The 266,995-nt window shown below is 40.8% G+C and overlaps 1 protein-coding gene across 4 annotated transcripts; it reads left to right on the plus strand.

The window, feature by feature from the left end:
- The first annotated feature begins 36,374 nt into the window (after nt 1-36,374).
- DOCK11 (dedicator of cytokinesis 11) lies at nt 36,375-226,454 on the plus strand. 4 transcript variants are annotated; one of them, XM_055376223.2, is made up of 55 exons: nt 36,385-36,677; nt 83,337-83,453; nt 83,538-83,627; nt 84,123-84,205; nt 85,899-85,968; nt 86,597-86,692; nt 101,999-102,133; nt 106,651-106,828; nt 107,220-107,299; nt 108,731-108,814; nt 112,937-113,077; nt 114,420-114,632; nt 119,201-119,323; nt 120,775-120,857; nt 125,409-125,531; nt 125,715-125,791; nt 128,812-128,996; nt 129,088-129,153; nt 130,884-130,976; nt 133,885-134,008; nt 138,095-138,216; nt 138,694-138,780; nt 139,802-139,891; nt 145,884-146,002; nt 148,706-148,775; nt 148,864-148,989; nt 149,911-149,982; nt 150,902-151,048; nt 155,311-155,394; nt 156,220-156,331; nt 156,822-156,860; nt 159,175-159,353; nt 165,150-165,266; nt 168,112-168,187; nt 168,772-168,881; nt 170,997-171,108; nt 176,960-177,026; nt 178,687-178,734; nt 180,042-180,184; nt 181,801-181,916; nt 184,066-184,203; nt 189,244-189,426; nt 192,256-192,369; nt 194,896-195,111; nt 195,198-195,255; nt 202,998-203,104; nt 211,318-211,440; nt 216,233-216,346; nt 216,888-217,034; nt 220,776-220,986; nt 221,352-221,542; nt 221,988-222,088; nt 223,373-223,511; nt 225,824-225,841; nt 225,992-226,081. In XM_055376223.2, exons 1-54 carry the CDS (start codon nt 36,576-36,578, stop codon nt 225,827-225,829), a joined length of 6,147 nt encoding a protein of 2,048 aa, XP_055232198.1. In that variant the 5' UTR covers nt 36,385-36,575; the 3' UTR covers nt 225,830-225,841; nt 225,992-226,081. The 4 variants fall into 4 exon arrangements, with proteins under 4 accessions (XP_030861967.2, XP_063559243.1, XP_055232198.1 ...); XM_055376222.2 differs by lacking the exon at nt 225,824-225,841 and having other exon boundaries at nt 36,386-36,677; nt 225,992-226,454; XM_031006107.3 differs by lacking the exons at nt 156,822-156,860; nt 225,824-225,841 and having other exon boundaries at nt 36,375-36,677; nt 225,992-226,454.
- Nucleotides 226,455-266,995: the final 40,541 nt, after the last annotated feature.

The raw sequence follows: 266,995 nt of genomic DNA on the forward strand, positions 1-266,995 counted from the left end.
TTTATGACTTTGGGCAAATAGCTTCCCTCTCCCTGGGCCTCAGTTTCCCCATCTGCAAAATAAGGGATTGGACACAAAGATATTTCAATCCCTCCAGCTCTAACTGTGGTGATTTCACCACCTAATTTACCTATAGCTGTTTCTTTTTCCCTCTAGGCTTGCCGTTTGTAGGCCATTGTATAATTTCATTTCACCTCCACTAGAGGGTGGTCAGGGAAAGGAGATGAGGCTCAAACCAGCTATTTGTATTCTTTGCCGGCAAAAAAACAAAAAATAATGTTGGCAGAAGAAATCAATATTACATGGACAAGAATGAAACTGGGATTTCAGTTGGTTTCGTTTGTCTTAGCTGTTATGCTCCTATGTTATACAAAGGAATTATGAGAGAGGTGTTTTACATAATTTTCTTTTAACTTAATATAAGGAAATCAAGCACAGTTGACCATCTGTATCCTTGGGTTCTGCATCCATGGATTAAACCAACCTCAGATCAAAAATATTCTAAAATAAAATGAAATAAAAAATGACAATACAACAATAAAAAGTAATACAAATGTTTAACAATAGAGTATATCTACATAGCATTTACATTGTATTAGGTATTATAAGTAATCTAGTGATGATTTAAAGTATACGGGAAGGCTGGAAACGGTGGCTCATGCCTGTAATCCCAGCACTTTGGGAGGCCGAGGTGGGCAGATCACTTGAAGCCAGGACTTCGAGACCAGCCTGGCCAACTTGTTGAAACCCTGTCTCTACTAAAAATACAAAAATTAGTCGGGCTTGGTGGTACGCGCCTGTGATCCCAGCTACTCAGAAGGCTGAGGGAGGAGAATCACTTGAACCCGGAAGGTGGAGGTTGCAGTGAGCTGAGATCATTCCACTGCACTCCAGCTTGGGTGATAGAATGAGACTGTGTCTCGGAAAATATATATCTATATTATATATATATAATATATATTATATATATACACACATATATACAGGAAGATGTACGTAGGTTATACAAATACTACACCATTTTATATACGAGACATGAGCATCCATGAATTTTGGTGCCCATGAGGGCCCTGGAAACAATCCCCTTTGGATACCGAGGGACAACTGTATATACTTGCCTCCTCCAGACTGTATGTCCCCAGCTAATAAATACAATCTCTACTAAATCAATCTTCAAGCACACCCCTTTCCCATTCTTTGTACTGGAATTTCCAGTCAAGAATTCTGATCAGGAACCTTCACTGATTCCGATTTGCTTGCCACAGAAAATTCTAGCTCTCTGGCCAACTTTCTGACCAATTTTGTTTCCCATTACTTCCCAGAAAATATCCTGTACTGGAAAGACACAGCTTTTCATTAAGATCCCACAAACGTAGCCTTGGTGTTTTCAGGGCTGACCTACTGTGTTGCGATAAAGCTGCAAGCTGGAGTCAAAAGATTTTAGCGTACCAGAGCTTGTTAGAGAATGGCTGATTCCAGGGCTGGGCAAGGTAAGCACAAGGTGAGCCTGGAGCATATTTTTATGCCAGAAATTAAGGAAGTGCTCAACATAAATGATGGTGGTATGTCACAAGGACAGGTACCACCTTGAAGGGACCATGGGCCAAATCTGGGAAAATTGAGATTCAAAATAATTAAATACAGTAATGAATTAGGACATGTTAAAAAATTAGTAAAGATATAAGTTCATATCAATAATAGATAAATAAATCACTAAATAAGATGAAGAAGGGAGAGAACTTTACAGTAGAATTCAATTGTGAATGTGGAAGAAGTACTAGAGGTGGAAAATCAGTATTTTGCAACCATCATAGTAAATATTGGTTCAGACAAGAGTCATCAATGGATTTAGATGAGGAGTAGGCTATTTGCATGGTCTTAAAGTATTACCCCACTGGCCAGGCGTAGTGTCTCACGCCTGTAATCCCAGCACTTTGGGAGGCCGAGGCGGGTGGATCAACTGAGGTCAGGAGTTCAAGACCAGCCTGGTCAACATGGCGAAACCCCATCTCTACTAAAAAATACAAAAATTAGCCACGCGTGGTGGTGGGCGCCTGTAGTCCCAGCTACTCAGGAGGCTGAGGCAGGAGAATCACTTGAACCGGGTGGGCGGGGATTGCAGTGAGCCGAGATCACGCCATTGCACTCCAGCCTGGGCAACAAGAGCGAAACTCTGTCTCAAAAAAAAAAAAAAAAGTATTACCTCACTGACTGCTTGTTAATTACATAGCAAAAAGAATAACTATACAGTAAAGAAATTGGACATCACCTTGACCAAGTGATCAAAACTAATATCACCAGTGGGACAGATGGATAACGTGTGCCTCTGGTTTGACACCCTGAGAAAGACCCAGCAACACTTGTGTAGTATTCCAGCTGAGAATGCATCACCTGAATCTAATCATGAGGAAACACCAAAGAAACTCCAAATAAGAAATACAATTTTTAAAAAAAGGACTATATTCTCTCTTTTTTTTTTTTTTCGAGATGGAGTCTCACTCTGTCACCTAGGCTGAAGTGCAATGGTGCCATCTTGCAACCTGTGCCTCCTGGGTTCAAGTGATTCTCCTGCCTCAGCCTCCTGAGTAGCTGGGATTACAGGCGCCCGCCACCACGCCCAGCTAATTTTTGTATTTTTGGTAGAGATGGGGCTTTGTCATGTTGACCAGGCTGATCTCGAACTCCTGACCTCAGGTGATCTGCCCACCTCGGCCTCCCAAAGTGCTGGGATTACAGGCGTGAGCCACTGTGCCTGGCCTACATTCTTAAAAAACAGTGATGTTATAAAAGACAAAACTGTCCTGGTGGAGTGCCTTATGCCTGTAATTCTAGCACTTTGGGAGGCTGAAGCGAGAGGATCACTTGAGGCCAGGAGTTCAGGAGCAGGCTGGACAACATGGCGGGGTCCCTACTCTACAAAAATAATAATAACAAAAATAAGAATAAGTTTTTAAAAAGACAAAGTCCGGGCATGATGGCTCATAGCTGTACTCCCAGCACTTTGGAAGGCCAAGGTGGGAGAATTACTTGAGCCCATGAGTTTGAGACCACCCTGGGCAACACAGCGAGACTTCTACAAATAACATAAAAATTAGCCAGGCATGATGGTGCAAACCTGTGTTCCCAGCTACTCACAATGTTGAGGCAGGAGGATCAGTTGAGCCTGGGAGGTCGAAGCTGCAGTGAGCCATGATTGCACCGCTGCACTCCAGCCTGGGCAACAGAGCAAGACCCCATTTCAAAAAAAAAAAAAAGACAAAGACTGTAGAAATGTGTCCAGATTAAAGGAGATTAAAGCAACATGACAAATAATGCATACCAGATCCTAGATTGAATCTTGGAGGGGGGAGATGATGCTATAAAGGACATTATTGGATCAATTGACAAAATGGAAATATGGACAGTAGATAAGAAAAAATTATATCCATATTAAATTGAAGTTAACTGTACTGTGATTATGTAAAAATAATATTCCTAGTCTTCAAAATATACCGGCAGGAGGATCGTCTGAGTTCAGGAGGTCGAAGCTGCAGTGAGCCATGTTCGCACCACTGCACGCCAGCCTGGACGACTGAAGTCTTTAGGGGTCATAAATCATGAAACTTTCTCTCAAATAGATGGATACACAGAGAGAGAGCATGCTCAAATGAGCCATAATGGTAATAATAGCCGAATCTGAGCAAAGAGAGTTTATGGGGTTCTTCATACTGTTGTTTGTTTGTTTGTTTTGTTTGTTTGTTTTTTGAGACGGAGTCTCCCTCTGTTGCCCAGGCTGGAGTGCAGTGGTGCGAACTTGCCTTACTGCAACCTCCGCCTCCCGGGTTCAAGCGATTCTCCTGCCTCAGCCTCCCGAGTAGCTGGGATTACAGGCGCCCTCCACCACGCCCAGCTAATCTTGTGTATTTTTACTAGAGAAGGGGTTTCGTCATGTTGGGCAGGCTGGTCTTGGACTCCTGCCCTCAGGTGATCCACCCGCCTCGGCCTCCCAAAGTGCTGGGATTACAGAGGTGAGCCACCGCATCCGGCCCTCTTCTTTTCTTTTCTTCAATTTTATTTTTTGAGACAGGATCTCACTCTGTGGCCCAGGCTGAAGTGCAGTGGTGCCATCTCAGCTCACTGCAGCCTCGGCCTCCCAAGTGATGCTCCCACCTCAGCTTCCTGAGTAGCTGGAACTAAAGGTGCACACCACCACACCTGGCTAATTTTTTGTATTTTTGTAGAGACAAGATTTCACCATGTTGCCCAGGCTGATCTCAAACTTCTGGGCTCAAGCAATCCACCTGCCTTGGCCTCCCAAAGTGCTGGGATTACAGGCATGAGACACTGTGCCTGGCCAGGCTGGCTTCTTAGGCTCAGGTTCAGGTCCGCTCCATGTATCTCTCATTTCAGGACCCATGCCAAAAAGGAAGTAGTTACCTGTGGCATGCTTGTCTTTTAGCGGATAGCAGAAATACAAGACGCCTCTTAAAGCCTCTGCTCAGAACTGATACACTATCACTTTGGCCCATTGGTCAAAATAGGACACCTGGCCAAGCCCCAAATTCCCGGAATGGGGAAATATACTCCACCAACTCTACTGGGTGAGATGTACTACAAAGTTGCATAACAGAGGGTGCAGATGGATAATTCTCTAGGGAGAAGGAAGAAATGAGAATAATAATCCAATATTCTAGACACTCTTGTCCATACACCAGAGTAGAGTTGAGGTGGCTGTGAAGTCCTGTTTATGTTATTCTGATTATAATTATTCGTGCATTTGTGACTAACTTATTTAAGACCTATCTCTTGTACTGGATATGAGCTCCTTGAGGGCTGGGATAGTGTCAGGTTTGGCTCATCATTGAATCCCCCACATCTAGGACAGTGCCTAGTATGTAGTAGGCACTCAATAAATGTTGTTGAAATCATGGATGAATAAATGGATCCCTGTTTCTGTTAGAGTATTACCTGACTCATCTCTCTTTCGAGAATCTCAGAGCATTTCACAGTTTTGTCAAAAATGTCCTGCAGTCAGGAGAATCGTTTGAACCTGGGAGGCAGAGGTTGTAGTGAACTGAGATCGTGCCACTGCACTCCAGCCTAAAAAAAAAAAAACAAGGAAAAGGAAATGTCCTGCAATCACCTTGGAGAACAGAGGTCACGCTAGAGTTTGGAACAAAATATTACAAAACGACAAAAGCTTGTTTAAGAGATTCGGGAAGAGGAACCTACACGTGTGACTCTAAAATCGTAGACTGTATCTGGAAAGCCTTGATAAGAAAGATCTCCCTGATGACACTTGATTTTTGGCATCATCAAATAAAGTTGAATAGAAATACATCATCCAGTCTTGCACAAAAACTCCAGGACACAAACCAAGTAGGCAAAGGAGAAAAACAGATTACATGAGCTTTGAGAGGAAAAAAGAAATTATTACTGCCCATTTACTTAGTCATGTTGAATAAATCTTGAGTTGTTAAATAAAACGGATCTTATTCTCAGTTAACCCTCCTGGGGCTCCCTGAGCAGTTGGAAAGAGATATTCTATGAAGAACCCAATCGTTCAGATACTGGGAGGAATCAAACACCTACCTAACAAAGAAGCAAAGGGATGCCTTTCTGCACTTCCCACATCTTTCCACTGAAGTATCCCAAAGTACAAATGTATGAATGTGGTAAGCACACAATTTTGTTGAACTCACAGGTAATATTCCAAAAATCCATGCAAAGTTTGCTTCCTGCTCCATAACATATCCAAATGCATTTTAATATAAAAATACCATTTAAAATTGCTCATTGTCGTCCGGGCAAGGTGGCTCATGCCTATAACCCTAGCACTTTGGAAGGCCAAGATGGGTGTATCACTTAAGGTCATGAGTTTGAGACCAGCCTGGCCAGCATAGTGAAACCCCATCTCTACTAAAAATACAAAAATTAGCTGGGTGTGGTGGCACGCGCCTGTAATCCCAGCTACTCGTGAGGCTGAGGTGGGAGAATCACTTAAACCCAGGAGGTGAAGTTTGCAGTGAGCCGAGATCACACCACTGCACTCCAGCCTGGGGAACAGAGCGAGACTCTGTCTCAAAAAAAAATAATAATAATAATAATAACAAAATTACTCATTGTCTAGTAAAATGGAAACTCCCGGAAGATGCACCTTGTTGCTTTACATACGACCCCCTTTCCCAGCCTGTTCTCTTCCCCAGGCTTACATATCTCTGTTTGAGAAACAGACCTTTTTATCATTGCGCTGAAGGTGTTAACCGTATTATAATATTTAAATTAGCCTGGCTAGATGTTGCCACCTTATACGGGAAAGATTTCCAAAGGTGATGTCAGAAGGGAATCGAGGGGCTCTTTTGCAAGTGAAAACCAAAATGGAATCAATGAGAATGAGATTGCCCCAAGGGGATTTCAGTATTTCTCTAAAAACCCTTTTGCTATTCTGCCCCTGTGGCCTAACTTGGGTGATCACTCTAAAACCTTATGCTTCTGGAATCCCCACCCCTACAGAAATCACCCGGCCTGTTTGCACAATAGAAACATTGGCCAGTGGAGTATAGGTCATCCAATAGGATTAGAGAAGAGGCTTCTTTTTCTAACTACAAGAGTAATTTTTATTCATTGTATAACAAATTGAAAAGTATAAAAAGGCAGGAAAAAAAATAAGCTGATGCCCCAAATCGACTTTTGGCATATTTTCTTCCAGCTTTTTTTTCTGCTCTTTTTTTTTTTTTTTTTTTTAGCATAATAGCGATTGTACCACATATATAATTTTTTTTTTTTGGTGGGGACAAGTTCTCACTCTGTCACCCAGGTTGGAGGGCAGTGGCATCATCAGGGCTCACTGCAGCCTCGACCTCCTGGGCTCAAGCAATCCTCTTACCTCAGTCTCCTGAGTAGCTGGGACCACAGGCACTTGTCACCACACCCAGCTTATTTTTGTATTTTTAGTGGAGACTGGGTTTCGCCACGTTGCCCAGGCTGGTCTCAAACTCTTGGCCTCAAGCAATCCTCCCACCTCGGCCTCTGAAAGTGCTGGGGTTACAGGTGTAAGCCACGGTGCCTGGCTGACACAAATAAATTTTTATCTCGGTATTGCCACTTTTAATATTATAGCATTTCCCATATCCTTAAATACTTCTCTAATGATTCTGTTTAAAGACTATTCAGTGTCCTGATATCTAGCTGTACCATAATTTACTCAGCCATTCTCTTAATGTTACAGGTTTAAGTTGTTTCCAGTTTTTCAGTTTTCTATTAAATCAATAACACCGGCCAGGTGAGGTGGCTCATGCCTGTAATCCCAGCACTTTGGGAGGCCAAGGTGGGCGGATCACCTGAGGTCAGCGGTTCAAAACCAGCCTGGCCAACATGACGAAACCCCATCTCTACTAAAAACACAAAAAATAGCTGGGCATGGTGACATACGACTATAATCCCAGCTACTCAGGAGGCTGAGGCAGGAGACTTGCTTGAACCCGGGAGGCGGAGGTTGCAGTGAGCCGAGATTGTGCAACTGCACTCCAGCCTGGGTGACAGGGTGAGACTCCGTCTCAAAAATAAATAAATAAATAAATAACACTTGGGCCGGGTGCAGTGGCTCACACCTATAATCCTATTACTTTGGGAGGCCGAGGTGGGTGAATCACTTGAGGTCAGGAGTTCAAGACCAGCCTGGCCAACATGGTGAAATCCTGTCTCTACTAAAAATACAAAAATTAGCTGGGTGTGGTGGCGTGTGCCTGTAATCTCAGCTACTTGGGAGGCTGGAGCAGGAGAATCATTTGAACCCGGGAGGCGGAGGCTGCACTGAGCCGAGATTGTGCCACTGCACTCCAGCCTGGGTGACAGAGCAAGACTCCATCTCAGAAAATAAATAACACCTGGATGAACATCTTTGTGTACAAAATTTTGCCTGCACTATAGAGTGCACACTTAGGTAAATGTCTAAGAATGAGGATTCAAAGGATTTGCACTTTTTTTTAGAGACAGGGTCTTGCTCTGTCACCCAGACTGGAATGCAGTAGTATGATCTCTGCCCATTACAACCTCTGCCTCCCAGGCTCAAGTGATCCTCCTGCCTCAGCCTCCAGAGTAGCTGGGACTATAGACTCGCACCACCACACCTAGCTAATTGTCTTTTTAAAAAATTTTTTGTAGAGACAGGGTCTCGCTATGTTGCCCAGGCCAATTTCAAACTCCTGGGCTCAAGCAATCCACCAGCCTTGGCCTCCTAAAGTGGGAGCCACCACGACCAGCCGATTTGCACATTTTTAAGAATCTTGATACAACTGTCTATTAGGGTTTTTAGTCACAAGTAACAGAAGCTGACTCTGGGAAATTGAGCAGAGAAGTTGTTTACTAAAGGATATTGAGTCTTTCACAGAGTTGTTGGAGGGACTGGATAATCAAGGCTAAGCTGCCAGAAATGCCCCAAATCAGGCCACAGAATAAGCTGATGGAAAAGATACTATAGCCTGTAATCCCAGCACTTTGTGAGGCTGAAGCTGGCAGATCACCTGAGGTCAAGAGTTCGAGACCAGCCTGGCGAACGTGGTGAAATCCCATCTCTATTAAAAATACAAAAAATTAGCTGGGCATGGTGCCAGGCACCTGTAATCCCAGCTACTCGGGAGACTGAGGCAGGAGAATTGCTTGACCTGGGAGGTGGAGGTTGCAGTGAGCCAAGATCGCGCCACTGCACTCTGGCCTGGGCGACAGATACCATAGTCCATGCAAATGGCACTCCCTAGATTTATACATATGTGGTAGCCCTGAACCCCACTATAAAAAAATCCACTGGCACTGACGCCAGCACCCAAAATAGATGGCTCCCTCCTTTCATCACCTCTGTCAGCACAAAAGGAAGCTCTATGCAGAGCCTGGTTTAATCATCATCCTCACTGCCTAATATAAGTTTCCTGAAAGCAAAGCCGAGACCACATGCTTGCAGGCTAGCTGAAAAGGACACTAAGAATTCGATGCGAGCATTATAAACTTGGAATTTTCACAAATATAGGAAGTAAGTTTGCCAGATAAAATACAGGATGTCTGGTTAAATCTGAATTTCAGATAAACAAATAATAATTTTTAATATAAGTGTATCCCAAACATTTATGGGACGTATAGTAAAATATTATTTCTTGTTTATCTGAAATTCAGACTTAAACAAGCATCCATGTTCTTATTTGCTAAATCTGGCAACCCTAATTGAAATGCTATTCAAAAGATTATGGTCAGCTGTGCGGGAATATTTCAAACATCCACTACGCTATCATATTGCTTTAGTTAAACGAAGCACCAAAAATGAACAGAAGTTTCTAATTCACTAATAGTCTTTAAAAAAATGTTTGCTGCCCGGGTGTGGTGGCTCACGCATGTAATCCCAGCATTTTGGGAGGCTGAGACAGGCAGATCCCTTGAGGCCAGGAGTTTGAGACCAGCCTGGGCAACATGGTGAAACCCCAATACAAAAATTAGCTGGGTGTGGTGGCAGGCACGTATAGTCTTAGCTACTCGGGAGGCTGAGCCAGGAGAATCACTTGAACCTCGGAGGCAAAGGCTGCAGTGAGTTGAGACTGTGCCATTGCACTCAAGCCTGGGTGACAGAGAGAGACTGTCTCAAAAAGAAAAAATATTTGCTAATTTGATAGGCAAAAACTGATATGTAATTTTTGTTTTCATTTACTTTTCTTTGATTTTTAGTGAGGCTGAACAGTTTTTCCAATCCTCATTATTTTTATCTCCCTCTTGGTGAAGAGATGTTTCATGTGATATATATTGGTCTATTGGAGTCTTTCTGTTTTAATTATCAAAGACAGCATTAGCCCCCTTACAATAAATATACTATCCCTTTACCTAGTTTATTGTCTATCTTTTAATTCATGATCCTTTTTTTACAGAAGTTTTATTTTACTTTTAAATATACATATTTATATTGTATATATATATGTGCGTGTGTGTGTGTATGACCTCCTGGCCAGGCTGCTCTTGAACTCCTGAGCTCAGGTGATCCGTTTCCCTCAGCCTCCCAAAGTGTGGGATTACAGACATGAACCACCATGCCCTGCCTATTTTTTAAAAATATTTTGAATAGAGATGGAGCATCTCACTATGTTGCCCAGGCTGGTCTCAAACTCCTGGCCTCAATCAGCCCTCCTGCTTCAGCCTCCCAAAGTGTTGAAATTACAGGCGTGAGCCACCATGCCCAGCCACACAAAGGTTTTCTATGGTCAAGTTTCTTGCTTCCCCCCCATGTTTAGAACAATTTTACCTAGAGATCAGATAAATGTTTATTTATTTCAGTTTTCTACGTATGATTTGATATTTTTATTTTACTTTTTTTTTTTTGAGACGAAGTCTCACTCTGTTGCCCAAGCTGGAGTGCAGTGGAGTGATCTTGGCTCACTGCAACCTCCACCTACTGGGTTCAAGCAATTCTCCTGCCTCAGCCTCCCAAGTTGCTGGGATTACAGCCATGCGCCACCATGCCCGGCTAATTTTTTGTATTTTTAGTAGAGACGGGGTTTCATTATGTTTGCCAGGCTGGTCTTGAACTCCTGGCCTCATGATCCACCCACCTCGGCCTGCTAAAGTGCTGGGATTACAGGAAAGAGCCACTACGCCCAGCCTTTATTTTACTTTTTAATGTGCATGGAGGTTGAGTAATGATTAAATAGGCCTTATCCTAATAGTTAGCTAACAAATTATCCTAGTAGGGTTTGTTGAACAAACCAAGAGATATCTTTTTCAAAACACTTGTCAATGTAGTTTCTCTCTTTCATTACCTAATAGCACTGAGCCCTTACAATTTAGCATATTCCTGTGACCCTACCAATAGTGACAGAAATTTCATTTGAACTCCATGCTATTTACTCACTTTATACATTTAGATTCATAAGCAAAGACATTCAGAAGCTCTCTCTTAGCCAGGCACAGTGGCACATGCCTGTATTCCCAGCTTCTTGAGAGGCTGAGGTGGGAGGGTAGCTTGATCCCAGGAGTTTGAGGCTGTAATAAGGTATGAGCTATTGAGAAGTGAAGCCAGCTGGACTTCCTAGGTCGAGTGGGGACTTGGAGAAATTTTCTGTCTAGTTAGAGGATTGTAAACACACCAACCAGCGCTCTGTAAATATGCACCAATAAGTGCTCTGTGTCTAGCTAAAAGATTGTAAATGCACCAGTCAGCACCCTTTGAAAACACACCAATCAGCACTCTGTGTCTAGCTAGAGGATTGTAAATGCACCAGTCAGCACTCTGTAAAAACACACCAATCAGCACTCTGTGTCTAGCTAAAGGATTGTAAATGCACCAATCAGCACTCTGTAAAAATGCACCAATCAGCACTCTGTGTCTACCTAGAGGACTGTAAATGCACCAATCAGCACTCTGTAAAAACACACCAATCAGCACTCTGTGTCTAGCTAAAGGATTGTAAGTGCACCAATCAGAACTCTGTGTCTAGCTAAAGGATTGTAAATGCACCAGTCAGCACTCTGTAAAAACGCACCAATCAGCACTCTGTGTCTAGCTAAAGGATTGTAAGTGCACCAATCAGAACTCTGTGTCTAGCTAGAGGATTGTAAATGCACCAATCAGCACTCTGTAAAACACACCAATCAGCCCTCTGTGTCTAGCTAAAGGATTGTAAATGCACCAATCAGCACTATGTAAAAATGCATCAATCAGCACTCTGTAAAAACGCACCAATCAGCCCTCTGTGTCTAGCTAAAGGATTGTAAATGCACCAATCAGCACTATGTAAAAATGCATCAATCAGCACTCTGTAAAAACGCACCAATCAGCCCTCTGTGTCTAGCTAAAGGATTGTAAATGCACCAATCAGCACTATGTAAAAACACACCAATCAGCGCTCTGTGTCTAGCTAAAGGATTGTAAATGCACCAATCAGCACTATGTAAAAATGCATCAATCAGCACTCTGTAAAAACGCACCAATCAGCCCTCTGTGTCTAGCTAAAGGATTGTAAATGCACCAATCAGCACTATGTAAAAACACACCAATCAGCGCTCTGTGTCTAGCTAAAGGATTGTAAATGCACCAATCAGCACTCTGTAAAAATACATCAATCAGCACTCTGTGTCTAGCTAGAGGATTGTAAATGCATCAATCAGCACTCTGTGTCTAGCTAGAGGATTGTAAATGCATCAATCAGCACTCTGTGTCTAGCTAAAGGATTGTAAATGCACCAATCAGCACTCTGTAAAAATGCACCAATCAGCGCTCTGTGTCTAGCTAAAGGATTGTAAATGCACCAATCAGCGCTCTGGATCTAGCTAAACGGTTGTAAACGCACCAATCAGCACTCTGTAAAATGGGCCAATCAGCGCTCTGTAAAATGGACCAATCAGCAGGATATGAGTGAGGACAAATAAGGGAATAAAAGCTGGCCACCCGAGCCAGCAGAAGCAACCCGCTCAGGTCCACTTCCATGCTGTGGAACCTTTGTTCTTTCACTCTAAATCTTGCTGCTGCTCACTCTTTGGGTCCATGCCACCTTTAAAAGCTATAACACTCACCGTGAAGGTCCGCAACTTCATTCTTGAAGTCAGCAAGACCAAGATCCCACCAGAAGGAACCAACTCCAGACACACTATGATCCTGTCACTGCACTCCCACCTGGGAAACAGAGTGAGACCCCATCTCTTAAACACACACACACACACACACACACACACACACAGAAATCTCTGTTTACTCCTGAGAACTATACCTAACATTCACGTGACTCGATGATGGGGTTACATTTTTGGGAGCAAGATGACCTACATCTACATAGATGTAGACAACTAGATGAAAAAAAAAGAATAATTTCTCCCATAATTTTGATTTTCTCTAAAATAAACCCTTTATTATAATAAAATATTGTTGTTTTTGTTGATGATTCTTGTTTTTGAGACAGGGTCTCACTCTGCCACCCAGGCTGGAGTGCAGTGGCATGATCATAGCTCACAGCAGCCTTGAATTCCTGGGCTCAAGTAATCTTGCCACCTCAGCCTCCCAAGTAGCTGGGACTACAGGTGTACGCCACCATGCCTTGCTAATTTTTTAATGTTTTATAGAGATGGGGCCTCACCATGTTGCCTAGGCTGGTCTCAAACTCCTGGTCTCAAGTGAACCTCCCACCTTGGCCTCCCAAAGTGCTGGGATTACAGGCATAAGCCACTGTGCCTGGCCTATATATTATTTATGGATAAATGCATATGTAGGAAAAGTATACAACATTGCTTTTGGGGTACACAGACTTTAGGTAGTGATAACTTCTAAGGGAATAGAGGACAGGATTGAGGAAAGGTGCAGAGGGTCTTCAAATGTATTATGTTTTATTTCTTGAAAAACTCTGAAGTCCATATGACAAAATACAAAGATTTGTCAAATCTAAGCAGTGATGAAATCGTTTATTCTCTGTAGTTTTCTGTGTTTTTGAAATATTTCAAAAGTTCAAAACATTAAAAAAAATCAACACAACTAGGTGATGGATAGAACGTGGGTGTGAAGTCAAGAAAGGAGTCAAAGATGACTAAGGTTTTATGTCTGGTGCTGACGTTAGTGACAGAAAAAGAGAAGCTACGGAAACTGGCTTTGTGGAAGATGATGAGTTATATTTCAGACAAGTGAAGCTGAAGGAAACAGCAGAACATCCCTCTGGAAATGTACATGAGGCTGTGTGAAGCTGGTAGTCAGGAGAGAAAACAGGCCTGCCGAGAGAGTGGCAAAGCAGGATATTAGCCCTGAGCCCCACCCTTTCACCTCTTCACAGGGGCCAGCCCTTTCAACATTAGAGTATTTCATTAAGAGATCCAAGAAGGGCTGGGCACAGTGGCTCATGCCTGTAATCCCAGCAATTTGGGAGGCTGAGGTGGGCAGATCACTTGAGGTCAGGAGTTCAAGACCAGCTTGGCCAACATGGGGAACCTCCATACAAAAAAAACAAATTAGCTGGGGATGATGGTGCACACCTGTAATTGGAAGGCTGAGGCAGGAGAATCCCTTGAACCAGGGAGGCCAGGTGAGACTCCATCTCAAAAGAGATCCAAGAAGGAGGGGAGGAGGAACAATGAAGAAGTCAGGTAATGAGGACCAAGGAAAGGTTACTGAGTATGGTGATGACTTTCAGATGAGAAGATTTTTTGTTGTTGTTTAGAGACAGGGTCTCACTCTGTCACCGAGGCTGGAGTGCAGTGCCTCCATTATAGCTCACTGCAGCCTCAATGTCTTGGGCTCAAAGGATCCTTCCACCTCAGCCTCCTGAATAGCTGGGACTACAGGTGCACACTGCCATGCCCAGCTAATTTTTTTTCAATTTTTATAATTTTCTTAAAATTATGTTTTGTAGGCACATGATCTTGCTATGTAGCCAGGGCTGGTCTGTAATTCCTGGGCTCAAGCAATCCTCCAACCTCAGCCTTCCAAAGTGCTAGGATTACAGGCATGACCCAACGCATCTGACTTCAGATGAGAAGATTTTTGTCAAGCAGTTATGAGAGGCCAAGTGGCAGGCAGCGAAGGATCAAGTGAGTAGCAAAAGGAGGGGAAGCAGTGGTAGAATATTCATTTTACAAGACAAATAATGAAAGGGAAGGGAGCTACTATACAGTATTTATTAATAAATATACAGATAGTAAGAGTATAAAAACTAGCAATGGGAAGTACAGACACTGACTTCATATGTGAATGTACATGCATGTATGTGTATACACATACATGCACATTTGCACACATGCATGTATGTATGAAATGTATATTTAGGCTGAGTGCTGTGGTTCACACCTGTAATCCCAACACCTTAGGAGGTTGAGGCAGGCAGATCACTTCAGTCCAGAAGTTCGAGACCAGCCTGCACAACATGTTGAAACCCCATCACTACAAAATTAAGAAAAAAAAATAGCTGGGCATGGTGGCATGCAGCTGTAGTCCCAGCTACTCAGGAGGCTATGGGAGGTTGGCTTGAGCTTGGGAGGTTGAGGTTGCAGTGGGCTGAGATCACCCCACTGCACTCCAGCTTGGGCAACAGAGTGAGACCCTGTCTCAAAAAAAAAATGTATAATGGAACATATTTTATTCATTCACAAACACTAATTAATAAACTTCAAAATCTGTCACAGTGAGCAAATATATATATATATGCACAAATATGATGTATACTTAATGATAGATATGTATATTATGTCTGTGTACACTTTTACCTTGTGTGAAGAGGGTACCAGGAAAGAACTAAGCATTTAGGATGATCTCCACCTCAGAGTTTTTAAATGGACTCCCATTCATGAGTGCGGAAAATGAAAATCTCAGAAAGCTTCTCGCCTGGAGTACTGTGAGGGGGAAAGAAGTCAAAAATATACCCACTCTGGAGACATTTTCAGCCATTTCAAGAGAAAGATGAAACCAAAGTCAATAGCTCTTAAGGATAAGATGCAAAAAAATAAATCCTTTAAGAGGGAAACATTAAAAATTGCTCCCTAACTACTAGCGTAAAAGCAATGCAATGGCAAAGTCCTTGAGGTGGAGATCTTTTTTTTTGCATGCACAAGTCAAGGAAAGAGCAAACGATGGCGTGAAGTCACTAGCTGGAGGAAGTCCAGAAAATGAAGTAAAGAACTGAGAAGATGAAATAGTTTCCACAGAATAATACACTAAGGAGCATTTCCCACATGTATTTGACCGAGGAACACTCTTAAAATTATCGTATGTGACTGGAATTCCACCAGGAACTCAAGATATAATGCTCATTTGAATGAAAGTAGACAACCAGGGCTGGGCGCAGTGGCTCATGCCTGTATCCCCACCACTTTGGGAGGCCAAGGTGGGTGGATTGCTTGAGCCTAGGAGTTCAAGACCAGCCTGGGCAACATAGGGAGGCCCCCCCGCCCCCACCACCACCACCACCACCATAGCTGGGCTTGGTGACTCATACCTATAATCCCAGCACTTTGGGATGCTGAAGCGGGTGAATCACCTGAGGTCAGGAGTTCGAGACCAGCCTGGCCAACATGGTGAAACCCCGTCTCTACTGAAAATACAAAATGTAGATGGGCGTGGTGGCAGGCATCTGTAGTCCCAGCTACTCGGGAGGCTGAGGCAGGAGAATCACTTGAACCCAGGAGGCGGATCTTTTTATGTTTTGTTATAAAATGTGGCATATATGAAGCAATGTTGAAAAATCATTTGTCTTTTCTTTACATACTTTCTTAATATTATGAACAATCGTCCTGAATGAAAATGTTATATAATGTAGCCATTCAACAAATATTTACTGAGTGCCTACTATATGCCAAACACTGTTCTAGGTGCTGTGGATATATAGTGATGAACAAAATACACAAAAAGCTTTGCTCATACAGAGCTTATAATTTATGGGGAGAGACAAATACTAAATATATATAGGTTGGCTGGGCGCAGTGGCTCACACCTGTAATCCCAGCAATTTGGGAGGTCAAGACGGGTGGATCACCTGAGGTCAGGAGTTCAAGACCAGCCTGACCAACATGGAGAAACCCCGTCTCTACTAAAAATACAAAATTAGCGGGGCATGGTGGTGCATGCCTATAATCCCAGCTACTCGGGAGGCTGAGGCAGGAGAATCGCTTGAACCTGGGAGGCGGAGTTTGCGGTGAGCTGAGACGACACCATTGCACTCCAGCCTGGGCAGCAAGAGAGGAACACCATCTCAAAAAAAAAAAAAAAAAAAAAAAGATGTGTGTGTAGTAAATGCTACGGAGAGAAAACAAAACAGGGAAGAGAAAAAAATAGGTAGTCTGGGGAGTGGGTTGCAATGTTAAATAAGGTGTAAAGGGAAGGCCTCACTGAGAAGGTGGCATTTGAGCAAAGGCTGGAAGGAGGGAAGAAAGAGAACCACTCTTCTGTCTGGGGTAACAGCATTCCAGACAGAGGGGACAGCAAGTGCAAATGCCTTGGGGCTGAAGCATGCCTGGCGTGTTTGAGAACGAGCAAGGAAGCTGGTAAGCCTGATGTGAGTGAGCAAGGGGAGAATGGAGAGGAGAGTGGAGAGGTCACCGAAAGTGAGGGCGTGGAACCATTGTAAGGACTTCAGCTTTTGCGAAGTGAAATGATGAGCCAGAGGAAAGTTCAGAGCAGACTGCTGTGATCTGACTTCCATTTTAACAGGATCACTCTGGCTGCTGTGTTTTAAACACTGAAGGGGCCAAGGCTGTAAGCAAGGAGACCATTTAGGAGGCTAGTACATTCTTAGTAAGAGACGATCCATCATCTTAGTAAGAGATGATAGTGCTTTGGACCAGGGTATTAATGGAAGTGGTGAGAAGTGGTCTTATATTTTGAAGGTAGGGACACCAGGATGTGTTGAAGGATTGGATGCAGGGTGTGAGAGAAAGAGGAGTCTGGGATGGCTCCAAGGTTTTGGGCCTGAGCAACCTGAAAAATGGAGTTGTCATTAATTGAGATGTGTAAGCCTCTGAAAGGTTTCTTGGGGGAAGATGAGTAGCTGCGTTTGGGACATACTATATATATATATATCTGTGTGTGTGTGTGTGTGTGTATAAAAATATATATTATATCACACACACACACATATATATAATATATATATAATATATATATTATATATATTTTTTATATATATATATTTGAGACAGTCTCACTTCGTCACCCAGGCTGGAGTGCAGTGGAGTGATCTTAGCTCACTGCAACCTCCGCCTCCCCAGTTCAAGCTATTCTCGTGCCTCAGCCTCTGGAATAGCTGGGATTAGAAGCACGGGCCACCATGCCCGGCTAATTGTTTTTGTATTTTTAGTAGAGACGTGGTTTTGCCATGTTGCCCAGGCTGTTCTCAAACTCCTGCCCTCAAGTGATCTGGCCACCTCAGCCTCCCAAAGTGCTGGGATTACAGGTGTGAGCCACCACGCCTGGCCCTGGACATAAATTTTAGATGCCTATAATAAATGCAGGTGGGGATGTTGAGTAGACAGTTGGATGAATGTCTCCCCTGCAGTTCAGGGGAGAGATCTAGGTTGGAAAAGTAAATCTGGACCTTGTCAGCGTATAGATATCTACTATCTGATACGGTAGCCACCAGCCACATGTGACTATTGATCACCTGAAATGTGGCTAGTCCGAAATGAGATATGCTATGAGTGTAAAATACTCACTGGATGTCAAAGACAATACAGAAAAAAGAAAGTGAAATATTTTATTAATAATTTTAAAATATTGATCACATGTTGAAATGATATTTTTGGCTATATTGGATTAAATAAAATACATTATTAAAATTGATTTCATGTGTTCCTTTTTACATGTTGAACGTGGCTAGTAAAGTATTTAAAGTTATATATGTGGCTCACATTATATTTCCATTGGACCATGCTGGTACAGATGTTATATAAAGCCATAAACACTGGATGAGATCATCAAGGGAGTGAGAAGAGTGGCTAGAGAAGAAGTCCAAAAATTGAGGCCTCATTGACAAGAAATATATTATATATATATAAATATATATACACACCACATACACATATATAAACACATATATACACACATACATATTCAACTTTATTGAGTTTTAATTGTAAAAAATAACGCACCTTCATTTTATATATGTATATATGTGTGTATATATATTCACATGTATATATATGTATATATTCATGTTACCACCCCCCCACCATATTTTGTTTTAATCGCAGCTTAAAATGATTAAACCATTTTGAATAGATTCGTTGGAGCAAAAAGAGGAACACAAATCCCGTTTTACAATATTTAGGCACTCTTTAATTCATCTGTTTCAGAAATCATTATTATTTCATTCTAGACAGCTCACCTCCTGAGTTTTTAGAAATCAAAGGCTCTCATTGTTTACATTTTCTTTAAATTATTCTAACTCTGTCTTTGTTAGATTCAGACACAGTTTGAGCCCCATAATAGTGGTTTTTGTTTATAACTTTTCTTTAAAAATTTTTTTTGGCTGGGCGCGGTGGCTCACGCCTATAATCCCAGCACTTTGGGAGGCCGAGGCGGGTGGATCACGAGGTCAGGAGATCGAGACCATCCTGGCTAACACGGTGAAACCCCGTCTCTACTAAAAATACAAAAATTAGCCGGGCTTGGTGGCGGGCGCCTGTAGTCCTAGCTTCTCGGGAGGCTGAGGCAGGAGAATGGGGTGAACCCGGGAGGTGGAGCTTGCAGTGAGCCGAGATTGTGCCACTGCACTCCAGCCTGGGAGACAGAGTGAGACACTATCTCCAAAAAAATAAATAAATTTATTTATTGGTGCAATATATATGGTGCAATCATAGCTCACTGCAGCCTCCAACTCCTGTGCTCAAGCGTTCCTCCCACCTCAGCCTCACAAGTAACTGGGGCTACAGGTGCACACCACCACTCCTGACTTATAACTATTCTTTCAACCAGACATCTCTGGGGAATGAAAAGAATGAGTTTATATAGCACAGGGCCACTTGTATAGGGTTCAACAGACTGTCTCTACACAATTTTTTTTTTTTTGAGATAGAGTTTCACTCTTGTTGCCCAGGCTGAAGTGCAATGGCATTATCTCAGCTCACCGCAACCTCCGCCTCCTGGGTTCAAGTGATTCTCCTGCCTCAGCCTCTGGAGTAGCTGGGATTACAGGTGCCCGCCACTACACCTGACTAATTTTTGGTATTTTTAATAGAGATGGGTTTTCACCATGTTGGCCAGGCTTGTCTCAAACTCCTGACCTCAGGTGATCCACCCACCTCGGCCTCCCAAAGCGCTGGGATTACAGGCATGAGCCACTGCTCCCGGCCTCTATACATCTTTATACATCTCCAGGGGAGGGCCATTCACATAGTCTATGATGTGATTGGGATCTCCAGAATTGTTCAATGTGGCAACACTTACCAACACAACATCATACTGAGATATATTGTCCTCCCCAGTGATAGCAGTTTCCATGACATTATTCAGAATTATGTACTAAACACATGTACCACCAGGGCTGCATTGATATTCTATTATGTTTTCATTCTCCTGGTGATCTTTTATAGACTTTCAGTAGCCTTTGGCCGTGGTACACCCATGGTACACCATTTTAAAAGGCAGATAATCACATAATAACTATAGGAATATATTCTCAAACTCCTGACCTCAGGTGATCCACCTGCCTCAGCCTCCCAAAGTGCTGGGATTATAGGAGTGAGCCACCGCACCTGGCCTACACCCATCTAATTTTTTTTTTTTTTTTTTTTTTGTAGAGACAGGGGTCTCCCTATGTTGCCCAGGCTGGTCTCGAACTCCTGGGCTCAAGCGATCTTCCCACCTTGGTCACCCAAAGTGCCAGGATTACAGGCTTCAGCCACACCCTGCACAGTCTTTTTTTTTCTTTCTTTCTTTGAGACAGGATCTCACTCTGTCACCCAGGCTGAAGTACAGTGATGCGATCATAGCTCACTGCAGCCTCTACCTCCTGGGCTCAAGTGATCCTCCCACCTCAGCTTCCCAAGTAGCTGGGACTACAGGCACTCACCCCCTTACCTATCTAATTTTTTTTATTTTGATTTTTTGTGCAGAAGGGGGTCTCTGTATGTTGTCCAGGCTGGTATTGTATTTTTTAAATTGAGCTGGAATTTGCACAGCATACAGTTCACCATTTAAAAGTGCACAATTCAATGGCATTTCGTGTATTAAAAATGCAGTGCAACCACTACCTCTCTCTAGTTTCAAATGTTTTCATCACCCCAGAAGAATACCTTGTACCTATTAAGTAATTACTCTTTATTTCCCCGTCTCCCTGACCCCTGGCAACCACTAATATGCTTTCTGTCTCTATAAATTTGCCTATTCTGGGCATTTTACAAGAAAGGAATCATACAATATGTGACTTTTTGTCTCTGGCTCTTTTCATTTAGCATTTTTTAGAGGTTCATTCAAGTTGTAGCATGTATCAGTCATGCATTCCAATTTATGGCTGAATAATATTTCAAAATATAGATGTACCACAATTTATTTATCCACTCATCCATTGGTGAACATTTGGGCTGTTTCCATCTTTTGGCTATTATGAATAATCCTGCTGTAAATATTTACATACAAGTTTCTGTGCAGACATATGTTTTCATTTCTCTTGGAAATATACCTAGGAGTGAAGTTGCTAAATCATATGGTAATTCTATACTTAACTTTCTGAGGAACTGCCAAACTGTATTCCACAGCAGCTGCACCATTTCACATTCCCACCAGCAATATACAAGGGTTCCCATTTCTGTGCATCTGACCAACACTTGTTATTTTCTCTCTGTGTCTGTGTGTGTGTGTATTATAGCCATCCTAGTGGATGTGAAGTGGTATCTCATGGTTTTGATTTCTGTTTACCTAATTACTAATGATACTGTGCATTTTTTCTTTTTTCTTTTTTTTTTTTTTTTTGAGACAGAGTGAAGCTGCCACCCAGGTTGGAGTGCAGTGGCCCCATCTCAGCTCACTGCAACCTCCACCTCCCAGGTTCAAGTGATTCTCCTTCCTCAGGCTCCCAAGTAGCTGGGACTACAGGCGCTCGCCACCACGCCTGGCTAATTTTTGTATTTTTAGTACAGACGGGATTTCGCCATGTTGGTCAGGCTGGTCTCGAGCTCCTGGCCTCAAGTGATCTGTCCGCCTCGACCTCCCAAAGGGCTGGGATTACAGACGTGAGCCACTGCACCCGGCCTAGCATTTTTTCATGTGCCTATTGGTCATTTGTATATCTCCTCTGGAGAAATGCCTGTTCAAGTCCTCTACCCATGTTTTTGTTTTGTTTTGTTTTCTTTGAGATGGAGTCCCGCTCTGTCACCAGGCTGGAGTGCAGTGGCACGATCTCAGCTCACTGCAGTCTCTGCCTCCCAGGTTCAAGCGATTCTTCTGCCTCAGCCTACTGAGTAGCTGGGACTACAGGTGCGCACCACCACGCCCAGCTAAGTTTTGTATTTTTAGTAGAGACAGGGTTTCACCATGTTGGCCAGGATGGTCTCGATCTCTTGACCTCGTGATCTACCTGCCTCGGCCTCCTAAAGTGCTGGGATTACAGGCATGAGTCACCATACCCGGCCTTTCTTTTCTTTTCTTTTTTTGAGAGAGGGTCTCACTCTGTCACCCAGGCTGGAGTACAATGGCGTAATCATAGTTTACTGCAGCCTCGACCTACCAGACTCAAACGATTCTTCCACCTTAGCCTCCTGAATAGCTGCTCTACCCATTTTTAAATTGGATTGTATTGTTGGCCCTTTTCGTATTGAATTGTAAGAGTTCTTTACATATTCTGAATACTAGACCCTTAACAGAATTATGTTTCCCATTCTGCAGGTTGACTTCTCACTTTCTTTATAATGTCCTTTGATGTACAAAAGTTTTAAATTTTGATGAAGTCCAGTTTACCTATTTTTTTTTCTTTTGGTGCTTGTGCTTTTGGTATCAAATTTAATAATTCATTGCCAAATCCGAGGTCATAAAGATATATCTCTATGTTTTCCTCTAAGAGTTTTATCATTTCAAATGATACATTTATTTATTTATTTATTTTTATTTAATTAATTTATTTTTTTTGAGACAGAGTCTTGCTCTGTCACCCAGGCTGGAGTGCAGTGGCGTAATCTCGGCCCACTGAAACCTCTGCCTCCTGGGTTCAATTGATTCTCCTGCCTCAGCATCCTGAGTAGCTGGAAACACAGGCGCCCACCACCACACCTGGATAATTTTTTGTATTTTTGGTAGAGATGGGGTTTCACCTTGTTGGACAGGCTAGTCTCAAACTCCTGACCTCAACCGATCCACCTGCCTTGGCCTCCCAAAGTGCTGGGATTACAGGCATGAGCCACCACACCCAGCCTCAGCTATTATATTTAGATCATTGATCCATTTTCATTTAGTTTTTGTATATGGAGTGAAATAGGGATCCAACTTTATTATTTTGCAGGTGATTTTCCAGTTGTCCCAGCACCATTTGGTGGGGAAGAGATGCTTCTTTCCCCCATTGTATGGTCTTGACACTTTCTGTAGTATTTTAAAGCAAATCCTAGACATCATGTTGTTTCATCTGTAAATACTTCAGTGTTGATCTCAAATCGATAAAGACTTCATTTATTTATTTTGAGACAGGGTCTCACTCTGTCACCCAGGCTGGAGTGCAGTAGCACAATCATGGCTCACTGCAGCCTCAACCTCCCAGGCACAAGCGATCCTCTCACCTCAGCCTCCTGAGTAGCTGAGACCACAGGCATGCACCATCATGCCCGGCTAATTTTTGTATTTTTTGTAGAGACAGAGTCTTGCTATGTTGCCAAGCTGGTCCTGAACTCTTGTCCTCAAGGGATCCTCCTGCTTTGGCCTCTCAGAGTGCTGGGATTACAGGTGTGAGCCACCACACCTGGTCAGTTCCATTTCTTTTTTCTTTTTTTTTTTTTTTTTTTTTTGAGACAGAATCTAGCTCTGACGCCCAGACTGGAGTGCAGTGGCATGACCTCAGCTCACTGTAACCTCCACCTTGCTGGTTCAAGCCATTCTTGTGCCTCAGCCTCCCAAGTAACTGGGATTACAGGCATGTGCCAACAGGCCTGGCTAATTTTTGTATTTTTAGTAGGGATGGGGTTTTGCCATATTGGCCTGTCTGGTCTCGAACTCCTGACCTCAAGTGATCCACCCACCTTGGCCTCCCAAAATAATGGGATTACAGGCGTGAGCCACCGCACACGGGAAGCTCCATCTCTTAAGTGGTTTGCTTTCCTTTGTCTGAATTAATCCTGGTCTTGCCTTCTGTACAAAGAAGCAGTTTGAACTAAAATTTAGTCACTAGGCAATTTCTTTTCTTTTTTCTTTTTCTTTTTTGTTTTTTTTTTTTGAGACAGAGTCTGGCTCTGTCACCCAGGCTGGAGTGCAATGGCATGATCTCGGCTCACTGCAACCTCCGCTTCCTGGGTTCAAGTGATTCTCCTGCCTCAGCCTCCTGAGTAGCTGGGACTACAAGCACGTGCCACCACGCCCAGCTAATTTTTGTATTTTTAGTAGAGACAGGGTTTCACCATTTTGGCCAGGATGGTTTCGATCTCTTGACCTCGTGATCCGCCCGCCTCGACCTCCCAAAGTGCTGGGACTACAGGCGTGAACCACAGCACCCGATCTCACTAGGCAATTTCTAAGGTCTGATCCAACTCCACGTACCTGCCCTCCCTGTCCTTGCTCCTGTTCTGATCCTAGTCCCTGTAATTTTCTGGATACAACTTATCTGTCCCTAAAGGCTCCTGAAAGTCCTTCTTTGCTCTTTTCAATTGTGCCCAGGAATAATTTCCACTAGACTTGTCCAGCACCAAGTCCTCATATCCTTTCCCCAGCCTGGACCATTTGGTGTCTCTCTTTTTTTTTTTTTCATATGAAGGCGACACTAAACCATTTGGTCTCTTTATAAGTAAGTTTCCCAGTCAGCAGTCTGGGCAACAGTGTGAGATCTCATCTCTAAAAAAAACCTTGAAAATTAGCCAGGCATGGCATGTACCTGTAGTCCAAGCTACTCAGGAGGCTGAAGAGGAGGAATTGCTTCAGCCCAGGAGTTCAAGGCAAAAAAAAAGTTTCATATTCAGGAATATACATGTACATAATAGAAAGCAATACCTAATGCTTTCTACAACATTTGAAATACTTAAGAAGCTTACACTGGCATTTTCACAGACATATCATTAGCTTCCTGCAAGGGAAAGGGTCATTTTGAAAACCACAACATTTTATGGATGGAGAGGTTTTCTCTTTTTTTTTTTTTTTTTTTTTTTGAGAGGCAGTCTCCCTCTGTAGCCCAGGCTGGAGTGCAGTGGTGTGATCTCGGCTCACTGCAACCTCCGCCTCCCAGTTCAAGCAATCCTCCTGCCTCAGCCTCCCTAGTAGCTGCGACTACAGGCACCCACCACCACACCCAACTAATTTTTGTATTTTTAGTAGAGACGAGATTTTGCCATGTTGGCCAGGCTTGTCTTGAACTCCTGACCTCAGGTGATCTGCACGCCTCGGCCTGCCAAAGTGCTGGGATTACAGGCGTGAGCCACTGCGCCCAGCTGAGTATTTTTCAATATTTGTTGGTGATTACGTATATTAGGACAACACGCTAAATTTGGACTTATCCCAAACTCCCACTTTCCCAGTCTGACAAGTTTGGGGACTGCCCTCTCCAACCCTTCTGACTTAGTCTCCCAGGCATGCTGGCTATCTGGCTATAGCCTAGAATTGACTCAGCAAACAAGCAAATGTAAATACTCACTGAATCTTTCTGGGGCCATTCCGTGGAAACAGAAATATATTTAAGTTTTTCTGCCTTTGAGAAAACACTGTAGGGCACATCCCTGGGCAGATATATTTGGTGGCTCTTAGACCCCCTGACATACACCCCCAGGCCATCCTCATCTATTTGCTTTCTGGCTTCTGATCTGGGCCCTTCCTGGGAATAGTTTTTCTCTGACCCTAGAGTCTAGACCAAAGCCAATTGGACATTCACTTCCTGGTGTTTTTTCCCATTTGTCTGGCAGTTTCTGTCCTGGCCTTCCCATACTTGGGCTCTCCTATCTTGGATTCATAATTATATTTCTAGCCACTTTTTCTTTCTTACTCCTTTAGCTCTTATTTTCTTTTTTTTTTTTTTACAATTATATTTGTATAATTTTGAGGAGGACAAATGCAGTTTTGTTACGTGGCTACATTGCATAGTGGTGATGTTTAGGCTTTCAGTGTATCCATCACCCAAATAGTGTACATTTTACCCATTAATTTCTTATCCCTCACCCCTCTTCCACCCTTCCACCCTTCTGTGTCTCCAGTGATTATTCCACATTCTATGTCCATGTGAATGCATTATTTAGCTCCCACTTATAAGTGAGAACATGCAGTATTTGACTTTTTGTTTCTGAGTTGTTTCACTTAATGGCCTCCAGGTCCATTCATTTTGCTGCAAAATTTATAATTCCATTCTTTTTATGGCTGAATAATATTCCATTGTGTATATATATCACATTTCCTTTATCCAATCATTCATTGATGGACACTTAGTTTGATTCCGTAACTTTACTATTATGAATAGTGCTGTGATAAACGTGAGTATAGGTGTCTTTTGGCTATAATTATTTCTTTTCCTTTGGGTAGTTTCCCAGTGGGATTGCTGGATCAAATATAGTTTTATTGTTAATTCTTTGAGGCCTTTCATTACGCTGGTTTTTTTGTTCTCCCTTTCCCCTCAAGTAGCCTCTCAACATTACATGCCTAATCATCCTCTCCCTGGCTCAGCTGATGGTCCTAGCATCTCCCACTGATGGGCTTTTTCTTATTCTCCTGAAGAGTTTCATATGGCTTCACAAGATACAACTGCATTTTGATTATGGTTCTCATAGATTTCTGCTTTGCAAAAAAACAAACAGACAAAAACCCCACAACTCAGGAAACCGTGTTGATATATTTTTTAAAAGTCTGGTTCTGACTATTTTTCTATTCTCCATTGGCTTTTACTATTCAAAACCCCTCGCTTGCCAGCAGTAGCATTACACCTATCCCCACCTCTCTTAGCTGTGGGGCTAAAGGATAGAACATTCTATTTGGCTAAAGAGAAAAGGTAATCAGACTGAGCCCAGAGATGTACACATAGGGGCTCATAAACAAAACAACCTCGTTTCACTCTTTTACAGCAGAATTTTAGCTAGGTCACTTCTACTAACAGCCATCTATAGGGGGAAAATTAATGACTATCAATTTACAAAACAGGATTATGGAAAACTTTTAAATGAGAGCTAGATAGAGAAACTCTTGGGTTAACACTCCTCAGTGACCTAGAAGTATATTGAAAAAACAAAATAGTGCATTTCTGATAATGAAACATGACAACCGTACCTAACCTTTTTAAATTAACAGTGGTGCATATATACTGTGATCTTTTCAAGGGCAGCAGGACCACATTTGAATCATTTTCTCCATAGGTTATCTTGAGGAACATGATAGTCAAATGTCCCTAGGCATCTCCACCCATCTGGGCTTTGGGTCATGAATTGATACTTATACAGGAACTGCCATTAGGTGGAGCAATTTGAAGTCTAATAGGCCATCTAGAAGGATATCAGATCAGGAGGTTTAAGAACTCCAGATGTTTTAATTTAGGTGAGTGCAGCCACAAGGCTGCTAGGACATTAACAAAGAACTGATTGATAGAGAAGAAAAAGTAGCTGGTATTAGATAAGATGATGGGAGGGGCCTGACGTCTGGTTGCCAAGGCACCTAACTCTTCACTCAATAGTCCCCCAAGCACAGGATTCATGGCTTCTGTGGCCCCATCCCTTGGGCGTAGAGCATAATCCTTAGCTGACCTTTGAAAAATGCAACCTCAGGCTTGCCCGGCTTCTGGTACTTCCAACTCTTCTTTGCCATTATTATAAACACAATGATCAGTCTTTGAGGGGAGGCTGATCTTTTAGTTCAGATTTCCAGAGTTCAGATTGGCAGGTGTCCTTTGTCATCTCATAAAGGAATTAAAGTGACCTGAGAAAATGTCCTCTGGGTAAGATCAATGCCACCTGTACTCTGTCCTTGCCTGAACTCTCTCATCAGAGCTCTCATGTGCATCAGCCCTTCCCCACTCCCTTCAAGCCTGTACAGCCTGGGCATGACAACAAATTTGGTCCTTTAGGAATAGCATGTACAACTAATGGACAACTCCCAGGTTATCATCTATCCCTTTTGAGAACTCAATAGGATTATTATTATTATTATTATTTTGAGACGGAGTTTCACTCTTGTCACCCAGCTGGAGTGCAATGGCACGACCTCGGCTCACTGAAACCTCTGCCTCCAGGTTCAAGTGATTCTCCTGCCCAGCCTCCCAAGTAGCTGGGATTACAGGCTTCTGCCACCACGCCTGGCTAATTTTTGTATTTTTAGTAAAGAAGGGGTTTCACCATGTTAGCCAGGCTGGTCTTCAACTCCTGACCTCAGGTGATCCACCTGCCTTGGCCTCTCAAAGTGCTGGGAGTATAGGTGTGAGCCACTGTGCCCAGCTGAGTATTACATATATATATATATTTTACTTCTTTTTATTTTTTATTATTATTATTTTTTAGAGGTGGAGTCTCACCCTGTCGCCCAGGCTGGAGTGCAGTGGCGCGATCTCGGCTCACTGCAAGCTCTGCCTCCCAGGTTCACGCCATTCTCCTGCCTCAGCCTCCCGAGTAACTGGGACTACAAGCGCCCGCCACCGCGCCCAGCTAATTTTTTTTTTTTTTTTGTATTTTTAGTAGAGACAGGGTTTCAACGTGTTAGCCAGGATGGTCTCGATCTCCTGACCTCGTGATCCGCCCTCCTCAGCCTCCCAAAGTACTGATATTGCAGGCGTGAGCCACCGCACCCGGCCTAAAAAATATTTTTAAGAAAATTTAAAAATATTTTTAAAATATGTTTTTAATATTATTTTTAAAATATTCCTTTGAAGGATAAAAAAGTGAAAAAGAAGGTGTTAACTTTGGGAAATAAGGAACCTCTCATTATTCCAAGTGGTACCATAGGCGATTAATATATATTCAATAAGTTTTATATTATTTAAAATATCTTATAATTGCGATAGGGCTTTTAACTTTTTCAAATACTCATATATTGCCTATATTATTGTATCCAACAATATACAGTTGTTTGACAGATAAAATATATATGACAATCTCACTATAAATTCATGACTAATGGATCTGCATAGAATTAGAGTAAGACGGAGAGTCTCCCAAGGCCCTTAAGGTTAGTCAGTGCCATGTGGTGTACCTGAAAGAGACCTAAAAGACCTGGCTTCTATTTCTGGCCCTACCAACTACTGTGTGACTTATCTGTAAAATGGGGAAAAATAATCTTGGCTCTGTCTACCTCTCCAGATTGTTCTGAAGATTGAATGAGATAATGGATATAAATATGCTTTGGAGACCATACAGCTCTCCACAATTACAGTTTGGTTGTAATAAATGCCTCAACGACACACAGAAGTGAACATGGTATCATGGTTTCTTTTGTTTTGCTTTATTTATCTCATTGAAGTCATCATGAATATATTCTGATTGGAAAAGCTGCACACAGTTTGTATATAATAATTAATTATTGAGTGACCTTTAAGTGCTGGGCACTGTTCTAGGCCTGCCTTGTGCAACGTTGTGGCCACTAGCCACATAGAGCTATTGAGCACATGAATGTAGTTCATGCGACTGGGGAAATGAATTTGTAATTTTATTTAATTTTAGTTAATTTATACTTAAATACAAAAACTGATATGAAATAATTATTAGAATTGTTTTTCTGACAGGGTCTTGCTCTGTCACCCATACTGGAGTGCAGTGGCACAATCACGGCTCACTGAAGCCTCAAACTCCTGGGCTCATGTAATCCACCTGTCTCAACCTCCTGAGTAGCTGGGACTACAGACGTGTACCACAATGCCCAGCTAATTTTTTAATTTTTAATTTTTTTGTACAGATGGGATCTTCTTATGTTGACCAGGCTGGTTTTATTTATTTATTTATTTATTTAGAGATGGCGTCTCACTCTGTTGCCCAGGTTGGACTGCAGTGGCATGATCATGGCTCACTGCAACCTCTGCCTCCCGGTTTCAAGTGATTCTTCTGCCTCAGCCTCCTGAATAGCTGGGACTACAGGTGCGTGCCACCACGCCCGACTAATTTTTGTATTTTTAGTAGAGATGGGGTTTCACCATATTGGCCAGGCTACTCTCGAACTCCTGACCTCGTGATCCACCCACCTCAGCCTCCCAAAGTGCTGGGATTAGACGCTTGAGCCACCACATCTGGCCATTTTTTTTGTAATTTTGGTGGAGACAAGGTTTCACCATGTTGGTCAGGCTGGTCTCAAACTCCTGACCTCAAATGATCCTCCTGCCTCAGCCTCCCAAAGTGCTGGGATTATAGTCATGAGCCACTGCACCCGGCCATTAGAAAACTTTTTTTTTTTTTTTTTTTTTTGAGATGGAGTTTCGCTCTTGTTGCTCAGGCTGGTGTGCAATGGCGTGATCTCGGCTCACTGTAACCTCCCCCTCCTGGGTTCAAGCAGTTCTCCTGTCTCAGCCTCCTGAGTAGCTGGGATTACAGGCGCCCGCCACTACACCTGGCTAAGTTTTGGCATTTTTAGTAGGGATAGGGTTTCACCATGTTGGCCAGGCTTGTCTCGAACTCCTGACCTAAGGTGATCCGCCCACCTCGGCCTCCCAAAGTGCTGGGATTACAGGTGTGAGCCACCATGCCCAACAAAAATATACTTTTAAAATTAATTTCACCTGCTTCTTTTTACTAATTTTTTAATGTGGCTACAAGTGAATTTATAATTACATATGTACTCATATTTCTGTTGGGCAGTGCTGCTTTAGGCACTGATGATAAAGCAGTGAACAAAGGAGACAAAATATCCTGCTTTCACGGAACGTGCATTTTAGTGCGGAAGACAGATGATAAAATAAATATATAAACATATATAGTATATCAAATGGTGACAAGTGCTTTGGAGAGAAACAAAGGAAGCAAGTTAGATAGGAGATGGTAGGAGGGTTGAACTTTTAAATACGAAGGTCAAGGAACGCCCAAAACCTAGATGTTGAGAGAGTAAGTAATGAAGCTTCTTCCGCTGGGTAGAAGCAACAGTAAGTGAGGAGGCCTTGATGATGGACAAAGCCTTCGCAATTCAGGGACCCTCAAGGAGGCCTGTGTGGTAGATCATGGAGTGCAAAGGAGAGGATCAATAGGAGATGAGATCAGACAGGTATGGGAAAAAAGCTGTAATGCTATAGTGAGACAAGTCAGGTAGATTGTGATGGGCAGCTTCTGACATGGCTCCAGATGATTCTTGCCTCCTAGTATTAATGCCCTGTGTTAATATCTTCCCCTTCAATGTGAGCTGGACCTAGTGAATAAAATACAGTAAAATTGATGGGATGCCACTTCCAAGTTTAGGTTATAAAAGACTGTGGATTCCAATTGCAGGTAGTCTTTCACTCTTTCAACTCTTTCTTGTTTGCTCACTTTTTTTCTTTTTCTTTTCTTTTCTTTCTTTCTTTTTCTTTTTTTTTTTTGACAGAATCTCACTCTGTTGCCCAGGCTGGAATGCAGTGGTGGGATCTTGGCTCACTGCAACCTCCACCTCCTGGGTTCAAGTGATCCTCTCACCTCAGCCTCCTGAGTAGCTGGGATTACAGGTATGTACCACCACACCCTGCCAACTTTAGTATTCTTAGTAGAGACAGGGTTTCACCATGTTGGCCAGGCTGGTCTTGAACTCCTGACGTCAAGTGATCCACCCACATTGGCCTCCCAAAATGCTGGAACTACAGGCGTGAGCCACCGCGCCTGGCCCTGTTTGCTCACTTTGGTAAACTGCCATGTTATTAACTGCCTTATGGAGAAGCTCATGAGGCAAGGAACTGAGGCCAGCCTCTGGCTGACAGCCAGCAAGGAACTAAGGCCCTTACTGCAACAACCTGTGAGGATCTGGATGCTGCCACAACCAGTGAATGGGCTTAAAAAACAAATTCTGCCCCAGTTAAACCTTGAGATGGGTGAGGCCCCTGCTCTGACACCTTGATCATAGCCTATGAGAGATCCTGAACTCATACCTTGATGGCAGCCTAGCGAGAGACTCTGGTCTGGACAACCCAACTAAGCCATGCTTAGATTCCTGAACAACAGAAACTGTGAGATAATACATGTGTATTGTTTTAAGCTGCTAAACTTGGTGGTAATTTGTTACACAGCAAGAGATAACACTAGATACCGTAGGTCACTGTAAGTAGAAACTGAATAGGGGGTTGGTGGGACTCACTGGCTATGTTGCAAATAGACTACAGGAGGGTAAGGGTGAAAGCAGGGAGGTCAGTTGAGAGGCTATTGACATAAGCTTGGTAAGGGTTGCTGGTGGTATTGGTAGAGATATTAAGAAGTGGTTGGATTTCAGACGTATTTTGAAGGCAGAGCCAACAGGCTTTGCTGTTGGTTGGATAAAGGGTGTGTAGGTAATAAGATGACTCTAAGGCTTTTGTTCTGAGGAACTAGAAAGAATGATCATATACTGAGATGGAGAAAACTACAGAAAAACTAGATTCGTGGAGAAAGAATAAGAGTTCGATTTTAGGCATGCTTAATTAGAGATACTTACTAGACATCCCAGTGGGGATGCTGAGTTCGATATACAAGTTTGATGTTTGAGGCTGGAAATAAAAATTTGAGAGTCTTTAGCATTTAGGTGATAAAATGTTAAAGTCTCCTTGCTCCCCACCCATGAGGCCCCCGCTATTAGCTCATGTATAGGGACATACATATACACACACACCACACACACACTTTTTTTTTTTTTTTTTTTGGAGACAGAATCCCGCTGTATCCTCCAGGCTGGAGTGCAGTGGAGCGATCTTTGCTCACTGCAATCTCCACCTCTCGGGTTCAAGCCATTCTCATGCCTCAGCCTCCCAAGTAGCTGAGATTACAGGGTGCACACCATCACGCCTGGGTAATTTTTGTATTTTTAGTAGAGACGGAGTTTCACCATGCCATGTTGGTCAGGTTGGTCTCAAACTCCTGGCCTCAGGTGATCCGCCTGCCTCAGCCTCCCAAAATGTTGGGATTACAGGCGTGAGCCACCACGCCTGGCCCACACATACACATTTTTATAAATAGAGTTGTTCTGCAACTTGCTTTTATCAGTGAATATCCTTTGGAGCTTTTTCAATGTAAGTACATACATATTTACCTCATTCTTTTTTTAATAGCTGAAGAGAGTCCCTTCGTTTGAATAAATCATGTGTATTCATTCATTCGCTGAACAACTATTTTTTGAGCACTCACAATGTGCCAGGCAGTGGTCTAGGGACTGATCATAAAGAAGTCCCTTTTAGATGGACATTCAGGTTCTTTCTAATATTTTGCTATTACAAACATTTGATATAATGACCATCCTTATACAGGCATCTGAGCTCACATATGCGAGTTTTTATTTGGCATTGATTTATACAAGTGGAATTTCTCAGTCAAAGGGCTCAATGGCATTTCTAATACTTGTATCTCTCAATGGCATTTCTAATACTTGCATCTCAGGTTCAATTAGGATAGTGTTAATGCAGCAGCTAAATTTGTGATAAAAACTGAATATATTTAACGAATGTGGAAGAGAAATCACCCAATAAAATGCCCTATTGGAAGTTGTAAGATGGCAACTACGATTTCCCTTTACTATGTGAGTGTAGTTATATCCAAATCCTACCCATTCCGCAAAGTCCAGCTCAAATGCTCAAACACCCCGTTCCAGAAAACCTTTCATAGACCTAAGCAGATATGATCTCTCCTGCCTTTTTTTTTTTCTTTTTTCTTTTTTGAGACGGAGTCTCACTCTTCTTGCCCAGGCTGGAGGGCAATGGTGCAATCTTGGCTCAGTGAAATCTCTGCCTCCCGGGTTCAAGCGATTCTCCTGCCTCAGCCTCCCAAGTAGTTGGGATTGCAGGTGCCTGCCACCATACCCGGCTAATTTTTGTATTTTTAGTAGAGACGGATTTCGTCATGTTGGTTAGGCTGGTCTTGAACTCCTGACCTCAGGTGATCCACCCACCTCGGCCTCCCAAAGTGCTGGGATTACAGGCATGAGCCACCGTGCTCAGCCTCTCCTGCCTCTTTACCTTGAGTATGGGCTGTATCACATACTACTTTGTGCCATAAATACATTCTCTACTAGACTTTCTTTTTTTTTTCCAGAAGGAAATAGTGTCTTTAATTCATACTGCATTCTCCCTCAGTGCGTAGCACCATGCTCAATGTTTATGTATTTAAATAGAAGTCTTAAACCAGAAGAAGTGAAATCTACAATCTCAAGAATGAGCATAAAGCCTGCACAATGGCCAGATGGTGTTTGTGCACCATCAGTGTGACATATGCTTCCCATGGCTCACAATACTCTGCAGAAATTGCTTACTTCTCCTACTCTATCTTGTACCACTCCTCTTCCTTCTACGCTCCAGCCACACTGGCCTTTTTTTGGTCTTTGAACACACTAAGTCTGCCCCCATCTCTAGGCCTTCGTTCCTGGCATTTCTGTCGCCTGGAATGGTCTACCTGCTGATCTCTGCTGACTGCTTCTTTAAGACTCAGCTCAGTGTTTACCTCCTCAAAGAAGCTTTTCTTGATCATCTATGTTAAACTAGGTCCCCAACTCCAGTTACTCTCTATCAACTCACCTTAATTCTCTACATAGCATTTATGTTTCTGAAATTAACATGTTCATTTCTTTGCACTCACATGTGAGCTCCAGGAGAGGAGGGACCTTGCCTGTCTTGTTCAATGCTGTGCACCTTCAGTGGCTACCATAGAGCCTGTGGTACTAAGAATGCTTTTGGCTGAAAGTAACAGAATATTCATCTAAACGTGGCATAAACTGCAGGGGTTTATTTTTCTTACATAAAAAGGAACTAGAGGCAGGCAGTATCAGGCCTGGTTCAACAGTTCAATGCTGTCTGGATTCTGCATTGGCTTCTCTGAGATTGCCTTGGCCTTGCCTCATGGTTGCAATATGGCTGCCAAGGGCCAAAGCATTGCAAGAAAACATCCCTCTCAGGAAGAAAGTGGGGCCTGGGCCTCTCTCCTTTTTTTTTTTTTTTTTTTTTCATCAAGGTAGAAAAACTTTCCCAGGAACCCTCCTCTCACACTTCCCTCTTATATCTTATTGGCCCAAACCGATTGGGAGTCTAGACCATCCCACTAGTCAATAAGAGGGAGCTTATCATGGTTTTTTCATCAGTCATGATTCATCACCTGTAGTTGGGCCTGCCTTCCTTAAACCCTGTGGCTCTGCCCTATATCTGAAGTAAATCTGGGCTCTCTTTGCAAGCAAAAAGTGTTATAGCTATTGTGGCGGTAACCAACAGCATGAGCCACACAGGCATTTATGGAACAGAGGGTATGAATTCTTGGAGATCAGCCTACACGCAACAATTAACAAATTTTACACGTACTGTGCAAAACTAAGATTTGTGACAGAATGTCTTTAGAGGACTTCCAGGTCCCAGGCCCTCTAGGAGCCTCCATATATGCTTTATTGAGACTGATGTGATGGCTGAAATAGGCTTACTGCGAAGAGACTTGGCCTTTTCTGGGTTCAAAGAAACCATCACCACGCATGCCCTTGTTTCCATAATAAAGTCCCCTAAAAGACTGTTTGGTCTTTGAGGGTGGGGAAAGTGCCCGATGGGTGGTGGTAGGACTGCTTTCAGAAGGGCTGCTCGGTCCCCCAGACTGAGGGCCATTTTCAAACTCTCAACAAATGAAATAACCAGATAGAAAACTGCCACCATCAGTGGAGCCTTTCACTCTGCACTTCAGGAGGTCTGACAGGGTCACTAGTACTTCAAGATTCCCGTCCCTATTTCTGTCTTAAGCATGTTCGTTTTATACCCTGTTATGAGATGTTCTTTGATTCTTGGAAAAACAATTTCTTGGAAGCTGAAAAGGGTAAGGAGATGAATAGGAAATGGAGAGGTGAGTGCAGGGCACTTGTAAAAGCTACTATAAGATTGGTAAGTCCACCAAACCCAGGGAGATGGCCTTCCTAATGCCCACCCCCACCCCACTCCTGGTGCAGTCAGTGCTGACCTAGGGATCACCTGCCACAGGCTCAGGCTCCACCACCCAGCTCTCCCCCGTGGGGGACGGAGCGAGGGGTGCCGCCACAATAAGTTCCCACTTCCAGAAGCATGCTCTCTCCCCAGTGTTGCCCCCTGTTAGGTGAGCCAACTGAGTAGGAAAACGGTGTGGGCGAGGAGGGGGACCCAGTCGAGCCGCTCACGCTGGAAAGCAGCTCTCTGTCCTTCGACATTGGTGCGACCCTTCCCCAAGGAGCACACAAAAGGCGGCTGCTTCACGTTGTTTTCCAGCCCCTAGCCGCCTGGGCCCTGGGGGCTTGCGGGGTGGAGGGACGTGAGAGTTCTCCAGCCCTCCTGCGGGCACTGCAGCTCGGAGGCGGGAGAGGAGCACTAGGGCGGGAGAGGAGCACGCCCCACTCTTGGAGACATTTCATCACCCCTCTCTGTTCCCCCACCCCACCCCGCCCTCCCCACTCAAGCGGAAAAAAAGAAGCAGCCCAGATCTCCCCTCCCGGATGCGGCTGCACCAGCAACATCAGCTGCGGGCGGAGCCCGAGCGGTAGCCACTTCCCCCCTCTTCCCTCGTGACCCTCGCCCCCACCTCCAGTTCTCCCTCCCCCTCTACACACCCTTCCCCATCAGACACACCCTCTTGCTTCGGCTGGTGGCGATCGGAGCTCGGGCCCTCTAGGGGAGGGAGCTGCCGCCGCCGACGCCGTGGGGCAGGACAGTGCGAGCGAGAAAAGGAGGGAAGGAGGGAAGGAGGGAGGAGCAGCGGGTGGGAGGTGGGAGGGAGGAGCAGCGTGAGCCGCGCCGCCGCCGAGCTGCGATGTGGCCGGCCGGCCGGCGAGTAAACAGAGGGAGCAGCAGCGGCCGCGGCCGCCGCGGGCCGGGGCAGTGAGTCCACCCGCCCGCCGAGGTCCGCCCGCCCGCCCGCCGAGACCCGCCCGCCGCGACCCGCCCGCCGCCGCTGCCATGGCCGAAGTGCGCAAATTCACCAAACGGCTCAGCAAGCCTGGCACGGCGGCTGAGCTCCGGCAGAGCGTGTCTGAGGCCGTGCGGGGCTCCGTGGTGCTGGTGAGTGGCCGGGGGACGGGGCATCCCGGGAGACGCGCTCCAGGCGGGAGCGACGCGGGAAGGGGCAGGAACGGCGCGGCGCTAGTGCGGCCGCTTGGTGCGCCGCGCGCTGTCTTTCTCCGCTCCAGTAAGTTTTCGCACCGGCAGCCGCCGGCCGGGGTCCGAGTCCCAGGTGCCGGCTGACAGCTCTCCGGCCGCCCGGCACGGCGGAGGCGTGCGCCGGGATGGAAGCAGACGGGCAAAGCCGGGCTCGGACGGCTGCGGAGGAGGAGGAGGCGGAGGCGGAGGCGGAGGCTCCCACCCAGGGTCGGGGCCGGGGGTGTGAGCTAAAGAGCTGACCTCGCGCTGCTCTGGACTCGGCACAAAGAGCCGGGGACAAGGGCACGACGAGATCCTGATCCCCTCCCGCGAGCACCTGAGGCCGCCTAGGCGGAAGGATGCGATGAGCGTTTGGCACACACACTCTCGCGCGCACACATACACACACTGTGTACACAAAAAAGAACCCCACCCAGAAAGCCCCGGGCGCCCAAGCTCGGGCTGGCGGTGAGAACAGAGGAAGCAGAGCGACTTCCTCCTGCAACTGGGGAGAGAGAGGGTGGTGATGGGTGTTGAAGGGGTGCTGCTGCGGAGGAAGGGCATTAGAAACAACGGGGTTCTGCGACATAGTGGGCGCAGGGTCATCCACCGCAGGGAGAGTGTGTCCCTCGGGGACACGCGAGCGCTCCAGAGGCAAGGGGACCAAGGGGACGGTGCCGTGGGGATTTGGGGGAAGACTGGGTGTGTCAGTCCAGGGATGGAGGACCTGGGGTCAGAGCCCCACAGCTCAGGACTGGGGGATGGGGATTCGAAAGCGCGCTGACTCCCTGGGAACCCTCCCAGAGCACCCTCAGCCTTATCCAGATTGTCTGACTCTGGAGAAAGGCTAAAGGGTGCTAACGGGCACTTGCCCCTTCTCTTGTTTTCAAGACACTCGTTGCCAGTTTCCTGGACAAGCGAACAAACCCTGAATAAGCAATCGGACTGATTAATTAGTGTTTGTTTTGTTACTTTGTTTTTTGGTTGTTGTTTTTGTTTTTGTTTTTGTCTCCCTCAGCTCCATTTTACAGCGAGTCGTTTGCTGTGTTTAAATTTCACCGTTTAAGAGAGGGCTCTTTTTGTTAAAACAACTTGTCGTCGGAAGGGAACTTCACAGCTTTTCCTTGTAATTTTTCTGTTGATCTTGTAGAATCAGCAATAAAACCCAGCATTAAAGGGAGGCCAGGGGCTTGATCCCAACAGTGGAGAAAGTTGACATTAGTGGGAGTTCTGGAGGAGGATCAAAGGTAAACTATGTACCTTTGAGATAAAGATCTGATCCCTAATAGCTACAACTGTGCAAACCTAAGTGACTTTAAAGAAATCTCTTTATTGTGGCTAGACCCTTGAAAGTTTAATTCTGCTGTTTAGTGGAGCTAAATCCAGACCTTTAATGTTACTTTAATGGACTTGGCTTGTTGTGTATTTCAGTCTGACTTTGGAGTGAGGACCTGTTGAGGTCAGATTGGAGCCTTGCCTGTCATCACAGCCAGTTAAGAGAGGAAGGCAAGCTGTGTGCAGAGCATTTACACCAGGGCTCTCATCTTGGGTGATTGTTAACAAGTGATTCAATCTACCTAGCAGAGAACGCTTTCCTAAATTCAGAGAAAACAAAAAACCTTCCTTGAGCGGGGTTGGCTGGCCTTCTACCACAACACGTGAAGAAAGCTGTAGGTGGACAGATTTCTCGAGAATAAATGGGACTGAGAAAAGTTCCACTGGGATTTGATCAGCACTTGACCTGCCACCCTAGCAGCAAAAAGTTAACATTAGCATTCTTTCCCCAGTTTTTAGGTTTTCAAAAGAATTTTGTGCATTGCAGGTTCAGCGGCTCCTTCCTGACCATTGATTCTATGGCAAAGGAGGAAAAACTGTTACTGGCAGGAGTCTTTTCTAGGAGATGCTGGCAGTGGCCATGGTTCCCTTGTCAGCCCAGCTTACTTGGGACCAAGGTCATTGATTTTTACCGTTTACACCAGGCAATGCAGAGGAATATTTACTCATTACTCTAGTATGTGAACCACATTGAGATTTTGGGAGTGAGGGAGAACAGATTCTAGTAATCCAAATCAATGAATATCTATTGAGCCCTTACAATGTGCCAGACACAATGCTAGATGCTCTATAATTATGAGAATGCAAATGATCTTTTTCTTCATTTGTTTTCATTATTTACAATCTGGGTTGGTTGTGTGTATGGGAATGTCTTTGTCAATAGGACACCCAGATTATGCACACAAATCAAGTTTAGATTCTTCATAGAGCCTTAGCAAATGCTATTTGTAAGCAGTTTAGTCAACGAAAAAATAAGGAAATACTTCTTACATGGAATGTATGCTCCTAAATGACTCTCTCACAAAGAGCTGTTAACCAAAGTTAGTAAAACCACGAGTGGCTGGAGAGTGAGGGGACCATGTTGCAGCTGCTGCCATAACTTCTGATTCTTTTAAGGGACAGCTGAGGTAGGATTTACACTTGTGCTATAAACCCAAGATACTCACATTGGGGCTTCAATAAGAGTTAGAGCCATTACCGCAGCAAGTCAAGCTTTCCTCTGGTGTATCTCTTGTTAGAACATGGAAAACCCACCAAGCTGTACAAATATACAGTATTTCCTGTTTAGGTTTTTTTTTTATTTTATTTTTTAAGGATTTTGGAATTACACCCTTGTTGGCCTGTTGCTAACATCATTCAGTTTTCCTCACTGTTTGAAAAATTCAGATGGCTGGGCCTGGGCTATATATAGCATGTTGTTGCGTATTCAAACTGTTATTCAGTTAGTAGTACTTCCACGAATCTATTAACTAACTACATAATAAAGCAGACAGAGAGACTGTTCCACTGTTACTGCATTTTCCTATAAGTTCAGCATTTTTATGAAGGTCAGTTTTAACCCAGGGAAAGGGATAATTACAGAATCATCATTGACAGATTTCTCAAGAGGGGATTGGGGAGAAACATTATAACCTGAGAGTGTATGTGATTAAGAGAGAAGTGTTTACATATATACTTGTTTAAAATGCAGTTTTAAATTTTTAAATTGATTTTGTTGTAATTCAGGATGTAGCTACTGGTGCCGCAGGGGAACAAAGGCATTTTGCTAAACCTGTTGTATTATGGCCGCCCTTTAGAGAAGCCACTTTATCAGCCTGGAAGAGTCGCCTAGTAGCTGTTTAAATACTGTTTACTGCGGAGCTTACCCTCAATTCCTTGTGCGCCAAAAGATCGGGAAAGAGTTGCTAGATATTAGGGGTTGTAGCCCCTGGACGCGCCGTAATGCACGCAGCGTCCCCTGGCTGGCATCAGCCAGATTTCGTTTAATAGCTCCAGTAGAGAAAAGCTCTCCAGAAGCTGAGAATGGCTGAAAAGCGTCTGCAGCTGTTGACTCCCCCAACCCGCCGCTCACAACTACCTTTGCATGGAATGTTTGTTATGTTTGCATTTAGGGAAGCGCTGAAACAGAACCACTCCTCTGCTCCCTCTTCCCAAGGGAATTTGTGGAAAGTAGGGAATATAGGACAAAACCCACAGCCTCATCTGTAAGGAGGTGAGAACAATACGGAATAAAAGCCAGTTTCAACTTGGGCTTCTTGACCAAGCATTTCCAGTTCAGAGGCTCTCAATGAACTGAGCTGTCAATGAACTGAGGGTCAGGAAAGTTAACCAGAGTGTTAGCACCTAAACATAAAATAGTCTCGCTACTGGAGGTTAGCAGGGCCCAGAGCAAGCCACTCCACCAGGATCTGTACAAAAGACCGGTGCAGGTTGCTGTGAAGCCAGAGAGGCCTCCTTGCTGAACCCTTGTTTAAGCACCAAATAGGAAAATTTGTTTTCTAAGACTAACATGTTAAAAAATTCTCTGGATTGAGTCTTTTTCTATTCTGATCACCAGTGAACCTTTGTTTTTTAAGCTTTCATTGCTTTTTTTTTTTTTTAGACGGAGTCTCCCTCTGTCGCCCAGACTGGAGTGCGGTGGCGGGATCTCGGCTCACTGCAAGCTCCGCCTCCCGGGTTCACGCCATTCTCCCGCCTCAGCCTCCCGAGTAGCTGGGACTACAGGCGCCCGCCACCACGCCCGGCTAATTTTTTGTATTTTTAGTAGAGACGGGGTTTCACCGTGTTAGCCAGGATGGTCTCGATCTCCTGACCTCGTGATCCGCCCGCCTCGGTCTCTCAAAGTGCTGGGATTACAGGCGTGAGCCACCGCGCCCGGCCTTCATTGCTTTATTACATGCCAAATGCTTGTTTATTGTACAACAGCTAGAAAAACAGAAAAGTAAGAATAATTATCACCATCTCATTACCCAGAGGAAGCTCCGTAAATATTTACCTTTCTCTCTTTCTATGTGTATATATACACATCTATAAATACACATATATACTGTATATATAGATGTATACATATCTATACATACATATACATACACACACACATATACGGATGGAAAGAAATATACACAAACTTTTTATTTTTGTTTATGTATTTTTTTTTTTGAGACAAAGTCTTGCTCTTTACCCAGGTTGGAGTGCAGTGGTGTAATCATGGCTCACTGCAGCTTTGACCTTTGGGGCTCAAGGGATCCTCCCACCTCAGCCTCCCAAGTAGCTGGGACTGCAGGCAAACGCCACCATGCCCAGCTAAAGTTTTTTTTGTTTTTGTTTTGTTTTGTTTTTTTAGTAGAGACAGGGTTTCACAGTGTTTCCCCAGGCTGGTCTCAAACTCCTGAGCTCAAGCAGTCCTCCCACCTTGGCCTCTCAAAGTGCTGGGATTACAGGCATGAGCCACTTCGCCTGGCCACACAAACTTTTAAATAATTTTTTTCATTTATCAGTATCTTATGAATATTTTTTGATGTCAATAAATACAAATCTATATAATCATATTTAATGACTGCCTAAATTTTCATTATGGGTGTACCAGAGGTAATTATCATTTATTGTTTGATATTTTGATAGTTTTTCTAATTTTGTGCTGTTATAAACATGAACTATAAAGGTAAATAGCTATATATCTTTCTTTACTTTTAAATTTAAATTAATTAAAAATAATTATATCCAGGCATGGTGGCTCACACCTGTAATCCCAGCACTTTGGGAGGCTGAGGCAGGCATATCACCTGAGGACAGGAGTTTGAGACCAGCCTGGCCAACATGGCAAAACCCCGTCTCTACTTAAAAAAAATACAAAAATTAGCTGAGTGTCATGGCGCATGCCTGTAGTCCCAGGTACTCGGGAGGCTGAGGCAGGAGAATCGCTTGAACCCAGGAGGTGGAGGTTGCAGTGATCTGAGATCCCACCACTGCACTCCAGCCTAGAGCAATACTCCGACTCAAAAAAAGTAATAATAATAATCAGTTTCTAAATTTCACTTGCCACAGTTCAAGTGCTCAATAGCCACATGTGGCTAGTGGCTACTATATTGGACTGCATATACTATATATGCAGATAAAGAGCATTACCATCAGTAACTGAGTGAATGTCTTTGAGAAGGCATCTTCAAAATTGCCAAATCGTCCCCTTAGAATAAATTTCTAGCAGTGAACTTGCTTGCTCAAAGATTACACTGTATGCATTTTTAGTATTAAAAATTCCTCTTAAACATACTGTTAAATTGCTCTACAGAAAGTGGCTTCAGTTTACTCTTTCACCAGGAGAGTGTGAGGGTGTTCATTTCCCCTCTCCCATGCCAACACTTGTTAGTAATATTTTAAAAATTTTTTGCAGTTTGATAGGAAATAAATGGTACATCACCGTTCTAATTTGCATTTCTTTGATTACTCTTAAAGTTGAACAGTTTTTCATGTTGATTGGCCTTTCATAGTTCTTCTGTTGAGGCTTGAATGAATCTGCTTACAGACTTATTTCCTCGTTTGTGATTCTTGCAATACAGTCTCCATCCCCCAAGATTCTGTTTTGCTAAGTCTGGGGTGGGGCCTGCATCTGTATTCTTTAAAAGGACCCCAGATGATTCTCATGTGCACAGAAACACTCATCTAGACCGCTTGTCCACTCAAGGCAGGAATGTCCTTTCCACCCAGCCCTGACAAATGATTATTTAGCTTCTCCTTAAACACCCCTGCCTGTTAGAGGGCTATGTTAGAAAAGGTTCTTGAGCCGAAATTTACTGTGTAAATTTCACCGTGGGCTAGACCTAGCTCTGCTGTTGGAGCCACACGTTTGCTTCCTTCCTCTTTTGCATAACAACCTCTCAAATATTTAGAGACAGCCACCATGTCATTTTAAAATTCACTCTTCACAAAGCCAAAGAGGCTACATTTCTTTCCTTCGTTCCCCACATGACTTGGTTTCAAGATTCTTCATATCATTATCATCCTGTTTGGGCTCTTTTCCAAGTTTTCTATGTCCTACTTAAGATGTGAGAGACAGAGCATAAGCTAGAGGATCAGATCTGGTCTTGAACCCAACGTCTGTCACTTGCCTGAATTGTGAACAGAGGCAAGTAACCTGGTCTCATTTTCCTTATCTGTGAAATGGGGATAAATAGTAGTACCTCCCTTGTGGAGTTCTTGGGAATAACGAAGGTAACATATGGAAAGTTTCTAATGTATAAGTGATTCATAAAGGTTAAAAAAAGAGATCTGGCCAAAACAAAACAAACAAAAACCCAGTATTCCAGAAGGATCTGCCACTGAATACAGTCAGGGAGGGGGCAATGTTTTGTATCATTTCTGGGTGTGAGCCGAGAAGCCCGGGGCTGTGTATTCATTTTTATTCCCAGCCCAGCCCCTCACACAGTGTCTGGAGTGCAGTAGATTCTTAGGTGTTTTGTGAAAATACACTGCCAACCTTGGGTAGGATGGACTCATTGTTGGGAGAAGAGCCTGGAGGCCAGGAAATGACTTAAAATACAGTTAATATAGTTCTGGAGAGAGATAACAAAGGCTTTTTTTTTTTTTTTGAAATGGAGTTTCACTCTTGTCGCCCAGGCTGGTGTGCAATGGCAGGATCTTGGCTCACTGCAACCTCTGCCTCCCGGGTTCAAGCGATTCTCCTGCCTCAGGCTCCTGAGTAGCTGGGATTACAGATGCGTGCCACCACGCCCCATATAATTTTATTATTTTTAGTAGAGATGGGGTTTCACCACGTTGGCCAGGCTGATCTCGAACTCCTGACCTCAGGTGATCCAGCCACCTCTGCCTCCCAAAGTGCTGGGATTACAGGCCTGAGCCACTGCACCAGGCGAACAAAGGCTTTTAACTGAGGCAATGAGAATGGAGATAAGGGAGAAGACATAAGAAACATTGTGCTGAGAAAATCAACAGGATTTGGTGATTCTTAAAAGGGAAGGAGAAGGGGGAGGAAGAAAGAGAGGAAGAGCGGAGGTGGAGTCAAGATAATTTTGAGGTTTCTCAGCTTGTGTGAACTGAAGGAAAAGCAAGTTTGTTGATAGGGGAAGGGAAAAGAAAATGAGCAACTTCTGTTTGAGAGAGTTGTCAGGGCAAAGCCAGGTTTCAGTTAAGCAAGACGGTGGCTGAGCATATAAGGTTGTCTTTTGGCAAAGGACTAGGGTTCTCGAGGGCAGAGGTGGAAAGTGTTCCAAGTGGGTTCAGGAAGGAGAGGAAGAGCCAGGAAAAGGCCAGGGCTGAGTGGACAGAGATGAAATTGTAGGCGAGATTAGCTGATTGAAGAGGTTTGCACCTTTGGGGGTGATTAGGGAAGCGGGAGGCAGGGTGTGGAGAAACGATCTGGAGGCCAGCCCCAGACTTCCAGTTAGAATGGGGTGGGGATGGGAAGTGAGTTCACCCCTTGGGCAGATCCCACTCTGGGGTGGGTCTGAGCAGCAGTTGCCCTGAGGAGCAGGGGGTCAGTGAGGGGTTGACTTCCTGCTCAGGTGCTCAGGAAGAGGCTAATAGGATAGTTCCTGCTTTTAAGGGAGACTAGAGGTACACAAATAACCTAGAGAAGATAGAAGCCAGATAGGAGGCCAGTGGTCATTGGTTTCCCAGTCTTCACCCCATCTCCGACCCCCACCCCAGCCCCCAGTGCTCTCTCTTAAGATCCTTAACGTTTTTCAAGACTTTCGTCCTTTCTGGGTTCGACAAGGTTAAATAGGCCTTTACTAATGAACATTGTTCTGTTTATGGCATTTCCCACATTTATTTGACCACAGACCCTGCCCCACCCCCAACTGGCTTTTTATGGAAAGTGGAGAGTAAATGGTAACATCTAACAGGCTGAGAAATTCCTATATAGTGTGCGTGTGTAACTAACTCATCTTGGCGTTCTCTTACTTGACCTCTGTGGATTGCAAGCAGTGGTTGCTACTTTCCCATGCTCCATGTCAAGAACCACCCTTGCTGTTCAGTTCAGAAGAGTAATTCACCTGTCTGATTGTGCTTTCTCCTGAGCTATAGAATTGTCAGCAAGTCATGTTGAAAGATGATTAGTTTTTAAAAATAATTCGTTTATCATGGAAGGGGAGGCCAAAACTACATGAGGGTACAGCTGGAGCCATTTCTTCTCTTCTGTAAATCCTAAGGGTACTTAGAATACGTTTCTCTTTGAGATTTACACCTCTTGGTTTAATTTTTATCAGGCATGCAGAGGAGTTGGTGGGTAACATTGGCCTGCCGTTTATATCAGCCTACAGCCAGATGCCTTTTTGATTCCTTGCAGGACCCCACCCTGGATGCTTCCAGAGCAGTAGCTTGAATGGAGCAAAGAGACAGCCTCAGTTAGCTGCCATTGCCTTTGTAAGCTTGTGCTTCAGAGCAAAGTGGTTAAGAGCTTGGGCTCTGGAAGCATGCTGCCCAGGTTCAGAGTTCAGCCCTAGATGACCTTGGGCCAATTATTTAACTTTCCTGGGCATTGGTAACCCCCTGAGGGGCTTGTTGAAAGGCTTAAATGAGTTATTTGTTTTGTTTTGTTTTGTTTTGTTTTGTTTTGTTTTTGAGACGGGGTCTCGCTCTGTCACCCAGGCTGGAGTGCAGTGACACGAACTTGGTTCACTGTAACCTCCGCCTCCTGGGTTCAAGTGATCCTTCCATCTCAGCCTCCCTAGTAGCTGGGACTACAGGTGTGCACCACCATTGCCCAGCTAATTTTTGTGTTTTTATTATAGAGACAGGGTTTTGCCATGTTGGCCAGGCTGGTCTCGAACTCCTGACCTCAAATGATCCTCCTGCCTTGGCCTCCCAAAGTACTGGGATTACAGGCGTGAGACACCATGCCCAGCCTTGAGTGAGTTATTATATTCTTAATGTATAATATTGAAAGCACTTCAAGCGGGGTTTGCCAATTGTTAAGTACTGATGACTGTTGGCTCGCATTATCATCCCCAGGCTTTATGGTGGGCAAGAGACGTCTTTTGTATATGTGTTACAAGTCAGCAGACAGAAAAGTTAACTGGAAGAGGGGAAGCAGGTACCCTTGCTTTAATTCCTTGCTCCAGATGATGCCCCAAAGGGGTGAGCCACATGGCTGAGCCAAGAATCTTACCCTTCCTGGAAGAACAAGCTGGCAGACCCCTCTGCATGAGGTTCTTGCCAATACCCGTTCCCAGTCTGACTTAGTCATACTGAAAAGCCTAGTGGATGGTAGCAAGGGTTCTGGGTTTTTGGCATTTTCCACCTTCACACGAGTTTAATGAGTGAGTGGGAAGGCTGGTCCTCAAGTGGGGAGAAGCACTCTGTCCTGTGCCTTGGGCCAGAAGGCTCTCCAGACTGGGGAAACTGTACCTGTGGCCTTTGGCAGAAGCACTTACCTTTATGCCAGCCTGTTCAGTGTGATTTATGCAAAGGGGTGAATAGAAGAGAATTGGGATCTGTGTGGAAAAACAGAGCTTGGACATGCCTACCTTTCCCTTTCAAACCTTCACTGATGCCAGGCACGTTAGCCTATGCCTGTAATCCCAGCCCTTTGGGAGGCTGAGCTGGGAGGATTGCTTGAGCCTGGGAGTTCCAGGACAGCCTGGGAGATACAGGGAGACCCCCATCTTTACAAAATTAAAACAAAAATGAGCCAGGCGTGGTGGCACATGCATGTAGTCCAGCTACTTGAGAGACTGAAGTGGGAGGATTCCTTGAGCCCAGGAGTTCGAGGCTGCAGTGAGCCTTGATTGTGCCACTGCACTCCAGCTTGGGTGACAGACTGAGACCCTGTCTCAAAAAAAAAAAAAAAAAACCAAAACCAAAAAACCTTTATTGATATCCCTTTCACTCTTAATCCTCACATTTAATAGTCAAATAAATATTGAAATGCAAATGCTTTTTTAAAGTTCTATTTTGGGGCTGAGCGGGTGGCTCACACCTATATTCCCAGCACTTTGGGAGGCCGAGGTGGGTGGATCACTTGAGGTCAGGAGTTTGAGATCAGCCTGGCCAACATGGTAAAACCCTGTCTCTACCAAAAATACAAAAATTAGCTGGGCATGGTGGTGCACGCCTGTAATCCCAGCTACTTGGGAGGCTGAGGCATGAGAATCGCTTGAAACCGGGAGGCAGAGGTTGCAGTGAGCTGAGATCACGCCACTGCACCCCAGCCTGGTTGACAAAGTGAGACTGTCTCAAAAAAAAAATTATATTTCGGAAACATACGTTTTAATAGGAAATTTTAAAACTTAAAGCTGTCTCGAGAAATTATTCTTTTATATTTGGCTATTCTGGTTTTGTGGTAGCAGGATAAGTTCTGTTAAGGATAGTGTGTGGCTGGGCATGATGGCTAGTGCCTAAAATGCCAGCACTTTGGCAGGCTGAGGCAGGAGGATTGTTTGAGGCCAGGAGTTCAAGACCAGCCTGGGCAACATAGCGAGACCCCCGTCTTTCCAAAAAAATAAAAAGAATAGTGCACACAGGTTCCTAGCAGAGTCAGTACAGTGGAAAACATGCCGAGTGTTCCAGCTCTACGTGGTTCATCTTTTGTCTGTGTACAGCCTTGCACAATCATGCCTAAATTTGCTATTAATGATTTCCTGCGATTCTTCTCCACTTTTATTGCCTATTGAGTTTATTGTTCATGGGAAGTTATGTGCTTTTGCCTTTTTTGACTTCTGTTGGATTGTGTATATGTTTCAAGCTGCTAAGAAATGTTAGAAGATATTCTGATACTTCAGCTTTCCCATCGCATTGCTTTCCCTAATGACTGGAAATATTTTACTGGGTAAGATTTAACTGAGAAGTCAAGTGTTGCTTCCAAGTCTCTGAGACAGAACATCTTTATTTGAAGTGTTTCAGTGAAGTGTGTCAGAAGGCTGGGGAATTCATTTGTATAAGATTTTTTTTTTTTTCCGGAGACAGAGTCTTGCTCTGTCACCCAGGCTGGAGTGCAGTGGCAACCTCCGCCTCCTGTGTTCAAGCGATTCTCCTGCCTCAGCCGCCCAAGCAGCTGGGATTACAGGCATCTGCCACCACGCCCGGCTAATTTTTGTATTTTTGGTGGAGACGGGGTTTCACCATGTTGGCCATGCTGGTTTTGAACTCCTGACCTCAGGTGATCCATCCACCTGGGCCTCCCAAGGTGCTGGAATTACAGGCATGAGCCACCGTGCCCGGCCCGTTTTTTAAATGGTGACAAGACCTTGAGTTTTTATAGCCAAAATCTTAAGAAGAGTTAAAAATGCTGTTATATCTATCTGTGGCCTCATATGTCTACAGGTCACTACTGAACACATATCACATAGTCATCACCCCTCTTCTGTAAGTGGGGAAACAGAGGCATGGTTTTCAGTGAGGGAGGCCATAGGTTATTTATCTTAATGAAATGACAGAGCAGGTAATGAACTCCAGGTGTCCTGATTCCTTTGGAGTAACCATGTGAAGAAATACTAGAGGGATGCCAGATTCCACAGTCAATCAGGTGGAGAAAGCTCTTTCTGTGTGGTTTTGGTGATGATCTCGCTCTATTGGGAAACAGTGTTTATTTCTAAACAAACTTAGGTCTCTTTAGTGGGAAAGTAGGAGGTGAGGACAAAAAAAAAAAAAAAAGAGCGATGGGGTTGTTATTGAGAAATGTGGGCAAGATCAGTATAGATTTTTCCTTGCCAAAGTAAGCCTAAGGATATTGAGAACTGTTTGCAATTGGCCATTCCTCCTTACTTTGCTATTTGAATAACTATATGGAAAAAAATATCCAGAACACTGGCTCTGCAGAGGTACCTGGGATCATTTTCATGGAACTGTTTTCATGATTTTTTTCAAGTGGGTTAGTGCTGTCCAAAAATAACAACATATATATTTCTTTCCATGCCTTTTATATTAGTAGTTTAGTTTTCCCACTTGAGAAACTGCCAGCTTTATGCCTTGCAGGGCCTGTTGTCACAGTGTTCACGGTGTGAATGGAAGAGTGCTGTTGGCATGGCCAGTTTACTTTCATAGGTGAACACGTTCCTAATGCTTCAGTACATTAAATCGTTTCCTAGAGATCTGAAGGAGGGAATGCTACCTTCCAAGGTACCTACCTTCCCACCAAGAAATAACTTAAGTTCAAGAAGGTTCTAAATCAACTGGTACATACATGGAACTGAATCGTTATTTCAAAGCTCACAGGGGCCAATAGCTCTCGTTGTGTCCAGCCGAGTGTTTACGACATGCTCTATAGTTTGTGGAGCAAAGAAAGCCCTCCCTTGCTAACTTGACCCTGGGGAGACTTGCTCCTCTACTCCTAGTGACCGACATGACCACTTGGAAGGGAACTTGGCCTCCGTCTGTCCCTTCTAAATGGTCTGGCAGAATTCTCCTCAGCAGAGCCAGAAGAAAATTCCATAAGGCTTCTCGCTTCAGTTCTGTAATAACAAACCCAGCTCCCTCTCCCTGCCTGCCCTGCTTCCTTTGCTCAGTACTGCCCCCAGGCTCAGAGACATCTGAGAGTCTCATATTCAGAGCCCAGGTTCTTCAAGTCCATAGGCTGCTGGTTCTGCCCTGCCTTTAAAATCCATTTCCAGTCAACTGGATTTGGATCTTCTTGTCCCCTTGTGTCTTTGTCTCACTCACTGTATGTCTGTCTGGCCCCCTAGCCTGTCCATAGCTAACCCTCTGCCTCAGTTTTCTGGCTAATCGCCCAGTTCCTCTAGGAGTAAGTTCTTGCCTTGTTGCTGGCCTTCCCGAGGAGGGATGCCTTACCCTCACCAGGACCATATGACTGAGCCCAGCACAGTGGAACTGTGGATTGAAGGGGTGAGTTTCTCTCTTTCTTTTTTTTTTTCTGGAAACAGAGTCTTCCCAGGCTGGGGTGCAGTGGTGCAATCTCGGCTCACTGAAACCTCTGCTTCCCGTGTTCAAGTGATTCTCCTGCCTCAGCCTCCTGAGTAGCTGGGACTACAGGTGTACACCACCACTCCTGGCTAATTTTTTGTATGTTTAGTAGAGACGGGGTTTTACCATGTTGGTCAGGCTGGTCTCGAACTCCTGACCTCAAGTGTTCCAACTGCCTCGGCCTCCCAAAGTGCTGGGATTATAGGCGTGAGCCACTGCACCTGGCCTGGAGGGGTGAGTTTCTGCTTAGAGAACTCAGAGGAGGCAAAGTGCCTGGGATAACGCAGTCCAGCAAGTGGCCCTGTTGAGGACTGGACTAGCTTTATGGTCTATTAGTTTCCTATTGCCACTGTAACGAATTGCCACAAACTTAGTGTCTTAACACAGATGTGTTCCAGTTCTAGAGATCAGAAGGCCAAAATTGGTTTCACTGAGATAAAGCCAAGGTGTCCAAAAAGCCTCACTTCCTCCAGAAGCTGTAGGGGAGGATCCATTGCCTGGTCTCTTCCAGCTTCTAGAGGATGCCCACATTCCTTGGCTCATGGCCCCTTCCTCCATCCTCAAACCAGCAATGACTGGTCGAGTCTTTCTCACATCCTATCAGTCTCACACTGCTTCTGTCATTATATCTCCTTCTCTGACACCGGCTCTCTTGCCTCACTCTTTCACTTATAAGGACCTTGGTTCCACCTTGGTAATCTAGGATAATTGCCCCATCTCCAAATCCTTAATTTAATCATGCCTGCAAAGTCTTCTTTGCCATGTAAAGTAACATATTCACAGGTTCCACGGATTAAGATGTGGCCATCATTGAGGAACCATTATTCTGCCTATCACGCAAGATGTCACCCAAGTTTGAGGACTGATGGAATCCTGGGGTCAGTTGGGTTCCCAGCACAGGTCCTGACATTACAGTGGAGGAGGAACAGGGATCTGGCAAACAGCCAGGCACAGAAGTCTTCATAGAATTCAAATGAGGAAGCACAATCCCTTTTGCAAATTTTGGCTGAAAGAAAGCAATACAGGTCTGCAGTCTGCAATTTCAATTCACATGTTTTCTTAAATTCTTCATAACTAAATGTCTTTCCCCACACAGGACTCCCTGAGCCTGGAGTTCTTATAGTGGGCACTGCTTTCAGACTTGAGGTGTTTTAGGATACAAGCTGGGCAGACACTTTGCGGGCATTTAGCCAGCTCAGGCCTATAGAATTTTCCACCTTCAGTTAAAGAAAAGAGCAAAGAGGTAGGGGTGTGTGTGGGTGTGTGGATGTATGTGTGTGGCGGGTGGTCAGCGGGGAGGTGTTTAAAAGAGAAAGTGATGGTTGCACATCACATGAAATAACTATTTGGCGACAAGTTCCAAGATACCTCTCATATGTCCTGTGTAAGAGATGCTTTGCCCAGCCTGAAGGTCAAGTTAGACTGGGCATGGTCCTTCTGCATTTTCAAGGTAATCACAGAATCCCTTCCCAGAAATGGCTTTCTAAAACACATGATTGGAGAAGCAGAAGGAAGGACTGGAAAATCTATCTGAGTTCTTTCTGGCTTCATGATGATTTCAATTAAAAGATAAATGGAAACTTCCCCTCTCTACCACATCTAGTCACTGCCATCTTAGAGACACATAGAACAAAAGTTTCCTGGCTGATAACATTTGCATCAGCCCTCCTCACACTGACGAGTACAATGTCCATGATGTGTCTGATGGCACAGAGCTTTGCTGTCCTGAGGAAGCACTCTATCGTAGATGTGGATTGCATTTCCTATTTTTACCTTGGTTCTAATTGGCCACGGCAATATTTCTCCCAGGCCCAGCCTATCTTTTTTCAAGCCTCTGGCTAGTTGACCTGGCTGTAATGCACTGAAAATCATTATAGAAAAGGTTGGGGATACTCCCAGATTGTGTTTGAAAATCTGTAGAGACAAAATACACATTCACCATCTTCACTTTTCTCCTGTTCTATTTTTTCTTTTTTTCCTCCTCAATAGGAAAACAGTTTCAATTCTCCTTATAAACCATCTCAGGGTAAATATTCAGATGTTTTCAGTGGAATTATGTTAAACCATTTTTTGAAAATGCTTATCTACGATGAATATCTACTAATTATTAAATGTGAAAGGGTATTAACTGTAGTCCTATTTAAGTCTTTTTTAGAAAATGGTGTTCATTTTCTGTAAATTGTGGGTTTATTCTCTTCAACCTGGCTTATTTTATTTCATTTTGCTGATTTACTACTTTCTGCTTTGGAGTTTGTCCTTTTCTCTATTGGCTGTCAGCTGAACTTCACCGAGGCTTCTGGGTACTGTGCATTAGGTCAATGAGCTTCATGACAGAGTTGACGCCTGGGAACCCTGGAACCTCTGGGGCTGTGTTATGCAGCAGAAGGAACTAGAAAGGAGGGCGTTGCTGGAGAGTGAGCTAGAGAGAGAGAAAGTTGTGCTGAGCTGTGGAAGATGGCTCCCCTGGCTGAGGGAGAAGACAGATACCGTCGTTCAGGTCATGCTCAAATCCCAAGGGAAATGCTTGTGAACTGTTGCTTGAATTGAAGAGAAGCAGAGAATCTATTTCCGCTTATTTATTTATTTATTTATTTATTTATTTATTTATTGAGAAGGAGTCTCACTCTGTCGCCCAGGCTGGAGTGCAGTGTCACGATCTTGGCTCACTGCAACCACCGACTCCGGGGTTCAAGCAATTCTCCTGCCTCAGCCTCCCGAGTAGCTGGGACTACAGGCGCACGCCGCCATGCGTGTATTTTAGTAAAGACAGGGTTTCACCGTGTTGCCCAGGCTGGTCGTGAACTCCTGAGCTCAGACAATCTGCCTGCCTTGGCCTCCCAAAATGCTGGGATTACAGCGTGAGCCACCATGCCCTGCTTCGCTGATTTCTTTTTAACAGATCAAACCTACTTATGACAAGGAGGTAGGAGGAATGATGGAAGGCAAGACCAGGGCTTAATCTCTAGAAACTGAGGGATTAAAAAGGGGCAAAAGGAAGGTATTTTTTTTCCATTACAAAGACCAAGAGACCAGAGATTAAAATATTAACAATATTTAATGAGTGCAGCCGTATATTTTTAGATTCAGACAGGAAGAGATCAAGTCCTTTAGAAATTGTGCTTGATAAATGAAACAGTTTTGTCTGGCACCAAAGGGGTGAGTAGATACTTATTCAGGGGCTGGAGACAGTGCATATACTGTCAACTTGCATGATGCAGGACCTCAAATCAGTTAGTTAAGGAATTGAGAAAATACTTGTATGCCATTCAGCATATAGGATAGTTGGAACATAGGGAAACTCATTCTCCAACTTCAATGGAGGTCAGAGACACATGACCATCAGACACCCATAGGGGTAGATTTCTGTTGGGAGCCCAGGGTAGAGGGACTCAGGTGCTAGATCTGCCTGCCCTCCTTTTTTCCATCCTATCCTCTACCAGGGTAGAAGGGGAGCCAACAGCTCATGCCTCTGCCAGACCCGTGTTTCTCAAGGCAGAAAACGCTGCTTGACAGGAATGGTGGCCATAGAGGCTGCCACTCTGAGCCCTTGTGACTTTCTCTGAGAGCGGCCCCCACTGGGACTGGCTTCCTCTTACTGACTACATTCTTTTTCTTGCAAGCTACTATCTTCCCCTTTCCACCTTCTACTATTCCCTAACTGCTTTCCCCTCATTCTGATTTTCCTCAACTGCTGCTCCTGGTGTTTGCCTCTGCACTGCCACCTTCCAGGACTCTTCTGTGGATCTGGCTGCCTGATCCAGCCCCTTGACTTCTCCCTTCTACCATGCCCTGGGAACCATTATTTGACTGTGGGCACACTCCTTCTCTCCCCTTCTCATCTTTTTCTCACCTCTTCTTTCTCTCTCCTCTGTTTGGCTAAAAAGTGTGCTTTGTGGCACAGAGCCATCACTGTGTTTATTTTTTTTAAACCTTTTCTTTAGCCAAGGATGGAAAATTCCAAAGGCCTGAGCTAGTGATGGCTGGATGCCTTTTCTGGAAATCCAGTGGCCTGGGTGCCAAGGGAATGTTGTGGAGCTACACATCTGGCAAGGTTGTCCCCTAAAATGTCCTGGCTTTGGATTTAGTTCCAACTGAAAGAAGGGGAGGTTCTATCTGGAATTATGGAATCAGAATGAAGAGTTAGCTAGGTGTGGTGGCACACGCCTGTGGTTCCAGCTGCTTGGGAGGCTGAAGCAGGAGGATCACTTGAACCCACTTCAAGGCCATGGTGAACTATGATTACACCATTGTACTCCAGCCTGGGTGACAGAGCGAGACCTTGTCTCAAATTTAAAAAAAAAATGAAGAGTTTACGAAATTATGTAATTATAACCCCAGAGCCCAGTTTATGTCACTGTTTTTTTCTGCTGGGTTTAATTGGGAAAGAGTGGCCTTTGACTTAGTAGATCTTTCAAAAGTGAAACCTTTTGCATGAGAGTCAAATAAAGTTCTTGCAGCTCAGTTTAATCGATGATTTTGCTTCGTTGGGGTTACTTGGCAGAGGCCAGGCACACTTCAGAGCACCTGGAGTGGGCCTCATGGGGGAGCAGCAGCATCATTCCAGTTGTTACCAGGTGCAGTTGAGTAGGCCTACTCCACCTTCATGTTTCTTGCCCCCTCTTGGAGAAATAATGATATGGTTTGGCTGTGTACCCACCCAAAAATCTCATCTTGAATTGTAATCCCCATAATCCCCACGTCAAGGGTGTGAACAAGTAGAGGTAATTGGATCATGGGGGCAGTTTCCTGCATGCTGTTCTGGTGATAGTGAATGAGTCTCACGCATATCTGATGGTTTTTTAAACGTCTGACCTTTCCCCTGCCTGCACTCACTCCATCCTGCCACCCTGTGAAGAGGGTGCCTGCTTCTCAACTTTGCCTTCTGCCTTGACTGTAAGTTTCCTGAGGGTCCCCCATCAATGCTGAACTGTGAGTCAATTAAACCTCTTTCCTTTATAAATTACCCACTCTCAGGCAGTTCTTTATTAGGAGCATGAAAATGGACTAATACGAATAATTTGGCCAGAGTTTTGTGCACACGTTCCTGCGGGGTGAAACAAGTCAGAGTTGACCACCTTGATGGTAAGAAAAAAGTTATTGTCTTGAAATATCTAGAAACTGTACCATTCTCCTACCTCTTGAGAGGGTGGGGGAGATTAACAATACCCAAACCCATAAAAATGCCAACTCTGTCTGCACTGGCTTCACATTGCCATAAACACCCAGATTTCCTAGAGGGGACTTCATGGCCCTTCATGTCCACCAGTAAGGCCCATCCCACCTTTGAAGTTTCTTCTCCCACCACACCCTTCCTTTGCCCTGTAGTCTAGCCACACTTTTTCAAACACATTCTATAGTTTCTCACCTACATACCTTTGTGCATGCTGACTTCTCATCCGGGGATGCCCTTACAAGCCCTTCCCTGCTAAAGGGAATCCTATCTGTCCTTCAGGGCTTAGGTCAAATGGCCATCTTCTCCATGGCCACCATATTTGGAGCTAATTGCTCCTTCTGCAGCCTTACAGCCTCTTACTAGTTGCATTGGCTTCCTGTGGCTGCTGTAACAAATTACCACAAATTGGGTGGCCTAAAACAAGTTTGTTCTCTAACAGATCTAGAGGCCAGACGTCTGAAATAAGTATCACTAGGCCTCACTCCTTCAGGAGATTTTAGGAAAGGATCATTTATTGCCTCTTCCAGCTCTGGTAGCTACCAGCATTCCTTGGCTTGTGGTTGCATCACTCCAATCTCTGCCTCTGTGGTCACATTGCCACCTCTTTGGTCTGTTTCAGGTCTCCCGCTGCCTCTTTCTTATCAAAATACTTGTGATGGCATTTAGAGTCCACCCCAATAATCCGGATGCGCTCTTCATCTCAAGATCCTTAATTTATTTCATTTTGTTTTGTTTTTTGAGATGGAGTTTCGCTCTTGTTGCCCAGGCTGGGGTGCAATGGTGCAATCTCGGCTTACCGCAACCTCCGCCTCTCGAGTTCAAGCGATTCTTCTGCCTCAGCCTCCCGAGTAGCTGGGATTACAGGCATGCACCACCATGCCTGGCTAATTTTGTATTTTTAGTAGAGACGGGGTTTCTTCATGTTGGTCAGGTTGGTCTCGAACTCCTGACCTCAGGTGATCCACCCGCCTTGGCCTCCCAAAGTGCTGGGATTATAGACGTGAGCCACTGCGCCCAGCCAATTTATTTCACGTCTGTAAAGACCCTTTGGCCATATATCATTTGCAGGTTCCAGGGATGAGGATGGGGGCATATCTTTTTGTGGGGGAGGCATTTTTTCAGTCTGTGTGTTCTTAGGTTTTAGAGAGGATTGATATCAGTACTTTCATTTTAGAGAGGATTGATTTCATTAGGCCTCCTAAGATAGTTGTTGATAACTTCTCTATTGTATTAGAATGTAAATACCTTAAGGGGCTGGTAGGAGACTAGAAAGCTATTGCTTAGTAGTCAGTGCCAGAGGGCCCAGCAATTCTACTGACAATCTGTGTTACCTTGGGCAGACAGTTTGACTTTTGGGGGATCTCCTTTTGCTTATTTGTAAACATTGGAAGAATAACATGAATATCAATTGGCCTTGCAAATATGTTTATAATAGCAAAAACAAAAACTCAAAAAAGTTCACCTAAATGTTCAAAAGTAAGGATTTGGGCAACTATATATATATATATACATTCTTACACCAGAAAACTGTGCAGTCCTTAAAATGACATTCTTTCTTTCTTTTTTCTTTTCTTTTCTTTTTTTTTTTTTTGTGATGGAGTCTGCGTCTGTTATCCAGGCTGGAGTGCAGTGGCATGATCTCGACTCACTGCAAGCTCCGCCTCCCGGGTTCACGCCATTCTCCTGCCTCAGCCTCCTGAGTAGCTGGGACTACAGGCGCCCACCACCATGCCCGGCTAATTTTGTTTTGTATTTTTAGTAGAGATGGGGTTTCACCATGTTAGCCAGGATGGTTTCAATCTCCTGACCTCGTAATCCGCCCGCCTCGGCCTCCCAAAGTGTTGGGATTACAGGCGTGAGCCACTGCGCCCGGCCTCCTCCTCTCCTCTCTTCCCCTCCCCTCCCCTCCTTTTTCTTCTTTCTTTCTCTCTCCGCCTCTCTCACACTCGCTCTGTTGCCCAGGCTGGAGTGCAGCTGTGTGATCTTGGCTCACTGCACCCTTCTCTCCCTGAGTTCAAGCAATTCTCCTACCTCAGCCTCCCTAGTAGCTGGGAGTGCACTACCATGCCCAAGCTAATTTTTGTATTTTTAGTAGAGATGGGGTTTCGCCACGTTGGCCAGGCTGGTCTCGAACTCCTGACCTCAAATGATCTGCGCACCTCAGCCTCCCAAAGTGCTGGGATTACAGACGTGAGCCACCGCACCCGGCTGACATCTATATTTATTGACAGTGGTAAAAAATTTACATTATGAAATGGCATGCAAAGTATGATCCTATTTTTATAAAATAATGCATATACGATATATGTGAATATACTTACCTAATCACTCTGTGCCTCGTTTTCTTCATCTGTAAAATGTAGATAATGATAGTACTGACCTCAGAGGGTTGTTGCAAGGTTTGAGTAAAATTAGACATTGAAGCACGAGGAACAATGCCTAGCACATAGAGAAGCACTGAATAAACGTAGCTATTAGTAGTATTGTTATATTCAAAACAACATTCCCAAAGGATGTTGTATGTTGATAACATGTGTATATATAATGTGTATATGTGTGTGTAATATTAAGAGTGCTAGATGGGCACACTGGCTCACACCTGTAATCCTACTGACTCAGGAGGCTGAGGTGGGAGGATCATTTGAGCCCAGGAGTTCGAGGCTGGGCAACATAGCCAGACCCCTGTCTCTTAAAAAATAATAATAAAATTAGCTGGGCATGGTGGTGTGTGCCTGTAGTCCTAGCTACTTGTGAGTCTGAGGCAAGAGGATTGCTTAAACCCAGGAGTTTGGGGTTACAGTGAGCTATGATCGCGCCACTGCACTCCAGCGTGGGTGACAGAGTGAGACCCTGTTTTAAAAAAAAGAAAAATAAAATAAATAAAAGAGTGCCTATCTCGGATGGTGGGATTATGTTATGAGGAAATTTTATTTTTGCTTTAAAAACATTAATTCATTTATTTTACTCTGAGCATTATTATTTTTATAAACAGAAAATGTAGAGTTCAAGATAAGAACCATACTTTCAGGATTTCTAGATTTATGTGACACGCATGTGTGTGCACACACAACATATGGTATCTCTGTAATTAGCTATTATTATTATTAAGATAATTTTTCCTATAATCCTGCAGCTCCTTGCCTAGTGCTTTGCGTATCTCAGATTCTCTGTCTGCTAGATCATTAAAATTAGGATGGGCTAGAGATTAGACTTTAATTCCCACTTGCTTTTAATTCCTGTCTTCTTAAGTATTATTCCCTGAACTTTGATTATAATGTGTTTTCTTTAAAGTGAAATTTTGAAGAATATATGTATACATATTGTCTTACACTAGATATTTGCCTGTACATCCACATATATCTATATATTTCATATTATCTTTATAATTTTGGGGAGGCCTAAGTGCCTACTCTGAATTTTCTGAACTGTAAATTAAAATAGCTGCTATGTTGCACGTGAAATGTATCTCAGGTTGTTGATACTGGAGTTCTCTTTTGCTGCCATTAAGAAGATGAATCACTAGAGGGACTTAAATTTCAAGTAAAGCTAATTAATTTGCATTGAAATTGCAAGGATTTGTGGTCATGATTTTTCTGATTTTGAACATGCTGAATCTTTGTTCTTTTATTTAAAATAATCTTTATACTTCTCATGGATTTAAAAACAAATGGATGGGAGAATTACTTATGAATTATGAGCTTTGAAATGGAAGGTCTTCCCTCTGACATTTAAAACAATTAGATTATGATGTGCGTCTTGGTAGGCGGGGGTTCTTTCCCTCTGTACTGTGTGCCTCTTTTTTCTGTCAGCATGCCTGTCCTTGAGTTCATTTCTTTCTTCCTTCTGTTCTTCTGTCTTCTCTCCACTATATGTCTCTTTTTCTTACAAGATATATAAAAATGGTTTGTTAACGTTTGGTGGTCTCTGCCTGTAGTCTCAGCTACTCTAGGGAGACCAAGGCGAGAGGATTCCTTGAGCCCAGGAGTTCAAGTCCAGCCTGGGCAACATAGTGAGACCCCATCTCTTAAAGAAATGGTTTGTTGTATTTAAACTCGCATTTGGATATTTCCTCTTTGTAACTGAAAAAGCAGGGCGAATGAAGGGATGAATAAGTGAAGCAGAGAGGATTTTTAAGGCAGTGAAACTACTCCATATACTACTGCAGTGGTGGATACATGCCATTATATATTTGTCAAACAAAACCCATAGAATGTACAGCACCTAGAGTGAACCCTAATGTATCCTATGGACTTTGGGTGTTATGATGTGTCATTGTAGGGTCATCAGTTGTAACAAATGTACCACTCTGGTGCCTGATGTTGATAGTAGGGGAGGCTGAGCCTGTGTTGGGGCAGGGAGCACATGGGAACTGAACTCTATAATTTCTGCTTAATTTTGCTGGGAACCTAAAACTGCTCTGAAAAATAGTTTATTTAAAAAAGTAAGATCTATGAAATTTTTTTTTGTCAAAAAATATCCTAAGTGTAGTTCTTTTGCATTTCCGTGGACCTTTAATTTTTCTGCCTGTCAGTAGTCCTAATATTTTTTTAAAAAAACTTTTTGTCCCATCTCTGATAATTTGGAAGCTTGCATTCCCAGCTCTCTTGCTGACTTGTTCGGCATAATTATGAAGACTTATAGCAAATGAGAATTGAATACTTCGAAGGCTTTGAATGAAAGGTGCCAGGTAAAAGCAAAGCAATTTTATTGTTAGAGTGGGGGATTATGAGTCAGAAATTTTAAGGTCAGCTGGGCACGGTGGCTCACGCCTGTAATCCCAGCACTTTTGGAGGCCAAGATGGGCAGATCACTTGAGGTCAGGAGTTTGAGACCAGCCTGGCCAACATGGCGAAACCCCATCTCTACTAAAAATACAAAAAAATTAGCCAGGCGTGGTGGCACACACCTGTAATCCCAGCTACTCGGGTGGCGGAGGCAGGAGAAATGCTTGAACCTGGGAGGTGGAGGTTCCAGTGAACCACTGCACTCCAGCCTGTGCAACAGAGCTTGACTCTGTCTCAAAACGGAAAAGAAATTTTAAGGTCTGCTCTTCACTGTGTGACCCTGGAGGCAAGGTGCTGATGAAATGAGTATGTGAACCACCAAAATCATGGTGAAGAGGTACCTGCTAACCAAATTCAGACTTTGGAGCAGCTGTGTTTCCTCAATGTGGCCCATATGTAAATCAAATTTGGGCAAATCACGTCATTTCACATACACTTGGGGAATCTGATTTTTGAATGAACTTTATTGGAATCCTTTGGAAAAGCAAAGCATAATTTTGTAATGCAAGTAACCACCCACTAATTTATATTTTTTTAAGGCAGGGTTTTGTGAGGTGGGATTTCAGTTTTTGTAACACACTGTCACTCCTCTGCCATTTAAAATCAGATTATACCTGGGAGAGAAGGATAAGTCTGGGAAGTTGCATTAACTCCTTCAGACCTGAAGAAGGCATTTAGTCAATTATTGTTTATGGGAACTAAATAATACCCTTGTCACTCAAAAAATTTAAAATAGCCTTTGTAAGTGGCTCCTCAGTCTCTAAGAGAACATGACTCATTCTTTCTTTGTAACTTGAAAGAAATCCAAGTGTCAGAAGACACTGGGAAATGGACTTAAGTTACACTTCTAAACATCAGTACTAGAGGTCTTAAATATTAGGAAACCAATATGATATTGGTTTAAAGTTGATGGTTGGAGCCACTGTATTAGGATGAAAGGGCAAGGGATTGACTGGCAGTGCTTTCTAGAATATTCCTTGGGGAAATTCTTGCTGGCAGCATTAAGGCTCCTGAGCTCTGGCTGTACTCTGTGTACCATAGGCTGTCCTGTTCTTTTGTCCAGAAAGCCCACTCCCTGCTTTTCTAACTGCCTCATGGTTACATATGGCCTCATAATGTTTCTTCTGCCAGCTTAATTTATGGTTGCTTTCCCCTCAAGCAGCCTTTGGATCCATCTTCTGCATATAACCAGTGAAAAGAAACGGAGTGTATTAGAAGATGCCTTGCATTAGTGCTGGGAGATGGATTGCATTCCTGTACTTCTTAAAACCCATGTCCTTGATAATACAAGATGGAGCTGTGGAGGGTGAGGTTCTCCATGTCTGGGTTCGCGTTTGCCTTTCATTGACCTCGGTGGCTGCCAGTCAATGGAAAAATATGATCAGGGTTCACCCTATGGAATCATTGCTTAATATCATAGATGACTCATTGGAATTAGTGTTGTTAGAAAATCACTTCCAGATGTGGAGCAGAAACTTTTCCAAAAGAGAGAAATACACTCTGGAAAACTGGGTTTTATTATTTTTTTAAATGATCTTAGGGCCAGAATTAAATCTGCTTGTGCGTGGTTAGTCAACATATATTTGGAGTTCTAAGTAGTACAATCCTGTTCACTTCCTTTAGACTGACATCCACATAAGTGGGGGCTGCCTTTAGCCTGCTTCCTTATCCTCTGTCAACTTCTGCCCTCTCCACATCTCCCATCTTCTCACAATGATGAATGGCTTGGAAGCCTTATCTACTCCCTCAGGTTCCGGTCTCATTCCTTATCATTACCAGCAAAATTTATTGAGCATTCCTAGATACTGTGAAGGATGGAAGAAACATCTAGTTGGAAAGCAACAGAAGTTTTGGTCATATAGCTAAGTGACTGAGAATGAGCTCTGGTGTCCACTTCTGAGTTGAAATGCCACTTTCTGGCTGTGGAATATTGGGAAACTTACTCAACCTTTTTAAGTCCCAGTTTCTTTGTTTATAAAATAGGAGTGATGGTGATAATCATACCTACCGCATAAGGTAAGCATGAGGCCTAAAGGGATAATCCATGGTCAACCCTTTGCATAGGCTAAGTGTTAGCTATTATTATTCATCAATTCACCTCCGTGTGTAGTTTTTGTATGAAGGGGGAACATGAACCATTAGTTCTAGACTGACACTCTCCAAAAAGCAACCACAGTGTTTGAATTTTGGAATTCTCTTTAGGTTTATTTCACTGCAGTAGAGAATTCACTGGCTTCTCATATTCACTACATTTTTAGTTGAGCCCTGTTAAAAGAGGGAATGTGTTGTCATCTCCTTGGAAGCACCACATGACAGACTTTGTAGTTCACGCAATAGTCAGAAGGAAAGTATTTGTAAGTAGCATACCCTGGAGCTCTTGCAAAAGCCACGTCTATTCTAATAAGGTGTTTTTGGTAAATGAAATCTTATGTTTTCCATCCTACTTATTTTTCACAACGTAACCTATTATCACATTGTATTTGAGCAGTTTTCTATTGAATATGTATTCTCCCCTCCCTCCATCTCAAATGTAACATATCAATAAGTGTGTTTCTATACTAGAATGTGGTAAAAAAAAATTTCTAAAACTTGAAAACTGCACTAGAAGAAAATATCATAACCATTCCTATTACATAGAGATTTACATTAATATCTATACTCTTTAAAGCATTGAAAATGTTTGGGAATTCACGAAACTGCTGGAGAATCTGCTGTAGTGGTTAAGAGCATGCACTTGGCCATGCTCATTCCTGTAATCCCAGCACTTGGGGAGGCTGAGGCAGGCAGATCACTTGAGGCCAGGAGTTTGAGAACAGCCCTGCCAACAAAGCAAAACCCCGTCTCTACTAAAAATACAAAAATTTAGCTGGGTGTGGTGGCGGGCACCTGTAGTCCCAGCTACTCAGGAAGCTGAGGCAGGAGAATTGCTTGAACCCAGGGGGCGGAGGTTGCAATGAGTGATATTGCACCACTGCACTCCAGCCTGGGGTCAGAGTGAGACTTTGTCTAAAAAAAAAAAAAGCATGCACTCCAGAGTTAAATAGAGCCTGGCTTTGAATCCTCACTATACTGGTTTTCTGTTGCTGCATAGCAAATTACCACATACTTAGCAGCTTAAAATAACACACTTATTATTTCACAGTCAGAAGTGTGGGCATGGCTCAGCTGGATTCTCTGCTTAGGGTTTTACAGGTGTTGGCAGGACTGCATTCTTATCCAGAAGCTCAGAGCTTTTCCAAGCTCATTCAAGATAGCACAATTTGGTTCCTTGAAGTAGTTGAAATGGTCCCATTCAGCTGGGGGTTGCTGTCCAGGGCCTAGAGCACATCCTTAGGCCCTGGACAGATAGGCCTCTCATCACATGGCAGTTTACTTCTTTAAATCCAGCAGGTGTATCTCTCTCTTCAGGATGGGCCCAGTTCCTCTTCTAGAGATCACTTGATTAGGTCGGGCCCACCTGGAATCCTCTCTGTTTTGATTAACTCACAGTCAGTTGATTCCTGACCTAATCAGGGTAGGGATATCTCTCAATATTCACAGGTCCCGCTTACATTCAAGAGGAGAATTAAACAGGGTGAGTAGACCAGGAGGCAAGAATTCTAGGGGCATCTTAGAATTTGGCATACTACGCTGACTCTATTTGCTCACTTGGGCAAGTTTCTGACCTCTCTTAATCTGTTTTCCCATTGACAAAATGTGAGTAGTGATAGTATTCTCTACCTCATAGAGTCATTGCTAAAATTAAATGAGGTAATGCATGTAATGCATTTCGCATAGTACCTGGTGCTTAGCAAGCTTTCAATAAATGTTAGAAGCATAATAGAGAAGAGTTACATTTCTTCCTCCTGTCCTACATTTTCTTTCATTTCCCCACCCTCATAATGAAATGGCTTTGAGGGTAGGACATATGGTCACATGCTAAAGAAGTTGAGTTTTTGCCCTTAGGATTTGAATTAAATACAAAAAAGAACTTCCTGAGCATAAAGGTTGTTTAACATTGAAATTTCTAAGCCATTTGTATGTCTAGGTGGAGACCTTTCTAGAAATATCCTTCTCATTGGATTCTTGGTTAAATGAATGCATGTGCAGCAGGCAGTTCATGGGGTTTTAGGTGTGCTTCCTAGGTAAGAAGATTTTAGGTTATTTACTCTGCTTATGAAAAGACAGTTTGGTAGGTTGGTGATCTGTAATTGACAATACCTTTCAATAACAAATCAGTACTTTGTAGAGCGAGAAATTTCAGTTTACAGGACCTGCACTGTGCACTGTGTTTCTCATGTTTAGTAAGGATATTCAACAGTTCAGCCTCACGATAGTCCTGAAATTTGGACTGAGTTTATTCACATAAGCTACTGAGACACAGCCATTTCTAGAGGATTTGAGTATAGTTCTGGGGCTATTCCTAGAAGAAAATGAATATGTATTGCTTTTTCTCATTGCCTGTGTAAATTGATCATACTCAATAATACTTAGAAAACAAACTCCCATGTGACAAATAGTTGGTTCAAAGGCCCATTTTGCAGGTGGGACTGAAGAGAAAGGAAACAAGGGGCAGAGAGACAAGAAGGGGAGTTTGATCCTCCGAGATGGAACTGAACTTGGGTGTCACTTTTCACAATAATTACTCAAGCATTCCTCTCCATTCAGTAGTGACAAATCTGCATGTTTGTCTTCTATGTGAGAAGTTTGGAAGTTTGAGTGTGTAGTTAAGAACCAGCCAGAAACAGAGAGCTGGTAGGGCTGAGGAATCGTATAAGCCTGTAAGATCTATGTCCTCCCCACCCTGCCTGTTTGCCCTTGCTGGGCTCACTACCACACCCAGATGAGTTTCCTTTCTGTGACTGTCATTAGTACACAAGTGCCCCACCGCATTAGCTGCCTAAAAAGGAGCCAAGTTAGGGGATGAGTGATGAGTTTGTGACCTCACTGAGAATACCTCAGTTCTTGTTCCTTCACCCACAGAAGGGTAAAAAGGAGGTATTAGGCGTACCTTCTCCATCCATATTTCAGGCTGTCTGTTTGCTCCCTAAAAATTCAACCCATACCTTCTTTAAAAAATAAAGTTGATTACATTAACTTTATTTGTCGGTGTCCTCTGATTTTTTTCTCAAATCAGAGGACACTAACAGGAGAGTAAAAAGGCAACCCACAGAATGGGCAAAAGTATTTGTAAAGCATATATCTGATAAGAGATTAATGTCCAGAATAGATAAAGAACTCCTATAATGCAACAACAACAACAAACTTGATTTAAGTCAGGCAAAGGACTTAAATAGACATTTCTTTGAAGATGATAAACAAATGGCCAATAAGCATGGGAAAAGATACTCAAAACCATTAGTCATCAGGGAAATACAAATGAAAACCACAACGAGATACCACCTCACACCTGTTCTGATGGTTGTTATTCAAAAAACTGGAAAATAAGTGTTGAGGAACATGGGCGGGGCGGACCTGGAACCCTTGTGCATTGCTGGTGGGGAATGTAAAATGGTACAACCACTATGGAAAACAGTTAAGTGGTTCCTCAGAAAGTTAAATATAGAATTACCATATAATAGACTGGGAGAGGTGGCTCACACCTGTAATGCCAGCATTTTGGGAGAGGCAGGCAGATCACATGAGGTCAGGAGTTTGAGACAAGCCTGGCCAACATGGTAAAACCCCATCTCTACTAAAAAATACGAATATTAGCTGGGCGTGGTGGCGTGTGCCTGTAATCTCAGCTACTCAGGAGGCTGAGGCAGGAGAATCGCTTGAACCCAGGAGGCGGAGGTTGCAGTGAGCCAAAATAGCGCCACTGCACTCCAGTCTGGGTGACAGAGCGAGACTCTGTCTCAAAAAAAAAAAAAAAAAGTATTACCATATAACCCAGCAATTCTACTTTTAGGTGGAATTGGGAAATTCTCCCCAAAAGAATTGAAGGAAGGGACTCAGATACTTGTTGCACACCACTGTTCATAGCAGCATTGTTCACAATTGTCAAAAGGTGGAAACAGCCCAGTGTCCCTCAGCAGATGACCAATGGAATATTATTCAGCCTTAAAAAGGAAGGAAATTATGACACATGCTACAATATGCATGAAGCTTGAGGACATTATACTAAGTGAAAGAAGCCAGTCACAGAAAGACAAATTTTATATGATTCCACATATATGAGGTACCTAGAATAGGCAAGTACATAGAGACAGAAAATAGAATAAAGGTTACCAGGGATGGGCGGGGGCAGTGTGGAGGAAGTGCAGAGTTGAATGCGTACAGAGTTTCTCTTTGGGATGATGAGGAAGTTTGGAAATGGGTAATGATGATGATTTCAGAGTAATGTGAATATAGTTAATGCCAAATGCAGACACTTACATAGTATATACTTAACGAAGTATATACTTTAAAATAGTTAAAATGGTAAATTTTATGTATATTTTTACCACAATAACTAAAAAAACCAAATTAAGTTGATTGTATGTTTTGGATTATACCAGCGGTACTTGTTTGTGCTAGAAAACTCTGGGGGAAAACAGAAAAGGGAAAAAAAAGAAAAAGAACGTAACGCCTCCATTTGGAATACATAAACCTTTAATGTTTTGATTTGACCATGTTTCTTTTTAACTACCCTCCCCTTGTCAGCAAAAATGACAATCACTTTCTACCACTTCCCGTATAGGTGGCAAAATAGTGCCTACTTATTCCCTGTGAAATTTCCGTGTCTTAATTCACAAACAGAAAAGAAAGAAGAAAGACCTGAGCAGTGAAAAACATTGCTTCCCTGCTGGGCATTCTGTTGTAAACCTATCCTTAGCAAGGCGGTAGTTCCCAGGCCATTACATCTTGGGAGCAGCTGCCGAGACAAGCACAAGGACCTGGGGTCAGCAGGTCTGGCTTCCAGCTCCAGTCGTATCAAAGATATGAGCCAGGGCTTTCAAGTAGTCAGTCATTCTCACGTCCCTTACTAAGCCGCAGAGCAGCATCACATTTAGCCATATTGAATCAAGTCCTCCTCATACCGAGCATGGCTCTTGCCTCAGAGATGTGAAGGCTGTTATCTCTTGTTTCCTCTCTCAGCTAGCTGTTCTGTCAACGGACTGTCCCCAGGGCCCTTCAAAAGGAACTCTGGCCAAGGGTCCCTGAGGGAGAGAAAGATGCCGGAGTTTTACAAGGGCTGCCTTTGCCTGTTTGTCCGATGACTACTTGCTTACAGTCTGAAAGTGAGTGCTCTCAGGTTGTGGTGTTTATGAGAAAGCAGGGGCCAGCCCCTGACCTGGCCAGAGACTGTAGTTTCTACAGTAGTGCCAGTACATTCCTGGGTTCTGGGAAACTTTACTGAGCTAGGCCCAGATTGCTCCCTAAGAGAAACCTCCCAAGGGTCAGAGGAAAGAGGAAAAGGCTCATTGATTTAACAGAGGACAGAGTGACTGATAGAGAAAACCATTAAACATTTCAATTGGCTTTTCCTTGAATTTTAGAAAGGGACTTATTTGTTTTCCCACTGGAAAATGGGATATTATTTAAATATGGGATGAAAATTACATTGGAAAGACTGGACTTAAATGGCCAGAAGTCCTTCAGTTGATCCAAGCCAATAATCCTGTTTTGCCAGAATTCTCTCAATAGTGAAATATGTAAGCAGCAGTGAAGTAATTACACCAATCTTCCTCCTTAAACACGATGGGACTCCAAAAACATATAAGTGATGTCCTTTGAATTGTCACCCACCACAGGAGGCCACATAATCACTCCCTAATGTTTTCATTGCTCTAAAACCCAGGAATTTCCATCTGTAAGTTTATGAGTCGTGTGAGATACCCAGGGCCTTTACTATATAGTTGTATTTCATGTACTGTATATACTTTTATCATTAGATGAGTGTCTGCATTTTGGTAGTAAAGGAAAACTACCATTTAAACAAAACAACTTCTACTGGTTTTATTGTGTCTCTCCAAGACTATAATTACATCTGCTTTTTTTTCCAATTGATATAGATCCAGTCATTTTACGTGAAAAGATACTTTCTTAGGCTGGGGCTTCACATAGCCTGTTGAAATCCTTAGAATTTTTAAACACCTTGTGTGAAAACTTAGTTAAGAATTTCCCTCTCTTACTTTTGGAGCAACAAATATTTGTTGGTGGATACATCTTGGAAATCAAAGAGGTTTTTGAACTCTGGTCCGAGGTTCCTTGTAGTCAGAAATTTCTCTTATATTACTGGGAACACCGTAACTGCTAGAAATCAACTTAGTCAGCAGTATGAATCCATTTTGGAAGAAGAAAAAAATGAAAAGAGATGGAGAACATCAAAATGTTAACAGTGGTCATTTATGGATGGTGGTTTTCCAAGTGACTTATATTTTCCTCATTATATTTTTGGATTAAAAATTCTTCAACAAACATGTATTATTTTTATAATTATACAAAACCAATACATCTTATATGATGACAAGGCAACCTGTTTATATGAAGCTAGTAAGGCAGTAGATTGTAACCTTTCTTGGGCCACACACTCCTTTGAGATTCTGGGAAGCTGTGAACCCTCTCCCCAAAAAGATGTACATATAGCACCTTCCATATAATTTTAGTAGTTTCACAGATTCTGTGTAGCCCATCCAAGAATTGACTAAACCCCCAGATTAGGAACTACTTTAGGAAGTGGATAGAGTGGTACCCCAAAAGGTATTGGCTGCCAAATAAATGTAGCAGGATACAGAGTTATACACATGTTGTTGGCATCATTGTGGAGGCATCTGATTCAGGGCACAGCCCTGACATCGGACTATGCAAATTGATTGGGACACCATTGCTATCGTAAGAGAGAGGAATTTTTCCATTCACGAAGCCTCAAGTGTACTGTTCTTCTATAGGCTGAGGCATAGGGAGCTGCCAAGGAGGAAGTCAAAACCTTGAGGGGCAGGCCTGAGAGCCCAGTTGATCCCAGGGCTTGTATCTATGTGAATGAAGCTGCCCCACCCCTGGCACCCAGTTGGGATTGTCTCCAGCAGCTGCAAAGGCTGGAAGCCCCTTGGAGAAGCAGCAGAGAAATAAATCAGAAGGGGATTTGATCCAGGGCTGGGGAGTGGCGGCAGATGTGGTTCAAAATGACAAGGGGTGGTGGGGGAAGAGGTCCCAGTTGAACTGAAAATGAAAGCAAGACAGGAACGCACTGTCACATTGAGAGGATAGCATTTTAGTTGGAGAATGTACAGGAGAAGGTGTAGACATAGTTTTGTCTGTGTCAGACACCTTGATAGCAAACACTATAGGTAGAGGCTTCTGGAGGCAGGATTGCTCTTAGTCTAAGGTCTTATGGTAACATTTGCAGGGGATACGGGTTAGCATTACAAAATGGGGGTGCTTAAGGAAGGGCGTGGGCGAGTGCTTCTTGCTATTACTTCTTGTAACCAAAGCTAGTCTAGGCTTTTGGGTATGTTCAACACTGCATGGCCTTTGGAGCACTTTTATGGGAAGAGGTAAGAAAATGTTCCTGTGGGCACATTTAGCACACAGACTAAATGTGAGCTTCAAGGAAGGGAGGGTGGGTGGGATAGACAGAGAGAGAGAAGTTGTTTAGGAGGAAGTTTGACAAGGGGAAAGCTATTACCAGCGCAAATGGAGTTTTGCTTGAGTCATCGACTTCTTCTCAGGTTTAATTCAAGTGCGCAACCAATACTGTTTACTTTTTCTTTTTTTTTTGAGATGGAGTCTCGCTCTGTCACCCAGACTGGAGTATAGTGGCGCGATCTCGGCTCACTGCAACCTCCGCCTCCTGGGTTCAGGCAATTCCGTCTCAGCCTCCCAAGTAGCTGGGATTACAGGCGCGTGCCACCATGCCTGGCTGATTTTTTTGGTATTTTTAGTAGAGATGGGGTTTCACCATGCTCACCAGGCAGGTCTCAAACTCCTGACCTTGTGATCCGCCTGCCTTGGCCTCCCAAAGTGCTGGGATTACAGGCGTGAGCCACCACGCCCGGCTACCCATACTATTTTCTACCTCCCAGCATTTCTTCGTGGGGTGCCTTGTTCTATGAAAACTTCATATATGGCAGTGTGAATTTACGAAAAGATAAATTAGTGAGTGATGATTCATACTATTAAAAGTGTTCAGTAGCAGAGCTCCTTTGGACAGCTACCCTAATGTTTGCATTTCAGTGTTTTAGAGATTGTGGTCATATAGGAAAGATTGTAAGAGGCAGAAAATCTTAATTCTGAAGGTTAGGAAAATATTGACCATGGATTTGTACTTTGCTCATTTGAAGAGCTAGGGACAGAGCAGTGAGTAAGACAACAACACTACAATCACAGAACTTTCATTCAAGGGGGTAGAGAGACAGAAAAGGAAACATCAGGCACTGCACCTTGGCACCTCTGAAATGGGCTGGGATGGCAAAGGAAGCGTAGGAAATAGAATAGCTCTGGGTTTCAGAAGGTCCCCTGAATAGGAAGGAGTGGTCACCTGTACTTGGGTAGATAAGGCAGCCTCTTAGGGTCTTGAGGTGGGGGGAGTAGACATAACCAGGCAGAGAGGTCAGGATCATCAAATATGAGATAACATGACCCATTAGGAGGTCTACCCACCCTGATTGGAGGACATGGGGCTGGAGGCTGAAGATGGAGACCAGATCACAAGGGATCTAATAAGCCTTGCTGAACAGTTTGAGCTTTATTCTACAGACTCTGGTGAGCCACTGAAGGGATTGAAACAAAGAAATACTGTGATCCAACATATTTCTCATCAAAAGTTGGACCATTTTGGATCAAATTAGCCATAGGAAAGGTGTTGGGAACAAATTAAGTACAGATTGGCAGCTGATCTTTTCCAAATGAAATATTCTGGTTAATCTCTGTCACACAAGGACAATGCAAACATTTTCTCTCTCTTAAAGAAAGTCTTTTCACATAAGCAGAGTCCTCACTTTATTTTCCTCAATAGGTTTGTATGCAACTCTAATGAGTAGTTTTCCATAGTTCAGTGTATTACTCCTGGAAAACATAGACAATAGGACAAATTTTTAGCCTATGCTGTCATTTTATGGATTAATTTCCATTAACGTTGACCTTCTGGCTTTCAGTGGATAAATGTGAGTAAAACATCTGTTCATGTCATTCCCTTGCTTAAAAACCACTTCTGGCTCCCCATCACCTACACTAGGAAACAGTCTAAACTCATTGACTTGGCATATGTGGTCCTCCATAAACGTTCCTTCCCAGCTCATCTTGGCCATTCCTCCCTGTTCTGTACACCCCAGAATCAATGAACACATGGCTTTCTTCTTTTTTGCTAAGACTTATGCTCTCTACCTTGCCTGCCATGGGGATTTTTATTTCATCCTTCGAGTCTCAGCTCAAAAGCTATTTCCTCTCTGAACTGCCTTCACCAGTGATATGAATCACTCCCTTCCCTGTGTCTGCATGGCACTCTCTGTATCCCCTACCCTAGCCCTTACTCCATTGCATCGTAGCTCTTGATTTAGGGATCTCTCTCTCCCTCTAGCCCATGAGTTTGTTAAGGGCAGGGCCCACATCTTGCCTGCTTTTGCCTTCCCAGCTTTGTAGCTCCACTGCCTGACACATGATTAATGCTCAGTGAATCTATAGAACTAAGTTCTATGTTTTCTATTTCTGTTTATAAGCATTCCAGAAGAGCCCTCGGGGAATGACAGAGCAGCAAGCCTCACTTTTGTAGCAGGCTGGTCTGTGAAATATATGGCTATGGTGTAGGAACCTCAAACATTGAAAACTAACCATTGGAATGAAGAGCAACATGATTTCTGTACTGAGAACTCATCTCTTACTAAATATTGGAGATTTTGTTGTTGTTGTTGTTGTTGTTTTGTTTCATTTTATTTTTGGATGTATAAGGAAGTGAGGTTGGGTGAAGTGGCTCATGCTGGTAATCCCAGCACTTTGGGAGTCAGGCAGGAGGGTTGCTTGAGGCCAGGAGTTTGAGACCAGTCTGGGCAACATAGGGAGACCTCGTCTCTACAAAAATAAAAAAGAAATAGCCAGGTATGGTGGTGGATGACTGTGGTCCCAGCTACTCTGGAGACTGAGGTGGGAGGATCCCTTAAGCCCAGGAGGTTCGAGGCTGCAGTGAGCCATACACTCAAACAAAACAAAACAAAACAAAAACAAAAAAACAAAAAAACAGGAAGTGAAGCTGAGTAATTTTATGTTTTACTTTTCTTGACAGCCTTTGAGATATAATCCTCATTCTATACAGCTTAACCATTTGAAGTGTGTATATGTATATATTGTTTTTTTGAAACAAAGTCTTGCTTTGTTGCCCAGGCTGGAGTGCAATGGTGCCATCTTGGCTCACTGCAACCTCCGCCTCCCAGGTTCAAGTGATTCTCCTGCCTCAGCCTCCCGAGTAGCTGGGATTACAGGCGCCCACCACCACATCTGGCTAACTTTTTGTATTTTTAGTAGAGGTGGGGTTTCACCATGATGGCCAGGCAGATCTCGAACTCCTGACCTCAGGTGATCCGCCCGCATCAGCCTCCCAAAGTGCTGTGATTAGAGGTGTTAGCCACCACACCCAGCTGAAGTGTATATTTTCATTTTTAGTATATTCAAAGATATGTGAAGTCATCACCACAATTTTAGAACATTTTCATCACTTCAAGGTTATTTGTTTAAGACAGTCAAAAAACCTTTCATAGAGGACAACTCCTAAGACTTCTTTTAAATGGTATCTCTGGTGATGGGGGTTTGTCATAGGGAAGGGAATTGGCTTAAAGAAGAATATAAAGATTATAGATAGGGGCAGGCTTTTTTGTTTCAGAGGAGGATGTGTAAAAAAAAATAAGCTGAACACCCAAGGGATGGTTTAACGGATGCTGGTCTGACTTAACACCCTTTCTAAGGATAGAGAGAGGCTAAAGCTATAGGAGCTTTCATACAGTGAGACCCTATAAAGTTATAGAACATGGACAGGAAAGTGAGACATGGGTTTCTAGAGAGACAAGAATTGGAAAAATAATTACAACTTATTAATAGGAGAGTATGCTGTAAGCTTAATTGAACTTGACTGAAGCTACATGAGAGCAACTGAGGACCAGGATGTGTTAGGGCCAATAGAACTGTAAAATTCAGGGCATGATCAGGAAGGGCTTTTTGGCAGGCATCTGTAGACACCTGCCTCACCTCACCAAGAAAACCCAGTTGAAGAAGGTGTGCCGGCCGGGCGGGGTGGCTCACACCTGTAATCCCAGCACTTTGGGAGGCCGAGGCGGGTGGATCACGAGGTCAGGAGATCCGGACCATCCTGGCTAACACGGTGAAACCCCGTCTTTACTAAAAAATACAAAAAATTAGCCGGGCGTGGTGGCGGGCGCCTGTAGTCCCAGCTACTCAGGAGGCTGAGGCAGAAGAATGGCGTGAACCCGGGAGGCGGAGCTTGCAGTGAGCCGAGATCGCGCCACTGCACCCCAGCCTGGGCAACAGAGCGAGACTCTGTCTCAAAAAAAAAAAAAAAAGGTGTGCCTGTTTAGTCACGAGTGGGATACAGGATAAACGTAAATCACCTCACCATATCCTGAAATGTTATACCACAAGGTGGAGCATCTCCTGACATTTTAAAGATAAAGAGGTAAACTTAAGTCAAAGGAGCTATCACTTTATTTACTTTACATAGCTTTTATTTATTTATTTATTTGTTTGTTTGTTTGTTGTTATTAATTTTTGAGATGGAGATTCGCTCTTGTTGCCCTGGCTGGAGTGCAATGTCATGGTCTCTGCTCACTGCAACCTCCGCCTCCCGGGTTTAAGCGATTCTCCCGCTTCAGCCTTCTGAGTAGCTGGGATTACAGGCGCCCATCACCACATCTGGCTAATTTTTATATTTTTGGTAGAGACAGGGTTTCACCATGTTGGCCGGGCTGGTCTCTAACTCCTGATCTCAGGTGATCTGCCCACCACGGCCTCCCAAAGTGCTGGGATTACAGGCGTGAGACACCACGCCTGGCCTTACATAGCTTTTAGAATATATTATCTCATGCAGTTGTATAAACTTAAAATATTGATGGGCTCAAAAAAGGTAGAGATAATTTCAATTAATGGATAGATTCAATATGATGGATGGTGGAAAACTAAAATATTTGTAGAAAGGTGTATTTTTGCCCCTATCAAGGTTGATTTTCAAACTAGAGTCTGTCAGTTTTCTTTACTCCATTATCAAGAGCAAGTTAATGAGATGGGTAGACCGATTGCCAGATCCAGTGTGGAAAATGATGTGTGGCTGCTTTATAGATTACTGAGCTTCTCTAATGGAGTAAGTTTATGCTACTGTGTTCAAATGATACAAACAGGACCTCTAGGAGGTTATGTTTTATTGAATGTAAGTGATTTAGATGGCTAAATCTACATACTTATAGAATGCCTGTGCACTTTACAGTTTTTTCTGCTTAAGAATGCAAGTTATGTTAGAGTTTTGTTTATAAAACTCAGGAAAAAGTCAGAGATGTCTTTTTGTTGTTGTTGTTACAAGTTTAAGGTGAGCACTAAGATCTGAGGCAGGTTATAAAATAGTTGATAGGCATAGAATGAGCACAGTCTAATTTCTCCTTGCAGGAATGAATTATTTGCAATAATTTGTGTATGTCTTTGTGAACTCGTTAAATTCTTTGATTTGTTAGAAAGTTATTATGTATCTCCAAGGCACATTTCTTTTTCTTTCTGTCAATAATGGTGTACTAAAGAATAGAAAAAAAATTCTAATTTTAAAAAGGCTCTTTGCCATTCTAGTCTCTCAATTATTCAAGCCCTTCTTTTCATTTCTTAAACCTCTTTTTGTTTTACTTTTGAGTCATTTAAATGCTTATTAGCACAGAGTGAGCACAAAAAGCCAGGAGGAATTGAATTCAAATCAGTTTTCCTACCTGTCAACCAGTTTGTCGAGTAAAGTTTTGGCTAAATTGAGTTTTGGGGTAGAAAGTTCATGAAAATTCTATTTATCCATTTGTAGATAATCAAGGTTATTTGCATAATATTTGAACTGGCTGTAATGAAAAATGTTTGTTAATAGAGTGTGCACTAATCATATAGTGCATAGTCTTGTTTGTTTCTTATTGTTTTTAAAGTAAATTCTTTGTAAGTTTTTAAATGTAGCTCTTGAGTTTTTGTAAATAGTTAAATAGACTTGGAAAGGGGAAATAATTTGGCAGTTAAAACAATTTCTTCCCTATGCTAAAACTCTAAGGGAAAAAATGGGTTTTATTTTTCCTTAATGTTTCTATGTTAGATTTAAAGGCCTTTGAAATCATATTTTGCTGATTCTTAGAACATTAAGTTGTTGTTCCTAAATTAAAGCTGGGAAGTGAAAATTTAATTCTGAAAGCATCAGCAACAACTTGTCCTTCTCTCCTTGTGTGCTGCCATTTTAGCTTGGAAGGCATATGTGTAAGATCAGTCTCTTTGTACTATTTAGCTGGTTATCCCTACACAAAAACTTCTGGCTTTGTAGTTCTCAGGGCTCTCTGCTAGGTTGTGTGGAGGATATTGAGGTGAATTAGACATGGTCCCTTGACAATAGCGTACTGTTGTGTTTTTTTTTGTAATTTGATTCTTAACCACTTGAAATTGAATCTGCCAACTCCTTTCCCCCAAGTAAAAGACCTAAGGTGCTAATCCCTACTCACTGATGACAAATGCTAAATTGGAAGCAACAGCTTAGAAATGCAAAGATCCTTATCCAATTACATTACAAGCTCTCTAAGCCAGTCATGTTCAGCATCATCAGGGCAATAGGAAGGCAAGATCTCACTTTGGTAAGAATGATAGCGTAGTTTGAGTAAGTTTTAGAAAATTCTAAAATGCAAAGTTCGTTCAAGGAAATAAAATGTGGTAGGAGCTGAGAAAATGATTTGCTTTTGTTAAGTTCAACGCATAAAGGTTTATGTGGATCATGGTTAAGAGCACTGGCTCAGGAGTCCATCAGATAAAGATTTGAATCCCAGCTCCACAAATATGTGACACTGGACCCGCCTAAGCCTCAGTTTCCTCATCTGTAAAATGGGCATAATAAAATAACCTCTCACAGGATTTTGGGGAGAATTAGATGAGATCATAGGTATAAAACGCTTAACCAGGTATACAGCAATGCTTAATATAAGTGGTAAGAGAAAGTACAAGGCACTGTTTCCTGACCAAACCGGTGTTTTTGATCCTGCCTAGGAGACTAAGTAAACCACCCAAAAAGCAGTTAAGTATCCAGGGAATGTTATATATGAGTAAATGCCACAATAGATGGGAAAGACAATAAGGGCTGTTGGGGAGCGAGGAGGGCTATGCTATCATAAGAATCAGGTGAGCTAGTGTGGGTTGGTAATAAATATGACCCACTGGTCTCATGGAAAGTATGACTTTTCCCTTAGCTGTTTACTTTAAGAAAGGTCAGTGTCCTGAATGCAGTTTGTATTTAGATTCTTATGCCAAGATTTTCCCCAGAAAATAATCTTTATGAAAAGATGTTCATGTCTATTTTGGCAAGTTGGGTTCCGCTAGTTAAAAAGATGCCCCCCCCCGCACCCCACCCCCACCCCCCCTCCACATCATCATTAGATTGTAGTTATGCAAAGCTCCTTCAGTAATTGGAGTTCCTATTGGGGAAGAGACAAAGAGATGAGCTGCTGAAAGATGGTCACATTTGGAACAAACAGGCCATGGTCATAACAAAGTCAAATACTCTTTATTTGAACCTTATGAAGAAATTTCTTACAGGCTGGACACAGTGGCTCATGCCAGCACTTTGGGAGGCTTGATGGTTGGATCACTTGACCTCAGAAGTTTGAGACCAGCCGGGGCAACACGGCAAAACCCCGTCTCTATAAAAAATACAAAAATTAGCCTGATGTGGTGGCACACACGTGTAGTCCCAGCTACTTGGGAGGCTGAGGTGGGAGGATTGCCTGAGCCCAGGGAGGTTGAGGCTGCAGTGAGCTGTGATCAAACTACTACACTCCATCCTGGGCGACAGAGTAAGACCCTGTCTCAAAAAAAAAAAAAAAAATCCTTACAGTTATGGTTCCATTATTGACATGCTGTATACGGTTCCTCTCTAGAAGTCTCTAATCTACAGTGGTGGCATCTCTCACTTCTGTGAATCATAACACAACTTTTGCTTCTCCTCATATTCACACACCACTCTTGACAGTTACCTAGTCTCTGATCTTACAGGGTTTATGAATAAAACTAGAAGGCAAGATGAAATGATCTGAGACCACATAAATCGATATGGTGAAATTCTTCTGATTGATCTAATGGGAAATAGAGGGACTCACACATTTTAGTGTGCAAACACACTTGTACAGTTCCTTTTTTGGAAGAAGATATGGCTATCAAAGGGCATGATAGATGCACAGAAATTACAACAGTCTGGGATCAGCTCTCACATCTTGGGTTTATCTACCTTCCCCACGAGACTGTGAACTTCTCAAGGGCAAGGTCTGTTTTTTTATTCACCTCTGCATTACCAGGGGCTAGCACAGGGCCAGAACCTCAGTAGGAACTCAATAAATGCATCTTTATGTTGAACTCACTTTGTTTTCTGTGCTGCCGGAAATTGCATGCCCCCAGTGGCCATTTTGAGTGCAAAGTGTTATTTTAAGATGCTCTCTAGAGAAAGCACTCTAGGCTCTGCTTACAAATGTCTGAGAGGAAAGGAGAGCCGAATGACTAGGGGATCTGGAGAAATTCCTAAGTGAAGGTCGTGGAGAAATGATGGGAAGGAGAGACTCACCTCTTTTTGAGTGTGCTACTTCTATCCCAAGACTGTTGTTATTTTTCGTAAGAAAATGCTCAGATGTCATTGAAGCTGTAGTCTGACTGCAATACTGCAAAAAAGCACTTTTGGGCTAATCATTCTCTTTCTGAAACCAGTAGTTGCCATGTTCCTCCTTGTGCTGAAACTCAATTTGGAGGATGGGGTGGTGGTAGTGGTGGTGTGGTGGTGCAGGGATGTTTTTGAATTGGCCCTGTGCCCTACTGCTCAGCTTTCTGCCTGCTTTCTGGTATCCCTCCCAGTGTGATAAAGGAGAGGTTCTATGATGCCAGTGTTCACTTCAGACTTGCAGAAGAGACATTCTTAGAATTCTTAAGGAGAACTAGTTTCTAAAGTAAAAGATTTACCGGTAAACTAATGACCTTTGGTATGATATTTAAGCAGAAGTAACCCAGGCTCATTTTGCATTGCTTACAGATAAATATTATGTGATTATTCTTGTGTCTTACACATTTCTAATGATAACATAAATATGCCTGCTAGTCAAATGTGCTTTTGGATACATGAGTGGTTGGATGGTTGCATATATACATTCATGTACATTTTTATGTATTTTAGTATTACAAGCATGGTTTTATATTTATACACATACAGTTAACGATGATAAAAGATCAGTCATCCTGTACTGTGAATGTACAGGAACCACCACAAAATTGTACAGTCTAAGTGGTGATGCTATTAGTGACCCTCAGTGAGGATCCATTGTTTCCTCTCTTTGGACCAGGAAGTGGACTGCAACTGAATCTATTCTGATGAGTTTCCTTTTTTGCTATCTGTCCTTTCCACTTACATTAGAAATAAAATTATCTCAATTTATGGAGCTGTGCATTTCTTCCCATTTGTAGAATTTGCACATAGAAAGCTCATTGAGATTTGGTCCTTAGTGGCCTGAGTAAGCAATGGAAAAGTGTACTGCATCCCACACCATGGTACCAAAATTGGCATTTTTATTTTACTAGAGATAGAAAAATGCAATTTATTCTCCTTTATGGGATGATATGAAGCTTTCTTTTTCAATAAATGTTTTCAATGAAGAAGATATTTGATTTGAAGAAAAATATGAAGTAAATGATAATACAGATGGTGTGGCAAATATGAGGATTATATGTGAATAAGTTCGGGAAACTAATAGAAACAAGGATTAGGAGTTGGGAGACCTGGGTTTGAATCCTGGTTCAGCTCCTAATGTAGACAGATGAACTTAGGCCTCTGAGCCAGTTTCCTGATGGATAAAGTTGAAATGATGGTATTTTCCTTGTCTACTTGACAAAGCGTTTGGTAGCAAACAGAATGCATATGAAAGTGTTTTCTTAAGACTGCAAAGTGACCTTGAAATGAATTAACAAAAAATACTAATATTATTAGCAAGTTATTCAAGAAAACTTAGGAGTCAGTGAATGAAAACTTTTAAGAACAAATCGTTTTGTTTTGTTTTGTTTTCCCCATGGTGAAAACTGAGTTGGTTCCAAATTTAGGTTGACGGTTTTCCTGTCACTACTTACGGGAAGAAGACTGAAACATATGCTCACTTCTCTCCCGATTGCATAAATGCCTTCGCCTTTTACTTAGCACTGCTCCGGAACTGTATGGAAGTTGCTATTATTTGAATGTTTAAGGTACCATTTATTGTAACGGGTTTTTGGAGTTATGAAAAAGCGCCTTTGCAGGCCAATCAGTGTGCACACTGGCAGAAAGGATAAATTACAAACCTGAAAGAAAGACCCTCTTTGAGTGTATTGGAAGCTTTTATGTATAAGTCTAATAATAGAATGAGAAAGCTGAATGAGAAAGTTAGATAAGGGATATGATGGAGACTGCAGGGCAGAACCACCATTAAATCATGATAATTCTGTAGGTCAAAGGTTTTCTTTGTCTCTGTTGCCTGCAGAGTTATAACTGAATCCTACTGGAAGGGAAATGTAGGGTTCAGTCCCTTCTCATCTTTCTTCTTGGAGAGATGAATCCTGATTCACAGGCCTAAATCTTCTATTAGGGGAAGCTCTGTGGGACCCAGAGTAGCCACCCTAACTTTTCTGCAATTGAGCTACCCCTGACAAAAAAAGTAGGCGTGAAGACCCAGAATGCTTAGTTTAATCAGTTTTAAATGAAAAGTGAAACTTTGTGTTCTATAACATAAATATATGTCCTTCAAAACATGTGGTGAGCTGTGTTTCATTTTTAGAAGGTATATACATTTAAATAAATGAGTAATTCAGGAATTGGAGAACATTACGCTAAGTGAAATATGTCAGGCAAAGAAAGACAAATACTGCATGATCTCGCTTACATGTGAAATCTAAAACAATCAAACTCATACAAGCAGGGTAGAATGGTGGTTACCAGGGGCTGGGGGCAAAGTGGGGGAGATGGTAGTCAATGGTGGGTTACAAAGTCTCAGTTAAACAGGAAGAATAAGTTTGGTTTTTTTGAGATCAATAGTATAGCATGCTGAATATGCCTAATAATTGAGTACTGTACATCTTATCACTAAGAATAAATTTCTCATGTTCTCATCACAAGAAATGTTAAATATTTGAGGTGATAGATATAACTAGCTTAATTTCATCATTCTACATTGTATTAAAAATCATAACACCACTTTGTACCCCATAAGTTAAAAAAATAAGTGATTCATTTTGACATATTCTTTCCATATTAATTTGGAGCTACATTAGAAAGCTGAAGGAGGGCCAGGCATGGTGGCTCATGCCTGTAATTCCAGTACTTTGGGAGGTCAAGGCGGGTGGATCACCTGAGCTCAGGAGTTCGAGACCAGCCTGGCCAACATGGTGAAACCCTGTCTCTACTAAAAATACAAAGATCAGCTGGGTGTGGTGGCAGGCGCCTGTAATCCCACCTACTCGGGAGGCTGAGGCAGGAGAATCGCTTGAACCCAGGAGGTGGAGGTTGCAGTGAGCTGAGATCACACCATTGCACTCCAGCCTGGGCAACAAGAGCAAAACTCCATCTCAAAAAAAAAAAAAAAGAAAAGAAAAGAAAAGAAAAAAGAAAGCTGAAGGAGGATTTTCTTTTTTTTCTTTTTCAAATATACTTGAAGTAGGTACTTGTGAAATTATTGTACAGAGAAGTTGACAGATTCATCAGGTTAAAACATTGAAATTTGAGGACTGTTTTTGCAATCTGTACTAGGAAAATGGTTGGCACCAAAAGCAAGACTTAGATTATTTTTAGTGCCTCAAGCTTGCTTTCTTAGATAGGACTTATTCATTCAACTTCTCTGAGAAATTGATCTCAGACTGTGAGCGTTAGAGCTGGAAGATGCAGTCAGTTTCCTTTTGAGTCCATGGAAACACGGTAGATATGGCCGAAAGGGGTCAGATTTTTCTGTCAGAAAATCTGAATTTCTCAGATAGGATTTTTTCCTTTTATTTCAACTCATTTTGCAGTAGTATTTGCAGACATGAGAGGGATGATCAACTTGCTTTGATCTTTGTAGACATGGGTCTACAAATCCAAATTTAAGACTTGAAATAAAGCATAAAGGTTAGGATCTTTTAGATTTGTTGAACACTGAGCTCATTGGTCAGAGTAGTTTACTTTAATCTTTCTAAATAATCTTCTACAGGAAACTCTGAGATGCCCTTCAGATATGGAAATTGGGTATAGCTGTGACCTGTTGTGAACCATGTATAAAAACTATTCTCAACTTTTCTATGGATGTAGTGATACTAGAGACTACCTCAAATACTATGTACAAAAATACAAGTATAATCCCGATGCTATTATAATATTAAGTCTTAATATAAATTATATTTGGGGTTTTTATACAGTTTTTATTATAAAATTTTAAGGAAATAATTTCATATGAAACATCATCATTAAAAATTACTACTGTCTGCCCAGCTTGATTTAGAATAGAGTGTTGAGATATGGCTCTGGTTGAATCTGAATATCTCAAAGTTCATCAGCAATTAATGACTGGATGTCTACCGTGTGCCAGGTATTCTAAGTGCTGGGATTAAAGAAGTAAACAAATAAAAGAAAATCCCTACCCTCAAATAGTCAGAGAGGTGAAATAGATGGTATATCAGATTGTGGTAAGTTCAATGAAGGAAAAAAAATGATAGGAAGGTAAATAGTGGGATCCCATTCCCAGTTCAGTACCATGCACATGAGAATCTTGGTATATTTCTTTCTTCTTTTTTCCGCCCCCCGCTCCCCCACAGTTGCAGGGGTCAAGGGCTGGTGATGTGCACGCATGACAGCTGTGGGTGCATGTACAGTAGTGATGGCCAGTGGTGGAAGTCAGGGTCACCTCATATGGCTGTGGAGGTTGAGGCTTATGGCATGCACACCTGTGACAATCAAAACTAGTGATGATAGACATTGAAGTCAGTTGCATGTGTACACACAGCTGCAGGGTCAGCCATGGGTGTGCAGAAGTGGGTGCCGTCTTTGTGTATTTCTGAGGGGAAAAAGAAAAGCAGAGCCTTTGCAGTCACAGACCTGGGTTTGAATTCCAGTTCTGAAGGCAGGCAAGTTACTTAACCTCAGTTAGGTCCAGAGTCTCTGCATCTGTAAAATGGGGATAATGATTCAATCTGTTTCATATTGCTATGAGTGTTACATGAAAAAATGTACAGAAAGCGCTTAGCACAGTGCCTGGCATATAGAAAGGGCTCAGTAAATGTGAACTGTTACCACTACTCTTATTATGTTACATCCTGGCTTTCTTAGCATCACTGACCCTGCCTCTTGTTACTTTAGCTTCAGTCTGGGTCCTACTGTCAATGGCCAGCTCGCCTAGAAGTCCAGCAGGGACCCACTGACTTTGTCACCTTGAACCTAACCCTTTCATAACCTGCCCATGGGATCAAGCATCTCTAGTATCTATGCCTGCCCCAGCTATGCTGGAACTTAGTATGCCCATGGGACAGTGTCCCTGGTACAGAGTAGGAACATGAATGTTGATACTTTCTCCTCCAACGTTGCCCAGAGAGTAGTACAGATGCAGTAAATACCAACAGGCACACTTCCAAGTATGCCACTTTTTGTTTTACTTAAAATTCAATAATTTTTAGAAGGCACACAGATTAAGTAGAATAACACAGTTCTATTTCTCCAGAACTTTTTTTTTTTTTTTTTTTTGGAGAGACAGGATCTTGCTCTGTTGCCCAGATATAAAGTGGCACAATCACGGATCACTACAACCTCAACCTCCCAGGCTCAAGTGATCCTCCTGCCTCAGCCTCCCGAGTGGCTGGGACTACAGGCATGGGCTATCACACCCAGCTAATTTTTGTACTTTTTGTTGAGATGGGGTTTTCTCATGTTGCCCAGGCTGATCTCTAATTCCTGGGCTCAAGTCATCCACCTTCCTCAGCCTCCCAAAGTACTGGGATTACAGGCATGAGCCACCATGCCCAGCCAGAACTCTTTATCTTTAGCAAGAGAATGTCTGTGTGTGTGTGTGTGTGTTTATGTGTGTGTGTGTGTGTGTGTGTGTGTATGTGTTTGTGGTATGTGTCTAGCTATGAAGAATATTTCTCTTGTGAAACTGTCTCAATTAAGTACTTAAAAGTATCAGTAATCCCTTCCTTTGAGAAGTAATGTATCTTTAGTACAAAGAAAGTTATTTAACTCTTGTGAGTTTGATCATAATAACTTTACTTTTGTCTCTTATAAAGGAAAAGGCCAAAGTTGTTGAGCCCCTGGACTATGAGAATGTTATTGCCCAAAGAAAAACCCAGATTTACAGCGACCCCCTCCGAGATCTGCTTATGTTCCCAATGGAAGATATATCTGTGAGTTCACAAACACTTCTTTAAAGAAAAAAAACCCTATTTTTCAAGCCAGTTCTTACAGCAAAAATGTTCTTTGTGTTCCAGATCTCGGTGATAGGTCGTCAACGCAGAACGGTGCAGTCTACTGTACCAGAAGATGCTGAAAAGAGGGCCCAGAGTTTATTTGTTAAAGAGGTAAGAGGCTCAAAGGCCACAGAAGAATATTCTTCATATATTTAAAATATATACAGTATTTATATGTCTTTATGTATTTGTAACCTGTTTATAAATAAATAAATGTAAAATATTTAAAGTAGTCTTCCTTTAATGTAAAGGTAAAATAAAATTACTAACATTAACTGTCCTAAATAACAAGTCTATATGATGTTAACAAGTCTATATGATGATAAAGCTTAAACATTTCCACAAGGTGCATATGACCTTAGTGTTTTCCTTTTGGATTTGAATACTCTTTGCACTGAGAGTCAGAGTATTCCAAAGGCATATGAATTGGGATTTATTGCCACCAACTGGGTAAGAGAGACACAGTTAATCCATAAAGGAAGATCCCAGTACCAGTAATTGCCAAATGGTTTTAGAAAGCCTGTCGGCATAGTACCAGAGTTTTAAAAAGTGGATATATATGTACTTTTCCTATATTTCAAATTCAAGATTCCTGTTTTCTTTCAGTGTATTAAAACCTATAGCACAGATTGGCACGTGGTAAACTACAAGTATGAGGACTTCTCTGGGGACTTTCGAATGTTGCCATGGTAAGTTTAGCATTCCAGGGAAACATGCAACAGGAGAATTATTAAGCTTTTTTACCTTGTTAAAACCACTTGTGAGGCCGGGTGCGGTGGCTCACGCCTGTAATCCCAGCACTTTGGGAGGCCGAGGAGGGCAGATCATGAGGTCAGGAGATCGAGACCATCCTGGCTAACACGGTGAAACCCTGTCTCTACTAAAAATACAAAAAATTAGCCGGGCGTGGTGGCAGGCGCCTGTAGTCTCAGCTACTTGGGAGGGTGAGGCAGGACAATGTTGTAAACCCGGGAGGCAGAGGTTGCAGTGAGCGGAGATCATGCCATCGCACTCCAGCCTGGGCGACAGATGGAGACTCCGTCTCAAAACAAACACCACTTGTGAAACCTTTCAGTTATAATTTGTAATAAAGCAAATCTTCAAGTAACCTGCATGTTTGGTTAAGTGCAGTGTTTTGGTTAATTGAATAGGTTTTAACTTTCCTCTTTGAAATTCCAAAATGTATGAGAGCTCACTTTTTGGCTTTAGTGAACCTGTATTGATCATAAACTAAAATATAGCTGATGGTGGATAATGTAGTGAGCATTTTCCAGTAGTGTCAGTGAAAAAGCTTGATGATAATTAGTTCAGTTTGATGAACCTAGCCATCCCTTGGAAAAAGTGCATCTCTTTCAGTTGAATTGAAGGAATGGCATGAGCACACTGGCCCAGGAGCCAGACTGTTGGGGCTCAAATCTTATTTCTACCACTTACTAGCTGGATGACCATGGCTCAGTCACTTAACCTGTTTGAGCTCTCCATTTTCTCATCTCTGCACTAATTCCTCACAGGATGTCATATGGGAAATGTTTTTGGAACAAATAGCAGAGGAATAAGACATTTGTTTAGCCTTTTGTAGTTTTCAGAGCACTTTCCAAAAGAGGAGAAAACTGAGTCCTATATGACAGCCTGGTCCTTGGGGAAAAAAAAAAGAAAAAGAAAAAGAAAACAGAGTCCTAAAATGACCAGTCCAAGGTCATACAACAAACAAATGCAAGAGCCAGAATTACACTGTTGCTTTTTTTTTTTTTTTTTGTCACCCAGGCTGGAGTGCAGTGGCGCGATCTCGGCTCACTGCAACCTCTGCCTCCCGGGTTCAGGCGATTCTTCTGCCTCAGCCTCCTGAGTAGCTGGGCTTACAGGCACCCGCCATCACCCCCAGCTAATTTTTTTTTTTTTTTTAATTTTTGGTGGAGACGGGGTTTCACCCTGTTGGCCAGGCTGGTCTTGAACTCCTGACCTCAGGTGATCCACCCGCCTCTGCCTCCCAAAGTGTTGGGATTACAGGTTTGAGCCACCACGCCTGGCCTGTGTTGTTTTTTGACCCAGGGAAGGAGAAGTTCTGCCACCACTAACAGCTCTGGCACAGGTTCCTTAGCAACTTCTGCCCTCCCTAAGTTTCTGGGCTTAGTTATGTCTTTGCTGCTGGCCACATATGTGGAAGTCCTTACAGAAACAGAAACTTACAGTAAGTTTACTCAAAGGGGATAATCTGAATTTGGAAAGGAGAATAGGATGTCTTGGCATTTTCTCGTTTGTGAAAGAAAGAAATCTGCTCATCTTGCTTTTACTGTTGTTGTCATTATTGTTGTGTTTTTGTGTTGTTTTTCTTTTTTTTTTTTGGTCTGTTTAGTGTCTAAGACAGTTCTCTTATATTTGCAGTAAATCTTTGAGACCAGAAAAGATTCCTAATCATGTATTTGAGATAGATGAAGACTGTGAGAAAGATGAGGTAAGAATGGGGGCAACAGTGGGGGTAACTGTGCTAGTTTCCTCACGGTCACTTTGCTGAAAAAGATTTCAAAGGGAATTTCTTGAGAAAATATGAAGGAAATAATTATTTTGGAATGATCTGTGGCCAGCTTTCAAACCGGGTGCTTTTCAATTTTTTTTTTAATTACTGTATTTCCAAGTAGGGTTTAGGAAAAAAAATCAAGTGAGAGGGGCTATGATTTGTACATAAACATGTTCCACCACCTGTGGGACATGCTTGTGGAGTTGCTTTTCTTGAGTTGGGCATGTGGTGTGGTGATTCATCTGGACTCTCCTGCCTGATAGATTCCTCTTGGGACAGATGGCCCGGATGTCTGTGACATTTCGAGGTGCAGTTCGACTGTTTACATAATGCAGAAGATTTCCCAGAAGAGAGCCCATACCATTCAGTAAATACTGAGTGCCTACTGTGTGCATAGCACAGAGCCTTTCATTCTACAGTCAACTATTTTAAATCCTCACGGGGAAGAGGGGACTTTATGTTTTAATTAGGAAATGGGCAGGGCCTCATTCTGTGCCCCTAAATGTTTCGCTAATTAGATGGCAGGCTGGCTGTTGTTTTACTGATAATTTTTATTCTATTTCAGGACTCATCTTCTTTATGTTCTCAGAAGGGTGGTGTGATAAAACAAGGCTGGTTGCATAAAGCAAATGTAAATAGTACCATCACAGTAACCATGAAGGTAGGAAGTAGTTATTATATTATTCCATCATTTTAACGATATTGGCATAAGTAGCCTATCTGGAAACAATATTTATTTTACAAAGAGCCCTAGCAAAAAAAAAAAAAAAAAAAAAAAAGGAGAGGATTCTCACAGACATATGGAATTTAAAAAATCTAAAACATCAGGATAAATTTAGAAGTGCAACTTTTTAAAGACATATAATGTAATGATTATCTGGTGAATCAGGATGTTTAAAAAGGAGGCTGTCAGTTGAAGGAGGAAAATAGCTTTGAAAAATGGGCATCAAAGTTTCATATGTAGAAATGACCTTAATGAGTGGAAGGACAAGTAATCCATTTCTTTAGCAAATATTAATTAGGTACTTATTACATATTAGTCACTATGGGGAAATATGTAGATATCTAAGATGTGGTCCCTGGTCTCAGCCTCCAGACTAGACAAGAAATATACTATTTTAACTAGTACACAAAGCAGTCCTTTAGTGCAGTCGGAACAGTCTAACTAGAAAGTTTTGTAGTTTGACAGGATAGTGAGTTTGCATAAGGGGTTTAAGTGAGATAAAAGTTGAAACGTTGAAAAGGATAAAATTGGGCTGGGTGCAGTAGCTCACACCTGTAGTCCCTCCTTCTTTGGGAGGCCGAGGTGGGTGGATTGCTTGAGGGCAGGAGTTCGAGACCAGCCTGTGCAACATGATGAAACCCCATCTCTACAAAAACTACAAAAATTAGCCTGGCGTGATAGCACACACCTGTAGTCCCAGCTACTCAGGAGACTGAGGTGGGAGAATCCCTTGAGCCTGGGAGAAGCCCTTGATCCCAGGAGACGGAGGTTGCAGTGAGCCAAGATGGCACCACTGCACTCCAGCCTGGGCAACAGAGGGAGAGTGTATCTCAAAAATAAATAGATAATTTTTTTTTTTTTTTTACAAAAAAGGATAAAATTGTGCAGAGCCTTGAACACCTTGGACATGAGGTTCACTTATTTGGGAGGCTGTAAAGAGCCATTAAAATCCAAAGGGAAAATAAGCTACATGAGGATTCTGAGCAGAAAAACAAATTATGCTCTGATACCAAATATAACTGTTCTTTCAGATATTCAATATAAAATCATGTGGTTTTCTGAGGATGATTCACACTTGCATTAAGTATTGAAGGTCATTCTATCTTTCACACAGGCTGCAAGTAGAAACCATGGGTATCTACCAAGGGAAGACTCAAATTTTATCTTAATTTAATATTTTGCCTGCTGCCTTCCTTTTGGTGATCATGTCCTGTTCTCACTTTCATTTTCAAGCCCTGAAAATAATGAATCCAAGTTGTAGGATACTTCCTGTATATCGCTTGCACCTAAGCATGGGCATCAGCAAGTGGTGATAATAAGAGAAACCATTTATTAAGGACTTAATACGTACCAGGCACCATACTGGGTGTTTTATATTCTGTATCTTGTTTAATTCTCATGGCTGCCCTATGCAATAGGTACTGCTAACTATTCTTAGTTTATAGATTTGGAAAGTGAAGCTCAGAGAAATTCAATAATTAACCCAAGGTCCCACAGCTCCAAGTTTTCAGAGGTAGGATTTGAACCTAGGTAGGCTGATGTCAGAGCCTATGCTCTTAATCAGTATACTATCAGTGCTCACCAGCTGAATGAGACTCAAGGGTTTATTAACAATATTTTTCCTGCCAGAGTTATCAGGTTCAGAAATGTACGTGTGAAGGTTACATTTCTGTGTGGATTATCAGAAAATGGTTGTATCGTTTTTGACTGCAGTCCCTTTCCCACAGATTCTCAAAATATTCAAATAGGGCCAGGCAGGAGGCTCATACCTGTAATCCCAGCACTTTGGGAGGCCAAGGCAGGAGGATCGCTTGAGCCCAGGAGTTCGAGGCTGCAGTGAGCTATGATCACACCACTGCACTCCAGCCTGGGCAACAGAATTAGATGCTGTCTCTAAATTAAATAAATAAATGCATGAAGGAATGGATGGTTTTACCCACATTTAAGCCTTAGCCTCACATAAAGTAAATGTGCAAAAATCTGGATTCATAAAATAAGATGTTAGGAAATTAATATCTTTACAGAATAATTCACCACAGATTCCTTTAGTTTAATACCTTTCAACTTTAATTTGCCTTACAAACAACTTCTAATTTTGTAGGAGTCCATATATTATAAGCCAAAAAGCACATGCTTTACATTTTCTCTCATAATTTGTGAAATACACATTGATTGATTGATGTGATAGGAGGAATTGATGGCCTCTCAAAGATGTCCATGTCTTAATCCCTGGAACCAGTCAATGGTCCCCTACATGGCAAAGAGGAATTAAAATTACTAATCGGCAGGAGGGACGGTATCCACAATTATGCAGGTGGGCCCAGTGCAATTTCAAGAACCCCATAAGTGGAAGAGGGAGGCAGAAAAGGACAGTCAGGGAAAGAGATGTGAGAACAGAAGGAGGGCCAGAGAGAGATGCTGTCTTGCTGGCTTTGAGGGTACAGAAAGGAGTCACAGGCCGAGAAATGCAGGCAGCTTCTAGAAGCCGGAAAAGGTAAGAAAATGGATTCTCCCATGCAGCATCCAGAAAGGAACATAGCTCTGCTGACACCTTGATTTTAGCCCAGTGAGACCCATGTCAGACTTCTAACCTGCGAAACTATAAGATAATAAATTTGTGCTATTTTAAGCCATCAAATTTGTGGTAATTTATTACAACAGCAATAGGAAACTAATACAATTAGTTAGGCAGAGGTTGATTGTTCAGCTTGTGTGTTTCTTATCCTTGAGCTTGGAAACTCTAGCACTAACAGTGACCAGGCAGGAGCCATAAATTCATAGAGTGTGTGGTGGGTCCGAGGCAACCTGGTGACCACATAGCCCACAGCTGAAGGGGACAGCTGCCACTTGTCTCCAGCTAATTGTTGTTTTGCTGCAGCTGAGCTAGGCTCTTTGCTTTGCCTCTTTTTATCCTCAGCTGCTCATATTCTGTGTGTGTGTGTGTATGTGTGTGTGTGTGATCATTAACATATAAAAACTTTTTTTTTTTTTTGAGATGGCTCCTAGCTCTGTTGCACCAGGATGGAGTGCAGAGGTGCAATCTCAGCTCACTGCAACCTCCACCTCCCGGGTTTAAGCCATTCTCCTGCCTCAGCCTCCTGTGTAGCTGGGATTACAGGTGCACGCCACCATGCCTGGCTAATTTTTGTATTTTTATTAGAGACGGGGTCTCACCATGTGGCCAGGCTCGTCTCGAACTCCTGATCTCAAGTGATCCACCTGCCTCAGCCTCCCAAAGTGCTGGGATTACAGGTGTGAGCCACTGTGCTCGGCCTATTTCTTTCTTTTTAAAAAATCTCTACCAAACATCAGGCAAAGGAAGGAAAAGAGGAATAAACCAAGTTAATTGGTCATATGAAGCTACACAACTTTTATCTTTATTTTTATCATTTATTTATTTGTTTTTGAGACAGTCTCACTGTGTCGCCCAGGCTGGAGTGCAGTGGCGCGATCACGGCTCACTGCAGTCTCAAACTCCCAGGCTCAAGCAATCCTCCCACTTCAGCCTCCCAAGTAGCTGGGACCACAGGCACATAGCACCGTGCCCAGCTAATTTTGTTTGTTTGTTTGTTTTTGGTAGAGATGGGGTCTCCCTATGTTGTGCAGGCTGGTCTCAAACTCCTGGACTCAAGTGATCCTCCCACCTTGTCCTCCCAAAATTCTGAGATTACAGGCATCAGCCACCATGACTGGCTACTACACAGCTTAAAAAAAGTTAATAGGAAATACTTTGAAATGCAAAGGCCATATTGAGGTTTGGGAACTGTTTCTGGTTATGAGTTTCATTTATCCCCACTCTTTTCCATTATAAATTATGAATCTCCATGTTGGATTTCAAACTCTTCTGATTTCATCTCCTGAGCCATAGCAGTAGTGTTGTATTTCAGAATTTGTCACAGCTAGAATGGGAATCAGAGGAAGGTTCAGCTAGAACCTTCTGAGGCATTTTGCCAAGATTACTTTTTCCCCTAATAATTGTATTTTGGGCCAGGCGTGGTAGTTCATGCCTATAATCCCAGCACTTTGGGAAGCCAATATGGGAGGATCACTTGAACCCAGGAGTTTAAGACCAGCCTAGGCAACATAGCGAGACCCTGTCTCTACAAAAATGAACAAAATTAGCCATGTGAATTGGTGCTCCCCTGTAGTCCCAGGTACTTGGGACATTGAAGTAGGAGGATCACTTCAGCCTGGGAGGTCGAGGCTGTAGTGAGGCGAGATTGAGCCACTGCACTCCAGCCTGGGTGACAGAGTGACACCTTATCTCAAAAAAAAAAAAAAGTGTTTTAACTGTTATTTAGTTCAACATTATTGAAATTAGTTGGAACTGCAGTGTTGACACATCATTTTTTCATGTTCTCTTTCTGTATCAATACAGGGCAAGTGAGTGTATGGGGCAGAGGATTGAAAAGGGGGAGCAGTTTTATAGTTTCCAGGCTAGAACTTGAAGTGAAGGCCAAAGCACAAGTCCAGGCCTATGAACTAAGGCACACTGGGAGAGTCTGGTTTGTACCTTTCAGTGCTCTGTTACAGGGTGGGGGATCATATAAGTTCTTCCTGCATCACGTCTGGATTGTTTCAGGCATAGGAGGCTAAAGCTAAAGATGAGGTGAGCAGCTGACCCAGCTCTTGGATAATTGGAAAAGGCAGAGGCAGAAGAACTGAGACAAAGGGTTGACAGAGTTTGAGAGGAAAGTTTCTATGTATTTTTTTTCTACTATGGTAATGTTTGAAGTGAAGAATACTAATGAAGCTCATAAGCAAATGGGAAGATGACTCAGGTGTGCTATTATCTGAGTCATTTCCCCAATCCTGGAGGCAGGTTTATCCTTAGAGCATCTGGAGTTCCCTGCCCGCTAGGAACTCCAGCCCACACTGGTAAGAAGCGTTGGTAGATTTAGCAACCAGCACCTCAGGGCCAGAGCTTGCAGAGTTGAGAGCAAAGAATCTTTTCTTTTTGGAGAATCCAAGCTTCGATAGCCCCTGCAAACTCACGGCAAACTAACTAGGAAGCAAGAGCAGATCTGGTTATTAACCATGACTCAGTGGCAAATAACAGCCTCCATAAGCCAAGCTTCTTCCCTGTGTTTTAGCTGAGCTTATTTGATGCCCTGTGGCTTGACACTGGCCTGCAGATCCCTCTGGAATTGCTAGGGAATAAAAGCAAGGCATCTTGGTGCCTTTTAGAGAGAGGTGTACGTTTAAGCGTCTTTATTCATTAAGAAATTTCTAAATTTTAAAAATTATGTGCTGGGCACAGTGGCTCACGCCTGCAATCTTAGCACTTTGGGAGGCCAAGGCAGGAAGATTGCTTGAGTTTGGGAGTTCGAAACTAGCCTGGGCAACATAGCGAGCCCTGTCTCTTCAAAAAATAAAAAAATTAGCTGGGCATGGTGACGCATGCCTGTATTTGCAGCTACTTGAGAAGCTGAGGTGGGAGGATCGCTTGAGCCTGGGAGGTCAAAGCTACAGTGAGCTGTGATTGCATGACTGTACTCCAGTCTGACTGACAGAGCAATACTCGATCTCTTAAAAAAAAATTACAGTCAGTTCTTTGGAAAGTTTGAAATTATGCGCAACTTTAAACTGATTTTAGAAATAGGTCTGAGTTGTTTTGCTGGACATTTTGACTGTTAGAAATAAAGGAATCTGCCCAGGTGTTCATGACCAGCCTGAGCAACATGACGAAACCTTGCCTTTACAAAAAATACAAAGGTAGTTAGCTAGGCGTGGTGGTGCACTCCTATAGTCCCAGCTACTCTGGAGGCTTAAGTGGGAGGATCACCTGAGTTTAAGAGGTGGAGGTTGCAGTGAGCCAAGATTGTGCCACTGCACTCCAGCCTGGGTGACAGAGCAACACTCTGTCTCAAAAAAAAAAGGGAGGGAAGGAGGACTCTAATAGCAAGGAAGGGAGGAATCATATCGTGAGAGAAAGTGCAAAAATAAAACGAAGGAAAGAGTATTAGAAGAGACTCAGCAAAGTGCAGTTGATAAAAGGGAATTAGAAGATTCCAACTTTATAAGATCTTTTGAGAAAGCAACCACATGGCCTTTAATGCAATCTAAATAATATAGCCAAACTAATTTGTATATGGGTTGCTGTAGACAGTTTAACCTTCCTAGCTAGCTTGCCAGCAAGTTTTACAAGAACATTCAAGTCGATAGTTCTTGCAATGACTTGCAGTGCATTCAAGTCGATGGGCTGTAGGGAAAAGAGGGGCTGGTAGAGGAACTAGGCTGAGTTCTTCGTATTGGAAGATTATAAGACCAAATATTTATAGGATAAAAATTTATATTTTCCCCAATATATAGCTTTCCCCCTGCTCTGGTCAGTTGTTAAGATATAATCTGTACCACCTTCTGAAATGGGCATATTTTCCCAGAAGTGCTTGCTGAGTATAACCTCATTGTTGGCTGAGAAACTTGCCCTGAGGAGCCTGGGCTACAGGAAAGCTGCGAATAATGTGCATCACTCCACGAGTCACAGTGCTCTGTGCCCAAGCACTTCCTCTCACTGAAGAGGATGCATCATGCAGTTCTTGCAGAAGCTCTGTTGTGCTGGGTGTGATGGCATGTGCCTGTAATCCCAGCTACTTAAGAGGCTGAGTCAGGAGGATCACTTGAGCCCAGGAGTTTGAATTGAGCCCAGGAGTTTGAAGCTGCAGTGAGCTATGATTGTGCCACTGCACTCCAGCCTGAGCACAAAGTGAGACCTCATCCCCTTTTTTATTTTCAAAAAGAAAACCCCAAAAAACAAAAAACCAACGCTCTGTTGGTTGTTTGGGTGCAGTGAACATTTAGCACTTGTAATTTGCTTTGTTCTTGGTATTCAAGTTAAAACAGGACAAGCCTTATCATAGTGATTAATTTCGTCAATTTGTGGTTTCTAGTTAATGAGGATGTACCTTGCTGCCACTCTTCAATTCCTGGAAAAGTATTAGAGAGAAGTTTTAAGATGTCATAGAGAATACATGATCCTTTAGACAGAAACCACAATCCTAACAGACCCCTATTCATTTACGTTCTCTATTTCCCAAGTAGCTGCTAGAGACATCTGCTTTATTCAACTTCTTTTCATATCAATGAAGGAATTTAATGTGGGTTTAGATAGCTGTGATATTGGACATAGCCTTCCCCTGGTATTTAGAACTATTTCTCCTAAGAGATATAATGATATATGGAGGAATTTAATCTTCAGGGTGGTTTTTCATTTTTTAAAAAATTGCTGCAGATTCTTGGCCAACTCCTGGGACACCCACCTTTATGCATCTTTTTGGCTCAATTTGGTCACATTCCTCTAGCTCTCTCCTCCCCATTCTCAGCGATTAAATGCTGAAATGCCTTGATATGATATCGGGGTTGCAAGTTCAACTGGTTGATGTATGACTCACTTCTAGTGCCCTTTAAAATTTTTTTGGCACAAAAAGAGCCATTTGTTATATATCCAGAGTCCAAAAGTCCTCAAATCCTTAACTCTTCCAGGAGGGATTTTTCCTCCTCTGCAGTGGGAGAACATCAAATCAAATGAGGATTTGACCTAAGAAAGCACATACAATATTAAAATAATTGCTAGGAGGTCAAGGTCACTATGTGTGTTAGAACAAAAGGAAGAGAAAATATTTTATTTTTGATATGTTAGTCCAATTGTATTCTCAAATCTACCAGACTATCTCTTACAGCTAACAAATGGATTGCATTCATTTATTATGCATAAGAGATTTTTTCACTAATTTGTTTTTTATGTTTTGTTTTCTCTCATTCATATTACTTCTCAAAAACCATTTATTAGGTGCTTCATATGTGTCAGACACTATTGGGTATCAACAAATTCATGACCAAATAGATAATTTCTTAATTTAATTTTTTCAGAGACAAGGTCTTACTATATTGCCCTGGCTGGAGTGCAGTGGCACAATCATAACTCATTGCAGCCTCCAACACCTGGGCTGAAGCGATCCTCTTGCCTCAGGCTCCCAAGTACCTGGGACTACAGGTGCATCCCACCACACCTGGCTACCAAATAGATATTGAATGCCTTGTTAATACAAGGTATTAGCATTGTGGAGGGTAGAGAGAAGTGTCAGATGTAGAGCTTAAAACCTTTTTGGGAAGGTGGGCTGGGCACAGTGGCTCACACCTGTAATCCCAGCACTTTGGGAGGCCGAGGTGGGCTGATAACTTGAGGTCAAAAGTTCGAGACCAGCCTGGCCAACATAGTGAAACCCTGTCTCTACTAAAAATACAAAAATTAGCCAGGCGTCATGGCGTGCACCTGTAATATCAGCTACTCGGGAGGCTGAGGCACCAGAATCTCTCAAACCCGAGAGGCAGAGGTTGCAGTGAGCTGAGATCGCACCACTGCACTCCAGCCTGGGCAACAGAGTGAGACTCTGTCTCAAAAAAACAAAACAAAACAAAAAACCACCTTTTTGGGGAGGTGAGACACACAATAAAAATAATTGTTTAAAGATGGTACAGTGACCAAGTGCTACATAAATCTAGATCATTGTGGCCTGGGGTCAGAGAAGTCTTCTTGAAGAAGGCGGGGCCTCGAAGGAAGTGAATCAGAAAGGAGAAAGTGAGTGTGCCAGGCAATATGTATAAGGCAGAATGGTTAGGTGAAGCTCAGTAGTCATGGGAGATGAAGTTGATTTGATCCTTTGGTATCACCTTGTGCCTCCATTTCTCTTCTGTAATATGGAGGGCATAACAGTAATGACCACACAAATTGTTACTAGGATTCAATGAAATAATACAAGGAAAGCACTTAACCAGAGACCATAATGCACAAAGCACCCCACAGATGTTAGCAATTGTTGTTATTTTATATTATTAGGATTGTGGGAGGGCCTTGAATGCAGTATCTGGCATGTGTGCCTTATGTGAGTAATTGAGAGTCATTGATTATTTGAGCAGTGACATGCCGTGCTGAAATACATCTGATAAAATAATTTGTCTGTAATGAGAAGGGTGGATTGTAGACCCCTCCTACTAGACTTGGCTTTAAATCAAATAGTTGAACTCTTCAGTGCCAAGATATGGTAGAATTATTTAAGAAAAGCTATTTGATTTTTACTCAGTTTCTTGGTGGGTAGGAGAGTGTCATATATTAAAACTTGGGGCCAGGTGTGGTGGCTCATGCTTGTAATGCCAGCACTTTGGGAGGCCAAGCCAGAAGGATCACTTGAGGTCAGGAGTTCGAGACCAGCCTGGGCAACATGGTGAAACCCTGTCTCCACTAAAAAGACAAAAAGCTTAGCCGGGTATGGTGACACACACCTATAGTCCCACCCACTTGAGAGGCTGAGGTGGGAGGATCGCTTGAACCCAGGAGGCTGAGGTTGCAGTGAGCTGAGATCGTGCCACTGCACTCCAGCCTGGGCGACAGAGTGAGACTTCATCTTGAAAAGAAAAAAAACAAAATAAACTTGATAGGACTATAAATGACATGATGGAGAGAGGTGAGTGATATATCAGGTTGCCAACGTAGTGGTAGGGGTTCTTTAGCGGGATGAAGTTCCTGGCATTCTGGTGTCATTACTGCAACTCACTTTTCTAAGTCCTGTGGTTTTTTTCCCCATTGTTTCTTTCATTTTTGTGCAGAACAGTTCTACCACCCAGTATGTCTCTGTCTCTCCTGCTTTCTCCTTTTCCTTGCTGGCTCTTCCATTGTGTTCTGTCTGAGACATTAGGCAAGTTCCCCCACATCATTTCTACATTGCTCCTGGCCTACCTACTCTGCCTCTAAACCTTTGAGGTATCCTTTCTAAGGGCTTCTGGTTCATGCAATTTAGCAGTAAATAATTACCCCTCTAGGTAACACACAATAGGTAAACACTCTTGGGATTTGCTGTATAAAATGATAAAAGGTTTTCCTACTTTCTTTTCTTTCTTTCTTTTTTTTTTTTTGACGGAGGATCTCGCTCTGTCTTCCAGGCTGGAGTGCAGTGGTGCAATCTCTGCTCACTGCAACCTCTGCCTCCTGGGTTCAAGCACTTCTCCAGCCTCAGCCTCTCAAGTAGCTGGGATTACAGGTGTGCACCACCACGCCCAGCTAATTTTTGTATTTTTAGCAGAGATGGGGTTTCACCATGTTGGCCAGGTTGGTCTCGAACTCCTGACCTCAGGTGATCCACCCGCCTCGGCATCCCAAAGTGCTGGAATTACAGACGTGAGCCGCCACCCCCAGCCGTTTTCCTACTTTGAGGATACTAAGTGCTCCAACTTTCCTTCCTATGTTTAATCTTTGATGCAGCTGAATGACAAAAGGCCTTTGTTCCTGCTCCAGAAGGGGTTCAAAAAGGTTGTCATCTGGCCGGGCACAGCAGCTCACACCTGTAATCCCAACACTTTGGGAGGCTGAGGTGGGTAGATCACTTGAGGCCAGAAGTTCAAGACCAGCCTGGCCAACATGGTGAAACCCCATCTCTACTAAAAATACAAAAAAATAAAAATTAGCCAGGCGTGGTGGCATGCACCTGTAATCCCAGCTACTCGGGAGGCTGAGGCAGGAGAATTGCTTGAATCCGGGAGGCAGAGGTTGCAGTAAGCCGAGATCACACCACTGCACTACAGCCTGGGCAACAGAGTGTGGCTCTGTCTCCGGAAAAAAAAAAAAAAAAAAAAAGTGTGTCATTCCAACAGCTTGGGGCCTTCAGCACACTTGGCAGGACCTGATCCTATAGAATCAAATCCTTTGGCTTGTTCTCTGTTTTATTGTTGTGGGTGGTCTGAATGGGCCACTCTTCAGGATCTATGTTCCTCACTGAGTAAGGTGGGGCATTTTCAGCTGTGTTCACCATCTAACAAAAATAATAAAGATGAGGAGGAGGAGAAAGAAGAGTGTGGGCATTACAGAGAAACACAATTCTGTTGGATGAAACCACTGGAGAATCTGCTGGAGAATCTTTGCTGGAAATGGGATTATTCATTCATTGTTTATTCATTTTGAAACATTTTATTGAGTCCAGGCATTGTTATAGGTACTGGGGGGATAACAGCAGTAGATGAAACATGAAACTTCATGGGCTAGAAAGAGACGGCAAATAAAACAGATAAATGAATAACATATTTGTATAGGGATCACTCCATGAAAAAGACATAACTGGGTGCTACGATGAGGGCAGGTGGTACAGAAGGCCTCCCAGAGGAGGGGAGATTCAAGCAAAGACGTGAAAGGAGTAAGAAAGTAAACTGTGTGGATAGTGAGGAAAGAGGATTCTAGGCTGAGGAAACAGGAAGTACAGAGACCCAAAGGAGCTTACTTGAGATATTTGAGTAACAGCAGATAAGCCAGTGTAGCTGGAGCAGAAAGATTAGAAACAGAGTCCAAGGAAGGCCGGGCGTGGTGGCTCATGCCTGTAATCCCAACACTTTGGGAGGCTGAGGTGGGTGGATCACGAGGTCAGATCGAGACCATCCTGGCTAACATGGTGAAACCCCGTCTCTACTAAAAATACAAAAAAATTAGCCGGGAGTGGTGGCGGGCGCCTGTAGTCCCAGCTACTCAGGAGGCTGAGGCCGGAGAATGGCGTGAACCCAGGAGGTGGAGCTTGCAGTGAGCTGAGATCGCGCCACTGTACTCCAGCCTGGGAGACAGAATGAGACTCTGTCTCAAAAAAAAAAAACAAAAAAAAAAAAAAAAGAGAAGAAATAGAATCCAAGAAGTAATCTGAGGCCAAATCCTGTGCAGTGTTCTGGGCTATGGTGAGGATTTTAGATCTTACTGTAAAGTAAGATGGGAAGCCATTGGAGGATTTGGGCAAGATTCTGTTTGTAGCCATTATCCTATTCTGATTCCAGTTCTATCAGTGACTTGCCTGTGTGAACCTTTTTTTTTTTTTGAGACGGAGTCTTGCTGTCTCGCCCAGGCTGGAGTGCAGTGGTGTGATCTCGGCTCACTGCAGCCTCCACCTCCCGGGTTCAAGTAATTCTCTCACCTCAGCCTCCCGAGTTGCTGGGATTACAGGGGTGCGCCACCACGCCTGGCTAATTTTTGCATTTTTAATAGAGACACGGTTTCACCATGTTGGCCAGGCTGGTCTCGAACTTCTGACTTCAGATGTTTCACCCACCTCGGCCTCCCAAAGTGTTGGGATTAGAGGCATGAACCACCGCTCCTGGCCGCCTGTGTGAATTTGAATGAGCTCTTGATCCCTCAGTTTGCTGTTAGGTAAAATGTGGATAATGATACTTACCCCAAGAAGCATTAAAAGAATTAGCTATTGGTTACAAAAGGCTTGCAGCCTTCAAATGACAGGTATGATATAGAGTAATTACCATTATTCTGTATAGTCGTTATTTTAACACCTGTCTTCTTTTAGAAATGTAAAAAATATATATAAACTTATACCCTAAGTAGCTGCATTGTGGAAATTTTTTAAATGTCTAGGAAGTTATGTTTCTGATTTCCCTTTGATTTCCATGGGAGAGATTTAGGATATTCCTTTCTTCTTTGCAAAAGATATCTTAAAAGCTTCTCAGAAGTTGAAACCCAACATATATCATAAAATATTAGAATGAGAAGAGACCTTACAATTTGTTGTTGGGCAGAGTCTGATTTCTACATAGAGATGACTTTTAAAAATATTCCTTACTGTCCAAACTGTGTGTTTCTAGTGTATGAGAAATCACATGGGGAGAGTAGCTTCCAGGCTAGGAAGGCTGCTGTGTTATTTGTTCAAGTTGAATGAAATTATTTGTAGATTGTGGAAAAATATGATCTTACAGATCATCTCGTCTGATGTCATCATTTTAAAAGTGAGTAAACTGAGAGAAGCAGAGTCTTGAGGACAATTTCACTGCTGGTTAGTAGGAGATACTGGCTGAGAATCAGTATCATAAGACTTTCAGGCAACTGCTCTTTCTGAGTGCTCTTTCAGGCATCATATTCTCTCCCCAGATTCATAAGCTACCTACCCTAGTGTCACATTTAGATATAATTGCAATGTTACAGGAAGTGATTTGCTGTAATTTCATATCCCTTTCCATGTCCATTGTAATGATGCACTTTGCTAATATTGGAAGTGGTGGCTGCCACAGAATTTCTTTGCTTGGTGAGGCAGCTGTATGTGAAAAAAAAATTTCTCAGACTATAATTTGACTGTATGCCACAAATGTTTTGCTCTGTATTTTCTTTTCTTCTGCCTCTCTCTTTGTTGCTGGCTGTTGACTCTGCAAGTGGATTCTGTAGGCTGTCCCACTGAAGCAGCAGAATTTCAGTTTTAGATTTGAACAATTCAAATATAAATTTTTTCATATTATTTTTTTCATGTTACTTTTGGCCTGAAAGATGTATTCTAGTTTTGTTATAGATAATTATTGTGATAACTTTAAAAAGCAATGTGTTACACAAAGTTAGTGTTCATTACATGTTATTCATTTGAAATGACCTCAGCATGTAATTTTAAGCCTTCTATTCCCATCATTTTAATGAGAGATGTGAACCATTGTCATGAAAATAAGCAAATAGGCCAGGCAGGGTGGCTCACTTTTGGGAGGCTGAGGCAGAAGGATCCCTTGAGCTCAGGAGTTCGAGACCAGCATGGGCAACATAGGGAAACCTTGTGTCTACTAAAAATAAAAATAAAAATAAAGAAAATAAGCAAACATGCATATATAATCACCATTATGATTAACATTTTCCTTTAATATTAATCTAGATTTCTTCCAGCAAACTTAAATGTAGATTAATTGAATATGAGAATATATGTATATATTCTCACATATATGAGATATGTACATATATGAAAGATATAAATATACCCACACATTCTCTTTCTGTTCCTTTGCATACTAATACAATAACATTTAATTGACTGGCATTGCAAAACAAGCTGATGTTTTCTGCTAGGACTCTTTTCTGTTGATAGCACGTAGCCAACATGGCCCCTTCCCGAGATAGAAGCTGTAGCATTTATCAGTCTAACCTGTTAGGGTATTCCTTACACTGATATATATTTTTGTCATTCATTAAAAAAATCAATGATATTTATACAAGTCAAAAATAACTATCAATGTTATTTATTTTTACTGGTTTTTCTAAAAAGAAATGTCCCTTAAGGCTTTTATATATTTTGCTTGGTCATGCTATGGAGAAATAAATTGATGTTTCAGGTACTTTGCCAGACGTTAAGTTATTGGCAAGAACGATCTTGCCAAATAATACTCTTTCCATAATTAAAGTTCTCAAAATGATCAGGGATCATACTGGATAATCAGATGGGTAGTTAAAAATGACCAGCTTAAATTTTAAAGCCAGGTTCTTCGAATAAGACAAGATGCATAGGAATGCATTTCCTCAATGATCACCAGGAGTCTATTTCCTAGCTGCTCTTCCCATCTCACCCTGAAGTGACTTCAGATCTGTCATCCTGGGAAATTGCAACTTGAATAAGCTCTGCCTTTCACTGTGACAATTGCTTGACATAGCCTGCAGTTTGTGACTTACTGAAAGAAGCATCAATTCATCAGAGAGCTCCTAATCCCTTTTCTCACCTCTTTTATCAGACTCTCAAAGTCTGTTTTTAGGGGAGAATAGAGGGACAGCATGAACTCATCAGGCAGTCCCCAACCTTTTCCTGTTCCTGTGGGCTTTGCTGTGAGTTGTAGCAACAGGCTACTCCTTAACTATTGTGAATCCTTAACTCCAAACAAATGGCATAGTTCCATTAGGCCTGTTGATTTAAAGCTCAGCACTTGGGGCACTCGACAACAACTGGCAGGCAACTAATGACTCTGTGCTTCCCTGTGAGTGCCCTGTAAACTGGACTTTCAGAAGCAAAGACAGTGGTACAGTGTAGATGAGTACATGTGTAGGTGAGATGGAAATATGTAATGTGGGTATATGTATATATGTATATATATGCTTTTTATATTTATTCTTGGATTCGTAGTAATAGAAACCAAATTAAAATGATGTAATCATGGTTTGCAATTAAATGGGAAAAGAATGCTATAGTGAAAGGGTCAGGATATTCAGATATCGGAATGCTTTATACATTTCAAAGTGTTAAGTCAATTATTGTTCTCTAGATATTTGATTAACTGAGGGTAAATCATGTGATTTTCATTCACTATCTTAGAAAAATGAGGATAACGATAATTCCTAACATCTTGTCAGGGTTGTCTGAAGATTGTCCAGGCACAATGCCTGGCAAGCTTTTGAGGTTTTTAGTTCAGAGAAACTATTCAAATGCAATGTATATGTAACAAATGTATCATTGCTGGGTTTTCCCCATGTAGGTATTCAAGAGACGATATTTTTACTTGACCCAACTTCCTGACGGTTCATATATTCTCAATTCCTATAAAGATGAGAAAAATTCAAAAGAATCGAAAGGTTGCATCTACTTGGACGCCTGCATTGATGTTGTTCAGGTAAGGCCATTGAGGTAATCCTTCTCTTTTTCTAAGAGGGTTATTGATAAACTTTTAAGAACCCCAGATGGTTGGGTGTGGTGGCTCATGCCTGTAATCCCAGCACTTTGAGAGGCTGAGGCAGGAGGATCGCTTGAGCCTAGGAGTTCATCAGCCTGGGCAACAAAGAGACCCCGTCTCTACAAAAAAATACAAAAATTACCCAGGCATGGTGGCACATTCCTGTGGTCCCAGCTACTCTGGAGGCTGAAGTGGGAGGATCACTTGAGTCTAGGAGGTTGAAGCTGCAGTGAGCCATGATTGCACCACTGCACTCCAGCCTGGGTGACAGAGCAAGACCCTGTCTACAAAAAAGAAAAGGAAAAGTGACTGGTGCGGTGGCTCATGTGTATAATCCATGCGCTTTGTAAGGCTGAGGTGGGCAGGTCACTTGAGGTCAGGAGTTCGAGACTAGCCTAGGCAACATGGCGAAACCCCGTCTCTACTAAAAATACAAAAATTAGCCAGGTGTGGTGGCACGCACCTGTAATCCCAGCTACACAGGAGGCTGAGGCAGGAGAATTGCTTGAACCCGGGAGTCAGAGGTTGCAGTGAGCCAAGATGGTGCCACTACACTGCAGCCTGGGTGATGGAGTGAGACTCCATCACAAAAAAAAAAAAGGAAAGAAAATGAACCTCGGCATTTTTCTATATTGATTGATGGCATCTCCGTCCTCCGAAACATCTACACTAGAAAGCTCAGAATCCTCTTCAGTGCCCTGTTCTTGCTCAGTGCCAATATTTAAATGTTTATCAAGTCTCTTTGAGTCTGGCTCTAAAGTGCCTCTTAACCTCTTACCTCCTACTTTCATTGCCCTTTCTCCGGTTCTCCCTTTTATCATCGCTGGCCCAAAGTTGTGCTTTTATGCCTCCTGATTTCTTGTCTTGCTCCAGTTCAACTTCCTAAGATATAGTTTGGGTCAATCATTTGCCTTCTCCAAATCTTTTGGCTCTTGATTTATTGTCTTACAGAGTGAACTCTAAAGCTTTTGCCCTGACATTGAAGGCCCATAGTGATTTGGCCTCACTGTGCTTTCTAGCCTCATCCCTCCTGAACCCCCTTGTGTATTCTGTGCTCTGGTCACACCAGGCTAAGCATTCTAAGGCGTTTCACACATGTATGGCTTGCCTTACATTTTTTTCCTCTTCTTGCTATATATAATTTCTCCTCCTATTCCCGTTTGAACCTTATATTTTATGACTCAGCTTAAAGGCTACTTCTGCCGTGAAAAGTTTTGTGTTTCCTTCCTCACCCTCGTGACTACCAAGTAGAGTTAAGCTCCACCTCTCCTGTGCTAACCATTTTGCTTTTCCTTCTGTCATACAACTAAGTCACATTCTAATTTTGGTTTATTCTACACATTCCTTTTGGGATTACAGGGACCATCTCTTACTCATTTCTGTTTCTTCTATAATTACCAGGGTTCTGCACACAGTAGGGACTTAATGAATGTTTGTTGATATGAATTACTGAGGGGACACAGACAGAAACAGGGTGGGAAGTAGAGGGCTGAGAGATGATCTGAATGGGAAGTCAATTGACTATGGAACGGAAGTCATTATTACAGAGCCAGGGTGGTGTGGTGGACTAGAAGAACAATGGGCTGATTAGGAGGAAAGTGATGTTGGTTCAGCACCCTCAATTTACCTAAATCTTCATTTTCAGAACTGTGAAATGGGATTAGTAATATCTGTATACTCTATCAAACAAGATTGTTGTGAGGATCAAATGAGAAAATACCTTTAGGGCATGATGTTGTGTGCCTGTAGTGCCAGCTACTCAGGAGCCTGTGGCAGGAGCATTGCTTGGGCCCAGGAGTTTGACGCTGCAGTGAGATATGATCACGCCTGTGGAATTAGCCAGTGCACTCCAGCCTGGGCAGCACAGTGAGATCTCATCTCTAAAAAGATAAATTAAAAAATTCTAACAAATGAGAAAACACTTTTTAAAAAGTACAAAGCTCTATGTGAATAAAATGTGCTTATATGTATGATTATATATTATGTATTCATATATATGATTATATATTCATATATATGAATTCATATATATTCATATATATAAAGAAGAGCTTTCTTACTGGAAGAACGAGGCACACACAATTTCCGGATTGACCTTTCATTGTAGTGCTTCCCTCATCTTTTTATTTTTATTATCATTTAAAAAACTTTTTTCTTTTCTTTTTTTTTTTGAGACAGAGTCTCACTATGTTGCCCAGGCTGGAGTGCAGTGGCGCAATCTCAGCTTGCTGCAACCTCCACCTTCTGGGTTCAGGCGATTCTCCTGCCTAGAGTAGCTGGGATTAGAGCCACCCGCCACCATGCCTGGCTAATTTTTGTATTTTTAGTAGAGATGTTGTATAACTTTCTCCTTAGTTCAGTTAAAACCAGTTCTTGTCACATAACCAGGAAAGATTAGGCTTGTGGACACATAGAAGGGTGAGAAGTGGAATTTACTGGGTGAAAAGGAAAAATAACTCTCACCAAAGTGAGAGGGAGTCCTGCTAGCAGGTTTCCCACCTCACAGATTGAAGGTTTCGCCGGGGATCCTTGGCTGTCCCCTGTCTCTATCAGAGATGGGGTTTCTGCATGTTGGCCAGGCTGGTCTCAAATTCCTGACCTCAAGTGATCCGCTCACCTCAGCCCCCCAAAGTGCTGGGATTACAGGCGTGAGCCGCCATGCTCAGGCACCTCATCTATTTATGATACCGCCTCCCAAATATTTTCAAATGTATAAATCTTTATGACTTGATACAGCAGTTTAATTTCATCCTTTCCTAGACTTCAAAGATTAGAAGGAGGAACTTTCTTGGTTCCTTCTTGAATAATGACCATGCAGTGGAAAATTATTGATTCATGAGCATTTCTTGAAATTAATGCTGAGGGATTTGAAAAGGGTAGTATGTCATTTCTTTTTTCATGACAGAGAAGGTGGTAAAGTAAAAGAATGTATCAGCAAGCTTGAGAAAAGGAGGAGACTTATTTTCCTTGTGTGGTGGTATTCAGCACAGGTTACTTCCATGTATTTTACGGAGAGTCACAATTTAATGTGAACCAACTATGGTTGCATGGTCTTATTTTTTCTTTCTTTTTTACCAAGCCATTCTTATTCTTCTGCTTTGCTTGCTTGCTAGCTTTCTTTCTTTCTTTCTCTTTGTTTCTTTCTCTCTCTCTTTCTCTCTCTCCTTCTCTCTTTCCTTCTTTCCTTCTTTCCCTTCCTTCCTTCCTTCCCTCCTTCTTTCTTTCTTTCTTTCCTTCTTTGGAGTCTTGCTCTGTCTGGAGTGCAGTGGCATGATCATATCTCACTGCAGCCTTGCAGCCTTGAACTCCTTGCTGCAGGCAATCCACCTTAGCCTCCAAAGTGCTGGGATTACATGCATAAACCACCATGCTTGGTCTTCTCTTTTTAATTTTTAATTTTTTTTTTGAGGCAGGATCTCACTGTGTCGCCCCGGCTGGAGTGTAGTAGTACCATCTTGGCTCACTGCACCCTTGAACTCCAAGGCTTAGGTGATCCTCCCACCTCAGCCCTCCGAGTAGCTGGGACTACAGCCATGCGCCATCACGCCTGGCTAATTTTTTTGTATTTTTTTTTGTAGAGATGAGGTTTCACCGCTTTGCTCAGGCTGGTCTCAAACTCCTGAACTTAAGCAATCCGCCCACCTCTGTCTCCCAAAGTGCTAGGACTACAGGTGTGAGCCACTGCCCCCATCTTTACTTTTTCGTTGCTATGGATATGGAATATTTCTACATATTTTGGGGGTACATATGATAGTTTGATACAAGTATACAATGTGCAAATGATCGAATCAGAGTAATTGGGTTATCCGTCACCTCAAGTGTGTATCATTTGATTGTGTTAGGAGCATTCCAAATCCACTCTTCTAGTTATGTTGAAATATACAATAAATTATTGTTCACTATGGTCACCCTATTGTGCTGCCAAACACTGTGGTCTTCTTTTATACTATTGTGATACAGTTGATACTATGCGTGGTAAAATGAGTTAGGATCTATAGTGCCTTTTATGGTGAGATATAAATTTATCAGATTTGTTTCAGGTCATATTTAAATTTTTTAAAGTGCTGACTTTGAAAATCCTTAAATATTCAAGGAAAAGTTTGAACGGAGTGGAAATTGTAAAATGTTTGCTTACTTTTATGGTGGTACTTTGATTTTCTAAATGTGAAGGATGCCAAAAGGCCTTAAATGATAATACTTAACAAGTATTGTTTTCTCCCAACTTTATACATATTCATACTACTGTGCTCAGTCCTGAGGGAGGGGAACAAAAAATATATTTAACATGGTCATTTGTTGTCTTAGAGTGTCTGTTTCTTACTGAAAGAAGCAGTTATTTCATGAAAGTCTTGACGCACATATGCACTAAGCTGAGATAAAAATAAATATAAACTAATGAAATCTAATAGTAAAAGGACAACTAAACTAACTGAACACATACTTTTTCTCCCCTCTAGTGCCCCAAAATGCGCCGTCACGCTTTTGAACTCAAGATGTTAGATAAATATAGCCATTATCTGGCTGCTGAAACTGAGCAGGAAATGGAGGAATGGTTGATAACTTTGAAAAAGATTATTCAGATCAACACCGACAGTTTAGTTCAAGAAAAAAAGGAGACGGTAGAAACAGCACAAGGTCAGAATTTTAAAGTGATTTATTATTGAAGTAAAGCCCTTGTCTTTAATCCGTGGAAATGTCCTCTGTGCAGGGTGAATAGAGAACTCTTAATCTTAAAAGTTGACCTGCTTCTTCATTAATAAGTGACTGTGGAGGTTGATAGGCTTTTTTTAAACAATTGATGCTGCATGGGCTCTGACACATGAAATATAACCAGACTAAAACAGATAGAAAATTCATGGCAGGTTTTCAAAAGTCCATTAAAGTTTTCCCTATGCTTTCATAATAGAAATTCTTTGCAATAAATCTTGTAGGAGAGGATGGGTGGGAGAGATGGTTAGGATACTCCTCTTAGGTTATTAGTAATGGTCTGTATGGTTTAGAACATCTGCTTTTAATGAATTTGCAGATGATGAAACTAGCAGCCAAGGAAAAGCCGAGAACATCATGGCAAGTTTGGAAAGGAGCATGCATCCGGAACTGATGAAGGTACATCTTTCATATGGCAACTTGCCTTCAACTGAGATAATGCAGGATTAGCTATTAAAGTTGTAATGCTGGATTCCATTTGGCAATGTCATTTCCACGTTAAAAACCACAGCAAATTGGTGAAACAGGTAGAGATTGTAAAAGAAAAGTTGCACTCCTGAAGACTAACTTGTAAGTACCAACTGACAGTTTGGAAAAATCTTATTTTTTTCCAGACACCAAGAAATACTTCCAGGCTTTTGTGACTTCATTAATTTTATCTGCTAGTTCTTATTTAATTTAATTACTGTATATCATTCATAAAATATTCTTCTTCCAAAAGGATAATGATGCAGCTCATGCACATGATATTTAATCTATGACCAACATATGTTAATCTCACATGAAAATCGTATTCTCTATATGTAAATATATGTGTATATGAATGATTTAATCTGATAAAGATTTTGGTGAACATGCATCATTTTTGTTATTTACTCTGCTGTTTGAAGTTTGAAATGAACAAGTTTTGAAATTGTAGAGATGATTGTCCTGAGTATCTTACCACGATACTGTATTCTGTAGACTCTATATTATAGTAGATTAGAAGGTTGTGACCCGTTTATTCATTTAAATCATTGCCAAATCTATTTATATTTTTACTTTATTCATCTTCCTGGACAAATTAGTTACACAAATTTGGAAGCTTTTTTTTTTCTATTTTAAATTTACCCCTCATAAACTTCAAAGCTATTTTTCAAAATTTAGGGACACAGTCATGATCCTCTAATCTAGGATTTTTTTTTTTTTTTTTTTTGAGACAGAGTCTCACTCTATCGCCCAGGCTGGAGTGCAGTAGCACGATCTCACCTCACTGCAACCTCCGTTGCCGAGGTTCAAGTGATTCTCCTGCCTCAGCCTCCTGAGTAACTAGGATTACAGGCGCCCACCACCACGCCCAGCTAATCTTTGTATTTTTAGTAGAGACAGGGTTTCACCTTGTTGGCCAGGCTGGTCTTGAACTCCTGGCCTCGAGTGATCCACCCACTTCGGCCTCCCAAAGTGCTGGGATTACCAGCATGAACCACTGTGCCTGGCCTTATCTAGGATTTTATAAAATGATTTTATAGATTTTAGTTGCATTCCCTCTCAATCTTTGTCATCCTGGATTGTGCAGCTCCATTAGGTATTTCCCAAAGTGATGGAATCAGAATTACATATAATATTCTATAGCTAACATAATGGCTATGAAAACTATGGTAATTTCTCTTTTGTTTATTTCTCCTTTGCATCCAGAGTCTCTTGCATTCCTGTTTTGTACTGACTACAGGATGAATGGTATATTTTTGAAGCTGTGACAGATTGATAGTTTCACATAAACTATACATTTAAATAGTATTTAACACTGTTTTGAAGGAAATGAAGTAACATACTTATTTTTTAAAATTTTAGTATGGAAGAGAAACTGAACAACTAAACAAACTCAGTAGAGGAGATGGAAGACAGAATCTCTTTTCTTTTGATTCAGAAGTTCAGGTATTAATGATACATTTCTTTAATAGTCCTAGAATTATTGCTTATTCAGATAAACAACATCTATGAAATGTTGAAATCACTGTTTTTCTTGCACCAGTGGGGAATATAGATTGTTTTATATTTGTCTTGTTTGCTTTGAAGAGGTAACTTAACAAATAACTCTTCACTCAAGGGGACTGTCACATATGCAGATAATTTGGGGCTGAATTATATATATATATATATTTCTCAGTTTCTTGTATTCTTTTCACTTCCTTTTGCTCCTCAAAATAGATAAATTAAAGCACCGTTAAAGATGGTTACAGTGTTCTTTTAGCCCATGAAATACAATTGTGATCTAGTGGCAGAAAATATCTCCAGTATAAAGAACATATGAGTCATATGAGACATTTATTTTTCACATTTGATGTAGGCCTGTAGAACTAGGATAATTGTCATGTCTGGCTTAATCACAATTTAAATGGAGGGTGGTGCAGGAAGGTGCAGGTTTATATGCGGATGTGTATTTTAACCTCTTTCATGAGAGTTAGATGTGTTTTGTAATAAGATATATGCAGTTAATATTTAAGTCTATGACATTTTCTAATTAAGTTTTTAATTTGTTTAAGTGGGAAAGGTCTACAGTATTTAAGTATTACAAATATTTTTCCTAATGGAAAATACTTTTTGAGAAAATGAAATTGAGGAAGACGAAATTTTTTGGCTTTCTTTTCCCTTTTTCTACATGAGATTTCGAATGAAAATTTTTGATTTTGTTTGAAATCGGAAAATGTGCATTACAGTTTTTTCTTCCACGAAAATATGAAATAATTTGGGGAAGTCTGATTTTGTTGTTGTCGTTTTTTCTTCTTTCTTTCTTTCTCTCTCTCTCTTCTTTCTTTCTTTCTTTCCTTTTTTTTTTTTTTTTTTTTTTTGAGATGGAGTTTCGCTCTTGTTGCCCAGGCTGGAGTGCAATGGCACGATCTCGGCTCACTGCAACCTCTGCCTCCTCAAGCAGTTCTCCTGCCTCAGCCTCCCGAGTAGCTGGGATTACAGGCATGCACCACCACGCCCAGCTAATTTTGTATTTTTAGTAGAGATGGGGTTTCTCCACATTGGTCAGGCTGGTCTCGAACTCCCGACCTTAGATGATCCACCCGCCTTGGCCTCTCAAAGTGCTGGGATTGCAGGCGTGAGCCACTGTGCACGGCCTCTTTTTCTTTTTTTAAGTGTAGTCAAGTACAGTAGTGACAAGGGGAGAAAGAGTAGAACAAAAAGTTCAATATGTAATTGACTGAACAATCAATTGAGATAACTCACTACCTTTGGACCAGCCATTGTTGTTTTTTCTTTTTGCTTCATATGGTTTTCTAATTAAAAATTTAGTTTAAAATAGAAAAAGTATATGGGCTATAAGTAATGCAAACATTTTCCTTAATGAAAGTATCACACAAGAAAATGGAATTATTTGGAGAAAATAAATTTTAAAAAATAATTTCATTTCCCTTTCTCCCCCCACGGAGTTAAATATTGCTTTAGTGCAAGTTATGTGATTTTTTTTTTTTTTGTAAAAAAGTAGCAGTATAATGGGCCTTAGGGATGTTTGTTCTAAGATATTCATTCAGAAATTTACTTGTTCCAAGCATGTCTGAGTCTTTGATCCTCCCACCCATGATTGGGCTCTAGTTGGACATGTCAGGCTGTTTCATTGCATACAAAGGAGCCAATTGACTGTGGTTGAAACTAAATCCAGTATCTTTACAAATTTGTGGTGTAGCGTTTTTGTGGTAATAAAACTGAACTGGTTTTATGTCTGAGTTGTTTATCAGTGAGCTATGGTAAGAGAGAAATTCACAGTTGTGATGAAGCTTTAAGGAGAAGAAATTGAATGTAATGTTGGTTATGGAAGGCAGTGCTGCCTCGGAGAAACCCATGTTGTATCTGTCGAGTACCTTTTCTAGGTGAGGTGCCATCCCATAATTTTACCTTTTCTTTTGGCCATAGTTCATTGTTTAGAGACATGACCTTAGAGAATAAAGAAACACTGGCTGATTAAAGGGGATGGCTCAAACTTAGAGCTGAAGAAGGCCATGTGTCCCAACATTTGTACTCACAGGCCTTAGAAGGGAAAGGATTTGAAGGCTGGAGTGGTTTGGTCCAGTTTCTCTTTCCATTCTACTGTCTGAGTAACACAGAAAGGAGAGCAGATAAATGGGTGGAAATTAAAATTGATCTCCATGGCAATGACTTGCCTCCACAGATAGATATGTGTTCAAGAGGGAGCTGTCTAGTCCCACACATTCGCATTCCTTTTGTAGATAAATAGATTCAAAGGTGAAGAAGTCAAGCTTTCAGGCACAAATCTTACACATTGGGCCCTTTTAAGGAGGTTTCAGTCAGTCATACTGGGTAGGTTAGAACAGCTATAATTATCCAGTATTCTTCAGGCATAATACCTGTTTTGGCTTGAATTACTTAGGTAATTGAGAAAAAATTTTGTGTTTCTTGTCTTGAGTTTTCCATACTGACAGTGTTATTCTGCTCAGATCCACCCAATCATTTTCTGCCTACAATGTCTATGGCCTTAATGAAAGTATAGTAAATTGTCCCCACAATCCACACTTTTCTTCCCCTTTGTGAATAGAATATAAGTCTGTTCAGACATTCAGCATGAACAGATGAACTTAGATTGCCTGAGCAATCTTTTTCTTTGAGAGACAGATTCCTCCCCTACTGAAAGGAATTCCTTCACACCCAATATCTTCTTCTTAAACTTGTTTTTATTTCAAAATACCAATAATTTTTAAAAATCGATTTCTGTGGCAGCCCAGGTCCATTGCCCAGCTCTGTTAGCTGAGCTCAGTGTTGCTCAGTTTCCTAAGCGGATGCCTCTTACTCTGTTCATAAGTTAAACGTAGGTAGTCCATGGGGTTCCAGCCTTTTGTGCCTCTCAACCTAAATGCTGCTGACTCCCACGTCCAGATCTCTAAGTCAGGCCTCTCCCATTTTTCCAACTACCTACTACCCTCACCACAAACACAACACATCCCATACTGAACTCACCATTTCTACTCACTGTACCCCAAAATCTGCCATTCATTTGTATTTCATGACTAAGTTCATAACATCATTATCTATTGAATCTCCCAAATTAGAGACCACTGTGTTAATCTTTTTTTTTCTGAGACAGGATCTCACTCTGTCACCCAGGTCGGAGTGCAGTGGCACCATCATAGCTCACTGCAGTCTTGAACTCTTGGGCTCAAGCCATCCTCCCACCTCAGCCTCCCGAATAACCAGGATTACAGACCTGCACCACCATGCCTGGCTAGTTTTTATTTTTTATAGAGACAAGGGTCTCACTGTCTTGCCTAGGCTGGTCTCGAACTCCTGGCCTCAAGCGAAATTCCCTCCTCGGTCTACATATTAGTTTTGATGCTTCCCATACCCATTCCTGTCAATTTTGCATCCTGCACAGCTCAAAAACGAAACCAAATTTCGACTGTCCTGGAACATATATTGTGTGGGGAAGACAAAGAATAAACACGTATAAAAAGTAATATTAGAAAGATAAATGAGAGAAAGGGAGTATAGACTGTCAGGGAGTGTGCAGTTTTCTATAGGGAGTTAGGAAAGGTCTCCCTGCAGAAGTGTCGACTGATCAGAGACTTGGAAATGAGGGAGCAAGCCATACAGCTATCTGAGGGAAGAGGGTTCCTGACACAGTAGCAAGTGCAAAAGCCCCGGCATGGGAGTGTCCTTGGTGTGCTGGCAAAATAACCAAGGAGGCCAGTGTGGCTGCAAGAGGGAAGAGGGCAATTGTGGTAGGAGATGAGGTCAGAGCAGTGAGAAGAGACAGGGAATCATGCCATGTAGGGCTTTGTAGGCCATAGTACAGACTTGTGACTTTTCCATTGCCCTTAGATCCGAGTTTCATCATCTCCCTCTAGGATTTCTCCATCACTGTTTAACCTTAGTGTAAAAAGTCTATAAAAGCTTGTTAGATGAAACCATAAAAAGGGTTCAAATGAAGAATGGACAGAGAACTGTTGGATTTTTGCCATTTTTTGTATATTGATGTAAATCTATATTAATATGAATCCTGTCTTTTTTTGAAAATGATTCATACTATCTCTTTTATAGAGGTTGGACTTTTCAGGAATTGAACCTGATATAAAGCCATTTGAAGAAAAATGCAATAAACGTTTCCTGGTGAATTGCCATGATTTAACTTTCAATATCTTGGGCCAAATTGGAGACAATGCAAAAGGACCACCCACAAATGTATGTATGAGTTTGCCTTCTACCCCCCTTGCATCAGTGCATTAAAGAAATGTCTTTCTCAAAATAATTTGTACACCAAACCTCCGTGACATGCAATTTACCTATATAACAAACCTGCACATGTACCCCTGAACCTAAAATGAAAGTTTTATATATATAAAAAAGAAATCTTATTACAATAAAAAAATGAAGAAACATCATTGTATGACTGAGAACTATTAATAATTGACTGTGTGAAAATTCCAGTGCCACATATTATGATAAATTTGACATGGAAGAATTTTATACATCTCTTTCTTTTGCCAAAATATGACTATGTTCTCATTGTGAGGATTCATGAAAATCTTACCTACTCAGAATAGCAGATAGAGTAGGCTCTTGATGTTCAAGAGAAGCATGTCTCCCAAACTTGCAAAATCCTCAAATGCGTAAATTCTACTAGATAATATGTTTTCTTCTATGAAATTGGTTCGTAGCAATGAGTAAGGATCACCATAGCCATGCTGGGATACAGATGCTGTGCAGTCTGCTAGGCTCGGTCACTATTCTATAGCATTAGATTCATTTTGGTCTACAGAGAAAATTCTAAGTGACAGCTGTCATGGATCATTTGAGTTGCTTACAAATCCTTGAAACTGTAAGTGTAAAATCTTCAGAGAGACTTTTTTGTGTTCATCTTTATTTTTTGGTTCTAGTTTTGTCTATTAAAAATAAAACAGTGATGAGGGATTCTCTTACAAAATAGCTTAAAAGTACAACAGACTTTTCTGTGTGTAAAGGGTTAATCTTTATGCCATCTGGCATGAAATTTCTCTTTGTGACCATCTTTCAAATGCCATCTGTAGAGAGGAATCATGTCTTCCAAAATTGCTGATAGGGCAAAGCTTTTGTCAAGTACTTTGATGTTGACTGTTATTAGCGCTTATGAAATGTATAGTCAAGTAAGTTGGAACATAACAGAAGAGAAGATTTATTTCTATACTGTAATATTGGCATTATTTTTTAGGTAGTTTCAGTAAACGTGTAGAGAATAAAATTTTATTCATAGAACAATTTGTGTTATTTAAATGTAGCTTTTGATTTCCATTTTTTTGGTAAACTTTATAACTTGTGAAATTATCTACACCTGACGGAAGTTAAAATTTGATGAAGTCTGTTGTTTTAGAATGCCCTTTCTTCTGTGCAGATAAGCCATAATATAATTTTAGCTAAGTGTTGAACTCAGAAAGGAATTGTAATCACAGAAACTGGAGGAATACAAAACTTATTTTGCGCTTGTGCCCCTCCCCACCATGCCCCCACTAAAGTCTCAGTTTTAAAATGTAACTGTTTTCATTCCCAGGTTGAGCCCTTTTTTATCAATCTTGCCTTATTTGATGTAAAGAACAATTGTAAGATTTCAGCAGACTTTCATGTAGACCTGAATCCCCCATCTGTCCGTGAAATGCTGTGGGGCTCTTCAACCCAACTGGCCAGTGACGGTAGCCCAAAGGGCTCTTCACCCGAATCTTATGTTCATGGAATTGCCGAATCTCAGTTACGCTACATACAACAGGTAACGAATGACCTTTAGTCTTAGCAGCGTGTTCAGAATAAGAAACAGAAATATTCTTGTATTATTTCATGGTTTCAGGCCAATGTTTTCATGGCATTCTCTCTCTTGTAAGGTCTGTCGATAGAGATTTTTCTGGTTACTGAAGTTTGAGGGCAAAAATGGAAACCAATGAACATGCTAGTAACATGTTATCACAGGAACATTTTTAATGGGACCATGATGTGAGACACAAGGGAATTATTTTGTGAGATAGAAAGCTGAACCAGGCCAGGCGTGGTGACTCACGCCTGTAATCCCAGCACTATGGGAGGCTGAGGCGGGCAGATCACTTGAGGTCAAGAGTTCGAGACCAGCCTGGCCAACATGGTGAAACCCCATCTCTACTAAAGGTACCAAAAAAATTAGCCAGGCGTGGTGATGTGCGCCTGTAATCCTAGCTACTCGGGACACTGAGGCCGGAGAATCACTTGAACCCAGGAGGTGGAGGTTGCAGTGAGCCGAGATCACGCTACACTGCACTCCAGCCTGGGCAACAGAGCAAGACTCCGTCTCAAAAAGAAAGCTGATACAGACACCCATAAACACACCTGCACCCACACTCATACATATACTTCTAAGCAAGGCAATAAGTGCTTGAAAGTTTTGGTTTTTAAGAAAAATTGACCCTACATTAACTCTCCCACCCCTGATTTTCATGTCCATTATGAGTAGGTCATTTGAATGGAGCATATGGGTTCTTTATACAAGGAGTTTTACTTGAAAAGCAATGGGCGGGAACTGCTTGTGTCATAACTGTAATGCTACACTCTTCTATTCTATCTGGAGCAAAGAATCCCTTTCAGAAAGAGCTTAACTGTTCCTTGGAGTTCTGACCTCTGACCAGACTAGAGGCCATAAGAAGTTAGCCGAGTGGATTGATCATTTGCTCGCTAGACTTTTGCAGCTAAAAGGAAATGAGAGCACGGCATAGAATTAAAAGTAGAAAGAGGCATATGAACAAAGCTGTTCATGTTGTAAGGAGATTGATTTTTTTCTAAATAAAAATACTATTCTTTTTTTCCTGATTATAATAAGTACATTCTTATGTAGAAAATTCAAATAATATAAGAAGTATAAAAAAGAAAGTAAAAGTCTCCACCCAAAAGACAATACCTATTAACATTTTGGTAAACATCTTTTCAGACATCTCTGTTGTGTATATAGAAATATATACACATTATATGTACGCTTATAAAAATTATATTCATGTTGTTTTATACCTACTGTATTCTTTTAATATCATATTTATCATCCTATACCAATATCTATAGATCAGTCATATTTATATTAAAGGCTAACATGACATTTCATTGATTTAGCTACTTAAGACATTTCTAATTATTTGCTATCAGAAATAATGCTGCATTGAACCTCTTGTGCACACATCTTAGCTCATTTGTTGAATTATCTCCTTAGAATAAATTCCAAGCATTAGGATTTTTAGGGTCAAAGATTATGCTGATTTATATAGATGATCAAACATTGGGGAAGACTGCTTTACATGGACTGTCACTGTCTTTTTGGGGCTGTGGATTTCTGGTGGCTTGTCCTCAAGATGTCCCTTATCCCCTGATAGCCCCTTAGCTTGTTACTGAGACTATAGTTGTCACCTCTGTGAACATTCCACAATGATGGTGGATGCTTCTGAAAGAGGGATTGAGCAAGTAAAGTGTTGTAAATATTTGAGAACCTGCTATTGAATTTTATGTTTAAAATTTCCTGCACAATATCAAATAAGTCATTTTAAGCCAATGTGTATTTCCCGTATTACTTCAGTGTGTAGCACTCAGCTGTATGTTCAATGCAGGAAGTTTAAATTATGATTTCAGATGTCATCCAGTTTGTAATTTGGAACAGGAAGAAAATCAACATTTAAAAAAGATCTCCTGTGTGCCAACATTATTCCATCAGTGTCTCATGTAATCATACTAGTTTGTGAAATGATATAATCACTACTGTTTGACAGATGACGAAACTGAAGCTCAGGGAGGTTAAGTAAGCTGCTCACCATTACACAGCTAGTAGTGGTGACGGTAGGATTTGAATTTAGGTCTGTTTGAAATAATTTGATCAAGAATATTAGACAAATGTAATTAAGTGCTAAAATATATAACCCTAGCACATGCCCTGCCACATCCTGGGAGCTTTGTAAGTGCTGGTGGCTGGGGTAGAGGACCTGGCCCATTTTCTAGCGGGAGGGGCCAGCAAAGTGGGTAAGAGTCGCCCTGGGGTGGGGAGGCATATTCATGCCCCTTGGTGGGAAACAAGGACTGGGCCATAGACCTTGTCCTAAACGGCCAGACCTCCAGCCCACGTGGGATTTCTGGGTTCTATCTGGCCACCTTTTGCATTCTGGGGACAGGGAGAGGACCAGAAGCTGATGGGACAAAAGGTAAAACAACCCCAATGAGTGTCCCCCATCATTGGAATCCCTGGTCAGTTAGAAAATGGACATCTCTGTGCCTCAGCATCCTTATCTGCAAGTGGAGGTGGTGACAGTACCTGTGTCCAAGGGCTGTGGGGAGGCACAAATAAGGTGCGTGGTTCTAAGAAAACACTCAGCACTGTGATGGGCACACTGGGTTAGCGCAGTGCAACGTAGCAGCCAGGAGTAGTAGCACTAACAGTGATCTCAAACAAGTGAAAACAGCAAGCTTTTATCAATTATCAACTATCTTAAAATTATAGTCCTCATTGCTGGCATCAGTAGGAAATGCTTAGAGTACTGGGAATGGGAAACGATAGGTGCTCAGTAAATGTTAGCTATAGCAATAATGAGTATTACTGTTCTCAAACTCCTGGGCTCAAGCAATCCTCCCGCCTCAGCCTCCCAAAGTGCTGGGATTACAGGCACGAGCCACCACACCCAGCAGTATTACTGTTCTAATCTGACCTCATCATATGAGATGTTGGGTGTATGGGACTCAGGGCTGAGAGAGAATATAGCATGGGCTGTGTAATCTGGAAGCCTGAACTGCAATCTTCTTCACCCACTTACTCACTGCACAAACCTTTCTGAGCCTCCACTTCTTAATCTATAGAATATGTATATAGTAGTGCCTATATTTCAGGGTTTTTATGAAGACTGAATGAGATAAAGCATGAAAACCATCTAGCATGGTTATGTGGCAGTTAGCATAACACTGCACTCAAGGCGCACTGCTCAGCATACCTTCTGCAGGGACAGCCCGGGCAGTCTGCCAACCCGGTCAGCCTCACAGCTCAAACAGCATGTTCCCGGCAGTACCAGAAGCCAGGTTCTGTGACCTTGGGATGCTTTGGTGGGCCACCTGGGTAATAGCAAGGTACCTGATATGCATTACTTCATTTAATCCATACAAGAAGTGTATGAAATCACTACTATCCTGCTATTTCACAGATGAGAAACCTGAGACTTAGAGAGAATGTGACTTGCTTAAACCCATAAATGTTGGAGCCAGAACCCAAGAAATTTGACAAGCAATTTTGAACCACTTTGTTCACTTTCTCAAGCAAATTTGAACCACTTTGTTCCATGCTTGCTGCTTGGGAATTCAAAGCTGAATCAGCCATTACGCAGGATCCTTATAAGCTGTTTGACTTGGGGGAAATTATTAACCTCTTAACACTCAATTTTCTATTCTGCCCTGTCTACCTCCAAGGGTTCTATCTGGTACAAATGAGATAATGTGTCTGAAATGCATTGGAAACTGGAAATCACTATATTAACAAAGTTGGTAATATATCAAGGAAAAAACGAAATTTTGGTAGAGACTCAGTGATAGATTTTTCCACTTGAATTCACTAGTGATGCCCCTTTAAACAACAGGCATAACCAACTAACATGCTATGTAGATGATATTATATTTGGAAGGAGTCAAACTGGACAGGAGGTGTTCCTGTTCCACATGCATTCAAAGAAAAATGTAATTTTGGTTGCATCTACATTAGTACATTTAAGTAAAGTGTATGGGGACAAAATGAGTTTTGGATTCTCTGTCTCCTACCTTTGCATTGGAAGCACCAGAGCTCTTGAACTGCAACAAAGGAATGTCTTTTAGAGGATGATTTAGTTTTTCTATATTAGAGCAGTAAAGTTTCTTTTTCCTTCTTAGTGGAAATAAATATTAGTTAAATATTAATTGCTCTTGAGTTACATGCAGCTGCATTTAAAAATGTATATCTTGTTCCACTCGAGAAATGTACACTATTTTAGCACACATCAATTAAGCCAAACAGTGTACATTGTATTAAATTCGGTCGAAGAACTCACTTCGCATACACAACCAAACCAAAGAGGCAAAGCAGCAACGGTGACACCTGCGCTATGGAGACTAACAGATGTGAGGTTGGTGACAAAATATAAAATCCATTTTGAAAGGAACGTTGGAAGCTTTGAAAACTCTATGAAAGGAAATTCTATCTATTTCTAGGGTCCTGGACATGATCCTTTGTTGAATATGAACATTGTTTACTAAAAATTGTTAACCATAAACAACCATATGCACAAGATTATATAAGAAAGTCTAACGGAAGTACTTTTTTCCCAGGGAATTTTCTCAGTGACGAATCCACATCCTGAAATTTTTCTAGTTGCCAGAATTGAAAAGGTACTACAGGGAAACATTACACACTGTGCAGAACCCTATATCAAAAATTCTGATCCAGTAAAGGTAATTTATAAAGATTGTTGATCAACATTTCACCTTAATGTAGAATTTGCCTTTTACTGATACTTTAAATGCCATTGCTTTGAGCATGCTATATATTCTGAAAACATTGTATACTGTGTATGTTTGCTAAAACTTGAACATGGCATATTTTCCTATTGTCATTGATGTTCTGTTAATGTGATAATCTGATTTCTGCTTGATTGTCAAAATAAGAACCAAAAGCTTTTAGGCAACATCTGCTAATTGACACCATATCCTTAACAATAGCCGTTCTTTTCCTTACAGCCCTACATGAAGCCCTAGAATGAATCTCAGAGCTGGGAGATTAAAGATGATCCAGTCCTATAGTTCCCAAATGTCAGTTCATACCCAGATTTACTCCTGTCTGTGATGAAACGAGAAAAGAAAGACAGACAGTGAACATTTCATGAAGCTAAATGTATTTAATTCAAAGGGCTGCCCTTTATTCTGAGATCTTTGCCCTTCCTACTTTTTAAAGGTTATGCGTATCTTCCTTTCATGAAATGTTGGCATATTAAATGGCAGGGATTTAAAAAATTATTGTTGAATGTCCTTAAGTGGCAATATTAAAAGTTGGCAACCCTATATCGTCATCCAGATTTCTAGAAAATTGTGAAATTGTGAAATTCAAATGTTTGGAAATCATCGCTCTAATCTCATCCTCTCCTTTTATAAATGGAAAAACTGAGACCCCAGGAGGGAAAGGTTCATGGTTGAGTTCATTAGTAGCACTCCAGCTACTGTGTATTTATGAAACATCAATCTGTTGTACATGGCATTTTGTTGTATACCCAAATAGTGTTTATTAAGTGGAAGTTGCTGATGTGATGGGACTAATTTGTGGAGGAAAAATGTCTCGACAATATAGATAAAAGCCTCCAGCATTCTGTATCCCTAGGGATAAGCATCCAGCCAGCATTTCGAGTCTGTTTAGACTCTATAGGCAGTTTATCTCCTTGTCATCTCCCTGTGCCTGTGCAAACAGCAGCTCCTGCCCACACTTAGACTAATTGCCTTGACTCCTGGTGACTTGCTCCTTGTCTTGGGAGTAGAAAGGGCAGCTGTATCCAGAAAAAACTTCTCCCAAGAATGATGAGCATTTGCCTGCTATGTGAAGTAAAGTACATGTTAAAACCACTGAACATTTTTCCAGTAGAGGTCTTTGGTTCAAAGTGTGCCCTATATCTGTTTCGTCTGTCTTCTGCTATAAATGACAGAAGCTCTGTTAATGAGAAAATCCAAAGCCTTTATGAAATACTTTGGACTTGAAAAATGGCTGGCTGATGCATGTTATTCTGCTTGTGGCTATTTCTATATATTTTTTTGAGATTTTTGATGTTTTATAATGGTAGGTTGGGGAAATTATTTTTCTGGGTGGGTCCATGGCAGTTTGAACAAATACAAGCCTATCTTCTTGTTTCTGACCTTAGACGGCCCAGAAGGTGCACAGGACAGCTAAACAAGTGTGTAGCCGCCTTGGACAATACAGAATGCCCTTCGCTTGGGCTGCCAGGTTTGTACAAATATAATCCTGACCCGCTCACTCGTGTTCATATGTGAAGTTAAGGGCTGTTATACTTACCAGCATTCAGCACTGTGTTTCTGGCAGGCCAGTTGTATCTTGGGACACTTGGGATGTAATAATTATTATTTTTGTTGTTTTTGAGACGGAGTTTCGCTCTTGTTGCCCAGGCTGGAGTGCAGTGGTGCGATCTCGGCTCACTACAACCTCCGCCTCTTGGGTTCAAGCGATTCTCCTGCCTCAGCCTCCCAAGTAGCTGGGATTACAGGCATGCGCCACCACACCTGGCTAATTTTTGTATTTTCAGTAGAGACGGGGTTTCACCATGTTAGTCAGGCTGGTCTCGAACTCCTGACCTCAGGCAATCCACCCGCCTCGGCCTCCCAAAGTGCTGGGATTACAGGCGTGGGCTACTGTGCCCGGCCAAGAATGCTTTCTCTTAAACTTTGCTGTGCATCAAAGACCCTCTCATTTTTTTTTTCATATGTCTTGCTTTAGGGAAGTTTTCTTTGGCTTTGGTTACTGCTCTGACTGACACCACTTAATTTTACTGCATTTAAAAGCAGAATTTATTTGGTAGTCATGGAATTTTTTCAGAAAAGCAGAAATTATAGTGAGTTATATACAGTATACCCCCTATTTCAGAGTTGGTTGTGTTTATGCTTTGAAAATCTATCATAGAATGTTTCTGGAAAACATACTGAAAATTCAGAGGCAACTAATGAAGTCATTAAATGTGAGTGTGTAATTAATGTATTTTCTTCCTGATGACAAATTCTGCCAGCATGTGTTAACTATATTTCATATCTGATGGTAGGTTACATTGTTTTATCCAAATTTTGTAAATCCATGCCGGGATGACTTAAAACAAGTTTCTTGTTTTTCTCCCTTTTTCAAGTACAGGTTCACTGGCTTGTTTGTGGTACAGCCTGTACAGCTCACTGGGGCTTCTGTGGAAAGGACACCATGTTCTGAATAATTCAATCAATTATGTTCAGTGGGTGCTAGGGAGTAGCATAAGGGTAGGAGATTCTAAGTTAATTAACTCTTTTATTTGTCACTATTTATAATCATTTCATTTTGGGCAAGGTCTCAAAATGTATTGTATGTTGGTAGATGAAAGATCACTATTGTCCTTGTTTTGCAGACTGGTAAAAAAAAATGATAGCTAGGGGTAGGTGAATGGCAAAGAGTAGCAGAGGTTGGTGTATGTAGGCATTATAGAAGGTGAAGTATGGCTTATAAATATCAGCATATTTTTAATGCTCCAGCCTGAAAAGTCCATTGCTGCTGCTGCTATTATTATTGTTAATAGTTATTGGCCGGGCACGGCTGGGCGCAGTGGCTCACACCTGTAATCCCAGCACTTTGGGAGGCTGAGGCGGGCGGATCACGAGGTCAGGAGATCGAGACCATCCTGGCTAACGTGGTGAAACCCTGTCTCTACTAAAAATACGAAAAAATTAGCTGGGCATGGTGGCGTGCACCTGTAGTGCCAGCTACTCTGGAGGCTGAGGCAGGAGAATGGCGTGAACCTGGGAGGTGGAGCTTGCAGTGAGCAGAGATTGCGCCACGACACTCCAGCCTGGGCAACAGAGCGAGACTCCGTCTCCCCCCCAAAAAAAAAAAAAAAAAAAATTGGTTATTGGCCGGCCACAGTGGCTCACGCCTGTAATCCCAGCACTTTGGGAGGCTGAGGCGGGTGGATCATGAGATCAGGAGTTCAAGACCAGCCTGGCCAACGTGGTGAAACCCCGTCTCTGCTAAAAATATAAAAAGTAGCCGGGCGTGATGGCAGGCGCCTGTAATCCCAGCTACTCGGGAGGCTGAGACAGGAGAATTGCTTGAACGTGGGAGGCGGAGGTTGCAGTGAGCCGAGATCACAGCACTGTACTTCAGCCTGGGCAACAGCAAGACTCTGTCTTGGGGAAAAAAAAAGTTATCAAGTGCTAACTCTGTTCAAGGCACTTATCTACGTGCTTCATGTCTATTGTCTTAAAAGGTGGGTACTGTTATCCCTGTCTTTGAAGATGAGGAAATTGAGGCCCAGAAGTGAAGCAGAAAGACAAAAATATAAATTATTTTCCAAGTTCACACAGCATGTGGCAGAACATGGATCAGAACCCAGGGCACCTGCCTTCAAAGCCATCTCTAGACCACTGTGGCATACGGTCCCTCTTTGGGCCATACCAGTAGCTGCTTGATGCCATTTTACCAGTAGAAAAGTTAATTTTGAAGTCTTCAAAGTTAGGAGCTTTGATTTCCAGTTCTAATGAGGAATTAAGGTATTTTTTTCCTCCTGAATTGTTTTGGTTCTCAGCAGTAGTAAAAACTTACTCAAAAGGCTGGGCTGGATGTTTAAAAGATATATGATAAACCTCTGTTTACTAGAAATAAAGGAGGTATGCTTAGCGAAGGATATGAACAGACACTTCTCAAAAGAAGACATTTATGTGGCCAACAAACATATGAATAAAAGCTCATCATCACTGGTCATTAGAGAAATGCAAATCAAAACCGCAACGAGATACCATCTCATGCTAGTTAGAATGGCAGTCATTAAAAAGTCAGGAAACAACAGATGCTGGAGAGGATGTGGAGAAATAGGAACACTTTTACACTGTTGGTGGGAGTGTAAATTAGTTCGACCATTGTGGAAGACAGTGTCACGATCCTCAAGGATCTAGAACCAGAAACACCGTTTGACCCAGCAATCCCATTACTGGGTATATACCCAAAGGATTATAAATCATTCTACTATAAAGACACATGCACATGTATGTTTATTGTGGCACTGTTCATAATAGCAAAGACTTGGGACCAACCCAAATGCCTGTCAATGATGACTGGATAAAGAAAATGTGGCACATATACACCATGGAATACTATGCAGCCATAAAAAAGGATGAGTTCATGTCCTTTGCAGGGACATGGATGAAGCTAGGAACCTTCATTCTCAACAAACTAACACAAAAACAGAAAACCAAACACCGCATGTTCTCACTCATAGGTGGGAGTTGAACAATGAGAATACATGGACATGGGGAAGGGAACATCACACACCGGAGCCTTTCGGTGGGTTGGGGGGCTAGGGGAGGGATAACATTAGGAGAAATACCTAATGTAGATGATGGGTTGATGGGTGCAGCAAACCACCATGGCACATGTATACCTGTGTAACAAACCTGCACATTCTGCACATGTATTCCAGAACTTAAAGTGTATATATACACTTTATATACACACACACATATATATATATGAAGTAGGAACAATGGAGTTAATTAATGCCTATTACCACATCTTCAGAGGTGTGCTAGGGGGGAAATATGTTTCAGGCTATAGCTGCTTCCAGTGTGTTAGGTGCGTGTATATTGTTTTCCATTTTAGCAGCAGAATAGTTGCTTAAAAATGGGAGAAGAGGAGGGGAAGGGAATAATTCAAGTTCATATGGGAAACTATACATATATAGTCATCCCTCAGTATCCATGGGGCATTGGTTCCAGGATCTCCCACAGATACCAAGATCTGCAAATGCTGAAGTCTCTGATATAAAATTACGTAGTATTTGCATGTAACCTATTCACATCCTCCCATGTACTTTAAGTCATCTGTAGATTACTTATAATACCTAATGCAATGTAAATGCTATATAAATAGTTGTTATACTGTATTCTTTAGTGAATAATGACAAGAAAAATCTATTTGTGTTCAGTACAGACACAGTTCTTTTTTCCAAATATTTTTTATCCATGGTTTTTTGAATCCATGGATGCGGAGCCTATGGATACAGAGAACCGACTCTACATTGTAATCTCCCCATATAAATTTATCCTTATGCTTTTTATGAACTTTATGGAAATATACTTCACCTTTGATAAAATGTACATATTTTAAATGTCTAGCTTCATGAATTTTCATGCATGTATACAGTCACGTAACCACCACCCCAACCAGATATGGAACATGTCTATTACCCCAGAAAGTTTCCTCATGTCCCTTGTCCATTCAGCCATCTTATCCCTGTCCCAGGCAACCACTGATCTGATTTTCATTGCAGATGACTTTTAATCTCTTCTGCACCTTCATATAAATGGAATCATGCAGTATGTCCTCTGATGTTTGCTTTCTTGTACTCAGTGTTCTTGAGATTCATCCATATTGTTGTGTGACTATGTAGTTCATTTTGAGCAGTATCCCATTGCGTAAATATACAGCAGTTTGCTTACCCATTCACTTTTTCATAAATATCTGGGTTATTACTAGTTTGGAGCTATAGCAAATAAATTGGCTGTGAACATTTATTTATATAAATTTTTGTTAAATTGCTGCTGCACAAATTAAGAACATTCATGTACCATGTGGAAATATGCCTAGGAGTGGAATTGCAGGATTGTAGAGTGATGGGTGATTAACTTAATGAGAAACCGCCAAACTGTTTCCAAAGTGGTTTCACCATTTTACATCCCGACCATTGCTAATTTTATCTTAATTTATCAACATGGAATTTTTTTTTTAAAAATGCTTCTGTTGCTGTTTTAGACCCATTTTCAAAGATACTCAAGGCTCTCTCGATCTGGATGGGAGATTTTCTCCTCTGTATAAACAAGACAGTAGCAAGCTTTCAAGTGAAGACATTCTCAAGTTGCTCTCAGAATATAAGAAGTAAGTGTTTGGTGTTTCTGCAATAAGTAAATATAATAGATGAATCCTCAGTTTTTTAAAATGATGAATGTGAGTCATATATGGGAAAAACAGAATGATTAAAATTGTAAGTTTGGATAGAGGGTAACCAGTGCATTCAGTAATCATAATTTTAACTCTAAAATATTATTATTTTATACCCAGGCCAGAAAAGACCAAACTGCAGATTATTCCTGGGCAGCTAAACATCACAGTAGAATGTGTTCCTGTGGATTTATCAAGTAAGAACATATTGCAAATAAACCTTAAGCATAATGTTTGAATGTCAGGTTGTTATCCTTTCAATATTTTTCTTGAGGTTTACGTGGCATATTAGTTTCCCAGGGTTGCCATAACACAAAGTACTGTTACAAATTGGGTGGCTTAAGACAACAAACATTTATTCTCTCACAGTTCCAGAGGCTAGAAGTCCAAAATTAAGGTGTTTGCAGGGCCATGCTCTCTCTGAATGCTCTAGGGAAGAGCCATTCCTTGCCTCTTCCTACCTTCCAGTAGCTCCCAGCTAACCTTGGCATCGGTTGGCTTGTGGCTGCATCACTCCAACTTCTCCTCTGTCATCACATGACCTTCTTATAAGGACACCAGTCATTGGATTTAAGGCCCATCTAATCTAGTATGACCTCATCTTAACTAATTGCATCTACAAATATCCCATTTCTAAATAAAGTCACATTCTGAGGTTCCGGGTGGACATGAATTTTGAGTGGGGGTGTGGATGCTTTTCAACCCAGTATGCACGATGAATAGTTACAGATTAGGAAGTGAATTGAGTTGATTTTATCAGATGCTGTTTCATATATACGAAGTTGTGAGTGTGTCCCAGTCAGATTCTGTTGCCTTTTGCCTTTGGTAACTTTTACTTCTGTCATCAACTAAGAGATGAAAAAGGAGAAGGATTTCTTTTCTTGTTTAAGGACAAGAATCCAAGATCCCAGGAGAAAAATAGAAGACACAAAACACAATTTGCAAGAGATAAAATGAAGTAGCTAGTAAATATGTGAAAAATATTCAATCTTAGTAATAATGCCAGTAAGGCAAATTAAACAATATGCTTTTGCTCATCCATCAAATCTATTAAAATGTTTAAAGTGAAACTACCTAATGCTGGCTAGGTTTTGGCCAGGTGGTATCACCTATCATGAGTAGGAGTACAGTTTGGTAATAGATATCCATAGATGTTCATAAGTAGGGCATTCCAATTTTGAGAGTATATGCATTCATTCACTGAATAACTATCTATTGAGTAAACATTTATTGACTACCAACGAGGTGCTTTAAACGTAGGGAGTTTAAAGTCTAGAAGGAGTGACAGTATGCAAGCAAACGAGTTGTATTAGTCCGTTTTTCACACGGCTATAAAGATACTACCCAAGACTGGGTAATTTATAAAGGAGAGAGGTTTAATTGACTCACAGTTCTGTATGGCTGGGGAGGCCTCAGGAAACTTAAAATCGTGGCAGAAGGGGAAGCAGGCACGTCTTTTGTGGTGGCAGGCGAGATAAATAGTGAATGAAAGAGGAACTTCCAAACACTTATAAAACCATCAGATCTCATGAGAACTCACTCACTATCACAAGAACAGCATGGGGGAAACCGCCCCATGATACATTCACCTCCCACCAGGTCTCTCCCTCAACACCTGGGGATTACAATTCATGGTGAGATGTGGGTGGAGACACAAAGCCTAACCATATCACAAGGGCAGCTGTAAAAAGGGTAGCCAGGGAACACCTGTCTTAAGCTCAGGAACTGAAGAGGGAGAAAGAGAGCCAGCATGTGGTGATTGGGACTGAACATTTTCGGACTGAGGGCATCACATACGTTGTAAAGACCATCACATATATATGTAAAGACCTTGAGGTGAGACCAAGCTGGGTTTGCATGAACAGAAGGGAATCCAGTGTAGCTCTAGTGTAGTATGTGATGGGAACAGCGGAGATAGGAGATAAAATAGGAAGCATCAGGTCATGTAAGGAATTGTGTTGACTGTGGTAATGCCTAAAAAAATTGAATTTTATTCTAAATGCAGTGAGAAGTCAATAAAGAATAGTAAATGGAGGTGTGGCATCCACTTTATATTTTAAAACATCTAAGAGTACAATGGATTATTTTTTCCTAAAGAAGCAATTTGAAATCTAGGCAGAAATGGATCCATAAAGATGTTCTTTGCAGTGTTATTTATATTGGAGGAAAATTGGAAACAATCAGAATCCAACACTGTCAGTGTGGTTAAGATAATGATGCTACACTGATACCATACCATGAAACTTTATTGCAGCCATTAACAGCAATGTTTACGAAGAGTTCATGGAATGAGACATCAGATAAATGTCGAAAAATCAGGATAAAGTTCTATACATAGAGTAGGATTTTCATATCACTATATACAATATGCATAGAAGACTAAAAGAAAATATGCCAAAGTCTCAACAGTAGTTATCTCTGGGTGGCGGAGTGAGCAACTGTCCTTGTCTACCTTCACTGTCTACCTCCAGATGCTCTGTTAGAGGCATGTATCACTGTAATAATCAGAAAAGCAAATCCAACAAAAAATACAGCATCCTCAGGTCCAACTCTCCCTGGGTCTTCCTTCATCATTACTGCTCTGCAGCAAGGACCAGCAGTCTTAGAGCCCCTTAAGTATATGAATAACCTTTACTACAGTGACGATTTCAATAACATATGCTGCTAAACTTCTCTGAGGCTTAGTATTTTTTCACTGTCAGGGTATTGAGTTTATCATTGGTAACACATCATAAGATCAAAAGGCGTCCATTATTTCTTAGGTGAAAATTTGCACTTGTACCAAGTTAGCTTTTAAAAAGTGACTTGCCATGAACTAATTGGAAGCATAAATTTACCGTTATTTCCCTGATACCAATAAAAATTTGCAGTGAAAGCTAAATTGCTGCCACAGGAGGGAAAATGAAATGGATTTCTTTGCAGAGTTTAAATTTGTCAAAATTATGATGTGTTATATTTGGCAAATCACTCGACATTGAGAACGAAATAGCACTCCACGTCTGGTATGAAGGGTTCCACTAAAATCAGCATCAGACTACTCAGTCTTGTCTTTTTGGGTTCTTAAAGTTGTCATGTGATTTTTTTGGTCAGTTGCTAAGAATTATGTTTTTTAAATCGCTCTTTGAGAATACAATTCATGTATATTTTTTATACATGGAGGAATGTGTTAATGATTATTAAACTGAATGATCTTTGCCTGTTTTTTTCCCTGCTATAGATTGTATTACTTCTTCATATGTGCCCTTGAAGCCTTTTGAAAAGAATTGCCAAAATATTACTGTGGAGGTTGAAGAGTTTGTTCCAGAAATGACAAAATATTGTTATCCATTTACTATTTACAAAAACCATCTGTATGTATATCCCTTGCAATTAAAATACGATAGTCAGAAAACATTTGCCAAGGTAACCATGTAAACTATACATTTTTGGAGTATAAAATGTTATTTATAATCTGCTAATTGTGTGACTCATTTTGACTGATCAATCATTTTAGGCAAGGAACATTGCAGTCTGTGTGGAATTCCGGGATTCAGATGAAAGTGACACTAGTGCCCTAAAGGTTTGTTTATGATATTGATAGGCATATGTTTTTACTAGAGATGGAGATTTTGGTACTCAGTAGTCTTATGCTCTAGGTTTAATTTGTATCAACATTAAAAAGAAAATGTTCTAAAGTGACAAATGTAATACTTTCTTTTCTACTCTTACATATTAACTATAAGGCTTAGTTTAAATATTAATGCAGTAGGAGCATATATAGCTTTAAAAATATCAGGTTTTGGCTTTTGCTCCTTTTTGATTTTGCAATTGCTTCAATGCCCAATTGCAAGGTCGTTTTCTTATGACCTGATAGTTTATAATGGTACCATCAAGGGACTATAAACTCCTTTCTTCTTGAAACCTGAACAGGCTTTGAGCTGACAGAAGCACAGCATGACTGCTTTGATCTGAGATATGACTTCTACTCCGTGACTGGCCAAATGGTGCCTCCAGTCTTGGATTGTGGTCTATGAAAAGCAGAATCTCAGTCTTATCTGATACAGCAATCCTTAAATACCTGTCACACCACAGTGCCTTTATATTTTTACTCTTTATAACTGGAACCCATCAATCAGGGACCTGAAAGAGAAGTCAGAACATCTAGCCAGCAAGAAGTGTTTATTTGGCTCCCCATTTCTCTTGCATCAGCCTAAATCAGACAGATGGATGCTGGGTCTTACACTCAAGCCACCTAGGGAAACAGGCTGGAATGCCCCTGACTAAGTAATTGAATAATAGCCCCTACCTTTGAAAAGAGATTTTTTTTTTTATGTATACAGAGAAACTTAAATTAAGGATTTGCTGGCTCAAATTCTGTATGTTTTCTCTGGTTCTCTGTTCAGTAGAGATGAGAACAACTGCTCTATTTCCTCCATGCAATATCCTTTTGTAGACCCAATGACTCTTAGGTTACTTCTCAGCAGTTCTTGCAAATTGCCTTCATAACCATATTTAAGAAGAGTTGGATATTCACTTATATGGAGTTTCAATTTCATTTCTTAGCTGGCCTGGATTGCTCGCTCTAAAGTAACGGAGTGAGGCAATTAGTACGTTGGCATGCTGACTCCATATTCATCCTTGAGCCTATTAGGCCTATAGAAGTGAAAAAATCCCACTAGAAATGAAATTGGATCTTTCCTTGGAACCATAGAAAGCCTTACATTTATTTTATTGGTATAACAGAAAGCCAGTGATATTTTAAAATGTGGCTCATAAAGTGCCACATTTAAAAATGTGAGAGAACAGCAAGCTTGTCTGTAGCTTAATACGCATTCAATTTTTTAATTCCTTTAGGCCAGGAATGTGTCTGCTGGAGCTTTTTAAACACGCTTCACCTTGCCCACTGCACAAAGAGCGTTTAACAAATGTTGCCGACTGGTTGAGGGGGAGCCTCTCATATTAAGAAATGCAAATAGCATAAGAGAAGTAAGCTTTACAGGCCTGGTTTGAGACAAGTATTTCCCTTCCAAATGAGTAGGCCTGTTCAGCTCCTTACTGTCAACTAGTTTGAGATCGTGTTTCTTTGATGGCTGGAAATTCAGAAGCATCCATACAGCCAAGTTACATGGTGTCTGATTTGGTGTCTGGAGTGACTGTGTAAATGATTGGGAATTTACAGGCTCACGGTGACTGCCAGGTGGGCTTGGCCATGGCCCTATACTCACAGATGCCTCTAACTATATGTGGTTCCATGGCGTCACATTTACAGACCTGCATTTAGAGCGGTGACTCTGTTTCTTTCTTTTGCAGTGTATTTATGGAAAACCTGCAGGATCTGTTTTTACCACAAATGCTTATGCTGTTGTCTCGCATCACAATCAAAATCCAGAGTTCTATGATGAGGTAAAAATACATTATCCTGACATTTCTAAAACACAGTGGTTGGAATTCTTTTTCTCTTTGAATCATTTTCATCATTTTACCGGCACTTTCAATCCCTGAGTGTTTTGTTCTATGAAAACAGAAAATATTACAACAAAACAGAGTGCTACTGGCCTGCTTGGTGCCTTTTGATGGTAGTAGAAGATTTACCCCCCAATTTAAGGGGCTCTTCGACTTGAGGTAACAATGCAGGAAACAAACACGAGAGTAGAGCTAGGGTTCTAGCCCTCCTAGCTTTGACAGTGCTGGCTCTGTAACATCAAGTCACTTTCCCCTCCAGAGTCTCCATTTCCTCAGCTTTAAAATAAGAAATTCAGAAGAGATTTTCAGAATGCCTTTCTAGCTCTTTCCCATTATGGTTTTACACAGTAGGGTGCAGCCTCTCTGTAACTGAAATACTAGGAAAGACAGTGATACAGCTGGGCCACCAGAATCCCACTGGCTGGCCTGCATGCTTGGGTGCAAAGCACATAAAGGGGTATGGTTGGGTCTCTGAGCCTCTGTGGTTCCCCCTGACTCAGCCTCTCAAATTGTGTCTCTGCCTTTGAAACCCTGTCTCTGCCCCTCTTTCCTTCTTCCTACTTCTCCACCTCTACATCTCTGTGTGCTTCCCAGCATGTCTCTTAGCATCTCTGTCACAGCCACTTCTGGTCTGTATGTATCCAGCATATCCAAATCTGTAGTCTCCTTTTGATTCCTATATGTCTCTATGGAACCTGGATGGGCATCCCAGCCCAGACGTTCTGCTGTCCCTGCTTCTCAGTCCACATGTCTCCATTCTTGGCTTGGTCTGAAACCATCCCCCCTGCTGTGGTGATTTTGCCATGTCCACCTGCTGTTGTATGGAAGCCTTATATCCCAGCCTTAGGACTTGCTCATTTCCTTCTCAATCCAATGTCCCTAGTTTCATGGCGGATGGGGAGGGGAATAGTATTTTTGCCACCCAGGGAGGGAGTATGCCCATATTTATGTGCAGCAGAGCATTACATACCCAGATGGTCTGGATGCTGTGAATAGGCATGTTCTGTAGTGAAATAGACCTAAAACAGACATTAGTTATAACATCAAAACCATGCTTTGTATGAATGATAATTGGACCAGATGTCCATCACCAAGTTGTTTAATATGTGTATCTCTATAACCAACATCAGTCACTACAAAAAACTTGATCATGTAGTAAGTAACCCACATTATTTTTAGGATACCTAAAATGAACATGGTTTTCTTTTTTATAGCTCTGATTTTTTAATATTTCCCTTTTTTCCTCCCTAATCATTCTTTTCTTTTATTATTATTATTATTATACTTTAAGTTTTAGGATACATGTGCACAACATGCAGGTTTGTTACATATGTATACATGTGCCATGTTGGTGTGCTGCACCCATTAACTCGTCATTTAGCATTAGGTATATCTCCTAATGCTATCCCTCCCCCCTCCCCCGACCCCACAACAGTCCCCGGTGTGTGATGTTCCCCTTCCTGTGTCCATGTGTTCTCATTGTTCAGTTCCCACCTATGAGTGAGAACATGCAGTGTTTGGTTTTTTGTCCTTGCGATAGTTTGCTGAGAATGATGGTTTCCAGCTTCATCCATGTCCCTGCAAAGGACATGAGCTCATCATTTTTTATGGCTGCATAGTATTCCATGGTGTATATGAGCCACATTTTCTTAATCCAGTCTATCATTGTTGGACATTTGGGTTGGTTCCAAGTCTTTGCTACTGTGAATAGTGCTGCAATAAACATACATGTGCATGTGTCTTTATAGCAGCATGATTTATAGTCCTTTGGGTATATACCCAGTAATGGGATGGCTGGGTCAAATGGCATTTCTAGTTCTAGATCCCTGAGGAATCGCCTCACTGACTTCCACAATGGTTGAACTAGTTTACAGTCCCACCAACAGTGTAAAACTGTTCCTATTTCTCCACATCCTCTCCAGCACCTGTTGTTTCCTGACTTTTTAATGATTGCCCTTCTAACTGGTGTGAGATGGTATCTCACTGTGGTTTTGATTTGCATTTCTCTGATGGCCAGTGATGATGAGCATTTTTTCATGTGTTTTTGGCTGCATAAATGTCTTCTTTTGAGAAGTGTCGATGAACATGCTTTCAATCATTCACTGTATATTGACTGAGAGAGACAGAGAGAGTATTTGCACGTGTACCTTTGTGGGTACATGCATGTGCATCAAATCATTTAAATCTGTAATTTGTCTCTTACGTACTTCCAGGAGGCATTACAAACATTCGGTTGGGATCTGATTAGAAAATTACTTGTGATACTTTATTACAACCATTAATTTTTAACTAAATTTGTATGTCATGGCTGATAATTTTCATCTTTAAGAGCAAAGTTGTGTTTTTCTTCTAGAGAAATTTCTATAAACTATAATTTGTGGATACCATAAGACCATAGTTACTTTTTGCATATTTATTTGTAATGGCTTAATTTTTTCATGCAAAAGAGAGCAACAACTTAGAAAAAAAGTTGTTTTTCAGATTCAGTGTACATTTTAAATGGGTTGCATTCATTGATGCAGATTGAGTTGCATAGTATCCCTGGGCTGTGATGATGTAGTTTTGACTTAGTGTTTTAGAAAATTCTGCTGCAAAATTGAATCCAGGAGAATCCATTGTACTCTCCAGCAAAAGTAATAAATCAACTCTCACAACTCAGAATATTGCTGTCAAATTGAGACTGACCAGAAAAGCATTTGGAATATATTTAAATGATACCTACTATTTGGCCACTTGGCCAGTCCTTTAGGAAGTATTTTTGGAGCAGTATGATGAAACTGAACTAATATGTCTGACAGTTTCAGCTTGAGAAAACGAAGTTCCATGTGTAATTTTGCTTTCATTTCAGATTAAAATTGAGCTTCCCATTCACCTACATCAAAAACATCATTTGCTTTTCACTTTTTATCATGTAAGTTGTGAAATTAACACAAAGGGAACAACCAAAAAGCAAGACACAGTTGAAACTCCAGGTACGTGTTCTCTTTAAATGTCTCTCTCTACAGTTATTTGAAAGGGAACTGTCCAGGGTATAACCTCTTTTCACCAAGCTATAGACCACTTCTCCCCTTGACCAAAAACCACTGTATTAGTTCATTTTCATGCTGCTGATAAAGACGTACCAGAGACTGGGAAGAAAAAGAGGTTTAATTGAACCTTACACTTCCACATGGCTGAGGAGGCCTCAGAATCATAGCAAGAGGTGAAAGGCACTTCTTGGCAGCGGCAAGAGAAAAATGAGGAAGAAGCAAAAGCAGAAACCCCTGATAAACCCACCAGATCTCGTGAGACTTATTCATTATCACAAGAATAGCACAGGAAAGAGCGGCCCCCATGATTCAATTACCTCCCCCTGGGTCCCTCCTACAACACCTGGGAATTCTGGGAGATACAATTCACATTGAGATTTGGGTTGGGACACAGCCAAACCATATCAAGCACATTTCTGATTTTAAAAGTTCATTGGTAAAATGCATATTATATGTTCATTTTAGTATTTCTACCAAATATCATTGTCCATATGCTTGCCAATGTGCTTAGACTACTATAAGCAACATAAAGTAATATTGCTATTCTCAAAAAGAAACACATATTGCGATACAGTATTTTTGTTATTTCTTTTATGTAGAATTGCCCAGCAACCAGAATTTTCCAGTTCTGCTCACTGAGGAATAGGGAAGTGAGCCCAGAGCCAGGGACATCTGTGAGCCAGAGGGAGGTTGGGGGCTGACTAGTTCTAATGAGAAGATAACTGATTTAACAAACTTGAATAAGCTTCAGCAGTGAAGCTCTCGTCATGGGCCCATTCAGCAAGGCTTTATGTAAACCAATGGGTAGCACCCTTAGCAGAAATAGAAGGCCTTGTGAACACAGCTTGTATCACAAGCACTTTATGAACATCAGCATGTCCTAAGATTCAGATCCCAGCTAGTCTGTATTATTCATTCATTCATTCATTCAGCAAATATTTCTGCATACAGGTTGAGCATCCCAAATCCCCAAGTCCAAAATGCTCCAAAATTGGAAACTTTTTGAGCACTGACAAGATCTTCAAAGGAAATGCTTATTGGAACATTTCATATTTTGGATTTTTGGATTTGAGATATCAACTGGTATTATGCAAATATTCTGAAAAAATCAGAAATTTGAAACACTTCTGTTCCTAAAAATTTCAGATAAGGGATACTCAAACTGTATTATGTACAAGATATTGTAGTAGGCACTTTGGAGAATACAGTGGAGAATCAAACACAGATCTCATCTTCAGTGAGGATATGATCTAGTAAGGGAAATGAGTCCTGCGTAAACAATTATAATACAAGATAGAAAGTGGTGTTTAAGAAAGTAGTGCTACGTGAACTCAGAAGAGCGAGTTATTCAGCTGGTGGAGAGACGAGTGGCTGAGAGTCAGAGAAGGCTTCTAGGAGATGGTGTTTGAGTGAGGCCTTAAAGGGTTGGGTGGGGTTTGATAATGCAACAATGGCAGGAATGTAGAGGATTATGGGGTGAAGGAACAGCTTGTACAGAGGCAGAGTATCAAGAGGCATGGACAGGAACCACAAGTAGTTCACTAAGCCTGGAGCACAGGGTGCTAGGAGGGGGATCATAGGATGTCAGGTTGAACAGGAGGCGTCAGATTTTGGAAAGCCTTGAATACCAGGCTATAGATTTTATTTTATTTTCTATCACCACAGTGGAACTATTGGAGGGTTTTAAACATTAGAGCAGTTTTTCAGGAAAACCAACCAGGCAGCAGTATAATGGGCAAGGCAAGTAGAAGCAGGAAGAGGAAGAAAGGAACACCAGTTAGAGGGTTATTTCAAAAGTCCAGGAAAGGAAGAGGCCACACTATGGCAGTAGCAGGCAGGGCAGAGAGAAAGGGAAGTGCAGAAGAAGAACATACTGGACCTGGAAAGTGATTGGCTATTAGAGAGATGATTTAGTTAGCAATGAAGTTTCAAAACTGGGTGATTGGAAAGAAGGTATTGCCAATAGCAAAACTGTGGGTAGGGATGGCAGGTTTGGGACATCAGTTGAGTTTTAGGTGCTAGTGAGACATTGGAGTGATACCCAGCAGGCAGCAGGACTGAATATGAGGGAATTCCCTTTGCGGGTAGTATGGATATGTTCTTTATCCCCATAGAAACTGCAGTTAGTTCAGGGTAGGGGCTTTGAGGATTGAGAAGAAAACTGGCAGAACGATGAGAACCCATGACCATGTGTACATCCTGAAAGCTAAATTACCGATTCATTATCCAAATCCTAGACAGAAGTGGACAAGATGCTCAGTGGAGCATGAAACAGTTATTCCGTGTGCCACTCATCACTTTGAACTGTGCATTCTTTAAGTGGCTTCCCACCTTTGAGCCAGATGGTGTGCTTGACATTGTACCTTTATAGCTTCCAAGTGCTCTCTATGAGTTTTGAATAGGGGAAACGCTTGGTCGTGCTCTGATTCATTTACAGTACAAAAATGTTGCCTAAGCAATCCCACAGAGACAGAAAGTAGACTATCGGTTGCCAGGGGCTGGGAGGAGAGGGAAATGGGGAGTGACTTCTAAGGGCTATGGGATTTATTTTGGGGGTGATGAAAAGTTCTGGAATTAAGTGGTGGTCATGGAGATACAACTTTGCAAATATACTAAAGACCACTATATGTACACTTTAAATAGATGAATTGTATGGTATATCTGAATGAGGTCTCAATAAAAATTTCTATTTAAAAATGTTGCTTAAGAACAAGAAATAGATTTTCCTTTCATTTTCCTATTTTCTGGGCTGGAAATCTTTTCTCATTTGTCAAATTTTTAGTTTAACTACTTTGACAGAGTCATTTCTAATGGTTCTTCTGCTCAAGTTACTTTCCTCTGCTTTTTATAAAAGAAAAGGTCTGGGTAAAGCATTTCTGTAGTTGAACTAGTAAAGATGCCCGTCAGGCACATTTCGGAGTCTGAGAAAGCCATTTAGTCTACTTAGAGAAGCAATGTTTTAGTCTCCTTTTAAGAATTAAAGCATTTGCCAAATTAAACACATAAATGAAAACATTCTAACCAGATTTGTGTTGACTTCTGTGTTCACAGTATCACACACACACTCACACACAGAGTCACACAAATAATTTTAAAGAATCAGAAAGCAGTAGCTTTAAAAAATGTTCTCCAGCCAATACCCTCTCTCCTATGCCAAAACTCAGTCCAGAGCAAGCTTTTTTACAGCTGAGTTATAAACACTTGAATCCCAGAGTAATTTCTATAATGGAAATACTGACACCACTCAACTTGAGCAACACAGATGGCTCTGGCTTTTTTAGCTAGAACATGATGAGTTTTCTAATTGAAAGCCAAAAGGCTCTTTTGGGGAGAACTGTTAAGAAATGTAGAGATTGGGGAAAATCTCTTGATGGATTCAAGTCATAAACACTGTTTCCTGCCTGCATTCTCCTACCTACACCTACACCTCTTCCTTCTGTAATCAGGACAAGTCTGCCTAACTAAATGATTTATGCCTACTGCCTTGTATAAATATGGAGTGTAGCCATGACTTTGTGACCTTAATTTTCCATAGTTCCTTACCCTAGGGTTGCCATAAGAAATTTTGGAACATGTGATTGTTATCTGAAATAGTCTCAGCCGTGAGACTCTGCACTCTTAGTGTAAGAATGGATGAGAACTATCTGAGCCTTTTGAAAATAAATCTACCAAAAATATTTCCCAAAGCATAAAGATAATGGTATCGATGCGCTTTTAAAGGTTTAAAATGTTTTCATATAATCTCACTCTAGGTTTCTCAATAATTCTTGTAGATGGAAAGGCCATGTTGCTGTTCCCATTTTTATGGTCAAAGAAATAGAGTACATAACTTGTTAGTGGCCAGGCTGGGATTCAGAGTCGATCCAAACCCATTGTTCCTTCCCCAGTACTCAGTTGCCCAGCACCTGAACTCCCACATACAGATCCCTGGCGACATCACCACCCTGCCCTGCCCCCTAGCAGTCAGCCATTTGTGTAGCTGATTGCATTTGATATTTCATTTCTCACGGTTTGTTATTATCTTGGCAGTTGGGTTTGCCTGGGTACCTTTGCTGAAAGATGGTAGAATCATCACATTTGAGCAGCAGCTGCCAGTTTCCGCCAATCTTCCCCCAGGCTACTTGAATCTGAATGATGCAGAATCAAGAAGGGTAGGAAAATACTGCATTTGTTGAAGTAATCATGATTAAATGTGCAAAAAATAGAATTCTGTTGGTCTCGATTGTTTAGTACAATGTTACTCAAAGTGGGGTCTGAGGGCCGGTGCGGGTCCACAACAAAGATAAACATGGAATGTGCATGTTTAGAATTTATAGCAGTTTGACAAAGTAATTTTATGTCTGTTGATTTTAATAATTTTTTTAGTGGGGCTCAGATTTTGTGCATAATTTTAAAAAATTATTTAAGTAATTCATTTTATCATAATTTATAAAAATAGTCTGCAAAGGATTGGAAATGTAAAATGATTTATGATACATTTATTCTAAAGGCAGGGTATTTTCTCCAATAATCTCTTGGTATGAAATTAATACATTCATTTCTGAAAAAAATGTTTAAATGCATAAAGGTATTATGTGTTATTCATCTATCCATTATTATGTTATAGAATCTCAATTTTCTGTTCACAGCAATGTAACGTGGATATTAAATGGGTAGATGGTGCAAAGCCTTTGTTGAAGATTAAAAGCCACTTAGAATCTACCATTTACACTCAAGTAAGTTGCATCGTTTGAATTTTGTCAATTTTTATACTTGAGTTTGTTTGATTAAAATAGACCACATTTGATTCCTACAGCCTTAGAGAATATGTGACCTGCAAGATTTTCTCATTAGTAGTAACATCTGGCCAGGTGCAGTGGCTCATGCCCGTAATCTCAGTACTTTGGGAGGCTAAGGCAGGAGGATTGCTTGAGCTCAGGAGTTCAAAGCTGCAGTGAACTATGATTGCGCCACTGCACTCTTGCCTGGAAGACAGAGTAAGACCCTGTCTCTTAAAAAAAAAAAAAACAGTCATTCTATCTCAAATATTATAGTTCCTCTCAAATTACATGATCTTTTAATTCTCATTAACTGATTTGAGCCTCACAGAACTCTGAAAGGAATGTGGAAGCCATCATCTCCATTTTATAGGTGAGGAAACTGAGGCTCAGGCAGGTTAGGTGACTTACCCAAGGTCACAGAGTAGTAATCAGGGGAATCAGGTCAAAACACACATTTCATTATTCTGGTTCCTGATGTAGTCCATGCTATCTACAGAATCAGTGTATATGGATTCCACATAGGACAGTTGGACTCCCTTGCCAGTGAAGTGCCATGGTAAATTTGGGTACTGAATGCCTGAGACTATTGTTCTGCTAACTTCCTGCTGCTATCTTTTCTTTATCAGTTCACATCTTTGTTATTTATTTATCTGTATCTTTTTCAGTTCATACCTTTATTCCTGCTTATTTCATTAAAATGGAGAAGCAGCCCAACTTCATAGAACACACTAGTCAAAGTCGGAATCAAATGAATCTTTAGCTAGTTGGGCATAAATGGTGGCCTACCCCATGTGCTTATGTACATGCCAGATTTACCTGGTTTTGCTGCTTTGTATAGTGGTCAAGAGCTGCTGAGCCTGGGCATTAGAATACCGGATAAATAGGTCTGCAAGATACAGGAGGAGGGAGAGGTAGAGAGCTTGCATTTGAGGATAATGAATCAAATTTCATATGGCTGTTTCCATCTGTGTTCCAGGATCTGCATGTGCACAAATTCTTCCATCATTGCCAGCTGATTCAGTCAGGCTCCAAAGAAGTTCCAGGGGAGCTCATTAAATATTTAAAGGTAAATGAACAGCAGCTTTCTGCGAAAGGTTTGTTTTTCATGTCTTTCTGTTGCCACATTTTGGTGTGGAAAAAAAAGCAAACAGACAGTTTAAAATATTTTTGGCTGTATTTCCTCAAGAGAATACTTTCTATGATGTATTTTTCCATCATGTGGCTGTTTAGACGCAGACAGCAGAGTGGCGACATTAGGAAGAAAATGTAATAGCCACAATGCAGCATCATATTTTTGAAACTCTCATGAAAATGTTTATTTCAGGTCCATAAATTGATTTTTCAGGGCTTTTCTCTTCCTGCTGACTGCCCAATAAAGGTGGAGGATGCTGTGGGGGAAAGGGCCAGGAGGAATGGAATCACTTTGACTTGGAATGAAATGTGAAATGGTTCTTGTGTCCATGGGTGATAGACTAACAAAGGGGCTAGCTAATGAAAGACACATATTTTATGCATGTTGGCATGTTGTATCTTACCACATGTATAGAGGACCTAACACTTGGTTTTTTCCCTGTGTGCTAGGACTACAGTGCATATCATAATTTGCCTGACAGTGGCTCTCTTCTTTTAATTGTTCCTTTAGTAAGATAGCTATAGCAAGTCTGAGGAAATATTATTTTAAATGAAACATCTTTAGGATTTACCTTTGGACATATGCTATTACTTAATGATATACTCAGGAAACAAAAATGTTCATTTCTTTCAGAGAGGTAGTATGAGATGAGATCAAATATATGGGTTCTGGAATCATAAACTGAGCTTGTATCCCACATGTCACTTACTAGCTCTGTAACTGACCATGACCAAGTTACTTCTCTGAGCCTTTGTTTCTTCATCTGTCATGTGAGGATAACAATAGTGCCCATCTTGTAGGGTGGTTGTGAGACTTAAATGAGATGATGGAGCTGGGCATGGTGCCTCACGCCTGTAATCCCAGCACTTTGGGAGGCCGAGGCAGGAGATTGCTTGAGCTCAGGAGTTCAAGACCAGCCTGACCATCGTGGCGAAACCCCGTCTCTACTAAGAATACAAAAATCAGCCAGACGTGGTGGCACACGCCTGTAATCCCAGCTACTCAGGAGGCTGAGGCAGGAGAATCGCTTGAACCTGGGAGGCGGAGGTTGCAGTGAGCTGAGATTGTGCCAGCCTGGGTGACAGCGAGATTCTGGTTTGTTTTCTTTTTTTTTTTTTAAAAAAAAAAGAAAGAAAAAAGAAAAAGATTAGGGCATCTGCTAGATAGTAATCGTTCATGCCACACTTATTTCTTTAGTGCTTCCTATGGGCCAGGCATCATTCTAAGCATTGGAAATTTAAGTGGAGAAAACAAATAATATCCCTATTGTCAAAGAGCTTACTTGTTGAGACAGACAATAAACACATAAGTTAATAAATATATACGTCATCTCATATGGTAACAACTGTTATAAAGAAAACCAGCACAATGAAGGGGAGCAGGGATTTACAAGGGGTCCCTGTTTTAAAGTGGCCAGAGAAAATCTCTCTAGTAAAGGCACATTTGAACAGAGACCTAAAGGAAATGAGAGTGCCAGCCATGTAGATTTCTCGGGGAGAGCTGGGAACAGCAAGTACGAAGGCCCCGAGGAGCTTGGCTTGGTGTGTTTGGGGAACAGCAAGAATCCCAGTGTGGCTGGGACACAGAGTGATAGGACATTACTTCGGGGAGGTTGCTGGGAGCTTGTCGAGTAAGGCTTCATAAGCCATGGCGAGGAGTTTGAATTTACTCTGAGTGAGATAGGAATATGGAGCTTTGGACAGAAGTGTGACATGATGTGACTTTGGTTTTTAAAGTGTCATTCTGCTTACCATATAGAAAACACACTGTTGGAAGAGTAGAAGGGAGACAGTCAATAACTGGTGGCTATATGGCTATATGTTCTTAACTATCATTAAGACGTATAATAGGCCAGGTGCAATGGCTCATGCCTGTAATCCCAGCACCTTGGGAGGCCCAGGCAGGCAGATTGCTTGAGCCCAGGAGTTCGAGACCAGCCTGATCAACATGGTGAAACCCATCTCTATAAAAAAATACAAAAATTAGCCGGGCATAGTGGCACACACCTGTAATCTCAGCTACTTAGGAGGCTTAGGTGGGAGGATCGTTTGAGCCTGGGAGGTTGAGTCTCCAGTAAACTGTGATCATGCCACTGTACTCCAGCCTGGGCCACAGAGCGGGACCCTGTCTCAAAAAAAAAAAAAAAAAAAGAAAAAAGTATGATAATCATCTAACTTTTAAATCCTTTCCTCAGGTAAATATCTAGGACTTCAATATGTACGAATGCTTTGTTAAGGTTTGTTCTTCACATGGGAAAGTTTTATAAAAGTTTTAATCAAGTGGAATGGAAAAGAACATCATTTTCATATATACGGGTATTCTTAAAATAGAAAAGTGCTCATATTTGTTTTTTTGAAGATGTGGAATTTCTGGTATTTATGTGACCTACGCTCTCCCTCTAGTGGTAGTCAATGAAATACCATGTGATTTCAGAAATAGCCAAGCTCCTCTTTATAACCTTAGTGCTGAAAAGGATTCTTAAGACTTTTTTTTCTTTCTTTCTTTTTTTGAGACAGAGTCTCACTCTGTCGCCCAGGCTGGAGTGCAGTGGCGTAATCTCAGCTCACTGCAACCTCCGCCTCCTGGGTTAAAGTGATTCTCCTGCCTCAGCCTCCCGAGTAGCTGGGACTACAGGCGCCCACCACCATGCCCAGCTAATTTTTTTTTTTTTTTTTTTTGTATTTTTTAGTAGAGATGGGGTTTTGCCATGTTGGCCAGGCTGGTCTTGAACTCCTCACCTCAGGTGATCCACCCACCTGGGCCTCCTAAAGTGCTGGCATTACAGGTGTGAGCCACCATGCCCGGCCAAGACTTTTTTTTTTTTTTTTTTTTTTTTTTAACAGATGAGGAAGCTGGGGCCCAAGTAGAGGTGACTTGCCTGTAGACATTCATCTGGTTAGTAGCAGAACTGGGGTGAGACTATGACAAGTCCCATGTTCTTTCTACCACACCTTGCTATCTCTTGTTCCTATAAATGACATTGTTTCGAGAATTCATTTACCATCCACTTGTTGAGCTCTTGTTATATATTTAGTATTTTCCTAGCTCTTTGAGGCTTACAGAGAAGAATAATTTAGGGTTATCGTCCATAGGGGAACTTACAGTCTAACTGAAGAGACAGGACATACATAAGTTAAATGACAGTCTGTCAATAATACAATTAATAGTTCAAAGCAATATATGATTAAATGTCCAGTATGTGATACAGGGCACAAGTGCTGAGGGTTCGGTGAACTGAGGAACTACTGTAGACTAGAGGGCTCCTGTCTTTTTTTTTTTGGAGACAGAGTCTCACTCTGTTGCCCAGGCTGGAGTGCAATGGTATGAACTCAGCTCACTGCAAACTCTGCCTCCCGGGTTCAAGCTATTCTCCTGCCTCGGCCTCCCAAGTAGCTGGGATTACAGGCATGCACCACCATGCCTGGCTAATTTTTGTATTTTTAGTAGAGACAGGGTTTCACCATGTTGGCCAGGCTAGTCTCGAACTCCTGAGTTCAAGTAATCCGCCTACCTCAGCCTCCCAAAGTGCTGGGATTACAGGTGTGAGCTGCCGCGCCCGGCCTTTCTTATTTTATTCATTTATTCAGTAAGTCACCAAATATTTATTGACCATGTAGTATGGGACAGACATTGTTCTGGATGCTATGAATCAAATGGGGAACAGTTTAGACAGCATACCTTTTCTAGTTGTGGTAGAGAGATTATAAGTGAGTGCCATGAAGAAAAGAGCAGGTTAATGAGCTCCAACATGACCAGGAGTGTATTCTACGTAGAGTTGTCAGGGAAGGCCTATTGGGGGAAATAGCATTTGAAGATGAAAGGATGAGAGGAAGACAACCTTAGAGGGTAAAGTCATGTAAAAGGATAACAGAATATCACAGTAGGTGTAAACACCTTACATCAGCATGTTTGAAGGACAGAAAAATAAAAGACCGTGTAGCTATAGTACAGTGTGCATTGTGAGGGGAGGATGGCAAGTGACAGGTTTGGCGGGACAGGCCGGGTATGTCGTAGGCATGGAAGCTTATGATAGCTCTTTGTTCGTGGTAGTTTGTTTTGTTTTGTTTTGTTTTTTAACAACAGAAAGATGGCAATGTCTAATTTGCATTTCAAAAAGAACACTCTGGCTGTCATGTTGAGAATAAATTACAGAGGACTGCTACTGGTAGCAGGGAATGCCCATCTCTCTTTTCTACCTGGCACTATTCTATTTATCATTTACCCTTTCTCATCTCTGAGGCCTTACCAGACATTCCCTACCCACTTGCACACTCAGTTGCTTCTTTGTGCATTTTGTATATTCCATGATCATACTGTTTACTGTTGATATTGCAATTATTTAGTTCCATGTGTTTATCCTCTGTACACTGTGAACTACTTGATGGTAGAAACCATGGCCTTTATTTGTTTGGGTTTACTTTTGTTTTTGGTGTGCTTGGCTATTGGAAGTTCATTTGTTTGCCCTTTGTCGAATGAGAAAATGAATGGTTTCACTGAAGTGGGGATTTGTACTTGCCTTGAAAGAGTAGCCAGGATTTGGCTAAAAATGATGAACAGACACAAAGGCAGGAAAGTATATGATATATTCAAGAACAGTGAAGAAACCAGAGATACCAGTTTGGCCTTGTAGAGAACAGTGATGATTGTTTAGGCTGAAAATGTCAGTTAGGTCTGAAATAACTTGGTCTTGATACTCTAGGCCAGGATTTCTCAATCTTCGCACTATTGACATTTTGAGGTAGAGTTATTCTTTGTCCGTGAGGGTCTGTGTGTGCGTCGTAGGATATTTAGCAGCATTGCTGGCCTCTGACCACTAGATGTCAGTATCACTCCCTGGCTGTGACCACCAAAACTGTTTCCAGACATTGCCAAATCTGTCGAGAACAAAATGGCCCCTGGTTGAGAACCACTGCCATAGGCTATGGGGAGACATCGAAAAAATCTTGGCAGGAGGTAGTCTAATGTAACGAGTATTTGAGGAAGATTAATTTAGAAATGAGATTGGATGTATTGAGAGTAAAGAGAAATTGTACAGAGACCTGCTAAAAAGAAAATGATTTATACTATTTTGGTTATCGATTAGAGGGTCTTGAAGACAGATTGTGGCAAAAGTCAGGGAATCTGGGAAAGAGAATTTATGAGTTTTTTAAGTACAGAGACTTGATTTATCCACCTATTTCCCCTAGCACTACACATTGAATTGATATAGAAAGATGCTCAGCGAGGTTTGTTTCCTTTTTTTTTGGTTAGCTGGTTGAGTGAGTGAATGTGGAGAGAAGGGAAGAAAGAAGAAAGAAATTGAACAGCTTTCACTGTTTGTATTATTTCTCTGTATATATGATCACGTTTCTTCTTTTTGATGTTTGTAACGCACTTATCATTGGAGACACAGTGTTAGCACTTTGAAGGAAATGTGAGATTCTTAGACTGCAAAAGTGCTTCCGTTTTGTAGTGGTGATGGTGTAGAGCCAATTACATATAGAACCACTCTTTATTGCATTCCACTTAACTTGTCACCAGATTAACTGATGCCTACATTCCCCTGCAGAACATACAGAATGCCTGGGGGTTAGTAGATGCATCTCCAGTATCATCTCCAAACATGTCTGTTCCTCCCCACTGCCCCAGGCAATTGAGTGTTGGTTTACCAGGAGTCAGTTGTCAATTTTCTAAAAACTGTTTATCCAAATTATACTTATTACCTTTAGTAAAGTATTTAATATTAAATAACAAAATCTGAGTGCCAAATAGAGGTGTGGATTAAGTAATTAACAAAAAAGCCCCCTATCCAATGGAAAGCTCACTTTTAATTGAGCTTATACGCTAGTCAATGTATTTCTCATTACTTAATTTTTTTGCTGTTTCACATTTGCAAATTTTATCATATTTCTGTTTGTTTTCATAACTAATAACGACTTAATTTTAGTGTTTGCATGCCATGGAGATCCAAGTCATGATACAGTTTCTACCTGTAATTCTTATGCAACTCTTCCGAGTTCTCACAAATATGACCCATGAAGATGACGTTCCTATCAACTGCACCATGTGAGTTTTGGTGTTATAATACAAAGATGCTATTTATTTGAGATCTTTCTTATTTTTTAATGGAGGTATTCATTACTATAAACTTCCCTCTTAGAACTGCTGTTGCATTCCATAGGTTTTCGTATGTTGTGTTTTCATTGTCATTTGTCTCAAGATATTTTAAATTTTCCCTTTTCTTTTTTGACTCAGGAACATGTTTAATTTCCACCTATTTTGAATTTTCCACGGTTTCTCCTGTGATTGATTTCTAGTTTCATTCCATTGTGGTTGGAAACAACACTTGATATGATTTCAGTCTTCTTATAATTCTTAAGGCTTGTTGTGTGGCCTAACATATATGGTCTATCCTGGAGACTATTCTATGTGCTCATGAAAAGAATGGATATTCTGTTGCTGTTGGACGGAATGTTCTGTATATGTCTGTTAGGTCTATTTGGTCTAAGTGTAGTTCAAGTCCAATGTTTCCTTATTACTTTTCTGTCTGGTTGATCTGTCCATTGTTGAAAGTGGAGTATTGAAGTCCTCTGTTTTTCTATTGCAATATATTTCTCCTTTCATGTTCGTTAATATTTGCTTTATGTATTTAAGAAGATAAATATATAAGTTCCAATTGAACTTTTTCCAGTTATGTAAATGTTCTGCACTTGTGTTGTTCAATATAGCAGCCACCAGCCACATGTGGCTATTGAGACTTCAACTGGGGCTGGTTCCGCTGAGGAACAGAATGTTTTTTTTTTTTTTTTGAGACAGAGTTTCGCTCTTGTTGCCCCTGCTGGAGTGCAATGTCTCACTTCGCCTCCCGGGTTCAAGCGATTCTTCTGCCTCAGCTTCCCGAGTAGCTGGGATTACAGGCGCCCGCCACCATGCCCGGTTAATTTTGTATTTTTAGTAGAGATGGGGTTTCACCATGTTGGTCGGGCTGGTCTCAAACTCCTGATCTCAGGCGATCCATCCGCCTCGGCCTCCCAAAGTGCTGGGATTACAGGCGTGAGCCACCGCGTCCTGCAGGAACTGAATTTTTAATTGTGTTTAATTTTAATTTTAATCAATTTAAATAGACACAGGTGACTAGGGATACATATTTAACAGAATGTGGCCCCAAGCCATCAATTTTTACTTGAAAGAATAAGGAAGTATTATTTTTATGTGAAAACAAACAAGGATATATTGTAGAGTAGAATGCAAAATGCACCTGAATTTTGAAATCAAAACAGGGTACTTAAATTGTGGGCTGAGTGCTGGAAGTTTCTGGCTTTGGCTTTGCTGCCTCTGCTGTTGCCACAACCTCTTCCAGCAGGCCTCACACCACAGCCACACACCATTTGCATGCATCGCTGCTGTTGGGGATAGTGTGGTTGAAAATGGAAGAAACTTTAGGCCAGTGGTTTCCAAAACATGGTTCCCATACCAGTAGCATCAATATCGCCTGGGAACTAGTAAAATTGTTAATCATTGAGCTTCACTCCAGACCTACAAAATCAGAAATTCCGGGAGAGGGGCTGAGCAATCTATTAAAAGGGCCCACCAGGTGCTTCTGATATATACTAAACTTTGAGGACACTGCTAGTCTCTTACCCCCAATTATAGTTCATATCATTACACCTGCCCCGGCTCTCCCTTCCTTTTCCCCCTGTTGACATGCTTTTCATTGCATCTTTATTCCTTTCCTTTCTTTCTCCTTTCCTTTTCCTTTTCCTTTCCTTTCCCTTTCCTTTCCTTTTCCCTTTCCCTTTTCTTTTCCTTTCCTTCTTTTTTTTTTTTTTAGGTGGAGTCTAGCTCTGTTGCCCAGGCTGGAGTGCAGTGGTGCGATCTTGGCTCACTGCAACCTCTGCCTCCTGGGGTTCAAGCGATTCTCCTGCCTCAGCCTCCAGAGTAGCTGGGATTACAGGCGCCCACCACCACACCCAGCTAATTTTTGTATTTTTAGTAGAGACAGGGTTTCACTGTGTTGGCCAGGCTGGTCTCAAACTCCTGACCTCATGATCCACCTGCCTTGGCCACCCAAAGTGCTGGGATTACAAGCATGAGCCACCGTGCCGGGCCTTCTTTTTTTTTTTTTTTTTTTTTTTTTGAGACAGAGTCTCTCTCTGTTGCCCAGGCTGGAGTGCAGTGTTGCGATCTTGGCTCACTGCAAGCTCCGCCTCCTGGGTTCACACCGTTCTCCTGCCTCAGCCTCCCGAGTAGCTGGGACTACAGGCTCCCGCCACCGTGCCTAGCTAATTTTTTGTATTTTTTGGTAGAGACGGGGTTTCACTGTGGTGTCAATCTTGTGCCCTCGTGATCCACCCGCCTTGGCCTCCCAAAGTGCTGGGATTCAGCCTTCATTTTATCTTTCTATTCTCTTCCTTTTATTCTCACTAGAGGAGATCTCAGTATTTACCTAATTTGAAGTCTTTTACTGGATAGTAGCTACCGCCATGCTTCAGACACATACAGAGATTTAGAAACAGATGTAACATCTGGGTTGACAAATTAAATGTCCTTCTTTTGAACTAGGAAATATATTTCATAAGGCCCAAGCATGTTAGATGCTGAAATCTTTGTTATGCCTAAACTATCACCATTATATCTAATGCAATCATCTCACTTTTAATTATTCAGGCAGTGTTAGATGTTTTGGGGGCTAGACATGACGATCTTAAGAATCAAAATATGTTAATTCATTATAGCATGACGTGCTGACTCTTGTGAATGTCGTTTCAGGGTTCTCTTACATATTGTATCAAAGTGCCATGAAGAAGGCTTGGATAGTTATTTAAGATCATTCATAAAGGTTTGTGGAGTAAAGTTTCTTTCTGAGCAATTTGTTTTATGTGACAATTTTGTCTTACAGTTCATTTTTTTTGTTTGTTTATTTGTAGTATAGCTTCCGACCTGAAAAACCGAGTGCTCCTCAGGCCCAGCTGATACATGAAACCCTGGCTACTACGATGATAGCAATATTGAAACAATCTGCAGATTTTTTATCAATAAACAAATTGCTAAAGGTATGAACACAGGACACAACAAGGAACAAAAGCAGCCATAGACACACTTTTTTTGATACCCTCCTGTTTCACTTCTAGTCTTTCATCAGTTTCACATGTGACCCGTCCTCTCTCCACCACTTTGCCCATGCATCCTTTTCCTGAAGTTCTCCACAGAACCTTCTTCACCCCAACTACCCACCCCCTGCCCTCATTTAAATGTGTAAAAGAAAGAATTTTGGATCAGATAGACCTGAGTTAGAATCCTGTATCCATCGCAAAATAGTTTTGTGACCTGGGGCCAGTTATTTAACATTTCTGAGCCTCCAAGTCCTCATTTCTAAAATATAAGTAAAGCATTTAACACATCGTTCCTGGCACATTGTAGGCACTCAAGAAATGATAGCTCTTATTATTGTCATTATTTTTATTACTTCTTTTATTAATGGTAGAATTTCGAGTATCTTGGAGTATATCTGATTGGGGCTTCTCTCTACTCTTCAAATTACATGAGGTAGGCAAACATCTAGGCTACTTAGGCTGCACGAATGTCACATCAAGAGCAGGGTTGGGGTCCAAGCTAAGTGCAGGTGGTAATAAGATTCATTGTCTATAGAGCATTTAAAAGCGGTAACAAGATAAACTAGAAGTTAGTTTGCTCTTATTACCACGTGTGGGCAATCAGAAACAATTTTGGGGATAAAATACTCCCCAGTGGGACAAAGGTTCCCATCCTTCCTTTATATATTACCAGTCAACCCTGAAGTACAATAGTACCTTTTTGCTAAAACCATTTGCAGATATTCTGTGACTTTGATAGTGACTTGGGATCACCTGAAAATGTTAGTAAAATTCAAAGACAGGACCCATATTGATTTGTCAAACTTTGCTAAGCTTCAGAGATTTGGTAACCGTTAAAGATTTTCTTTCTTTTTTTTTTAGTACTCATGGTTTTTCTTTGAAATAGTTGCAAAGTCAATGGCCACATACTTGTTGGAAGAGAATAAGATTAAGGTAAGTAAATTAAGGTAAAGAATAACTTTCAATTGGCAAATGATAATTGTATATATAAGAATAATATTTGATGGAGACAGAAAAAGCTAATCTTACTCTCAGATAGCCATGCCATGCAAATCCCATGTTATATTTAAAGGCTCCTAGTGCTTGGCTTTTTCAATGTTGCTTACAAAACAATGGATCTATTGCATAAATCTGAGGTCTCGCAGTTGATATGTTCTCACCGTCTAATCTGCAGAGACTTTTCCACATAGATTCTTTCCTATAATCATTTGCCATGTACATCTCATTACCTTTGAAGCTTTGCCTTTGTCTTACGGCTTAAAAATGTCTCTCGAGAAGACTCATTTGGTTAAATCAGACATAGCATTTGCCCGTGCACGTGGAGTGTTACGAACACTTTATGCACTAGATATGATCCCGGAATGTGATGTATACATTTTGTTGTAATTTTTAATTGTTTGAAAGGTATAAAAATATTTTCTTATTCATAGGAATCATAAAGCTAAGACTTGTGAAGTACAAAATATTTACCTTATACTTATTTTTTTATCAGAATTTTCACAGAATATGTTTACTGAAATTGAAGTGCATGCATACTTTGTGTGCCAGGAAAAAAGTAGAATGAAAACTGGGTTGTGTCTGTAACTCGGAAGCATGATATTCCAAAGTTGGGGCAGAACAACCCATTCTTGCCGATAACCTCAGTCAGGTAGATTATTAGAGATCCAGATAGTTCCTGTAATTATATAGAGTGAAGTACATCTTGAACTAGTGATGTCATTTTTAAGTTGGGAGAACAATTATACATCAGTTTTAAGATATATTTATTTGTAGAATGTGTTTGAAAGTAAAAATGGCAATTGATTTAGACCTTTTGGAAGTCTGACTTTTTTCTGTGCCTATTTCATTTCAGCTTCCCCGAGGCCAGAGATTTCCCGAGACATATCATCATGTCTTACATTCACTGCTTCTTGCAATAATTCCCCATGTGACTATTCGGTATGCGGAGATTCCCGATGAGTCCAGAAATGTGAACTATAGTTTGGCTAGCTTCCTGAAGGTGAGTTCAAGGCAGCTAGAATGTGGTAAGGAACTCCTCTTCATTGATAGGAAGCCCAAGAAAAAAATTAAGCACTTTCTAGAGACTCAGCTAGGTCTTCATAAGACTGTTGGAAAACTTAGGTTGCTTACAAACGTTGGCTATTGTGAACAGTGCTGCAACAAACATGGGAGTGTAGATATCTCTTTGATGCACTGATTTTCTTCCTTTTGGGTATACATCTAAGAGTAGAATGTTGGATCGTATGGTAGCTCTATTTTCAGTTATTTGAGAAACCTCCATAGAAGACATTGGCATTGGCTTGTGTTCTATATGGCGATTCAAAAATGTGAGAGGCTGGCCAGGCACAGTAGCTCACACCTGTAATCCCAGCACTTTGGGAGGCCGAGGTGGGCGGATCACATGAGGTCAGGAGTTCGAGACCAACCTGGCCAACATGGTGAAACCCCGTCTCTACCAAAAATACAAAAATCAGCTGGGTGTGGTGGCAGGCACCTGTAATCCCAGCTACTTGGGAGGCTGAGGCGGGAGAATCCCTTGAACCTGGGAGGTGGAGGTTGCAGTGAGCCGAAATCACACCACTGCACTCCAGCCTGGGCAATAGAGTGAGACTCCATCTCAAAACAAAACAAGAAAAGATGTGAGAATCTACCTTAGTAGTCAAATTTAACTATATATACAAGATAAAGGTGATAACAGTAATACCAGAAATACAAACAAATCTGTTCTTGATAGTGGTTGTACTAATTTACATTCCCACCAATAGGGAAGGAAGGTTCCCTTTTCTCCACATCCTCACCAACACTTGTTATTGCCTCTTTTGGATAAAAGCTGTATCTTTTAGCTTACCTGATCACAACAAATTTGTCCCCATCCCCCAATGAAATGACAAATAATTAAATCAGAGGACACATACAGGTGGCCTAGTCAGAAGACAAGTGTTGCTTGTTGCATACAGTGTTTTTAAGCATAGTTTGAATACTTATTTAAATGGGAGCACATACTTTCTAGGTTGCCACCATCCCTACCACTCCTTATTACACCCCTGAGCCTCTTCATTCATTTAAATCATTTCTCTGACCCCGTTGGCTTTTGACTTTGCAACTTTTGGACTAAAGCAACCTGTTTGGTGATGTAACCACAGTGTATATGTTGCTAATACGTGTAAATGTAAATTGTTAGTGTTGATCCGTGAGGTTATTTTATTTGGGATATACCAGAAAAAAAACTATATTTATGAAAGACGGCAAACTACCATCGTTAGGTTTTGTTATTGTCAGTATGTAAGGGACAGTGAGAAAATGTAACTGTTTTTTCTTTCTTTTTTCTTGCTTTCTTTCATTTTTTTTAATTTGAGACAGAGTCTCACTCTGTCACCCAGGCTGGAGTGCACTGGTGCGATCTCGGCTCACTGCAACCTCCGCCTTTTGGGTTCAACTGATTCTCATGTCTCAGCCTCCCAAGTAGCTGGGATTACAGGCATGCATCACCATGCCCAGTATTTTTAGTAGAGACAGGGGTTTGCCATGTTGGCCTGGCTGGTCTTGAACTCCTGACTTCAAGTGATCTGCCCCTCTTGGCCTGAATGTAACTGTGATAAAGTGGGTAACAACAATATTTGATGTGTGGCAGAGACAAGCGTGGGTTGCAAATGCACCTAGTTTTTACTTGCCTCTTTCCATTCTCCCTCTCTTCATTTCTCAAAGCTCTTCATTACTCTCAGAACTCTTCATATTAAGAACCTTGTGGGCAGCAATTCATCCAAGGAGTTTTAGTTTCTAACATATCCTCATTGTTAATTAAAAATTCACAACTAGGTTTCACATATCTTGAGTATGATTTTCTGACATAAGACTTCTCTTTGCTAGAATTAAAATAAAGTTTTAACCCTATTACACCAGCCTTTTTTGTGTATTAAAAAAGCCAACATCCACATATCTTTTTAAAATAAACTACGAATTAGATTATCTGAAATGTAGAATATTAGCTTCTTCCATGGAGTTTAAAGTTGAAGTTTACTATGTAAAGGGAATAGAACATTTTTGGTTTAGTAGCAGTATTTACTTAATTCAAGTCAGCAAACATTGGCTTGTCTTCTATGTGGCAATTCAAAGATGTGAGAGGCCATGTTAGTAGTCAAATTTGAATATATATACAAGATAAAGGTGATAACAGTAATACCAGAAATACAGACAAAATACTATAGAAAAACTAGAAAGGGAGAGAGAGATTATGACCAGGCAGCATGAAACAAGTAACATAGTGCAGAGTTCCCCAAGACAAGAGTTGAGCATGTTGCAGTTAGAGGGTCCCTGAGCAAAGATGAAATATGCATGTTCAAAAATTGTTCAGGGACGAGTGAAAAGTCGTGTGATGAGTTTAGGATGTATGGAGAAAGAGCTGGAAAGGCCATCTGGTGCCAATAATGGAAGGCCTTGAATGTCAGGTTAAGGAATTTGGACTTTGATTCATATGCAATGGAGTAACACCAAATACTTCGGAGGATACTTTTCTTGCTTGTATGATAGATGAAGTGAGGAAGAGACTCGAGTCAGGGCAACCGATTAGAAAACCAATCGTCCGCATGGCACAATCCACTTGTCTTTTAGACTCAGCTCTTCCCTGGCCTTTCCATGCAGTGTTGATCACCCCTTCTGTTGTTCACCTGTCTTTTACATAGCTCTGTGGCACTGTTATTGTGCACTATCTTTTCATTATTTGTTTGTCTTCACTATTAGACATGATTATGGACCATGCCTTATTCCACTTTGTATTTCTCTAGAATGTAGTACATTGTCTCAAACATAGTAGATCCTCTAAATGTTTGTTGGATGCTGGAATAAATAAAAATGAGCCTCACTCAGTAATCCAGATGAGAGGTGATGAGGGTCTCACCCTGGGCAGTGGCAGCAGAAGTGTAAAGGAGAGTATGAGATGCAAGATGCAGGTAGCTGGTTAATCAAATATTGAATTCTTCGGATTTCACAGAAATATTCTAGGCACTATGAAGGATATAAAGGAAAAGATCATTCTTATTGTCCAATCTAGGTGAGACGACAGGAAAATAGTAAAATACAAGCTAATACTGAATAAAGTGTTTAAAAGGATCCAGGGACCAATGTAGTTAAGGCAGATGGGATTTCATGAGAACCTTAAAGAATGAACAAGACCAGATAGAAGTAGCGATAGAATTGCTAGGTGTGGCATAAGCCAAAGACTTAGAGGTGGGAATACACAGTGCATCTCGAGGGGATAATAAGTGAATGATGGCTGAGCATGCTGGTGCCCGCCTTAGTTTCAGCTACTTGGGAGACAGGCAGGAGGATTGTTTAAGGCTGTAGTGCGCTATGACTGTGCTACTACACTCCAGCCTGAGTGACAGAGCAAGACTCTGCCTGTCTCTCTCTCTCTTTTTCTGTTTTGAGACAGAGTCAAAGAAAGTCAATGAGATCTATTGGCAAATGAAGCTGGACAAGTAAGTTGGGAAAAGACTGTGAGTGTTCTTGAATGGCAAGCTAAGGAATTTGAAATTGTATTAGAGACAATAGGGAACTATTGGAAGCTTTGGGACAGGAAAATGACACCATTGGGCTAGGACTTGGAGGTTAATCTGGAAGCAGATGGATAGAGACATGAGAGACATGAAGACTGAGGAGGTTAACTGCAGTTTTTCAGTTGCAAGGTAGTGAGAGCCTTAACTAGGAGAATGACAGTGGGCAAATATGAATAACTTGGGGCTGTCACAGAGAAGGGAGGTTTTATACTTTGACTTCACTGAACACAAAAACTCTTTTGGTCTGAATTATTAATATTTACATAGGCAAGCCTCACTTTCATCAGCTGACTGACTACCTTACACTTCCCTTTGGAAGTGGGAGTTGACCAAAATGAGGTCAACTCGCTTGGGCTTTGGGAGTTGACCAAAATGAGGAAGTGTAACTGAATAGATTACAGATATGTATGTGTGTCTGTGTATGTATGTGTGTGTATGTATAGATAAATGTATATTTGTGTGTGTGACTATATATACATCTTGTTCTGAAAACTGTATAATTGAGGCCCTTCAGTCCCAATTCCAGTGATGTCACTTGCCCTTTATCTTTTTCTTTAAGGTCACCTGAAGCTCAGAAAGTTATCTATAAAAATAAAAATGTCTTTCTTTTTGTGTGGAACCAATTTTGAATTTTTAAAACTTTACATTTTTAAAATTTAGACTTTTAGAATTACGTAATTAACCCTTAGTTTTGTTTTGGTTTCTATAGCGCTGTTTGACACTAATGGATAGAGGATTTATTTTCAATTTAATAAATGACTATATATCTGGATTCAGCCCCAAAGATCCTAAGGTAAGTTATAAGGACATGATTGTAGTGGATGTCAGACATCTGAGCATAAGACCAAAAGTGACATTTATTCTCTTCTAGGGGATTAGGAACTGTTGTTTTTATTTAGGTAGTTGGACTATAGACATACGTAAAAGCAAGGAATACTGGACTGTGTTTTGGGGTCCCCAGGACCCCCTATGTGTTCAATAGCTCATTTTAAGGATTCGCAGACTCAACATATAGTTGTATTGATGGCTGAGATTCATGAGCGTGACATAATGAGGATACTCAGCTGAATCGGGAAAGGAAAAGACATCAAATGGGGTGGGTAGCAATCCACATGCAGCCTTTCTGAGCTCTTTCCCTCCTGTGAAGGGTCTCACAGAGCACAGCCTCCTTCTAGCAGTGAAAATGCACTTGTAAGTGTGCAATATTTCTGTTCAAGGAAGCCTGTTTAAAACTCAGAGTTGAGGGTTTTTATTGGGGGCTGATTATGTGTTGGAGGCTGCTCAAAATTCCAGACTCTCAGAAAGGAAAGCAAAGCAGGTGTTCACTATAAATCACAATGTTTGTACAAATAGTCTAAGCAGGCTGACACAGAAGGTGCAACTTAACATGTAGGGAACATTTCAAAATTTCATTTTTTAGATGCCAGCCAACAAGCAGGCCTTTTAAAGGATAGCAGTCTTGGACCTGCTATGTTAACTCTTTCCTGCACAGGTCACATCTCAAGGTATGCTTAGAATACTAAGCACTTCCGTTGTGAAAAATAATGCACTGTATTAAATTCTTAAAATAGCGAATGCCTACTAAATATGAGCTAATGTATCATTTCTTTCCATTTAGGTTCTGGCTGAATACAAGTTTGAATTTCTGCAAACAATTTGCAATCACGAACATTACATTCCTCTGAACTTGCCAATGGCATTTGCAAAACCTAAACTGCAGCGGGTTCAAGGCATGTATTTGCATTTTCCATCATTTGAGTTTGTTTTTTTCCATGTTTTGCTAGCGCTAGTGTAGTATAATGTTTTCTAATTGAACCAGTCAACTTGAAGGTAATTTCAGAATTGTTACTATCGGAAGTCCATTAATGTTTTTCTGCATTTCCTTCATAATATCAGTAATAATGTTCATAGTGTGAAGAAATCAGATGTGTTAATAGATTGCTGCTTAAACACAGATGTCAGATACTAGTGAAATTACTTTCTGTAGTAGTGTTTGGGATCTTGTATGAGACTAAATTAAGAAAAAGACATATAAATGCATTTCTCCTCAAAGCATCAAAAAATGTAAAGGTAGAGTAAAATGGTAACATGTTTGTGCTAAATTTATGAAATGCCTTCAGTTATCTCCATTGCTAGTTTTATTGAATGCTTTGTTGTATAGCACTATTCTTATGTTACTATGTTTTTTATTTGTCCCTTTTCTTTTCATATATTAATTAGATTTTTTTTCATTTGCGGTGGACCGTTTGACTTCAGTAGGTAGGTTTAACTCGGTTCACTCTAAATTAGCTTGCTGTTTTAGAAAACAATTGATTTGATGAATTGCTAAGATGGATGGGGGCTTTGTTTGCTTTTCAAATTCTCCCTAGCCAAAATGAGGCTTTAGTTAAAGTACCCAGAAAATCTAGGAGGCAGTGTGTTTGTTTAGTTTTAAAACAAAACTGAGTGTTGCTAGAGAAATCAACTTTAAAACATTTTCCCTCAAAACACAAGTTCCTGCTGCAAGCCAGCATAGAGGCCATGGATGGGGAACTGGAAGTTACTTGTTTTTTTTTGTTTGTTTTTGTTTTTGTTTGTGTGTGTGTGTGTCTCCTCTCTCAGGCTTGCCTCTCTCAGATGCTGTTTAGTGACACCGTGGCCACAATTTTGCAGGTGTAGATGAAACCACCTGATTGGATTTATTCAAATCACCAAAATAACAAATTGATTACTATTTGTAAAATCTACTCAGATAAAGCCACCTTTGTTAGTCAGTCCTGGCCCTTGTGCGTAGAAGGTGATGGGGATTCACAAAAGAGCAAGACCAATGCAGGAAGAAAATAATCTGCCTTGGTCTGTATAGAAGTAACTGCTGAGTGGTGGTTTTAGTGATGGAATTATAGCCAGTGAAAATGGAGAAAAAAATATTTTTAAACCATAGCACTCCTATTCAACTACCCCCTTATTCGATTCTGAACATGTATAGCTCACATAATTCACCCAATATTTATTTATAACTATGAGGAAGTCAGGAAAAAGAAGAGGTGGACAGATAATCAGGATTTAGGATTAAATTGGACTACTCGCAGCATTTATTAAGTCCCAACTGAATATAAAGCATTGTATTAAGTGCTGAACAGGCCAAAAGAGAAATAGAAAACATATCCTTCGGCTTCATGGCCTATCTAATTAAATAGTACGGGAGAGGAAATAAAGATAGTAGAAATCTACCACAGAAATTACTAAACTTGGCTGGGCGCAGTGGCTAACGTCTGTAATCCCAGCACTTTGGGAGACCGAGGCGGGTGGATTCCAAGATCAGGAGTTAGAGACCAGCGTGGCCAATATGGTGAAATCCCGTCTCTACTAAAAATACAAAAAAATTAGCCGGGCATGGTGGCACATGCCTGTAATCCCAACTACTCAGGAGGCTGAGGCAGCAGAATCGCTTGAACCCGGGAGGCAGAGGTTGCAGTGAGCCGAGATTGCGCCACTGCACTCCAGCCTGGGTGACAGAGCGAGACTGTCTCAAAAAAAAAAAAAATTACTAAACCTGATCACAATCCCCTATAAGTACTTATAAAGCAAGTCCCAACCATGATATTAACATCTGGGATTTAAAATAGACTGAGGATCTAGCCTGGGCACAGTGGCTTATGCCTGTAATCCCAGCACTTCGGGAGGCCAAGGCAGGCAGATCACCTGAGCTCGGGAGTTCGAGACCATCCTGGCCAACATGGTGAAACCCCGTCCCTACTAAAAATACAAAAAGAATTAGTTGAGTGTGGTGGTGCACGTCTGTAGTCATAGCTACTTCAGAGGCCGAGGCAGGAGAACTGCTTGAACCCTGGAGGCAGAGGTTGCAGTGAGCTGAGATTGTGCCACTGAGCTCCAGCTTGGGCAACAGAGTGAGACTGCATCTCAAATAAATAAATAAATAAATAAAATAGACTGAGGATCTTAAAGGAAGGGAAAGACTTAGTTTGAAGTGGTTATTTTCTGATATAAAATATTTGTTTTTGAGTGATGATGGATTGGAATGAAATGAGACTGTTTTCCTTATCGTTCTTATGTCCCATGTATATTTTCAGCCCAATATATAATATTTACTAAAACAGTCAATACTGTCAGACTATTCAGTTGTTTAGTTTGTCTTTTCCCACTTTATAAGTATAAATGGATAAGTAAATCAAGTATTATTACATAGAATTTTTCAAATTTATAGTTGTGACAAAATCTCTTCAGCTATAAAGAAATCTGTTAAAACGTTGCAAAATATATAATTATTTTATTGTAGTTTCTATCCTAAGATTTCTATGAGTTTAAAAGAATCTAGGGAAAAAAAAGAATCTAGGGACTTTCTTTCTGACTGAAATGATCATTAAAGTTATCGTCTAGCCCAAAATATGAGTGCTCCTGTCTTGTAAATTTTGCATGCTTATTCTAGATGATAAAAGAATTGCTCAGAATCATTAATAATAAAAATTATAGCTCTTGCTAGCATGATCACATATTATTAAATAATACAGTATTTTAATTATAATCATGTTTTGAATATTTTCATAAATGGGTTTTAAATTTCATTGTACTGCAGATTCAAATCTTGAATACAGTTTATCAGATGAGTATTGCAAGCATCACTTCTTGGTTGGTCTACTTCTGAGGGAAACTTCCATTGCTCTTCAGGACAATTATGAGATCAGATATACAGCTATCTCTGTTATAAAGAATCTTTTGATAAAACATGCATTTGACACAAGATACCAGCACAAGGTAAGAATATCCATGCAGTCATCAGTATCACACTGGTAAAGTTCTACTATGATTTTTTATAGAAGATGAAGTTTTTGTAGCAAGGAGCATTATATAAGCATTGAGGAAAATTTATTTTTGCTTCAAATCATAAGTTTTTTTTTTGAGACAGAGTTTCACTCTGCCACCCAGGCTGGAGTGCAGTGGCATGATCTCGGCTCACTGCAACCTCTGCCTCCCAGGTTCAAGCGATTCTTGTGCCTCAGCCTCCCAAGTTGCTGGGACTACAGGCAAGCGCCACCACGCCTGGCTAATTTTTGTATTTTTTAGTAGAGATGGGGTTTCACCATGTTGTCCAGACTGGTCTCGAACTCCTGGCCTCAAGTGATCCACCCACTGTGGTCTCCCAAACTGCCGGAATTACAGGCATGAGCCACTGTGCCTGGCCTCAAAACATTAGGTTTTTAAAAATACCATTTAGGACCGGGAGCAGTGGCTCACGCCTGTAATCCCAGCACTTTGGGAGGCTGAGGTGGGTGGATCGCTTGAGGCCAGGAGTTTGAGACCAGCCTGGGCAACATGGTGAAACCTCATCTCTACTAAAAATACAAAAATTAGCCGGGCGTGGTGGCACACACCTGTAGTCTTAGTTACTTGGGAGGCTGAGGCAGGAGAATCACTTGAACTGGGGAGGCAGGAGGTGGAGGCTGCAGTGAGCTGAGATCATGCCACTGCACTCCAGCCTGGGCGACAGAGTGAAACTCTGTCTCAAAAAAAAAAAAATATATATATATATAGTTTAGTTAACTGTTAAAGAAATACACTGTTCTCTCAACTCAAAGAATAACATAACTGCTTCATGATTAAGAATTTTTAAAAAATTTATTCTGTGAAACATATGCTTTAATATATCTTTAAATATATATCATATGTAAAATATGTAATAAGTTTTTCTTCTTACTGAAAAAAATGTTAATGTGATGGTGTTACTATAAATAGCTGTGGGTGTGGCTATAAATTTTACATACGTTACACTGTTGTCTATGAGTAACAGTCACAGCTACAGTTTCTATTTACTGCACTAATTTTGTTTTCTTTCTTTCTTTTTGAGATGGAGTCTCGCTCTGCCACCCAGGCTGGAGTGCAGTGGTGCAATCTCAGCTCACTGCAACCTCTGCCTCCCGGGTTCAAGCAATTCTCCTGCCTCAGCCTCCCAAGTAGCTGGGACTACAGGCACACGCCGTCATGCCCAGCTAATTTTTGTATTTTTAGTAGAGATGGGGTTTCACTATATTGGCCAGGATGGTCCTCATTTCCTGACCTCATGATCTGCCCCCCTCAGTCTCCCAAAGTGCTGGGATTACAGGCGTGAGCCACCATGCCCGGCCTATTTACTGTACTTTTAACATATGTATTGAAATCTTACTGACATTAAATCCTGTTGGCTTGAAAAAGTAGAGTGCAAACTGTATGGATTTAGAAGACTCTAATTTACTTCCACGGTATCATAAATCACTCTAGGAAACATAATATTGTTTCATAATAAATAATTTATCCTTTTCTTTTTACATTCCAATATAAATAAAATTATGATGTCATTTATCATCAGTCATTTTGGAAGGCTGACTTGGAGCTTTTATTCTTTTTCTACGGTATTCCCATTTGTCCTTTTTAAACAGAAAATGCCTGCCAGTGACATCTGCTCATATTCCTTTAATTACAGTGATTTTCATACATGTAAATCTTGCTAGTTTTCTTCATGTGATTGTATCCTAAAGTAGATTTAACTCCTTTGCTTTAAGATGTAATTTATTGCTTACTGCAGTTTGCTTTGTTTTTGACACATTATAACATACCTCCACTTAGTGTAGTTGGCTCAGTTATGTGCCATTTTCACTTTTTGTGAATGTTGATATTGACTTCACACAAATTAACTGGTATAATATATCCAAATAAAAAGATATCTTAAAAGTCCTCCAGTCCAATCAAGCTTGGCCAAGCCTTTAAAAATGCATTATCGCTGGGTTCTGGCTAACTACTTGCTTATGCCTGTAAGTGGGGAAAAGGATCTTATGCCACGTGGAGGAAAATGTCTTTAGCCATGATTTTAAATGATTCACTGGAAAAGTACAAAATGAACTTCCCTTCTCTGAAGCAAAAAGTTATATATTTCTCCACTGCCTTTTCACATGAAAGTGAAAGAAAATTGGATTTTGCCAGTGGGATTCTCACCACCTAGAGGCAGAATTAAATATTTTATATCACAAATTTGGACACTTTTAACTTACTTTTTAAATTCTTAGAGCAGTGTGTGTACACACGCAGGTATTGTTACCTGTAAATAAGTTAGACACTCTTTGAGTGTTTGAGGTTTTAAACTACGGGAAAGATTGAAATGCCAAGCCTTATTACTCTTTCAATGACTTCTGAAGCTCTTTCCTCTTTGTTCAGAGGCTTCATACAGGCATTAAATGACGATAGAGTTTTCTCCATAAGAAGTTTGTTTACTTCGTGGGCTTGGTTAACCAAAGTTTCAATTCTAGAGTATTGGATGAGGATATAAAAGGTCCTTTGTCTGTTTTGTACAGTTTCCAGGCAGCCTGTGTAAGAGTTCATTTATCAAATGCATCCAAGTAGAGCATGTTTCCTATTAATGATGACACCAAGGTGAGGGATTGGAGGGAGCCTTAAGCCCTCATATTTTCCATCAGTTCTCTAAAGGGACCCCAAAGTAATAAACCAAAAAAAGAAAAGAATGTTTCCTATGAAAAGCCTACCTTGAGACTCAACTCCCTAATCATCCCCACCCTTTCCAGCCAATTGCCACTCCTAAGCCCCTGCTCTTAGGAAATTCTGGAGATATTGCTGGTCCCTGTTATGTGTTACTCATAAACTATTTAGCAATATCTCTCTCTTTTTTTTTGTGACGGAGTCTCGCTGTGTAGCCCAGACTGGAGTACAGTGGCACGATCTCAGCTCGCTGCAGCCTCTGCCTCCCTGGTTCAAGCAGTTCTCCTGCCTCAGCCTCCCGAGTAGCTGGGATTACAGGCACGCACTGCTATGCCTGGCTAATTTTTTGTATTTTTAGCAGAGATGGGATTTCACCATGATGGCCAGGATGGTCTTGATCTCCTGACCTTGTGATCCGCCTGCCTTGGCCTCCCAAAGTGCTGGGATTACAAGTGCGAGACACCGTGTCCAGCCAGCAATGTCTCTTGTTATAATTACCATGAGACATTTTTCCTTTTCAGAATAAGAATGTTCAATATCTAACATTTACCCTGGGTCCTGTATAGTTCTTGTACCCACTACAAGTAATGTTCATACCTAAGAGAACTGCAGATTCTACTTCTAGTTGGGCTGTGGGCAAATCCTTTTTCCTTTTTTGAAAAAGTAATCCACGTGCATGGTGAAAAACAAAAATCAAAATGCCTGTCTCCCATTCCTTACCTCCACTTACCAATTCATCTTTCCAGAAGCAACTACTCTTGTGAGTTTATTTATACTTCTATTTTATATAAGCACAAGCCTATATGACATATTATATATGTATAAAATATAACAGAAACCATTATACATTTTTCTTTTTTCACTTAACAATACAGCCTGAAGGTTAGATCTACCGCATTTTAAAAAGTAGCTGCATAGTATTCTATCATATGGATATACTTTATTTTATTTATCTAACTAGTCTTCTATTAATAGATACTTAGGTTATATTCTATCTGTTGTGCAGGCAAAATTTTTAACATATTTGGCAATGACTGTATGTTTTCCTGTGTTCCTGCTTCCCTGAGAGAATTGTAATTTCTCTTCCCCTAGAGATCACTCATTATCAGAACTAAAATGGACTCCTATTTAGAAGCCATAATATTAATAATAGCAGCTAAAATTTATTGAGGACTGACTATATGCCGAACACTATTTTAAATACCTCACATTAATTGATATCATTATTATTACCCCCATTTTACCAAAGAGAAAACTGTAGTTAAGTGACTTGATTGTAATCAAGTAGCTAGTAATGGGAGAGCTGGGTTTTGCGCATGTCTCTAAGTGCAAAATCTGTTTTGTCAGCCACTAGCTATACTGCCTTTTAAATCTCAACTTGGGACATTGAAAAATTAGAGAACCACCAGAAAAAGGGTAATCACTAAGTGAAAAATCTTGACACCAAAGTCATGGAACAAAGGAAAGTAATGAGAGTTAAAAGGCTGGGCGCGGTGGCTCACGCCTGTAATCCCAGCACTTTGAGAGGCTGAGGAGGGTGGATCACCTAAGGTTGGGAGTTCGAGACCAGCCTGGCCAACATAGTAAAACGCTGTTTCTACTAAAAAGGGACAAAAATTAGCCAGGCGTGGTGGTGGGTACCTATAATCCCAGCTACTTGGGAGACTGAGGCAGGAGAATCTCTCGAACCCAGGAGGCAGAGATTGCAGTGAGCTGAGATCGTGCCTCTGCACTCCAACCTGGGTGACAGAGTAAGACTCAGTCTCAAAAAAAGAAAGAATGAGTTAAGATGATTCATGGTAACTGTATTCACATATTTAAAGGGTTGCCATGCAAAAGTAGAAATAGACTTATTCTTTGTAGCTCCAAAGGGCAGAGCTATACCTAGGAGGTAGAACTTATGAGGAGTGTATTTCAGATAAAGGACCTTCCTAATAGAACCCATGAAACGGCTTGAGTTTTAAAGAAGTTTAAAAAACTATTTGTCAAGGATACATGTAAGGGCCATTCATTCCTGCCTTCAGCAGGAAGTTGGACTAGGTTAGTGGTTCTGAAACATTTATGCACATCAGCATCATCTGGACCAGTCCAGACCTGGTAAATCAGAATCTTCTGGTGGTAGAGACTATTACTGACGGGGTACTATGTTGGAAGAAAGTCTGTTAAGAAGGGAAGGGTTTTTGAAATTCACAAATGAAGTGCAAATGGCCAATTAACACGTGACAAATTGTTCAACCTCAATAGTAAATGCAAACTAAAACAATAGTAAGAGACCAGTAATCTTCTATATTCTATATGTTGACCATTTTGCCCTAGAGGGCCTTATCTAATTCTCCAGAAAAACCTCCTAAAGTCATGAAAGATAGAGGGCAACTCTTGTGCTACCACAGCCACTATTTTCTCTCATTTGAGTGTATATACATATCTGGCGAGGAATGTCTATAAGCTGAGGAAAGAATAAATTTGTATAAGAGGTACCACATTAATTAAGAGTCCTGGTGGCCAGTTTTATTTACATATTTACAAATATATCAATCTCCCAAGTCTTAAAATTGACTTAGGGGACCAAGTTCATATTATTGTAATTGTAGCTTTAATGGAAGCAAAAAATGTTTCTTGAATGAATACAGTAACTTACCATTTTTTCACTTCTTCCACTTACTCATTCATTCCTTCAGCTAATATGTATTGACCATCTGCTATGTGCCCAGGCATTGGGGATGAAGCAGTGAACAAGACAGACACTGTCCCTGCTCTCATGAAGCTCAACGCTCACTGGAGCTGAAAAACAGGACTAATATCATCTGCTTTATAGGCCAACTTCTATTTTTTACAAAAACCTTTTACTTCATGTCATTATGTTTGAGGGATGTAATTTGAGTCTGTATCATGGATAAATCCAAAGGCCAACAAAGTTCTGTGGTAATTAGTTTTCAGACTATAAGTATAAAGAGATTCATGCTTCAGTAATTTGTTATGGATGTTAGCCTACTTTTTAGTCTTTAAATAGATATATGAAGCCAACTCCATTTATTTGTAATATATACATATTATATACGTATTAAGCTTTCAATAATTATTTTTCAGAACCAACAAGCCAAAATAGCACAATTGTACCTCCCCTTTGTTGGACTACTTTTGGAAAATATACAGCGATTAGCAGGTCGAGATACCTTGTATTCTTGTGCAGCCATGCCTAATTCTGTAAGTAGTAATGTGTTTCTGTTGGAGTTTTATCCTATTTTATTGAATGCATTTGGAATTGGGGTCATATGCTATATGATCTCAACCTTAAGAGTTCACTTTTTTTTTTTTTTTTTTTTGAGCCAGAGTCTCGCTCTATCACCCAGGCTGGAGTGTAGTGGCACAATCATAGTTCACTGTAGTCTCAAACTCCTGTGCTCAAGTGATCCTCCTGCTTTGGCCTCCCGAGTGGCTGGGACTACAGGCATACACCACCATGCCCAGCTAATGTTTTTCATTTTTAGCAGAGACAGGGTCTCACTGTGCAGCCCAGGCTGATCTCAAACTCCTGAGCTCAAGGAATCCTCCCCTCTCAGCCCCATGAAGTGCTGGGATTACAGGCATGAGCCACTGTGCCCAGCCAAGAGTTCATTTTTTACTCCATGTACACTGTTTTTCCTAATACAGTGCTTTGCAAACTTTAATCTGCATATGAATCACCTGGGGAATTTGTTAAAACAGATTTTTTTTTTTTTTTGAGACAGAGTCTCGCTCTGTCGCCCAGGCTGGAGTGCAGTGGCGTGATCTCGGCTCACTGCAACCTCCGCCTCCTGGGTTCAAGGGATTCTCCTGCCTCAACCTCCTGAATAGCTGGGACTACAGGTGCCCGCCACCATGCCTGGCTAATTTTTTTGTATATTTAGTAGAGACGGTGTTTCACCATGTTAGCCAGGCTGGTCTGGAACATCTGACCTCAGGTGATCTACCCACCACGGCCCCGCAAAGTGCTAGGATTACAGGCGTGAGGCACCACACCTAGCCAACAGATTTTAATTCAATAGACCTGGGGTGGGACTTGAGAGCATGCATTTCTAACAAGCTTTTGGCTGCTTCTGGTCCAAAGATTGCACTTTGGAAAACAAATTCCAAGAGAACACCACAACTCCTTTGAACGCTGTGTTTTCGTTCTTAACATTTTCTGTTGTTGTATGGCTTCATACATTTATTCAACTTAAACTGAACAAAAGATTCTCTACTTCCAAGATATTAGGCACTGGGGACTAAACTGTATTCCTTTGCTTCTCCTTTCCCTTAGTAGTCTCCTTCAGCACTTCTTGGTGAGACTCTTTTAGTTTATCACAATTGGTCTGTGCTTTTTTTGCTCCACTTAGAATTTTAAGAATTAGAAGGAACTTTGGAGGTGATCAGTCTCCTATTTGGCAAAACAACCTTTTGCCATTGTAATAATTTAAACATTCCTTCTCACATTAGACCTAAAAGGTTTTCTATCCACTGGTCTTACTTTTGTCTTCTAGAGACACATGAAACACATCTGTTCCCACCTCCAAATGTACCCTTTCCACTTGTGCCTTCTAAATTTTTCTCCAAGCCACCAAATATCTCCACTAATCTGTCATTCCAAATCCTTTACTTTTTTTTTTTTTTTTGAGACAGAGTCTAAGTCTGTCACCCAGGCTAAAGTGCAGTGGCATGATCTCAGCTCACTGCAATCTCTGCCTCCTAGGTTCAAGTGATTCTCCTGCCTCAGCCTCCTGAGTAGCTGGGACTACAGGCATGCGCCACCATGCCCGGCTAATTTTTTTTGTACTTTTAGTAGAGACGGGGTTTCACCATGTTGGCCAGGCTGGTCTTGAAATCCTGACCTCAAGTGATCTGCCTGCCTCAGCCTCCCAAAGTGCTGGAATTATAGGCATGAGCCACTGTGCCCAGTCCCCAAAACCCTTTGCTTTTGTGGTCACCCCTTTTCCAAATATGCTCCAGTTTACCAGTAACCCTATTAAAATACAATGTCCAAATTATACACTTTATAGTCTGCCCAGTGGACTGTTAACTTCTGCCCCCATCCATGTTCTGTATGGCCCAAGATCACCTTTGCACTTTGGCTGGCCACGTAATATTGTTGGGTAGCAGGTTAAACTGTGTCATTTACAGCTTCCTCTGCAAATTCCCCCTATGAAATGCTACAGCCAATTTGTCATGCCTGTCCTGTGTTCCTGAGGACGTTGCTTTTAAGCTTTTCTAGTGGCTTGCTTCCCTGTGACTCCCAGTCATGTCAACTGGCTGAATGTGGATACTACACCTACCTGAGTGTCAGGCTGGTCTCACTTTACAAATACAGTATCTCATGCTTATGCTCCCTCCACATATATTTGACAGCATTATTTGGAAATATTTCACTTCTCTGTACTCTTTGCAGCTCAAGTTTCCCTAGGGCTTCTGGTCACACACCTTCTTCTAGCATTGCCCTGGTTCTAAGGAGGAGAACTGAATCATGTTAAGACTTTACCAGGCTGGGCGCCGTGGCACATGCCTGTAATCCCAGCACTTGGGGAGGCCGAGGCAGGAGGATCACTTGAGTCCAGGAGTTTGAGACCAACCTAGGCAACATGGGAAAACCCCATCTCTAAAAAAATGAAAAATTAGCTGGGTGTGGTGGTGTATACCTGTAGTCCTGGCTAATCTGGAGGCTGAAGTGAGAGGGTCACTTGAGCCCAGGAGGTTGAGGCTACAGTGAGCTATGATCATGCCACCACACTCTAGCCTGGACTACACAGCAAGACCCTGTCTCAGAAAACGAAAACAAAAAAGACTGTACCAGTTGCAGCTGTACCAGTTGCAGCTATCTAGAATTATGTCACTTGGCTAGAGGTCATGGTTACAACAGAATGCTGGTAGCTTTTTTTTTTTAAAAAAGAGTCACCTAAATACTAATTACTAGTATCTGATTTAGACTTTCACAGTGAGCTTTGTTTAAAATCAATGTAACATTTTATTCTGTTAATTCAGATTTCTTATCCTATATACGAATTTGTTTAAATGACACAGGTATCATATTCTGTTACAGGCATCCAGAGATGAGTTTCCATGTGGCTTTACTTCACCTGCCAATAGAGGGAGTCTGAGCACTGACAAAGACACCGGTAATTAAACCTTTTGGAGATGATACATTGCGTGGGTGTTTAGACATGTACCCTCTACTTCTCAGTATTTTTTATATATTTCATAATAAAGACCATACATAGCTTGATCTCTACTAAAGTTTAATTAAAATCTGACTCATACTTGCAGTCAAATTTATTTGCCTAGGTTTCCTTGTCTAAGCTTATTTAGAACGTAGCTTGGCATACTGAGAAAATAGAGGATAATGAGAAAAATACTGGTTTCCACTCTTCTTATCTGTCGCCAGTTTTAAGCCAGATACTCCCATCTCTGGGCTCAAGTTTCCTTGTCTATAAAATTGTCTTTTAAATTGTGTGGCTTTATTTTACGGCTTCCAAGGAATTTCTTGTCGTTTTGTACATGCTAAAGTGTTTTGAAAGGTGAAAAGTTGCTTCACTTTTACATGGTTTCTTATGGTGTTTTGATGTAATAAACTTCACATTTTAGATATCCAAGATCTATTCCCTATATTAATGTCTCTACTTAAATTAGTTCCGTACTTTTTAAATATTTCTGACAGTTCCCCCTCTTGCCAACAAGGGCTTGACTTTTTTTTCCCCCCCAGCTTATGGGTCTTTTCAAAATGGACATGGAATTAAGAGAGAAGATTCAAGAGGTTCCCTCATCCCAGAAGGAGCAACAGGATTTCCAGACCAGGGCAACACTGGTGAAAATGTAAGAACTTAAATATTTAGGATGACCCTAGTGACACATTAGCCTGCAACAATTTTTTTATAGTATAAATATGAGCATCTGTACTCTCCTGTAGTCCATCCTGGCTCTGCAAAAAGCATCCCATAATTCTTAGATATTTTAGCAGTATCTTCCTATAGTGGCAGCTGCTACTTCAATGTCTTAAACTATTTATAGAGAATAAGGCATTCATCCTCAAGAGTTCTAACTCTGAATATCTCCTTTAACACTAGCACGCTATTTTAGTGAGGGGAAATTCAAGTTTAAAATATCTAATGTGCCTTGTTATTTAAAATGAAGCACATCCTGGCAGGATTAATGCAGTCTTTCATTCTTTTGTAATAGAGTAATGATATTAATTTGGGAGGAAAAAATATAGGTCCCGAAATTGACAATCTTAGGGTCCCAGCATCACTTAATCAGAATATATCCTCCCAACTCTTCTATCAAGTCGTTTCACGCCTGCCATTAAAGTTTGAGATGTGACTGCCTTAAGGCAGAAAGACCTCATTTTAGACGAGTAAAGTTTTGCCATGTTGTTATGTAAAATCATTGAATCGTATAAAATTATATTAGAAGGGACTATAAGAACAATAAATTCCAACTCTCAATTTACAAATGAAAATTGGGATTATGACTTAGAACAACCAGCTATGGCAGGACCATACTCGAACCCAGATTTTCTAATATGAGCACTTTTTCTCCTATATCATGGTGCTCTTAGTGTACATCAGCATCACCTGGAGGGCTTAAAAAATAGATGTCTGGGCCTCACCCCAGGGTGAGATTCAGTAAGTCTGGAATAGGGCCTGCTAACATGTATTTCTAAGTTCCCAGGTGATGTTGATGCTGCTGGTTGGGTATTGTTACCCTTGAGAACCAGTGGACTGCACTTCCACTGGTTCCTTGACCCTTTGGGTAAACAGTAATTTATTCACAAATGTTTCTCTTTTACACCATTTAGAAATTGTGACAACAGGTACCGTCATAGCTAAGGCAAATAAAGGTCAGAGAGGTTGAATGACTTGCTAGTAGTCACATAGTAGCTAGGCAAGCAATCAGAACCTAGGTCTGTTTGCTCCAAGTAAAAGTTCTTCCTTAGTAAATTCCACCCTAGTCAATGGTGCATCCCCAGTTTAGCTCAACTGAAAGTATTAGTTTTTAAATTTTTTAGAAGATTATTGTTATTCTATTCATATAAATCCCCAAATAAGTCAGATCTTGTCATGCTTAATTTCTGATATTTTTTAAAAAGTCATTAAATAATAGGAACACATCAGTACTTTGTAGAGGTACTAATTTTGAAGTATTACTGGGTACTCCTAAGTGTAATTATCGTAATATAATTAGCCCATTTTTTAATTTATTTATAGTTTTTAGAAATAGGGTCTTGCTCTGTCACCCAGGCTGGAGTGCAGTGACATGATCAGTGCTCACTGCAGCCTTGAACTCCTGGGCTCAAGCAGTCTTCCTGCCTCAACCTCCTGAGTAGCTAGGACTACAGGCATGCACCATCACACCCAGCTAAATTTTTTTTTTTTTTTTTTTTTTTTTTGTAGAGACAGGTTTTGCTATATTGCCCAGGCTGGTATTAAACTCCTGGCCTCAAGTGATCCTCCCACCTGAGCGTCCCAAAACGCTGGGTCTACAGGTGTGGGCTACCGCGCCTGGTTTTATTAGCCCTTAAGATAGATTTTCTAATGTATGATTTGGAGGTTGGATTTTAATAAACTCTAAGGAAAGATTCAAATGAAAAAGTTTAAGATTTTTCTTATGCTTTCACTCCATGTAAAAGCTATCTTTCCTTAAATAGCCATGATTATTTTAAAATTTTACCACTAAAACACATGGCATATGAGAATGAAACACAGTATTCATGGCTATATCTTTGTGAAGACTCCAAGGTAATTTCTAGTGATATTACTAGCTATTACTAGGAAAGAAAGATTCAGCCCATTCACCTTCAAGTTGTGATATAAAATTTAGATTTATGTTTAGAATTTTCCCAAACAGATCTAATGATAAAAAAAGAGTTACTGAGTTAAAGGCTGTGGAAAATTGTACTGATACTATTTCACGAACATCCTGTCCTTATAGACCCGACAGAGTTCTACAAGGAGTAGTGTATCCCAGTATAACCGCCTGGATCAGTATGAAATCAGAAGCCTCCTGATGTGCTACCTGTATATAGTAAAAATGATTTCAGAAGGTGAGTTACCATCACATTAAGCATGGACTGTACTAGACATACACCCTCACAGGTTCACAAATTCATGCAACAATATTTGATCATCATCTGGAGGCAGAGCACATGCACATTATAAACAGTTATTTGGAGACTCTGACCTTAAAATGTTTCTTAAATTGAACCTCAAAATAGGTTCATGTCAGTCACACAAGTTCGAGTCTTTGAAATAATTTTAACATAATTTTGCAAATGAATTTCTAAAATAAGGCAATGGTTTTAGAAGTGCTAAACATTTTGTTTTCATGCAGAGCATTTAATTCATTAAATGACCAATGTAACTGAAAGGAAATAATAACCACCAGAATTCATATTTAATACTTCAGCTTTTATTTAACCCCGGATTTGACAAATAAGAAACAAAAAGACAGGAAGAGTTCTCGAAGGGTAGGGAATGTCATCATTATCTTTGCAGCAACACTGTATGATATTGTCTGGTATCGCGTTCTTTGTCGGGCTCTGTTTTTTCTCCTTGGTATAGAGCCGTATTTACTAGTGTCACCAGTTCCTCTTTACACTATATGATGGAATACAACCGAAGGACTTTCATAAACTGCATGTCCTCGGGAAGTAAAAGCAGGTTATTTCCAAATACCACATTTACTTAGACAGTTCCCTCCCTTCTCTTCCTTTTCGCAATACTTTTGCTTAAAAAAAAAATGCAAGAATGGAAAACATAAAAGCACCTGGGATCATCATAGTGATTGCTATCTTTTACTCATTTTCTATTTTTTTATTTTTAGTAATTATTTCGTTTTAAATATTTTATAATAATGCAGGATGTAAAGACATAAAATAAGTTGATATCTAAGTAGCTATAGAAACATTAAAATAGCTAGATATGAGTAAATTCTAAAGTTCATTAATAAAATAAAAATAACTGGAATATTCAAGTTCTAGGAATGTACGATTTAGCATAAACATCAAACATTATGTTGTGGAATCTGGAAATTGCTAACATTTAGGGAGTTTCTTCTTAAGGCAATGAAAATGTTCTAAAACTGTGGTGAAGGTTTCACTAGTCTTTGAATAAACTATAAACTATTGTAATATTGTGGGCTATTTATGTGGGCATTTTTATGACAAATCAATCTCTCAATAAATTTGTTTTTTTTCAAAAGAGGCCCAATCTTTATCTGTTCTCCACTCCCATTGCCACTTGACTAGCCTTAAAAAAAAATAGGTCCAAGAGATACATTAGAAAAAAAGCAGAAGTGAACAAAAAAGCGGTTGAATACCACCACAGCCCAAAGAATGAGGGAAAGAGAGAGAAGGTAGGAGGGGAAAAGCTGCATTGCTGACTAGTTCTCTCCCCTCCTCCACTGTAGGTCTCACACACACATACACACACACATACATCACATTCTGTACTAACCAGAGACAAGTCTCTGGTTGTTATTTTTAATGTCATGGGTAAAACCATGACTGTTTTTGTTTTGAAGATGGAGTCTCACTCTGTCGCCTAGGCTGGAGTGCAGTGGCAGGATCTCAGCTCACTGCAACCTCCACCTCCCGGGTTCAAGTGATTCTCCTGTTTCAGCCTCCTGAGTAGCTGGGACTACAGGCGCCCGCCACCACGCCCGGCTAATTTTTTTATTTTTAGTAGAGATGGGGTTTCACGGTGTTAGCCAGGATGGTCTCGATCTCCTGACCTCGTGATCCGCCCACCTTGGCCTCCCAAAGTGCTGGGATTACAGGCATGAGCCACCACACCCGGCCCATGACTGTTTTATTTCTTGTGAACTTGATAGTTCCTCTTATTCTTGCAAATGTTGACCATGCTTGCTCAGTGGCAGTACTCTGTGCCGAATATTCAGTCTTTGTTAATTAGGTTTTGTAGTCTTCTGCTCTTGCTTTTTGATTTTGAAAAGCACATTTTCAATAACTAGTATACAGTCTATGTCACATCTGTTTATCTTTTATATGTATAAAGTCATGCTGTATATCTGTAAAGTCATATTCATTTTGTTCTAAGAAATGTCTTCTTCTAGATCCTTCTCAATGGATGTATTCTAACTACTTTGTCTTGTCCGGTAAATATTGTTTTAGTTACTCTATATGCATTTAAATATTTATCTCTTTCAAGTCCACAATCTTGAGGTCCTCTCTTGGCTTTCTTTTTTATTGAGTCATAAACAGTAGCAACTTTAATGTCAATGAAAAGATGTTCTATCTCTACACTTTTATATAGATTCTGGAGAATAAATTTCATTCTCTACTTATAGCTGCATTTTATTAATTGACAAAAATTTGCTATTTCAAAGTCTTAGATTCATTTGCCAAACATTTTCAGGCCTTACTGCTTAGTTTATTATATCGTGAGAAAAGGAATAAGAGTCAGGAGTTACCAGTTATGAAGTCTGAATTGACAAGAAGACTGTTCTGTTGGAAAAGTAAAACACTGTTGCTTCCTTAAGAGAGAAGGTGGTGGGGGGCGGCGGGGGGGGGGTAAGGGGGGGTGGGGGGGATGGGGAAGTTACTTCCTCTTTCTTTGTGACTGTGTCTTCACTTTTCTCTTTAGCCCAGACTCCAAAAAGACACTCTCAGTATCACATTGAGGCTTATCGGCACCATACCCTGCACTTGTAGATTCATTAATATTCTCCGAAGCAGACTGTTCATTGGAAGGTATCTGGTTAGAGCTATCTCTCACTGCAAATTTGGTGTTAGAAGGAATAGCAACCACTGCTCTTCTTTTTGTACTAGATTTTAAAGTAGAGTCTAAAGGCAAGACATTCAAAGGGATTATTTTCTTTTCCTTTGCAAGAGGGTGATATGAGGTTATAGAATAATCCTCTAAAGTTTCCAGTAAAGTTTCAGATACATGAGTTGGGTATTCTCCTGGGGAGATAGCGGAAGGGCTCCATGATGCGCCAATCTGAGTTTCTTTTTGCGGGGAGACCTTTGTTTCAAGTGTCCCTTTTGGCTGGCCAATCTTGTCTTCATGAAGATTGAAAAAATCTTGAAATTCATACCTCTTTTGAGGACTAAGTGAAGTTGTTAAAAGAGAACTTGCCAGTGGCTTCTGGCTGGCAGGGTCTTCTATGTTAGGCTTAGTGTCATTAGAGGAACTCTTCGCAAAAGAGGTCTCTGGCACTTCAAAGAGGTCTTGACTAAAAGATGGAGCTGGAAACTCTGAACTTTGTTGCAGTTCCTTTGTGCTCGTAGGTTTCATCTGCTTACTTTGTGACTGGCTTATCGATTTGATAGGCACACGCCTCTGCCTTCCTTGTGCAGGCTCCCTGACTGAAAAATCTGGCATAGTCATTTGACTACCAGAAACGAAATCATCGCTACCAGAAGTCTGAAATTGTTGTTGCCTCATTATTATTTTAGAAAGCCTTTTATTTTCTTCTCGTAATTTATTTGTTTCTTTAGTGAGTTCCGCAATAAAGAAAAGATTTTGTTGTTGTATTTCATAATAGTCTTTCTCTAGCGCAAGCCTGTATGTTTCTGTCATTGAACAGCAGTCACAGGTTTTTGCCTTTAACTGATCTTTCAAGTCATTAATGGTGCTCTGCAGGACTCTCTGCTGTTTAGTCAACTCTTTAATTTTGGCTGTGGAGCCCGTCCGCCTCCCGTCTGACAATCGCTGTTTCCTCAGACGTGTTAATTTTGCCTGTAGACGCCGCAGCTCTTTATCATGGAGCTCTTTCAGCGCCAGCCATGTTTTTTTAAAATTGTCAGATTCCAAATCACATACACTAAGCTGTGATGATTCTCTTCCTGAAGATTTCTTACAACCTCTCCTCCCTCCTTCACCCTCGTTCCCTGCCTGCATCATGTTTCACAGATTTGGAAATGGGAGGGATGGCCTTCTCGCTCGACAACAGTGCCGTTAAGAAAATGGCGGACTTGCCGTGGATTGGAGCTAGTTCGCTGTGAGGGCGAGCACTTTTACCCCTTTCACAGACCTTCTCCGAAGCTACCTTAGGACAGGGGGCGAGGGAGATGGGTGCTCACCGTTGGACGGAAAGTCCCAGGTTTTCGCTGGAGAGGAGGCACCAACTTTTCGGCTAGAAGAGCTAACCCACAGGAGAGGGAGGCCAGCACCCTCAGGCAGTGGCGCAGCAAGCTGCCCTTTGACCGGAGGCCGGAAACGCAGGGACTTCTGGGGGGGAACCCAAGCTTCTGTGAGTAGACACCCAGTGGCAGATAGGCGAAAGCGGAAGTCACTGCTAGCTTGATATATATTTTTTTAATTTAATTTTTTTTAGATGGAGTCTCACTCTGTTGAGCCCAGGCTGGAGAGCAGTGGCGTGATCTCAGCTCACTGCAACCTCCGCCTCCCGGGTTCAAGCAATTCTCCTGCCTCAGCCTCCTGAGTAACTGGGATTACAGGCGCGCCACCACGCCCAACTAATTTTTGTATTTTTAGTAGAGACAGGGTTTCACAATGTTGATCAGGCTGGTCTCGAATTCCTGACTTCAGATCCACCCGCCTCGGCCTCCGAAAGTGCTGGGATTACAGGCGTGACCCACTGGGCCTGGCCTAATTTTTAAAACAAGTCAAATTTTGAGTCTATTTTCAGTTTTATTCTTGATGATTAGCATTTTGTAATAATTGAAACCTAGCAATATTCGTGGTCTTATAAAACAATTGGAAAATTGGAAGTAACTAAGTCGACCTCCCCTGTTCCCTCATCCTGCTTGCCCCTCCATAAAGCCAACATTGTCTTGTCTTCCATCTTTATCATTGAGAGGTTCTAGCTCAGTTGGGAATTAAGTCATTTGCCTGCTTTTGTGACACCTATGCGATTTTTACAGTTAGAGGAGGGTCTGCTGACACCATTAGCTCCATCAAAGTAGGATAAAAAAGGAGTGGAAAGTCAAGTGGTGGCACTGTTTGTTTTGTTTTGTTTTGTTTTAAATCTCACTAAGTAGGTGTGTTGGGGAAGACATGGGTAAGAAAGAGAAGTATATGTGATAGATTTAAGAGACTTTTGTGTCTGAAATAGTTGTTCCACAGATAGATAGGACATCAGAATTTATAATGCAAAGGCAGAGAGAAAAAGGAAAGTTATCTGTCTCTCCTGAAGTTTAAAATTCTCTTTTTTATTTTTATTATTTTTTTTGAGACGGAGTCTCACTCTGTCGCCCAGGCTGGAGTGCAGTGGCACGATCTCAGCTCACTGCAACCTCCACCTCCCAGGTTCAAGTGATTCTCCTGCCTCAGCCTCCCGAGTAGCTGGGATTATAGGCGCTTGCCACCACGCCCAGCTAAGTTTTATATTTTTAGTAGAGAAGGGGTTTCATCATGTTGTCCAGGTTGGCCTCGAGCTCCTGACCTCAAGTGATACGCCCACCTTGGCCTCCCAAAGTGCTGGATTACAGATGTGAGCTACCGCAACCAGGCTGAAGTTTAAAGTTCTTAAACCTTTTTATTCACAGAGCCCTCTGAGTAGCAGGCAAAGGCATTTGACCTTCTCAGAAAAATGCACATAAACACACCATCTGGCATAAAATTTTAGGGAGTTCATTAAAAACACCTCATCTAAAGTAAAAACACAGCAACTTCCCTTACTCTGTCTTCAGAAATGATACAAAGATTGGGATAAGCGACCCAAAAGGACATACACAAAGCACATAAAAAGGATCATTGATGCTGAACTAATTACCAATTAAATGATATATTTGGAATTAATTCAAAAGAATACAGAGTGTATACTGGGCAGTGGGAGGGGAGAGGAGAATATAGATGAAACAAGATTCACCTTGAGTTGATAGTCCTTGAAGCTACATAGGACTTGGGGATTCACTGTGCTATTTGCTGTAATTATTTCAAGATCTAACACTTTATTTATTCCATTTTCAGATACTCTCTTAACTTACTGGAATAAAGTATCACCTCAGGAGCTCATAAACATTCTTATACTTTTAGAGTAAGTTATATTAATTTATCTTCATATACTTTCCCCTTATTTGGGGAGAATTCAACTGTTACAATTTTTTCTGTTTTTAATAGCTTATTTGCTAATAATGTAGAAAATGTTAAATTATTTTGATAATATAGAGCCTGACATAGAGGTTCTTTACCTGCAGACAGAAGAAAAATGTGAACGTGGAATACTTTGTATACTGCTGAAACTCTAGCTAATAATAAACCATCTTTAAAGCCCAGCAAAAGGCTTTCTGTGATCTGAAAAACTAGAAGTAGTATCAGCTGTCGTGCATCATTCATTTGGAACAGATGCTGGATTAGTGGAGCAGTGTAAATGATTGGAATTTAGAATTTGTACTTTCATGTAGAGCTGAGTAATTCTACCCACTGCAGAAATGTGTCTGTGTATTTGTGTGTACACACACACACACACACACACACACACGTGTATATGTATGTATTCCAAGACTCTTGGGGGGAAACCTAGTCTGGACATGGGAAGTTGTCCTATATTTCATCCTGAGCTATTTTTATATGATTATTGGAAGCTAAAAGAAAAATTAGAGATAGAATGAAATGCAATAAATTTTTAAATAAATAGTACACATATATGATTTGTATGGGCATGTCTACAAAAACAAAGCATATCAATACAAAACCCTTGGATTAAAGTCTTACAAACTTTTACAGAAAATGTCAGAAGAGTAAACAGCAGTTAAGATTTTTTTTTTAACTACTGTAATTGTACTGAAATATTTACTAATGAAAATATCTGATGTTGGGGATTTGCTTTAGAAACACAGGGGTAGGGAGGGTGGAGGGATATCAGGGGACCTATTCAGGGCAGCGGTCAAACAAGAATAGCCATGAGTTCAATCATTGTTGAATCTGGGGGATGATTGGGTATGTGGGAGTTAACTATGGTACCCTCCCTACTTCTGTACGCGTTTGAAATTTTTAATAATATAAAGTATTTTAATGCTATTATTTAAAATGTAGAAATTGCCCCAATTTTTAGTGTGGAAGAACCTTTTAGAGATATTATTGACTATGCTGGCGGGCCAGGCGTGGTGGCTCACGCCTATAATCCCAGCACTTTGGGAAGCTGAGGCAGGAGGATCATTTGAGCCCAGGAGTTTGAGAGCAGCCTGGGCAACATAGTGAGACCTGATCTCTACAAAAAATAAAACATTAGCTGGGCATGGTGATGTGCACCTGTGGTTCTAGGTACTTGGGAGGCAGAGATGAGAGAATAATTTGAGCCTGGGAGGTCGAGGCTGCAGTGAGCCGCGCATGATCATTCCACTGCCTTCCAGCATGGGTGACAGAGCGAGGTCCTGTGTCAAAAATAAAAAATGACTGATGGAGACCTTTGCTATGATAAGTTACAGAGCATAAAGGGTGATTTGCATTGACAGGTTTTTTAAACCTGTCATTAAAATTGTATATGAAAACATGATGTAATTGTAGCAAATAAATGTAGAAAGAGAATATGGCAAGCCCGCAATTAATTATCTATGTATTTCTGTATAGCAAAACACTTATCATTATAATATGATTTAAATAGGCTATTCTTTGTAACTTATGACTTTTAAAATATCACTTGTTAATCTGTAGAGGATGTTAATATATTACTAACATGCTATTGTTTTTCTTTCTAGAGTATGCTTGTTTCACTTTAGATATATGGGGAAAAGAAACATAGCAAGGTAATTCCCATAGCACTGCAATTTCTACTTTTTCCTTCTCTTCCAACAGAGGGCAATCTTAGTCATGCCATGTAAAACCTAGGTTGTATATTCTGAGTTAACATTGGGATACTTGTGATTTAGTTAACATGTCCCAGCTGAAAGTTTAAACGAATGGGAACTTTTACATTTTCAAGCTTCCCAAGGGGTGATGATTAAAGTGATATACAGAGTTTCTACCTTGTGAGATGCTTATCTTTTCTAAAGGAATCCAGAAGAGGCTAGATCCAGGGGAAGGCAGGAAATCATAAAGTGAGGACAACTGTAAGGTCTGTATTTTTGTCTGAAAACTATCAATATTCACCTCAGTTACTAAGGCAAATAGAAATCCCCAACAGCAATTGGGACATAAATGATACATTATCTATTTCCTCTTTTTGCCATGTAAGTCCTAGTGAAATAAATACTTAAGGAAATATTTGAGAGATTCTAAGGTGAAGAAGGTTACTTGCTTATTTCAATGAGATGTATTTTAGGGGTAGAGTTAGTCATTAAAGGAGCTCAAAAACAGTTTTAAAAAATGTTTAATTTTTAAGAGGCTGTGTGGATGGGGATTACTGTTCAGTCTCTGGAATGTCCTAAGGATAGGTAGTTTGGGTGGTGAGGGTTCCAATTTCAACCATGTTTTCCCATAAGTTGGAGCTGGTATGGCCATTGTTACCATGAACCTCAGTCTCTAGGATTCTGTCCACTCTCCCACTACGTGTACTAGAGGATAAACAAACTATTTCTTCCTTAGTCCATGTATGACCCAGTTGTAATTTTTTAAATGGAAACAACATTAAAGTAAAACAAAGAAAAGTTTGTTCATCTTAGCAATGGACATGCTTACAGAGTAAAAATTTCTAATCCAAACTTACCTCAAGTTCAGAAACAGATTAGATTGGCATTCATTCTTGAACATCTGGCTCTAGGACTTTCCCCTCTCATTTCAACTCTTAGTGAACCTCTGGCTGTCTTCTTCCCACTCTTGCCCTTCCTCACCTCCTGTGAAAAGATTAAATCTTATTGGAGTGTTGGCCACTTATCTCTGATGTTTTTGAGAAGAAGGAGGGAAGTGGAAGCTCTTTCTAAATTCCTTAATTATATTCATATATGCTATTTTAAAGATACATTAAAACTTCATCCAGTTTCTGGTGACACTTCATTTAATCCTTGAGTGTACTATTATGTTTATGTGGAAACCTAATTTTTTTTAGTTAAAAAGATGATAACATTGAGATATGTTATTAGAGCACTCCAGTTCCTGACTTTAAAATTTATTTTAGGGTGCATGATGCCTGGCTGTCAAAACACTTCGGAATAGACCGAAAATCGCAAACCATGCCTGCTCTTCGAAACAGATCAGGAGTAATGCAGGCCCGGCTTCAGCATCTTAGTAGCCTAGAAAGTTCATTTACACTTAATCACAGTAAGTGAAAATGTGTGTGTGGTACCCATTTGACCTTAAAGAAGTCCTGGTTTAAATAATAAAAACTGAAGGTGATGGATACCATAAATACCTTGATCATTACACATTATATGCATGTAACAAAATATCACCTGTATCCCTTAAATATGTATGAAGAAAAGAAGTCCTGGTTTAAATTGCCAGTATGATTGGAAATGATTTCCCATACATGTGTTTGCATCTCTCTGCTATGTATATAATCAATTTCATCATACATGACTATAAAATGATAAAATACACATGGATTTTTGAACAATTTTAGGTCATGATGTTTTCTTCTTAGTGTTAAAGAAACTAAATTTTTCCCATGGAATTGCTATTCTCATAATATTTTTATATTGAGTATTCTTCATTCCTACTGTTAAACTTTAATGCAAATATTGACATCTTAATATAATAGTATATGTAATATTTGTTTAGTTACTTTTGGTCATTTAATGATTAGGGAATGAACATGCTGAGTTGACTGCAGAAATCGGTGAACCCTAAATACTAGTTTGGCAAAGGTGTATTTCAGACAGGTTGAAGTATTGACAAGGCAAGTAGGGCAAGGAGAGAAATCTTGCCCAACTGTGGAAGCTAGAGGGTTATATAAATGGAAGCTATCCTATGAAAAGAAAATATTAATAACAACTCGAAGAGTGAGAATGTTTTGTTTCCACACAGTCCTCTGAAGGTTTCAGAAAAGGAAGCCAGCAAAACTGGCTTTGTGGTAAGACCTAGTAATAAAAAATAATGTTTTGCTAGACCCTGAGCTAATAGACTCAGGACCTTTAAATCTGCATGTTTTAAAGCCTTCAGCTTCTTGTAAAAATATGATGAACTACTTCCTTCAGTTGCCTCCAAGATACCTTGTTTTCCTTCTGATTTAGAAACAAATCTCATATAATTGGCATAATTGAAAATGTCTGACCATAGGGCACTACTGTTTATCTGTAGCTGAATTTCTATTTAGTGGTTTCTCATTTTTACCCACATAATTAGTGGCATGACTTAGAAGGCCTCCCACATTATTTCCTAGTTACATCGCCAGAGTTCATCACTGAAACCTTGTCTCCAAAGAGGTGGGCACCTAATTATGTCCTGCAGAGCTGTTGATACAGAACTGTAATGAAAACTAATGAAATTGATTAACCCAGACTATATTTGATGAAGGAGTTAAATACAGTATGACACTGTGAGCCCTCTTTCTTTTTTTTGAGACGGAGTCTCACTCTGTCACCCAGGTTGGAGTGCAGTGACGTGATCTCGGCTCACTGCAACCTCCGCCTCCCAGGTTCAAGTGATTCTCCTGCCTCAGCCTCCTGAGTAGCTGGGATTATAGGTACATGCCACCATGCCCGGCTAATTTTTTGTATTTTTAGTAGAGACGGGTTTCATCATGCTAGCCAGGCTGGTCTTGAACTGACCTCATGATCTGTCCGCCTCAGCCTCCCAAAGTGCTGGGATTACAGGCATGAGCCACCGCACCCAGCCGAGCCCCCTTTCTTGTCTTAAGTCTTTGGGTAGAAAGTCATTCAACACCATTATGTGCATCTTCGTGTTGGGAAAAGTTTAATTTACTTTTTTAATCCTAGGTTCTACAACAACTGAAGCAGACATTTTCCACCAGGCACTTCTTGAAGGCAATACAGCTACTGAAGTTTCCCTAACAGTACTAGACACCATATCATTTTTCACTCAGTGCTTCAAGGTAAAAATGAAGAGTTATAATTCAGTTGGTACCATTGCAAAGTAACATTATGCAGAAATTACCTAGTCAATGTGGGGTAGTACACTGAAAAAGGCTGGCATGAATAGTCAGGAAATGTGGATGGCAGTTCTAGTTTGGTTATCATGTGACTCTGGAAGTCACTGAGACTCACTTGTGTCATCCATAAAGGGAAGGGAGTGGACTAACTTGCCCTTAAGCTCTCTTCTACCTCTTAAATTCTATTAGATTTTCGTATTTAAAAACAAAGTTTCCATACTTTAAGTAGCCAGCAATTTTTAGCCCAAAATATGTTTGGATCTGTTTGCCCAAATACCCATTGTGATGAGATGTCCTGTCAGGGTAGATGATGTCCGGGCAGGCCGGCTGGCTTCCCTAGGCACGCACTTAGTGTTTTTTCTCAGATGTTTGCCTCTCAGTGCAAATCATCATTGCTATGATTTTAAAAAGAAGGTAAAAGCAGTTATCTAGTAGGATTATTGGAGGGGGAAATGGGATAATGGACGTGAGAGTGCTTTGAAAAGTAAAAACGATGTGACCATAATGTAAGAACTCAAAGGTGAAAATCTTGCTTGCTTTCACTTCAGTTGTACAGATTTTTTTTTCCTTTTTCCCCTCTTCTCTAAGTAATTAAGTTAATTGCTTCAGACCTCGAGATTTTCTATGGAAACCTGGCCTGTGCTTTTCAAAGAGGCTTATAAAGGAAAATAGAATTAGATACTAATACAAAATAGGCTGCAGAATACCTTTCATAAATAGGCTACAAATCCTTTATGAAGTATTAGGTTTGTTCTATATTAAAATGCAACACAACTCCATGTTTCATCGTGCCAATAACTAAGAAAGCCATTAGATCTCATGATGTACATTGTATTCCTTCCTCCTATTCTGATACCTCTTATTTATTTAACAAACATTTATATAGTCTCTTGGTAGAGATCAGGCACTGTCCTAAGTGCTTTATAAATATTAACTCACTTTTTCATTGTGAGGCTGGGAATGAGAAAGGGGAGTGATCTTTTTGAAACAATGGAAATATTCTAAAATTGGATTGTGGTGGTCACCCAACTCTGTTGCCGAATTTACTAAATGTAATTTAATTGTATACCTGAAACTGGTGAATTTTATGGTTTGTAAATTATATCTCAATAACTTAAAAATACAAATATGAACTCACTTTTAATCCTCATAATAGCGTTATGATGTAGATACTGTTATTATTCCCTTTTGAAAATGGGGAAACTGGGGCCCACAGGAGGTTAATGTCATATAGCTGGGCAGTGGCAGAATCAGGATTGAGATCTAGGCCAGTTATAAGAGACCATGATTCTAGCCACTAGACCATGCCTCGAAATATACTAAGGAAAGTGCCAGAAAAATCAAACACCATTCAGGGATTCTGGCTGTCAGTATTATCATTAGATTGTTGTTGTTTCGGGTTTTGTTGTTTTTGGCCAAACTGTAACCTGCTGGTTACTTTCTTGAGGGTTAGCAGGATAGGGCTGGAGAAATTAACCATTGCTGATTAAAACAAAGTTGACAAACTAATAGGTATTTCTCTACAATTTGTTGTTTCTTTGCAAGGGGCATTTAAACAATTTACATAGTCTGTTCAATTGTGATACCTGTTAATTATCTGTACTCATAGAGGGCTTATTTTTTCACGAATGGCTAACCATATACTAAACATACTTTTAAAGTAAATTAGATCATAATCTAATAAAATAGAACTGGTATTTTCCTTCATTCATACATTACAATATTTAGTCTCTCAGAAATACAAAGGCTGATTGGCTTGTATTCATTATTAATTTATTGATTTCTTAATTGAGAAGCAATATGGTATAGGTTAATAGAAAATACTCTTCCCATACTAGTCCTGTATATTGCTGTGTTGCATTGAAAAAAAATCTACCTGTTTAAAATGTTGGGATTAAGTATTTTAGATATCATGTATGTAGTAGTTGTTTGAGATTTCCAAGTTGAAAGATGACACAAATATTTTGAAATTATATGTAAGAGCCTTTTATTTTCCTGAAACTTCCAAACAGTGGTTTCATAAATAGGTATTGGTGAAATCAGTTCTGTCATTCTCAGTGGGGCATAAACCATATTTTTTAATGTTTTATAGACCCAACTTTTAAATAATGATGGCCATAACCCATTAATGAAAAAAGTGTTTGATATACATCTTGCTTTTCTTAAAAATGGACAATCTGAAGTGTCGCTGAAACATGTATTTGCCTCACTGAGAGCTTTCATCAGTAAGGTAAGGACAGAAGCTTGGAAGCAGCCGGTGGGCTCTCTTCATTGCAAAAAGGAAAGACGGGACAATGGGGGTCATTGTGGTGACATATACAATGCCAGCTCATGAAGCCATTAAGTACTGCCTTTGTAAATAGAAGTACAGAACAACAAAGCACACACAGAGGGCCTGACCATGAACCCCCTCAAATCAGAAGCTACTTTTTATTTCACCCCATCATACCTTCCCTTTTCCATTAAGCTCCTTTGAAGAATATCATTTTAAAATTACCAAACCTGCCAGTTCTCTATTTTGCTTCTTTTTAAAAATATTGTCATGTTGGAGGTATATAAGCCATGAGTGCACTCATGTATAAACACTTTGAAAGGATCCAACTTTTGTAATCCCAGGGTCTTGTATAATATCTTGGAAATGGTAAGCACTCAGTACATGTTCAAATGGATGAATCCTGCCTTTCAATGCTAGCCATAACTGAGGGCCCTAAATGTGCAGTCCACTTACCTCAGCTAAACAATAACCTCAGACTTGGCTTTTAGGAAGAAATATGACTGAAACAGACAGCAAAGATTTATTTTCTGTGCTCAGGGGCTTTTTAAACTTAAGAATAAACATAATTAACCAAGATAGAGCCAAGGTTATGGAAAGGCACAGTCCAGATCTTCCACTGGTTTATGTAACTACAATAAGACAAAGAAATTCAGTTTCTTTATTTGTGTAATAGGCTAGCTAAGCTTTGAAAACTTTTTGCCATCCTCATTATTTAGATAGCAGCCAATTGTGTTTAATAGATACAGAAATTAGATGAATTTGAAGCTTTTTATTGCCATTCTTTAATATAATTTATGAATTAATCTATGGGAAGCCAAGTTCAACACAAGCATGTTACAAGAAACTAAGGGAAAGAGATTCAGAAATAATTCATTTAACAAAAACTGTGTAGGTACTTACTGGATATAGTACCTAAGGGCTTATTGTCCAGTAGAGGGAGGCACACACACATCAAGATACACATACACAGAAACAAATACCATCAGGATAAAATAAGTCTGTATAGACCTCTGGGGGTGAGCAGGAGAAAAACTCTAATTTAGCAAAAGTTTTTCTGCAGCAACGGAGCTAGGATTTAATATGGATTCACCAAGAGATGAAACTAAAGATGTAAATGGAGTACAGATCATGTGGACTCATCTTAAGAGTTGGATTTCATCTTTCAGGCATCAGGTAGTCATGGAAGGGTTTTAAGCAGGGAAGTAACACAATTATATTTGTATTAAGAGGGAATTGGTAAGGACAGGGGAAAATCTCTTTAAAAGTTGTGTTGAAGAAGGATTGGTGACAATGTCAAAGGCAGTAAAAAGACTAGTTGCAGTAAGCTAGATAAGAAATGAGGACCTGAAGTAAGGCAGTGACAGTGGATATATGAAGGATCAAAGGCAGATGAGACATGTTGAAAAAGGATTTACAGGATTTGATCATCAGTCCACTGACAGTATGGTGGAGTGTGGTGGTTGATGTGAAATACAGGGGAAAGACTACATTTGCAGTAAAAGTTAATGAGTCCTGTTGAATTTGAGTGCCTATGGGACATTAGGATATATGGATCTTTGCTCTGGAGAGGGATCAGATTGGAGAGCCAGACTTGGAGTCATTCTCCATTCATCCATTCTATATTTATTGAGGACCTTCTCTGTGTCAAGTGCTGTACTAGGTCCTGTAGATAGAATGGAGATACAAAATAAATATACTCTTTGCCCTCATGAAGCGTTCAGTCTTAGTGGGGATAGGGGAGACAGAAAATAAATAATAAAAGAATTAGTAATCATGAGCCGGGCACAGTGGCTCACGCCTATAATCCCAGCACTTTGGGAGGCCGAGGCGGGCAGATCACCTGAGGTCAGGAGTTTGACACCAGCCTGACCAACATGGCGAAATCCCATCTCTAATAAAAATACAAAAATTAGCTGGGCGTGGTGGCGGGTGCCTGTAATCCCAGCTACTCAGGAGGCGGAGGTTGCAGTGAGCCAAGATCGCGCCACTGCACTCCAGCCTGGGTGACAGGGCAAGATTTCGTCTCAAAAAAAAGAATTCACAATTATTATATGTTCTAGGAAGGAAACAAACAGGGTACTGAGACAGTAAATGGTTTGTGGGAGATAATCTTATCTTAGATAGGTTTGTCACTTTTAAAATGAGACCTGAATCTGTAATCCCAGCACTTTGGGAGGCTGAGGTGGGCAGATCACAAAGTCAGGAGTTCGAGACCAGCCTGGCCAACATAGTGAAACCCTGTCTCTAGTAAAAAAAAAAAAAAAAAAAAAATTAGCCGGGCATGGTGGCAGGTGCCTGTAGTCCCAGCTACACGGGAGGCTGAGGCAGGAGAATCACTTGAACCCGGGAGGCAGAGGTTGCAGTGAGCCGAGATCGCGCCATTGCACTCCAGCTTGGGCAACAGAGTGAGACTTCGTCAAAAAACAAACAAACAAACAAACAAAAAAAACCACAACAACAACAAGAAAAAACAGAGAGACCTGAATTACTGAAAAGGGGCCAGCTGTAAAAAGAGCTTACAGAAGAACTATCTAGGGAGAATGACATACATGTGCCAAGGCTCTGAGTTGGGAAACAGTTTGGAGTATTCTGAGAACTAAAAGGCTCGTATTTTTGGAGCATAGTGAACTAGCGGGAGCATCAACATACAAGTGGTAGTTGAAGCCATGGGAGTGGTTTGATTTTCCCTGGAGGGTACATTGAAGAAGAAGAAAAACAACAACAACAAAAAAAATCAAGAGCAGAACACTGGAGAGAAACAATGTAGAAGGGAGGTTTAAAGACGAATCTGTGAGGGAGATGAGAGGGAGCAGTCACAGAGGTGGGAAGAAAGGTAAGAAAGAAGGATATCATGGAAGCCAAAGAAGGAAAGAGTTCCAACATTGTCATGACGTATACGGAGTAGTCAAATAAGATAAAGGGGAAAAGAGGTCTGTTAGAATTGGCAATAAGGTCATTGATGATTTTAGCCATTGCCCACTCAGAGAAGTGGGTGATGTGGGTAGAAGACTTAGTGTAGTGATGAGCTACACTATAGCTATGATCTCCCTTAAATGTTTATTTTCATACCAGAGTATCTGCTTCATCCAGAGTTAGTTTAGTCTGGTGAAATTATTAGCGAGATTTCCCAGTTGCCAATCAGAAAACATTTATTAAGCATTCATTATCTGCATAGAATTACACTTGGTATTAAGGTGAAATAAAGGGTAGATTCCTATATGTGGGTCTAAATTCAAGGTTCCTAAGAACTAATTTTTAAAAGATGTCCCTCTAGCTTCACTCTCTGAAAAACATCTATTGTGTATCCTGAAGCAGCTTATTATTTGCTTGCCTAAACCTAAAAGCATGGGAAATTGTAACAAGTCTATGTTACCTGTATACTGTGTCTTCCACAAAGCAGACTGAATACATTCTTAAAGGAACAGGCCACTTGTCTCTTTTGATAATTCGTCACTTTCTTACTCCTTTTCAATGCTAAAACGTATCTTAACTATCAGTGTTTATGTGAAGAGGATATATGTGTGTGTGTGTGTGTGTATCTCCTATATCCCATTTGTTAAAAGATGAACTTCACTTGCTGAGTAGATTTTAGCTATAATTTTCTCAGCACGTTGATGTTCACAATAAAGGAACTGTTGAAATATAAAGCAAAAGAGTAAGTAATGAAAATTGACCTTCCCATTTTTAAGCCCCCATTTGAGACCCATCGTTCATCATTTCAGGCATTCTTTCAAAACATGTTGAGAACCTGCTTACTGTATTATGGCGGTGCAAAAGTAATTGCCACTATATCACTATATAGTGGCAAAAACCGCAATTACTTTTATATAATATTATATAATATTATAATATATTATATATAATATATTATATATAATATATTATATTATTATATATTATATTATATATTATATTATATATTATATAATATGTAATAATATATTATATTATATATTATATAATATGTAATAATATATAATATATATATATATTATATATATATATATTTTATATATATAATTTATTATATAATAAATAATATATAATAATTTATTGTATAATAAATAATATAGAATAATTTATTGTATAAGAAATAATATATTATTATATATTATATGTTATATATTAATATAATATATAATATATAATATATCTTATATATTAATGTATAAACATAAGCTATATTATATATTATTATATATTATATATTATTATATATTAATAATTATATATTATATAATATAATATTATATAATAATATATATTATTATATAATATATAATATAATAATATTATATAATAATATAATATATATATAAAAGTAATTGCGGTTTTTGCCACTATATAGTGATACAGTGGCAATTACTTTTGCACCGCCATAATACAGTAAGCAGGTTCTCCACATGTTTTGAAAGAATGCCTGAAATGATGAACGATGGGTCTCAAATGGGGGCTTAAAAATGGGAAGGTCAATTTTCATTACTTACTCTTTTGCTTTATATTTCAACAGTTCCTTTATTGTGAACATCAACGTGCTGAGAAAATATATTATTATATAATAATATATTATATTGATATGTTAATATATTAATATATAATATATATTATATATAACATAAATTATATATACTATATACACATAATATATAATATATTAATATATAATATATAATACATATATAATATATAATATATATAATATAATAATATAATAAGTTGCAGACTCTCGAGCTCTTCTCAGATCTATAGCATTTATATTCAGTACTTCTATGTCTTTGTAATAACTTATATACTGACTTAAGTTCTATTATTATCACATGCTGGTGTTTATGTTAACTATTTCAGGCTCTCTGGAGAGCAGAGCCTGCCTTATGTTGATTTTGTATCCTCAAAGCCCCCAGCATAGTTTTAGGTGAGGATATAGAGGGCACTTGATATTCTATTGATTTTATGATTGGATTTTAAATACTTATTTCTGTTTTCCCTGTTCTTTAGTTTCCTTCAGCATTTTTCAAAGGAAGAGTAAACATGTGTGCTGCATTTTGCTATGAGGTTTTAAAGTGCTGCACATCGAAGATTAGCTCAACCAGGAATGAAGCATCTGCACTTTTGTATCTTTTGATGAGAAACAACTTTGAGTATACCAAAAGGAAAACCTTTTTGAGGACACATCTACAGGTCAGTGAAAATAAAAGCGCCTCTTCATCTTTCTTCTCTTCAATCTTTAACCTCTAGATGAAGATCCAGAGCCACCCAACCCAGTCCAATACAATGTGGCCATCTAGCACTTGATGTGTGGCTAGTCTAAATTTAGATGTTCTGAAAGTGTAAAATATACTATGGCTTTTGAAGACTAAGTATGAAAAAAATAGAATATCTCAATTGTTTTATATTGATTATATGTTGAAATGATATGTTGCCTGTATTAGGTTAAGTATATTAAAATAAGTCTCTTTTTAGTGTGGCTACTAGGTAATTGATAATTACATATGTGGCATGTGTCATATTTCTACGGAATAGAGCTGCTCCTGAGCAGAGAAGAGCATAGGCTTTATTTCAGATTTTATTTTATTTTATTTTTTGAGATGGAGTCTTGCTCTGTCACCCAGGCTGGAGTGCAGTGGCATGATCTCGGCTCACTGCAACCTCCACCTCCCGGGCTCAAGTGATTCTCCTGCCTCAGCCTCCCAAGTAGGATTACAAGCATGCACCACTATGCCCAGCTAATTTTTGTATTTTTAGTAGAGACGGGGTTTCACCATGTTGGCCAGGCTGGTCTCAAACTCCTGACCTCAGGTGATCCACCCACCTTAACCTCCCAAAGTGCTGCGATTACAAGCATGAGCCACCGTGCCCAGTCTCTAGTTTAAATTTGAGGACTGCCACATACTATGTGACCTGGAGCAAGTTACTTCCTTAGCCTCTCAGTGCCTCAGTTTCTGCAAATGTGGTGGGGTAAATATTGTTACCTAGCTCATAGGATTTTTATGAGGATTAAATGAGATGATTAAATAACAAGCTTGTTAGATTTTACAGAACAGATAACACAGTTTATGTTTTTCATGCTCCAGTATGCCCACTTATTTTAAAAATGAGAGATGTGTCAAGGTTTAGTGGAAAGCATTGACTTTGGAATCAGGCCTACCTGCACTTAAATCATAGCTTAAATCCTTACATGCCCTGTGACCCTAAGCAAGTCACTCAATCTGGCTGAACCTGTTCCCTTATTTGTAAAATGAGACTGAGTATTTCACTTTGCAGAGTTACCCTGAGGATTAAAATAAGGCGTGTATAGTGCCTATAGTGCCTGACACAATGTGTAGCACAAGATAGATACTTCCTACATGATAGTTATTATTCAACATCTCCATACTTTTGGGTTTATTGGATGAAATAGCTCTGAACTAAACCACAATTGGGACTGATTGACTCAGTAGCCTTCATTGTAATATGGGAAATCCTTGGTCCTATTTATATCTTTACTGTCATGGTCTGTCCCATTAGAGTTGTTTACTGGAGATAAGATTATTAGTGGGGAAACAACCATAAGCAGCTTGTTGAAAAATGTCATCAATAATGTGAAAATCTAATAGGAATACTGTGTATGCTTCCTGTAAAAGTCTGCTATATATTTACTTTTGCATGTTAGAGTCAGCCATCATTACACATTAGGTCCTTTACTATTTGCTTTTATATGAGATGGCACTTGGAAACCCACCTTCCCCCAGAACATTGTTCTAATTTGTGTGCCAATATACCTGAATCCCCCATTGGTATTGATTCTTCTGGGTCAAAGCATCAGTTTCCTTTAAGTCTTTTATTCAAATATAGACAAATTAACAAATATGAAGACTTAGAACACTGTCTGGCACATAATAAGTGCTCAATAAAGGATTAACTAGTACTCTAATGGTTATGATCTCTTTCATCCTCTACAAAGTAGGGATTTTTATCATAGGCATTTTACAGATGAGAAACATGAGGCACGGAAAGGTTAAATAGCTTTTCCAAAGCCACACAGTGAATTATTGATAAAGTCAAGATTTGTATCTAAGGCATTCAACTCTAGAGCTTATACACATGGCTATTACTGTATCTTGCTTCCTAGGACCAGTGGTAAAGCATCCAGCCATTAACATCTTAGTATGAATTGTTTTGGCATTCACCCAAGGGAGACTGAGAGATTTAAAAGTCCCATCAAAGACAGTGGTTCATGCCTGTAATCCTAGCACTTTGGGCGGCATAAGTGGGTGGATCACTTGAGCCCAGGAGCTCGAGACCAGCCTAGGCAACATGGCAAAATCCTGTCCCTACAAAAATATAAAAAATTAGTTAGGTGTGGTGGCACACATCTGTACTCCCAGCTACTTGGGAGGCTGAGGTGGGAGGATCACCTGAGCCTGGGAGGTAGAGGCTGCAGTGAACCAGTGAACCAAGACCGTACCACTGCATTCCAGCCTGGGCAATAGAGTGAGACCCTGTCCCAAAAAATAAAAAGTACCATCAAAGTCCATTCCATAAACTTTTGTTAAACTAGGTAAACCCTGGTCAAAAACAAACAAAGTTGCTGAGGCACTGGACTTGGAAGTCCAGCCAACTAAAATAGACTAGTGAAAAGAAATGAGAAATCATCAAAGAAAAACATGATTTATTCTCACCTTTGCCACAGCTACAACCTAGAAAGCATATTTAAAATGGAGACCTGACTACCATTGTATCAGTTCACTATTATGAAAATAGTTTTAGATCTGGCTATCCTATGAGTTTTGAAAAATTGTTTACATCTAACCAAGAAAGATCCTTTAAAATTTGAAATAGGGCCTTTCAAGTTACTATTTCAGCAGAAGAATGTAAACCCCTCATATATGAAGGGTACATTATGATGGTACACTGTAGAATCTTTAAAAGAAGCATTTCATGTGAGTGCTTATATACTTATAAAATGATGAGCATAGGCAGCATTTGTTCAAAAGTTATTTGGAAAATAATATTTACTTCTTCCCACAGATAATAATTGCTGTAAGCCAACTGATAGCTGATGTAGCACTAAGCGGAGGATCAAGATTTCAGGAGTCTTTATTCATTATCAATAATTTTGCAAATAGTGACAGACCTATGAAGGTATGTTCTCATTTCAGATAATAAATTAGAACCACCTTTGCTATCAGGGAAGTTTAAACTCTTAAACTGTCATTGGATTCACAACTTTTGTTAGTATAGAATGTATGGAATGTGAGTTTTATGAGTTAAGGGCTTTGTCTTATACATCACTATATCTCTAGTACCTAGAACACTGCCTGGTACATAGCAGATATTCAATATCAGTTTAGTGGATGGATGAATGAATATACTATGTATTCATAGTTGTTATGGCAAGTCGAATCTGAATTTTTTTTTCTGGGCTTCATTTCCAAACTTGCTCAGAAAATATATAGATCCTTTATTTCTTAACAATTGTCACCACTTTTAATATTGGTTAAATAAGCACTGAATTTGAAATTTCACAAAATTTCACTTAGAATAGCTAACAGTTGCCTGATCCATTGCCAATGGATGAGAAATGGCACAGAAGGGATTCATTATTTGATGGTTTTGTGAGTTTTGAAAATTATCTGTTAACACCAAGGCTGTCACTCTTAAGCACCACTTTGCTGAGGCCAAACTCAAGACTCTGACCACTGTTCCACTTTCTTTCCTATATGCTTAAAACTTATAGCACTGTAAAAATTCATCTGTTGCTTTGTTGCATAGAGTGCAGGTTCTGATCTTCAGTGACACATGTATACAAGGGAAGAAGAATCCTTTGCCAATAGGACTTTTCCTCCCAGAAGAATGAATCATCCCCACTCTTGGGAAAGGCCATCTTCCAGCACAGTTTGACAACATTGTGTAAAATCTGAAAAAGATTAAAAGCTCATAGTCACAGCATATTTGATGTTTGGATGTGTAGAATCTTTGTACCAAAAAATATTCCCATAGGAATGTTGCTTGTACTGAAAAATAACAGTGCGTAGTGCCAGCCGCTCTCAGGCTGGGAAAATTTGCTTTCCAGCCAGTTCTACTAGTTCCGCAGGGGATCAGTATATGCTCCAGCTAATCTTGTGAGCATAGAAACAAGTTACACCACTTATGCTTATACTCTAAGGAATTGTTTTTACCAGTTGTTACCATCCTTAGTACTATGTTATATAGGTAGATTGGTAAGTTTGTCTAGGTAAATGGAGCTTGTGTGCTCTCTCCTTGATAGGAAATCTTTTTCTTTTCCATAACTCATTTATGAAATGACTTAGTTTTATTCTGTTATGGCAGTCATTACCAACAAACCCTATTACGAAAAGATACAGCTTTCCCCTGGTAAATGGGATCTCTATTAATGTATAGAAAGGAACTTTATGTATATAATTATTATTTTTAAAGGGATTCAAAGCCAGGTAGGTATTTTTTATTTCTATTGTATTTATTTATTTATTTAGAGACGGAGTTTCACTCTTGTTGCCCAGGCTGGAGTGCAATGGCCCGATCTTGGCTCACTGCAACCTCCACCTCCCAGGTTCAAGTGATTTTCCTGCCTCAGCCTCCCGAGTAGCTGGGATTACAGGCGCCTGCCACCACGCCTGGGTAATTTTTTATATTTTTAATAGAAATGGGGTTTCACCATGTTGGCCAGGCTGGTCTCGAACTCCTGACCTCAGGTGGTCCACTTGCCTCGGCCTCCCAAAGTGCTGGGATTACAGGCATGAGCCACTGCTCCCGGCCAAGAAGGCAGTGTTTCAGACCATTTCCCCCACATATTGTGTTCATATTGACAAGCTCCCTAACCCCTGTACTTGTCTCTTCCTCATCATCTCTGAATCATATAGATAATTGTGATTACTCCTGTGGGGGTTAAGAGGATGCAATAGGACTTCCTTAGCAGTGGCTAGGGTAAAGAGGAAACTCTGGTATTCTTGGTGCCAAAAACAAACTTTGAATGCTTAATGATCTCTCTAAACTTTCTGGAATGTTCTGTGATTCATGACCTCCCATTTGTGTAAACAGAAATTTCTGCAGTATGGTTTTCACCTTAGTGTATGTGGTAGTTAGTGGATGGAGTAGGTATGCTTATCAGAATGGAAGAGTGGCCAAGAGCACCAGCTCTATGGCCAGACTGCCTGGGTGAAAATCCTGTCTCTAACATTTACCAATTTTGAGACTTTGGTCAAGCATTTAAACACTTTTTTATAATAGTACTTAACTCATAGGGTTGTCGTAAAAATTAAAACATGTAAAGAACCCAGACTAGTGCTTGGCACATAGTAAGCTATTAGTTTTTAGTTACTGTTACAAGAAAACGGCAAACAAAGATCACTCCCATGGCTGTGCAATTCACAATGGAGGATCTGGGATTCAAAGCCAGGTAGTCTGGCTCCAGAGCTAATGCTTTTATGTCCTGTGAATGTACTGCCACCAAGGTTAGAGCCTTTGAAGCCTGGGCTAGTTACATATTTTAAAAATTATTTATTTAAAATTATTTCAGTGTACTATGTGCAATACCAAGAACTGTAACAGGAAGTGAAAATCATATTATGTCCTCAGCATTGGATGACAAACCTTAGAGCACATCGATATTGTTGTTCAACTTGTCTTTTTTGTTTGTTTTGAAATTAGGCAACTGCCTTTCCTGCAGAAGTCAAAGACTTGACCAAGAGAATCCGCACTGTTCTTATGGCCACTGCCCAAATGAAGGAGCATGAGAAAGACCCTGAAATGCTAATTGATCTCCAGTATAGCTTAGCCAAGTCCTATGCAAGCACCCCAGAGCTCAGGAAAACCTGGCTTGATAGCATGGCCAAGATTCATGTAAAAAATGGAGATTTTTCAGAGGTGACTACTTAAAGTCTTGTTCTAAACAGCCCTTCAAAACACCTTGAGCATGTTCTGACAGTTCTTTCTCTGTCATCCTTTTTCAGGCTGCGATGTGTTATGTCCATGTAGCAGCTCTAGTTGCAGAGTTTCTTCATCGAAAAAGTAAGATATTTCTGTTTTTAGAGATGGGGAGATTTTCATTTAGCATAATAGTTTTTTATCTTTGTAGTTTAGCTATGAATATGATATAATAGAACACTGAAAAATATGTTCACCCTTGGCCTTATTCAGTGTTAAAAATAAGCTGTTATAAAAGAAGACTGGATTGTTTGTTGTCCCTTCTGCTTTCATTAGAGATTACAAGAAAAGTTAAATAGTACAGGGTGGCCAGGTGCAGTGGCTCATGCCTGTAATCCCAGTGCTTTGGGAGGCCAAGGCTGGAGGATTGCTTGAGGCCAGGAGTTTGAGACCAGCCTGGGCAACAGAGTGCGATCCTGTACCTATTTTAAAATAAAATATAAAATATAAAAAAAAATAGTACAGGGCCAGGCCTGATGCCCAGTGTTTATTTTCCAAGACTGTCCCTCCCTGGAAGACTGTCACAAATTAAATTCTTCTCAAGGCTCAAGTCGGGATAACACAGATTATTTGTTTCCCCGTCATGTGTCTTGACATCACCAACTGCCCGTAGACTATGTCTCTCCAGCCACTTTAGTGCAGTGATACCTGGGTACTAAAAGGGAGTCATACTCTTGAAGGGCTTTAGGTCCAGCAGCCCTGGATTCCTAATTTAAGATTCCTAATTCAGGAAATCTACTTGGAAGTGTCCCTTTCCATAAACAGTATTGTTGGCTACTGCTCAACAGTATTGTTGAACAAACTGCATCTGCTCAAATAGTAACCCAGTTGAGTTAGGTTTAAACATTGATTGGCAATGGAGCTGGCAACCAAGAAATCTCTATCTCAATGTCCAAGCTACTTCCTTTAAGGCAGTGGAATGAGTAACAATACGGCAAAATGAAACCAACTTATTAAAGAAGTCATATCACTCTGGCTTCAGCTATAGGAACACAACCATGTTTTGTTTTCTTTTTTAATTCCAGAATTCCTACAGTTAACTGTATATCTGTCATTTCACACTGAGGCTCAGTGTTTGATTGCCTCATATAACACCCATGTGGAGAATCTTTTTCTAAAAAGATTCTTGGCCGGGTGTGGTGACTCAGACCTGTAATGTCAACACTTTGGGAGGCATGGGTAGGTGGATCACTTGAGCCCAGGAATTTGAGACCAGCCTTGGCAGGAATGGTGAAACCCCATCTCTACAAAAAATACAAAAATTAGCTGGGCATGGTGTCACATGCCTGTGGTTCCAGCTATGAAGGAGGGTGAGGTAGGATCATAGCTTGAGCCCAGGACACTGCACTCCAACCTGGGTGACAGGACAAGACCCTGTCTCAAAAAATAATAAATAAATAAATAAATGAATAAATAAATTTTTAAAAAAAGATTCTTCTTAAGTAAAATGTAGATTCATTTTACTTATATTTTAAATTAACACTTTCTGTCTGACTCTGGAATTCTTTTGAACAATCTATGTGTTTGATATACTTTAGTTTTCTCCTTTTAGTATACATATGTGAGTTTTAAACAGAGAAGGAGATTAATTACCAAAATAAGGCCCCATTTGAGGGTTTTTTTAAAAATCACTGGTATGCATATGAAATCACAGTATAAGTAAATATTGAAATTACACACCTGAAATTCCAAATAAACTGACAGATATGAGAACCTTAAACAGAGTACCGTGATTTCAAGTATGTCTTCAGAGAAATAGATTAATATTATCTCATCTTTTTAATTAGAAATCTGGCAAGGCATGGTGGCTCACGCCTATAATCCCAGCACTTTGGGAGGCCGAGATAGGTGATCACCTGAGGTCAGGAGTTCAAGACCACCCAAGACAACATGGTGAAACCCCGGACGTTGTGGCACACACGTGTAATCCCAACTACTCGGAAGGCTGAGGCAGGAGCGCTTGAACCCAGGAGGCGGAGGTTGCAGTGAGCCAAGATCACGCCACTGCACTCCAGCCTGGGCGACGAGAACAAAACTCCATCTAAATAATAATAATAGTAGTAGAAATCTGAAGATTTTTATGTCCACTAAGTCTAAAACTGTACTTTTTAGACTTTGAAAATAGTTAATTATATTAAAACTATTTCCTGGAATGTTTTTGTTTTTTTCACAAGTGCAGAGACATTAAAGCTAAGCAAAAATCAAGAATTATTTATCTTTATTATCAGTCCTTAAGCTTTAGAAATATAATTTCTTGCTATGGTTTTTCTGGATATTAGCATGAGGCAGCTAGCATAAACACCAAACTGATACGTTTCAGGAAGTGGAAATGATATTTTCAACTAGCCATTTATATATTTCATAATACCCTCAAGGTTTTTTAGAATTTATTCTCCATAGAAATCAAAGCACTCTTCACTAATGAGGAGAAAATGTTGTTTTGAATGTTAAAAAAAAATGATGTTTAAGAGAATTTACATATTTATTTATAGGTGTCATCTATTTTTAAATTTCTTTTAATTAAATTTTATTTTATTTTAAGTTCTGGGATACATGTGCAGGATGTGCAGGTTTGTTACATAGGTAAACATGTGCCATGGTGGTTTGCTGATGCCATCTATTTTTAAACCTGGAAAATTCTATTTGCCTATATTAGAAAACCTTATTCTAAAATAGTGGTAGTAGTAAAAGTCCTCAGCGTTTTCCCCACTTAGCTTCAGTGATCCAAAACACCTTTTTTTTCTTAATTAGCTGATTCAACTATACTAGCTATACCAAGGTCGACTACCAATTTAAAACACAAGTTAAAAACGTAAACTGAGTATTATTCTAAGTGAACTAACTCAGGAATGGAAACCAAATATTGTATGTTCTTGCTTATAAGTGGGAGCTAAGCTATGAGGATTTAAAGGCATAGGAATGATATAATGGACTTTGGGGACTGGGGGTGGGGGCCAGGGAGGAATTAAAGACTACACATTGGGTACTGCTCGGGTGACAGGTACACCAAAATCTCAGAAATTACTGCTTAAAGGACTTATCCATGTAACAAAAAATCACCTGTTCCTCCAAAACTATTTTTTTAAAAAAACCTGTAATCTGTTAACCCCCCATCCATTCTGAGAAAGCATTAGTGAGCTTTTTGAAGTCTAGATAAGACCCGGCAATTGACAGAGTAAATGAAAATACATTTGAGTGCAGAACTGAAAAAAAAATCACTGAATTTACGCTTAAGACCAACGTATTTGACAAAGATAATTGGGCACCTTTAGAACTCTTTGTTTTCTATCATTAAGTGCCCTTTGATAATGAAGCCAAGAGGGAAGGAGCATTAGAGTATATTTTAAATCCCTGATACATATCCATTGCCAAAAATGTTTTGTTTTCTCTAATTCCTAACCAGTTTCTCTTGAAGTACATTATAAAACATTTTTAAATCAAGATGGAATAAAATACTACTCATCAGTTGACACATTGGAAGCAGATGTTCTACTGTGTAGCGTTTTTAAGGGAAAAAAAATACTTTGCCCTATTGGATCATTGCCTAAGCAGGGAAGGGCTTAGGGGCCCTTGCCCCTCAAAGGTGACTACACAGCACCCACAAGGGACCATTTCCAGATCCTTTTCTTCACTGTGTCAGGCACTGAATTGACAGGAAAAGGGAAAGGAGGTATGCAGTACTCCCTGCCCCCACCCTCACCCTACCCTCAAACTTCTTTCAGGCAGCCTGAGCTCTTGCTTGTTCTACCAAAGAGACTTAAGGATCACTATTCTCTTCCCTTTATTGAAGGCACCTCAAAGTGATAATACTGAGTGTCAGCTATTCTCCTCCCTCCCAAAAAATATAAAATAAAAAATGTCAGAATTTGCTTATTTTTATTTTGTTTGAGAACCTCAAAATTTCTAGATCACATTCTCCCTTTTTTCTTTTCCTAAGAGAGGGTACAACTGTTTTCCCCAGGGAAGACAAGAGTCAAGTCTCTGCATTCTTTCACCACCAAATAGCATCCTAGGTTCAGCAAAGCTTCAGGCCTGCAAGGATTCACCCATCAGCCCAGAAAAAGGAATTTCCTTTCCCATAGAATCTGGTTTTTTTCATTCCTTACAGGGTAATGTTGCTCTCTTTCCCAAGACGTGGTATCCAGGATCTGATAGCTTGAGTTTCATGAAGCTTTTTATTCCCTCATTCTTTCCTAGTCATAGCTTTTTCCCTTCTTATCCTCCCCTCAGGACTCTTAGCTCTTATCCTTCTTCTGACTGGCCATCCTTTTAAATCAAGGGTTGCACTGCTATCCCATCTTCCACACCCCTTCCCACTTTTTTTCACGGGATAACTTGGATTCAGGGTTATGGTCTCTATCTGAACAGTTTCCATCTTGCTTTCCCTAGGACAGCAGTCAGGAATACAGAAGTTACAGCTATAAACAGCAAGGTCAAGAGTCCTGGTCAAATACCAGAGAAACTGATAGCGGACTCTCCAGGACCACCTTCTACAGGGCTGCATAGGTCTATATGAGATCCGTCAAACAGATGCATCCTTCTGTTGGGATATGTACATTGGCCAATTCTAGACTCAGCAACTTGTTTCATCTGAAAGTCTTTCTAGAACTAAGAGGAATCAGGATTTTCTCCAAGCATTTTAAAGAATCTAACAAAGGGTCCTGATATAATTGGATATTGATGGGTGTTGATAACTTTAGCAAAAAGGGGGAGGAATATAGTCATCTCTGGGTAGAGATACATTATCAGGCAGATGCATTAAGATAACACACTTAGCAAGAATATTGGACTCTGAAGCTGAAAATTCACAATAGTAGTCTTTGCACTAGATAACCCAGACACGACTTTCAGAAGTGGGTGTTTATGTCTTTGTTCCTGAGATAAAACAGAATTTTCCCTACTTCTACTTAAGATACACCGGAAGACTCTAGCAAGATGCTTTTAGCCTCATCTCATCTCTGGCATAGGAGTGTGCCTTTCTTCATCCTCCCTTAAATCCCAGCATTCTAGAAAAGCCCTACATTTGGAAATGACTTAAAGTAATAATCTCTTTTGAACAGATGGGAATTTTTTTTCTCCCAGTCATGGACCTAGCTGCCTGAGGCCTTCAGGGATTCACTATCTTCTTCAATAAAGGCTATGTTCTTTGTCTCTTCACTCAAGTCTTGGGTCCTCTTCTTTACGGCCTGGCTCTTGACTTGATAGTGCTGATCAAGTGGGATGGTTTCTTCTACCTTTCAAAAAGTTCTCCTAATGCACTACTGCACAAAGAGTATCCCACAGACCAGCTGCTAGTCTGAGAACTGTTTATCACATGTTTACAACAAGATAAGGAGTATTGTCCTGAATGTAAATGAACCATGTCACTAAACACTCTGTTTGTTCAACTGACTTGCTCCTTTTAATAGAAAGACTTTGTTGAAGAAGGAAATGAGGAATTGATTTACATTCTGGTGAAAGTTCCTTATCTTTTTATGGTCCAGTACTTTGAATAGAACTCTCTAGAGGTCTTGTAACAGACCATTTTAGGCATGCTTATCTTCAGCAATGAAGCAGGCTATGTTTTATCTTCAGCGCCTTTTATTTATTATTATTATTTTTTTTTGAGATGGCGTCTCGCTGTGTCACCCAGGCTGGAGTGCAGTGGTGATCTCAGCTCACTGCAAGCTCCACCTCCCGGGTTCACGCCATTCTCCTGCCTCAGCCTCCCGAGTAGCTGGGACTACTACAGGCACCCGCCACCACGCCCAGCTAATTTTTTGTTTTGTTTTTTTTTAGTAGAGATGGGGTTTCACCCTGTTAGCCAGGATGGTCTCAATCTTCTGACCTCGTGATCTGCCTGCCTCGGCCTCCCAAAGTGCTGGGATTACAGGCATGAGCCACCGCACCTGGCCCAGTGCCTTTTATTACCTACTTTATTTGAACAAAAATGGTCCTACAGCTTGGTGGGTCAAAGTAAATATCACTTTCATTCCTGGGGCTCCTTCTTCCTTAATTAAAACTCACTGACTACTCCCATGTATTTCTCCCTTCTTGAAAAAGTATTTCAAAGCCAGGCGTAGTGGCTCACGCCTGTAATCTCAGCACTTTGGTAATCTGAGATGGGTAGGATCACTTGAGCTCAGGAGTTTGAGACCATCCTGGGTAACATGGCAAGACCTGGTCTCTACAAAATATATAAAAATTTGCCAGCCGTGGTGGCTTGCACCAGTAGTCCCAGCTACTTGGGAGGCTGAGGCAGAAGGATGGCTTGAGTCCAGGAAGTCGAGGCTGGAATGAGCTATGATCACGCTACTGCACTGCAGCCTGGGTGACGGGGTAACACTCTGTCTCCAAAAAAAAAAAAAAAGTATTTCAAAATAATCCTATCTTCCCCTAGCAGACTTTCATCTTTCTCTCCAAGAAGTGTGGTTCCTACTTCTGTGTGTGGTTCCTACTTCTGTGTGTGGTTCCTACCCATGTTCTGTCAAGCAGCTTACCCAGAAGATACATGTCTAGTGATTAGGTTTCATTTAGACAAGAAGAGTTGGAAAAATCCAAGCCCTGATATATAACCTCTTTTCCACCAGAATTCTGAGAAATCTCTTCAACATGAGGTCTGATTTTTTTTTTAAACCTTCCTTCTTCCTTCCCCAACCTCTAACAGGAAGATTACCAGATACTTAGTTGTAAGTAAAGGTCATTATTTGTAAGTATCACTGTTAGATTGTAGAACAGTAGATTGCAACAGCCATTTTTCTGTGTATGCGTGACTAGCTCCTATCGGAAGGAAACTTTTTCATTGAAACGTTTTCAATGGTTATGTTATAAAGAGGCAGAATTTTCCTTGAACTCTAAAATTACAGCCCACTTAGATAAAGGTAAAGGCAGACACAGTAGGAATGTTTACACATGTTCCCCTGTCTAGAATCTATAGGGGAACCATGTGGCCTTTACACCTAGACTGTTGCTTGACAGTAACAATTTGGTCCAGAAGCCTACAGCAGGTGTTCTCAGCTTGAGTTCACTTCCTACTTTACCAGGAGTCCAGCTGGCAGCCATTATTTTATTCTACCTTGAGAAGGCTAGTTTGTTTATTGGTAGGCTTATTTGCTAATAATAATTCATTGAGTACTTATTTACTAGGCTCCATTCTAAACACTTTACTTTTCGTTTAATTCTCATAGCATAGTTATTTATTATCCCTTTTTTACAGATGATAAAACTTTTTATAGTCCCAGGGAGATAAACATTAGCACAAAATCACAGTTAGTGATAGAGCTGAGTCTATGTAACTCCAAAAGTGGTGGTTCTTCCAGTGCCCCATCCTGTTTTCTCTAGGATGCTTCATCCCTGCCATCTGTTTTATTTCCTGACTCTCTTAAAAGTCCTAGGCCAGACCTTCTCCAACATCTCACTTCCTCTCCCAAATCTCAGTGAAATTAGGCACTAGACATGGTTACCAAAGATCACTTAGTGGTTACCTGAAAAGTGCCTGCCCTCTTGTTTAGATGATAGAACACAAATGTATACAGGATCAAAGTTTAAATAAAAATGTTTAGATTGCACTAGATGAATATCTATCCTAGCCACTGAAGATGATACATAGTCAAAGAATAAAAGTTATTCATAACTAACTTAAGCTCACTTTGTAGGGGGAGAAACTAATAAAATATGTAGTAAATGGAAACAAATTTTAAAATTTTTTGTAAGTGAAAATTGTACTTAAGACTTTGATTCTTACAAAAATATGTGTTTATTTTAAATAGCCCATCTCTGTAAGGCTCACTGTTATTTACTAAATGCTTTCTCATAAATTCACTCCACTGTTTTTTTTATTCACACAGAATTATTTCCTAATGGATGTTCAGCGTTCAAGAAAATTACTCCCAATATAGATGAAGAAGGAGCAATGAAAGAAGATGCTGGGATGATGGATGTCCATTATAGTGAAGTAAGGATTCCAGGGCCTGCATTGCCAGTTATATAAATTTCACTTCTTAAAATTCATATATATTAAACAATTATTACAGCTAACCTAATTTTGAAGGTAACTAAGGGTTAATGAACTTTAAGTATTAAAACTGTCCAGGGCAAAGATGTTCCTGTTTAGAGGGCCCTGTCTCTTGAACTGGTCCCATTGTCTAGTTTTAGAAATACAGCATTTGCCGTCCTCAAGTCACTATTCCAATAACTAGATAAGAGTCAACACATGTTGGAAATTTTTCCATAAAAAATAGAGTTAACATTGCTCTTTACTTCAACTAAGACAGAGTATGTACAAAAATATTTTTAAATGGAAAATTTCTGCTGTAAATGCCACATGGATAGAAAACAGCTTTGGCTGTCAGTCAACCACCAAAGATTTATTGAACATTGACTTAACAGCAAGGCCTTGGACTTGGTGACCTAGGAGCTTTAAATAATTAAATATGATTAGTCCCTGACCTCCAAGGTCCACCTGAAGAGATAATACATGTACATGAAATGGAAAAAAGACTTTTGAATAATATTTGAATAATGCAGACAATATGTGCCATGCAAAGTCAAAGGTGAAAGATGCCTTAGAGCTCAGGTAAAATAAAGGAGGTATGATCAGAGAGGGATTGGAAGAATGAGGACACCCTGAAGGCATTCTAAGAGACAGGAGAAGGGCAGGGACCACGACTAAGAGGTAGGAAAGTGTAAGACATGTTTGAGGCACAGTGAGTGGATCCTTTTGGCTATAGCAGTAGGTTCCCATAGAGAAGAGTATTAGTTGAGGCCAGATTTTGAGAAACTTTCAATGTTTGGGCTTTATTCAGTAGAATATTAAATTGGTATCAAAGTCTTTTTTTTTTTTTATGGAGTCTCGCTATGTCGCCAGGCTGGAGTGCAGTGGCGCAATCTTGGTTCACTGCATCCTCTGCCTCCCGGGTTCAAGTGATTCTCCTGCCTCAGCCTCCCGAGTACCAGGGACTACAGGCGTGCGCCACTATGCCCAGCTAATTTTTGTATTTTTAGTAGAGACAGGGTTTCACCATGTTGGCCAGGATGGTCTCGATCTCTTGACCTCATGATCCACCTGCCTTGGCCTCCCAAAGTGCTGGGATTACAGGCATGAGCCACCGCACCTGGCCTCAAAGATTTTTGAGCAGGATAATGACTACATGAAAGCAAGGAAGAGGGAAGCCTAATTTGGTGATGATGTGGGAGATGTATTGAAGATGCAGGGATAGGAGCTAGAGGCAGGGGCTAGAGAGAAGGCTGCCCTAATTATCCAGATACGAGTAGTTAAGGCTTAAACCAGGGTAGTGAAAGATTCAGGAAATAGTGTGAGGAAAAGATGCTGATTTGCTGGCTGTGGGAGGGGAAGGGTCAAAGGTAGCTCTAAGATTTCAGGTTTGGAGGTTAAGGAAAAATGATAGATGGATGGTTTTGCAGGAAAAGTGATGATTTTCATTTTATAGGTGAGTTGATTTTGATGTGAAAGCTTATCAAAATGGAAATAACCATCAAGCCGTTAGAAATGTGGAACTGAGGCTGGGCGCAGTGTCTCATGACTGTAATCCCAGTACTTTGGGAGGCCGAGGCAGGTGGATCACCTGAGGTCAGGAGTTCGAGACCAGCCTGGCCAACATGGCTCTACTAAAAATACAAAAATTAGCCAGGCGTGGTGGCACCTGCCTATAATCCCAGCTGCTCGGGAGGCTGAGGCAGGAGAACCACTTGAATTTGGGAGGTGGAGGTTGCAGTGACCCAAGATTGTGCTACTGTACTCCAGCCTGGGTGACAAAGTGAGACTGTGTCTCAAAAAAGAAAAAAAAAAAGAAATATGGAACTGAATCTAAGGAGAGAGATTAGGGTTAGAAATACACATCTGGAAGTCATATCCTTATGAGGACCAAAGCAGACTGAATATTAGACATAATAACGGCAAGTGAAGAGCAGAGAATCAAGGACTGAACCATGGGGGAAAAGTTCACAAAGAGTGTGAACGTAGAAAACAAGAAAGAAACACAGAAAAGAAGAGATTGAAGTTACAGTCCCATAAAATTACATTTCTTAAAAAAATTGTATTAATGAGATGAAAATTACAGTGACACACTTCATAAACACTTTATGAATTGATTTTTTAAAATACACAAATCTCAACTTAGCTCTGGCTTATTTAGTTAAATTAATGATACACCTAGAAGCTTTACCTACTATTTCTACATAGTCTGTCTCCCTATCAGTAAAATAAGGACAATAATACTATCGTGGTCACTTCACAATACATGTGAAAACTTAAAAAGTCATGAAGTGTGAGAATAATGTCAGGTTTTATCATTGACCTACTTGGCAGTGAGATTTCTTAAAAGCAAGTTGGTGTCCTTTTACCCTCAGAACCTACAAGGATAGATACTTAAAATATGTTTGTTGAATTGATTGATCATAACAGAGATGCAAGATACTTGAATTTTTATTCCAGCTTAATTTTTGACTGTATAGCCTTGGACAAGTTAATTCATGTTTCTGGATCTTAGTTAGATGATTTCCCAGAGACCTGCAGGTTTTACAGGCTGACAGCAGGAAGATTCAGAGGATTTCATGGGGCTTAACTGGTTCAGTACAACTGAACTTGTATCCTTGCTTTCTAAACAGCAGCTTCAGTGTATTCATAGAAATGGCTTTGAGCTTGACCCTTTTTTATACTCTTAAGGAGAGCAATAACTTTTCTTAATAATCAAAAACTGTAATTAGTTTTCTGTATAAACACATTTGTTGGAAATCTTTTGGGTTCTACAAGTAATTTATACATACTTCTATTTGATATATACAGGTAGAATCATGTTTTACCAAGTGCCACTTTATTTTTCAGTTTGCATTATAAGGCTTCTTCCTTAAACCCTAGCCAATTAAAAAAACTGACACTGATTTAGAAGTTACATTGAAATGAAAAATACGAACTGTTGTCCATTTAGTGCTTGTATTTAAATATGTGAGTTAAACCGGTAATAACGCAATGTAACTTGTTTCCAAAAATGTATTTCTGACTTGATTTGCAACAGTTTTTTTTTTCCGCATGACACCACCTCAGGAGGTCCTGATGACGTGTGCCCCTGCAATAGATTTTAAACATATAATTAATATATAATTGGGCTGGGCATGGTGGCTCACGCCTGTAATTCCAGCAGTTTGGGAGGCCAAGGCAGGCAGATCACTTGAGGCCAGGAGTTCAAGACCAGCCTGTCCCCATGGTGAAACCCCGTCTCCACTAAAAATATAAAAATTAGCTGAGCGTGGTGGCACAGGCCTGTAATCCCAGCTATTCAGGAGGCTGAGGCACAAGAATCTCTTGAACCCCAGGGGCAGAGGTTGCAGTGAGCCAAGATCGTGCCACTGCACTGCAGCCTGGGCAACAGAATGAGACTGTGTCTCAAAAATAAAAATAAAAATGATATAATTAATATGTAATAAAATCTTAAACAATTTGATGAATTTTGACAGTTGTATACACCCATGTAACCTACCATCAGAAACAAAAAATAGAACATGCCCATTCCTTTGGGAAAGGTTCCCTTGTGCCCATTTCCAGTCAGGCTCCCCACCTCCACCATCTGATTTCTATCACCATGAATTAGTTTTTATGGCATAAAAATGGAATCAATCATTCAATATGTACCTTTTTTTAATCTGGCTTCTCTTGTTTAACCTAATGTTTTTGAGATTCATCCATATTGTTGGGTATATCAAAAGTTTGTTCTTTGTCTTTATATACAAATTTTAAATCCATTCAGTTGATGGATTTTGAATTGTTTCCAGTTTCAGGCTGTTATGAATAAGTCTACTTTAAACATTCCTATCTATGACTTATTGTTGACATATGCTTTTTTTCTCTTGGGTAAATACCTACGAGTGGCATTGCTGAATCCTAGGGAAGATATATATTTAACTTTTAAGAAATTTCCGAAGAGTTTCTCAAAGTGGTTGGACCGTTTTATACTGTTTGCCAGTAGTAGATGAGAGTTCTAGTTGCCCCACATCCTCCCTAGCATCTGATATTGCTGATCTTTTTAAATTTTAGCCATTCTATTAATATTAGGTGTGAATCAACATCTCATTGTGGCTTTTATTTGTATTTCCCTAATAACCGATGATGTCTACCACTTTTTCAGGTGTTCCTTGGCCTCTTTTGTATTTTATTTTGTGAAATGTTTGTCTTTTATCCATTTTAGAAATCACATTGCTTACTTTTTATTGTTGTTTTGTGGGAGTTCTTTCCTGGATATAAATCCTTTGTCAAGATGTATGTGCTGTATATTTCTTTACCAGCTTCTGACTTGACCATTCACTTTCTTAATTGAGTCTGTGGTTGAGCAGAAAATTTTGGTTTTGGTTGTAATTGATGAAATCCAATTTATTATTTTATAATAATTTGTTCTTTTTGTATCTGGTCCCAAAAATCTGTGCCTACCTCAAGATCCTGATAGTGTTGTCCTGTGTTTTCTCCTAGAAACTTGTTTCCGAGCTTTGTTTAGGTCTATAATATATTTAAAGTTCATTTGTGGAATGAAATAGAGGTCAAAGCTCTTTTTTTAAGACAGTTTTTTTTTTTTAAGACGTACCATTTGGGGAAAAACAAGACTTTCCTTTTGTCACGTTGAATTTACTTTGGCACCTTGGTCAAAAGTTCGGTTTTTCATATTTGTGTGGGCTATTTCTGGATTCTCGGTTCTCTTCCACTGATCTATTTGCCCATCTTGATGCCAATATCACACTTGATTACTATAACTTAAGTCTTGAAATCAAGTAGTGTTAGCCCTCCAGCTTTATTCTTTTTCAAAGTTGTTTTGGCTATTCTACGTCCTTTGAATTTCCATATAATCTTTAGAATCATCTTTTCTGTTTCCTCAAAATAGCCTGAGAATGGAGAGTTTAACAATATTGAATTTCTCAATCAATGGGCATTTATCTGGGTTATCTTTAACTGCCAATAATATTTTGTAGTTGTTAGGGTAGAAGTCTTGGGTTAGATTTACTGGTAGATATGTGATGTTTTGATGCTATTGTAAATAATATTGTTTGCTTTTATATTTTTATTTTTTATTATGTTGTTGCTAGTATATAGAAATATAATTGATTTTGTATGTTGATCTTACGTCCTGCAACCTTACTAAATCTGCTTATTAGTTTTCATAGTTTGTATGTTTTTTATGATTTTCTACATATACAATTATGCCATATGCATGGAACAATTTTACTTTTTCTAATCCTGTATGCCTTTTCTCTTTCTCTTGCCTTGTTGTACTGGCTAGAACCTTCAGCATAATGTTGGATAGAAGTGGTGAGAGCAGACATTCTAACTTGTTCTCAATCTTAGGAGAAACATGTCTAGCCTTTAGGTTTTTAGTAAATGCCCTTTATCAGATTGAGGAAGATCTCTTCTATTCTTTGTTTCTTGAGTTCTTTTTAAATATCATGAATGGGTGTTAAGTGTTGTAAATGCTTTTTTCCTGCATCTATTGAAAGAGATATAATTTTTCTCTTTTATTCAGTTTATGAGGTTGTATATTACATTGTTTTTTTTTTTCTAATTGTAACCTAACTTTACATTCCTGGGATAATTCATACTAAGTGTGCACCTTATTTTTAATTCCCCCAATGTTTGTCCCAAAATTGCTGGAAATTTTAATTTGGCTAGCAGATGTTAATATACAGATGTTTTATTCAAGTAGCAACATTTATTTCACATATACTATCCAGTGACACTAAAATAATCACTGGAAAAGCCAATGTAAGTAAAATATTGTCCCTACTCTCAAAGAATCACAGCCTATTGGAAAAGTCAGATATGTAGATAATATGTAAATAATGTACAAATATAGTGATAAATCTTTGCCAAAAAATTAGTGAAATAGAAAAAAAGATGTGTAGTGTCTTGCCTACCTTATATTGATAAGGAGAAGAATCCTGGAAAAGGTGATACCTAAAGTGTTTTAAAGAGATTAACCAAGTAGAAGGGATTAAAGGGAGGAGGGGCGCAGCCTGAACAAAGACATAAAGCTAAGACACACCATTGTGCTTCAGGGAAACTGCTAGTAGTTCGCTGTTGTTATAACATAAAGTACAAAGTTTGGTATGATGAATGATGAGATTATGGAAGTATCAGCCACATCATTGCAAGCTTTATGTGCCACATGAAGGAGCGTGTCCGTTGTTCTGTGAGTGATGCGGAGCCATTGCCAGATTTTAAGAAAGGGAGAGTGGCACGCTCAGGTTTGCATTTTAATCAGAACCCTATGGCAGATGTGTGGAAGATGTATTTGAAAGGGCTAAGACTGGAGGCAGGAAGATAAATTAAGAAAAAAAAATAGTGAAATTTTGCACCTTAGCAATGAGAGAAATGGAGAGAAAGGGTCAGACTTGAGAAATATTTAGGAAATAAGACTGGCAGGACTTGGTGATGAACTCATTAGAGAATGAGTAAAGAAAGAGGGTGTAATAGTTTCGTAGATATCTGAGCCTATTTGGGCTTCTATAACAAAATACCAGAGACTGGGTAGGTTACAAACAACAGAAATGTATTTTTCACTATACTGGAAGCTGAGTAGGTGAAGATAAAGGTGTTAGCCGACTTGGCGTCTGGTGAGGATCGACTTCCTAGTTCATAGATGGTATCTTCTCACTGTGCCCTTACGTGGTGGAAGGGGGTGAGCTAACTCTCTTTTTATTAGGGTACTAATCCCATTGATGAGGGCTCTGCCCTCATGACTTAGTCATCTCCCAAAGTCTCCACCTCCTAATACCGTCCCCTTGGGGGTTAGGATTTTAACATACGCATTCTGAGTACACAGAAACATTCAGGCTGTAGCACTAAGACTGCAATATCAAAGTACCACAAATTGGGTGGCTTAGAACAAGAGAAATTTATTGTCTCACAGTTCTAGAGTCTAGAAATATGCAGTCAAATTGTTTTCAGGGCCATGCTCCCTCTAAGACTCTGGGTAGAAGCCTTCTTTGTCTTCTGGTGGTAAGAGTTGTTCCTTGACTTCCCTTGACTTGTGGCTGCATCACTCCAGTCTCTGCCTCTGTAGTCTCATGGTGTTTTCCCTGTGTGTCTCTGTCTTCATATAAAGATACCAGTCATATTGGATTGGGGCCCACCCTACTCCAGTATTGCTTCATCATAAATGATCATATCTGCAATGACTCTATTTTCAAATAAGGTCACATTCTGAGGTACTTGGGGTTACAACTTCAACTTACCTTTTTAGGGAACACAATTCAACCTATAACAGACGATAAAGTCAAAACTGTGCTTAGTTTGCTACCTAAGGGTCTATAGGATATTGCCACTGGCGAGATAGGAAACACAGGTATAAGAGCTAGAAGATGAATTCGATTTTCCAAAGGACATACAGGAAGAGCTGTTTTAGGAATCAGTTCTACAGGTTTGAAGTGCATCTCTTTAAGATAGAAACAAGCTGTTATGACTTACGGGTAGCATCAGTAATTGGCTTCATGTTTTCATCGTTGAGAACATGAGATGAAGGTTCACAAAAGAGTTTTATAGCAACTGTTATTCTGGCAGCGCTGGTGATCTCTATTTTGAGCTGTTATCCTATCATTCTCAGTAATTTTAGAACCATCAGTCGGGAAGTGTTCTTTATCAAAACTGAGTCATTTTAATACCAACCCACAAAAATAAAAACTAAAAAAATTTAAAAAAACATCGAATCATTATAATAAACACCTAAACCACCAACACAATAGCTTGAAAAAGTTGTCAAATTTTCTTAAGACTAATATGGGTAAATATTGTTTTAATATAAAAAATAATAGATGTTAGACATTCAGACATCCTCAATTTGGAACAAACAATATATTCCCTTTTTAAAAATATTCTTTCTCGATGTGTTAACGTTTACAACTATAGTTAACATCTTCATTATGTGAATAAACAAAATAATCATAGTTTACTATTGTTAACATCAATTTTATATTTTTAAGAATGTTTTTAACTTTAAATATTTTAAATATTTGATTTAGAAAATATTGTCACACAAGTATGTTCCTTTTGTGCATCTCATTGAATTTAGTACCATCTGTTTGTTTTCTACCAACTTGAAATGCTTCAAAATTTATTTGTCCAAAACTCTAAAACTATTTTTAATTCCTAATTGGATTTTTCTCTTAATGCAGGAGGTCTTGCTGGAGTTGCTAGAACAATGTGTGGATGGCTTATGGAAGGCAGAACGTTATGAAATAATTTCTGAGATTTCCAAGTTGATCATTCCAATTTATGAGAAACGTCGTGAGTTTGAGGTAGGCAATTTGAACATTTTTATCATTGACTTATGTATTTTATTTTGGTTTTAGGGAAAACAGTAATATAGTTCTGTTACTATTATTCGACTTGTGTCCTCTGAAGAATATAAGGTTCATTACATTATGACTTTTGCATTTTATCATAGAGTATAGTCTATCATTTTGACACATTTGTCCAATTTCAAAGTGACAATCCCTAAAAATGCTATTAAATCCTGAGATTTTTTTAATGTTTTCACCACAAAGGAATGATAAATGTTTGAGATGATACATTTACTAATTACCCTGTTTTGATCATTACACAATGTTGGCATGTATGGAAACAACATTTCCCCCATAAATTGTACCCCATAAATATGTACAGTTATTATGTGTCAATTAAAAACAACATAAAACTTCCTCTGGTCCTGCTTATGAAAAGAAAATAAAGTAAAACTTAAAACATCCTACCTTATATTCATTTATGTTTTCCAAATGAAATTAAGGGTAAAAGATCCAAAATAGAAATTGAGATTTAAATTAGACCAGTGGTTCTGAAAAAAAATTTTTTTTTTGAGATGGAGTCTCGCTCTGTTGCCCAGGCTGGAGTGCAGTGGCGCAATCTTGGCTCACTGCAACCTCTGCCTCCCGAGTTCAAGCAATTCTCCTGCCTCAGCCTTCCAAGTAGCTGGGATTACAGGCATGCACCACCACGCCCTGCTATCTTTGTATTATTAGTAGAGACGGGGTTTCACCATGTTGACCAGGCTTGTCTCGAACTCTTGACCTCAAGTGATCCTCCCGCCTTAGCTTCTCAAAGTGTTGGGATTATAGGCGTGAGCCACTGTGACCGGCCTGAAAATATTTTCATCTAGCAACCTCCCCTCTTCCTCTCAGAGCATAAAATAATCAGTGTTGTTTTCGCTAAACCTTCACTTCAAAAAGCTGTCAAATTTCCATGTTACCCAGGGAAGAGGCATAGACATGATTCTATTCTTTATAATTTAGCGGAGAGACTAAAGGTGCTGGCAAATGGCAGTGGGGTAGGTAATAATACACTAGTAATAGCCCTATTATGAGAATTTTAAAATTTTGACTTGCCAGATAAACTATTGATAAAGTATAGTTAATAAAGAATAGTAGTATAATGCACAGCAATTGCCACCAGCACTAAACAGGATTTTTTAAATATTCAAGTCTCTTAGTCCATATCATAATTTCTATTGCTACTATGCTGGGAAGGGATGATTTAGGATTCAAGCCATTTTAAAAAAGCAAGGCAATTTATTCTTTTTTTTTATTTTTTATTTTATTTATTTATTTTTTTTGAGACGGAGTCTTGCTCTTTGGCCCAGGCCGGACTGCAGTGGCGCTATCTCGGCTCACTGCAAGCTCCGCCTCCCGGGTTCACGCCATTCTCCTGCTTCAGCCTCCTGAGTAGCTGGGATTACAGGCGCCCGCCACCACGCCTGACTAATATTTTTTTGTATTTTTAGTAGAGACAGGGTTTCACCATGTTAGCCAAGATGATCTCGATCTCCTGACCTTGTGATCCGCCCGCCTTGGCCTCCCAAAGTGCTGGGATTACAGGCGTGAGCCACCGTGCCCGGCCTGGCAATGTATTCTTAAATAAAGCGGTTAGGCCTTTCCTTGTTGACGTAGTTTCTAAGAGTGAACACACATAGATTTAATATAATCTGAGTAGTGTTTTCATCTCTCCTCCAAACTGGCTCTGATCAAACTCACTTTTTCTTCCCAGATTCTAGGTCTTCCTCTCTCTGCCATACTTTTGGTGTATATGGGGCATGCCTGAAAACTCACAGTAGAATTCAAGTGAATATATTAATAAGCTGAAGTATAGGTCATACAGATGGCAAAGGATAGCCTGTGAGACAAAACCAGATTTGCCATTACCCCTCCTATAAAAGCATTACATCTGAAGAACCTTTGTAGTAATTTCAAAATAAAGTCCCCATTTTTTGACTCTTAGGATGAAGGAAGTTCTGGCTGTTAGAAACCCAGGGAGCCTTTTGCTACTTAGCCAACCAACAGGGAAGAAAGAAAAATATATCTTCTCTACACATTAAAGGAAATGATGTTTTCTACAGGGGAACTACTCCTATTTCCTTGGAGGGGTGTAGGGGTCTGTATAAATCCCCTAGCACTCTGTATAGATGAAGTAATTGTGTTTAAGACTGATGTAGCTGGAGCATGGTATACACGCCTGTGATTCCGGCCACTTGGGAGACTGAGGTAGGAGGATTGCTTAAGTCCAGGAGATTGAGGCTGCAGTGAGCTATGATTGAGACACTGCACTCCAGCCTTGGCTACAGAACAAGATCCAATCTCAAAACCAAAAAGTAGAACACTGATGCATACTTTTTCAGTGTATCTCTATGGAATGGGCTGAAAACTATCAGAGATAGCAGCCAAAGTAAGGAAGATTTCCCTCCAATTGAGCTCAATTATAAAAGATAATATGGGAGGAATTTTAGAGAAAGAAGCTTGTGTGTTTTTCCTTTTTTGTTGAGGTGAAATTTATATAACATACAATTAACCATTTTAAAGTATAGAAATCCTGTTATCCTATCATTCTCAGTATGCACCCACCACCTCTTTCTAGTTTTAAAACTTTTTCATCTCCCCAGAAAAACACTCCATACCCATTAAGTAATTACTCCCCACCCCACTCCCATTTTCCAATAACCACTAACCTGCTTTCTGGATTTGCTTATTTTGGATATGTCATATAAAAGGAATACAGATTGAGCCTCTCTAATCTGAAAATTCGAAATCATAAATGCTCCCAAATCTGAAACTGTTTGAGCATGGTCATGGTGCTCAGTGGAAATGCTCATTGGAACATTTTGGATATCAGATTTTCAGATTAGACATGTTCAATTGGTAAGTCCAATGCAAATATTTCAAAATCTCAAACACTTCTGGTCCAAAGCATTTCAGATAAGGGATACTCAGCCTGTGATATTATATGTGACCTTTTATGTCTGGCTTCTTTCAGTTAGCATAATTTTTTTTTAATTGAGACAGAGTCTCACTCTGTCATCCAGGTTGGAGTACAGTGGCATGATCTCAGCTCACCGCAACCTCCGCCTCCTGGGTTCAAGCAATCCTCACACCTCAGCCTCCCCAGTAGCTGGGAGGCGCACACCACCACTCCCGGCTAATTTTTGTATTTTTAATAGAGATGGGGTTTCACCATGTTGTCCAGGCTGGTCTCAAACTCCTGACCTCAAGTGATCCACCTGTCTCAGCCTTCCAAAGTGCTGGGATTACAGGCGTGAGCCACCGCACCTGGCCTGTTAGCATAATATTTAGAGGTTCATGTATCAGTTGTAGCATATATCAGAACTTCATTCTTTTTTATGGCTGAGTAAGATTCCATTGTATGGATATACTGCAGATTGTTTATCCATTCATCCATTGATGGACATTTGGGTTGTTTCACCTTTTGTCTATTATGAATAGTGCTGTTCTAAACATTCATGTGCAAGTTTCTGTGTGGATATATATTTTCAATTCTCTTGAATATATACTAGGGAGTAGAATTGCTGGATCATTTGGTAATTCTATGTTTAACTTTTTGAGGACCCACGAAGCTGTTTTCCACAGTGGCTGTACCATTTTACATTTCGATCATCAGTGTTATAGGATTCCTATTCATATCCTTACCAACATTTTTTATTTTCTGTTTGTTTTATTTTGTTTTATAAAATCCATCCTAGTGCATGTGAAGTGGCACCTCATTGTCTTGGTTTGCATTTCCTTAATGACAGTGAGATTGAGTGTCTTTTCGTGTCCTTCTTGGCTGCTTGTACATCTTTGGAGCAATGTCTATTCAGGTCATTTGCCCATTTTTAAAATTGGTTTGCATATATTTTGTTGTTGAGTGGTAAGAAGTCCTTAAATATTCTGGGTACTAAACCCTTATCAGATCTGTGATTTGCATATATTTTCTTCCATTCTGTAGGTCGTCTTTCACATTTTTGATAATGTTCTTTGCACAACGTGCTCTCTTTTTCTGGAAGTGCGGAAAAACATATCCTTTGGAAATATCTGTGAACTTGCATAAAAGCAGTCCTCACTGCAGCTTACACCATTGCTTATTTTTATATTTGCATTTTATTTTCCTTTTTAAATACATGAATTGTTTATTCTCATAGCTCTCTACCTGAGGGCTCAAGCAAAGCATTTGGCTGCCCTTTCAGTTAAAAATATTCCGATCCTGTAGAAAATAGTAGTTGATAATACAGTATTTCAAAATTTAAAATTTCCATTGAGATGTGAATGAAATGAAGCATGATATTAAGAAATACATTGTTATTGAGGAACAGAAAACCACATACCGCGTGTTCTCACTCAAGTGGGAGTTGAACAATGAGAACCCATGGACACAGAGAGGGGAACAACTCACACAGGGCTTGTTGTAGGGTGGGGGGTGAGGGGAGGGAACTTAGAGGATGGGCCAATAGGTGCAGCAAACCACCATGACACACATCTATCTATGTAACAAACCTGCATATTCTGCACATGTATCCCCCCCTTTTTTTTTTTAGAAGAAATTTCTTTTAAAAAGAAATACAGTGTTATTTTACCATTTTAAGTTCTACCCTTAGACCTAAAGTTGTTGAGGACTTTGTCTGATTGTTACAAAGGGAGATGAGTATGAATGGCCCCACCAAGACCATTTTGAAAAGAATATACTGGTGCTTTTTATTTTTGTACATTCATCTTGAAGACATTTAGTAATTAAACAAAAAACAAAGCTGATTTGTATATTTTTATTTTTCAGAAACTTACTCAAGTTTATAGAACTCTTCATGGAGCTTACACAAAAATTCTGGAAGTTATGCATACAAAAAAGAGACTTTTGGGCACTTTCTTCAGAGTTGCCTTTTATGGCCAAGTAAGTGTACTTGAATTCATAAAGTTTTCCTTTTTAAACATTCACCTTTGAATTACTAGTTTACTATAGCAGCTAGGATTCTATCCAGATAGAGTGCCTATTACAACAGCAGGGAGCCTCTTTTGTATGTATAAAGTTCACTTTGGTTCTCATATCTAAACCCTTCAGGTCAGAATACAACAGAAAAGGTTTTGATTTCTGTCAGTTTCATTTTCTGTTAAGCTTTTTAAAGTACATATTAAATATATAGTAGTTAAAACTTTTAAATAAAAAACAGGTAAGTGTACAGGGAAGGAAAAAACCTAGTTTGGAAATCTTCCTCAGGCCATATGTTTATGTGATTATAAATTTGAAAATTACCAGGAATTTAAAAATTTTTATGTGTTTGAAATTAAAAGGGTAAATACAAGCATGGGACTTTTAGTAATATTATTCAAAATTTATTTCAAATATATTATTACTAGTTATTTAGTAGATTTTCTTTAAATGTTGTGTTTGCTCATATTATTTATAAGTTATTATTTGTTTAACTTTATAATAGTCTTTTTTTGAAGAAGAAGATGGAAAGGAGTACATCTATAAAGAACCAAAGCTCACTGGCCTCTCAGAAATTTCCTTGAGACTTGTTAAACTTTATGGTGAAAAGTTTGGTACGGAGAATGTCAAAATAATTCAGGATTCAGACAAGGTAACACATACCCTACATGTTGAAATCATTATTTGTTAGTTCCAGGCATTGTACATTGCTCCTGACTTTTTCCTTTTTTAACTGGTAGAGAAGCATGAAAACAGAGCTTTCCAGATAATAAAAGAAAGAACAGGGGCTTTGGAGTCAGAGATACCAAGTTTCAAATCTCTACTCTCTGCCACTCACTAGCTGTGTGACCATGGGGAAGGTACTTAACTCTCTGTGCTTCATCGTTCTTAGTAATAAAATGGAGATAATAATAGTAGTATTTTCCTCATGAGGTTGTTGTATGGATTAAATGAGTTAATATATGGAAAGTATAATCACTTTCCTGGTACATAAAAAGCATTCACTAATAATAGCAAGCTAGCATGCTCACTAAAGGTTAGATATTATTGTAAATGCTATTGTACATCATTATTCTCCGTTACATCATGATTAAAATCATCTTGGGGCACACATTTTATTCTAAGATATCCTTAGTTCAGTAATAGTGACTGTAGTTAACATTTGCAATGAAATAGGTTTAGGAGAGATCCTTGAGCCTTGCTCTAAAGGTTATCCATCCCACTAGGCCCTGCCAAGGCATAGTGAGAAGGCTTATATTATAGCAAGAGAGGCCCTTTCCTAGGAAATGCATAGTTCCCTATAGACAGGATTTGGGGGAAGCACTGTAGGAATGCCTGACTGTCCTTAGTTGCCTTGGGTGTGCCCAGACTTAGAGCTGATTTTTAAGGGTAGGAAGGACATATAAAGTTCAAGATTTGTATCCACAGCGATATTTACTGAGTGACTATGATATGCGCAGTGCTATGCAGAACACTTAAAAGCTAGCAGGAAGCATTACCAGAGTGAAAAAGCCCATGGCTATTGTAAAGACACTTCATTGTCTACCACGAAAATAATCTCTTCACTTTGTATACTTACATATATCTCTTGGAGATGACCTTATCTTAAACATATGCCTAAGACATTTAAAAATAGATTTGGTGGTAGTTTCAACGTAATATATGGCAAAGACTCTCTACTTCTTTCCTTATCAGTTTCACTATTTTGTGTTGTTTCATTGAATTGAGACAACAGAAGATTTTCTCCCCTTGCAGCCAGATAGTGTAAGACTTGTTCCCACAATATTGATTACTGTATAAATGGAAAGGTAATGAAAAGTCAGACTTTCTGTGCAACATGCAGTTTTCTACCTTATTCTGCCTCTGAAAACTGGGCCAAAGAATGCTAGCGACAAACCGCTATCAGGTGGCTGGACTCCTGGTGTTTGTTATGTATCATATTTTAGTAGTTCCCCACAGGCAACAGACATAATAAGCAGTTCCAGCCTTTAAAATGTATTTATTGTTTTCTCAATTTGTGAAAATAAAAATTAAAAATATTCTTTTCCCTTGCCAAGGAACAAAATCTGCTTAAGGGCAAAGGCAATTTGAAGAGGAGTTTGGCAATATCTTCCAATATTTTAAATGTATGTGTCCTTGGACCCAACAATTTCACATTTAACATTTTATCCTGTAGATGTACACATATAAATATATATGTTTAAAGTTGTTCACTGCCACAAAATTTATATAGCAAAAACCTGGAAGCAGTCTAAATGTCCATATGGTTAAAGAAATGGTGGTATTACTCATATAATGGATATAACCACCTAGACATTAAAAAGCATGAGAGATTTGTAAGTGTCCATATGAATCTATCAAGATGTATATTTTTTTCTTTTCTTTTTATTTTATTTTATTTTTTTGAGACAGAGTCTTGCTCTGTCACCCAGGCTGGAGTGCATTGGTGCCATCTTGGCTTACTGCAACCTCCACCTCCTGGGTTTAAGCAATTCTCCCACCTCAGCCTCCCTAATAGCTGGGATTACAGTCACTCACCACCACACCTGGCTAATTTTTGTAGTTTTAGTAGAGCTGGGGTTCCACCATGTTGGCCAGGATGGTCTCGAACTCCTAACCTCAAGTGATCCACCCACCTCAGCCTCCCAAAGTGCTGGGATTACAGGCCTGAGCCACCCCACCTGGCCGCTTTTAATTTTTTTCGAGACAGGGTCTGGCTCTGTCGCCCAGGCTGGAGTGCTGTGGCACGATCACAGCTCACGGCAGCCTTGACCTCCTGTGCTCAAGCGATCCTCCCACCTCAGCCTCTTGAGTAGCTGGGACTACAGGTGTGCACCACCACACCTGGCTTATTTTTGTTTCTTGTGGGTTTTTTTTTTGTGTGTGTGTGTGTGGAGACGGGGTCTCACTATGTTGCCCAGGCTGGTCTCAAACTCCTGGGTTCAAGCAATCCTCCTGTCTTAGCCTCCTGAATAGGTGGGACTACAGGTGTGTTACCACCATACCCCAGCTAATTTTTTTATGTTTCTTAGAGATAGGGTCTTGCTATGTTGCCCAAGCTGGTCTCAATCTCCTGTGCTCAAGCAATCCTCCTGTCTTGGCCTCCCAAGCCCTCGGATTACAGGCATGAACCACTGCAACTGGCCCCATGTAAATCTTTTAACTAAGCAATTTATTTTCTAGGAATTTATCCTAAGGAAAAAATCAGAAAAAAATGCACACAGTTTTAAATACAAGGATGTTCATCAGAACATTATTTACAATAGCAAAAAGTTGGAAAACAGCCTGTCTCCACTAATGAGAGAATGGTCCAATAAGTCATGTTTATCCATACAGCCATTAAAAGTAATGTCAGTAACTATAGTATAAACTATTGGCCAGACATGGTGGTTCATGCCTATAATCCCAACACTAGGAGGCTGAGGCAGGAGGATCACTTGTGCCCAGGAGTTCCAAGCTAGCCTCAGCAACACAGGGAGACCTCATTTCTACAAAAAAATTTAAAAATTAGCCAGGTATGGTAGTGCATGTCTATGGTCCCAGCTACATGGGAAGCTGAAGTGGGAGGATCACTTGAGCCCAGGAGGCTGAGGCTGCAGTGAGACATGATCGCACCACTGCACTTGAGCCTGGGCAACAGAGCGAGACTCCATCTCAAAAATAAATAAATAAACTATGATACCTGTGTTTTTATTGAGGTGTAATTCACATAATGCACAATCAAAACTGTTTAGTCTGACCTCAATTTTCTGAATACATATGCATAGAAGAAAGATGAGAAGGAAATATATAAAAATGTGAATAATGATCATTGCTGGGTAGTAGGATTACAGTAATTTTTTTTTTTTTTTTTTTGGAGACAGAGTCTCACTTTGTCGCCCAGACTGGAGTGCAGTGGCGCGATCTCGGCTCACTGCAACCTCCGCCTCCCAAGCTCAAGTGATTGTCCTGCCTCAGCCTCCTGAGTAGCTGGGACTACAGGCTCATGCCACCCCGCCCGGCTAATTTTTGTGTTTTTAGTAGAGACAAGGTTTCACCATGTTGGCCAGGCTGGTCTCAAACCCCTGACCTCAAGTGATCTGCCCGCCTCGGCCTCTTAAAATGCTGGGATTACAGGCATGAGCCACTGTGCCTGGCCAATTACAGTAATTTTTAATTTCTTCGTATGTTTCTGTAGTCTCCAAATAGATTTCTGTAACTTCTTTATAATCAGAAGTAAGTGATTTTTAAAAAGAAGAATGAAGATGCCCTTTATTGGAAACACAATTATAATGGCAGTGTTCCTCACTTGGTCTCAAAGAAGTTAGTAGGTTACCTTATCTCCTTTTCCCTTCCACTGAATAAAATAAAAAATAAAATAAAATAAGTAAATAAAAACTTTCTTATTTTATAGGTAAATGCCAAAGAGCTTGATCCAAAATATGCTCATATACAAGTTACTTATGTGAAGCCTTACTTTGATGACAAAGAACTCACAGAAAGGAAGACCGAGTTTGAAAGAAATCATAATATCAGCAGATTTGTTTTTGAGGCCCCTTACACTTTATCAGGCAAAAAACAGGGCTGTATAGAAGAACAGTGCAAACGCCGTACAATCTTGACAAGTAAGTACAATTTTACATGTTAACTTCTTATTTGTCTTGGTATTTTTCAGCATACACGAGTAGCAGCTGGCCAGCTGGAACATACAACTGAAATTTTAATTATTATTTGTTCTGCTGTTCAGTTACAAGTTTGCACAAGCACGTCCATGTGATAAACCATCATTTTCCCATACGTCATCCATGATTGCCCAGAGGTGTCTCATAAAGAGAATTTCTCTCTGAATCCTGAAGTACTATATGGGACCCTAAGTCATCTTCTAGATAAAGGATGGGGAGAGTTAAGCACAACAGAGTTTTTTCTTTAATTTGGCTGTTTGAACAAATGATTTTCTAAAGTCAGTAAATCAATCTTAACATTTTAATAGCTTCAAACTCGTTTCCTTACGTGAAGAAGAGGATTCCTATTAACTGTGAACAGCAGATTAATTTAAAACCAATTGATGTTGCCACTGATGAAATAAAAGATAAAACTGCAGAGCTGCAAAAGCTTTGCTCCTCTACTGACGTGGACATGATTCAGCTCCAACTTAAATTGCAGGGCTGTGTTTCTGTGCAGGTACGTTGGTCATCCAACATGTATTGAATGTTTCTTGATGTTTCTTTTGGTTTTATAAGGGCACAGAGCAAGCATTAATTGTAATTATGTGTTGGGCACTTACTAAGTGCAAAAACATGTGCATTATTTTTTGTTCATTTAATGAAGATATTACATTGAATTTTTAAAAGTTTTGTATTATGTCAGAGGACTTTAACATAAGTCCGATGACTGTAGCGAAGCCCTGTATGTACATATCAGAAATCACTAACTTACTAGAATATCATCTTTGTAGATTATTTTCTTTAGTTAATGGTTTTTTGAAATAAACTTGTAATAAGCATATATTTCTCAGATATGGATTTCTTGTATATTTTGGGATTTTTAATAAAAAAGAGAAATGCCAAAACTTATTTTGATTATTGCATTCTGGAAACACTCTCATTTTTCTTCTGTTGTAATATAGGTCAATGCTGGTCCATTAGCATATGCAAGAGCTTTCTTAAATGACAGCCAAGCTAGCAAGTATCCACCTAAGAAAGTGAGTGAGTTGAAAGACATGTTTAGGTAAGTGTTTTATAGTTTTCAGGTTAGACCCGTATTCTTTTTCTCTATTTTCTTCTTTTAAAAAACAACAAAGTATTGACCAAATAATGCCCCTCCAAAAAGGGACATTCTCTGTGGTCTTTTACAATATCTAAGTGACCTCCTAATGGCACTTTGAGCAAATGTGTGATCAGTTTCATCCTGCAGGACATTAACAATACCCTAGTGACCCAAGAGATTAAATATGCCAGTTTACTATATTGCTTTGAATATTTTAAGTGACACAAACACAAGCCTATGTTCCTTATGTGCTTTCCTTCTTCACCCAATTGACCTCCTGTTACAGCATTTCAGACCATTTGGGGTAGGAATAGAAGTGGGGCAGGAAAGATTGCATAGGCTCACTCCAGTCCCCTGTCCTTACTTCTACTTGGACTCTGCCAAACTAGGGCATGCAATATCTTGTCTTCGGTGAGCGGCTCTGTAAGCTTAGGCATGTATGAATGCTCCTACATTAGAGAAATATCTTTAATATATAAAAGTCTTCATTCAGAAGAAGAGAGACAGTTGAGTAATATGGACTAAGGAGAAAGATGATAACCTATCCACTCATTTGCTCCCGACTTATTTTGTTTACTTTTCCTGTCTGTGTTTTATCAGCTGTTCCAGAGTGCAGAGTAACCAGTAGTCATTCATTCACCAGTATTAATGCCTGGTACATGCAAAAGACTATTTGTTGCTATGACAGGGATATAAAACAAATGGACAATGAAGTACTTTGTCCCCTAAGACCTACACTCTAATTGTGGACATTAAACATAAACACATGAAATAATGGAAAAAGACTTTTATGATAGGTCATCAACTCTCTGTTCTCCTTCTTAGCAGCCCAGGGAAGATCCTTCATACCTGTACCACCCAGCACTGTACTAGCCGCATAGTAAGCTCAAAATAAATTCTTTTTGAATGAATGACTCATTATCTACAGGTGCAAATTAATGTCAGCACAACTTTAGCTGATAGAATGCCAAGGAAATGATTGAGCAAGTAGGCTTTCCAGAGGGTATGTGTTTTGAGCCAAGTCTTGAAGGAGATAAGAAATGAAACCATAAGGCAAAGGTGGAAAGGAAAGAAGGCATTTCAGACTTAGGAAGAGACATTAAGAAATAAATGCACAGTGAGAAAATAGAGGATTCTGATCTTCTTCCTAGGCAAGCCATGGCTAAACTGAGTTATCAAATGGATTGTCAGTGATACTTCCTAAGAATAAATAACAAGACCTTTATCTTTGATATTCATCCACAGGAAATTTATACAAGCATGCAGCATTGCACTTGAACTAAATGAGCGGCTAATTAAAGAAGATCAAATTGAGTACCATGAAGGGCTAAAGTCAAATTTCAGAGACATGGTAAAAGAATTATCTGACATTATCCATGAGCAGGCAAGTATTAGGGTGACTAAAACTGAAAACATGATCTGCGGGTCCCAAAATTGTTGCTTAGCAAAATATAATGGTTCAAAATGCATAACCTTAAAGTTATTAAGTCTATATTTTAAACTTTTTTCATATTATCTTTAATCATTTAAGTGATACAATACAAATCAAATTTGCAACAATTATCTAAACAATTATCTAAAGTGGTTAGTGATGCAGTTATCTGTAAGAAACCATTTTGTTTTTTGTGCTCCAGTGTCAGAGGCAAGAGGTTGAACTGAGGTATACCGTTATCAAATAGATTACATAGTTTGTTTTTAGAAACTGTCTAGTTGATGAGTTTCTATTCCTCATAATGTATAGAAAAAGCAGCAAAAATTCCTCCTTCACAAAAGATATAAGACAATTGCACATGCTATTTTAAGTGAGTATCTACTATATTACAGTTATTTCATTTGCATGCAGCTGCATGACCTAGTGTTGAACTCTAAATTATTCAAATTGAAAACAAATTATTCAATGTACTGTTATTACTGTAATCAAGATATTCTGAGTGGTCATTTTATAAAATTTTGTTTTCCTTTTGAAGCATGGATTTTTCAAATCTACTGTCGTATTTCCCACTTGTCTGTATCAGTTATTCCCATAAAACATGGCTATTTCTCTTAGATATAGAGACCAATAATTTAGACTCTTAATATTGTACATTGATAGCTAACCAAGAAAACTCTTAGTTTCTATTGGCTTATATTTATGCAAGCCATCCTGTCATTATGAAACATATTTGGGTGTGCCTTACTTTTGGCAAATGTTGACTTTGTAGTGAATTGAGTTTCATATAAAAGAGAGCCACTTTGTAGTCATACACTGTGAGGCATATATTAACACTGAAAAGTAAGACAAGTGTTAATGTGTACTGAAATTTGAAATATTCTCTTGAGCTCCATAAATGATTACTTGACAAAAAGACATGACTGGATATTCCTTGTCCCCTTTCAGTGTAATCTGTTACAGAATACCGAAGTATATAGTCGTTTCAAAAACTTCTTCAAGCTTTTTTTTTCTTTTTTTTTTTTTTTTTTTTTGATACGGAGTCTCACTCTGTCGCCCAGGCTGGAGTGCAGTGGCGCAATGTCAGCTCACTGCAACCTCCGCCTCCCAGATTCAAGTGATTTCTCCTGCCTCAGCCTCCCAAGTAGCTGGGACTACAGGCACGTGCCACCACGCCTGGCTAATTTTTTTGTGTTTTTAGTAGAGATGGGGATTTCACCATGTTAGCCAGGATGGTGTTGATCTTCTGACCTCGTAATCCACCTGCCTCGGCCTCCAAAAGTGGTGGGATTACAGGTGTGAGCCACCACGCCTGGCTGCTTTTGATTTTTAAAAGGATTTATATTATCATAAAGCTATAAATTACAGATTTCTCAGATAGAGTTGGGGGTGGTCATTGTGGCATCTGTTGGGTATGTTTTGTAATTTCTTAGCAATAAGTACCCTCCTTGCCTGTCACATCTGACCAGCATAGATAATCAGTTATTCATCTCTTAACATTCTAGTATGCTTTCAGATTAGTGTCATGAGTTAATATTTTTGTAAGAGGAAATTTCTCTATTATAAATTTTATTTAAGCCTTATGATTTGTAGCAACACAAATGATATGTCTCAATACTGCCACTATAGATCAATCTGTGGGCTTAATACTGAAGTTTCACAACTAACTTGAGAACCAAATATTGAAAGCTTGAGACCTAAGTTAGGACTTTATGGTAAAGAGAGTGGATATAATAATGTATATAGCGTTTTTTACCTCAATCTACTTTAAGCACAAGATTTCTGTTGCTTTTTCTTTGGATTACACAAAATGGATCATTTAAAAAATATTTAAACTAATATGAATATCTATGTTTATATACTTACTGGAATACAATCTTTAAATTTTATATTTATGAAGTTCTTCCTTTCCAAGAAAAATCTTCTGTATCAATTAGCTTATACAATTATAATGTGTCTTTAGAAATATGCACTTAAGACTTTTATCTTCATTTACTATTATTTTCAAGTCTTCAGGGAAGGAACATAGGTATCTGCATGTTTCAAAAGTCCCGTAGATGATTCTGAGAACCACTGTGTTAGATCATTCATAAACTCATATCAGAGTCTACCATTTAGAGCTCTTGTTATGACCATCTGTTAAAAAATATTTTAAAGATTGTGTTACCTCTCGCTTTTTATTGAATTTTGCATTTTACAGTCTTTGTTTTTCTTAATGAGTAACTAGATCTTTTCTGCTTTTTTGATATGCTGCCTTTGTAATACAGCTTTGAAGACTTAAGTCGGTAATGTTATTCTTTGCTCTCTCTGCTTTCTGTCTTTTTAAATAACTGTCAGTGATAAATTGAAATATGCCTGCAATTTCATATACACATTCTTTTTTTGGCAGTGGCTATTTTGCTTCATGATAACCATGCTGATTTCTTCTGTTTTAGATATTACAAGAAGACACAATGCATTCTCCCTGGATGAGCAACACATTGCATGTATTTTGTGCAATTAGTGGTACATCAAGTGACCGAGGTTATGGTTCCCCAAGATACGCTGAAGTTTGAGGAAATGCAGATGTACGTGACAATGAGACTGACCTTTCTCAGGAATATTTGGAGCTGTGCAAATGTTAAAACTTAAAGATTTGATATACATGGAGTGTTTCTTCTCGACACCAAAATTTTCATGTGTTCCAACAGGGTGCTTACATATTTGTAAATAAGCAACTTGAAAGTGCCTGGAAAATTGCACCACTGTGCTTGGTTTGTACTTTTTTAGGTAAATCTATATGCTGAAAAGTAGAGCTCAAAAACAGTAGTTCAATTTGCTTAATTATTGCTTAAAATAATAATGGTACTATGTAAAATTGTATAATGGAATACAATAAAAGGTAAAACTTATTTGTAATTAGAAGTGAAAGAAATAATACTTTGAACTTAGCATTTTTCTTGACAAGAAGCTCAATTCATTATCATACTAATCCTTGGTAGGAGGAGAAGAAAATTGATAACATTTCTGTAATACACGGATATTTAAAATTGGGGAGATCATTTGAATCCTTGCCAATTAGTAGTCAAGGCTGGGCTAAAGGAACCAAAAGCATTATTTAACAGGAAAATTTCAAAAGGAAAGGATATACTTACAAATATACGAAGCTTAGGCTGGACGCGGTGGCTCACGCCTGTAATCCCAACACTTTGTGAGGCTGAGGCAGGCGGATCATGAGGTCAGGAGTTCAAGACCAGCCTGACCAACATGGTGAAACCCCGTCTCTACTAAAAATACAAAAATTAGCTGGTCATGGTGGTGCATGCCCGTAATCCCAGCTACTGAGGAGGTTGAGGCAGGAGAATCGCTTGAACCCAGGAGGTGGAGGTTGCCGTGAGCTGAGATCACGCCACTGCACTCCAGTCTGGGCGACAGAGTGAGACTCTGTATATATAACATATATATAATAGTAAGCTTGAGATACCATATATATATGTTATGATCTGATGACGCTAGGTAATCTAGTAGGTCTCCCTTCTACATACAAGACATCTAAGGGATTTATACAGGGCAAGCAGCATTTGTTGCCAAAGCTTTATCATCTGGGGCCATCTACAAAGCTAAACAAAACATTTCTGAGATTGCAGTCAGTACATCCCACAGAACTTCAAAGCTTTTACAGCAGTCTGAGGTAGGAGTTTTGTAATGATTATTTTCTTCAGTTACAAGATTAATAAACATTTTGATTAGAACTTAATGGTTGCAGCATGTCTTGGGTCAATGTAGAAAACCACCACAGATTTGGCAAACTAGCTTGGGATTATATTTCTGTCTATGAAGAAATCTCAGATTGCCTAAATAATTCAGGAGAAACCAAGATGTGAATGACATTTTTTAGCTTGAATTATCCAAATCATTTTGGCTGCCTTCTATGGGAACTCAGGTTCTAGACTTCCTTTTTTTTTTTTTTTTTTTTTTGAGATGGAGTCTCGCTCTGTCGCCCAGGCTGGCGTACAATGGCGCGATCTCGGCTCACTGCAACCTCCGCCTCCCTGGTTCACGCCATTCTCCTGCCTCAGCCTCCCGAGTAGTTGAGACTACAGGCGCCTGCCACCACGCCCGGCTAATTTTTTGTATTTTTTTTTAGTAGAGACGGGGTTTCACTGTGTTAGCCAGGATGGTCTCGATCTCCTGACCTCGTGATCTGCCCGCCTTGGCCTCCCAAAGTGCTGGGATTACAGGCATGAGCCACTTTGCCCAGCCTACACTTATTTTCCTTATGTGGTTTAGCCTATTTTACAGATGAAAAAACAGTCACTGAAATATAAATGGATTGCACGGGGCCTTGGCTTTTTGAGCACTTTGTGATCAAGTAAATCCTAGAGATTATGCTCCTGGCCTGACCATTTTTATTTTTATTTTTTGGGGGGTACCATTTTTTCTTTTTTGAGACAAAGTCTTGCTCTGTCACCCAGGCTGGAGTGCAGTGGCGCCATCTTGGCTCACTGCAACCTCCACCTCCCGGATTCAAATGATTCTCCTGCCTCAACCTCCTGAGTAGCTGGGATTACAGGCAGGTGCCACCACGCCCAGCTAATTTTTGTATTTTTAGTAGAGACGGGGTTTCACCATGCTGCTCAGGCTGGTCTCGAACTCCTGACCTTGTGATCCACCCGCCTCAGCCTCCCAAAGTACTGGGATTACAGGCGTGAGCCACCGCGTCCAGCCCATTTTTTCTTTATATGTCATTTTTAAGCTTTCAGGAGAGCATGAACTTATTTATTAAAAGTTAATTTTGTATTTTAATAGGGGACTTTTACAAGTATTTCCGAGGCAGTTTGTAATTCCTTAATATCTTAGAGTAACCTGTAGAGTTAGTTTTACCTTTAAAGTGATTATATTTGATATGTATGTGTGAGGAATCATCACCTCTAGTAAATGCTGCATTCTGAGAGTTTGGCATCTTGAGGAGACTCCAGCACTCTTCTGTCTGTAACTAGTCCCTGTCACAGCCCCCAGCACAGCAATGTGCACTGTGGGTAGATTTTTTAATGTAATAAATGGCCCCTATTCCCAAGGATCTTGCAGTCTAGTTGAGAAAGCAAGATGCACAAAATTAAATAGTACAAGAATTAACAATGTAAGACAGGAGAAGTCATATGTGAGTATTGCCAAATGAATGACAGCATTCATAACTCAAATCACATTCAAAGAAAGAGAGATCACTGTGAATTGTAAATGTTCAGGGAGGGTTTAGTGAAGAAAAGTTAAGCTTTGAACAGGCTTCCAAAGATGGAGAGGGGTATTCTAGGCAGGAGGAACACCATAAGCAAAGGTGCAAAAAGAATTTGTGGAGGTTCAGGGGATAGTAAGGAGACCAGTTTTGTCCAAGAGGTGGTAGATGATAAATCTAGAAAATACAGGCTGGGCGTGGTGGCTCATGCCTGTAATCCCAGCACTTTGGGAGGCTGAGACAGGCAGATCACTTGAGCCCAGGAGTTCAAGACCAGCTTGGCCAACATGGTAAAACACTGTCTCTACTAAAAATACAAAAAAAAGTTAGCCAGGCATGGTGGTACACACCTGTAATCCCAGCTACTTGGGAGGCTGAGGCACAAGAATCGCTTGAACCCAGGAGGTGGAGGTTGCAGTGAGCCTAGATCATGCCATTGCACTCCAGCCTGGGTGGCAGAGTGAGATTCTGTCAACAACAACAACAACAACAAAAAAAAAAAAAAAAAAAGAAAGAAAGAAAAAAGAAATAAAATACATTTGGACTGAGATTTTGGAAGGCGTTGAATACCAGGCTAATGGTATTTGGAGTTTACTCAATAGGCATGAGAGAGCTAGCCAAGGTTTTTAAACAGATTACTTAATTAAATGTTATTTTTAGAAATTTAATCTTTTATATTGCTGCCAGATGTATTTGAGGTAGAGAGACGTGGAAATTAGGAAACCAGTTACATAGATATTGCAATAAACTAAATTCAATAAACCTCTAGATATGAGTGATATGACAAGAATGGAGAAGAAAGGACGAGTCCCAGAGACATACATGGAAGGACTAGGTAAGACTCATTGGATGGCCAAGGGAAAAAAAAAAAAGAAATGTGAAAGATAATTTTGTGTCCTGTGGCCAGGGAGTTTGCCATGTCATGGCACAAGTTCACTAGATTTATTTTTCCAACTCTCAGACTAAAGGTAGCAAGTTGTAGAGAACAAGGTGGGCTCGAACAGAGAAAGCTAGGTAAATCTGTTTTTTAAACACTACATGTATTAGGCATTAAAGTGTATATAGTTTAATGATTTCTTGAAGTGATTTGTCCTCTACAAATTAATTAACACCAAAGAATACATTTCTCCTATACTGATTGTTTTGCAGTTAAGCTTGAGTCCAATTTCCCCCAGAAGTTGTTGTTTTGAGAGTCTTTGGACATACTGTGAAATGTGATTAAGTCACCCTTGGTAGTGTTAGTTTATCACTACGGTGAAAAACCATAGAGAAAATAGGAAATTCCATGGAAATTTTCCTAGTAACCAGTTGTCACCACTGGCATCATGTGTATAGATGGGATTGTTATTGTTACCGTATTTATATGATTTGGCTGCCTATCAAAATATTATATATTTTCAAAAGTGAAACAGAAAGCAGCAGTGGTAGTAATGTCCTTGGAACCTTGACCAACAACACATCATCCTAGAACTAGAGATGGCTCTAATTAAGAAGCTAGATAAGTCATGATAATAAGAACGCACATTTTAAAAAAACTATTTTGTATCTTTTTTTCTTGTTTTAGGTTCAGGGGATACATGTGCAGGTTTGTTCCATGAGATATTAGCTTTCTCTGAGATGAAGAACCTGAATGATATAATGGATTAATAGGAATTTCCAAACTCTTCAAAACATTGATAATTAGACATATGTCTTGGGCTTCTGATCTCCAAAATGTTGGGCTACCTTTAGTCTCAGTCTTGTTCTAACAGTACACTAGTTCAACTATCAAAAGACAAGGAGAGGAAAAGAGTAAAAGTTGGTTGTGGGTGGGCAGTGGGTTTGTGTAACAAGGCTATACCCCTGTCTTGGGAGTTGGTGAGTAAGAGTGCTTTATTTATCTTTTTTTTTTTCTAAGCACTTAATGGTCACTGTCTAAAAACAGTGTATCTATGTTTGTTCATCTCCTAATTGGAGTTGTGGCTAAGTTCTAAGATTTTGCCTCTCTGCATAGCATTTTAAAACTTTTCCAATGTTCTTTTTTTTGCTTTGTTTTTCCTTTTTATTGAGATATAATTCACATACCATACAATTTACCCATTTAAAGTACACAATTCAGTGTTTTTAAAAATTACATCCACAGAGCTGTGCAAGTATCACTACAATTTAAAACATGTTTATCACCTGAAAGAGACCCCATACTCATTAGCAGTCACTCCTACCGGTCATCATCCTCCAGCCCCTGGCAACCACTAATCTACTTTTTGTCCCTACAAGGTTTACCTGTTCTGGACATTTCATATAAATGCAGTCATACAATATGTGGCCTTTTGTGTCCAGCTTCTTTGACATAGCATATTTCCAAAGTTCATCCATGTTGTAGAATGTATCAGTACTTCATTCCTTTTTATGGCTAAATGATAATCCATTATATAGATACACCATATTTTATCTTCTCATCAGTTGATGGACATTTGGGTTATTTCCACTTTTTGGCTACTGTGAATAATGTTGCTGTGAACACTCACAAGTTTTTGTGTGGACATGTTTTTAGTTCTCTTGGGCATGTACATAGAAGTGGAATGACTGGTTCATATGGTAACTCCATGTTTAACCTTTTGAAGAATTGCCAGACTGATTTCCACGGCAGCTACACCACTTTATATTACCACCAGCAATGTATGAGGGTCCCAGTTTCTCAATATTCTTGACAACACTTGTTATTATCTGCCTCTTTGATTATTACCATCCTAGCAAGTGTGTAGTATCTCTTTGTGGTTTTCATTTGAATTTCCCTGATGTCTAATGATGTTGAGAATTCTTTCATGTGGTTACTGGCCATTTTTGTATCTTCTTCAGAGAAATATCTGTTTTAAGTCCTTAGACCATTTGCTTTTTTGAGACAGGGTCTTGCTTTGTTGCCCAGGCTGGAGTGCAGTGGTGCGATCTCAGCTCACTGCAACCTCCCCATACCGGGCTCAAGCGATCCTCCCTTTTCAGCTTCCCAAGTAGCTGGGACTACAGATGCACACCACCATGCCTGGCTAATTTCTGTAGAATTGGGGTTTCGCCATGTTTCCCAGGCTGGTCCCGAATTCCTGGCCTCAAGCAATCCACCCACCTTGGCCTCCCAAAGTGCTGGGATTACAGGTATAAGTCACCGTTCCCGGCCCCTTAGCCCATTTTTAAATCAGGTTGCTTTATTATTATTACTATTATTGTTGAGTTGCAGGGTTCTTTATTCGAGATGCAAGTATATGATTTAAATATATTTCTCCTGTTCTGTGTGTTGCCTTTTCACTTTCGTGATGGTGTTCTTTGAAGCATTCAAGTTTTTAAAAATTTTGATGCAGTCCAATTTATATCTATATTTTCTTTTGTTGCCTGTGCTTTGGCATTGTATCTAAGAAGACCTTGCATAATCCAATTTCACAGAAATTTACACCTATGTTTTCTCTTAAGAGTTTTATAATCTTAACTCTTACCTTTGGTCTTTGGTCCATTTTGAGCTAATTTTGTATATGGTGTGATGTAGGGATTCAGATTCATTCTTTTGCATGTGGATAACCAGTTTTCCCTGCACCATTTGTTGAAAAGAATATCTTTCCCCCATCCAATTGCCTTGGCACCCTTATAAAAAATCAATTGACCAAAAATATGTGGGTTTATTCTGGACTCTTAGTTCTATTCTATTGACCTCTGTATCTGTCCTTACGCTAGTGCCACAAAGTCTTAATTACTATAGCTTTGTAGTAAGATTTTGAAATTTGGAAGTGTGAGTCCTCCAACTTTATTCTTTTTCAAAATTGTTTTGTATATTCTAGGCCCCTCGCATTTCCATTTTTATTTTATTTTATCTTATTTTTTTGAGACGGAGTCTCACTCTGTCCTCCAGGCTGGAGTATAGTTGCACGATCTCGGGTCACTGCAACCTCCACCTCTTGGGTTCAAGTGATTCTCCTGCCTCAGCCTCCTGAGTAGCTGGGATTAACAGGAACATGCCACCATGCCTGGTTAATTTTTGTATTTTTGGTAGTGGTGGGGTTTCACCATGTTGGCCAGGCTGGTCTCGAACTCTTGACCTCAAGTGATCCACCCTCCTCGGCCTCTCAAAGTACTAGGATTACAGGCATGAGCCACACGCCCAGGCCCATATTAATTTTAGCATCAGCTAGTCAATAGCTGTTAAAAAAAAAAAAAAAAGGCAGGCCGGGCGCAGTGGCTCACGCCTATAATCCCAGCACTTTGGGAGGCTGAGGTGGGTGGATCACGAGGTCAGGAGATGGAGACCATCCTGGCTAACAGGGGGAAACCTCGTCTCTACTAAAAATACAAAAAAAATTAGCCGGGCGTGGTGGCGGGTGCCTGTAGTCCCAGCTACTCGGGAGACTGAGGCAGGAAAACGGCGTGAAGGTGGGAGGTGGAGTTTACAGTGAGCCGAGATTGCACCTGCAATCAGTTATAAATAACACAGATTGCAGCAAGACTCCATCTCAAAAAAAAAAAAAAAAATGGCCGCTGGGATTTTGGCAGGATTTGCTGTGAATCTGTAATTCAATGTGGAGAGTATTGCCATCTCAATAATAATAAGTGTTCCAGCCCCCATGAAATAGGATTTTTTCTATTTATTTAGATCTTTAATTTCTTTCAACAATGTTTTACAGTTTTCAGTATATAAGTCTTACACTTCTTTTGTTTATTCCTTATGCCCACAAGGAAGTTTATTCCTTAGTATTTTATCCTTTTTAATGCTATTGTAAATGGATTTTTCTTTTCTTTTCTATTTATTTATTTATTTATTTATTTATTTATTTATTTATTTATTTATTTAGTGAGATGGAGTTTCGCTGCTGTGGCCCAAGCTGGAGTGCAATGGCGCGATCTTAGCTCACTGCAACCTCTGCCTCCCGGGTTCAAGCGATTCTCCTGCCTCAGCCTCCCAAGTAGCTGGGATTACAGGCCCATGGCACCACGCCTGGCTAATTTTTTTGTATTTTTAGTAGAAACGGGGTTTCACCATGTTGGCCAGGCTGGTCTCAAACTCCTGACCTCACGTGATCCAGCTGCCTCGGCCTCCCAAAGTGCTGGGATTACAGGCATGAGCCACTGCGCCGGCCTGATTTGTTTTCTTAATTTTATTTTTGGATTGTTCATTGCTAGTTTATAGAAATACAAATTGTCTTTGTATATTGATCTGATATCCCAAAATCTTGCTGAATTTCTGTATTAGCTTTAATCGTGTTTTTGGTGGCTTCTTTAGGTTTTTCTATACATAAGATCATATCATCTGCAGATACAGTTTTACTTCTTTTTAAATCTTGATGTCTTTTATTTTATTTTGTTACCTAGAACCTAGCTAGAACTTCCTGTATAATATTGAGTAGCAGAATTGCAGATAGCCTTGTCTTGTTCCTGATCTTTGGGAGAAAGCTTTCAGTCTTTCACCTTTCAGTATGGTGTTACCTGTGGGTTTTTTATGGATGCTTTTTATCTGGTTCAGGAAGTTTCCTCCAACATGTTTTGCATCTATTTTCTGATTCAAATCTCCTTATATATGTCATATAGGAATCAATTCTTCATGTGATCCTGTATCACATATAAGGAAATGGATGCATAAATGGTTAAGAAATGCACTCAAGACACACAGGAAATTAGAGATGAGGTCACGGTATCGTGATTTATAGTCTATTGTTTTCAACTCTACTTTTTCCTTTGGTCTTCTGCTTCAACTTCTTGCAACTTTCTAGAGACGAAAAAGGGTTCATCTTTTCCACTTTTTCATTTAAAAGGTAACCTCCATATGGGTAGAGTCTGGATCTGAACTTTTCCACCTCTGTTTTCCCAGAACCTAGCACAGGATAAGTGCTTGAGCAGTCTCAAGGAAATAAAGCCAGTTTAGATAAACAGCACCCCTGGAGCCTTTATTATGTGCAAGGTATTGTGGGCAGATATCCCAGAACTCGGAGAGACTGTGGTTGAGGGAGATAAATAGTCACATTAAAAAGATATTATGGGCCGGGCACGGTGGCTCATGCCTGTAATCCCAGCACTTTGGGAGGCCGAGGCAGGTAGATCACCTAAGGTCAGGAGTTCGAGACCAACCTGGCCAACATGGTGAAACCCCATCTCTACTAAAAATACAAAAAGTTAGCCAAGCGTGGTGGCACGCCTGTAATTCCAGCTACTGGGGTGGGGGTTGCGGGGGTGGGGGAGGGCTGAGACAGGTGAATCGCTTGAACCTGGGAGGCGGAGGTTGCAGTAAGCCGAGATCGCACAACTGCACTCCACCCTGGGCAACAGAGCAAGACTCGGTCTCAAAGTATTATGAAGAAGTCTGATAATAGCAAATCAGTGGTAGTTACAAGTGCTTGAAAAGGCAGAGTCTTTCTAGATGTAGACTGAAAAAGGCTTCATGGAGGAAATGCCATGAATTTTTCTCATTTTTATTAGAACTGCCACTAGCGTGTCTGTGTTGAGGAAGCACTTTAGGCCAAGTTTTTAACAGGAAGTTTAAAAAATTAACTTCTCATTTTTATCATTATATGAATTCCAACAATTAAAACCATCCGTAGTACACAATATGCAAAGCAAAAATAATAAAGTGCATATAAAATCAGGTAACATTCTTTATATGTTTTTTCTCAGACTCTCTCATCCTATTTTGGTCTTAGACACAAGCCAAGTTAAATCAGCTTTTTCTTTTTGTCCAGAAAACTTATGCTCAATTTTCTTCATCCTCCTGATAGAAAACCTTTACAGCCAACCTCAGTCAATTTCTGATCGACAAGTCTCATTCTTTATATACCATAGTGTTTTGTAATAGTCATTACTTTAGTAGATCTCCTAGAATTGAGTCTTACAGGCTCCAGACTTCTCATCCTGCATGCTTACTGCATGTGCCTTTCATAGAAAATCAGTGAAAACTATCATATGAGCAGGTAAAGGCTGCAGTGTGGAAGTTGTAGACCATTCATTCATCCATCACACATTTATTGACCACCCACTGTGAACCAGGTATATGAATGATCAAGGCAATATTTCACAGGCAGATAATGCAGATGGGATGTTATAATCTAAAAGATAATTCAAAAGTAGTCTTCTGTGAATAACGAATCTTCCAAATTCTGTATTCTTGAAGAGAGACATCTTATGTCTCTGATGAATGTAATAGTTCCTAGTACTGATATATTGGAACAATTAATATGTTGATTGAGAAGCAAAAGCTAAGCCGTTATAGATGTGGAATTATGTTCAATGCAAAGCTGACCAGCTCCTATAGTACTCATGCAGTGGGTTATTTCAGAATTCTTCTGTGGCATAGTCAGGATTTGAGATACCTTCAGAGCCACGATGATATCATGTAATAGTACTATGTCCTCCCTCCCCATCCCAAACTAAATCTAGACACAAATACACATGCAATGAAAGAGGTTTAGAGAGAAAGAAAGGTGGAGTTGACAAAATTATCCCTATCAGAACAAGGAAAATGAAAATGAACCCGGGCATGGTGACTTACTCCTGTAATTCCAGCACTGGGGAGGTCAAGGTGGGAGGATCACATGAGCCCAGGAGTTTGAGACCAACCTGGGCAACATGGCAAAACCTCATCTCTACTAAAAATACAAAAAATCAGCCAGGTGTGGAGGCATGCACCTGTAGTCCCAGCTACTCAGGAGGCTGAAGTGGGAAGGAAACTTGAGCCTGGGAGGCAGAGGTTGCAGTGAGCCAAGATTGTGCCACTGCACTCCAGCCTGGGCGACAGAGTAAGACCCTGTCTAAAAAAGAATAATAATAATAAAGAAAATGAAAGACTTGCAGAAGAAAGCATTGCTGCAGTTTGTTCCACAGCAACTCCCAAGTAGTCACAGAGCCAGCTGAATACAGTTCAGGTCACATGTAAGAGAATTTTAAAAAATGTACCCACATTATTTGTACAAACTTGTAGGGTACATGTGAAATTTTGTTACATGTATGTAATGCATAGTGATCAAGTCAGGGTGTTTAAGGTGTCCATCTCCCAAGTACATTTTTGTTTTAACTGTAGTCACCCTATTCTGCTATCAAACATTGAATTTATTCCGTCTATCTAACTGTACCCTTTAACCCACTTCTCTTCATCCTCCTTTCTGAAGAGAAATTTTCATGGAAATGATTTTGGATATTTACACAGAATGTTTTATTTTTTAAAACAAAGTAACCCCTCTAACCACCACCACCTCTTCTTTGTTGTAGAAACAAAACTCAGAATTGAAGTTTTAGCCCTGGAATATCTTCAGGAGGGGAAATTCCAGCTCTCCCCATTGGTTTAACCATCTTGTGATTTTTCTCATTTTTATTAGAACTGCCACTACTGTGATGGCCTCCAAGTTTATTTCATTATAGCTCTGTGACGCTAGATGAGACTGTTGGGTTGGGGGGATGCTGCCGGGGGAGGGGGGTAGTTAGGGGTACCCATACCTACCTGGGTGTTTTGGCTGCTCTCCCTCTAATGATTATTCTCATCTTGAGAGTTTTGGCATCCCTACTGTACAGCACATTTGTTAAGTATACAAATTCTGAAGCAGGTTGACTCGGTCAGAATCCCAGTTTTGTCATTTACCAAGCTGTGGGACCTTGGTCACATTACTTAACCCCTCTAGGTCTTCATTTCCTCACCTGTAAAATGCAGGTATGAATTGTCCCTACCTCCTAACATTGTGAAGATTCAATGAAGCCAAGTATATAAAGCATAGAGAATGATGCCTGGACTGGGCATGGTGGTGTGTGCCTTTAACCCTAGCACTCTGGAAGGCTGAGGTGGAAGGATCACTCCTGGAAGAGCCCAGGAGTTTGAGGCTGCAGTGAGCTATCGTGCCACTGCACTTCAGCCTGGGTGACAAAAGCGAGACTCTGTCACTAAAAATATAAAAATAATTTTTTTTAAAAAGGAATGCTGCCTGGCACATCTACATAATTGTTACATCTATATATGTGTTATTTATAACTGTAATCTTTCCCCCACAGCATAGGAGAATTTTACCAGCCATGATACCCTCTGTGTCTCTGGGCCCATCCCTCCATCCAGGTAGGGGTAATGGATGGGTCAAGGTCAGGCAATTTTTGCCATTTGATATCTTACAGGTCACCTCTGGCCTCCGTTGATCTCACCATATGGTGAAGATCTGTGCCCCCATGAAGGGACATTGTTTTCTGTGTGGTGGTATAAGTACCAACAAATATACACAGATGCTGGCTGTTAGCAACTAGTACTGCCATACTGGTGCTTCTTGGCTGAATATCAGCCCTGCTCCTGTGTCTGTCTTTTTTTTTCTTTTCTTTTCTTTTCTTTTCTTTTTTTTTTTTTTTTTTTGAGATGGAGTCTCGCTTTGCAGTGGTGAGATCTCGGTTCACTGCAACCTCCGCCTTCTGGGTTCAAGTGATTCTTGTGCCTCAGCCTCCCAAATAGCTGGGACTACAGGTGCATGCCACCACGCCCAGCTAATTTTTGTATTTTTAGTAGAAATGGGGTTTCACCATGTTGGCCAGGCTGGTCTCGAACTCCTGATCTCAAGTGATCCACCCGCCTCAGCCTCCCAAAGTGCTGGGATTACAGGCGTGAGCCACTGCATCCGGCCCTGTGTCTGTCTTCTTGAACAAAGCCAGTGGCTTATCTTTATGGCTTTCTTATGCATCTGAGGATTGATGAAACTTCCCATGTGCCACCTAACTAGGATTTCTCTGCTTACTGGCACTTCCTTTGGCTTTGTTACACTACCAGAACTATACAGAAAGTGGTTTTGGATTTGAAATTCAACTAGTGGGACTTGCTCAGTATTCCCTCCATAGAGAGCCTCTCATACACAGTCTCCTACAGTTAAGTTTAATTTATTCCCCTCATTTGGATTTCCCTGTCACTGGTCACAGATTGCTATGTTATGGCTCTCAAGTAGATCAGAAAGGTTTTCAGAGTTCCCCTTCCCCACCTCCTACCCATTTCTCTGTAACAACAGACACCCTTTAAGGGAAACTTGGCCCAACCAATCTTATTTGAAGATATTTCATTCTCACTTTAGGTAATGGGGCTTGGAGTTGAGGTCTACCTTTTTGTTGCTTTCTAGTAAAGCACTGACCCCTATCTCACAGTACTCTCCTAAGCCCTGTCCTCCCTGACAACTTAGTTGCTTTATCTTTCCAGGAGCACCCTCACATTCCTATATTGTGCACACTCAAGACAATTTCCCAGTGTCCCCTTCCTGGCTGAATCAATTTCCACAACCATGACGTGTAACTCCAGCTCATCTCACCAAAGGGCATTTTAGCAAGTCACTGCAGATGCTGCAACTCGGAAAAACACGTTTAGTTAGGATCTGATGAGTCTTCTCCATTAGATAAATGTTGTGAGGTGGAACTTACTGTAATTTCCTTCTCTCCCCCCAAGATCTAAAATTTTTCTCTGAGTTGGCTCCCTCTCTACCTTCAGTCTCCCTTCCTGGAAGATTTACCCCAGCAAGGATGTCTTCTTTCAGATGGATATGAGTAAGTTAGTTTCTGCCCTCGTTCTGTTTCTTCCTTCTCCTGCTCTGATGTTGGCACATCCTTAGGAAGTCAGCTACTCCACCCCCTCTACCAAGATGTGGCCCAATGAGGGTAGGGTATCTTTCACTTCCCCTTTCTGGGAGGCCGACTGGCCAAGACTGAACTACCTAGACCCCCCCACCCTTACCACTGTCATTCTACTCACTGACCCCACATGCTCATTTTTTGGTTGTTTGCTCCATTGTCCCTGAGATCTTAGAGGAGGGGTTCTTAGCTGGGGGTGATTTTACCCCCTAGGGAACATTTAACAATGCCTGGAGACATTTTTGTTTGTCACAACTGGGGCAAAGAGGTTGCCACTGACACCTAGTGGGTAGAGGCCAGGGATGCTGTTAAACATCCTACTATGCACAGCTAGCCTCCTACAACAAAAACTCACCTGGCTCCTGCTATCAATAGTGCAGATGTTGAAAAACACTGGCTAGAAGGAACGCCTGCCTCACTGGAATGTGTGATGCCTACTCCACCGCTGGTTTGTCCTCAAGGAGCCTTTTGCTGGTCAACTCACCAATAAATCCACTGGGAGAGCTCTCCCACTAATAGCTGTTTGTACCCTCATTTACATCTGTCTGCCCCCTCACATGTTTGCATGCCACAAGTAGTGGTGGTCTGCTCAACCTTCATTCCTAACTCTGCACTTCATCTGCAGGTTGGCCATACTCAAGAACCTGAAGGTGCTCAGGATCTGCTTCATGATCTCTGTGGCTATCCCTTTCACTTTCCGGTGAAGTAAAGGCTTTCTCATTACTAGAAACCATCCAAGTTAACTAGGCCATACAATTACAATGTCATTGCTACTACCACCTATGAAGCAGTATAGTTTATTTAATAAAACAAAACCTAAGACCTCTAAGTTATTAGCCCTGAAGGAGAAGCAGTAAGTCGGGAGGACTTGTCTACTGAAGGACAAAAACATAAACTCCCAAATCAATGGAGAGACATATTTTGTTAGAATTATAAATATGTGACTTCTCTCCTTAATATCTGTCAATTCAATGCCACCCTAGTCAAAATCCCAGAAGGATTATTATTATTATTATTATTATTATTTTATTATTATTTTGAGATGGAGTTTTGCTCTGTTGCCCAGGCTGGAGTGCAGTGGCACGATCTTGGCTCACTGCAACCTCCGACTCCTGGTTTCAAGCGATTCTCCTGCCTCAGCCTCCCCAGTAGCTGGGATTATAGGTGCAACATGCCCGGCTAATTTTTGTATTTTTAGTAGAGACAGTGTTTCACCATGTTGGCCAGGCTGGTCTCGAAATCCTGACCTCGTGATTCGCCTGCCTTGGCCTCCCAAAGTGCTGGGATTACAGGCATGAGCCACTGCACCTGGCCAGGATTTTTTTTTTAACTTGGCAAAATGATTGTAAAATTTATCAGAAGCACCTGAAGTCCCAGCTACTCAGGAGGCCGAGGTGGAAGGACTGCTGGAGGCCAAGAGTTCAAGACTAGCCTGGGCAACATAGCAAGACTCTGTCTCAAAAAAAGGAAAATTGAAATAAAAAATAAAATTTATCAGAAGGAATCAAGATGTAAAAACAGCTAAGAAAATACCAAAGAAGAGGAGTAAGGAGCAGAAGCTTGCCCCGGCAGACATTAAAATGAATAATGTAGCTAATTAAAATTGAACATTTTACCCATAAAAATTAAACCTAAAAATAAATTGGACATTTACTAATAGAGAAATAGGCAGAAGGATATAATAGGACACAGAATCTGTATGTATATAAAAATGTGTATGATGAACGTTGTATTTCTGCCGGGTGCAGTGGCTCACACCCGTAATCCCAGCACTTTGGGAGGCCAAGGTGGGTGGATCACCTGAGGTCAGGAGTTCGAAACCAGCTAACATGGGGAAACCCCATCTCTACTAAAAATACTAAAAATTAGCTGGGCATGGTGACACAAGCCTGTAATCTCAGCTACTCAGGAGGCTGAGGCAGGAGAATCGCTTGAACCCGGTAGGTGGAGGTTGCAGTGAGCCAAGATCGTGCCATTGCACTCCAGCCTGGGCAACAAGAACAAAACTTGGTCTCAAAAAAAAAAAAAAAAGTTGTATTTCAAGAAATAACAGTGTCAAGATCATTCAATAAATGGTGTTGGAATAATTAGGTAAGCATTTGCACCTTTTTTTTTTTTTTTTTGAGACGGAGTCTCGCTCTGTTGCCCAGGCTGGAGTGCAGTGGCACAATCTTGGCTCACTGCAACCTCCACCTCCTAAGTTCAAGCAATTCTCCTGCCTCAGCCTCCTCAGTAGCTGGAATTACAGGTGCATGATACCACACTTGGTTAATTTTTGTATTTTTTAGTAGAGATGGGGTCTCACCATGTTGGCCAAGCTGGTCTGGAACTCCCGACCTCAAATGATACACCCGCCTTGGCCTCCCAAAGTGCTGAGGTTACAGGCATGAGCCATTGCACCCAGCCTTATGCACAAAATTTAAGGGCTCTCTATACACAAATAAATTTCAAATTGATCAGAGATTTAAATGTAAAAGACAAGATCCTTTAAAAACTAAAACTGGGCATAGATTATTATATGTGCAGTAGAGGTGAGGAAAGTCTTTCTAAAGAAGACTTAAAAACCAGAAGTCAAAAGGAAAAGCAATTAATACAGTTGATCATATAAAATTTAAATTTAAAAAGATTATAGGCTGGGCATGGTGGCTCACACCTGTAGTGCCAGCACTTTGGGAGGCTACGGTGGGAGGATCATCTGAGGCTAGTTTGAGACCAGTCTGGCCAACACGGTGAAACCCAGTCTTTACTAAAAATACAAAAATTAGCTGGACATAGTGGCATGTGCCTGTAGTCTCAGCTACTCAGGAGGCTGAGGCAGGAGATTCACTTGAACCCTGGAGGTGGAGCTTGCAGTGAGCCAAGATTGCACCACTTCACTCCAGCCTGGGCGACAGAGCGAGACTCTGTCTAAAAAAAAAAAAAAAAATTATAAAGTCAAAAGGAAAATAATAGTAAAATATTTGTAGTATACATGATAGGGTAAGGATAAATATTCTTACTATAAAAAGAGCTCTTACAAATCAATAAGATGAAATTTCTCAATAAGAAAATGGGTAGGCTGGGTGCAGTGGCTCACACCCGTAATCCCAGCACTTTGGGAGGCTGAGGTGGGTGGATCACCTGAGGTCAGGAGTTCGAAACCAGCTAACATGGGGAAACCCCATCTCTACTAAAAATACTAAAAATTAGCTGGGCATGGTGGCACAAGCCTGTAATCCCAGCTACTTGGGAGACTGAGGCAGGAGAACTGCTTGAACCCAGGAGGCGGAGGTTGCAATGAGCCGAGATTATGCCACTGTACTCCAGCCTGGGCAACAGAAAAAGACTCCTTCTCAAAAAGAGAAAGAAAAGAAAATGGGTAAAGAACGTGAATAGGCAATTTGCAGAAGAAAAAATTCAAGTGGTCAATAAACATAGGAACTAACGTTCAATTTTATTATTAAATAAATATAAATTAATACTAGACAAAGGAGGAGGAAACATCTTTTTTAAACTCTAAGAAGAAACAAAATGATAAACATCTGAGATATCTAGTCTAAAAAAAGGTTGGTACAACTTTAGAGACACTTTATCTGGGTTCCTTGCTTTTTCTCTCTGCTTCTTACTCCCCATAAACCTACTTCTCCCCACAGGAGGTGCCTTCTAGACATCTTGACATCGTGGTGAAGATGGAAAGAGTGTTTTACTAGACATGCCAAGAAAGGCTCTCCCAGTTCAAGTTTGCTTGTTTGGTTGTTTTTTTGTTTTGTTTTTTGTTTGTTTGAGAGACAGACCTTTTTACCAAGGTGGCTAACACAAAGAATTAACTTGTCCAGCTGAGAACTCACCCCTGAGTCACAGAGGTTTATGTTACTCTGGTTAACTCAAACATAGAACCACATCTAAGCAAACCGCAACAACTGCGGCATTCATAAAACAAGAATCATGCTTAGGCAGTCATTTCAGTGGGCTCATCACAGGACAGTAAATAATGACAAAAGAAAGCAGGGTGTGGAAGGGAATTGTGATGTTAATAACTCGTACAATGCTTAAATACGTGCCCGGCACTGTTCTAAATTAAATCCTTCAATGATCACTACAACTTTGTTAGGTAATGACACATATCCCTCATTTTATGAATGGGGAAACTAAGGCACAGCAAAGCTAGATAACTTGTTTGAGATCACACAATCGGTGGCAATGCTAGAATTTGAACCCAGAGAATCTGGTGTAACAGTTCACACTCAAGCCACCACTTTGAGAGGAATCAAGGGAAAAAGAAGAGAGATCTAAGAGAATAAAAAGGGGAGGAAGGAGGAGGAAAAACTCAGCTCACTAACACCTGAAGGCAATTGCTACATGGTACCCAGCCTCCTTTTTCAGGCCCACACCCAGGTCTTTGCAATCCCCAACTCTACCTCTGTTATCAAGCTTCCTAAAATGACATGATTTGGGGATAAGTGTTCAAACTATTTTTTTCACAAATAAATGGTGTCCAGAGGAATTGATGTTGTTTCTTTTTTCTTTTTTTTTTTTGAAATGGAGTCTTGCTCTGTCACCCAGACTGGAGTGCAGTGGCGTGATCTCCACTCGCTACAACCTCTGCCTCCCAGGTTTAAGTGATTCTCCTGCCTCAGCCTCCCAAGTAGCTGGGATTACAGGTGTGTGCCACCACGCCCAGCTAATTTTTGTATTTTTAGTACAGACAGGGTTTTGCCATGTTGACCAGGCTGGTCTCAAACTCCTGTCCTCAAGTGATCTGCCTGCCTCGGCCTCCAAAGTGCTGGGATTACAAGCATGAGCCACTGCGCCTGGCCTGATATTGCTTCTATTGTATCTTAGATTCAGGGGGTACCTGTGCTTGTCTGTTACATGAGTATATTCTGTACTGGGAGTGGGCTTCTAGTATAGCCATTACCCAAATAGTAAACATTGTACCTGATAGGTAATTTTCTAACTCTCTCCCCAATATTATAATAATAATAATAATTATTATTATTATTATTTTTGAGACAGAGTCTCACTCTGTTGCCCAGGCTGGAGTGCAATGGCATAATCTCGGCTCACTGCAAACTCCGCCTCCTGGGTTCAAGCGATTCTACTGCCTCAGCCTCCTGAGTAGCTGGGATTACAGGCACCCGCCACCACTCCCGGCTAAGTTTTGTATTTTTAGTAGAGACAGGGTTTCACTATGTTGGCTAGGCTGGTCTCGAACTCCTGACCTCAAGTGATCTGCCCGCCTCGGCCTCCCAGAGTGTTGGGATTACAGGCGTGAGCCACCGTGCCCGGCCTTATTATTTTTTATATTACAAACAACAATTGTTTTCAGAAGGAATCCATGTGAATTCAGGAATATAAAAATGCTGCCTTGGCCAGGCACCATGGCTCATGCCTGTAATCCCAGCACTTTGGGAGGCCGAGGCAGGTGGATCACGAGGTCAGGAGTTCAAGACCAGCCTGGCCAACATGGTGAAACCCCATCTATACTAAAAATGCAAAAATTAGCCAGGCATGGTGGTGTGTGCCTATAATCCCAGCTACTTGGGAGGCTGAGGGAGGAGAATTGCTTGAACCCAGGAGGCGGAGGTTGCAGTGAGCCAAGACCACGCCACTGCACTCCAGCCTGGCAGCAGAACAAGACTCCGTCTCAAAAAAAAAAAAGAAAAAAAAAAGCTGCCTTTTTGGTTTCAGTTTTCTTCCCTCTGCCTATGTGCAACCTACAGCACCAAAATCAGAAGATCCATTCATGCCTTTTCCGCAGCACTAAGCTATAATTTAAACAGGAAAAGGCAAAGTTGCAGCTTTTGAACAGCCATAAGCCCTTACATCCTAGTAAGATGGCAGACTAAATTGTAGATAACTCCAACTTCTCAAATTCTTAAAAGCCCTGTAGTCTTCATCCACCCTGTGCCATGTCTTTAGGATTCTATAAGACAGTAAGACTTTATTTCTAAACCAACTACTGAGATTGAAGATAAAATTAGAGCTTTAAGCCCCTTACCAAATTAATGGGAAGAGACTCTGAAAATTTGGAAATTCACTTCTGGAGTAGTGGAAGAATGGCGAAATTCACCTACTCAGTTTACAGTGGGGCCTCTCTCCAAGCTCGAGAGCCTGATACCCAGCTGTTTGCTGAGCTTCTCTCCTTAGGTGATCCACAGGCACCTCACAATCACCATGCTCCTCTTTCCTCTCAACCTGCTCCTCCTCCTCTGTTCTCCATCTGTTGAGGACACACCTTCCTATCCAGTGACACTGGCCAGAAATTTACAAGTCACCTAGACTAGTGGTCAGTAAGCTTTTCCTATAAAGGACTATTTATAGAAATGTGTGAAGCTGGCGACAGAGTGAGACTCTGTCTCAGAAAAAAAAAAAAAGAAGAAATATGTGAAGCTTTGCAAGCCATACACTCTCTGCTGCAGCTACTCAACTGCTGCTGCAGGATGAAAACAGCTACTGAACAATATGTAAGAAATGGGCAGGGCTATATTCCAGTCAAATTGTGTGAGTGCTAAAATTTGGATGTCATGTCATTTTCATATGTTACAAGATATTCTTTTGAGTTTTTTCTAACCACTTAAAAATGTAAAAACCACTCTTAGCTTACAGGTCGTACAAAAGTAGGTGGGCTAGATTTGGTATATGAAGAGCTTGCTGCTCTAGAATCCTCACTCTCCTCCCTTCCCCACATCTGATCAGACAAGTCCAACAATCTCACTTTGTTTTCTTTCTTTTTTTTTTTTTTTATCTGAGAAGGGGGCCTTACTATGTTGCTCAGGCTGGTCTCAAACTCCTGGTCTCAAGCGATCCTCCTGCCTCAGCCTCCTGAATAGCTGGGACTACAGGTGTGCACCACCATGCCTGGAGATCTCACTTTTTAAATGGTTATTGAATCTCTTCATCCATCTTTACATCATTTTAGTTCAGGTACTTGTCCATTTTGCTTTTTTTTTTAATTTTTGAGACACAGTCTCGCTCTGTCACCCAGGCTGGAGTGCAGTGGCACAACCTTGGCTCACTGCAACCTCTCCACCTCCTGGGTTCAAGCGATTCTCCTGTCTCAGCCTCCAGAGTGGTTGGGATTGCAGGCACGCACCAAGCCCAGCTAATTTATTATTATTATTTTTTTTGTATTTTAGTAGAGACGTGGTTTTACCCTGTTGGCCAGTCTGGTCTCAAACTCCTGACCTCAAGTGATCTGCCCACCTTGGCCTCCCAAAGTGCTGGGATTACAGGCATGAGCCACCGCGCCAGGCCCATTTTGCTTTCTGACATAGACAGTTAAGCAAAATTGAAAACTACAAGGAAAGATCCTCTACAACTATCGTACATGGAAGTACATGTCCTTCCCATGTTTTTTTAAGTTCCTTATAGTGTATAGCATAAGTTACAGATTAGTTTGCCCCTTCCTTCAGCTGGCACTGGATAAATAATATGTTAATGCATGCCACCATTTTCTGCTGTGGCCTGGGAGGAGAGGGCATATGATGCTCTATCAGCTACCCCCAGTGAAAGGGTCTACAAAGCAGAGAGTGGGAGACAGCATTTGAGAGCATGCTGGCTGTTTCTAACCTCAGGGGCTGGCTGGACTATGTCTGGCCCCTTCTTTCCAGTGGTCTCCACACTGGATATTCAGATCTGCTTTCACTTGAAACCACACATCTGCATGTGGCTAGGACCCAGCTAATCTGCCAAGGACATTTGAGGTGTTTACTCCTCAATTTCTAGTCCTCTGCCCCATCTATACCTTTAATGAGGCATTGGACAGCAATAGCATTCTTGTCTGGAAACATGACCGGCAGGCAAATATCAAGGGAGCTAATGCCACCTACATGATGACAGTCACCACATCATGGTGACAGCGAGCAAGAGACATTAGGTAAACCACTCTTTGATGTCATTCCTTCTGTGTAAAGGGGAAAAAGAGGAAATCCAATCTAGTTCCTGTTTTATTCAATTACTGGAATGTAAGAAACATTTCAGGCCGGGCACCGTGGCTCACACCTGTAATTCCAGCACTGTGGGAGTCCAAGGCAGGTGGATCACTTGAGGTCAGGAGTTCCAGACCAGCCTGGCCAACCTGGTGAAACTCCGTCTCTACTAAAATACATAAAAATTAGCTGGGCGTGGTGGCGGGTGCCTGTAATCCCAGCTACTCGGGAGGCTGAGACAGGAGAATTGCTTGAACCCAGGAGGCAGAGGTTCCAGTGAGCTGAGATTACACTACTGCACTCCAGCCTGGGTGACAGAGTGAGATTCTGTCTCAAAAGAAAAAAAAAAAGAAAAAAGGAACATTTCAAATTTGTGATTGTTTCCTTTTTCTATGGTGTCTAATCAGTTTCTTTTATTTACTTATTGTTCTACTTTTTAAATGTTTTTGTGGGGATGAGAGTCTTGCCATGTTGCCCAGAACTGTTCTCGAACTCCTGGGCTCAGGTGATCCTCCCACCTCGGCCTCCCAAAGTGCTGGGATTTATGGGCATGAGCCACCATGCCCAGCCAGTCAATGTCTTAATAAAGCATCTTCTGCCTGATTTTGGACAGGATGATTGTTATCTACTTATCTTTCAATTTAAAATTACTGGCCGGGTGCAGTGGCTCACACCTGTAATCCCAGCACTTTGGGAGGCCAAGGCAGGCGGATCACTTGAGGTCAGGAGTTCAAGACCAGCCATAGTGAAATCCCATCTCTACAAAAATGCAAAAAAAATTAGCTGGGTGTGGTGGCACATACCTGTAGTCCCAGTTGCTTGGGAGGCTGAGGTGGGAGGATCACCTGAGCATAGGAGGTCGAGGCTTCAGTGAGCCAAGATCGCACCACTGCACTCCAGCCTGTGTGACAGAGGTAGACTCCGTCTCAAAGAAATAATAATAATAAAATAAAATTACCTTTCTCTTCATTACAAAAGTGAGCTATGACAGCAAAACTTGCTCAATGAATAACACAAAAACCCTTTCCACAACAAACACCTAGAAATGTAAAATATAACAACATCACAAATAGCTATTTAATATCATCTCCCCTTTCCTCAAACCTTGTTTCCTCTTCTGCATCTCACTGTCAGCAAATTATCTTCTTTCTGATTGCACTGAAAAAAAAACTGGAATCAGAAGAGAGTATCCTCCTCCCACTGCCAAATCTACCAACCTCCCTGCTGCCTTTCCTGATCTCATCCAATCTCATGGTCATATATATAGGCTTATGGCTCCCAAATTTGAGTTTCCAACCCAGATTTCTCTAATCTCAAAAATATTATGCCTGGCCAGGTGCAGTAACTCTCGTCTGTAATCCCAGTACTTTGGGAGGCTGAGGCGGGTGGATCACTTGAGGTTAAGAGTTCGAGACCAGCCTGGCCACACGGCAAAATCCCGTCTCTACTAGAAACGCAAAAATTAACTGGGCGTGATGGCTCACACCTGTAATTCCAGCTACTTGGGAGGCTGAGGCACGAGAATCACTTGAACCCGTGAGGCAGAAGTTGCAGTGAGCTGAGACTGCACCATTGCACTCCAGCCTGGGTGACAGAGTAATACTCTGTCTCAAAAAAAAAAATATATTATGCCCAGTTGTATTATGATCTTTCCCATTGCATATCTCAAATTTAACCTGGCCAGAACAGTACCCTCAATCTACCCCACAAGCCTGTTCTTTTCCCAGAATTCCCCATCTCGGTAAATGGTGTCACCACTCAATTAATTGCTCAGACCAGAAACCTAGGAGTTGAGTCAGCCTCTCTCTTTCTCTCATACCTTGTATCTAATCCTTCACTAAATATTTGTGTCTCTCCCTTCAAAATATACTTTTTATCTCATGCCTAGCTAACCACAATAGCCTTCTAACTTATCTTCCTGCATCCACTCTTTACTACCTTAGAGTCTATTCTCAACTCAACAGCCAAAGTGATCCTTTTAAAACATAATGCAGGCTGGGCACAGTGGCTCACACCTGTAATCCCAGCACCTTGAGAGGCCAAGCTGGGCAGATTGATTGAGCCCAGCAGTTCCAGACCAGCCTAGACAACATGGTGAGACTCCATCTCTACACACACGTGCACACACACACACAATATATATATATATACACACACATACACTATATATATACACACACTATATATAGTGTATATATATACACTATATATATACACACACTATATAGTGTATATATATACACTATATATACTATATACATACACTATATATACTATATACATACACTATATATACTATATACATACACTATATATACTATATATACACTATATATACTATATATATACACTATATATACTACATATACACACTATATATACTATATATACACACTATATATACTACATATACACACTATATATACTATATATACACACACTATATATATACACTATACTATATATACACACACTATATATGTGTGTATATATATACACTATATATATTATATATACACACACTATATATGTGTGTGTGTATATATATACACTATATATACTATATATATACACTATATATACTATATATATACACACACTATATATATATATATATATATATATATATATATATATATATATATATATATAAAATTAGCCAGGCATGTTGATATGCCTGTAGTCCCAGCTACTTGGGAGGCTGAGGTGGGAGTGCTTGAGGCCAGGAGGCAGAGGTTATAGTAAGCTGAGATCGCATCACTGCACTGCAGCCTGGACCACAGAACTAGACCCTATCTCAAGTTTTAAAAAACCAACAACACATAAGGCAGGTTAAGTCATGCCTTTGTCCAAATCCTCCAATGGCTTCTCTTCTCATTCCAAGTAATCGCAAAAGACTATGAAGCCCTGGCTAATCTGGCACTTTGCTGCCTCTGGAGAAGAGCTGCTATCCGTCTCCCACTCCACTCCAGTCACTCAGGCCTCCTTATTGACCTTTGTACACACCATGTCCACTTCCACCTCGGACCATCTGTACTTGCTCTTATCTCCACTTAGAATGCTCTTGCCCAAAATGATACCATAGCTTTCTTCCTCATTTTAGGTCTCGACTCACGTGTCACCTCATCACAGAGGCCTTCCCTGAAAAAAAAAAATAACCACTCACCCCACTCCCAGGATCCCCCCATCCCCTTAACCTGCTTTATTTTTCTTCATACCAGTTCACACCCTCTGACATCATAGTATTACATTTTCTGGATTATGGTCTGTTTCCCCCAAATAGAATGTAAGCTCAATGAGGGTAGGACTTTCATCTTGTTCACTGCTGTATCTTCAGCTCCTAAAATAGTTTCCAGCACATAGTAGATGCTCAATAAATATTTGTTGAATGAATGGATAAATGAAAGGCACAACTGAGTGCAAGAAAAATAGAGTCCAGAAAGGATGAAGGAAATGAAAACTAGAGGGACATGCAGGTGAACTGTGATCTAGTGATTTGAGATTCAACCCCTGTGGCCAAGACTATTAGTTCTGTTCTTTCTTTTCTTTCCTTTCTTTTTATTTCTCCCTTCCTTTCCTCCTATTTTTTTTTTTTTTTTTTTTTTTTTTTGAGATGGAGTCTCACTCTGTCGCCCAGGCTGGAGTGCAGTGGCGCGATCTCAGCTCACTGCAAGCTCCACCTTCTGGGTTCAGGCCATTCTCCTGCCTCAGCCTTCCGAGTAGCTGGGACTACAAGCGTGTGCCACCACGCCCGGCTAATTTTTTGTATTTTTAGTAGAGACGGGGCTTCACCGCGTTAGCCAGGATGGTCTGGATCTCCTGACCTCGTGATCCGCCCGCCTCAGCCTCCCAAAGTGCTGGGATTACAGGCATGAGCCACTGCGCCTGGCCTGTTTCTCTCTTTCTCTCTTTCTCTCCCTCTCTTCTTTCTTTCTCTCTCTCTTTCTGCTTTCCTTTTCTTTCTTTCTCTCTCTTTCTTTTTGAGACAGAGTCTCACTGTGTCACCCAGTGGCGCGATCTCAGCTCACTGCAAGCTCTGCCTTCTGGGTTCAAGCAATTCTCCTGCCTCAGCCTCCGGAGTAGCTGGGATTACAGGCATACGCCACCATGCCTGGCTCATTTTAGTATTTTTAGTAGAGACAGGGTTTTGCCATGTTGGCCAGGCTGGTCTCAAACTCCTGGCCGCAGGTGATCTGCCTGACTTGTCCTCCCAAAGTGCTGGGATTACAGGTGTGAGCCACTGCACCCAGCCCAAGACTATTAGTTATTTTCTAACACCCATTCTCCTCTACGTCCACAGAAATAGAACTACTAATTTTTAACTGCATACATGGCTACCCAGAGTAATGACCACTGTGACTAACCTCTCACCAAGGGGATGTAAAAGCAAATTTCATGTGGAGGCTACTGGGAATCTCAAAAGATAGCTGCCATGTCCCTTTCTTCTTGGCTCTTTAGTTTTTCCTATTGGCTGGAATGTGAAAGTGAAGCCTAGAGCTGGAGGAACCATCTTGGACCATGAGATGACCTGAGAAATAGAGGTCATATAGAGTAGAGCAACAAGATCAAAGGAGGCTGGAGTGCCTGAGAGCATTACGAGGACAAACAGTCCACACTGGCTTTGGACTGCCTTTCTCTAGACTGTTCCATGAGAGATCAATTTTCCTCTTGTTTATGCCACTATTATTTTGAAGCTCTGTTTCTCTCAGCTGAACCTAATACTAACCAATACGATGAACATACAGAGAGAAAAGCCAAGGCCCTGGAACCAAGAACCCCATATAAAGACTGGATCTTCACTTACCCTTTCCCTCAGTGAAATGGTGAATTAGAAAAAAATCATATCAGACTTGGGGGGTGCGGGTGGCTCACATCTTTAATTCCAGCATTTTGGGAGGCCAAGGTGGGTGGATCACCTGGGGTCAGGAGTTTGAGACCAGCCTGGCCAACATGGTGAAACTCCGTCTCTACCAAAAATACAAAAATTAGCCGGACGTGGTGGCACATGCCTGTAATCCCAGCTACTCAGGAGCCTGAGGCAGGAGAATCACTTGAAACTAAGAAGTGGAGGTTACAGTGAGCTGAGATTGCACCTCTGCACTCCAGCGTGGGCAACAGAGATTCCGTCTCTAAAATAAGGCTGGGCCTCGTGGCTCAGGCCTGTAATCCCAGCACTTTGGGAAGCCGAGGCGGGTGGATCACGAGGTCAGGAGTTCAAGACCAGCCTGGCCAACATGGTGAAACCCCGTCTCTACTAAAAATAAAAAAAATAGCTGGGCATGGTGGTGGGCACCTGTAATCCCAGCTACTTAGGAGGCTGAGGCAGAGAATTGCTTGAACCCAGGAGGCGGAGGTTGCAGGGAGTCGAGATCGCGCCACTGCACTCCAGCCTGGGCGACAGAGCGAGACTCAGTCTCAAAAAATAAAATAAAATAAAAGGCAGACACCATTTTTTAACATAATATCTTTTTGTAGGCCAGTATTTACCTTCAACAGTATTATTTGCCTAGAGAAGGTTTTCAATAAATACTTGTTAGCGGTGAAACGTATCCATACAGCTCTGCGGCAACCTCAATTCTTGCCTCCTCAGAAGAATTGGACCGACGGGCGTAAGACAAAAGGAGAGACTGAGGCAAGTTTTAGAGCAGGAGTGAAAGTTCGTTAAAAAGCTTTACAGCAGGAATGAAAGGAAGGAAAGTACACTCAGAAGAGGGCCAAGCGGGTGACTTGAGAGACAAGTGCCCAGTTTGACCTTTGACTTAGAGTTTTATAGGTTGGCATACTTCTAGGGTCTTGTGCTACTTCTCCTCACTCGCCCAACTCCTGAGATCTTATCAGGAAGTTGCTCATCACCAGTTTCAGGTGTTTTCTATTAGGAGACTGCCTTTCCCTGGCACCGGCTGTGACCAATTATTACTTTTTTTTTTTTTTTTTTGAGACAGAGTGTCCCTCTGTCTCCCAGGCTGGAGTGCAGTGGCGCAATCTCGACTCATTGCAACCTCCACCTCCCAGATTCAAGCGATTCTCCTGCCTCAGCTTCCTGAGTAGCTGGGATTATAGGTGCACACCATCACGCCTGGCTAATTCTTTTTTTGTATTTTTAGTAGAGGCGGGGTTCCACCATGTTGGCAAGGCTGGTCTCAAACTCCTGACCTCAAGTAATCCGTCCATCTCGGCCTCCCAAAGTGCTGGGATCACAGGTGTAAGCCATCATGCCTGGCCACAATTATTACTTTAGAAAGACAGTTAACCACTCATTGCCTGACCATCACGGGATGGTTGCCTGACACTACTGGTGTGTGTGTCGGGGGAGCCCTCTCCTGCCCTGCTCATACCTGACTAGCTACCTACTGTAACATACTTACTGAATGATTGAAGAGAAACACAAGAAAGCCCACCTACCTTTCCATACAGAGGCAAAAAGTTTAATTTCCTTGGTCAATCAGGAAAGATAGTCCCCGAGAGTCTTTTCTATTGTTTCAGTTTTCATTAACCTTTTCGTTGAGATATAATTCAGTGATTTAAAGTGAATGCAACGGTTTTTAGTATATTCATTGAGTTACATACAGAGCCATCACCACAATTAATTTTAGAACATTTCAATGAAATTTAGGACATTTTCATCAACCCCCCAAAAACACTTGTGCCCATTTGCTAATGTGCCCATTGGCAGTCACTCCTCTTCCCTGCCTGCCCCTCCCCCCCCGGTCTTCCCACCAGTTCCTGGCAACTATTAAATTACTTTCTGTCTCTGTAGACTTGCCCCTTCTGGACATCTTATATAAACAGAATCACAATATATGGTCTTTTGTGACTGGCTTCTTTCACTTAGCATGATGTTTTCAGGGTGATATATTCATACAATGAACTATTATCTGGCAAGAAAAAGGAATGCAGCCAATTTATAATGTATTGCAAGATTTCAGACATATTTATACATTTTATTTTGTACCTTTTTATTGTGGTAAAACACACATCACATACAATTTACCATTTTAACAATTTTGAAGTGTACAATTCCATGATATTAAGTACATTCATATGTTCTGCAACCATCACCACCATCTGTCTCCAGCACTTTTTCATCATCCCAAATTGAAAACTCTGCATGTGGCTGAGTCCAGTGGCTCATGCCTCTCTAATCCCAGCACTTTTTGGGAGGCTGATGCAGGAGGATCACTTGAGCTCAGGAGTTTGAGACCGGCCTGGGCAACATGGTGATACCCGGTCTCTACAAAAAATACAAAAATTAGCCAGGTGTGGCAGCACCCATCTGTAGGAGGCTGACGTGGGAGGATCCATTGAGCCCAGGAGGTCAAGGCTGTAGTGAGCTATGGTTGTGCCACTGCACTCCAGCCTGGGCAACAGAGTGAGACGCTGTCTCCAAAAAAAGAAAAAGAAAACTCTGTATGCATTAAAAAATAACTCATTTCCCCTCTCCCAGCCCCTTGTAACCACTATTCTACTTTCTGTGTCTATGTATCTGACTATTCTAGGTACCTTATTTAAGAGGAATAATATAGTATTTATCCTTTTGCGACTGGCTTATTTCACTTAGCATAATGTCTGCAAAGTTCACGTTGTAGTATGTGTCAGAATTTCTCTCCTTAAGGCTGAATAATACTCTATTGTATGTGGATACCACATTTTGTTTATCCATTCATTCACTGATGGACATTTGGGTTGTTCTCATCATGTGGCTATGGTGAATAGTGCTGCTATGAACATGGGTGTACAATTATCTGTTCAAGTCCCGGCTTTCAATTATTTTGGGTATATATTTAGAAGTGTAGTCATTGGATCTTATGACAATTCTGTTTTATTTTTTGAGGAACCTCCATACTGTTATCCATAGTAGCTGCACTATTTTACATTCCCATCAGCAGTACACAAAGATCTAATATTTCTATATCCTGGATGACTCTTTTTATCTTCTGCTTTTTGATAATAGCCAAACCAACCTAACGGGTGTGATGTATCTCATTGTGGTTTTGGTTTGCATTTCCTTAATGATTATACCTTGTTTTTTGTCTGTTTTACTTTATTTTTAATAAATCATATTATCAGTTAAATACCTTGAGAGAATTCAAGAATCTGTTTATGGCCAGGCGCGGTGGCTCACGCCTGTAATCCCAGCACTTCGGGAGGCCGAGGCGGGTGGATCACAAGGTCAGGAGATTGAGACCATCCTGGCTAACACAGTGAAACCCGGTCTCTACTAAAAATACAAAAAATTAGCCGGACGTGATGGTGGGCACCTGTAGTCCCAGCTACTCAGGAGGCTGAGGCAGGAGAATGGCGTGAACCTGGAAGGCGGAGCTTGCAGTGAGCCGAGATTGTGCCACTGCACTCCAGCCTGGGCGACAGAGCAAGACTCTGAGACTCCGTCTCAAAAAAAAAAAAAAGAAAGAAAGAAACTGTTTACAAAATAAATAACCCTTATGTGTCTAAAAGTTGTTTAATTTAGTTTGTTTAAAGTCAAGTACATTTGCAACTGAAGAAACTAATTGCTGCAGTCATTGAAGCATTAATATGGCAGGCATTGTGCTGGACAGTTGTCACAGGTGAGGTTCCCCAGGAAGTAAACTCTGAGACCGGTGGTTAAGTAAGGAGTGCTCTGGGGATGAATAGCTGTGGGAGAGAGGGAAAGAAAGCAGGAATCAGGTCTTCCATAATTTTTGAAAGTTTAAAGGGGTCTCTAGATCAAAAGTTTCAGAGCCACTGGTCTACAGCATACTAGGAGAGGTAAAACCCCCACAGAGTCACTTCAAATCAAATATTTATCTGGCTACTAATAGTGGAAGACCCTCTCTCCTGTTCATCTCTCTCCCGCTCTCATTCCCTACTTTCTCTCTCTCTGTCTCTCTCATCTCCTTTCCTTTTCCCACTCTTTCCTAAAACTCCATCTCCTATATGGGTTTCACTCTGCATCCCTGTGTGTTGGTCTCCCGTTTATGTTCATTTCACCTTCTACTCCTCAAATCTTTTCTGTGGATTGCAAGATACTGTGTCCGGAATTGGTGGGTTCTTGGTCTCACTGACTTCAAGAATGAAGCCACGGACCCTCGCGGTGAGTGTTACAGCTCTTAAGGTGGAGCGTCTGGAGTCTGTCCCTTCTGATGTTCAGATGTGTTCCGAGTTTCTTCCTTCTGGTGGGTTCGTGGTCTTGCTGGCTCAGGAGTGAAGCTGCAGACCTTTGCGGTGAGTGTTACAGCTCTTAAGGCAGCGTGTCTGGAGTTGTTCATTCCTCCTGGTGAGCTTGTGGTCTCGCTGGCTCCAGGAGAGAAGCTGCAGATCTTCGCGGTGAGTGTTACAGCTCATAAAAGCAGTGTGGACCCAAAGAGTGAGCAGTAGCAAGATTTATTGCAAAGAGTCAAAGAACAAAGCTTCCACAGTGTGGAAGGGGACCAGAGCAAGTTGCCACTACTAGCTTGGACAGCCTGCTTTTATTCTCTTATCTGGCCCCATCCACATCCTGCTGATTGGTAGAGCCGAGTGGCCTGTTTTGACAGGGTGCTGATTGGTGCATTTACAGTCCCTGAGCTAGATACAAAGGTTCTCCAGGTCCCCATCAGATTAGTTAGATACAGAGTATCCACACAAAGGTTCTCCAAGGCCCCACCAGAGCAGCTAGATACAGAGTGTCAATTGGTGCACTCACAAAAACCTTGAGCTAAACACAGGGTGCTGATTGGTGTGTTTACAAAACCTTGAGCTAGATACAGAGTGCCGATTGGTGTATTTACAATCCCTGAGCTAGACATAAAGGTTCTCCAAGGCCCCACCAGAGCAGCTAGATACAGAGTGTCGATTGGTGCACTCACAAACCCTGAGCTAGACACAGGGTGCTGACTGGTGTGTTTACAATCCCTGAGCTAGACACAAAGGTTCTTCAAGGCCCCACCAGAGCAGCTAGATACAGAGTGTCGATTGGTGCACTCACAAACCCTGAGCTAGACACAGGGTGCTGATTGGTGTGTTTACAATCCCTGAGCTAAACATAAAGGTTCTCCAAGGCCCCACTGGAGCAGCTAGATGCATGGTGTCCATTGGTGCACTCACAAACCCTGAGCTAGACACAGGGTGCTGATTGGTGTGTTTACAATCCCTGAGCTAGATATAAAGACTCTCCACGTCCCCACCAGACTCAGGAGCCCAGCTGGCTTCACCAAGTGGATCCCACACTGGGGCTGCAGGTGGAGCTGCCTGCCAGTCCCACGCCATGCGCTGGCACTCCTCAGCCCTTGGGCGGTCGATGGGACTGGGCGCCGTGGAGCAGGGGGCGGCATTCGTCGGGGAGGCTCGAGCTGCACAGCAACCCACGGAGGCGGGGGAAGGCTCAGGCATGGCGGGCTGCAGTCCCGAGGCCTGCCCCATGGGAAGGCAGCTAAGGCCCGGCGAGAAATCGAGCACAGCGCCCATGGGCTGGCACTGCTGGGGGACCCAGTACACCCTCCGCAGCCGCTGGCCTGGGTGCTAAGCCCCTCACTGCCCAGGGCCAGCCGGCCGGCCGCTCGTAGTGCGGGGCCCGCCAAGCCCACGCCCACCCGGAACTCCAGCTGGCCCGCAAGCGCTGTGGGCAGCCCCGGTTCCGGCTCGCGCCTCTCCCTCCACACCTCCCTGCAAGCTGAGGGAGCCGGCTCTGGCCTTGGCCAGCCCAGAAAGGGGCTCCCACAGTGCAGCAGCGGGCCAAAGGGCTCCTCAAGTGCCGCCAAAGTGGGAACCCAGGCAGAGGAGGCGCCGAGAGCAAGCAAGGGCTCTGAGGACTGCCAGCACGCTGTCACCTGTCAATACCAAATTGCTCCTGTTTCTATGCTCGCAGTATCATTGTCTCTGATAAAGATAGATACGATAGATTATATATAGTTTGTTTTTTAGAACTTCTGAATAATATAGAGGCATTTTGTTATTGTAGATGCAGTCAGAAATATATTGCATTTCATCTACATTGTAAGTTGACATTGTAGTTTTGTAATAAAGAAATTTCAAAAATTACCAACAGTGTCTATTTAAAATTTACCGTGAAGAATGATAGCATATGCTGAGTTGTCATCAAAATATTGGACTCTCAAGTTGTCGTGAGACTCGATTGAAATATGGAAGTTCGGCACCTCTGTTTATTTCAATCCAAGTGTGGAAACCACCAGAAAACAGAAAAGCACCCAAAACTCCACCAAGTGCCAATGTTCCTCCAGTGACACAATGAATCTTGAAAGTACGTCATGCTACAAAGGACATGAAAAAGCAAAATCTAAAGCAACTAGAGAAAGGAATCTCTACAGCAATCAAATACCAAATTAGAAGAAGGCTTTTTGTTGTTGTTTTGTTTTGTTTGAAGAGTTTTTGCTTTTTTGGAAACAAAATGTTTTGCTTTCTCCATGCATCATGAAGGAAACAAAAATACACAGCTTGTTAAATTTAGTTGCGGCTCTGTCACAACAATGATGACAAAATTTTCCTCTGACCACAATGTGTTTGAGTACAAATGGTTCCTCTTTCCAGGCTCTGGCCTGTGCATACACAAATTCCTAGTGAGGTGAGACCCACTCCCCCACAGCGGGGCTCCTTCTTTTTTTTTTTTTTGAGACAGAGTTTTGCTCTTGTTGTCCAGGTTGGAGTGCAATGGTGCGATCTCGGCTCACTGCAACCTCCACCTCCTGGGTTCAAGCGATTCTCCTGTCTCAGCCTCCTGAATAGCTGGGATTACAGGCATGCGCCACCACGCCTGGCTAATTTTGTATTTTTAATAGAGGCAGGGTTTCACCATGTTGGCCAGGCTGGTCTCGAACTCTGACCTTAGGTGATCCGCCCGCCTCGGCCTCCCAAAGTGCTGGGATTACAGGCGTGAGCCACCGTGCCTGGCCCTACTTCTTGAGAGTGGAGAGTGAGGATCCAGCTATCCTTCATACATGAAGGTGCTAAGGAATTCAACTGTATCCTAGTTGGTGAACACTATGGCCTTTAAACTCATTCACAAAAACCGGTGATCCCAGCTGATCTAATTTCACCATGGCCAGCCAGGAGTGGTGCCCAGCGTTGGCTATGTGTACCTTTGCCAGCTTGTGGAGTGGGGATCAGTAGACAAGGCACTCCTCCCTGATCCTGTCCCTGCTGTGCCACCAAGCCCCTTTACATTGACTCTCTTCCCCAAAAGGGCTTCATCATTGCAGCTTGTGCATGTAGCTTGCCTGGGGATGAAAGGGTAAGAGGAAACAGGAAATTGAGTGGCAATAAAGGAGAAATGAAAGAAAAAGGACTAAGAACAAATGGGACAATGTCAGCAGAAAGGAGAACAACAGAAGCGGAACCGCAAGAGACAAGGGAACTGTAAAGATGAAAGAGTACTAGAAATTCTAATAATAGTTCCCATTTATTAGTGCTTATTATGTGCTAGGCACTGGATAAGCATTTTATGTCAGTTTCTTCATCTCATTTAATCGTTACAGTAAACCCTGTGGTAGGCACTATTATAGCATTATGCCTAGTTTACAAAAGATAAAACATGCTCTTGTTATTAAAAAAAGGCCAAAAAAAAATGCCCACAACATTTAACAGAATTCTAGAAAGAAGATAAAAAGAAACAGAAAAATGGGACAAATAGAAAGCACAGAATCAGATGGTAGATATAAGTATAAATATATTAGAAGTTTGGCTGGGTGTGGTGGCTTATGCCTGTAATCTCAGCACTTTGGCAGACCAAGGTGGGAGGATCACTTGAGCTCAGGAGTTCAAGACCAGCCTGGGCCATGTAGGGAGACCCCCATCTCTACTAAATTAAGAAAAAAGAAAGAAGTAAATCTAAGTGAACTAAAGTCTACAGTTAAAAGACAACAATTGCCTATTGGATAGAAAAAACCGAATTTGCACTTTATGCTGTTCCCAAGATCAGACCCAAAACATAATTGCACTGAAAGGAAAATAAGGATGTAAGAAAATGTACCAGGTACATACTAAACAAAAGAAAGTTAATGAAGTTATAATAAATTAGTCAAAATACACTTTAAGACAAAGAATAGTACTTCATTAATGAAAGGTACTTCATAGTGATAAGTGGTTTGGTTCACGAGGAAACTGTAACAATTCTAGATTTGCGTATATTTGATGAAATAGCGTCGAAAAAGATATATAAAGCAAAAATTAACAGAATTATAAGAAGAATTTGACAAATGCACCCTCATAATATCATAGTGAGAATCGTAACACCCTCAGTAATTAGCAGGTCCAAAGGAACAAAAAACCAGCAAGTATGTTGATTTGACCAACACAATCCACAAACTTGACTTAATGGAACGTATAGAACACTGGGCCCAGTAATTGGAGAATATGCATTTTCCTCAAACACTCATGGAACGTTTACAAAAACAAACTATATGTTGTGACATAAAGCAAACCTCATCACACTCGCAAAGATTGGTACCATCCTGGAAACTGGGAATAAGAAGTTAAGGAGGGGTCCTTGCTTCTGTGGCTGAGAAGTAGCAAGGCTGGTGCAGCATAGCACCAGGGATGCCAATGAGGTCACACTGCAGTCAACTTGCTGTATGACTGAGGGTCGGAAAAGGCAGTCCAGGTCAACGACTATGGGAAAGATGGGTTTATGCAGGGACTGAACTGGGGTGGGTTTTGCTGCTCCTCCAGAAGCCTGGTATTTTCCAATCCACAAATGAGGCCTCAATTCTGTGCTTGCACAGGGATCTGTCCAATAGCTAGATATGCAGAGTGACCTCTGGGGATGCTATTGGGATATGCAAATGAGAGCATTAATGGGGTGGAGTTACAGATATGCAAAGAGCCCCCTCCTTTGAGAGGTGTTGTGGATTGGGGCAAGAGGGACTAGAGGCTTCTTTGTTTAAATGAAAATACTAATTGCCCTACACTTTCAAAGCAAACAATGGAGACCTTTCAAGGCAAGAAGGTGCAGGTGACTAACACACAAATGGAGCATTTGAATCTTTCTTTCTTTCTTTTTTTTTTTTTTTTTTGAGACAGTCCTGCTCTGTCGCCCAGGTTGGAGTGTAGTGGCGTGATCTCGGCTCACTACAATCACCTCCTGGGCTCAAGCCATCCTCCAGCCTCAGCCTCCAGAGTAGCTGGGACTACAGGCATATGTCACAGTTCCTGACTAATTATTATTATTTTTTTTTTGGTATTTTTTGTAGACATGGAGTCTGGCCATGTTGCCCAGGCTGGTCTGGAACTCCTGTGCTCAAGTGATCTGCCTGCCCCAGCCTCCCAAAGTGTGAATGTTTAAACTGAGGAACCCTAAGGCCGAGGAGAGATCCTAACGCCAGGGAACTGAGTGGCAAAGCACTAACGGGGCTGGTAAAGTGTACAAGGATTGGACCTGTCCTGCCTGGACCAGAACAGGGGACAGGCCCTACATAGAGTTTTAGATCCAGGGTGGGGAAAGTGCAGTGAAAAGGTTGTAGGGGATCCTGGCTAAGATGCCAGGGTAGTGGTAGTGGCAGTGATGATAGCAACGCAGCCAGAAGCCAAAGGAGGGGACCTGGATGCTAAGACACAGAGGCCCTTCCTCTTTCAGAGACTGAAGTGTTGGAAAACAGAGCAAGGCCAATTCCAGAGAGGAAGGGTTGGCAGCCTGGAGGAAGTGAGGCCAGGGAGCTTCTGAAAGGAATAATGAATGCTTTCAAGGGGAGCAAGAGAGCGTAGGGGCTCCAGGCCCCAGAAACATGCTCCTGTGTAGAGCAGCACCCCAAGTCATTTTGCCCAGGGAAGAATCAGCCTCCTGGCACCTGGGCTCTGACTGATGGAGCCAGCAGTTTGCCTGGAGGCTGGCCCTGTCCCTGGCTGCCAACACCTCAAATAGTCTTTCCTGGGCCTTCTTACCTCCAGACAAGAATTAACGAACTCTTGGTAATTCATCTTAGAAAGCAAAACACCACATATTATGTCAGCATCTTGTTTGTAAAAAGCCTGCTGTGACTTCTTATTGCTTATGAGGTCAAGCCATAAACTGACTGCTCTCTCTCTCTCTCTCTCTCCTCCTAACCTCCCTCTCTCATTCTGGTCATCCTTCAAGGTCTAGTTCAACTCCCATCTACTGTACGAAACCTTCAAAAGCAATTTCAGCCACACAGGCCTGTGTCACCTTTCTTTGAACCCGTATCACAGATGAGCATTTGTACCATTTTTGTTTGTTTGCTTTTTACATTTTCTCTAATTGCTCTCTATACCTTTCCACAACTTAGACCAGGAGTTTCCTAAGAGCAGGCCTTTGGTTTGTTGGTTGGTATTCCTCACAGCACCTAGAAAAATGTATAATTTATTCATTCAATTAAAATATATTTATTGAGCATGTATTATGTGCCACATATAGTTTTGAGTGCTGGGGATCCAGCTGGGAACCGATCAGAAAAAACTTCTTGCCCTGATGGAGCTTACATTCTAGTGGAGACAGCAAATGACCCAGGAAGCGGGAGGAGAGAAAGGAAGTGGCCATGGGGCTTGCAGTTTTCAATGGGGTGGCCAGGACAGGCCTCAGTGAGAGATCTGACAGAAGCCAGGGAGTGAGGCATGAGGATATCTTGACGGGGAGAGAGCAAATAGCCAAAGAAAAAGTCAAGGCAAAGGCCCTCGGGCAGGAGTGCACTTAGCTTGTGTGAAGAACAGCCAGGTGGTCAGTGTTGCTGGAGGAGAGTAAGGGAGCCAAGGAGAGCAGTAGGAGAGAAGGTTAGAGAGCTAATGGGGTCAGATAGGGTAAGGCCTTGGAAGCCATCTTGAGGACTTTAGCATTGGAGATTTCTGGGTAAAGGGAGTGCCTTGTTGAATTAAAGAGTCAATTTAATAACTGCTGTAGGCTGGGTGCAGTGGCTCACGCCTGTAATCCCAGCACTTTGGGAGGCCAAGGCGGGCGGATCACCTGAGGTCAGGAGTTCGAGACTAGCCTAGCCAACATGGCGAATCCCATCTCTACTAAAAATACACAAATTAGCCGGGCATGGTGGCATGTGCCTGTAATCCCAGCTACTTGGGAGGCTGAGGCAGGAGAATCTCTTGAACCCAGGAGGTGGAGGTTGCAGCGAGCTGAGATCGCACTGCAGTCCAGTCTGGGCAACAGAGCAAGACTCCATCTTAAAAAAACAACAACAACAACAACAAAAAACCTGCTGTAAAGTTTGGAGGCCCACAGATCTACGGGTTTCAGGACACTGACCCAGTCACCTAGAAGCGTGCCTACTCTCAGGCAAAACCCAAAGGGTCCTGTCAGTGGCCTCTTGTGCAAGCAACACTCCCTTGAGTGAACTCCACTAAAACTGTAGAAGAAAACCACTTGCTGAAGAGCAAGGACCTTTAATTCAATTAAACCCAAACACTGAGAATGAGTTATGAGCCACTAACCATGTTCCATTCATCTTTATATTCTCTGTGGTGCCAGAGGATGCCTTTCTCCAAGCTCCCCCGACTCAATCCACTCAGAATCTAAGTAAGAGTAGAGCTCTTGCTGTACACACATGGCTCCAAGACAAGGCCCCCGGGGGTTTTTCCTTCCAATCAGATTACCACCACTAAGCTCCTCCTAGGTAGAAAACCTGGAGTCACCCTGGACAGTCTGGCCTCCAGGAGCTTGAATCCAGTGGCAGAAATAGACATGCACACAAACCTCTGTGTGATTTGATATGGTAGAGGAACGTGTCTGGTGCTATGAGCACACACACAGGAGGGAGCAAAGAATTTTGCATTTGGGAGTTAGAGAAGCCCCTAAAAAATGTGACACTTGAGAAATGGAAAAGCATTTTAGATAAAGGGAACAGCAAGATAAAAGGTTTGTAGTGAGAAAATATCACAGGTGACAAACAAGAACCAGGCAAGTCATAAGTGAGGAAACGCTGACTAGGCCAGGGAGCAATAGGGAGCCCTAGGGCCTGTGCAGACAGGAAGTACATGCCCTGTTAACAAGGTGGCAGCCCATCTGACATCTGCTGACGGTTTCTACACTGAAACAGGTCCAATATTACCAGGACTTTTGATTTATTAAGAGAAGCTGGAAATCTGGGGCCTTAGGCAAAATCTCCTGACTTAAAAAAAAACACTTTGGCATCTAGATCCCCATGAATTCCAACACGATATAGACCAAACACAATTGCTCACAAGGGAGATTCAGCCTGAAGGTGGCCAGTCAGCCACCTGGAACCTGGAAGCTTGGCTGGAAGTGAAGCTGGTTAGAGTGTGGGGAATCTATCCTGAAGAGGCAGGCCTGCAGGCAGAGGAGTTGAGACTGCCTTTTGTGGCATTTGATGAAGGGAGGGGTGTCACTTAAGCTTAAGCTGAGGAGTGACATGGACAGATTGCTCATTGGGAAGATCTGTCTTGTAAAGGGTAGACCCTCATGGCCAGTTTGAAGACTGTTTCTGGAATGGTAATAAAGTCCTGAAATAGAACCATAGAGGCGAAACTGGGTGGTCGGGGGAGGAATAGATCTGAGAGATGTTTTACCATCTAATAAGTGACTGCAGGACTAGACAGTGGATGGGGAACTGGGGGTACGAGATACAGGAAAGGGAGTTGTCAAGAGTACGTACTTTTAGCATTCATCTCTAATTTTGGCCAGGCATGGGGGACAGTGGGTGGGTGGGGACCAAATACAAAAGACAACAAAGAGTATTCTAGCTTAGGATCTCTCTCACCTTTGGCACTGTTGTCATCTTGAGTAGAGTAAGTCTTTGTTGTGGGGGAGGTCGTGTGCATTGTATTAACAGCAGCATCCCCGGCCTCTACTGACTGCATTCCAGAAGCATGCCTCTGCTTCAGTCATGACAACCAAAAATATCTCTCCATATTGCCGAATGTCCCCTGGGATGTAAAATTGCCCCTGGTTGGGGGCCACTGATGCAGAATCAGGAGGGAAATTCCCTGTTTTCAACTTCTCCTTTTTCTTTGTTTTGCAGTGGTGTGAGGTTTTGCTTAGAGGACTCTTTGTGAGATTTCTGTCTAAGGGACCAGCACTTTTAGCTAAGCCCTTGGAATATGCTGGTGTCTGTGTCCCTTTTGGACTCAGGAAGGTGTCTCTAACTGGATGGAAGGACACCTGACTTTGGAAAGAGGGACATCATTCTTTCCTGCCAGACATTTTCTTGCATATGCCCTTTTCAGCCTCCAGTTACAGAAAAGGACGAAGACTTAGCGAGAAGGGCAAAGGTCAAAACAGTTGAGTGGAGTGGCCTAGGTACACAGGGCAGCGCAGAACTCCAGCCACCCTGGGCCAAAGTGAAAGAAAGACCACTGGTAGTCTCGCACCCAAGTCATCAGGACTCTAAGGGTTAAACTTGATGTTGACTCATCATGATTTTGATTTACACAAAGCCAAACTGAAAGCTCCTTGTCTACTGCAGTTCCTGGAAAGCCTTCTATCTGTCTTCATTCTTCCTGCAGACCAGGGCAGTGGCCTGATTCAATCCAAGACGCTCTTTGAATCACACTACACGGAGATTACAAATACAAGTTTTATGTTGAAGAAACAGCATTCCTGACTCTTTCCACCCCCTTCCAAAAATTTGAAAAATCGTTGCATGATGTTCAGGGTCGGGAAGAAAGGAAAGTAACAATATAGTCTTAAGGCCAGCAGGCCGGAACTATCTTGGTGAAAAGAAATCAGGTCTCTCCCCTCTCCACACTGCCGTTTGTTTTTTTCCTCACGATGTTCAAATTCTCAGGGCTTTTCTGGAAGCTCATGACAAGTTGCAATCCCTATTTTTCTAATCATTTGCTACCATTACTGTTTTATTAAGCGCTTGGTCAATCTATGCCAAGCAGTGCCCATGATGGCACTCAGCCAGTCCCCAGGGGCTCCTGTTCCAACTAAAGACTCCTTAAAAGGCAGATGACATAACCATTTTGGAAACGTTATTATAAACTTATTGTATAATGTTTATAGCAAATGTCAACAAGTGTATATGTCCGTGGTGGTGGAGGAAAGGCCTTGGGATACACAGTGGCTGACCTATTTGTGGGAGGGATTTAGAAATAATGATACTATCTCTCAGTTCTACAGGCCTTGATACTTTACAAACTGTTTTCATAAACATTATTTTGTTCGATAACACATGCAAGCCAGGATTTTTTTTTTTTTTTTTGAGAACGGGGTCTCGCTCTGTTACAGACCCAGGCTGGTTTTGAACTCCTGGGCTCAGGTGATCCTTCCACCTCAGCCTCCAGAATAGCTGGGATTACAGGTGCATGCCACCATGCCTGGATTCTGGAATTTATTCTGAACCATTAGCCAAAAGAATCAACATCCTGAGATTCAGCACAGGCAGGCCCTCCTCCTGGAAGCTTCCCTTGCTCCTTCCCTCCCAAAAGGTACCCTTTTTGTATCCCATAATTCCTTGTTCTTGCCCTTATCATTGCCCCTCAAACTGACTGCAGCTTTCTGTTAGCAGAGCTTGCTTTTGATGAGTGTCTTCAACAGTTCCTGGAACAATTTCATAAATATTTATTGAATTTGAGAGCCTTAATTCCAAGAGTGGAACCTTTGTTGTGAATAGGTTAAACAACCCTGTGCCCTTTGGGTGGGGTCTAGACTAGGTATATTATCAGCATTTTTATTGCTATACTTTTTGTAACTGTTTTCAGGTATATGCATTGGCTTAATTCGGCCAAAATACACCTCATTATGGGTCTCATCATCCACCTAGACATGATTCTTTTTTGGGAGAAGGTGATAGAATAATGTCCCCCTCCCATGATTCCATATCCTGATCCCCAACACCTGTGAGTATGTT

The sequence above is a fragment of the Gorilla gorilla genome, chromosome X (genome assembly GCF_029281585.2).
Source record: "Gorilla gorilla gorilla isolate KB3781 chromosome X, NHGRI_mGorGor1-v2.1_pri, whole genome shotgun sequence".
Taxonomy (NCBI): domain Eukaryota; kingdom Metazoa; phylum Chordata; class Mammalia; order Primates; family Hominidae; genus Gorilla; species Gorilla gorilla.

Excerpts from the sequence above, each read along its gene's own strand:
- DOCK11 (XM_055376222.2), top strand. The coding sequence starts at position 36,576 with ATGGCCGAAGTGCGCAAATTCACCAAACGGCTCAGCAAGCCTGGCACG. Across the intron at positions 168,882-170,996 it reads AGGGCAACACTGGTGAAAAT|ACCCGACAGAGTTCTACAAG; the intron begins GTAAGAACTTAA and ends CTGTCCTTATAG. Across the intron at positions 184,204-189,243 it reads TGAGAGCTTTCATCAGTAAG|TTTCCTTCAGCATTTTTCAA; the intron begins GTAAGGACAGAA and ends CCTGTTCTTTAG.